General features: G+C 39.7%; 3 protein-coding genes and 1 long non-coding RNA gene across 6 annotated transcripts; 2 read left to right on the forward strand and 2 right to left on the reverse strand.

The window, feature by feature from the left end:
* Positions 1-32,627: 32,627 nt before the first annotated feature.
* On the reverse strand, positions 32,628-175,037 carry KIF16B (kinesin family member 16B). The gene is made up of 26 exons (XM_027736774.2): positions 174,876-175,037; positions 159,305-159,374; positions 157,478-157,591; positions 153,192-153,308; positions 146,665-146,762; positions 146,047-146,156; positions 145,314-145,456; positions 144,300-144,468; positions 144,012-144,143; positions 140,755-140,930; positions 138,797-138,862; positions 133,778-133,837; positions 110,069-110,188; positions 109,461-109,512; positions 108,110-108,247; positions 104,741-104,823; positions 104,454-104,542; positions 96,097-96,150; positions 93,352-94,707; positions 89,739-89,897; positions 87,522-87,627; positions 86,927-86,977; positions 80,108-80,230; positions 73,427-73,516; positions 48,756-48,839; positions 32,628-34,033 (listed from the first exon to the last, which is right to left on the reverse strand). Exons 1-26 carry the CDS (start codon positions 174,920-174,922, stop codon positions 33,875-33,877), a joined length of 3,966 nt encoding a protein of 1,321 aa, XP_027592575.2. The 5' UTR covers positions 174,923-175,037; the 3' UTR covers positions 32,628-33,874.
* Positions 175,038-191,690: 16,653 nt separating this feature from the next.
* LOC113996109 lies at positions 191,691-194,158 on the reverse strand. The gene is made up of 3 exons (XR_003543633.2): positions 194,084-194,158; positions 192,428-192,541; positions 191,691-192,176 (listed from the first exon to the last, which is right to left on the reverse strand). It is a non-coding gene; the product is annotated as an uncharacterized LOC113996109 (long non-coding RNA).
* A 4,648-nt stretch (positions 194,159-198,806) lies between these two features.
* Positions 198,807-207,907, forward strand: SNRPB2 (small nuclear ribonucleoprotein polypeptide B2). 2 transcript variants are annotated; one of them, XM_027736800.2, is made up of 7 exons: positions 198,807-198,880; positions 199,080-199,156; positions 201,713-201,885; positions 204,111-204,251; positions 205,395-205,445; positions 206,911-206,999; positions 207,518-207,907. In XM_027736800.2, exons 2-7 carry the CDS (start codon positions 199,093-199,095, stop codon positions 207,675-207,677), a joined length of 678 nt encoding a protein of 225 aa, XP_027592601.1. In that variant the 5' UTR covers positions 198,807-198,880; positions 199,080-199,092; the 3' UTR covers positions 207,678-207,907. The 2 variants fall into 2 exon arrangements, with proteins under 2 accessions (XP_027592601.1, XP_039241714.1); XM_039385780.1 differs by lacking the exon at positions 198,807-198,880 and having other exon boundaries at positions 198,959-199,156; positions 201,748-201,885.
* A 2,167-nt stretch (positions 207,908-210,074) lies between these two features.
* On the forward strand, positions 210,075-214,619 carry OTOR (otoraplin). Of its 2 annotated transcripts, XM_027736802.2 has the most exons (4): positions 210,075-210,198; positions 210,679-210,818; positions 211,381-211,491; positions 214,332-214,619. In XM_027736802.2, exons 1-4 carry the CDS (start codon positions 210,075-210,077, stop codon positions 214,353-214,355), a joined length of 399 nt encoding a protein of 132 aa, XP_027592603.1. In that variant the 3' UTR covers positions 214,356-214,619. The 2 variants fall into 2 exon arrangements, with proteins under 2 accessions (XP_027592603.1, XP_027592602.1); XM_027736801.2 differs by lacking the exon at positions 214,332-214,619 and having other exon boundaries at positions 211,381-212,260.
* Positions 214,620-288,358: the final 73,739 nt, after the last annotated feature.

Genomic DNA, 288,358 nt, shown 5'->3' on the forward strand with positions numbered 1-288,358 from the left:
CAAGAGAATTTGCCATATTTCCCCAAGGTCAGCATAAGATGAGCTGTGTTTTTTTCTTATAAACACAAATATGCTGGAACATATCTAGTCTTCTGAAGGATGTTCTCAGCTTATAAAAAACTTTGCAGGTGAGGGAAAACTGTACCTTGAGTTTGGATTAAATAAAATCACCATTGTCTAGTGAAACTGTATTTTAAAACAAATTACTGAGTGTCTTTATGAAATGTTTTCTCACAAATATTTTCTACAGAAGAAAAGGCTGAGTAGTTCTGTGTGGGTTGCTTTTATGCTGTTCCCAATGGAGCATTACTAATTCCAAAAACACATAAAAACCCATGAGCCAGATCTTTATGACAAGACTAGCTAAAAACCCCATAAAATTAAAAGAAATTAATAAAAAAGATAACAGAGACTAGGGTTGCCACATGATTTCTGAATTTTAGGATTTATTTCAGTGATGTTTCCAAGTTTTTGTCTGTAAAGGTGAAGGGTGCAACCCTGGAAGTTGCGGGAGAAATGGACACTTATTTTTTGGTGGCCAGAAGTTGATGGGGGTGATCTAGCCACTGTTTTCTAGGAGTTTTAAGACATTGCCACCCTTCCTCATCTTTCAGCTGATCACCTCTGTTAGAAGAAGGGATCCAAAATCTGGGATGTTTTCCAGACTGCTTTTTCGCATAAGTGGAGTACTCAGTGATGGCAACATCAAATCCGTTGGTTCTTGCAGTAAGACTGCTCTGAGTGGTTTTGCCCCAAGGTTGGGTCTAGCAGAGGCTGCTGGCAGCAGTCTGCACCTCAGAGGGTCTTTCATTCCTCCAGACCCTTCCTCACCACCAGCCCTGGTGCAGGGATGTGCCTCAGCACAGCCTGCCCAGCACCGCACTTTCAGTACACGGTGTCTTCTTAATTGCTTGTTTGCTCCCAGCTTACTCATAAAGGTTTAAAGACTGCCCCGTCTCCCTTCTGGGGCTGGAAATAGAGGACCTCATTCAGCTTCTCAAAGTGTATTTGAAAGTGCTTTCAGGCTTTGTCTTCTGAAAAAAGAAGTCTCTGAACCACTGAATGCACCAAGCTATTGGTTGCCAGCAACGTACCCAGTCACCATGAGACATCAGTGGCTGCTTGCAGAGCAACACCAAGGTGTAGAATGGGAAAGGATGAATATCAGATGAACATATGCAGCCGTAATAATTACACCGCACTAAAGAAAATGTCAGGGAGACTCAATGAAGTGTTAACGGAAGTGGTTTTCTAGGCTTTACTGAGCTAAAGCGAACAAAAAAATTGAAAACGTGGCCCAGGAGTCATCAATGCAATAATAATTTTGTAATTCTCTCGGAGAGCCTGAGAGAATGGCTCTGGAAAGGACTCTGTGTCCCACAGCTTTTCAATGGGTGTTGGCAGAATGCCCTAAATCCTACCTGAGGCACTCGTACACCAAGTCAGTAACGGATATGAATATTGTATGTGCAGTCTTTGGAAACACCACATCGGAGCTGGAATCGAGAGACCGGGAAAAGGTTGTGTAAGTAATGCTTTTTTCCTAATGCCACCCATGGCAGGCCATGTATGGAATGGGAGGGAGTAGAATAGAACAGAATGGAATGGAGTGGCATGTTATTAAGGAGGTTGTTTGAATCCTTCCTAAATTGACATGCTTGAGACAGAATCAAATAGGTTGGAAAAAGACCTCTGAGATCATCGAGTCCAACCTGTGGCCTAACACCACCAGGTCAACTAGACCATGGCACTGAGTGCCACATGCAGTCTTTTCTTAAACACCTCCAGGGACGGTGACACCTCCCTGGGCAGCCCCTTCCAATGTCTAATCACTCTTTCTGCAAAGAACTTCTACCTCATATCTAATCTAAACCTCCCCTGTCACAGCTTAAAACTGTGTCCTCTTGTCCTATTGCTAATTGCCTGGCAGAAGAGACTGACCCCCACCTGGTTACAACCTCCTTTCAGGGAGTTGTAGAGAGTGATGAGGTCTCCCCTGAGCCTCCTCTTCTCCAGGCTGAACACCCCCATCTCCCTCAGCTGCTTCTCATCAGACTTGTGCTCCAGACTCCTCCCCAGCTCTGTTGATCTTCTGTGGGCACACTCCAGCACCTCAATACCTTCCTAAACTGAGAGGCCCAGAACTGGACACAGGACTCAAGATGCAGCCTAACCAGGGCAGGAGAAGAATCACTTCCCTACTCCTGTTGGCCACATTATTCCTGATACAGACCAAGATGCCACTGACCTTCTTGGCCCCCTAATCACACATTGGCTCATGGTTTAATCTGCTATCAGTCAGTACCTCCAGATCCCTTTCTGCCTGGCCGCTGTCCAACCATTCTGTATTGCTGCATGGAGAGACCACATCTCTAGGAAGCCTGTTCCGGTGTTTGACCACCCTCTTGGTAAAAAAATCCTCCCTGATGTCCAGCCTAATCCTCTGCAGTTTATGCATACGGCTCTATGGCCTTCGGGATCTTTCATGTGCAAATTAAAGGAGTACTCACAGAACCACAGAAGTGTCTTCAACATCTTCTGCATGTTGACACACCAAAGAGAAACTTCACCAGGGAAAGAGCACCTGAATCAGGAGATAAATAAAGGTGTCTTTGAACATGGCAACAACTACAGAAAAGCAATGGAATTCCAGAATATAAATGGAAGTGAGGAGCACAAAGACAGGCTCTGCAGCACACCACGGGGCCATGGAGTGAAATTGGTATTGTGGGAGCTCAGGGCCACGGGGGAAATCTCAAGTATCTGTGAAATCTTGGATTGTTTCCCTGATTTTCTTCTGTACAGGTTTTCTGATTTTATAATCAGATAGCCAATGCTTTACTTAAAAAAAATGAACCTTCTGTAAGTAAAAGGGCTGCCTGCATAGGGATATGATATACCCTGACATCTCTGGGAGCATCTGCCCCCAGCCTGGACTGGGACATCTCTGGAGCACCTGGCCAACATGAGTTTTCAGCAGAGCCTGATTTCTTCATTTTTTAAAATGTATTATATGTCTTCCAGCCAGCTATAGTGACAAGTGGAAGGACCAGTGATGAGAAGTACCATGTCAGGAGTACCATGTCTCCCTTGACACAGAGAAGCAGGGCCTTAGGTAGTCCACAGAGAGAAGTATGGACCTCAAAGGGACAGCCTATCATCTGCAGGTAATATGCACACCTTCAGAACACCAATGTGTCTCTCCAACAGGTACTTCAAATCACAAGTTAGATACCTGCACTATATCCAAGTCACAGTTTTCCCTCTCGCCAACTCCAGCGCATTTATCAATCTCCCCTTTTCTACTGCTCATGATGAAATTACTGCTAAATAGTGAAACAAATAAATATACAATAGGCTAAATATATATATATAATATACATATTATATAAAAACTAACAAAACAAATTTATTATTACAGAATAAAGTATTATATAGGCACAAACAACATCCTGAGTACAAACCAAAATGACACAGTGGTTTCTTTGCAGTTCTGCAAGACATAATGAATCCTGCAGTCATTCACCAACCTCCCCTTCAATCAGGAGGGGTTTGGTGCTTTTTGCCCCTCAGTGGGTTATCACTTGGCTAGGTTGCTTGTAACAGCTGATGAATTCTGCCATAAAATACCTACAAACCATTAGCCTTCTGTAAAGCACTTATAAATGCACTCATCCAGTAATTTGTAACGATTTTGTCAGAGAAAAACCCACCACATCCACTAGGAGCACTTCTAGATGCATATTTAAAATTCATAAATATTTGAGTGCTGAAATTTTCTGTTTCTCAAACTCAATTGCTCTAACATTCAAGGTAAGTGAACTCCAAAAGACTGGAAACAAATCTATTTTTACTTCAGGCAAAGAGGCAATTTCCAGCTGTATGCACCTAACTTAACCTGTCTAAGAAAAGGTCCTTTTCTCCCAAGCCTTGTTCACAGTAAGTGTGTCCTCCCCATGGCCTCTCTGAAGGAATGTTACCTTTTAAATCCTCACCTCTGCAACTCACTCTAAGGCTGTGCATATAAGGAAAATAAAGCAATTAAATAGACATAGGGTATGTGATTGTTTCTGAAAAGTAGCTTACAAGTACAGAATTAATTTTAAAAAATAAAATCGAGGCACTCATCGTATTGCTGCAATATTTGTTCAGAAAGCTTTGATCACAAACAAGCCTGACCCAAAGTATTTCTTAGTGATGGGGAAACTCAAGTATTGACTGCGTAGTAGTTACAGCTCTTTCTGCCATCATGTAAACTTGTCAAAGAAGGACTAAATCAACTTATTAACCAACTCAACAAGCTGAAAATTTACCTTTTCCTCAAATGCTTCTGGCAATGGCTAAATGAACTACTAAATCAAACACATCATAGCAAATTAGCAAAGTATGTTACAGCAAAAATGAAGTTTAATGGCACACAGCAATTGCCAAGATTTTTAATCAATTCTTTGCAGCCTGGGTCCTTAGCTGTTTAACAGTAGAGGCATAATATAAAGAAGATTAGCTCAGAATGCAAAAGGCAATTCCCTAGTGAAGTTAGCAACATGGACAGAGTTTTTCTCTCCCTTCAAGACTCTCTCTACAATGCTACAGCATTTTCACACCAATTTCAACTGGAGTTTCAGTATTGCTTAAATTAGATAACCAAAACAAAACTGCAAACAAACAGATTTACTCAACGGTATGAAATGGAAGACAAGAAAATTACTATGAGATAATCAAATTACAGGCTCCCTTTTCAAACCAATAAGGGGAAGAAAACCACTTCTTGGGAAGAAAAAACGACATATTGTGAGGTTCCTAAAATTGCTAAGACTATTTGAAAATTTTACATGCTTTTTTATGTCTCCATTGAATATGTAATTTCTTTAAGATGCTGGATATTTTCTCTGAAAACTGTTGACTTTTCTGAACTGTTGGGATTCTCCAGTAAAACAAAAGGGTTTTCTAGTCCTAATTCCACCCATCTGAAACAATCAAACACCAAGGCAGACTTTAGGGAAGAAGGTAAGACGCAAAGTCAAGCAATGTATTGATTTGTAAGGTGTGTTCAACACACTTCAGGTCCTTGGTCTTATTTTATGCTGCTGTATAGCAGAGGATATTAATGGTGAACCCAGAAATAATTGGAGTTACATTGGTGGGAACAAAAGGAAGAACAAAACAAACTGCTAAAGCAGCTTCAGAGAATCTAAAGGGTACAGGAGTGAGGGCAGAGGTATTTGTGACAAATTGGGCAAAGAAGAGAAGTGATGAGAGGATATATATTTGCAAGGATAAAAACAGAGATGACTGCTGGAATGTCTAAGGAAAAAGGCACCCTTTGTAGTGAGAAAGGGCTACGCGTTCCCTCCTTCTGCACCTGCTAAACTTTACAATCTGCCTGCAAAGCAAAAATTATTAAATTGTCTGTATGTGTTTAAAAGCTGCTGTGCAAATTCGAATATTGGCAAATCAAAGAAGTGGAATAAGAATCAGTTGTTAGCTTACATAATGTAGCTCCATTTAAGGTCATGACAACATCAACAACATTTGTCAGGAACATTTGGCACTTGCCTGTTCACCTTGGGATTCTTTTTTTGGCAGATTTGTGTTTGTTTCTGTGCATATGTGGCTCTGTGATTATGAGAGAGGTGAGCCCAGAGCAGGCAGTGTTGACTTCTCTGCAGATGAGATTTGCCCCTGTGGTGTTGGTCACTGTGTATCTCAGCCACCGTGCCGGACCCTACAGTGTCCCCAGACCTCTGACCAGTCTCCCTACAAGAACAGTGCCTGCTCATCCTTGTGCAGGCGCCGGCTGGGGTATTAATATTGCATTGGGTTCACTGAAGGGTGCTTAAATATGGGCAGGAACTGCGTGTGCTCTTCTGAGCAGGGGAATCAAGGTTGCCTGATTTCACCCTCTGCTGTTTGCAGGGATGTCACCTGGCACTGGTTGTACAGCCAGGTGAAGGAGCAAACCAGCAAGAAGCTACATGATGGGGCTGCCACAGCATGACCAGAAACCACAGGTAAAATGCTGGACAAGGAAAGACGCGACAGATCTGAGACCTGCACCTGGCACAGCACCCTGTGGTTGTAGGAGAGTCTCAGAACTGTGGGTGCAGTGACAGATGTGATGAGACCACAGAAGGAGCCAGGGCAGAGACTACAAACTGTGCCACTCCTTGCTTCCAATAATTCATTTCACATCACCTTTCCAGAAGATGACACCAGTGGTGTTTCTCACCATGTTCACTAATTACTCCCTATTATTTATATTTGTGCTGTCTCAGTATCTCCAAGCCCTGAGGAGCAGGACTCTGTTATGTCAGTCCTCTCCTGCATAAAAAAAAACAAGTATTATCCCAGCAGCAAGGAGTTTACAGTCTCTGGGATGAGCTGCTGCCCAAATACTACAGCTCCTTGGAGCAAGGAGGAGTTTTGCTATCCAGTGTGTTTCCATTGAAACCAATGCTTTGATGAGCAAACCGCCAATTGAAATGCAAAGAGAGTACTAAGCTCAGCATCCACCAAGAGGTCCAGAGGGAAAGCTCTGTGCAGTGCTGGCATCCCATCTCCCTAGTTGATGAACATCCCATCTCCCTGGCCGTGGTGAACAGTACAAAGAAGAAAACATCATACTTTCTCACTTTCTTCTGGAAGCATCACATGGCCCTGAGGATCTAAGAAAGTTCACAACACAAGAAGCAATTTCTACACAGATTGTTGGTGAAGGTTTTCAAAGCGTCCTTCTCTACCACATAAGCATTTTTGTTAACTGAAGATTTCCATTCCTGCAACTTGTGCTTCGAAGTTGCCACCAAACAGTGTTGGTGTTACTCTTACGCCACCCTGGCCAAGACCAGTCCCAGCACAGTGACCTTGTGCCACCAGTGCTCATGAGAATAATCTTGGTTCAAGACTTTAAGCTCATTTTTGAAACTGCAGTATTTATCTCAACAACATGCACACACACACACACATGAAAAAGCATTTTAAAAACTATTTCCACTACATTGAGACACAGAAATAGAAAGCAAAGATCAGAGACTGAAGAAATGAGTTGATATTGCTCTTGAAAACAGCTATGAATCAAGGAGAAAGGATCCTCAAAGTCATTCTTCAGCTTCTTCAGTCTGTTTTTGCATTTGCATGCAGTAGGGAAAAAAGCACTTCCTCCTTCATTCATGTGATCCCTCACAGGATGGGGATCCATCTAAAAGGAAGGATAAGCGCTCACTCTGCTGGCTTGGATGAGGAAGGTGTCTTCACTACCTGTAACACCAGCAGCAGACAATACACTGGCACGCAAACTATTTTTTTTTGGTGACACCATTTGAAATGAAAGAGGGGGAAGATGCTGAGAGAAGACTTGAGCAAAGATGGAGCAACTCTGACTCACCTGAGGCTGGACGGGCTGGAGGAGTGGAGAGTCACAGGTACTCATCACTATCCGAATACCTGGCTCAAAAACAGGTAAGTCTCATATGACAAGTGCAAACCTAATTCAAAATATAACACAAGACCTTTCCAATCTCATCACTTCTGCAAGTCTGTGACTATCACAGGATTTCTCCTCCTGCTGTGGCCTTGAGCACAACTTCCCTGTCCCTAAGGCTGGTACACAATGATTGGTACTTCTGCTCCATCTTGGAGCTTAACTGTACTGAGAAAAAAGCAACAAATCCAAATGCAGTCCAGGGTGGTGAGGATTGGACTCTCAAGAAAGAGGTAGTTCATTCAGTCATCCTGCAGTGGTGCACATATGAGGATGCACTGGAGCCACCAAGGGACATGTTTGGACCTGAATTCCTGTAGCCAAAAAGGCATTTATAGAAAGCTGATCCAACAGCTCAGAACTGGTGTCCAGAAGTGTATTTATCTTTCCTTGCATTGTGAGGAGGAGCACTGGGACACCTTGCTCTTCACCATACTTTGGACCTGAACCACACGGAAATTTCAAGCCAAGGCACTGAAGAAGTGGGAAACATTTGGTGCTGCAAGAGAAAAGGAGAAACATCAAAACCTACATTTTGGTGAAGCCTGTTTGATGATAGGCTATATCCAGGCTCCCCTAATAACTCCTATCCCAGGAATGGCAGCTTCATCTCTCACTTGCTTGTTTTTTCCTCCTGTTTTGCTTTGAGAATCATAGAATTTTTAGGATGGAAAAGACCCTTCAGACCACCAAGTACAACCATTAACAACCAACCACCAAGCCCACCACTGAACCTTGTCCCCAGGTGCCACATCTACACATCTTTTAATTACCTCCAGGATATTTTTCACCATGCTCTTCCCTTCATTTAACCTGTTCACACTTTTGTAGAGCTAGTATAAGAAAACAGATTTTAATATTTATGTAGAAAAAAAAGTAATTTTGAAACAAAGCAAAAACTTTTAAGTAAAAACTTAAACTTTTCTCATCCCCGGGTACTTGTCAATTGCCTACTAAATGTGGATATTGTCAATGTTCTGAAAATATTCCTACTTCTCCCCAAAAATCACCCTTGGAGGAAAAACACGCACAAACTTATCTGCTTATATGATTATTTTAACTTCATTTCTTCTATGTTTGTAGCTTTACCAACCACAGTGACCGGCATGGAGGAGCAGCATCACACCATAACTGTGGTCTGCTCCAGGGGCACCTGAGCACATCCCAGCCATGCAAAGAGAAGACAAAACGGCCAGATTGGTCCAGGGTAGCTAAAACTCCTAAAGAAAACCTGCAAACCAACTTAGTTTCCCTGAATCATTTATTCATTACTCTTTGCCTGCCTTCCCTGAACGCATTCACACGTCTTAGGACCCAGGGTGGGCTTTTGTGGGAGCATCCAGTTGAGCACATGGATGCTCCTTCTTCCTCATGGAGCTGAAACCTTCCTTCTACACTCATTTCTCCCGGTGTCAATAGTGGTGGTTTGTTTTTTTTTTTTATTTAAACAAATCCTCACCTCTGCATTCTAATGGTGAGCGATGATTCACTAGCAATAGATGTCGGTGGCAGCGCTGACAGAGCTGTATTACTTGCTGTATCTTTTCAGGTGCCAAAATAACATTTATTAACTATCTCTGCTGAGGCCTCAGGAGCTCAAATGTAGGTCTTACAACTGGCACACCAAAAGGAGAAACAAAAATGTTCCATTAATTAAAAATTTACAAATATATGTCAAATTTTAACTTCCCCCTGATGCAGAAAATAATGGAGTAGGGTTCTTGGGTTTGTTATCAGGGTTTTGGTTTTGGTTTGGTTTTTTTTTTTTTTAATTTGGATTTGTTTGGATTTAAAGACTGTTATTATGAGACTCAAGATACATTTTAAATCAATAAGAAATGCTTTGGTGCTTTTTATTTATTTATTTAAAGGCAATTCTACAGGTATAATGAAAGGTTTTCATCTTGTTTCAGAGATGTAATAAAAAAAACCCTCAGCTTCTAAGAAGGTCAATATGGCTTGCTAAACAACATTGATTTTTTGAATATTACTGATGCATATAGTGGATTTCTTTTTTAAGATAACTTCCACCCCTTCAAGAACTGTGTCAGATATAATTTGATTGGTAAATACCTACTCTAAATTAAACTCACACAGTAATTACAGGTGCCTCATCACGAGTTATTGGAAAATTATTCAAAATATTGAAGAAAGTACCAAATTTTCTCCTGCTTCACATTTGAGAGGGTTACAGGGGACAGAAGGTCCCTGAAGTACAGATTTAGTTCTACTGAACTTCAAGGGACTTTGATTTGCACGGGATGAAGATTTTTACTGTGGTTTTTATATCAATTTCTTTTACCAAACTGGGGCTTTCTTGCCTGCAAACTGGGGCTGATAACTTACTGTCTGTCTCTCATTGCATTACTGCAATTCATGCTAAGCAAGCACTTTGGAAACTTTAATTGAAAGGGTTGGGATGTTTTAATTAATCATCATTGTGTTGCCCACAGAGAATCCCAAGCTTTGAGCAGGGGCCACCGTTATGGATTAGCTGTCTGATAAATCTGCCCCATTGATTTTGCTTTTCCTTAACGGGCAAAAGGCTTGAGATTATCCTTCTACAGGAGGTGGAGTGTGGACGAGACAGTGTGGAGGGCTCAGTGAAAAAGACAGCTCAGATTTCACTCAAACATCTTTAGTTTCAACCTGCTCTGGTCTACCTGTGGGCACCGAGGGTCTGACTTATCTAAGCCCTGCTTTACAACCAGAACCAGCCGTTTTCCATCGATACAGCAACCTTGTCAACAGCCTCCCTCTTGTACCTCCCCCTCAGCCCTTTCATTTTAGGACTCATTTAAATGATTCCATGGGAAACACAGTCTTGGCAGCAACTTTGGGAGAGACATGAAAGCGTCATTCCCACTGAGGTGAGGGATTTCCAACAGCGAAGCAGCCTTCACTCAAGAGGGACACCTTGTTAGCAGCTTTCACCAAAGAATAACCTCCAGCTGTGGCTCCCTTCAGTGGTTCCATCCTGATGGATACAGATTGAATTTATTAATTGTAAATAACACATGCACTGCAAAATCCTAAAATAGTCATGTGCCCCAAAAGACAAGGCCTTCAAGAATGCTGCCTGAGAGATGAGGCTCCGCTGCTGCACATAAGCACCACTCCCCTGTATTGGGGGGTAATTATGCTTTCAGCTCTCTTAGTATGACCAAGGATTACTGAGAATACTCAATTAGCTTAAGGAGTAGTTGCAAAGTGATTTGTTCCCGTGCCACATCTAAGAAAACTCATGGCCATATCCTTTGTTTTACAAAGATGTTAACAAGCACTGAGTAAGATTAAAAAGCTATTTTTGCCAGTGACCACTCCAATTTTCCAGCCAAATATAGCCACTTTGTTGGGTTGCAGTGAAGTTATGTTAATTTTCCTTGTTACATTTTTGGTTTTCTTCAGCAGACAAGTGGCAACAGCTCCAAAGACAACCCCAAACATGCTTCAAATATTTGGGTTTTGTCCTGCAAATACTTCCGGGCTGCAATTCGGGAGCAGGGAATAATTCTTTACCTGAAAAAGGGTTGCAGGAGGGAAGGGAGTTCTGAGGCACTGATGTACTTGTGGGTCTTCTCTCCTGAGTTCCACCGGGATGTCCCATGAGGGAGTCCCTGGGGTTAGGGGCTGAAAAGAGACTTTTCCAAAGGAGAATCCCCTGATGAGATTACTCCTGGTCTGATGGACATCTGCTTACACTCTCATCCCTCCAAACATGTTTGCTTTGGATGCCCATGCTCAGGGTTCTTCCTATCCTGCCCATGCATCCAAAACCTGCCCAGCATCCTCGAGGGACCCCCGATGACCCACCACAACAGACCCACCTGTGCATGAGCACAGTGGGGGAGCACCCACATGGGGTGGGCTCACAGAAGCTGCTATTCCTGCAAGAAACCAAGAGCAGCTTTTACTGCCAAGAGCAAAATGAAATCATCACTTGACACATGTGGGAGATGAGACTGCAGGATCGCCCCAGGGCCAGCAGGGCTCCGCGGGCGGTCAGCTGCGTAGCATCACTCTCCTATATGCAGCCTCGAAGCAAGGCCTGGGGCACAGTTTGATTGTGGCGTTTCAGAGGCAAAAATCATTCCCACTCTCCAGCCAAACGCTGGCAAATATTAGAGATGCATCAGAGTTTTCGCTTTGCTGCAAAAGGGAAACCACTAATAGCTGTGAGCTCTTTGAGGTTCACGAGGGGCACATAGAACATTAGAAGCAAAAAGAAAGGGTAGTCCATGTTGTCTACCTCCCTGCCACTCCTACAATAAATCTGAAATAATTCATATGCCATACATACATGCATAAGGATGTAAAATGCAGCTCGTTATTTGGCATTTCAGCTCGTACAAGCACCTGTCAATTTGAATTAGAGAATCTCCACAAAGCGCCAGGAATGAGCTAAAATCCTAACCATCAGGTTTTGACCAGAGTCAAAGCTCTTTTGCCTTAAAAAACAATGGCTTGATTTCCGTGTCAATTTGCACTTGTGCAAGTGCAATTGCCAATCACCAACTCATTGAGGGAGCCCTGAGCGTCTCTTATTGCCTGCCCTGCTATACCCACAGCACACATCCTTCCTGGGAGCAGGGAAACATCCAGATGAGAACAGAACTTATCAATGGTTTAATTTCCTGCTTTCTTTTTCTCTCCCACAGTGTTAGCACTGCCACACAGCCTCACAGCTCTGCACTCTGTCCCATATCAGGCTTGGGAAGAAGAGCAGTTTGGGGTGCAGGCAAACCTGTGGCAGTGGGAGATCTCCAGGTTGGTGGGGCAGCAGATCTGGAGCATGGCTTTACTGAGTCACTTAACGTGCAGCCTGTGGTGCAAGAGCTTTGTTCATCACAGAAAGAATGTGAAAGAAGCATCTTTCTTCCACATAGTTGGTCTGGGAATAAAACAAATTCTGATGTTGCTGTTCATGTTTTTACAAATGAGTCAAAATTCATCCATCGTATGATTTGACTCACTTTCACCCAGTATGCACTGCTGCAGCTTAGCCCACCTATTTCATTAAGAGAATTAGTATAAAGATTTACACGATTTTTAGAAGACTTTCTGCCATAAACCTAATTTGCCTTCCACGTCACTCATGGGAAATCAAGGACTGAGATAATCAATGAAGTTCACAGGAGTTCCTAAATCAAAAAACGTCTTAAGAGAACAGAGTTTCTGTGTCAGGACACACTTAGGTGTTAATTCAGGCAAATACATTATTTTATTCAATCGTACTAACCCACACACTCCGTGATAATAACCTTCATGTTAGATTGCTTTGACCCATCACCACTGCTCAGGATTTGGAGAATGATAGATTCCAGTCCTGGCTTTTTGCCACATCAAATAAAATGAAAAAGCAATTTATACAGCCTCTTGGAGGAAAATGACAGTGCTCAAAGGAAAGGTGCTCAAGAAATAATTTAATTTAGGTGTGATGAGCTTCACACATATCCCCTGGGAAAGTCAGTCAATGAAGTTTCCATCTCATCCATTAGATGGGTTAGACTATTTTAAACTTTTTTTTCAAGCTCTTATAGAGCTTGAAAAAAGAGATAAGGTCAAAGATATTAATAAAGATGGTTAAAACAACACAACACCTAAAAAAATTGTGCGGTACCATCACCCTAGGGCACATCCAGAGGGAATCTGTACTAGAGTTGAACTGATATTTCTGAGGAGGTGAGAGGTGCATTGATGCAAGGTTGCTGGACGTGGGATCTTTCAAAATCCCCAGGATCTGATTTCCTTTTGCTGACTCTACTTGATACCACTACATCCTTCCATAGCCTTCACGGGCTAGGTGCAGCCCTGTCTGATGTAACTGTGGATCTGGAAGTAGATGTGCACAGCTGTCAGCAGGGTAAGAGGTCAGAGCTGTATAACAAAGTACCTGAAGCCCAGGTGAAGTGGTGACCATACATCTTGTATTTATACATGACACAAAGATATCGCTGTCAGCTTCAGGCTTTTATTTACCAAAGCACTTCTGGTTGTCACATGGAGAGTGACCAATTTGGTGAACAGGAGAAAGAACACCAACAGCAGACACCACTAATATCCCCTTCTTCAGTGTTAGAACATTAAAATAAAAAAAAAAAAATCTTTTTTATTTAGGTTCCCATCCACCATTCCTACTTCCTTTCCCCGACCCCTCTGACACAAATAGGCAACATGATCTGGTAGAAGGTGTCCCTGCCCATGCAGGGAAGTTGGTCCCTTCCAATCCAAACTATTCTATGATTCTAAGAATGCAAAGCCCACTGGTGATTACTGCTGCCAGAGAAGACTGATGTGAAATGTTTGCCCAGTTAATAAACTGTACTCTGCAAAAATATGCCATGAGCATGCAGAAGTGAACCAGCTATTTGACCTTGTTGAGGTCCTCCAAGGCAGCAGGATACAGTAAAACATGAAGTGCTACCTCGTTCCTCAACTCTCCCCACCTCCTTCACCCACAGGAGACTCTGTATCTTCCCTCTGTCTTGGGATGCCCAGCCAGAGGTAAGGTCTGCCTGGGCAGGATGAATAATCAGTGGTAAGTGCTCATTGCCAACAGTTCTGTGCAGATCTTGCATTGGGTGTTAATCAATCAGCTCCCTGATCTCTGACTGCCAGACTGATACATTTTCCCCCTTTGTATAAATGTGAGGTTGGGTTTTTACAGCTGGAATCAAAAGAAACCCAACATGCTCAGTGCAGATGAACTTAGGAAAGACAAAGAAATATCAAGGCTTGCTAGTGTCAATGTGTGAAGGAGACAAGAAAGAAAATTTTGGGGGAGAAAAAGAGCAATGTCTTCTAAAAAGATTCCAGAAAAATGGTAGGAATAGAAAAAATCAGGAAGTGCTTGTAAAAGTGGGGGGAAAGTACTAACCAAGGTTCCAGCACTGTCCTGGAAAGCAGCCTCTCCCGGAATGCCATTTTGGGAAAGAAATTTGGATCAGAAAACCAGAAGGGGTATGTAAAGTCTGTGCTGCAAAAAAGAAGCATAATTGTGAAAGTTGAGCATAAGCTACCCAGTGATAAACATCCTTTGGCACGCAGTGAATTAACTGAGGAGCTCACTGTGCCGAGACACCTAATTAACCAAACTCTGAGCAAACCACTTAGGGTGGAAAGCAGAGCAGAGCAGCCTCCACATGGCAGTGACTGACACAGCATCTTGCTGTGAGAGAGGGGTCACTGAACACCATAGGTCACCGCTGGGCCAGTGCCATGAGGTCTTTGTCAGGAGGCAGCAGGACTGGCAGGTGAGAGGGGGAATGTGCTTGAATAGTTTCATCCTAGGACACTGGATGAAGCCCTGGAGCCCTGCTGGAGCCCTGAAGGAGAAAAGCTTGCACCTGGTTTTGAAAGCAGCCAGTGATAAAAGGCTTTCCAATGCTCCACATTATCAAATACAGCAAGGTAAGTCCAGAGATTGCAGACTAATGCCACTTTGGGATGAGACAGGTCAAGAGGCAAAGGTCTGGGAGGAGATTCCAGCATCTCTGCTGGCACAAATGGGCTTTTCTCCTCATCTCACTCACCTTTCAGCAACTTTCAGGTCTTCCAGAGGTATGCTTATGACAGTTTTTGCCCTGTCAGCTCCTAGCAAGGGCCAAAGGTCAAGTAGTTTCTCTGGCTGGTCCCTGCCACACAACATGACACAGCTTTACTGTGTTTGGCTTTGGAAACCCAAACACAGTAAAGAAATCGGTTGAGAATACTCACAGTTAGCAAAAATTCATGTCCCCTCTTTCAATTTCAGGGCTATTATCTGACTGAATCAAATTGCAGTGCAGTTTTGGTTAAAGTAATTAATTTCTTCACATGCACACAAAATAAGAAAATGCTGCTGATACCACCAGGCTCAAGGTATTTGCCTGTTTTCCACTCCCCTGGTAGGTGTTGAATGTTTTCGCCATGGGCTCAGCTCCCCAGCGCTGAGGAAGTGTTACATTCTCATAAACACGATTTTTTCCTATTTATATTCTAAGGAACAGACTAAAATTCTAAAAAGCCGATTTTCCAAGTATCCAGAGGGACAGCAATTGCCTGCCTAGAGATTTGAAGTGTTCCTCAAAGGTTCTGGTAATTTCCCAGGAGACAGCAACTAAACAAATCTGGCCTTTCATCTGCAGCCTCCAGTTAAATCGCCTCCAACATGTAAACTTGTAAAAGCAGCCTATAGTCTTCCCTGTTTTTCCACAGCAGGCTCGGCTAGGAGTCAGAGCAAAAACCCCTCTCAGAACTCCTCAAACAAGAACTGGGTTTCAAAGCCTTCCTATTCCTGCAAGGGAAGAGATTCTGACTGTGTTGGCTTTGGAGTTGGGTCAACTTCTTGGAAGATTCATCTTCAGCTTCCAGGCTTACTTGTACTTAACGCTACAGTCCCCCTGGGGTATAACAAGGACAAGATTTAGGTCAAACCCTTAAGCTCCTAAATGAAAGTCATTCAGGGGCCCATAATAAATGTGTGGAGAAGATCCCTAATTTTTTAAGAATTTTAAAGGAAAACCTCACAGGCTAATTAAGCCTCCCCTCCTGAGCTCTCTGACTCCTGATTTTTATCAGTCCCCATGCTGGATTCCTTGCTGTTCATGCTAATGGTCTTCTCACAAAAGTGTGGTTAATTCTCTTGATGCTAATTCCAAAGCATTATTTGTGAGTTAAACTTACCTACTGCAATAATGAGGCATGCCAAGAAATTAAAAATATTTTACAAAAAATCAATATTAAGAAAGCCTAGTGAATACAACAGCACTGGAGAAAATACAAGGGACTGCAACAGTTTCAAGCCCTGACAGTGTGAGTGCACAGTAGTGATTTATAGTCCTGCCGTACGGAGCAAGGACATGGTTACAGCCCCGGAGGTGAGCACAGCTGACAGCACAGCTCTGAAAAATCCTGGCTCCTCTCTGAAGGGCTAATAAGGGACTCAGAGAGTCTCTACAAACCTGAGTCAGGTTTCTGACCAAGCCATTAGGAAATATTAAATGGAATGCATCCGCCGTCCTCCGCACGCCTCCCATTTCCAAGGCTATAGTGATGAGATGGACACCGCCCACAGTGCTTGGTTTTGAGGAGGGCCTTTACCCCCCTTGCAGTGAATAATGCTGATTCGGCATTCCCACCGAACATCCCTCCTCCTGTTCTTGCCTCAGAGTCATTTGCATGGGCTTCCCAAGCCCAGCGCTGCTTATTTTCCATGAACTCCTAATTCTGCTTTCAGGTGAAAGGTTTGGCTGCGCTTTCATTCCTGTGGTCCCAGTGTGGGAAACCTGCTGCATTTTAATAGGCTCAGGTAAATCTTGCAAAGTCTGAGGATTTTATCAACTTCTGCACTTCATCTGCTCACTGATCTCATCCTTTCATCTCGCCCCATTCACTCCCTGGGAGGAGAACTCCAGCCTTCAAAATTCTCCTGCTCCCACCTTTCCTGCAGCTGTGCTGCTTGCTCTGCTGTTTTCTCTAATATGATTTGGTTAGTGATACTGCTCACCTTGGATGTGGGGGCAAATCACACCTGAATCTCAGCAGATGAAGGGACGGCTCCCACCATCTCTGCCTTTATCCAGGAGGAGGTTCAGGAAGGAGCAGAGAGGAGGTAATCGGAGCACTGTCCTGAGTTTATTTTGCAGACTGAATCTGCTTTAATTATGCTCTCTCTCATGAATTAAACATCATCCCTTCCCCAGGCACATCCCATGCAGACTCTATCAGTGTGACTCATATTGGGCTGCAAATGCCCCTGAAAAGCCTTAGCACAAACCCCTCTTTCCCATGCACAGCTAGGAATGCGCTGGTATTCCCAAGGCAGAACACGCGTGGGAACACAACACATGTATCCCACACTTACACACATGTTCTGTTTTGCTTTTTAAAATGCCTGTTCTCGTAAATCAGCTTTTTATTTTTCACATGCTATGAGGTGGGTTGATTCTAAGCATAGTCCTGAAACCCGACAAACACACTTTATACTTCTCAAACACGTGCTCAGAGCATCTCTGCATAAATCCCCTGGCATCTTCCCAGAGCATTTATCCCCTCCCCAGTGCCTCTATCTGGGACATCTGAAGGACAGGTGGAGGCAATGGAGGTTGCTCAAACAGACACATAATACCCATAGGGACGTAAGATATGGAGTGAAAATCAGGGACTTTATCAGCACAAAGGTGGATCGTAGCACTAAGTGGAAGGAACTAGGAAACCTTGAGGAGCTGGGGAAAATTGTAGTGTAAAAAAGCTCAGTATTGCAAGGAGAGGGTCGAGCACTTGAGGATTGTTGAAACATTTACTCTGTTTGGGGGTGCACAAGGTGATTGTGCATTGGGGGGTGGTAATGCAAAGGAAAAATTGACAAGATTTTGGTAAGGGATGTGTGCTGAACAACCATCGGTTTACCGAAAATTCCCTCCTAAATGGTGGTAAGGAAAAAATATTGACAGTGGAGCCAGAGATGCCAATATCAGTGTACACACCAACTGGTGCTACATTTACCATGCAGCAGCAAGATTCCTGGGTTGTACTGCTCAGCTCTTACTGCTGCTGTGAGTTAGTTTGCCCTGTAAATTCTCTCTCAATGGAAAATTATGCCTATTGTTTCTGAGAAAGTGGAGGAAGGAGAGCTATGGGATGAGCTGCTGAGGGAGTCTGGCCACACGATTAGCTTGGAGGTTGTGTTTGATCACTTCCAAGCCTTTCTGGACCAACTAACTCATGGTGACCACTGCAACCTTCCCCAGTAGGTGCTTATTTATACACAATTCATAGAATCATCATAGACATGCCTGGAAGTTTTCAAGGCCAGGGGCCCTAAGAAACCTGATCTAGTAGAAGGTATGCCTGCCCATGGCAGGGGGGTTGGAGCCAGATGATTTCTAAGGCCCCTTCCAACCCAATCCATTTTATGCTGATTATATGATTTTATTTCTATACATTTTTACCTAGAGGCAGCTTGGCATTACTCAAGCAAAGATCATTTTTAAAAGCTAGCAGGAGAAAGTCACTCTGTTTTGCTCCCAAGCTGGATATATTCTTGAAGACCTGTGAGCTAATTCAGCTGGGGAATACACGGAGCTGCTCTTCTTTCCTGGGGGATTTTCCTGGCTCCGTTTTCTTAATATCACCTCTCCGTTGTCAGTCCTTTTCGGTACACATGCCCTTCTCCAGATTAGCTTTCAGGCAGGTGAAATCCCCAGCCAGATAATTTTGTGGTGAAATCACTGGATATTGCAGGATTCTATAGGTCCCAGCGAGAGCAGCTCATACGTACAGCCCATCACTCACAGGAAAGCGAGAGAGAATTAAGAAAAATCACCGCAGAAAAAATGAGACCAAATTAGCTTGAATTCACAGCAACACTCTATCACCAGTCTATCACAAGGGACAGAGTTTCACATCTGAAAGGGCTTTTCAATCCACATCTGAAGGGTAGTATATAAATGTTACAGGTTATTTAAGTTGGCCTTTCAAGTAGCATAGATTGGCAAGTCAGCCCCAATATTAATCACGAGATAAATGTTAAGTCAACCTGAGTTCTTTTTGTTGGATTTTTGAGCCTGCTGGGCCACATTTCTGACCATTTTTCATGACTCATGAGGACTGAGGTAAGAAATAAGACCCTTTTTTTGCTGAAAGTTGATATTCACAGAGAACCAAAGAATTCCTTACACTGAGGTGTTTTGTAACCCCCAACACCATGAGACACACACAGTAGGAGCTTCCAACAGCAAAACCTCTACAAGGCTATGTCTCCATTGCAGGCAGATCCCTCATCCTTCAATTGTTTCTCCCAGAAATGCTCTTCTGCAAGATCTCACACTGTTCCCTTCAAACACTCACCAGTCATCATTGGGTTTGTGTGATATACCACGATACACAACACCAAATACAGTGATTTCTTTTTATGCCCAGAAAGCAGCTTTTAAAAAAAGAGAATACAGGATATAACAAATTTATTCTTAGAGACACATTCAAACATACAGAAAAGGAACCCTCTGAGCACATTAAAAGAACAAATGAGTTAAGCCAACCAACACACATGGGTGTGCCCAGAGGGCCCTTCATCTCTGGAGCACACAGAGTATTTCAAAAGAGAGGAAGCACCTCCATGCAAAGGAGCACTAGATATCAGATCTGGACAGCCCTAACTGCAGACAGTGCTCAGAAAATCCCGTGTCAGCTTGCAACCGAACACTGTTTCTCCATGTGACCTGGTAAACTCAGAGCTGGATGGATGACATTCATCAGATTTTTACCCCCTAGTTAGGAGGGGCAGGAAAAAGGTACCCAAAGATAGACTCATGGGTGCTATATGGGAAGTATCACAACATCTGATATAAAAGCACTTGTCCAACGGAAGAAAGGTTTATCTATCCCAAGTCCTCCTCCTGTCCCTCAACACTAGGACGTGTTTTCCAGGTGGTGCTGCAGAACAGTGAGCAGGCATACTCTCCAGTCCCTAATTTAACTGCTCTGTTAATTTTCATCTCCCTTTCAAGGCTGTCACCAACATGGTAATTGCTGTTGCATCCTTTTTCTGTCCCCAGCTCTATGTCTGCAGGATGGCTGTGCTGGGAAGGCTTCTGAGCTTCTCCTTCCATCTCACACAGGGAGGAGCGATCCATACCTCCTTCTCCTCAGGGAGATCAGGAAAGGGATTTCCACTTGGGAAAACTTCCTGAGTTACATAGCCACTGATGGAGCAATCTATGCAGCATCCTGAATAGATAATTAATTACTCCTGAGAAAAGAGAGACACTGCTCAGACATCAAGGCTTTGCTTCTTAAAATCAAGGGGATTGCAGTAATAAATAAATACATGGAGGAATTGAGGACAGAAATGGTAAATAATACCTGCTGATCCCCAGGAGCTGAGCAATTCCCCAATCAACAGCAGAAACACCATCTGAGAGAAAAGCACAGACAGGAACTGAAAGCAGAGGTGCTTTAGCTCGAGAGGAATTAGATGCAAACTACAGCCACTCCAATCTGAAAAACATTCCTTGAGAATGGATACCGATGGCTAAATACTCTATTTTCAATTTGACAGCCCAACCTCTCTATGACAACTTGTCCAAAAAAGCACCACACTGAACTCAGGAGCATTGGAGGAGCAGCAGAGGCCCGCAACACCCATTTTTTAGCTCTGGACATTAGTATGTGACTGTGAGTAGCAGCAGGGGAGGCATAAAGAGGTGGCATAACGCTTGTTTGCACAACTTTTATGGCCAATTGACGTTTCTGCAGAGGTCTCCAGGCAGTCTCCAGCAGCGATGGCTGGCTAGGCTGGGGAAAACAGTCTAATGCTGCATCCTGTGTGGTACCCCAATGGTGGCCATATTTCTGACGGAGACTCCAGCAAAGAAGTCATGGACATAAACATGCCTAAATATGCTATATCTGAGCAAAGGCACTTGTAACCAATCTTTCTTCAAACACTACGATTGTCTTACAGATCGTATATTTCTTTTAATTTTCACGTTCATTGTGAGACGAGCGAAATCCCTCAGGGACCATCAAAGCATCTCATTTAAGAAATAGCAACATACAGAAAGGAACGCTTTTGCTTTTCAGCAAGAACAGCTTCAGAAGCTCTCAAAGGGCTTTTTCTTGTTTTGCTATTCTCTGCTTTTAGCTCATCCATCCAGGGGAGTAACAGGATGTGAAGACAAACTGCGATAGCAGAGGAACGTCACTAATGATTTCCCTCTCAGCTGCTTGCTCAGCTTTACTTTTGCTAGGAAGTATTACCTGTTGCTGACAAAAGATGTCATCTCCGCTCAGATTAATTGCACTCACATTAGTTACTGGCATGGACCAAAGCTGGCTATGTGTAACATTTTTTCAAGATGTTAAATCTAAAATGTTTTAAGCAGAGCTTGCTGTAATAGGACACTATATGGTCCTTCCAGTTAGATACAGAATTTCTGACCCTGTTACTCATGACCAAATAATCCTTTTAGTGTGACTCGAACCACGATGGTCGGGTTTTCAAGCCTTTTCTCTCTCATTACTCCTTCCCTCTTAATGCTTGCTTTTCTTCCTTTCCATCATAGTTCATCACAGCGTGTTGCCCTGAGCTGTTTTAGGTGACTTGTGGCAGCCCATTTTCCAGCTAAGAGCCCTGTAGGACCAGTGCTCTGCGCTGCTGAAATTGCATCCCCTAAAATATGCCACTTTCAGGATTGTATTTTCCCACAGCACACGGTGAGCTCCTCAGACTCTATAAAACACCGTAGAGCTGCTGACTTTGCTGAGCCCCGGCAGCAGGCGTGGGTTGAGGATCTGAGCCAACCTCGATGCTCCTGTTGAAGATTTTGCTGAGGCAACGAGGACAAAAAACCTGTCCAGCTACCAAAGCCTCCAAGCAAATTCATGTATGCTGTGCTGGTGCAGCCCTCAGCTGACACACATAAGCCTTAGGAAAGAGGAGCCAAGCTACGCTGAAAGAGAGGTCGCCACAATTTTGTCTCTGAGGTTTCCTAGCGCTGCAGTTGAGGTTAGCATTAGCTGCACCACCAGTAAATTTTAACTTGGTTCAGCACCTGCTTAATTAGCTATGAAAGAACATGACAAGTGGAGATAAGAATCTAAAAGAACCTTGAACATTTCACTCTATCCATATCCAAACTTGACACTCAGCGATGTTGCAAGGGTTCATTGTCCACCAGCCCGAGGGAGAGTATGGAGTTAAAACCATGCAGGAGATACTGTCCCTTTCCAGCAAGGCTCGACCTGGAAATCAGAGGAGCAGAGCCAAGGAATCTGCTTTCCTCACCTCCAGCTGCAATCTGCTTTGACAGCCAAAGCACCCCTGTGCCTGGCAAAAGCTCTTTACAGGCTAAGCCACCAGTCCTGAGCTTGAGAGCAGTGCTCATCCATCAGTGGGTTTAAAGGGGCTTTTTTCCACTAGAGCTGAGCTCGATGCTTGGTAGGACAAAACCGAGAGATGAGTTCACAGCAAGCAGAACAACTTGCACACAGGGAGCTTGTAAACGTTAGTGATTTCTCATATAGCCACAGGGCAAAACACAGGGATTAGACCAAAAGGTTTGGCATTTTCCCCTCCTCATCTTTTTCTGTCTTAATAAACCATTAACGTGCAGTGCCAAAAGTCCAGCTGGCCTTTGTCAGATCCCCTGCAGGGACCCGGCCTCTGGCCACATCCAGGCCAGCCTCACCATCAGAGGATGACCACAACATGACAATGCAGCTGCTCTGCAGAGTTCCAGTCTCCAAATGCAACCACAGGGCACTCCTGCTAGTGGTTCTGAGCAAAACCCACCCACACACAGTTTCTCTTGGACCAGTGCCAGAGGCCAATAAATCAAAGTCAAGCCTGCCATCTTTATGCAGGGATTACTAAGGCAAAGCTCTATTACATATCCCTCATGCTGAACTGGAATGTCTCACAAGTGGAATCCAGGAGAAGACTCATGGGCCTGAAGAAAGATGCCAGGATCTGTTCCACAACTCCCATGATCCCACGTGAGCCTCTTCCCTTTAGCTGCCACCAGAAGCCCAAAGAAATCCCAAGCTCCACGATCCCAACACAGCATAACTCAGCTGCTTCACGATGAACATGCTAGCAAAGGTTCTGTCAGTACGCTGGTAAGCAGCAAGCACGTTAAATTAGTTCAGTTCATACATATTTAAGTACCATGACCTGCATTATCAAGCTTAGGCTTCAAATATTTGTAATGGCACAATTAGCCTCAGGCGCGTTATCTCACTGGTATCACCAACTGTATATATTTATTTACAAATGACACAGGGGGGAATTAAATGTTGCTGTCGCTGTTGTCAGGGAAACAATCTACTTCTAAATTTTTAATTTTTTAATTTAAAATGTTGTATTCTAAGCAGGGATAGTCATTAAAATTGTATGAGAAAAAGGGGAAAATAAAATCTGGTGTATCTACCTATGGTGGAATTGATGTACACTGTAATTACAGCAGGTTACAGAGGGGAAAAAACACAGTTTTCATGCGAGACCGTGGTTATTAATGTTTCTGCACATTACTTATGATTACTGTTGCTTAAGAAGGAGAAAATAAGTTATTCTGCATGTGTAAATCCTCAGCAAAATTTGCAGGTTGGAATACACAATTTACATTGCGTACTGCAATTTTTATGTAAATATTAAGATCATAACCATAAAAATGGTTGCTCAGTAGAGACGGATTTACAATTATATAAATGGTAATTTGTGTAGTCAGATTTAATAACTAATATCCTAATTTAGTACTTTCACAGAATTGATGGTACAGGGAATGTGCCATCCTTGAGCAAATATCTTCTAAATCCGGTAGAGATGGACTGTCATATCTGTTGGGAAAATTGCTGCAACAGCTTGTCAAGGCATTCCTGTAGAAGACAAACCCGGCAACAATAAGAGGAAAACAACATATTTGGAATAACATAAGGTGAGACTGCCAGTCTCCAGCCTTCTAGACCTTAGAATTACTTGTAATCCGTGTTTCACCGCAGAGGAAACAATTCCTGTAAACCTTCTTTGAGCCTACTCCTCCTCCAAAACCCTGGATGCTTGAAGATTTACCATCCTCTGCAAACCCAAACTCACTGTCAAATTCCCTCCTTTCCCCTGTCCATCTCCCTGTGCTACATTGCATCCACCATTTGCTTTTTCAACTCATGTGTGATTTGTGTAGCCAGGAAATGATGCCATGTTCCCAGCGGTGCAGGGAAGGAGCCAAATTGCGGTGCAGGGCTGGGAGCAGGGGTGGGCAGTGCTCGTCCCAGGGTTACCTGCTCCCTTGGGATCCTCCTTACCATCTGGCCATGACTCTTCTTTTCACCCTGTGCAGCACAGGGAAGGAGCATGTGGTGGTGGAATCAGATGAAAAGCTTGTTTTTCTGCTTCCCAGCCTTATTTGTGTTACCTGAGCTAAGAGCTGGCAAGGAGCGGCTCTCCGGGGTGCCCCCCAAGGCTGCAGAAATCCTGGCCTTGATTTCTCAAACATGCAAACCATCTGTCAACACCTCCTGTGCTGGGAGCGGGGGCAGGGGGATGCCTCGGAGCCGTGTGTCCTGGTGTGGCCCTCTGGAGCATCCACATGCCCTCACTGAGCCCAGCACCTGCGCTCGTCCCAGCGGCCCCACGGACACACCGTCGCACAGCCAGACTGGCTGTTGAGGAACCAAGAGCTGGGAAAGGTGGCCAAACCCCACAGCCCTCCCTCAGGCAGCAACTCCACACCAGTCTGCCCAGTCCACTCCAGACCCTGTGGTGCCAACAGGCACCATCCCATTGCAGCTGCACTGAGATTAGAGAACTGGTGGAATTTTTTATAATTAACAGTTTGTTTTGCCCAATGGGTTGTTAACATGGGATGCATTCTCTCTGCTTACTGCTGGTTTCCACTCCCAAGCCCTTTATTTGTTTTCCTTTACAGCTGTGAAGTTGTTTGGTTTTCTCCCAAGTCTGTCCCTGCGTAAAAGACCTAATAAAATCAGGTTTTGGACATTTTTGTGACAGGGTTAGTAAGTCACAGTAATCTACAGCATTAGCTGTAGATTTAACCCCTTGCTGTGTCAATAGGTTCCCAGTTTCAGTGACTTCCACTTGATGGAGTTGGAAAATCCTTGACATTTTGAATCAAGTGGTTAATTTGAAAAGGGATGAGAGTTCAGTTCCAGTTACAAGCTTAGGTTTAATAACAAAGGAATGAAAAATTTAGGTTACCTGGAGACCAACCAGAGCGTAAAATTGTCCTTGAAGGTGCATTTCTATGTGAAGGTGAAAACAGGGGTTTGAACATTGTAAAGCTGGAGGAACAGAGAGGAAATACAAAAACCAATGGGTACTTCAGCTTCCTTCCCCCCCCCCATCTCTGCAGTATGTAAGGGAACAGTAAACAAATTTCCCAAGGCAGTGAAAAGAGGTCAACATGACACATGCATTTAATCACCAAAACAACCGCAACTGAAATGCAATTTACTTTAAAAAAGGCTTGGACAAAGGAACCAGAGGAAGGGAACGTCATTGGAAACCTGCACAGAAACCACAGAGCAGCTACTTCACCATGAGTTGTGGGAAGTGGCAGGAGGAAGTGAGTTCTGAGCTTCATCAGGTAGAATAACCTGGGGAAGGAGTGTTAGACTTGGCTCCCGAGGTGCCCAAGTGGCACCAGCACATTTCTTGGTTCCCTTTTGCATCCATCCTCCTGCCACCACCAATTTCCTGCTTTTTGAATGGGCATCTGCCAAAGGAAGAAAAGTTTCTGCCTGAACAATGAATATTCGCCAAAGTACAGACAAACCAAAGGCTCACAAAACAAATCAGTTACTGTAAGGTCAGTGTATCTGTCCTGGTTTCAGCTGGGATAGAGCTACTTTTCTTCCTACAGGCTGGTACAGTGCTGTGTTTTGGATTTAGGATGAGAATATTGTTGATAACACACCGATGTTTTAGCGGATTCTAAGCAGTGTTTACACCAAGTCAAGGACTTTCCTGCTGGACAGCTGATGCCAACTGGCCAAAGAGATATTCCAGATCATATGGCATTGTGCCCAGTATATAAACTGGGGGAAATCTGCTTGGAACTGGCTGGGCAGCAACGATATTGTGCATCACGTGATTTGTTATTATTATTAATATCCCTTCCATTTCTGTCCTATTAAACTGTCTTTATCTCAATCCGCAATTTTTACTATTCTTTCTTCCCCCTATTCTCTCCACCATCCCACAGACTTGGATGAGTGGCTGTGTGATGTTTACCTACCTGTCCAGTTAAACCACAACAGCATCTGCAAGGAGAGAGATACTGACCATGAAATTTCTAGCAGAGAGCTCTGTGCAGCCTCAACAACCACCACCCAACCCCTCCTACTTGGATAATAAATCACTCAACCCAAGAAAGTCCTGTTCTCACTGATTTTCCAGAATATCATCAACGCAGTTCTGATCTACCATCCTTTTCAAAGGTACTACAACAGCCTTCATAATGGTGTAGTGAAAATTATTACATGCCTTTTTTCCTGCAATGTGCAGGATGCCAGATGGGTGTTAATAAACAGGCCAAAACTTGCCCTGTAAAATCCCATCATGATTTTAATGGTCAGATTACTCAATACAACTCTCAAATGCCACTCTTGATTTAATTCACACAGAATGAAACACATGTTGCCAATACACTCCAACAGAGTCCCGCTCTCCCAAAACCTTGCTCCACCACAAAAGAATGCGGGAAGTGAAACCCTCTTGCATATGAGATGAGCTGTGCTGAGGGATGCTTTCATCTGCTGGTGGACTTGGAATTCTGGTTCCATTCAGTAGATAATCCCATGCAAACGTCATTTTGCCACAGATTAAGACATTTGTGATATATATTTTTAGAACAAGCACTTGGATTTCGTTTGGTTTTTTTTTTTTTTTTTAATTTTCTTGCAATTTTTTTGGCATTCTTCCATTCCCCATTTCCTAACAACACCCAGTGCTGCTCACACAACAGATACAGCGAGAGTCTGGCGTGTAATTAAGATGTTAAGAGGTAACTTCATCTGGACACATAAACCTGAGCACCTGCTTATGAAAGCAGGTGCCAGAATCAATACACTCAGGCAGTTTGGAAGCCTGTCCGAGGCTCTGATTTCACGTGCTGCTGAGCAACCTTCATGTGCCGGAGCACAAGGGTGTCTGCTGTACTGCTTCCCAGAACTGGCATCTTCTTTAATCCACGCTGCACTAATGAACACTCCCAAGCTCAAAATAGGACACATTTGAACACAGGACAGACTGAAATCTGTATCTAATTGCTCACATAGTCTTATGCTAATCTTTCAGAGGGCTCTGCTGCCTCTAAATTGTCCAGCACTCTTCTCCTGTTGCTCAGCTACTAAAATAATGAGAATTGGAGGTGGTTATGGATGAAAATATGCCATGGCTTGTTTTTTTCAGAAGTAGCGCATTACCTTGTCTCCTGTTGAACTCAGTGGAAACAACAGATGATTTGATATACACATGGTTTCAGTTTCCATTGAACAATTCTTGAAGCTCTCATTATCAGTAGGATCATTTGCACCTGTTACCAGCATGATTCTCTGCACCATGGGAAAGGAGTAATTTGCAACCCATACATGTCCTAGGTATCCATGTTTGGGAATAAAAGACAATCATGATGCAGCAGTCCAGAAAACACGGGGACTTTCCCAGGTATTTTAATAATAATAATAGTAATACTAGTAGCAGTAATATTAATTATCATCATCCCACCTCATTTTGGAGATACTGATTTCTGTTGTAATTCACAATATAAAAAAAATCAAGAACGTTGATTTTTCCAGAGCATGACTAAAATCTGGTTTCAATTGATAATCTTTGATCCATGTCTCTAAGGAAACAGAAAAATAGATTACTAGAGGCAATCCCTGTCTCAAGGTAACATTAAAAACAGGGTAATGTGGAGAAAATACACTGTTGGGCAAGGATGGTGACAAAAGGTAGAGTCACACAAAGACTTGGGCAAGGATGGTGACAAAAGGTAGAGTCAAACAAAGACTTAAACAAGGAGGTAACATTAAGTAGGCTTTCTCTCCTCAAAATCATCGTTTGAAGGAAGGCTTATGTCAAATGTTAATTACAACGGAAAAGAATATAGGAATTATTGGGAAAAAGTACAGTAACAACCCAAAAAGCTGTAGCATGTGAGACCTCTGAAGGCTCAGAAGTTCAAAATATGTAAAAAGATAAAAAAACATGTTCCACTTTGCTAGATCAGAAGACGATAACTATCATTTTTCAGATAATAAAGGATTTGCTTTTTCTTCAGCTCTTCCCAGCACATTCTTCTAAACCATCTGTAAAATAAGACAATAGAAGGGAAATAATCGAAAACTTACAAAGAATGAGAACAAGTCACCTGGCCAAAACCGCTATGAGAAGATAGAAGAAGCTATCAAAAGAAACCAAGAAGGACTTTGAAAAAGTCTGTAAACTTTTTTTCTTAGACCTATTTCTTTTTCTAAGACTGTTTTCTTAAAAACAATCACAAAAATGCTGCCGAAACTCTGTGCAAACGCACAAGCTGTTCCAGGGGCTCCAATGTCAGAATGATATTGGAGAAAATGTCAGTATTTATAAAGAAAATAAAGCCATAAAGAAGAAAATAGATACAGGCCTTCCCATGCTGCCACTAGCATTTCTGTTGCTAAGGCTTGTTATGCACTGGAGACATGAGCTTCTGGTTCAAAATCTTGCCTCCATTTTATCAAACATTAATGTGTTTCCTTAAGTCTTCCCCACACACTCCTTTTAAAACTGTTTAAAAACTCAGTCTCAAGAAGACAAAAGAACAGTACCTTCTGTGATCTGATATTTTTGTCAGGTTGGACAAGCTATTTTATGGATTTAATTGCAGTAGACAGGGTGACATCATGGAAGTTTACCTATTTCCCACAAACTTCATTTTCAGGTCACAGTTCCCTTTTCCTACCTGTTTCTTTTTCAAATTGCAGCAGGGGAGGTTGACATTAGATATTAAGAAAAATTTCTTCACTGAAAGGGTGGTCAGGCATTGGAACAGGCTGCTCTGGGAAGTGGTGGAATCAACAGCCCTGGAAATGTTCAAAACATATGTGGATGTGGCACTTGGGGCATGGTTTATTGATAACAAACAGCGGTATGTTAATAGACTTGATCTTAAAGATCTATTCTATTCTATTCAATTCTATTCACTTTTTTTCTAATCAGCTTTTTTCATTGTATTGTAAAAAAACCAGTTGCATCTACAAGAAGATTCTGGTCTGTGACCAATTATAATAAAACATTCTATTAAAATAATAAAACAATAATTAAAAAAAACAAAGTGGCAGGACTCAGGAAGTCAAAAATTCACTTTATGGGTCTGCCATGAAAATATATCCAGATTTCAACCCTTTAATTGGATCTCAGGGCCTATAGAAATTGATAGATCTTAACTGCTCATGAAGACTCCTGCAAAGGAATATCTTCTATTTCCCATGATGAGTTTGGAAGACAAGCTTTTGCTTTTTAGCTTATCAAACATTATAATTTTTTTTCCAGAATCTAATGAAACACAGAGAAAACAAAACCAGGGGTGGATATAAGAATCTTTCTAAGTTAAAAAGAATTAATTTCTTCCAATTTTGGAGCTTTGGTGAGATGCAGCATATAAAATTTCAAGATTTATCACAGTTTAATACAAACCTATTTCTTATTCTCACCTATAGGAGTGAGGGGACTGCCAGAAGACATTTAGCAACAGCACTTTGAGGGCTGCTCCACCTCTTGCCTCTCAGAAGCAGCATATTCAGAGAAAAAGCACGTCCAGTTAAAGGAGTGGAGGGTCAAGACCAACAAGGAGGCACTGCTCGAAGGTTTTTTGCATTTTGATCATGTTGTTATGCAGGAAAAAAAAAAAAAAAAGCCCAGCACTATCTCCAGCGTGCTTTTAGGCCTTTTTTTGTGCAATCCTATTGATCAAAAATTGCTGTAGGGTCAGCAAGGATATGAGCCAACATGATTTAGCGACTTAAATGGAGGCACAACTTCAGTTGCATGGGTAAGAATTGATAGTCCCATTTAGCAAAGTACTTAAATACATACTTTGCTTGAAATGCATATAGAATTGATACAGAAATTAAGGTTTTACATAAGGACTTTGCCCAGTTAGAGATGCACTTTGAAAAAAACCCCAAACACCCTTACCAGGCCTGGAAATAACTTCCACAATGTTTTTGAAAGTGACAATATTTTGAAAATAAAATTCATGGAGAATTTTAGAGCCTGGGGATATCTTCAGAGAATTGGAACATCTTGAAAATGGCTAATAATTTCAACATGTATTTGAGCTTCTATGGAAAACTTCTGATGGAAGTCTGGGTTTAAAGGCTGTATAAAGATCATATTTTTTACTGATGAAATTATTAAAAGATGCCTCTTAGCTTAGCCTGAGCTTGCCATTACTGATTAAACTCTCGATACCGGTGACAGAGAGATAAGAAGGTGGGAAAAGTTGGTAGCCTGGGGTTGTGGTCCTAATTGCATGCTTACACTGGCAATTCTGTAGCTTTTAACATGATGACACTTTAAATGGAGTGATTAATCGGCCTTTACTTTGTTATTTGCCATGTACACATTTAACGCTGCAGGCCACATAAACTAGCCAACATAAATTAACCACCTTATTGGCAGGTTTACACCACCAGAACATCTGGTCCTCCCTGAATTAATTTGTACTGTAGACAGGAAGCCAGTACAAGTCTTCCTTTAAATTAAAGTTAAAAAAAAAATGAATATTAATATTTTTCACTTGACTTAACTCTCCGTCTAGTTGTGTTTTTCTTAAGCAGACCCTCCAAATCCAAAGTGACACAAAGCACAGGACTTGACTCTGGGAGGCGTTTGCTCAGCCCTTCTCCCAGACCAGCATTTGCCGTACGGCATGACGGAGATTTGCTTGGCACACCAGTGGCTTTTCATGTAGGACACCTGCAGGAACTGGGTTTGTGCAGCAGATAAAGCAGTTTGCCATTTCTTGGCCTGCCTGGTCCTTTCATAGAAGTGGCACACAGGAAACATTGCTCTACAGTTATATCAAATTCATTCTCTAAAGACTCTGAGGTGTTAATTCTTTATCATTGTGCACTGCAGTGAGGTAGGAGAGGGAGCAGGAGAAACAGAATAGAGTTACTGGTTTTGAAGTGAGATTTAGGGTCAAATATGAAAACCAGCAGTACTATCCCCAGTTTCTGCCTCTGAATCACTCTGGGCATCAGAGAAATACACCCACATGAAGATACCAATCTTCCATTAACCTGTCCAGCAACACCAAACTCCAGTTACTCAGCTCACCATAGGAATCCAGCAAGTGTCTAACCTCCACTTTCTGGTTTGGAAAGCACAAGCAAAGCCAAATGGCCAGGTAGGGAAGGAAGAGAAGACACGGCCTCCTGCTCAGGGGGATGGTATGTGCAGAGAAGGGCCTGGGAGAACTCTGAGAGGTGCAGTAAAGGCACTGGGCATAGCAAGGATCATGAGGTTGGGTCTCTGTTGGTGATGAAATGCAGGCAAAGTTAGCACTTCAGTGCAGAAGGGCATGAGGGAGTCCAGGAATGGCTGGGATATGGTGAAAAAAACAGTTTGGGAATCAACAGATTTTATCGGAATGCTTAGTTTCCCAGTTGAAGGTATTAAGATGCCTAAGTCAGCAGGGGTCAGATAGTGTCAGACATATCCAAAGGCATTAAAGCCTACCCTCTTGATAATTGGCCTCTGGTGGTTTAGAAATTTTACCCTAATTTTTGTTTTCCCTGAAATGAATCAAAATTAAAAAAAATACTCTCAAATTTAAATGATACATTCTAATTTCTTTTTTTTTTTTTTTAATTAAAGATTCTTATTGTAGCAGCCTATGCTTAGTAATGGAATCCAGTTATCTTTTAACATCATGATGGAATGGCTGGGTTTGGAAGGGATCTTAAAGACCACCTAGTTCCAACCCCCTGCCATATGTGTAGGGACACCTTCCACTGGATCAGGTTGCTCAGAACCACATCCAGCCTGGCCTTGAACATCTCCAGGGATGGGGTGCTCCACAGCCTCCCTGGGCAACCTGTGCCAGTGCCTCACCACAAGTGAAAATTTCTAGTCCAGAATTTCTTCATATTATCTAATAAACACAGCTTAAGGGCATTCCCCCTATCCCTGCATGTCCTTGTGCCAAGTCCCACTCCAGTCTTCCCTTAGACCACGTGTAGGTACTGGAAGGGGGTCTAGAAGATCTCCCCAGAGCCTCTCTTCTCCAGACCACCAAATTTGTCAGGTATGATTTGCCTTTAGTGAAGCCACTGGCTGTCACCAATCACCTCATTGTTTACTATGTGCCTTAGCAGTTTCCAAGAGGTTCTGCTCCATGATCTTGCCAGGCACTGAGGTGAGACTGACTGGCCTGTAGTTTCCTGGGTCTTCTTTATTTCCCTTTTTAAAATTGGGAGTTATGTTTCCCCTTTTCCAGTCAGTTGGAACTTCACTGGACTGCCATGACTTCTCAAACATGGTGGATAGTGGCTTAGCCACTTCCTTGGCCAGTTCCCTCAGGACTGTGGATGTATCTCATAAAATGTAAAACATTACTGTTCTTATAATTTAGGTCATGAAATAAAAATGTCACCAGTGTTGTTACTTTAGGTTTTAATGATAATTTTCAGTCACATGAAATAATTTCATTACCACAAGCTACCAGTGGTCAGTGATGGCACCTCAGAAACAATGCTTCACACTCTGAATGAACAGCACATGAAACTTGCTTTTCCTTATGCATTTTAATAGCTAGAAGTCATTCAATTCTGATTTTTATACAACCAATTATACATTAACCTGTACACATAATCAATTCCAGTGTACAGATATTTTTGATTCTGCAGCAATACAAAATGAATTCTATCTATATATACATGTGCAAGTCTGAATGAGTCCTGAGTAATTTTAAAGTACTAATAGTCAAATCCTGCAAATTTTAACTGATGCAAATAAAATTTTGGGTTTACAGCTATTGTGAGGAAGCTATTTAAAAAATTATATATAGCACTTTGCATAAGCTTTATGCATAGCTATGAGTTCTGTACAGTGCAGTTTCCACTTACAGTCTTAGTAATTAGGAGATCTGAAAAGATGCTGACCATGTTCTTTGGTAACTATTGCTTCCTCTGCTTCTTCATTAATGGTGAGTGATTTGTTCTGCCTCAAAACAACCAAGTGTGGAAGACTTTGACAGGGTTTAAATTATATTCTTTCTGCTGCATATATTTTTGTAAATATTCAAGTTACCCAGGCCCTTCAATTCTTCTCAGGGAAACTATACAATTATACAGTCAAATAGCTAAAATGTGTATCTGGAAGGGGAAAAGAAATTGAAACAACAGTGGAGTGTGAGCATTACCTTAAACACGACAGAATGCTGTAAAGAAACAAAAGAGAAACTGTTCTTTAAGGAACAGCTTGGACAGAAACCAAAAGGCTGCTCAGAAACCCTCTGTCAGCATGACACACTGCCATGGTAAACATGAGATGCTCTCGAACTACCAGAACAAATTGTCTGAGCAAATGGGAAGGAAGCACTCCTGCCAAGAAGGAGTTCCAAACTCATCAGGAGAGTCAGAATCTTTGTACTGTATTAACAGAACAACTCACACCAAAATGTCCATATATCCCACGCCAGGAAAATGCAGGCACTAATATGAGAGCTGGTAAAGGACATGGGATAGCACTGGGGTATAGCTGTCTCTCTATTTGGTGTTGTTTGGATGCAATTTTCCAAGTATGGAGGAAAACAGCTTTTTGTCCTTCCTCTCATTCCTCTCACACCATGGAAGTGAAGGCACCACTCTGACTGCATTTCTCCAGCAAGGATCCTGGCCCAAAAGTCAGCTGGTCCCATGGCTGCTGTAGTCAAAAACGCCTTTCCTGAAGAAGGGTGAGAACTCGCAGATGGTGTATTTGGACAGTGTCAGCCCCACCTTATCGATGTGCAGTGGAGATGATGGAGATTTCAGCATGGCAGAGAAAAAGCTCCTGAGGTATTTCTGTGGAAGGAAATGCAAAATGTTGTAAGGTTTACTTGATCAAATTGATTACAATCACTTTGAAGAATCAAATGAACACCAGTGTAAAAAAATAAAAAATAAAAGAAACAAGATCGCCATGGCCTGTGAATAGTCCTTTTAATAAATATCAGCATGTAAATCCATTCATAAAATAGGTCTACTGAAATGTGTGTATTGAGCTCAGGAAAAGCAGACAATAAGTATTTTTCACTTTCTTCCTCTGCCCAGCTTTGCAACTCTTCTGTTCTGTGCCTGTGTGGTGCTTTCTGGTTTATTCTGCAGTCATGTAATGCTTTCTGCTAATCATGACCTGCTAATACTGTTGTCTAGCATTACCAAACACCATAGCAGGTGCAAACCTCAAATCCATTCTGCAGGAATTTCACTACATATGGACACAAAGAGGCTTCAAAAATCTTTCGCTCATAAAGCCTCCACAAACCCCAAATGGGATTTGTTTTGATCAAGGCCATCTGCAGAAAGATTGCATGACTTCCATATTATCTCAGAACCTACCAGCATCTTTTCACTGAGTTGCCCTTGAAATTTCTTTTTTTTTTAAGTCTTACACATGAGAAGCATGTGTAAGATGCTTCCTTCTCATCCCAGAAGTTAATATTCACCAACCTCTGTGCCACTCGCAGTCATTTGTACCCACAGAAACTGTGGCAGCTGTATATTAACAGTTTTCACAAATGTGATTAAGCTTCCTTCACATTTAGCATGACTTAATAAGTCATATTTATATCTTCTGAATGAAACAATGTAGATCAGTTGATCAGACAGGTGCTAAAAAATACCCTACATCATCCAAATAGCTGTAAAGGAAATGTCATCTGGAGCACAGAGATAAACTCCTTTGCTCTGCTACAGACTGACCACAGAAAGTCATAACTCATGAAATTATTCACTAATCTGGGATTCAGTGGGAATTATATCTGCAAGACAGAGAAGCACATTCTCCTCTGAAGAACACAAGGTTTAGTCATTTGAATGCAGCAGCTCTGGGGTCATGGAAATGGTTTGTTCAGGAAACTGTCCTAATTATTCACTTGCTTCCCAAGGTGAATTCCTCCAAACTGTAACAACCTATTATCTTTTTAGGTACCTTGGAAACCATCTGTATTAATATCACAGAAAGCAGGAAAACAATAACAACAAAAAAAGCAGCTGGAACATAAACTATTCTCTTGGCAGGAATGGTGAATTTTCTTTTTTATTCAGATCTGCCACAGGTTGTATTAATGTCCATGAAAAATAAAATTCATTACAAAAGTGCCTTCAAGATGAATTCCAACAGACTAAGAGGAAATTTAAAGTGAGCAACAGATGTCATATCAACATTTATCACAATTAGTTCTCAAAGTAAGGTTCTTTAAAAAAAGTCTCAAACCAGTAATGCCTGAAGAATGAATATGGTAGAAAATCAAATGTAAAACATGTTAGAATTTTAGCACTGTGCTGAAAAGTTACTGCAGTAATTCCAGTTTATGGCTACCGAAGGCTCAAAGGTACCACAATATCTTGCGGGACACATTACAAGACCTATTGCATTCACCTTGGTATGTATGGCCAGATAATTGACTGTCATGCCTTTCCTGAAAAGCCATTACTCATTGTTTTGGCATGATAGCTCTAATGGCAGAGTACAAAAAATCCCTCTGCTCTAAATATACACTTATGTGACAGGAAAACACTAGGAACTGCAGGCACACTTCTTTTCCCAGATCTGTGCTCCAGAGTTGCTCAGTGAATATCACAGATTCTCTGAATACGAGAAAGATCCTTGGGAAAAAGGTAACAAGCAGACTCTACCAGATAATGATGGAATTAATTTTGTATGAAGGTTTCCTGCCATATGGCTTGACATTATGTGCTCTTCAACAACCACCTCTGAGCAAATTAGCACACTTATAAAACCCAGATCTGCATTTGCCCTTGTTTGCAATGCTGATGTGTTAAGATAGCCCAGAGCTGGTGTGCCCTTGACACAAAGAAGCTGTTGCTTCATTGAAATACAGGCTGCTCTGCCCAAAGATGCTGGCTGGGAGTGACGTCCTGGAGTGAGGGGAACACTGACTGAAGTGTTTGCTCACACCACAAGCATATGCCTCGATGAAAGAGCTGTGGCTGGACAACACAAGGGAAGGTTGCTCTGTCCTGTTGGCTGCAATGAGGGCAATGAAGAAAGTGACAGGAGAAAAAGATGAGTGTTCCCTACCAACGCTTCCCAAATTCAGATGGGATAGGGAGAGGATGAGGGCCACAGCACGCTGGGAGTGGAGCAGCACAGCAACAAGTGCCAGAAATGACAGAAAGAAAACTTTCTTAGAGATCCAGAGGGGATTCAACACTGCAACCCAGGAGGCCACTGCAAGCAGCTGGAGTGGGAGCAAGGCTAGATGAAAGGATCCCCTCTGTCAGGACTTGGTGGGCAGGAGAAAAGCTGTTTTCAAAGCTTTCATATTAAATCCACTTCCAGCAGCAGACACAGTTTTTCTCTATTTACAGAATAGTGTTATTTGTGGTGAGTTAAAACTAGGTGGGAAGCACTCTGGTATCTTTTGATGTGTTCCTTGAAAAAAAAATTCTTAGCAGGGACTGGCAAGCTCAGGCTGCCTTCATAGAAACATGTCCAAATTTTATACAAATCAGTGTACTGATTTGCTTCCTACTGATAGCAACTAAATCATTGTCCCTGTGCACTACGTTACAGCTACTAGGTTTGCATGATTATCTCGGAAAGAAAAAACTAGCTAACTGCTAAAATATTCCAAAAGGCTCAGTTTTATTACTGATTTTCGTTTGTTAGCCTTTCAAAACTCTGGCCATTTGTTCTGGATTATTTAGCCTGGTAATCAGTGTTCTTCCAAATACACTTTGGAGTTTCATTTCACTAATAGCATCCAACCTGCTACGCTGCTGGTTTGCTGGAAAGTATCCTAATGATTCGTTTGTAAACGTCTCAGTGTGAGGGCACAGGACCCTGGAACAGGGATGTAAAATGGGCAACTTACACATCAGTAGTGTTTGGTTGTTCAGGCTAAACACACACTCAGGAACTAGTTTAGAGTACAAAATAGAGCTTGAAAGGCAGGTTAAAAAAAATAATCCAAAATAGGAAAAGCAGGATTCTGCCCTCTTAGAAGGCAATACAACTTGCACGCCCTTTAATTTAAAATTTATGACAGCTGTATCTGCAAATTTTAACTTTACAAGTGAAACAAAACTGTAGAAAGTGGTGTGAGGCCCAAAGGTTTTTCTTTCTTTACTTATCTGAGTAGTTTTCCTCCCTTTTAATTATGCAAATAGCAAAATGGCAACCATTTTAAAAGCTTATTAAAAATCATTTTAATAGGGTTCACCTTTTTAGCAATAGGCCAGTGTTCATCCTGAGCTCAATCCATCAGCACAGCAAAGTCATTCTAATGTTTTTTGCACTACTTCGTGATGTGGGAACCTCATAATTTTATACATTTCAATATAAAGCCATAACTTAATTTAAAGTTATTAAAGTTATTACAATCAAAAAGCTTTCTGAAATGTGGAATTCTTATCATCCTTTCAATTGTGGCATATTAAAGAGGAACTTAGTTCAGCGACATTGTTCTCCTAATCCATTACAAACAGCAATAGCCTCAGAGACCAATAGCAGAGCTTAGCAAGAATTGGATTTTTTCATTAAAATTTGGTGTGTTTAAAAACTCATCAACTCTGGTACTTGCAGAAAGCGAAAAAACTTTGAGCTTTTGCTTTCATACCGCTATTTCTAGCCATTCCCTCAAAAAAGTCGGTGTTTAAAATTCTTTAAAAGTTACATTTTACAGTTAGCATTAGAAATACCACCTGCTAATATATGCCAGAGCTGAAAGCACCAGAAACTTTAATAAGATAAACCTTACAAGGCTTTGGGGATTCTTTGAAACAATACCAAGTTTTCCACACCTATACATCAATGTGACAGTCAAAAGCTCTACCACAAGGTCATCGAAGGTCACTGGTGGTAGAGGCAGGACTAATTAACTTGCTCATCTAACTTTAGCATAGGCTCCTCTCCCCCTTTAATATAGATGCTAGTTCCTCTCAGCACCAATCACATAATTATTCTGTTGACTAGTGCTAAGCACTGCAGGCTTTAAATCAGACTTTGATTTGAATTATTCATAGAGCAAAGCATACGCAGGTATCACAGCTGTTTTCTATAGGATAGGAATCTGATTACCAAAAAAAAAGAAACCAAACACCCCAAACCAGACAGATTGAAACATATTCCTTGACTCTGAAAAACCATATTGTGCTGTAATTAGGTATTTGCAAAGTCAGATCTTCCTGAGGAAGACTGTACCTCAAAACAAGCAGACAGGCACATGCTTCGCTTCCAATCTGTAACCATAAAAATAAGGATCTGCTTAGAAGACAAGGCATGCAAAGGGAGCCCGATGGAATGCAGAAATGGAAGCGCATCTCCTCCTGCCTTTGTCTCCTAGAAAGTAATTGTTGGGCACAGTAAAGGAAAAATTAATATTTGGGGATCCTTCCCCAAATTAACCAACTTTCTCCATTTTAAACCTTTCCATTGATGTCCTGAAGAGAAAAAAATTACTTCCAGAGTGGTTTTTCAAAACTGCAGAAACGCCAGCTATTGTCACTAACTACAGCCTTTTGACAAAAACAAAGCTGGGCTGAAATGGTACTGACAGGTGATGGTGTCCCACAGAGACTTCAGGTTGGCAAAGGGACCTGTCTGGGGAGATGTTTTATACAGAACACAGTAAGAAAAATAGCATTCAAACTTCTCATTGGATCTACTACTTCCTTGTGTTTTGTTCTTTGCTTACTGGCAAAAGTCAGACACTGTAAAGGGAGGTAAGTTAGGATTGGAGTGAAGAAGATATGAACCCTTATAAAAAGGGCTGCAAGCTAAGCCAGCTCTGCTTAATCCAGGACACACATCATATCTCCACCACCACACAGGACTGGATTATCTGGGTCAGGTGTGGAGGACAGGGAAGGCCATTAGCCACAATACAGGAAGTTCCTTTACAAACTGAATTCCAAGAGAGCAGGTTCTCTTATGCCAAATACCCCGACATTACAAGGTGTATTCAAGCTGTCCAAAGTGGGATGTTTTGTGCAGGCTCCTCCTGCAGTCTGCAAGGATAGCTCAGCCCTCCAGGTCACAAGTTGGTTCACCACAGTTAAGCTTCTCCCTTATGTCTGCTGCTCAAACCATCTGCCCTTCCCTCAGGGACCACCTAAGGCTAAACTTGCTAATCAGGAGTGAGTAATTGCCAGAATAATGCTCTCGTAGCTCTCACAGTAGTTTCAGATCCATTTCTGGATTTATTAAATTTAAGCAAACAGGGAAAGAATTTGCAGATAGCAGAGTACAGAATATGAGGTGGGATTACTTTGGAGGACAGCACTCCAAAAGGATGGGGGACCATATATGGGCTACAACTACTCCATCAATTCCAGATTCATATCAATTCTCCACTCACCAGACAGAACTTGCTCAGAAACATTCTGGTCTTCTGTGGGGTTTTCTTTTTTTTTTTTTTAATAAAGAAAACACAACGCTTCAATTCTTTTCCCCAACACCTTGACATATATTGCAAGATACCATAAAGCAGATTTGAGTAAAGTATGTGAGAGGAACAGCATGCGATATTCAATATCTCAAGTGATATTTCAGGCCCCTCAGGAAGCACCTAATGTCACCTCTGCATCCGCACACATTTATCTCTGCACACACCCTGAGGGTCATTCTGTGCAGCTGCGATTTCAGAGCAATGAGAAGAATACTTACTGCCTGGGAGACTACCTGGTGCCTGAAGGATCTTATTTCTGTGGAAAAATTTGGGAGACAAAGCTTCTAAAATTATGACAGGATCACCTGGACCAATTATCTTTTGTTGAAAGACCAGGATGGCTGGGTTCTCCTTACAAAAAACCAGCAGTACTAGACACTGTCAGAGTGTCTAGTGCAAAGCCTCCTTGAGGAGCCAGAGGTGACAAATATCTCCAGAATGTGTCTGTTCCACGTATCAGAGAACTTGCTTGAATCACACATGAGATTTCTCAGGAGAACAGATTCACATGTTTGAAAATGACAAGTCACCACTGTGTTAGTCATACACTAAAGGGGGGGAGGGGTTTAATTGCTTCAGATTGACAGGCATTAATTAGGCTCATGGCTGGATAAACACAAGCTGAGAATAAAGGATTGGCTTGTTTTAATCAAACCCTTCCTGCTCACTTTGATTAGGTCTAATCAGAAGCAAGGCTGTTTACAGGTAATGCCTAGTAGTCAGTGAATAAATAAATAAATAAATAAATAGATTGATCGAGAACATCCCAGTCAGTATCACCTTACCCTGTGGGTTTGCATGTACAACTCCACCCCACACACCACTTTCCATCCCAAACAAATCCTACATTACAAGCATCTCTTAACAGAAATAATGCAAGTGTGGCAAATTATGCTAGGTTGGGTTTTTTGATTTACTGGCAAATATCTTGCCAATTTGACTGTGACACACATATGTAAGCTCTTAACTTGTTGGACTGAACTTGTTTGCTAAGAAGCTAGATGGGAGGAGGTGCGACTGCAAGCTCCTACCAAAAATGTAATGTAGCTCTTTTGTTAGTGAATTGATTTACCTATATAGTCCCCAAATATTAACATGGCTGTAAATGCTAGATCTATAAAACCAGAATTTTACTTTGAAAGCCGTTGCCGTTGTTGGAGCTACAAAGCTGAATGATGGAGACTTGACTTCTTGTCTCTGCAGTGGCACTAACACTGCAGAAGTCTGTGTTGGGGCTGGACTTTACCCAAAGCAGAGAGAGATGCAGCAATACCATACACAGCACATTTAGAGGTACCTAAACGACTTTGGAACTAAGCAGGTAAGAATCAAGCTCTTTAACCAGACTAAATTCCATTTAAAAAACCCTAGAACTTACATTTTTATCCCCTTGAGAAAGTCTGTCTATGTTTTTCATGCACAGCATAATGCAGATTCCGTGAATCAGGGTTAGTTTCCTCCACAGCTGTACAGGTGAAAGCAGATTCTACCACTACATTTCCAGAAGCGTTTGACTGCCACTAAAACCTAACTTTAACCAAGGTGGTACTGAAATTTACTTGAATTCATACACCTTTTTGAATTTTCTTAATGTACATGTATTCTGAGAGATGCCAGTTATGAATCAAGGTGAAATTGCTCTCCCAGGTTTTCAAAATCCAAACTATTCGTTATAGCTATTTGGAGCATTTTTCTGTGCAAGTCTGATGGCATGAGCACATTATGCTGAATTACTATTATGCCACATCAGTTGAATTAACTTCTGAAGACAGTCTACATCCCAAATTACAATCTTATTCTGACTGAAATTCATTTAAAATCCACAGGACTTCATATTTCTTACAACGTCTGCATGCTAAAAGCTTATATTTATTGGCTTTAGGCAGCTCCGATCAAAACTGGATTGTAGGCTGGCAGGAAAGTGGAAAAAAAAGGCAGCAAGGGCTATGATTTACAGGTGCTCTATCAGTGTGAGTTGTCTTCAGGAAGTGAGTGGCTGTATTGAAAAGGATCAAAACAGACCTGACTAGTGAAGGAAACCCATCTTTTCTCCAGAGCACAAGTCAAAACAAGTCCTGTCAAAATTTATTCAGAAAGAACAACAACAAGATTGAATTTACCACGCATCCCTGGGCCGGCAGTGACAGCGTGTCGTCTGCTGGAGCGGCCTTGGCGAACAGCTACCAAAGCACTTGACATGCATCACCCTCTGCTTCCTCTGGTGAAATCAGATGCTGGAGGATGACTGATGTGCTGGCTTTGAAAAGGGATAGCGCCGAGTTCAATCCAGTGTCCTTGGCTAAGCACCCCCTTTATTCATCTGCCCACATCTGAATGTGGAGAGCCATTACTGGAGACCGAGATAAAGGTACACAACTTCAAAACTTGATTTGTAGGGGGATCTTGGGCAATTTATTCTGACCTGACAGCAAAACACATTAGATCTGGAGCTAAACTGGAGCTCAAACTATACGCTGTCACATATTCTAAACTTACTAAATCATGGTAAACATACCTCCTTATTTCCTGATACTCTGAAATATCTAAAAAGGAAAGAAAAAAACAAATGCCTCCAAAGTGCAAATCCTATTTAATTCTGGTTGCAATGGACATAAACATCTGATCTCAAAAGATCATTTTTGAGGTAGGGATATGAAGTTATACAGCTAAAGAAACACCATAATTCTTGACAAGGGGAATGTATATTATGCTAAGTTACCTATAGCAAACTCTGCAAAATGGGGTTTCAGACCCGATCTTGAAAAACATCTTGAGTTGGAGTAAATGGGACCAAGGGGCTGCTTACGCTCATCATTCTTTCTGCATCCAACAGTTTGTTGGACCAGAGCTTAAAATTAACTCATCCAGAATATAACCCCGGGCTTTCTCTCCTTCTTAACAATCATCTTTATCATCTGTTCCTATTATAAGAATAATGTCTTGTATTGCTGTGGGCCTGGCTGAGAGTCTACGGTATTTAATCAAAGTAACATTTTATTGGTATGGGATCAACTGCTGACCTACACAAAGTCCTAATTTCTGCTTCTTTGTATCTAGTGACTGTAATCAATACGTAAAATTAATTTTATTTATTCACTTTTTGAAGCCAACTGGGTCTTACAAAAGAAGAAGAACCACCCAAAAAAGATTAAATGCTTCAGTGCTGAAAGCTGCAACTTTTTTGAGGGCTGATGCTTCAAAACCATGAAGACTGACGGATGGGGACCCAACGTGTGGAATTGCTCTCAGATGGCTAAATGCAAAGTCTTACTGTCTGCAGGCAAGGCAAGACTTTAGTGTTGTTGCTGAAAAGCAGTTATTTTTGTTCTTAAATTTTTCAATGGTTACTAGAGATTATGAAAGACACTTAGTATAGACTAACTGTACCTAACAGAAAATGATCTATGACATGGATTTCATTTAACTATCCATATAACTATGGCTTTCATATATTGATATTCACAACATGGCCCAACCACACACCCTCTTATCTTTGTGGATGCACCTGTGCTCTTCCCTTCCCTGCTCCCACTGCATCCCTATTCCTCTAGTGGGAAATTAAAACCATCACTCCAAGATATTGCATTCTGTAGTTCAGACTATGGGTATGAAACAAGCCTCTCTAGGATTATCAAACAGCATTTGCAGCAGTTTACTTTGGCACTGGCAGTCATTTCTGGTGTGCATTCATGTCTGTAAAAAAACAAAAGAAGAGCTTTCTTTTATCTTCCAATGATTACCAAATGTATTCTGAATGCGTTCTGAAGTCCATCTCATCTAGATGCTGCTAAGAAAAGTACTTACAAATGGTCTATCAGAAGCAAACATTCAATCTGTAAGAGCCAGGCTGCTGAGTAGCTGCCTTTAAAGCTCCTTTTAAAAAGCTTTGGTATTAGGGATGCTGTTGTGAGCTGATACCCAAGTCTAATAATTTCTTTTCAATAATCACTTTGAACAAATATGTATATGGTAGCTTTGAAAAGTCTTTGTGACTGGAGTCAGTGAGGGCGGAAAAAAAAAAATCAAACAGAAATGGTAACTTAAACCTCACTTGATCGGATTTTTGCAATAGAAACATCAATTGACCCGTAACTAGAATGAAGCAGGTTGTTAAACATATTAAGGGATGGCCCTGTGAAACAAAAGCCAGTGTGCCAGCAGGGATGTGCTAATGAAGTTCATACTCAATATTCAGATGATGAATCATCTAAAATCTCATTTAAATGTTTCTGTCCTCATGACTGCAAGGAAAACCTCAACGAATGAGGTCTCTGGCAGACTTGAATATTCTTTTGCCCAAATTTGTCAACAAGTATTTTGAGGGTTTTTTTATCCTCTGATGGTTTTTTTGCTGGTTGCCACCAAGGTGTTAATTTGAAAACTACTAAGACATTTAAATAATAAAAATGAATTCAAGTTCAACAAAAGGTGCTATTTTCATTATTTCCTGTTTTCCTTAAGTACCAAGTTCCTGGAGCCATTAAACCCCAGCAGACTCTCACTTTTAAAAGGGAAGGATGGCATGGCTAACTTTAGAGCGTTATACCAAAAATACCCTAGAAATCGTCACCTCCAAAGGAACTCAAGTGAAAACGCAAACTGAAAACCAAACAAAGGACTTGGCTTCTAAGGTAATCTACTTTTAGAAGGTTAATTTTGACTGAAGGTAACAGCAACATTTCAGCCAGTTCAGTGTCTACAGTACTCTCCCCAGGCAGTGCTACAGACTGGACAGCAAAACTGAATTATGCAGCTCTTCCAAGATTTATTTCTGCCTCTTGCAGTAACACCTATCATTGAAATCCTCATTAGTAGACACCAGGAACTGAGGAGGTTAAGGACAATTGTATTATTAATTTTAAATAAATTGAGCACATCTATTTTTTGAAGAGGTTCAAAGTACCAAGAACAAAGAAGAGGAGAGGCAATGCCAGGAAGATGTATGTGCTCCTACAAAACTTGACGTAGGCTCACCTTCCCAAACTGTCACAGGTTGACTTTCACTCCCTGAGCTCTGTAAGTGGCACCAAAAGGCAACACATGACTCCTACTGACTCTTGAAATGTCTGTTGATACCTCTCTGAAAAGCCCATTGGGGATTTTGCTTGCTCTCCTCTGCTGTCTGCAAACCAACCTGAGGAAATGCAGGCCTGGGAATAGGGAGAAGGAAACAGGGAACAGAGACAAGGAGACAGGCTGAGGCTTGGGAGAGTTTTTGTTTTACTTTAAGCAACCACCTGTTGGGATTTTGTAAGCATAGCAATCGCTTTTTCCTAAACACACTGGTGAGAGCAAGAGCAGTAAAGAAGGTCTAGTTGAGTGCATGACTGCAAGGCTTCTGACCAAGGAGTCAAGAAACACAACTCAATCTGCTATGTCAGCCTAGGCTCCTGCCCAGTTTTTCTGGCTGCACAATGGGAAAACAGGGCTAACAATAATGTTCATTACCACAACAAAGCATGAGTCTAACAGAAGGAAAAAAAATAATCAGGGGAATCATATGATACAAAAATGCAGTATCCAAAGAAGCTGGGATTTCAGGAAAACTTCTATTTACTGTCATTTACAGATCTAGCAACTCACTAAAGAATAAAAGAGATTTTGCAGTTAAAACAGGAACAGATACATTCAGTGACTCACTTATTTCTTGTGACAAGTGCTGTCTTTATGAAGTTTTTGCCTAAAAAATACGAAAAAAGGATATACATCATCTGAATTTATTTTAAAAAAAGGATCCTATACTCTTATCTACTGATTTCTAATTGCATGAAAGGACAGATACACACTAACTTCTGTTCATTAACTTTAATCAAAAGAATTCTTGGCTGTTTCATTTAAGGCGGATTTAATCAAGCAAGGTTGGCTCTGAAGTGAAATTATAGTCTTTAAACTGCGGAACAATTAATTTAGAGTTTTGCCCTGCAACAGGTCCCTGATGAAATTCTAAAGTAATAGATTGCAACGGGGTATTTTGGGTAGGTAATTTTAAATACAATTTAGGTGTTTTCTCTTCAGATGTATAGGGAAAAACCTTTGTGCAAACTTGCACATTATTTTTCCAAATCTCTATGGCAATGTAAGATACAGCTCAAAAGATCTGATATTATACCAACAAACACCAAAGCAAAAGTGTTTACATTGCAACTACATATCATGCTGGAGATCAAAGATGACTTCTCAGCTTCACCTCATACAAAAATAATTCATGTAATGTGCATTCCTTAAAACAAGGCATTGTGGAGCTTTTTGGTTATCAAGTATTTGTATCAGCTAGGATAAATAAAAGAACTTAATGTTTTACATAAACTTTGCACTTACTGTGATTTAAAAATCACAATCCTCATAATTTGGGGCTTTCTGGATTCTTTTACTCCGAGCAATTTCATCTCTGTTATGACACAATATGCCCACTTCTAATCGCAGGCTGAAATAAGGTAACTCTATGTGTCAATCTCAAAACAAAGCAAACTCTACCACAGCCAGCCCCCCAATTACGGTTACAAGGCCAGCCCCCCAATTACATTTCAAGTATCACAAACCCCACTGCTGTTGTCAGCACTTTTTTCACTGTCACAAGAATAGGAGAGGTGACGTGTAGAAAAAACTAAACTCTTCCTAAAGAAGAGTGTCCTTCAAAGAATGTTTTGGACAAATCTAATTCAGTGCAAGGAAAACTGCAGTTGCTCAGAGATGGCCTGGGGGAAGCACTGGACTAGCCAAAGATACTTCAATCTAAAAAGTTCAGGAAAAATGAGATGAAGTTCGAGCCTATTGAAGATGTATAAATATCTAATGTAAAAACTGTAAGAGCAGAGTAATTTCTTTATCATCCACCACCAGGATAACAGCTCTACTAATGATCTTACAATACAGAATATTTGTTCAAACACTTATTGGACTGGTATTTGTCAAGCTGCCATTTATTTTTGGTCAATAAAGTCAGCTCAGAAGTTGAAAAATATTTGTGCTGGTCTGGAAGCTGTGCTTTGCCTTTTCTAAAAACGCTGTTTTAGTCATCAGCTCTTGACTAACCAAGTGGAACAACCAAACAAGCTTCTATACTCTACTACAGCCATATCAACACATCATCTGTGAGGCTTGAAAGAGATTGCAAAGGGTTTTCAGCAAATCAAGGTACAGGATCAGGTATGAAAGCCAGCTGAGCACAAGCCATGTTTCTCTTTGATACCAAGCTCTAACGCACTCACCTTCTTCCTGATCAAATTCCCACATGAGAAATGTGCTGTGGTCCAAAGGCCAAGAAACTATGTCCCTCACAGAGGCAAAGCCATCCATTTACTACTTTCCAGTTAGCCACTGAAATGTGCTCAAGGTTCATACTGGACTGAAAGACACGAGGCAGGAACAGCCAGCATTTTAAACAGAACTGGTGCCTGTGTCACCTTCCACTATCACAATGGAACTTCCACTTTTACAGCGCAACTCAAGATGTTCTTTGAGCCTTTGATGCATTCCATGACTTTGGAAACTATCACTGCTAGGTGGTTTCTCTCACTTTTCACCAAGGAGGCTGCAGCTATATGAGTTGAAACTTTCCAGCTGTTGGCAAAGCCACAGCAAACCACTGCGAAGAAAATATCACGATTAGAGATCTGGACATAAGGGGAACTTTGATCAGCTTGTTGCATTCAATTCCTCATGGCAAGGTTGTTAACATTTGCTTGGCTCCTTGTCCTCTTTATTTAACTTTCCCTTAGCCACAGGAGATCTTCAGTTCCTCAACACTGAGTGATCTGTCAGGACTATTGAGTGGCATGGCCAAGTGGCATATGGCAAAATATATTCATGTGAACAATGGTCATATATCATTATGCTTGCAAAATATAAAGATAATGAGGTTTTAATGACTGAATTTAGCTAAAATAGATACAATTTAATCTTAAGTTAAACCTGGCTTTATAGAGAGCTGTAAGTACTACATGACTAGGATCAAAGCATCACTATGCACAGCAGTTTTAACATTAGAAACATTACAATAAAATCTGTTATTAAATCAATGAAAGGTCAGAAAGATTAAGGGATTAAATTTCTTACTGGTACAAAAATATGCAAATTGAGTACTAGACTGGAATGTGGCCGTGTCTTTATGCCATATATTGAGGATGTGAAAGAGAAAAAAATTACATTTTATGCTCCATGTACGACAACCTCACATCAAAAGTCAGTGGGAGGATGTTTTGTTGGTAGATCAAAGAAAAGGTGAAGTACGCAGAAAAAATTCAAAACATGTAAGGGAAGATTCCAGTTGTAAGCAATTTACTTTTATATTAATTTCTCTAAAGCTCTACTTAATGCTATTTTAGTTCTACAAAGAATATAATTCCTAATGACTTGCATGATCAAGTAATCCCCATGTGGCTACAATATAGTTGCAGGGTGTATAGTTTAGTCTTTGATCACGCCTCTTCTTCTTTCCCCAAACCCCACCTCCTGCCGCTGGGCTGCAATAAAACATGCATTAACATAGAAATATAAAGACCTAATGTGTGATAGGAGTTCAAAATTATGCAATCCACATGGCACTGCAGAACCAGCAAAATAACTCAAACCCTCAAACTCAATAACCTTCTCCACAATAAAATTAATTTTTAAAATTAATTGAAAGAAAAAGAATACATTCAGAAAGCTGGGTTACAAAATAAAACTCAGAGATGCCTAAATATCGCTTTCCTTCTGTCATGAGGTATTTGGATATAGTAACTATGATAAAATAAGTAAATCTTCAGCTAACAAATTGCATTTAAAATAGCAATATATTTTTTTAATCTTGTCTTGCACAGAGACCATCTGTCTACAGTGAACACTTACCTCACCCACCACCTTTCCCCCTTAAATAAATGTACCTCCTATGAATATCTTTAAAGAGTTGCTTTTTTTTTTTCTTAGAGTAGGAGTAATTTATTTTTTAAGAGATGTTTCATTACTTTGCAATCTACTGCTGCCATCTCCTGTGTTAAACGAGGCAGCAAGTAACTTAATACTTAAAGCAGGTTATTTAATGTTGACCATATGGGAACAGTTTCTGTTGGTCAAGCAGAGAGTACTCCACCTAAACACATTACAAAAGCCTGTTAAAAAGCTGGCATTACCTCTAAGTGACTCCTTCGTTCTGCAATCACTCGTTCATCCTTGTTTCCAAAGAGCTTCTTTGGAGGGAATTCTAAAGTGGCAAGCTGGAAGACATTAAAGCATGAATCGGCATCAGAAGTGACAAGCTCAAATGAGAAAATCCTCTTTAAAGTACAAAGCAACTGGGAAGAAGAAAAAACCAAATACTCATGAGCTACACTATATGCTACTAGTAAATATCACATTATATGTTTCTACTGACATTAGCACGATCTTGTCTGTGGTTCTGCTAAGATAACAGTGTGTTTTGTCATCAATGAGTGACTGACAGAAAAAATTTGGGAATTGGACTGCCACTGATTGCCCACACAAATATTAAAAATTTGCAATCTGAAGGTGATGTGATAGCATCAAATAGGAAGTAAGAAAGATCTCTGCAGGAATTCTGTGAATCTTAAAGGACTACATTCAGTCTCTTAAAAATTGCTGTCGCTAGCCGTGCTGTTGTGTAATTTGTTTGTTTTTTCTTATGTTCTACCATAAATGTAAGATCATTGGATCTAAGAACTACCACTGAAATCATGCCCTGGAAGATGGCATTGCTGGACTCCAGCTGACACCTGACCCAAACCTTTCACTGTGCCTTGAACTACCAGTTTCTTCCCTCACAGCGAGGACAGGCTGAAACCAGGCACCTACACTGGGCTGGCAGCTACGATGATGGGGAATGGGACTCCTTGAGATGTAACTCAACTGGAGCCCAATCCCATTCAAATGTGCATCCACACTGGAAGCTGATAGCTTTAATTTCTGAAGAGAATCCACACAAGTATGCAAAATCCTATTTATCACATTGAAAATGAAAATCTTCCAGTGGCACAACTGCTAAAAACAAACATTCAGATATGTCCTTCTAGGAGTTCTTCCACAGAGATGTTCAAAGCAATCCCCTCATTTCTTTTTCCATCCTGTAGAAACTGTGGCAAGCAAAACTGGTAAGGGAGAGAGAGGGGGAACTGTCTGCCCTTCTTGTACACCAACAAATAAAATGCTTGAACTAATTCCAGCCGGCTATATCTGGAAAACACACTAAAGACTCGAGAGCTGGTAACAAGTACCAATGAATTTGGTCTGCTAAGCCACTGCTGCTGGAACAATGCATGAGAAAGCAAGTCCTCTCCCCACAGTTTGTGTTTGCGCTTAAAGCACATCAAACCCAATTTTTTCCCAGCACTCACTGTATGAGATAGAAATATGCAACCTCCCATTGGCATTGCTGGAGTTGTTTTGCAGGCGAAAGCCCTGTGTAAAAATGCCTCCTGCATGAATTCCCCTGGCTATTTGATGATATTGAACTAATAAAAAAGATGCATCATTTTCTAGTCTATCAGCACATACAGGACTGTAGAGAATTTATGGCTGGTTACAAAGAGCAGCAATATACTGAATTAAATGAGGAGCTCTATTATTAACATTGAACGTAAGCATCTTTAAAATACATAGGAATTCTGCAATACAAATAATTTATTCCCATTCTCTGGTTCAACTCCAACTTGGATAATTTTAAAGAAATAGTTAGACATCTTCAAAAGAGTGATTTAGAGATGAGGGGCACCAGAGGAGATGGAGAGATGTCTGCTCTGCATCAATCTTGCCAGCATGTCCCAATTATATTCCTCAAATTTCTCCAACCATATTCCATCTCAGTGTGTCTGCTTCTTCATGTTGGCAGGACAAGCAGTACACAGTCAAACAGCATCCTATAATTATGTCCTTGGGACTTATTTTCACTGCATTACTCACTTCTTCACCTATACAGGATTATAAGTGCTAATATTTTCATAAACTTCAAAATCCCACCCCTGCAGAAATTGTATTTTATTGAATAGTACTGCATCATTTCACTACCAGAAACAAGCAAGGTAAAACAATTACCACACAATCCCCTCTTGGCCCTAGGAAGATTGTTTTTATATTTATTTGCTAACAAATACTTTCGTTATAGAATTTTAAAATAGTGTCTGTTAAAAAACAATTTGCACAATGAACCTACTGCTACAACATCCTCAGACATACTCTGTAGAGTCAAAGCAAGGTCTTACAGCTAAAATCAGGAATGATTTCTTTATCTAAATCAAGTTTCACCTTAACAGGAATTTTGGGACTGATTCTACACAACTTTGGGCTGGGTAAATTGTATTCCTAATCTCTTAGCTTTCTGGATATATCTTAGGAGAAAAACAGTTGTATTTTCTAAAGCCACTAAGTTTTGCTAAACTCTCTCAAACCAAAGCAGCTACTCACATGATTTTAATACTTCTAAACTCCCAAATCAGTACCATGCATGAATTTAATCTGCAAGAGAAAGGCCTCAGCCAGTAAACTTGGCTCTGAAACGTTCTAAGTCACAACAAGTACCTAAACGAAAATCATAAGTTCACTGCTGGTCAAGACCTGGGGATCTGAATACTTTGTACATAATAAATGTCACCATCCAGATCAGAACAACAACGTGCTGAACTATTCTTGACACAAACATGTAAGTTACTTATGTCTGTAATACACCTATGTGTATACAGAACATACCTATACATACATATATGTCACTTGGAAAGATTTTTCTTGTTACAAAGGACTGATCATCTACTGCAGTCAGCATTTTTACTGGGCCAGCTACAGAAGGCGCAGGCCTTTGGGCCCGCTGGAACATTCCTGTGTCTCACACTTTCCCAAGGGTCTCCTGGCTCCTCTTTAACTAAATGATTGGCAAATGGCCATCTCACAAATAAAATATGGAGACCATATCTGTCATACAACAGATGACCACCCAGCCATAGGATAGATAATCCTCCAGCCATATTTCATCATCACTTCAGCAACTCAGTTATTCCGATGGGCTCTACACCACTACATGCCAAGAGTATAATCCCTACCAAAATGAAAAAGAGACATTCAAAACTCCGCAGGCTTGAGTTTCAGGCTGTACAAACACTTAATCCAGACATCACAGCACCAGTTCCCACCTACTTCTCAGCTTGAAAATGTAAATTATGCAGTCCTCTATGTGACTGAAATGTCACTGTAAAAGGAAGCTGGTCTATTGTACTATATTTATATAAAAATACTCTATTACTATACTTACCAAAGGTAGTGTGCTTATATATAGACACCATGGATCTTTGTCACTTTGACTCAAAATTATTCCTTTAATGTGTAGAAAAATGTGTCGGTGCAAGAGTCCCACAAATATACAGTGATGATAAAACATTCTCACCTCATCATAACTTTGGTTTATAAAAAAAAGAAATGGAAGAAAGTCCAGCAATACAAATACACTGAAGTAATGATAAATGTTATGATAATGGTCTATAAAAATTCTCTGTCCTAATGTATTATTTGATATACAGACTCTGAATGTAATTGTGTGAGATTCAGAAAAGCAATGATTCAATAGAATTTTGAGGTTTATTTAAAATACCTCACTCATTTAAGCTGAAGTGCAGTAGCAAATATTTCAATAAATTCAGATTTTATTGTTAGTAATGCTACAGCACCTTTAAGAAACTGCACTGTAACTTCAGACGAGATAACCACTGCTACAGGTTAATGCACACAGCACAGTATGCGACTGAGACGCTTTTGTTCTGGCGCTGAAATATGTAAGAGATCTGCAGGTGTGGATTTTGCACCTAGATGTTTGTCTTGGCTCCAACACTGTAAGAGAATTTCACACCATCCAGATTCAGGAGTATAAATTATTCTTTTAGAATTAAATAGTTGTGTATCCTCTTGCTCAAATTAATTCTTCAAGGGTCACACCTTGATTACGAGATGAACGTTTTGCAGCAATGCAAGGCATAACAGTGGGACTTTACAGGTAGCAAGATAAATTATTCTTCTTCCATGAAATTTCTGAAGCACACCCCTCCCCTCCCTGTCCCCCTTGCTGCAGTGGCAATGGAAGCGTTTGGCAGGCAGTCCTTTTCAGCAGGGATGTTTTGTCGTTTTCTAAAGCTTCTGATGAGGTGATGTGTTTTCTGTCAGGGGAAATTAAGAGGCATATTCCGCAGCCTGACAGGAACAGAGGGCTTGAATGATTTCCTGCGAAGCTCATGTATGTAGCGTGCAAGATTTCTAATTTTTATTTTGGCTGCAGAAGTATTTCCCTACTACACTTAATTATAGCATTGCTGCAACTCAAACTCCATTATATCCATAGGAGTGTGCACATATACCATGGGCAAGTGATGCCTTAAGCCCCTAATGGTTTTTTATTTTTCTAATATTTGTAAGACTTGTAAGTTTTATAAGTAAGTTTTAAAAGCAGCAACCTTTCCCCCCCTTGTCCCTTGTTCCTTTCCCTTGTTTATACATTCCCTAACCCTCTTACCCCATTCTATGCTCCCCATATCAATCCTGCTTCTGAATACAGCAAAAGTGTTTAGTCTTTTGTCAAGGCAAGGCCTAGATTGTTGGCAGAACAGCATATCAGGGCCTAAACCACAGAATACGGTCAAAAATTAGGTAACTATGTACCCTTTGTGCTCTGAAGATGGTGAAGATGATGAAGTAAAAGCCCCCAGACCCATTTCTCAGGGGGTGGACCCGGGGCGGACCAGAGGAAGGGCCGCAGGGTGGGCACATCTGGGATTGGATGGATGGTATTATAAAATGTAACCTCTCAGGCACAGCCCGCTCGCGTCGTGTAACATCTTAGCCTTGGCAAATAAACCCTTTCTTATCTCACCCCTAATTAACTGCTCCGGAGACTTTTTTCAGCACCAAAATACAGCGGCAACACAAGGCTGGGACTACTCTTGGACCCAAAAGGCAAGGCCAGAAAATATATTTTAAAATAGTCCACAGACACCTCAAGACTGCATATCAGCATGCCTAATGTCTTTTAGACATTAAACTTTACGGCTAATGATGTTTATCCTATCTGGCAATCGTTGCTAGGCAGTAGCAGTCTTAGGGAGAGGCAAACAGTCATTTGCAATTTACTCCCTAATTTCTTTATAATAAATAAAGGCTGTGTTTTATTTCTGGGTCTTGTATTACTTGGGGGCATGTTATTTGTCTGTGTCTCAGCAATCTTATCTGTAAGAAACAATGCTTACCTGCCACAGTGGACTATTGGTGAGTTAGTACAGTCAAGTTTAGACAGTGCTGGGTCCAGTCCTCAAGGGGAAGGTGCTTCATACCCAGTAAGCACTATTCTAGTAAATGTAAGACAGCTGAATGTATTCCTCTACTTCTCCCACATTCCAGCCAGGATACTGGTTTTAATAAGGTTTTCAGCAGGCATTTAATGCTGGTAAGAGCAGATGGCGGAACAGCAAGTGACCCTTTTTTTAGTCACCTATTTTATCTTATATACAACTCTTTGACGTTATGATTCTGGGAACAACATACCCTTTTAAAATGAAACCATACTTCATAGCCTTCAACTACTGAGCCCCAGGGAGAGATGCAAATTTGGAGACTAGTCTTTTGGAAACCAAGAGTGCAAATGAAGGCTCCAAATACCACAAAAGGCTCTCCCTGGGATGGGGTCCACTCTCATTTCAGGGCCTTTAGAAAAAACAAAGCCAGCAGCATTTGAAGGGTGTCCTTTAATTTCTCTTATATTCAGTTGGAGACTCTTCACTGACATTATATCTGCTTGGGGACCTGCTGGATTTAATTCAGTTCAGGGGTTTTATGGTACAGTGGAACAGAATATGTTAATAAAAAGTTTTGTACAGTACTTTGCAGATGATATTTCAATATATAGTGGACCAAAGTCAAATACCACATAATACAGTCATGTAGGCTTGTCACTTCTGAAGCATGAAATTGTTCCAAGTGTTACGCTCCCTAAACATTAAAAAAGTGCCATTTTCCAACATCAAGCAAAAATCTACAGGATTGAAACATCTCATTATTTCTGGCCAGTATAGTCTGTGTTTTAGTGCCTACAATATGGTAAAAGTTTTTTTTTTTTAAGAAGAAAAACAGGGCAGACATTGATGGAGGCTGAGTCATCTTTAATCTTTCATCCCAAATTCTCTTTGTACTTCAGTGTTTTGATATATTTAAATGGGGGGAAAAGGGGAAAAAGAGAAAATTAAGGAAATGCTAACTATTAAATTAAAAAGTCAGTCTTCTTTAACTCTCAAGTTACTTTTAAACTCTGAATTTTCTCATTTTTCAAAGAGTATGTGTGACTTTTGATCCTTTGTACCAGAAATCTCTGTCACAAATGAGAAAAATCAAAGAGGAGAATGTGGCACGATTTTGCAGCCAGTGTGGCTGCACCTGACTTGATTTTGCAGGGAGTAATGAAAGAAAAAACTGTCCTACTTTTACTTTTTGAAGTTTAAACAAAGTAACTTAAGCCTCAACTTCTCAAGATGTACTAAGACTCCCAGAGTCTAAAGAAATTGCGGAAATTGAAGTATTCTTAACCAGGAACTAAGTATTTAGGGATTTGACAACAAGGTAGAAAAAAAAAAAGCTGAACTTCTATATTTTTACTTGTATTTTGGCTGAAATAAACCACCTTTTCTATAGAATTTCGTAAGAGAGCATTAGGCAAAGGTAAAAAGTTAAAAATGAATAAAGGCCACTTTACAAATTCTGAAAAAAATCAAATGGAAATCAAAGATAAGTCATTTGAACATATGCTATCCACTAAAAAATAAACCAACAAAATCACTTATAAAAACACCTATTTTCAGCAGATATAGCTCAAACTATTTAAAGCTGAATGAGGAAAGCTCTAAACTTATTCTCCTTTAAAAAAAAAAAAGTAACATAGTCCTTCACCACCTGCTCCCCCAAAATGTATGTTATAGGTAAGTGATGCCCTCAGAGGACAGAAAAATTAAAGCCAGTATTTTTCATTATCAACTAATCAAGGACAGGGAATATCCAGGGGATTATTTTCTGGATAGTCAGTTTGTCACCTACTTTTCCATTTCTAATATTTTCTCTTTACTTTTTCCATCTCTTCATGTTCTTTCCGCACTTTCCAGCTTCCCAACTTGTCTCTATTTTAATGTTATGCTTCCCTCCATTCCTGCATGACCTACCTAATTCTTTATCTTACTCCACTGGGCCATTTGCCATCCTTTCTCCCTGCTATCTGCCAGAAGGGGAAAGGGACTTGATATTCTCAAAAGCAGCATATCCAAGGAACCAAGGATCAGCCAAAGCTCTGAGGTGGACCCATGTCAGCCTTCTAATGGAGCGAGCTCCCTGGAGAAGGCTGAACGGCTTTTAAGCAGCAACAAAAGTCACAATTTATTATAACAAACAAACAAGGATAATTAACCTCCTAAACCAAGGAAAACTCAAGTGACCAGGAAATAGAACAGGAAAAAGGATGTAAACAATGTTTCTCCTAAGTTCAGGATCCCTGCAGAGGGGTGCCTGATAGCAGCCTAACATAGCCTGATAGCAGCCCTTCACTGTCTTTGAGGGAAGCAGACTCTGCTCCCAAGGTCTTTGCAGTGTTTCTGAGACCTGAGGAGCTGCTCAAGGCTCATCCCTGCTGTCTCTCAGCTCCTCCATCAGAGCTGCAGGCTTACAGCTTTCTGTCGTCTCTCCTTGCTGCTACAACAGGCACCAGTGCCCAGATCTCACTCAAACATGCACAGGGGAACGAGTATCTCCCTCCTTCCTTGTGGGAGTCTACTCTGACAAAATCCTAAATAAACTGGTCAGCAAATTCAAGAGACCACATTGCAGTGATGTACTGGAGTTTTGGGTTTTGGGGGTTTTTTTTAATGTTTTTTTTCCCCTTGGTATTTCCTGAATACAAAATACGCCACAACTTGGTTTCCAGTCCCTTTATGGCATAGCCCTTTCTCTAAGAGAAAACTGGTTTGCCCCATGTACATAAGAATACTCTTTCTTCCTGCTATCCATCCTTTTTGCTCTGTGTCAAAGGGTTACTTGACCACACAACTGGTTTAACCTTTGCATTTCTGCTTGGCAGGGACAACTCCTGGTTGGCACATTGCTTTTTGTCTGGCTTCTTGTGTCAGCAGACCAGTGAGCCAGGTCTACTTTATCCCCTCCAGAACACATCCCATTGAGACCAGAGTGCACTGGAGACCTTTCTAGGGTTAACCTGCCAGGCAAGCAATTCTGCCACTTCCCCACTGTACACAGACTGGCTACAATTCCTTGCTTTTTCCTACTTATCTCTCTGGAACATCACCCGTATATAAATAGGTACCTTCTCCATATAATTCCCCTGCAATACGGGTGCTAAGACATGCCAAGAAGAACTTACATCTCCTCCCATAAATAAATATATGCAGTTCTGTTGTGAGTCCCCTCAAAGTCAGGATGCTGTGACTAACCTCTACACACCATCATCTCTGTATTCACCAATAAATGAGCATCTTCTCAGGATGCACAAGCTCTCACAGCTCTGCTGTCTCTATTTTTGGGTAATTCTCTTTGAACTTTTAAGATTTTTTGTCAGTTCTCTTCCTCAGACAGGCATAATTGTTTCTCCAAAGAACACCTCAACTCTGAAAAGGGACAAAAAACACAAAAGAAGAAATTCACCTCTGAACCACCCTGTAACCTCCCTCTGATGATGCAAAATGACCAAATAGGATTAGACACCAGAGATTTCTCAGTGTCTTTGAATGGTGTCCACCTGCCCATTAAACAATCACCTGTAATTATCAAAAACGTTTGAGAGTTCTCATATCCAAGTTCCTCCTTTAAACCAGCAAGATTAAGTCTGACCTAGACTTAACCTGCATTTTTGGAGCTATGGTGAGATGTGGAAGCCAGGGTTTATTGTGTCATTTTAAGTCCATTTAGTCTGTCTCCTGCTACTGAGAAAAATCAAATTAACTTCAGCCAAAAAAGTTACCTTGCATTACAGGAGTGTTTTTCTTTTCCTTAAAGCAAATTCTAGGCTACTCAGAATAATAGCATAACAAAATAGAGCCATAAACAATGGTCAATATAATATTTGACAAATTACTTCATTGTTTTTTCCATTATAAGCACTACAATAGCATTTAAATACAGAGTAACTATAAAAATGAGCCATAGGATGTAACAAAATTCATGCAAACCTTGCACATTTCTATAAAATTATGCACTTTGGGGATTTTCATCTCTTTTATAAAACTCAGAAACTAATATAGCCAAGGCATCTTTCTACATATAAATTGCTACCTGCATAGCTCCAGGATTATCAGCCAAGGAAAGAGAGACATAAACTGGCCCAAATGGCAAAGAAAATATTTTAAGTTTCCTATTCGGGCTGTAGAAAGGCAGAATAAGATGGTGCAGAACCAGTATAGACCAATTAAAAGACAGAATTAACAGGGTTAGCTCCCCAAGATTGCTTAAACAAAGCTTTGTATGTACTTAATAGAATGACAGAAAATTCTACCCCAGTACAGCGACATTTTATACCTGCACACATGCCCGAAAATTCAAAACCCAATGTAATGTTTAAAGATCCATTTTCAGGCCAGGTCCTTGTCCCTTGATAACATGGGGAAAAGGGTATGGTTGTGTTTTAACAGACCGTGGACCGAGATGGATCCCCTCACGTTTTATACGACCATCTCTTGCATCGTCCTCCTGACCACCGGAATGCCTGCGAGAATGCCACCTCCTGCTCCAGTCCCACCCAAATGGCTAACCTCCAGCAGAAAAAACGTTTGGACTACCTTAGCAAAAGCCACGGGAACTGACACCTTGTGCCTGTCAGTTGCTACCCCGACAAACCCATTTCGGACCTGTCTGGTAGGAATTCCACTCTCCAGTGGAGAATGGAATGCTTTTCTGAGAAAGCATCACCCCCCGTGTGCACACCCAGAAACTCATAACATGCCAATAGATGATTGTTTCGAAAAATACAGCACAGACCACGGCCAGCCCAAAGGGCCATATCAAAATTATTTTACAAATTTAACTGTAGAGCCTCAGGAATTAGATATCATGGGCAGCTTAACTGCCCCCCTGTGGTTCTATTTTTACCCTGAAAATCCACACTCACATGATCCAGTGAATTTGGATGTGTCTCCCACAAGTGCATACCACAATGAAAGTTTTTGGTGCAAGCACCACCTTAATGCGGTGAACATCAAATCAAAACCTTTTCCAATCGGACTTCCTGATGATTTATTTCTAATTTGTGGAGAAAGAGTGTGGAAAGGCATTCCTAGCAAGGCTGAAGGAGGACCATGTACTTTGGGTAAACTTGCTCTGTTTAATCCAGTAAAAACCCCCTTGCCTTCTAAGAGCCCTTCACTCAGTAAACGCCTTAAACGCTCCTTTAACAAGCAAGATTTTAATACACGTGGGTTTAAGGCAGACTGTGATTCTGAAATCATATTTTGGAACCACGCACAGAGATTTTTTGGAAGTTTTTTAATTCCAGGCATAGGAGCTGGTCACGCGTTAGGTGCGCTTGACAAGATGGGATGCTGGCTAGCAAAAGAAGCTAATGCCACCAGCTCTGCCCTGGAAGACTTGCTTACAGGTGTTAGCTCTGTGAGACAAGCTACCCTACAAAATAGAGCAGCCATAGACTTTCTTTTACTAGCTCATGGTCATGGCTGCAAAGATTTTGAAGGGTTGTGTTGCATGAATTTGAGTGACCACTCAGAATCTATTCACAAAAGTATTGATAAGTTAAAAACTTTAGCGAATCAACTAAAAGAAAATAATGAAAGCGAAATTAGTAGTTTATTTGATTGGTTAGATGACTCTAATATTGGTGCAGGGTTTAAGAAAATACTTATTATAGCATTTTTCGGAATTTTTGTGTTTCTTTGTATTTTATTATGTACTCCTTGTTTACTCTCTTGTATTTGGCGAATGATCAATCAAAGTTTTTCTCGAGCTTTCCTTTTTCAGTTAGAAAATAAAAAAGCCGGAGATGAAGGGGACAAAAACCAGTTCTCAGCAAAAGGAAACTCGATAAATCTGAATCACAAACCTTGGAAAACAAGGGCTGACAAGAATCTCGTGATCTGAAGGAGCTGGACCCTCCTCACAAGACCTGTTAAAGTTCTACCTTATGGATTAAGCCTGGCTCCAGCAGAAATCAGAAAGGACTCTTGAGATGATTGTATCAAACCATGTCTAAACCCCCTTAATCCCTTTCCCCCTATGTAATCTTGGTTGAGAGAAATATTTAACCCATTGGGCAACAGTAGTAAAAACTTGTGTAATTCCCTAATTAACATAGCTCGTCCCCTTCATTAACATGTCCAACCTCAGAAACTTTTAAAATAGTGTTCTCGTGTTCAATAAACTATTCCAGTTTCCCCATACTGGGATCGTGTCTAGCTTTTATTTTTCAGACCGCCACTGAATTACCTCAGAGGTAAACCAGTCAAAACCAAATAAAAATAATTAAATATGAGTTGTAGATGTGTTTGGAAAAAAAAACATGAAAGAATTTTAACTTAGCATGTCCTTGCAATCTTGATTTTGCTCTCTTGTTCATCTATCCCTTGCCCCAAGACAGAACTCTCTTGTGGAAAAATATCCGTATCGCATGGCAGATCATGGTCTAAGACAAGGGTATGTGCTGACCTAGAGAGTCTATGGACAAGTTTAATACATACTCTCTACACTTTTAGGTCATGATTTTGCCAACTAAACATTATTTTTTTCATGCAGTCTCAGGTTATGGTGCTTGGATAGTTCTTTAAAGAAATGATAACAACTGCTGGGTTTGCAAGGTCGTGCCTTCAAAGCTCAACACATTAATCAATCTTCATCAAGGTGTGACTCAAACTCCACTTCTCAAAAAGAAGGTAAAAAAAGTGATTTTCTGGAGCTCTCTTCAGGGTTTATTTTCCTTTCAAAAATGATTTGAGATTTGATTAATTATCTTCCTGCTGGGATTTCCGGCAAGGTCGAGGCAGTCCCTGTAACAGCACAAGTGGGCCATGTATCAACCACTACCTTTGCTGTGGTTGCCTTGCCCCATGGTGGCTAGGGGGCCACTTTGACTGAAGCTGAGAAGTCACAATATCATTTGACTTAAGCAACAGAAACACTTCAGAGGAGAGGATTCACCACAGCAGTTTTAACAGCTCTTCCCAAAAATGATTTGCTTGTTGCACATGAGCTCATCTCAGTGACATCTGGCAGCGTTTATGAAACATCCCCGTCTCGTGTGGCTGACTGACGCCATAAATTTCAGTCACCCTTGCCTTTGACAAATGCTAATAATGAAAACTCATCAAGGAGCAGCAATAATTTCTACTGCTGACTAGACGGATGCCTTTCTGACTACTCAAAATTAATGGCACATCTCAGGGTCTTAAAGAACAGCTGTCACAGAGAAACATTCCTGCAAACAAACATGCAGCACGCCTCTAAGTGTGATTCGTTATGAGATATTAAGTGGTCACTCTCACAACAAACTGGACTGATTACAAGAAGTTAGGCAGCCTTCTGTGTCATTTAAAATGATAAAACCAGAGAAAAGGCAGTGCAAGTACACAAATGGGAAGCTTAAAAAGAACTGCTTAGTTCCCCCTCGAACAGTAATTTATAGTCACATAGGTTATATATAAATTTTCACTTATGTCTAGTCTTATAGACTTTAGAATTAGCTGCTTTATCACAGAATTAAAAACTATCTGTGAGCTTTATACAAATCTGGTATTTTCTTTCCACTATTACTGTTGTCAGTAGGTAAAGCTTAAAATGACAGATAACTAATTAAATGTAATAAACTTCAAAGATGTATTTTCAGGAGCTTGCTTGGCAAAGGATTTTGAATGTTTCGGGCAGAAAAAGCAACTATGGAGACAGAAATATCACTGTTACTATCAGTTCCAGGAGCAATACCCTGCTCTTGAGGTCCCAGAGTCAGGTGGTGAGTGAGAATAGGTATTTTTTTTCAATAAAATCCAATTTTTCCATAAAATGTCTTGATTGAGCACTTGAAGATAAATGCTTCTAAAGCAAGACCTATGTATATACCACATACATAATAGGGAAAGCTCAAAGACACACTCCAAGAAAATTCCATGGTATTGAAGTCAACCTCATTACTTAGGGCAGGGGAGAGAACAGGGATGTGTTTAACTGTTGCAAGTATTAGGGTTTGGATTACACGTCAGTAATTTCACAATTTCCATCTATCAGATGCCTTATAGAAGGCTATAATGTTTGTCCCCAACAAGCACTACTTCACTGAGTCTGTGTACAAGTGATGCTGTTCCACCTACATAAGTTTCAGTAACCCAGGAAAGCAGGGGAAAGCTAAAAGACCATATTAATTTTTTATTATTTTTTTACAGCATCTTTACAATGAGTTATAGCACATAAGAGCCTTCAGGTACAATCAAAATGGAAATTATGCTACTCTACCTGTGTAAATAAAACCCTGCAAAATAGTAATTTGCAATTACTTTTCAATACTGGTACTAACAAAAAACTGAACTTAAAAGTAAAGGTATCCCTATTTATTCCACAATTTAAAAATAAAAATAAATTCAGAGTTAGATTTGAACGTACAGTGAGTAATTTAAGGATTCAAAAAACTGCTAAAGCTCTGCTGCAATTTTTCCCATAAAGGACATAACAAGACTAGGACATGCAGTGTTCAGAAGCATTTTGAAAGAAATTCAAAGTATTTAATGGAAAATACAGAGTGTACACTCAAACAGCCTCAGAGAACCTGCACTGCTGACAGCATTGCACAACACAAATCATTAAAGTATCATTAATACCCAGCAGTACCTAGAGCTAAATAGGAGAGAAAATATAATAAATTCAATAGATAAGAAATTGTCCAAACAAAACTCTGTACCTTTAATTCATTTTATTATTCACAGCATTTTAACCATTTATAGACAATCATGAATTAATTGAATATTTTAACACAATGTCCCATGAGAAGTGTGCTTTTTCATCTCACTCTCACTCACACCAGCATTCCCATACTGAATTTTGTTTTTCAGACATGGCCAGAGAGCTTGCCCTCCAAAACTATTATTCCTGGCTTTGGTTCTGAAATATGTCCTACAGTAAACTAGACAACATCCTCTGCTTTCAGTCTTCTCTTGACATCTTCAATTCTATACCTGCAGCTCAATATTTTTGCTGACAGCCACTGCTTCTTTATGTTTATTTTCATATTAAACCATGAGAGATTGTATTTTATTGATTTTTGTCATGCAGGGATGTCTAATAAATTTTGTGGCTTGAGCTTTCTTGCTTTAGGTTCTTTAGAGGGATAGACAATTCTCTCTTGTAAAATGGAGCCTTCTGTATGTTGTGTGTTGCAGAGAGAGATGGTAGAAGACCTTCCCACATTTTTTTTCAATATATTTACACTGCAGCAGTCAAGAAAACATCCTGAGAGCCTTATAAGAAGATCCCATTGTAAATACAAAACTGCTTTTAGAAACTTATTTAGAAACTGTACTATCAGCTGCACGGGCCTGACAAATGTGTTTTCTTCCTTTCTTCTAAAGTCAAGTTATTTTTCATTAAGAAACCCAATACTATTTTCACCATATTGTGTCTGAAATATCATTAGCTGGAACATGATACGCTAATATTTATAAAAGACCCTTAGACAAAAAGTATCTCTTGTAGATTGTAACAATGCTAACCATAGGGTTAGTTTTAGAATCAAAGAATGTGTTGGGTTGGAAAGGACTTAAAAGATCATATTGTTCCAACTCCCTGCCAGAGGTACATTCAAATATGCAGTTGTGTCAGTAATAACACCTAAACGCGTAAGGAAAAAACACAACAGGCAGCACAGCTGGAGCCAGACAGGTTTTTCAACATCTAAGGTATTTGCTCAAAATTAACCTGGGCATTTTCACAAAAACTAGAGTGAGAGTTGGGTCACCATATCTGAAATCAACTGAAACCAAAGGATTCTACCTGTCAAGTCTACTTAATCTAGCAGCATATTCCTGACCAATACAGGAAGAACAAGCTGTTCTTCACAAAACCCTTGGAAGACAGCGAGTGCCAATAACAGCTAATGATTAATGGAACATGTGTCAAAGTCCTCTGAAGGAAGGCAATCATTAAAAAAAGAAACAGTAAACGCTCCAATCCTCCCCTCTGGTTTTCACTAAGCAGGAAGAAAACAGAGATACAGAGTTGCAGCCTAAGGCATTCCCCAAGATGACAGACAGTCAGGAGGAGCTAAGAAATGACTGAGCATACCTAAACCTCCAGCTACTTTGTCTAGGAATTGTTCTTCTCAGAGGTATTTTCCTCTCTCACAGATAGAGGTTATCCATCTGAAACTGTTTTACTGATAAAACAACATGAATATTTTGATATCATGCAAATTCACTAGATAATTGAGCACAGCCTTGAAAATCAGATTATCCAATAATCAAAGCAATTATTCTGTCAAATGGTTTGTAAATAATGAGAAGGAGGACTCACCCCTCTCCAAATGCTTCTTTTTTTTTTCAATTTCTATGTCACTAATACACAAGACTTTTGCACAGCACAAGCAATGAAACCTGGCATTTGATGGTTAACCTGCCTGCTGGTTAATCTTGTCTCATTCTAAGTCTATCAGAAGACCTATAAAGCTACTGGTATTCTCCCAGAGAACCATTTGGAAACTCACAGGTTTAATTAGCTGCTCAGGACAGACCAAAAGAGACCAGGTCCCATCAACAACCAAAATCCAGGGGGGAGGAAAGGAAAGGAGAGATAGAGAGAAGTTGTATTTCTGCCAAATCTCCTGTACCAAGTCAAGAAAACTTTGCTGCACAAATCTAGCACCCAAAGTAACAACAGTCACAAATTAATCCCAAAGCCAGGATTTCCCAAGGCTCTTACACGTTCAGATTCAGTTTTGCGACAAGAAATTCACACACTGAATTTATTTCCCCACTAGAAATAGATTTGGAATTGCATATTGTGCTGGAAGCAAACATGCTGGGGGAGTTTCCTGTGTCTTAGATGCTCCAGTCCCGGTTAGCAACTACAAATTCAGAGGCAGCACATGGAATACACACATTTTCCTGTTATCAAACTTGCACTGAACTACGTGATGTGGTTAGCAGTGATGTTTTCCACTTTACTTCTGGGAACAAATTCTCCTCTTCAGCTGTAGACTGAACAAAATCCTAGAATTCCTTTTAAAAATTTCAGCAGTCTCATGCTGCAGAAAGAAAGGCCAGATGAAGCATTTAAGCATCTACCACTTAAATCCCATCTGTGGCAAACTAGAGCGGATATGGAAGTTCTACATATATAAACCTGCAGGCTTTAGGAATGCTCTGAACATAATATAATTAGGAACAGGAGCTGGAAACGTGTATGTGACAAAATATGCTTCCTGTGTATGCATTTCCTGGCTGTTATAGGTGACAAGAATATGAATGTTAAAATTAACTATACCATAATTACTGTAATTTGTACTGAATGAAGCTGAAGGCTATAATCACATGCTTGTATAATGGTATTACAAGGTTTATGCACAGAGAGGTGTTCTCAAACTTAGTATATTTTTCTTTCAATATGTATGGAAAGATACATTACCTAGCTAGCAAAGTCCCAGGCTAGAAAGTAAAAATTAAGATTAGTTTAGGATTTGTATTTCAAAAACTATTTTCTAAACACTTTTCTATATACTTATAAGTCTGCCAGAGGTACTTTAATACATATCATGGCATTCGCTATTTACAAGCACATGAATGTTGCAAATAATTTTCATTTTCATTTGTGCCCTAATATACAGTTTCCAGGGGAAAAAAAAAAAAAGACTTTCAGACTGTTTATACGCTCTTGGTGTTTGTCCTATGGCTGGCATATTAAACTTGTGACTTCTACTATGTTTTTCCACTGTATAAAAACAAAACTACAGTATATAGGCTTATTTGGAAAAAAAAAAGTCCAAAGTTGCTAGTTCATATCCAGATACCCAGAAACACCATTCCAGTTAGTCAGAACACATCAACTTTATTTCTTCACTGGATCAAATTTTCAAACAAAGAAACAAATCTTAAAGTATTGTTGTAGACAGTATAAGGGTCACAGGATTTCATGAAATAATCTGAACTGAGAATCCATATACAAACAAACCTAAACTTTCTAAAATAATGAGATAGTCTCTGTAGCAAGGTTTGTACCATCATTTTCATTACTACGTGGTACACTCCGCTCTCTCCAGTGCATGTAACCCATGATTTTAAATTGCTTCTTGGTCACAAGGGTTTCTAAACATCAATGTCAACAAGAAATGAATTTGTGGACAGATTGCAGCTTCAGTCACCACAGGATCAAGGCTTTGGCATAAGCACTGCAGGTTTCAGAACAAAACAATTTAAAATATCATCTTACAAACATTTAGTTACTTACAGCTACAGTGCTTTATCCTACTTACAATTAAACACTAGAATGTCCAGAACTTTCAATTCAACATGAGCATACTACCTAAATCTTACATACTAATTAAATATAGAGTTACTAATGCCAGCAAATGAGAAAATCCAGTGGTAAAATCAGCAGAGCTTCAGGCTAGCTCTGATGCAACAAGCTTCTGACTTCTGCTGCCAAATTAGCTCTAAGCTCCAGGAGCTCACTAGTCACATGGCAACTGGCTTGCCAGCCCTGCAAGCCAAGTACCTCAATGTTATTGCTTCCTCATCCTTTTTCCTTTCAAAATATTCCCAGGGGATTAACATAAATTTTACATTTAATGAAACTTTACAGCTGCAGAGTTACAAACCAGAAAGGGAGCAGTCAGACAGCCACAATCCCAATCCCAGCCCAAACGCTGCCCCAAAGTGCTCTGCACGAGTCTGCTCTTTACTGCTCTGCTCCTGGTTTAATTTGTTTGTATTTTGACTTGGGAGGGAGAACTCTGCATCTCTGGTAACATTTTAAAAAATAATTTAATAATTACACAAATACACATAAATTGCCTAATTATCCTTGAGACTATTGGGGGTGGGGGGGAAGATTAAATATCCCCAACTGCCACCAACTGTCTTGAAATTTAGTCAAAAGTTGTATTTCTTTGCCAGTCATCCTGGAGAGAATGTCTTCCAGAATCCAGAATTTACCTCAAATTCATCCCCTCATCATTATCTGAGCCAGCACTTTGTGTTGAAGATTTCTTCCACTTACTACATAAGTAAGTGGAAGAAATCTGGAGCACCAGACGTATGGACCATTTAACAAGGACACTGAAATCCTTCTCTGGCAGTCACCCAAAAGAAGAGTATGGAGGCAAAAGGAAAGGACAGTGAGATCAGTCAGTGGTGGTTCCACGAATAGTTCTTGCCTTTTCATCATGACAGATGAATTACTTCTAAACAATGAGTAGTAATAAAAAAGAGTCTAGAAAAAAAAACTTAAGAAAGGATTAAAAAATTGGTGTCTTCTCTACTGTAATAGCAAACATACACATTATGTGTTGGGTGGTTGTGGGCAGTATGGATAGACGAAACAGGAATTGGCTTCACTGAGATACCAAACATTTCTTGTCTTTTTTTACTGAGATGAAAAAATACTTCAAATAAAAAATGAACAGACTACTTTTGAGTTTTGAAAAATCTGAAATATTTCAAAATATTTCAGAATATTTTTAAAATAAACTTGCAACAAATGTTTTGATTTCAATATATTTTCAAAAACATTCATTTACTATTTCTGAAAAACCTGAGAGATATTTTCTGCTCTTTTAGTTTCATGCAATTCTTACAGGCATGCAAAGCAAAGAGCAGCCTGTTAACTCCTCCAGCTGACAAAAGCCTCGAGTTCATTTCAACAGAATGATTGATCCTCTGTCAAACAGAGAGAACTCTGATAGGCAGAGGATATTCTCTTCAGAAATGAAAATATGTATATATTATATATATATATATATCTATATATATATATATATAGAATATAACTCTCATGGTCTTTTCTCCATAACACCACACAAAAAAAAAAAAGAAAACTGGACAGCATTTTTCCCTAATAGTTATAAAATACAGTATCTACTGTCTAATAGTTAATGTACTTGAAGAACCCTGTCACCCAAGCAACAGCCTCTAATCCTGCCCACTGAGAGTCACGATATTCGTGTGTTCCTGCAACACATCCTGTACTCTCTTCTCCCTGGTGGAAATACTAGGTGGGGACAGAGGCAGATCACAAGGTAACTTCAGCTTGACTGCTCAGGCTTTCCACAGACATTCCTGCTGTTTCAGATATGGATATTATGCATGCATTCAGTTATGTAAGATGACAAAAAACAGACCAGCGGAAGCAGAAGTTGGCTTGGTTACAACCCAAAATTCTTTGAAAATTATAAACAGTCCTTTTGTGCCTTAGACTGTGAAAGACACGAACATCTACCTTCATATAGACCTTCATACCTTAAATACAGATACACAAATTATTATGTTCTGTTAAATAAGCTAAAAGTCAATAGCTTTGGCACTTCTGCAGAATTCTACACACATATGTTCTTATCTCCATGAATTAATCTATAACTGCCTTTTAGCTTCTCCTTGGCAGCTCTCCAGGGATTTTCTAATATTTTAAGTCACGTAATAAAAATGCCTCAACAGTAGGTGCTTTCCTTAACACCATGTAGAGATTTTTAAGCACATGGAAAGAGATTTCAAGAAGACTGACAGGAAACTCCATAAGCAGAGCCTACAGTGAAAGCCCCACAACACCTGGCTTAGACACCCGGATACAAGTGGGAATTAAGGGCTCCCACATGAAGGAGGAACTTCATAAACCTTGGATTTTGGTAGGGAAAGACAAATAGGAACTGTTACTCTGCTCTTCTTTGAAAGAAGAAAGAGACAAGAAAGTGTTAGGAAAGTGAGTTTTCCCTCACATCAGGATGAGGACCAGGAAGGGATGGTTTTCTGCAGAAACCAACTCTTGCAGTATTTCAAAACCATTAAGAAAAACCATAAGAAAAGAGGGAAGAAGGAAGGAAAAATAGGAGAATTTTAGTGTGGAAGTTCTTACTTCTCTATTATAAAGAGCCCATTTTCTCCCATTTCTAAGTGAAAACAAACAAAAAGTATATTCATTAGAGAGACAACTGCAACTGAAAGCCAAGTATTTTCTTAATTAAAATTCCAAAAATACTAGAATGGTCATTAATAATCTAGCAGTGCAAGAAAGCTGAAGCTGGGCAAATGACAATCGTGCAGACCTACAAAAACCCAAGGCACTGTTAAATGCTTGATACTTATCTGCTACTGGCACAATCTCACCCTTCTGCAGCTTTTACAGTCCTTAAAAATTTGCATATGACACATTTTAGTTAGATATGCAGTTGTCAGAGGCCACTTAATTACATTAGAAGAAATGCACAGGTATATAATATATATGGGCTGTATGACTGGAAGATAGTTTCTGCTTTTGAAAGAGATACTTTTTTTTTTAAAACTTCCTAATAAATCAGTTTGCCAATACACCCCTTTGGGAATTCAGTGACAGCAACATGAAATGCAAGATCAGCAAATTATTAAAATACTGATGTAGTAACTCAGAGCTGAGCAACTAATGAGCTGTAAAGTTCACTTCTAAAAGCAGGACACTCATACATTAAACACATCCACAGTATTTTTGCTGTTCATTGTAAATATTAATTTAGAGCGGGAAGGTGAACTGTGCAAAATAAAACTCAACTCTGATGGCTTCTGATAACATCCTTTTATGGACTAAGTTTCTTTGGAATAATACACAGTAAGTAAAGACACAACTCTGCCAAGTTGGGTATTAAAATAATTTCAGCATCATGATGAATCCCAAATTAGGTCAATGACAGATGAGCAGAAGTGGACAGATGAGTTTCAACTTACAAAACAAACTGAACTCCTACTTACATGGCAAAACTAATCCAAAATTACCATAAATTAAGGTTATTTTAAATAAAGATAAAAATATGGAAAGCCATTGATCATTCACATATGTAACATTGATAATGAAATTCCTTCAAAGAAAATAAATGCCAGACCTTTACTGCAGGACACAATATTATAAGTTTCATCCATCACAACATGCTCTTCCCCTCTGATAAACAAGGACAGAGTAGTTTGTAGAAATGCTGATGAGGAGAAAAAACACACTGTATATTATCTAGTCTTCTTCTGTCCACAAATCTTCCATTCCCTCGTGGTGCCCTACGTCTCAAAGCAGGAATGAACACAACACAATAGTCTGTATCATGTAAAAAGAGAAGAGATCATCAGTGCTGCAAGGGTCTCCAGAACAGGTACTTAAGTGACAGTACCTGTCTAAAAGCAGTAGCTGACATGATCAGATGCTTATCTTGCTTTTCCTGACTTTTAATATGCTCGGTACTGAGCAAAGATAAGACACTTGAACCTCTCTGATAATTTATGGAAGGTTGCTGTGAAGTGGAGGCTCAGTCAAGGTTGGAAAAAGATATTATTGGCAAACTTGTAAGACTTGGTATTTGCCCTGACTTACAGAAATTGTTGAGAAGGAAACAGATAGCTTAATAAAACATACTATAATGTGCTTTCTACATGGAAATTAGACACTGACTCACTGGCATAAGTAAACCAATAATTCCTTTAACCTCAGGAAGTTTACCTAAGACACAGACTTATGGCAACATAGAAGTGTCAATAAGGAACAAACTGGTACATTAAACTAGTGAATGTACTGACCTTGCAAGCAAAAAAGACAAACAGAGAGAAACGGCTAAAAAAAAAGGGCAGCAAAAGAAAATTGCCTCTATAAGATAATTGTTCTCTATAAAGTGAGTGGTAGAGAGAATGGAATATATAGATAATATCCATAGGAAAAATATTAACTATGAACTATTAGTGACAACAAAACCAACTTCAGTTGGGAAGACTCTAAGATGAAGAAGACTATGTACCTGTGCTTTAGGCTGAGATTATTTTCTCAGTTGTAAACTCTTGGATGAAGGACTTCATTTTGACCTAATAATACCACTCATGTTCTCATGGTTCTTCAAAACAAACAAATAAACACTAAAAAAACCCCCAAACACTCCCTCCTGTAACACCAAAAAACCCCAAATTGTCCAGTCAATCACAAATGCTTGGTTCAAAAAGGTGACATTTATATACTGCAGAACACAGGACATTTTAATAGTTGCTTTAAGAACATCAGATTCCTCCTGAATCCAATTACTACACACAAGAAAGAAGTTGATCTCCCTCTGACACAACTGTAAAAGCCAAATTCAATTGTTCCTCAATGTATTGTCAGGACTGATAACAGACTCTGAAGAAGACCACTCAAACACACTTTCCTAAATGGGGAAAATCAGTCTGCAGAGGGATTCAGATGGCCTTTTTCCATGTCAACTGGATGACTGCCTGGCTGTTTTTTCAGGAGTTAGATGCAATTAGGATATTTCCATTGACAGACTATAACTCTAACATCCAAGAGGAAATGGCAATTCATTCCAATAAAAAATATGACACTGATGTTCACAAGTAATATTTTTAAAAGCATTTGTGGAAAGAGAATATTTCAATTTCCCATTCAAAACTCAATTTTACCTTAAAAATTTCCTTCTGTCAATCAAAAAAGATGACCTAATTTTCTTTTTCTTTTCTCTGTCTCTCTTTTTTCTTTCTTAGACAAAAAAAAAATTCCTTAGACATTTGGTGCTTAGATATTCCTTAGATATTTCCATTTCTGGTTTTCGTACTGTTTCGGAAAGGGAATAATCTTAAGTCTCAGACTCAACATTGTTTCATACTCAACTCGTTTTTAGCTTAAAGCATATGTTAATGAAGACCAAGAAAGCATTTGCACACTATTGCACGTCTCTCTTTCTTAAACATATTCATGTTTTTTAATATTCTGCCTAAGAATGTATGGCCCAAGCTCCTTTACTTGTGCTAACTCTCAAATCAGGATCACTTTCATTGCTTGAATGACTTATTTCTTTTAATATCCAAGGGAACAAGTAGAAAGGAAGCAAAACGTTAATAATTAAAAGTCAGACGTGGAAACTACTGTAATTCTACAAATGCTCTCTCCAATGAACTAAAGCTCTGTCAGGCACAGCTCCTCATCCTGAATGCCTCGAGTCTCCAAGGTGGTCAGAAAGATCAATTTTTCATTTTGCAGAAACCTGGAAGCCACTATTACAAAAGGGTATCTGTGGAGCAACGCTCTTCTTTTAAATGAGAAGTTGTCAGGATGACATGATCTGACTGCGAGTACCTTGCAATGAACAAAACAGGAACCTCCAGGGAACGGCGCCAGTCAGCAGTAAAGGGAATTAATGGCCAGAGGCAACACTCGGAGTCACAGTTTCACTGCAACATCCATCCTGTATTGAGCTGTCTTGGAGCTTTAACTGCTGAAGGGCTTGTCAGTCTTACTGGAAGTGTATGTCTGAGAGGAATCACAGAACTACAGAATTGTTTGGGTTGGAAGGGACCACTAAAGGCCATCCAGTCCAAGCCCCCTGCAGTGATCAGGGACATCTTCAACTCGATCAGGTTGCTCAGAGTCCAATGCAGCCTGATCCTGAATGCTTTCAGGTATGGGGCATACACCACCTCTCTGGCAACTTGTGCCAGTGTTTCACCATCTAACTGTAAAAAAAATTCTTCCTTGTATCTATTCTGAATCTACTTTCTTCAGTTTAAAATCATTAACCCTTGTCCTATCGCAACAGCCCTGCTGCAAAGTCTGTCCCCACCTCTTATTAGGAGCCCCATTCAAGTACTTAAAATCTGTTATAAGGTCTCCCCAGAGCCTTCTCTTATTCAGGCTGAAAAAATCCCAATTCTCTCAGCCTGTCTCCATAGCAGAGGTACTCCATCCCTCTCATCACCTTTGTGGCCCTTCTCTAGACCCGCTCCAACGGGTTCACGTCCTTCCTGTGCTGGGGATCCCAGAGCTGGATGCAGGACTCCAGGTGGGGTCTCACCAGAGCAGAGGGGCAGAATCCCCTCCCTAACCCCGCTGCCCACACTGCTTTGGATGCAGCCCAGGACATGGTTAGCTTTCTGGGCTGCAAGCACGCATTGCTGGATCACATCCAGTTTTTTGGCCACCAGCATCCCCAAGTCCTTCTTGGCAGGGCTGCTCTCAATTCCTTCATCCCCCAGCCTGTACTCACACTGAGGGCTGTCCCAGCCCAGATGCAGGACCCCGCACTTGGTCTTGTTGAACCTCACAAGGTTTACACAGGCACACTTCTTGAGTTCATCCAGGTCCCTCTCTGGCATCCCATCCTTCAGACTTGTCATGTGCAAACTTGCTGAGGGTGTGCTTGATCCTGCTGTGTCACTGATGAAGGTATTTAACAGCACTGGTCCCAACATGGGCCCCTGAGGGTCACCACTTGGCACTGATCTCCATCAAGATGCTGAGCCATTGACCACCACACCCTGGATGTCACTATCCAAGCAATTCCTCATCCACCAAACAGTTCACCCATCAAATCCATCTCTCTCCAATTTAGAGAAAAGGATGTTGTGGGGACCATGTCAAAGGCCTTACAGATCAATGTAGATGACACCCATCTATAATCTCTTCCCTTGTCCACTGATGTAATCACTCCACCATAGAAGGTCACTCAGTTGGTCAGGCAGGAATTGCCTTGGTGGAGCCATGCTGGCTGTCTCAAATCACTACCCTTTTTGAGTAAACATATTTCAAAACACTTTTTTTCCAGTCTCTACCTCCACCCCCTTCTGCAAAAGAATTTTTTACCAAAACTTACCTCTGGGTACTTCAGTTTTAAAGTTTTATGCATTTCTCGAAAGCGACTGTACCGCCGGAACACTGTCCATGTCTCATCCAGGACTGTTATCTAAAGCAGACAATAAGAAAGAAGAAACTGAAGTAAATCCACACAATGCACAACACTAAAAACCATGCAGTATACAAGGTTATAAGATTAAAAGAGGCAATTCTTAGGTACCTTAAATCTATGTTTTTTATAAGTTTACTTAATTTTATAACTTTACTTAAATTTATAAGTTTACTTAATTTTTCTTTCATTACAGTGACAGAACTGTATTTAATAAGGAGCACTGACTGCAAAGGAAAAAACCCCAAAAACCCTGAATGTATTTATTCCTTATTCTGGAGTGGTTTGACAAGGCTATAAACACATTAAAATACCCCCAGTCCTCAACCGTTTCTTGGTGCAGCTATGCAGCTCTCAGCATTACAATCAGTGGGTGTTCAATTAACAAAGGAATAACATCCAGCACAAGGGTAGTGTAGCCTCTCTAAATATTCACAGAAATGTATATTCTCATACACATAGATACACATAGATAAATAAGCATTTCTTGGACACAGAGTTCATTACCACATAGAACGGGATTCCAATTTGTAGGGTAAAATATTACGCATGCCAGTTTTCAGTAGAAGATATTCCTTTAAAACACTCTGGGTCTGTATCATCAACATGGCAATGAACATCCCATTTATACAGGAAGATTTATTAAAATCAACATAATTACTCCAAGAGAATAAAGTGCATAACAACAGGAGCAAAGGGAGAGGGCAAACCAACCTCACCATCAGTTGTTCACAAAATCCTCACCAGAAATCCTCAACTAACAATTTTTTTTAGGAAAAAAAATTTTACTGTCTGAAATTAGATGAAATGAAAGACATTTCTAAGTGGGTCATAAAAGTACTGTGACTAGAGCCTTTGATTTTACAGTAAAGTCTTTCTGCAGATCTAGCGACCCAAGGCTACCAAGAAGCCAAGCTGCAGGAAGACTGAGCATTGTTCTACAAAGACTAGCAGAGCTGGAGAAAGCCCAGTGGTACTGCTTAAAACTGAAAACAGTGTTGCTTTTTTAATCTAACAGGCCTAAGATGTAGTATTTCCTCTGTCTAGCTATGATTTTAGGCATGAAGGTAAAAAAAAAAATTTCATAAAACACATTTTACAAAGACACAGGTTTTTTAATCTTAAAGTGACTCCAAAAATGAATAAGTAGTTCCCTCACTACTAGAGATATCAAAAAATTATGGAGGTGAAGAAAGCTGCAATGGAGCTGGATAACTGAATAGGAGAAAAAGAAAGAGCAACAAAGCAGAGGAAACCAGTGTTCAAGCACCAATGCTGACAACTGCTACCCCATGTTTGCAACAAACTCTGCTGCCTTTGCTGCTGATTACAGAACAGGGAAACTGGGGAAAATGTTTAGGTAACCACAAATTATTGTCTTATGACAAGAGGAACTAGGTTTGGGGTGGGTTTTTTCTCAACTTTCAGTTAAAAGTTGCAAGAAAACAAAACTGGTCTCAAAACATTTCACAAACATTGTAACGTAAGTTCTTCTAGCATGTCTCCACAATAAAAACTCACTATTTCTGAGAAAAAATCATCTTTCATGCAACCAATAAGCTCAACTGCTACTAGGAGTCACCAGCCCCGGAAGTGTTCAAAAAATGTGTGGATATGAACATTGTGGATATGGACTTCAGGACATGGTTTAATGGTAAATAAGATGGTGATGGTGGTGGGTAGATGTTGGACTTGATGATCTTAAAGGTTTTTCCAAAGTTAACAATTCTATGATTCTAGGACACCTGCATGATGGATTATATTCCCTCAATATATTGTTAACAGTGTCTCAGACTTTACAACTCAGGTGAATGGATTTAACATGCATACTTAGGTTTAACTAAAACAACCATTCAGGAATACGCATGTTACACTGATCTCAATTAACCAATTAACCATTTTGCTGAATAATTACTTTAAAGTAAAGGGCTGTGTCAATTCAATGTTCAAGTAAACAATGCTTGAGTGTAATGGATAATTATAAAATAAAGATGTTACTCATTACAGCATTCATTTTGCTTTAATTCTGTCTTTTAATATTTTACTGTCATGAAATTTTGCTGTGATAATTTCATTTGTATACGATCCTTATTCAAAAGTGACCTCTTTTTTCCCTAGGGTTTCCACAGACGGAGGAGCAATCTAGCACAAAGTATCCAGGACTCTTCCAGCCACACAGCGTGAGGAAGAGCAGGCATGTCATGTTGGCTGTGCATCTGACAGCTGTCTAGGTGATGGGGTGCTATCAAACTTATCCAAATCAAATTGCCTGCAGCCAATTATTTATTAGTTTTCTTCTATGAAGTTAAATAAACAACTTGTTACAGATGGATAGGAAGGAAAACAGTAAAGCCATGAATCTGTGTTGCCTAAGAAGTGAAGGATTTTCTCTTGAGTCTTCTCTGGTGGCTTGGTCCTGACTTGGTCCCTGTCTTCCTCTTTTTTACTTTCCTTTGTTTACTTTCCTAACTCCTGTAATCAGGCTAGCAGGTAATTGCATAGTTTTATTGTTGTTACAGCTGATACTATTGAAAAATGAATTTCAAAGCTAAACAAAATCCTAACTGGTCCCCAAATCACAGCAATAACCTTATTAGGACAGACAGAATCAAACTCTACTTGTATAAGGAGATTACAGTACATCTGGCATACAAGTAGCATTTCGAGAACAGAGCTTTTTACTCCTACAGCTGATCCAACCAGTTTGGGCTGGGATTCTTTTCCCCCATTTAAAAAAGCTGTATGACAGACTATACACTCTGTAGGTATGAGACAGGGACGTGTGCAGATCTTTTGAATAATATCAAGTAAAGCAATTTTGAAAAGGTCTTTTTTCATAATTTGCTAATACAGTTAAAAATATTTTCTTAATAACAAAGCCCAAATGGTTGAATAATTCTGCAAGACAGATTTTTGAAATATTCTTATGGAGGCACTGCCGTGATCTTAAGACTTCCCTCAGAATTGTGGGGTTTGTTTTTTTCATTCAAACACAACATTTCCTATGTAAAACCTATAAATCTGAAAGGAGATATTACAGTTCTGTCTCCTTATCATTTCTTCTCATGATAACTGACAGAAAATAACATAACAGACATTTTCATTTCATTCCACTGCAAAGCACACCACAGAACTTGCTGTCTTTATACACAGTAGGAATAGAAGTAAAACCATGGCAAGGGAGAAAAATAAATATTCCACCTGATCCTGAAAGCAATTAGAACAGAAAATGCCCACTTTGCTTATCTGGGCTGGTTAAACTGCCTACAGTCATTGTGAAAACTCCTATTTCTTGAAAGGGACCTTGATGAAAGGGATCTTGTTCCTTACACTGCCAATGAAAACAGCACCTGAAAAGCTGAAAGGTTCCTAAAAATTTTGTATAATTTTTTTTTTAATTTATTTTTTATTGAGGGCATTAATCTGATAGAGTTGAGGGAATATTGGACTTTTTCTTCTTACTAATTTAGGTAGTTCTGGGACATGCATCATTTTCTTTAAGAACTATATATCAGTGAACATGCTGCCACTTTCCTCCCACTCTGCAATAGTTCACTACACTCAGAAAGAAACAGATTAGATATGTGGACTTTTTGAGCAGCCCCACCATGGCATTTGGCTAGAAGAAAGTACTGCTTTGGGGTGCATCTGCCTGGAATCTTCTCCCACAGAGAACTTGTCAGACATGACTGAAAGGCTTTGAAACACCAGCAAAAGAACCAGTTTTGAAAGGATATCAAACAGGATAAATAAAAGGAGAGCACTTGGAACAATGAGGGAAAGCTGAATAAGAATGAGAAGGCTCATCTACAACTTTCCCTTTTGTTAGAGGATCCCTGCAGGGCTGTGCTTGATACCCAGCTTTGTTTCCATCACTTGCTCTCAGGAGACCCTTTGTGCCTTTATGTGACCTGGAGTTCCACCTACTCTGCTGCCTCACTGCTCCTTCTGCCATCCATAGGTACTGCAAACACAGGCACTGTCTGTAACAGATGCCAACAGTTTTATTGATGCAAAAGCTCTTCCCACACACTGTTTGTAACACAGCCTTGTCTGAATATTCTGCATATCACAACAACATGAAAGGAAGGAGAGAATACAAGAATAGTTCTCTGGCATTCTAATTTAGCTCTAACATAAATATGTTTAGACCTGATTAAATTATTACTGTTTCATCATGAATTTAAAGACAACATATAAAACTGTCGCTCAAACGGAAGTTTTTTTGGAAATGCATCAATTCATACAGAATACTTAATAGCAGAGCAGCACAAACAGCTCTGTGACATATCCTGCTGCAAAAGAAGGTGCTATCTGAGCTCTAATAAAGTATGGGTTTGTTTCTGTTTTGAATTCTCTCCAGTAGGTTCTTGTGGGACTCACTCAACATCTTAAAGTAGGATCTGTATCCAGTGAGAGAACCTGAGTGGACAGACCATCTTGCTGGCCTGCTCCCATACATGTCCAGATAGACAAGATGCTAAACCTGCACTAAAAGGAAATATTGTTGGATGGTATGTTAGGGTTGAAAGACTTATGAACTGACCGTGATGCTGCCAAGAAAAGTGGAACTCATTCTCTCTCTTTTGGTACATAAGCAAAATAATCTTTACTACTGCATGTCAAAAGAAGAAATGTATATATCTGTTATATACAGAAATTCATTACATTTGCTCCTTTTTACAGCAACATGCAGGATTTAACTACAAATACAATGGCTAGAAACATCTTCTGAGGAAAATACCTCTGAGATACCCAGGATTCACAGGTTTAGGGACTTAAAATTCAATTCAATCATCCCTCGTCCCTTCGTCAGATTCCAAAGTGCTATTACATGCAAATAGGTCAGCTACCCATTTTTCCAAGAGCAAGAGGACCCTTGCTGAAGAAAGCTTGGGAGCTAGCAAAGGAAATGAGACTAGCAACAACCCAGCCCTTCCACAACACTGACATTTATTTCATATGAGATCACTTGAAAATAAACTTGAACTAAGTAAAGTAAGGCTGAAATTTGAAATTATTTCAACAGCTGACATGGTATTCTGATCCATTAGGAAGAAACGAAATAAACAGGAACATGTTCCCTCCTCTCTGTCATGGTTTCCTATTTTCCTAATTTTTAAGGGGGAAAAAAAAATCACTATTCCATGTATTCTGATTTTCTGCAGAATAACTGTAGGAGCATCTGAAGATTAATACAGATCAAACTAGAGCAGGGAGCTCTGCAGGTATAAGGTTTAAAATAAAAGAGTTTGTGGAAGGTCTGTGGATTGTAGTGTGGAGCTAAATCCTGACCATAGCAAAAGCAGTCTACTGTGACATAGAGACCTGGAGGGAAAGGAGAAAGCCTTAACAGTGGATCAATTCACGTAAGGGAGTGACTGTAAGAAACACCCCCAAAACTGCCAAGCTCCTAAACTGCAGATACATTTTCATCTGTTCCTTCATTGCAGATGCCTACATGGGTTTTAGGGATGAAGGGAGAATACTTGGAAAAGAAATCCACCAACTTATTAAGAAGAGAAGCTACTTTTTTACTTTATGTGTTATCTTGACTAACCATCACCTAGTCTAGTAAATCCCATGTGCAGAAAATAGTTGGTGAGAACAGTCCTAAGGGAAGTTTCACGTGCACTTCCTCATCTCTCAGCATCTCTCTGGCTCTGGGTTTTTGCTGGCCTCAGGAAAATCAAAGTTCAACAGGCAAAAGGAGGTATTCCACCCCAAAAACTGAGCGGTATGTTTCAAAAGGAAAGTTTAATTAGAACAAACAGAGCTAAGGTAGCCCATCTTAATAAAAACCTTTGTAAAAGAGAATGTGAGCACAGTTCAGAAATGGCCCTTCACACTGTCAGGGAGGTCACTCCTCCACCTCGCAGCAGCTAACGAAGCATCTGGCAGTACATTCAGGAAGGAGGTTGCCAACTCTGATGCCACGTACATCACTTATGCTACATGTCCACATGCACTGAGAGCACGTTTCCAATTAGACTTTACATCTTGCTTTGGAAAAACACTGGCTGAGTACCAGAGGAAACAAAATGAACATGCTTTCCCCCCCGCCCCCCCAGTATTTCTGGACAGAGGATCAACTGAGAAAGCCACTGGAATGGAGGGGAAGCAGATAACAGTTTGGAGAAGTGACACTTAGGAAATGCAGGGTGGGAAGTATCAGAAGAACAAAGAGAGCCTGAAAGGAATTAAGCCTTTGTTGTGCATATGTGCAAAATACTTTAATTATGCTTTCATTATTTCAGGTAAATATTTCAAGCCTGAACTTTTTCCATACCTGACATTTGCATCTCAATAAAGGGCTTTCCTATAAAAAATAGGAATTTAATCCTCATCTCTACAACACTTTGAACTGAATTGACATTGGCTTAGGAACTGCTCAGCCCAAGAGTTTGGCCACCAGTCTCCTCTGTACAATCAATCCACTCGGAAAATACCTGTCTTTATAGTGTCCTGTGCATGTCTTCTCACAACCTCTCTTATTTAGCAGTATTGAGGACACTTCATAACAGAAAGAGAATCAAAAACTGCACTCAGTGGAACAAAAACATTGAAGAAGAGCGACTGAAAAGCACTTACCTTTATTTCAAACTCATAGTGCTCATCCTTTCCCTGCCCACACAGGACATACCGTGGAATACTAATTTTAATTGGGTCCTTTAGGTCGTCTGGATTTGCTCCCAGTGAACGACAGACCATCCGCTTTCATGTGCATACCAAATAGGGAGAACAAAGGAAAACCAAAATCACTACATAAGGAAAAAGAGAAAAGAACTTCACTAAAAACAAGAATGTGTTCTTGGCCAGAAGAGCAGGAAAAGAGAGCATGGATGAGGCAGAAATTATTTCTCAAATGAAGTAACCGTTTGAAAACAAAGTGGATCTCCTTTTCTAAGCAAGCCCCAATATTTTTTATGCATAAAAATTGTATTCAAAAATATTCCTTTCTTTGAAAAGGCATTTTCAGCTTAGATATCAAAATCAAGGAAAAGCAGAAGACTTTGTATTAACCCTCTTTTAAAAAAATAAGTATATTAATCAAGCCTTCACAGTCAACCATAATTTTTGTATGTCTTTACATAATAAAAATGTTTACAATATCATGCAAAGCTGCAAGGGGTCTAAGCAATTCAGAAAGCTCTTGGATGTTAAAAATCCAAACTCATTTTATAATTAAATAAGCAATCCACTGTCAGAACAGTTTCCTACTATTTTCTTTAAATCACATCTAATTATCAGAAAACTCAGCTACGATGAATTTGCACAGTCTGGAAAAAACAATCTAAAAAGGTATTTGCAATGAGGGTCCATTACTCTGACCAATAGCCAGATGGAATCTGTAACTCTGAAGTTATGTCAAAACCAAAACCCTTTTAAACTGAAAAGATTAATGCTTTGCAGTGATTGTGTCCAAAAGTAGCATAAGTATTTAGAGTGAAAAAGTACAGAAACTGCCTTTTAGGAAGTCCTCCATTTGCTCCAATGAATGTATTTGGTCTGAAAACCTTAATGAACTCGCACTTAAAAAAACCAGCATCATCATGACAAATACAATTTAACAACAAAAGACTGGAAAACTATCACTTTCAAGTTATGGTTATAACTTTATAAATCTGTATATGGGATAGTATTTGATGTATTTGTATTTAGCGCTCCATCACTTGACCTGTAACTGTATTCTCAACATCCATGTCCTTTGTTGCAACTCCTGGTGACTTCCAGTAAGCGTGATACTGTGCAGGAGCTAGAGAAAAGTTTGAAACTCCTTCATAAATGCTTCTGCCTGTTCCAGGGAGCCTTTTGGCATCCTCACAGCTCTCCAGAAGGGGAGACTTGTTTCATTACTAGTCAATTATAAATGACAACGTCATTTCCCTTAACATTAGTATTAAAAATAGTGAAAAAGAAAACACAAAGAAAGTGAATTTTCGTTCCACTGGCTTTATCTAGGGGGTATTTCCCATAAACTTCCCTTTTCCTTTTCTTATTTTTTTTAAGAAAACATAAAAAAAGTTTGTTTAAATGGAAAAAAATTTAGTGACCTTTGTTTTCACAACAAATATTCTCTCCTGTCCACTTTGCCCTTCTTTCACCACTCCCAACATTACTGGCTTTTCAGCTAAAACTCATTTCTGAAGCATAGGAATGTAAGCAATTCTTTCCTGGGGAAAAAGAGGAGTTCATTGCCCTGACAACAATATAATCTGTTTTAAAACAACAATAAAACCATAAAGTCACTCTTAAAGCCACCTCTGTCAACACATAATTTATTGGCAGTCATTTCCAGAGAACTATTACAAACGGTAATAATAGAGAGGAAAACAATTTCAAACACAAAGTGTTGTGGAAAACACACCCTAATGCATTAAATAATGCTTTTGATATTCATAAACAATGATCATTATGTTATGTTTACTTTACATCAGAATAAAAGATATTGCTGTGAAGTTGTTCTTTTTCATAAAAGTGCAGAATATTCACTGAGTAAGATTTGAAAACAAGCACAACAGAGGAAAAACACATTATTGGGAAACACAATATGCACAAACACTCAACTTTGGGGTATAATCTGAAAAGAAATCGGTTGCAGAAATTGCTTTCCTTTAACAGCCTTGATCAAGAGAGTCCTCCCAGATAGTGCCACTCACTGTTGACTTTGGGCAAGGGCCAGAAGAAATGCCTCCGTGGTGCCACTGAGGGAGCCACTCCTGAGCAGGACTGATACGAGGTTACTGCTCCATCTACTCCACATTCTGTGAGATATTTGTGTGCACTTTCTTTGCTAACTCCCCCTCACTGTACCTCAAAATAATGTGACATATTTTGCTCATCTCTGGACTTCCTTAAGGAAGTAGCAAGTTTTGTAATGTAAAAAAACCCCATAATTCTCTATCCAAACCAGCATTTATCCTTCCAGACATAACTTCCTCATCCAGTGCAAGCTATTTCTTTTTAAATCCCATATGAGTTACGTTATCATGTCTTAACATATGGTAAAAACAAATGGGAAATGTTCTTATACTAGCAGAGAGACCGAAGTCTAACTCTGTCTAGTGGAAGATTGCACCTCTGCTGGCAATATGTTTACAGAATTTAGAATTTCAGATTAGATACCACTGTTTTTTCTGCCAAGAACCATCTTCCTCAAACGAGGCAGATGGCACACTCAAGCAACAGGATTCAAAAGGTGTTCAGCTCCCTTTACATGGGAAGAAACAAAAGATGGGAGACAACACAGCTTATTTATCATTTGAACATCTGACAGGGTAACAGGTAAAAAATAACCTTGTACTAAGCCTTCACTAATGGAAGTCTTTTACTAATGTTCAATAGTTTCCTTCTTTCTTGGCATGTAGTATTAAAGAGACTGTAAGAGATGCAATCTCACAGCATCAACAACCCCACTAGTAAGCAAGCAGAAAAAGGTGAAAGTAAGGCTAAGCACGGACAGAACTCTAGAGTTAAACTCACTCCAACTGTCAGGCTGCATCCCCAGCTGTCAGCTATCCATTTACAGCATGAGAAACACATACACAGATGACAGACCCAGAAACATTTTTTGCCACAGGTACAGTAGCATGACCAAAGGTTGAAATGCTATTTAAAGCACAGCTCTTTTTGCACTTGTGACAAACTTTGATGTGCAAGTGCAATCAACCTTAAATGCAAAACTCTGAAGCAGGAGAGAATTGTCAAATCTATTCTTCTCAAAATTGCATGTATAAAAGCCGTAAATATCTGTAGTATTAAGAGCACACAGTGAAATGTAAGATAAAAAAATTTGCAGATGTTTTGAAATATTGATTGAGATCAAGGGCATGAAATAAATGAGGAGCACGAAAAACAGATACTCAGAAAAATTAAGGAAAAGGCAATCGAGGAGGAATGGAGAAGACATTAATGAAGACAGATAGTAGATGGAAGAAGCCAGAAAACACAGCCAAAATGGAAATCAGAAGGCAGAGCTGTAATTATAGTTTTCATCCACCTACCACATAACATAGAAACATTTAATTTCCTCACTTTCCAAAGGAAATGTATGTACAGGATAGCAGAGACCCACAAAAAGCAAGCACTCAAGTAATAATTATTATTGCTAGGATGTGTGTACACAGTCTGTGGCATTCCTTTAGAGGCTCAAAGGTCCCTTTTGTCTATTGATTAAAAAAAAGGAAACAAAAAAGGATTTTATCAATATTCATTACCCTCTTATTTTGAATGTATCTAAATGTATTTGGATTTCAACACCTAGTCAGATGCATAATTAGCCAAATGGCTTCTTCACTTGAACTGAATGTTAATTTCCAGATTTCCGAAGGGATATGCAAACTGCTTTGAAGAATTGATGGGATGACTGTCAGTTGAGTATTTATTTCTTTTTCACAGTATTTAGAAAAAGCAGTTCCTGAATCAGATCCAACCTTGCTCCTTCTAGAAAACACAAGCTCAATTTTTGTGCAATTCTCTTTGTCTGGCAAAATTGCACATCGGATATCATTCAAACTGTACAACTGAAGGGTGTCAAACTGTGATCGCTGGCAGGAAGCATCCCGAACGTTAGGGGCATGATTTTCCTTTAAGAGACCTATATGAGTAGTTGTAAGAACGAGAGTTCTATACACAGTCTGCTCAGCAGAGTCTACTTTCACTGAGGTATATAGCAGTACACGAATGTCACCTAATGAAGGTTTAATACTTCCCATATTTTCATGGAGTAAGTAAACCAGATCAGCTAACTCAGTTTGAAATTTACAGGACAACCGCACTCCGTTTGAAAAAACCAAGTCGTTTACATCTGAAGTCCAGTTAAGTGAAATCTGAACCAAATCATCTTTCAAGAGCTGGTGATTTAAATAAGCATCATCATCCACTGCAGAAATCAAAATGCTCGTTATGTCGTGGCAAATTCTTTGAGTGACGTGCTTGTTATAGGTAAATATTGTGAGTAAACCATCTTCAGCAGAACACAGAAGACTAACACTCTGTCCAGCAAAGCCAACTTGAATCTCCTTTATAGAGTCAATAGGGACCTCACAAAGCAGTGCCAAGGAACTCTGGCAGGTGTCTTGTTCAGCTGATGAAACAACAACATACAGAATGGAGCTGAACAAAAGCAAGCAAGCAGGATCTGGGTCAGGTTTTTTGCAATTGCCAACAGCAAGCCAGTAGATACCTTTCAACTCCTCCATCCTAACAGAAATCTGGGGTAAAGCACAGGTCAAAAATTCCAGTACTTTTTCCAGGGAACAGACTTGAAGCTTCAAAAAGACATCAGGAAAATGCACAAAGTTCTGTCTTAACACAAAAGTGTTTTCCAGTTCTTCATTTTTACTACAGCATGTAAATCCTTCAGGGGGTTTTCTCGTACAGTCATCCGAGATCTCTGTGCTCACACACACTGTGACAGCCTCTTGCACAGGAGACACAGTCTGAATGACATTTTCAGTATGAGCTTTGGTGTCATCAGTAGTGTGGGACATGTCTTGATTCACATCTGACTTAAAGAACACATTTACTTGCAAGTTCCTTATAAATGGCAGATTTTTTATTAATGATACTGCTTGTGCACACCTCTCATTTCTGTCACACAAACTTCCCAACTCCTTGATTTGTTTGGAAACCACTCCACTGTGGAACAGCTGACTACTGGTATTTTTGCAAAGGCAGGAAAGCTTACTGACAAGAGACCCCAAACTGGTAGTGTGTTCTAGTCTCGCATCAAAATGAGAAGCTATTGACTTAAAAGGGGTCAAATCAAAGGCTTTTTGTGTTGGAAGCTGAGAATTACTAGACTGGTCTTCAATTGTTGGGTACACTGCATTTAATGGGCTGTTTTCTTTATAAGTTTTTGTTTCAGAATGCATATTAGACTGAGGAAAGAGAAGGCATGATACACTGTTAAAGCCAGTCTGCTCATTAGCACCCATTAAGGATCCTACAGGAGACAGCTGTTTCGAGTGGGAACAATCAGATTCAGTTCTTGAGCTGTCACAATCTGGAGAAGTAATTATTTTATCATCAAAATGACTGAAATTTTCAACCTTGCGGAGTGAATAAGCCACATTATTAAAGTCAGGACTTTGTAAAGAAGTAGATAAAACATTCTGATAAGAAACATTTTTACTCTTTAAAGTATTAGTATTTTTAGAGTGAATTAAACTACTTTTAATGTCACAATGACAAGCAAAGCTCTCCTGTTCCAAATTACTCCTTTCATTCTGAAATGCCTTCTCTGATGTAAAAGAGGAGGAGATTCTTCCAGAACTGGAAAATAAATCCAGCATCTCTGTATATGCCTTCTGTTTCTTATGATCTCTTACTCCTGTGTTTTCTCCACGCAACTCAGAAGCACAATTGCCATCTTTAGACAGAAATGGAAAGCCATAGTGTGGCTGCCACTGTTGACTTTTCTGCTAAAAATTTCAAAAGAAGAAAACAGAAACATCCTTGTAAAATCTTCTTAAATTGAGGACTGATTTTGATTAGATTTGAACAATCATTCAAAATTGGTACAATCTCTCAAAATGAGAAAGACAAAATCCAACAGAAGTTATTGAGATCTGATTCAGGAATGGTTGATCTTCCCAGCCCACCATTGCTTTTTCTTTGTACAGTATCCATTTCACTTGGTTTATATTTGCTTCCCTCAAAAACCACAGGACAGTCAAAGGGTGATGCAGAAACTTAGAAGCCCTTTTAGTATTTTCCCACACATACAGAAAAAAGTAACCCTATACTAGTCAAGAGAGTGCAAAAAGTCCAACACAGCTTAAAAATGATAGTGTAAAAGTCCAAAAAAGTCCAAATTTGAAGTGCTGCAGCCCTCCCACTGTTAAGGTTTAATCCATAAAGGTATTTAGGATTTACTCACCAAAACAAGTAAATAACAGTGTTTCAAGGAACAGTTAGACAAGCAAATATGGTAGGAGGTGTCTAAGCCTCACTTTAAAAATACATAAATACAGTGTACGAATCCTCCATGACAGGATTCAGGCAAACTTGCCTGGTTGTTTGTGCTAATATTATAGACACCATTACAGCAGTTCACTGTGAGTCAAAAATGTCAAGTATATGCTGAATTCAGACAATCTCTCCTCAATAAATGTTTTTCTCCTCTAAAAATAAGGAAAGGGATACTGTTCCAAATTAAGAATAATGGCAAAACAAGGTAGAGAGATCCACAATAACACCACACCTTCAAATAAGGAAAAAGCTAGATCAAATCTGAAAAAAAAAATCACTTTAATTCCAGCTGGAAAAATGCACTGCCGTGTCTGTTAGCCATTAATCTTGCTGTGAATTCAAAATTCTAATTATGCAGCTAAACATTAAGAATTTTAATTACAGGGCATGCCATAATTTAAGACAACCATTTCATTCTGACAAATTATGACCTACCTCATACTTCAGCTTCCGTTGAACAGTGCCGTTATTAAGCCTCTCATTATCCTAAGCACAAAAAAGGTACAGGTGATTATTAAAAAGAGTGCCTTTCTTGTATAAGTTCATTTAAAAGTATTCAGAGGAAGAGACAGTCCTTCTAATAGACAAAAATAACAATTTTCTTATCAATATTTATGAAAACCACTGGCTTAGAAGTCAATCAACCCAGTCTTTGGATCAATCAGATCAACAGTTTTTGAATGGGCATTTGTTTACATGTATAAAGTTCCATTCAGATTAACATTCATTTTTATCAACACATTTTTTCCTGACATAAAATGAAGATTTTTATTTTATCTAAAAACTTCCTATCGCCATTTACACATTATTCCCTGCCAAAACCCCCACAGAATACAACATAAACCAGCCACTGGAAATAAAAAGATGATCAGAATCTAAAAACTGATATCCCTGATTTACTGTTTACTTTTTTTGGTAAATTAAAACTAAGTAAACATAGGAAAACATAAAAATTATTGAAAACCAAAACTAAATCACTGGTTTCACATAGTACATTAAAGGTCAGGATTTCCTACCCATCTCTACTCACCTTTAAACTTTCTGTAGACCAGGCCACACTAACATCGTTATCCTCAGCTTTATGATGAATATTCTGGAGCCTTCTCTGCACTTCTTGTTCAATAAAGGCATTTATCCTTCAAGATACAGAAGAAAATGTGTATGTGTAAAAAGAGTGTATTTTACATAAAAGTTAAGACAGACTAAAGAGCTCTTTGAAATGCTTCTAAGTACTGCACAACTCTTAATTAGCAGGCTTAATGTTAGACCAGTTTTATCTCTCTGTAAGGAACACAGACTTTTGAGTGAGTGTTTCTCCAACAGGCAAAGGTTAGCAATTTATTATCACAATTAGACAAATTAATGGACCCCAGGTTAAGCCACTGCTACGTGTACAGTTCTACATGTAAGTGGCAGTGAGACTAAGAGTGATGAAGGAGAACAAGAAGGCTGGGGTTGCATCTTCAGTAACTTCACGGTTTGCATTTATCACTGCTGTGATACCAGCAACTTGGGCTAACAAAGGTTTGGTTTTCAAACAGAAGGAATGTTCCAAGAGCTGATATCAACAACTGCACGTGTAAATGTAACAAGAACAGATGAAACATATTTTAATGATACCAGGCAGCTGCCCTATTAAAAAAGGTTTAGGATAATTTAATTTACTTTGTTGCCTTAAGTGTATATGAAGCAAAACCATATAGACAAGTAACTGTAAACACAAAAACAATTTAAATACATTTTAGCCTACAGTTTCCCAACCCTCTATTCTAAAACAAACTGCACAGGAACAACAGATTAGGCTGTTGGTCATTTATAGTAGAATACAGCACACAAATTCTATTTCCAGACTAGTTCTTCAGTACAATTGCATCATGGTTGGGCTTCACGAACGAAGATTTGGGAAGGGCTTTACCCACGTTTGTTACAAGCACGCTGGTGGCTAAAAAGGCCAATACGAGATAGGCATGACCGGTTGCAAAAGGCACAGCAGAAAGACTCCTTAGATAGTATATTTAGCAAGGCACGATTCTTTCTGCGTTGCCTTTTCTCCTCAAGGGTGATCCCATGTGCTTTCTCAAAGGAAGCAGTAGCGTTACAGATAGTGTGTCTCCAGACCTCCCGATTGGAGGCCAGAGTAGACCAGTTATGGTGATCAATATGGTCAAGGCTGAGATGTTGTTTCAGGGAGTCCTTGTATCTTCTCTTTGGGGCTCCTCTCTTGCAGCAGCCGGTGGCAAGTTCACCACAAAGCAAGATCTTAGGGAGGCGGTGGTCCTTCATCCTGGAGACGTGCCCTGCCCAGCGCAGCTGTGTTCTCAGCAACATGGCCTCACTACTCATAACTGCTGCCTGTTCTAGAACAGACATGTTAGTCACATAATCTGACCAGTGGATGTTTAGGATTGTACGGAGGCAGCGTTGATGGAAGCGTTCTAGGAGTCGCAGGTGGTGGCGGTAGATGACCCATGATTCAGATCCATATAAGAGAGTAGACAGCACTATGGCTCTGTAAACACTGAACTTTGTACTTTTCTTCAAGTGTTTATTTTGCCAAACTCTTCTATGAAGCTTTCCAAAAGCTCTATATGCCTTTGCTAACCTGCTGTCTATCTCTCCATCAATCTTACCGTCCGAGATGAGGCTACCGAGGTAATTAAACTGCTGGACTGATTTGAGCTCTGATTCACCAATGGTGATATGGGGATGATGGAAGACTTCCTGAGGTGCTGGTTGATAGAGAATTTCTGTCTTCTTTAAGTTGACTTCCAGCCCAAAGAGCTCAGCAGCATCTGCAAAGCAGGATGTTAAAAGCTGTAGAGTTGCTTCTGTGTGGGCGACAAGGGCGGCGTCATCAGCATAAAGCAACACTTTCAGACTCTTTTCAGTACTAGCCACGTAGTCCAAGACTCAGCTATTCAGTCCATCACACAACAACCGGTGAAGTATGAGTTGGATACTGCCCCCACTTTAGGAGAAACCCTTAAGGTCATACAGCAGGTGAAAATAGGCAAGGAAGCTGGGGTTGATGGAATTCCACCTGAAGTCTGGAAACATGGGGGCCTTGCACTCCATGCTAAATTTCACGAGTTTGTACTGCGCTGTTCGGAACTAGGCGAACTACCATCAGTACAATTACAGTACTTAAATAAAATCCAACCCTGGCAGAACGGTCTTTCAAAATATTTCTTTTCAAAAGCTTTTGCTTTTATTCCTACCAAAACATTGCAGGAAGCAGGTTACCTACTTGTCATCAACCAGAGGAGCAGAGGTTGGTTGTGCCTTTGTTGAGCTGGTAGGGGAAGTGCTATGGGAGAGTCTCTCTTCCAGTGTTCCATGGTTTCCTTTCTGAGCACCATCACCCTCATATATTTTTTGCTTCAGCTGCTGAATTTCCTGGTCCAGGCTACAAAAAAAGATCTTAAGATGTAATTTGCTTTGGTTTAGAGTTGATTTCCATAGTTCTGATGGGAAGTAATGTACTTAAACTGTACATGTATGTAAGATTGTAGGCATTAATATTTATGAAGGTCTAAAAATCATAATAGTTCTTTAGGCATATTTAGAAAGGAAAAGAAACAGCTTAAAACCATGTTCCAACAGCATTATTAAGTTGAATAAAACAACTTCAGTAACTTCCAGTGCAAAAGGTATCTAACTCAGCACATTCATTATTAACTCATAAGACCTAACCTATCTATTAGAATCACTTGAATAAATGTTCTTCTTTCCAGAACTCCATCAGTGACCTCATTTATTACCTTCCAGTGTGAAGTAAATGAGGACATGAAGGGGAAAAAAATTAAAACCTTGAAATACTAAGCACTAATACAAAACCCCAAAGAACACCTAAGACACTGATGTGGCAAAACATATTGTAAGGAAATCCTTAAAATTCTGTACTATATATATAAATTTTATTTTCCACTTATTCCATCTGTATATATATTTTTGAAAATTTACTTGTAAAATAAAAATCTAGTACTTATTTTATATATGCACCTAATAAATCATCTTTTGAATGATTCCTTGCTTTTCCTAACAAATAAATTTCATTCCAGCCACATTTATGCACAGAATACAATACGTAAAATTAGGTACCCTTTTTTGACTGAAAATGTCTGAGGCATTTTGTAGGAAATAAAAAGCACTTCTTGCTTTATCAATTAGTCTTTATTTATCAGTTAGTCAAAATAAAATATATGATAATAAAGTAATCTGCAGAACACCCTTTTCACTTGCAATGTAGCTGAGATTAGATTAGTAACACAGTAATAATCTCCCCCATTTTCATTACAATTTTTGTCTCTAAAGGTTATTGTTTTTCTAGAGATTACTTAAAAATCAAATAATAAAAGAGAAGAAATTCCTGCAAAAAACAGGGGAAACTATGCAAAGTTGGGATTCTACCACTTCGCCTACAATTGTATATAACCAAATTGAAGTACAATGCTACAACTACTTTATTCCATCCTGGGGGTTAAAAGAAAATTAAAGAGATTATGAATGCTGAGGTTTAGGCTGAATTGTTACTTCATTTGTAGAGTACTTTTTGCAGCACTGCCAAAAGCCATCTGTTTCTTCTGATTAGCAGCAAAACAATCTTGTGTCCTGAGGGGAAGTGGATGGGAGATGGCTGCTGGATATAGGAGAGTGTTTGCATCTATGGAAAATCAATTTAACCACAAAAATCAAAATTATATTAAAGGAACAAAGCTTATCTCTTGGTTTGTAAACATCCTAATAGGAAAAGATATCACTTTTTATAGCTATGAGCTTAGTCAGTCTTGTGATGCATCCACCAGTAAGAACTGTAAACTGCACCTTGCCACTTGTGAGTGATGCATCCCATTGCCTCAAAGATGACTCTAAAGTTGCTTTATGTTCATTCTATTGCCCCAAACCTCTGCTAGTAAAGACAAAATGTGTATGCAATATCCCAATATAAGTTCACTTCAAATTATCTTTTTGTGGGTCATCCCTGTAGGTGAAAGAATTTGAGCTTATACAGGATTCAAACTGAAAAAAACCCCATTTTATCCAGGTATGATGAAATTATAGTCTTGTAGCATATCAAATGAATATTGCACTTAAACATTTTTAGAGACTCAACACTGAACTAGAGCATATCATCACATAATGGGATCTAGATAAACAATAAGAAACATATATAATTCATATGCTTACTATGGCATCATGTACTGTGCAGCGTAAACTCAAACACAAGAGCAATAAGTGACCTGAAATGTTTAACACACTATCACATATTTTAAGATTTTTCTTCTGCCTCAACATTCACAAAAACATTCTGAATTGAATTATTCAGGCCCATGGGCTATTCACTGAAAGACTTCAAAGTTTTATTTAGCTTGTACAACAGAACTTTGAAGTAAACAAGAAAAAAACAAGGAAAAAAAATATTTTTTCACTTCCTTGGTGTCTTTTCCAAACCTCAGTCTTCTAGCTTTCAATATACTTTTTCACTTATCACACAACCCAGCAACCTCTTGAGGACTAACTAAGCTGTGTATTTTTGTGGAACCTCCAGTTGTTTATGGCTCACTTTAGTCGAGTCAGGTGCTTAGTGTAGAAAATGAGATTTTATGTCCAAGACAATTATGGAAAATAATGGCAATATCCACTACAAAATGATAAATCAGTACTGAAAATGCTTAAATAAAATCCAAACAATGTAGCTATAAATGTTGAAAAAGTCATCTCTACACAGTGTACTGAAAGCAACTATTCTCTTCTGATAATGGTTTAACTGGAAAGCAATACAGAAGAGCTCTTCAATATGGCTATAGGCAAGTTTGTTTTCATAGTTTTTTTTAAATCAAGCCATCTGTTTCAAGGGCTTATGAAGGAGGATTCACATAATCAGTGAAATATTAAAAAAAGCAAATGACAAATGGTACCTCAAGAAAAAACCTACTTCATTGTTTCACCAATATTCACAGGTTTTAAAGCTTCAGTATTAGTAAATCAGATAAAACATTTAAAAATTACAATTCTGCCCTCTTTCTGTACTGCAGGGACTAAATGCATTAATCCCAGTGGATTTTCACTTAGGCCAAAAATGAAACAAAAGATTTTTTCCTCTTCTTCCATACAGAAAGATCCTTCCCTACCTGAATCACTTTTGTCTGAGCTTCCCATACTTGGGTTGAACATCATGTTACCAGATATCATGTGTATAACTGATGACATTGCTTCTGTACCTAGAAGGAGTTGTCATCACACAGGGGCAGTATTAAAGCCTCTGTGTATTTGCCAATAACCTTCAAAAGCTTCAAACTTTACATAGATATATGGCTAGTTTATTTTTATTTAGCCCTGAAACCAGTAACAAAAAAATTAAATATTACCCCTGTTTACTCTGAATACCAGAAGTGTTCCAGAAGTACGTCACTAGTTGAGAGAGACAGTTGGCAGGTCTACTGTAACTATTCGTTTCCAACCCCTGAACAAACATTTGACTTGTTACTAATAAAGAAACAAAATGCTATACAGAAATATTTTAAGAGAAAAAAAGTTGTTAGATGGTCCGTTTTTTGTAAGGGCAGAACATAAGGTTGTCTGAGCTTTGTAAAACAATTTAAAGTACTGTGCTGGCTAATGCAAATAATATCCTGCTGAGGACAGGATAAGTCTCTGAACACAAGAGGAATCGATGAGTGAGCAAGAATCCTTTGAATCCTTTGAAACCCAGAGTTTCAATTCTGGGTAAACTACTTGAAACTCACGAAGAAACTCAAATACTGGGACACAGAACAAGTCATGCTCTCAACATCTAAAGTATAAAATGATTCACCTTCTCTGGACAGGTTCTAATCAATGGAAGCCACCACAGGACTCACCGTTCTCGGTCTTGCTCGAGGGCTTTCTGCTGAGCCTCCAGACTGGCCTGCAGCCCTGCCTGCTCACTGCAGCTGTTGTTCAGGGTGGCCAGCTTCTGCCTCTGCTCTTCGATTTCAAAGTCTATCGTCGAACGACGCTGCAAAGCTGAATGCCTCCTTTCTAACTTAGCAACAGCCTGCTCCAGAGCCTCTCTCTGCTGTTTTTCCCTTGATTCAAGGATTTCTTTTTCCTTTTTCCGAACCTTTTCTTCCTGACGAGCTACATTGGCTGTGAATTCAAAGGTTTCTTGAAGCTGTTCCAGCTGATTTGTGCTGGCTCTATACTGGGCAAGCTTCTCTTCTTTTTCTTCTATTTCTTTCTCTATTTGATAGAGAGTATTATCTAACCCTAACAAGCCCCTGTCAAGGACTTCAGAAGCTCTTTGTTTTTCTTCCAGCAGAGCTGGCAAATGATTACTCTTCAGGTACTCAAGCTGGCGTACTTTAGATTGGAGCCTGTACTCCACTGGCTTTATCTTGTCAACTTCTTCAGCCCTGAGTATGGGATCCACAGAGTTTTCATCATCTCTCTTGGGATTTAAATGTTCTTCATGTGCAAATTTTAAGTGCTCCAGAGCTCCTTTTTCATCTGCTATTTCCTTTTCTAGGTGATCCATTTGCTGAACTAAATCTTTTTCCAAAATAGTCAACCGTTCCAGCTGTTTCCTTTTGAACTCTACAAAATCATGCTGTGCTTTTTCTAAATCCTCATGGTTTTCATCACCTTCAGAGCGGGCTTCCTTGACTTTCAATAGAGATTCTCTAATATCTTCAAGGTCTCTTCTCTCTTCTTCAACTCTCTGCACATCCTCTCTCTTCAGGAGGTCTATCATGACCTGTTTCTCTCGAAGCTGTTCCTCTAGATGAGCCACAAGCATCACCTGCTCTCTTTCCTGTTCTTCAAGTCTTTTTTTTTCTGACTCCAGTTTAAAATATTGCTCATCTTTTTCCTTTTTAAGTCTTTCTAGTTCACGAAAAATTTGCATTTTCTCTGCTTTTTCATTATGATTAAGTTCTTGTAGTCGCTGCAACTCCTCTTTGACCCGGGCAAAAATTTCTTCCTGATGCTTTTTCTTTTGAAGCTCTATCTCCTGTTGTTCCCGTAATCTCTCTTCTTCAAATTTCTCTTTTTCAGCCAGCAAATCCTTTAACCTGCTCTCAATGTGAACACTTCTCTGTTTCAGACTCTCCTCCTGTTTTCGAATTTGCAGCTGAACTATCTCTGTCTCTTTTCGCTGTGACTCTACTTCTTGCTGCATTCTTACGAGTTCTGCTTTGTCAGATCTTTGTTTTTCTTCCATCTCTTCTATTTGTTTCCTGCAGTAAAACATTTGCATGAAGTTAAAAAGGTTTGGTCTAGGACTTTCCAGCATATATAACCATTTCTTTCTTTAATAGTTTTGTTTTGCCACAGGTTGAGATCTTACACTGCTTGGAAGTGACTCAATGCATGAAACAAATGGAAAAGACACTCATATAGTCTGTGTCAACATAAAAAGTTGTGGATATATAAAGTTATAGGAAGACACGCTACATAGCACTTTTGTTAGTAAAAAATTAAGACTTTATTAGTTCTGCCAAATCTAATAAAAATATTGATAGAACACATCCATGCACACAGTGAAGAATAAATACAGATTTTTATATATACATTCTCATACACACAAACTTGTATAAAAGGACTTGATCAGCAATTTGCCTTACCAAATTTAAGCCAACAGATGAATTAAAACAATGCCTTCTCTGACCCCGACTGAATTATCGATAAACAGATTATAACATATAAGACAAATTACTATGTCCTGTGTAATCTCTCTTTTAAAGGTTCTAAGCACAGTCCAAATGCAGACAGACTTGAAGGCCCCATTGTCCCCATGATACAAATAAAGACAACCTGCAAGTCAGTTGGTTATTTTGTGAGAAGTTAAAGTCAGATAAATTAAATCACAAGCAAACCAATTTCAGCACAATCTGAATTCAAATCCCATCAATATAACAAAAGGGATAAATATCAATGATCCTATGTTGCATCAATTGCTGAACAGCATCTTTTAGTGCTTCAGAGTTTCAGGGGTTTTCTGAATTTACTTTACCTATATAAAGAGCTCTTTCAAAATGGAACAAGCCATCTAGGGTTGAGATGGCAGAATGGTTTTCAATGCATGAATCTAATCAGTGCTGGAATCTGCAACAAGGTCCGAGCTATCACCTCCAAAATCTTAGCAGATATGAGTGCCAGAATAGTCAGCTCAGTTTGCCAGCTGACAACAATGCTTTCTTCTGTACTTCAAACTGATACCCAAATAATGTTCTGATAAGCATTATTAGTATGTCCATTCCACACCACAGTTTTATGTAAGAGAAGCAGAGTGCAACATGTGAGTTTTTGCTATCTCGAATTAATCTAAAGGTAGCTAAACCAAAAAAAACCAACAAACTCAATAAAGAATGTAATTTGCTGTCCTTCAAAACAACACCACAAAAATTAAGAACAAAGGTAATATATTAGATTTGTATAATCTATCCCCCTCATATCTTTGTGTTTCAGAGTTTCTTTGCTTATAAAAATCACAATTAGCTACAATTCAGCTATTCAGGGTCCTCTGCTTGCTGAGTAACTAACACCGTGATCCCAAAGCAGTGATTTAAATGAGTCTATAACGTGTACTTACAGATACACATAAATACCACAGAGAATAATGTTACCTTTTACTTTCTAATTTTTCAAGCTCCTCTCGTTGTTGTCTCTCAAATTCTAGCCTGATTTAAAAAAAAAAAGAATACAGTTAAAAGGTTATTTCCTGAATGTCACAAAAGTAGGAAGATATGATGCAGTTCAATCTCTGTTTAGATGATAACAATGATACAAAAGAAGCTTCATAAAACTACTTTCTACAAGAACAGAAAATAGTTCCTTCATTAGGGTTACAAATTAGATATCATGCTGTCTGACATGAGTATAAACAGAAAAATAAATTAATTTCTGGGGAAAAAATAAATTTAAAAGGGAAAGTTTGAAGAGACATAAAAGTGATTAGCATAGCCTCTTGAGTTAACTACATGCATACATGGCAATCAATATATAGAAATTTAATTTCTCTACCTTAGACAGATCGGTCCTTTTACAGGGAAAAGACTGCCATGGGAGGCAGGGGGAAACAGAGCAATCAGTTGAGAAAGGAATTGATACAAAAAATATATTAGCAGTACAGAATACTTCAAAATCAACAACAGTTTGTTTTATTAGAGGTTAAATTGGTTAGAATCATAGAACATTCATCACATTACAGCTCAGAAGTAAAACTTAAATAATTATTCTTTCTAAACACATTTTTCAGATGCCAGTGATAGTTAAAATGATGCTCATCATCCTATGATTTATTAATTTGGCCATTTTCAGAGAAGGGAAAGCGCTACAAAACTACAAGTGGATGCCTGTAGTTCTTCCTTTTCCTTTCAAGAAAAAGAAAATTCCAAAACATTCCTAGGATGTAATCAGTGGGGTTGAAAAATCCCAAGTGCAACATTTAAGCACTGAACAGAATTAAAATCCATTTATTTAAAATATTTTGAGATTTTAATGTATTTAGTTTGATAAGGATCTGACTAATCATGGGAGAGCATTTTATGTAATTTTTAATATCAGCTTTTATTACAGTTGTACGGAACTATTTTTCTTATTTTAATTTCCTTTGAAAGATTTACTTAAGGAAGTTATTCACAATAAATATTAAAAATGGCAGAGAGAACCTATATATGAACTAAATTATTCAACGAAATACACAAACATTAATTTATTTCAGGCTTGTTACAGTTTAAGGATGTGGAGGTTAGTGAAACAATCCATAAACACTGAAAAAAATGCAAGACTGCACCACAAGTTGACTTCAAGTTTTTGACAAACTTCAGTTTAAGACAACATGATCCCAGTTATATAGACAGGTTTTTAAAAATAAAGTATTTTTGGTACTTCTTTCTAAAATCATAGAAATGCCTAGAACAAAAAGAAAATGCCCTTGGAAATATGCAAAAAGTACACCAATAATTTAACATTTATAAAGCTATTTTAATGAACTTTGATTCCTAACATGCTCAAGAGGCATCTTTCTAGTGGCTGCAATATTGGAGAATGATCAGTTCAGCAAATTCCATTTTTCCCTAGCTCTCACAAATTCCTTTTAAAAAAATGCCTTCTACAATCCCTGAGAGATCAGCCAAGGTAGATTTTTATACACAACTCCAGCCATTCAGAGCTTTCATGTAACTGTCTCGTCAAGAGTCTTTTCACATTTGCATTAAACCAAGATGGGCACTCTACAGCACAAGGAGCGATGATGATAACTTAGTATTTTTTATTTGATCACAACTCCTGCAGCAGCAACGAAAAACCCTCAAAGTGTTGGAAGAGAACAGAAAGCAATCTTAGGGGGCCTTCAGAAAGCAAAAACTTAATTCAGTGGTTACCATGTGCTTTGGTTTTTCCCTCCCCCCTTTTTTTTTAAGCTATACCTCAAAAGTTCTCCCTTTAGCTATGGTCTACTATCTGGAATTCAGAGTTGTTAGCTATCGCTTCTTACTTAGGGTTCAGCTAACAAATGCCACTATATTCAACATTACTTAAGTCCAAAATAATACAGATCCCAGTCAATACAGCTCTGATTTGTGCAAGTGCAGGTGTCCTTTGGGCACTGTCAGACATCGACCATCTCTGCTTAGACAGTTGGCAAAGAATGATTTAAGTGTATTCCCATGCTTGGTTAAGCCATAATGAAGTAAAACGTTTCAGATCAGGTAACATAATGTGCAAAAACCGGAGCAAAAACCTTTTGGTATTTTGACTGTCCTATAAAACAAGTAATTTGGTAGATATATTTTATACAAGCATAAAAATGGTAACTAACTTCTGACTGAGATCTAATACAAAGAAAATGAGCCATCACAGCAATCAGTCTGGTATAAAAACAGGTCAGCGGTTACAAACTCCATGATTTTCTCTTGGAGGAATTGTCCCTAATACCTTCAACAGGGGTGTCACAACAATCAGTTTTACCTCATACTGAAATGAAGCTGGAAGTGTTCAAAACGTTGTTCAGGAAAAAGGTGTGAACTATGCAGAAGTGGTTCTTTCTTCAATGAAAAGGGCTCCTTCCCAGAGCCAAATATGAAGCAGCATCATCATCATCAACACCCCGGTCCACAGCCTCCAAACATGGAGGTATTTTAAAAATGCATATTTAATGCATTTTAGACCAATAAATACTCCTATGAAGAGAAGGGTTGTCATTGCCTGGTGGTGCCTAAGATGGTCTGAGCTTCACTGAAGGCTCTCGTGCCATGGGGTTGTTCACAGTGTCTTCATTCTCTAAGGTGCTCACACTGCAGCCTTTATTCCTTCAGGGGTAAGAATGGTGCCCGTCTTCCTCAGCTGGCTGCCTATTTTCTTAATACATTTAGGAATTCACCACTTCTGAGACCATTGTCTCTGGAACATTTGCTTCAAACTCATTGTGGACTCAAAGTTATTTCAGGACAGGAGAGAACCTGGGGAGGGAGGACAGGCCTCATGGCAGAGACATTGTTTCTTTAAGGAGCTAATGAAAACAAATATCTCAGCATCACAAAATCTCTCCCCAAAACCATTGGCTATAGCAAATCACTGCCAGTTTTACAAAGCACAGATGCCAGACTGATCTTTTTAGTTTAGTCTATCCCAATAAAAATCTTTTTCACATAACCTCTACTCTTTATTAATGTGAGCACTACTGTGACTAGCAAAAAAATATATTAGCTTGAAATTAAAAAGAAACATACAGATATTAAAGACTAGAATCCACTCTTTCTTCTTTTGTAGATCTACCACAAAGGAACTTAATCTGATCAGTGTTGAATTAAAAAGACACCGTTTTCCTGGAAAACGTGTCATATCTAGTGATAAGAGGAGTGTAGATAAGCTGCAGAGAAAGGAAGTCAGTTCTACTAGCATGGTACTACAGTAGTTTAATTTACACAGCACAAAAGTATAATCTGGTACGACATCTGTTAGGAAAGACTGAGGACTGGCAGGACTACAAAGATGTTACAATGCCATTCGGTAGCCCAATTTATGAGATTAATTTAAAAAAAACCAATCAAACAAAACAAAACCCCCCATACTAAATCCATGACAAGACCAAGATTTCTCATCAGTAGTTTTACAGTTACAGTACCATGTAGCTCCCAGATCTTTGTTCACAAAGCCTAGCCATGATGACCGTGTAGCTAACAAAAGGCCCACAAATGAAATCTTCAGCATAAATCTATGAGCAGAATTCTATTTTATCCAATGCTTATTATCTGAAGCAGTGTTGCATGACACCAGATTAAAGACAAAGACTGGGAAAAAGCAGAACAAAGAATTTTGCATGTTAAGCCAAAACTTTATGCAACTTTCTCCACATATGGGAAATCAACAGCCAAACAAAAACCCCCACAAACAACAAAAGACCATCTGAAAACACTATTAAGGATAATGCTGATTTTCACATGGAAAAGTAAGCAAGATCCTCATGTTGCTTTCGCAACAAGTGAAGGTAATACCCCACAGGCTCTTCTGCTACTGATTGCGAAAGATGCCAGATCTTACAAGATTTTATTGCAACCCACAGAAATCACAAATTTAGCTACCAGTCTTGAGGTTATCAATACTGAGATTGGAAGATAAAGTGGTACTGAAAATGCAAATTAACAATAGGCAGAATGCTGGTCAGCTACTAATATTGCACAGAAAAAACCCCAGAGGGCCAGTACCGAATCTAGGCCTCTACTGGTGGTGGGCAGTATAGCATCTCATGTTATGGGAAACTGATACTCTAGTTTACTGTAGTTAAGGCTCATACTATTGGCCCTGCTGAAAAAAAAAAAAAATCCAAACTAAATTTTGTGCAGGATATTCTTTTCCATCTGCACTTTTCCAGAATGTAAGATGCTCAACCCCACCTAACTTCTTGGGTACAACTACCCTGCTTTTGATACTCAGAGATAGGATTTATTGAATGTTTCATCCAGGCTGAACAGTCACCACTCAGAAGAATAACCACTGCAGCGCTGCACTTGCTTAGCAGCATTTTTAGCTGGAAGTAGAGAGCTTGGGGTCTGCTTTATTCAAAACATATTCTTTTCTTTAACTTGCATTTATCCTAGCCCCCTGTTCCCCTAAAGTAACATTTTTTGCACAATTACCTCCTTGGGACAACCTTATGACATGATCAGGAAAACTCAAGTGCTGTCACAAAGGAGGATATTGTAAAAAAAACAGTGTTAGCATCAACATAAATAAATTTAAAATTGTCATAGAACCCCAGCCTAAGCTGAAAAGTTGCTGTTGCCAAATTGCTGTCCATAAAGATGCATCAGTTATAGAAGACGCTTTCTTCTACTGATTTGTAGGGCTCAGTTAAACTACAGTGCAAGCATCAGAGCCTTCTTTCTCTTTGCAGCAGTGTCCTAGTTAGGACAGCTGAGACCAGTTCATCATGGTATGGGTGTAACCCAAAACTGTGTATTCTATAGCCTTCCATGCCATTTCCCAGAAATTGTCAGCAGTAGAGGCCTGCGAGACAGGAAGATGTTCCTGTCCTCATACCTTTTTATGGAATTCCCCGCTCTGAGGGAAGGACTGAGCATCCTCATACCCTTTTATGGAATTCCCTGCTCTGAGGGAGGGACTGAGCATTCCTGCCTGAACTGGAGAATATATAAACTTGGAGTTTTGGAACCTTTTTACCACTCGTGGGATCCAGAGGAAGACTGCAGATCACCGTTCTCAACCAGACTGCAGACCACCACCCTCAACTGGACTGCAGTCACCACTTTTGACCAGACTGCAATCACCACTCTTGACCAGACTGCAACAGCACTCTCACCAACAGGTTTTCCCCTCATTTTTTTTTCCTTTGGACTCAGGGGGCCCAAAGAACACCACTCTGTTCATGCCCCAAGGTGCTGGGTTATATATTTGGGTTTTGTGGGTTAAAACCAATTGTTTGTTAAAACCAATTGTTTTGTGGGTTAAAACCAATTGTGACCAATTGTATAATTGTACTTATTGTATTATTTTATTAAATTGTTATTCTGACGTATAATCTCTCTTTTGAGTTGAGTTCATTTCCCCTGCTGGTTTACCTTTAAACCAGCACAAGCAGTTATAAAAGAAGTAAAAATAGTCACATTTGAGGTTTGGAGGTTTTTTTCAGGGTTGGGGTTTTTTTGGTTTTGTTTGTTTGGTTGGTTTGGTTGATTTGTGGGGGGAGGTGTTTAGTTTTTTTAAGTTACTGATCTATTAGGACAACACTCACCTCTGCACTGCATGAACACGTGTACTCTTAGGCGTGACATCGATTATATGGAATATGTTATTCATCTAAAATATAGGGGTTAGAGTTTCAATTATGAAGATCCAACCACTGGGACCAGTGCTGTTAGATATCTTCACCAATGACAGACAGTGGGATCAACTGCACCCTCAGCAAGTCTGCAAGCTGAGTAGTGTGAGTGACAGGCCTGAAGGATGGGATGCCACCCAGAGGGACCTGGATGAGCTTGAGAAGTGGGCCTACATGAACTTCATGAAGTTCAACAAGGCCAAGTGCAGGGTCCTGCACCTGGGTCGGGGCAACCCTCAGTATGAGTACAGGTTGGGGGATGAAGGGATTGAGAGCAGCCCTAATGAGAAGGACTGGTAGATGAGAGGTTGGGCATGACCCCTCAGTGTGCACTGGCAGCCCAAAAACCAACTGTATCCTGGGCTGCATCAAAAGCAGCGTGGGCAGCAAGTGAGGGGGGATTCACTCTCATGAGACCCCATCTGCAGGGTTGCCTCCAGCTCTGCGGTCCCCAGCACAGGAAGGACATGGACCAGCTGAAGCAAATCCAGATGAAGGCCATGAAGGTGGTCCAAGGGCTGGAGTACCTCTGCAATGGAGACAGGCTGAGAGAGTTGGGGTTGTTCAGCCTGGAGAAGAAAAGGCTCTGGGGAGACCTCATAGCAGCCTTTCAGTACTTGAATGGGGCTTATAAGAAAGATGGGGACAGACTTTGCAGCAGGGCTGTTGTGATAGGACAAGGGGTAATGGTAGATTCAGAATAAGCATAAGGAAGAAATTTTTTACAATTAAGGTGGTGAAACAGTGGCACTGGTTGCCCAGAGGGGTAGTAGATGCCCCATCCCTGGAAATATTCAAGGTCAGGTTCAATGGGGCTCTGAGCAACCTGATCGAGCTAAAGATGTCCCTCCTCATTGCAGGAGAGGTTGGAACTTTTAAAGGTCCCTTTCAACCCAAACAATTCAATGATTCACAAGCTTCCTCTCTTAGAAAAACACATACACATAACAGTGACTATAAAACAACCTCAGACAGGTTTTATTGCTCACAAAGAAGTGAGCTGCATTCCCTATGTAATACGACTTTCTTGTGTTTACAAATTAAGCAGGACAAAATATCTATTCCTCCAAGACAGTTCACAAATATTAACTGAATGCAGACTAGCAGGAGAATATCAATAGTTAACCCTCTGTTTATAGTTTATAGTTTAATAAAGCACAGGCATGAAGTGTTCAGGAATATGACGAGTGTTTCACCTAATCTTATCCTAAATTTCAAGAGCAAGAGTGCTCTTATAATCATATCCCACAAAGGAAAGTAAAAGTCACAAGAAGTGTTAAATAGGAAAAATGGGAATGTTTCTAAAAATTGCTGCACACATTGACAATCTAACACAATTATCTATACTGTTTAATTTCCAAGAAAGCAAAGCAAGATGTTCGAAGAACCAATAAGAAAAAAAAGCTATATTCCCTAAAATATATCTAGAAAAAAGAAGAATTTGCTGCAATCTACTCCATCAGAGACAATCAAGTAACTCTCCAGACTTTCTCTTTTTTTTTTTTTTTAAATAAGGTTTACTAGAAAAATCCTCTCTATAAGGCACCGTTTGGCATTACCTGAAGACAGTATGTCTTCTTGGGCTGGGAAATCATTTTTAAGCATACCTTCAACTGGGCCTTGCCCATGCCATTATATTTTGCTGAAAATCTGAATGACTAGTGAGGCAATGCTGAAACAACGTGTCCTCCTCTATACTGACTGCAAACTCCAAGTCAGTAATATCCAGTATAATACAATTATTCATAACAATATTGCAGCAGAATAACATTATTAGTCAGGGAAAAGCCCAGGATAGCTGACCAATAACCAGAGGTAACAACTGCCAGGAATTTTCCCCAGCTCACGGAAAACATACAAACAACTGTCACTGTAAGTTTTTAGATTGAGCTATTTGAAGAGCTAAAGAAATAGAAAAATATACATATACTTTTTTGGATCTTCTTTACCATCTCTGTCTCAAAATAAGTTGTAATTTATCAGCAACCAGCTCACAATCTTGAGATCTCTGTAGGTAGCTCAGTAGCAAAAGAGTAACAGTCACATTTGAAGCAGTGTTATTACACATACTCCCTGTTATTTAGACATCGTTCAACTTGAAGTTATTATTACCTGTCCAATCTTCCTAAATTCTAATGGATAAAGAGCAACCCCACAGTAAAACTCGGGAATAAAGCTGCACTATCCAAGCCTATAATTCAATTTAGAGCCAATTTTTCAAAAGCACATAGGTGGTTAAAGTGCCTCATCTCACACTCAATTCAAAACACCAGCTATGGAAAAGAAAATTAGAACAAAACACCATCAATTCTCTGTAAGTCATTTAAGAACAGTGGTAAAATCATTAAAAACAGCTTCTCTGCAATAAGCATTCTATGTCATTGTAACTGCATAATAAATCTTTTTTCCATATCCTAACTTGACCACCTACTTAGAGGTACAGAGGTGAGAACACAAGCCATTTCTCAGCCTTTTTATGCTTTTATTGGTAATATATGAACTCAAGAGATCTTAATTTTCAGTTCACAATGCATTTTTTCAGGAAAAACAGTTAACTTGAGTCATAATGCCTTTGGAACATTTCAAACAGCTAAAATGAAGAATGGTTGGAATTATAACAACTGCATTTTAGAATATACTCACCCTGGATTATAAAGCATAACTGCTGACAGGTTCTCACAGGATTTTGAAAGATCTGTCATAGACAAGCTGAAGGAAGACAGCAGTCCACTCTAACAACAGATCATAAAATAAATGTATTAGACAAGTAATGACATGTTTACAAACTCTTACTTTGCTTCACCTGATGAAATATTAACTAAAGTATGTGAAGCAAATAATAAAGGTATTCTATAACAATCCAGTTATGTCTATATTAGAAAGAAAATTGTGAAAAGGTTTAAATTTACCAAATGCTGATTTAATCTCACCTTTCTTTTCTCCCTTAGCTTGGCAGCTTCTTTGGGGTGGTTAAAGCGAAACATATTGGTTCTTCCAAGTAATATAACAGCACCTGATGAGAAAAACACAGACCACTCACCGACAACATTCTGCACCCAAAAGTACCATGTAATTTTTCAGACACACAACATGTAAGCAAAGACTTCCATTAGGCAAGAACAAAATGAAAATGCATTTTGACAAGGCAAGTGTATATCCATGCATAGTCACAGCTACCTTAACTGATGTATACAGTCTATTCCTTCCTCTTCCTACTTACAGAAAAATAAAAACCCACACATGTTCACATACTGCATGAATATGACCAACACAAAGGTCGATCATGTTCATGGAGTTCAGGCAAAGAATAAATATAGGTAGAGGAAGCAGCTGCCCTAAGTTGATCTATACACTCTTCAACGGTGCTACTTTGCAAGCCAGGAGTAGGTACCAGATCCAATGGGAACATCCATAGACGTGACCAAGAACAAACTTGTCCATCCACTACTGATCACTGTCAGGTTTGAATTCACCTACATCAAAAGCTCTAGATCTCCATTACTTGTACTCTCACATTTTACTTCTCTCTGTGGAACGCTGAAGTTTATTGTCACTCAAAACAGGATTATTAGACTTTTATACCCAACAGCTATTTTCTGAGGGAAGAACCTTGAATAATTCATATTGCTCAATGCAGATCTGTTATTGTATTTAATCAGTTAAGGTACAGGTCACAAATAATGAGATTCTGAGCAATCCTTATCATATTTTAAAGACAATGGTACCAAGATTAATACTTCCCTACTAAGAAGTACATTGTCAGTGATGTCTCACTACTGTCATAACATGGAAGTCTTCCAAGTTCATCACCACAGAATCAAGCATTTGATCTGTCAGTCAATATGAGGCATTTTTAAAAAGAAAAAGGACTCCATTACACTCACAGTATGAAAAAGCTCCACTTAAACTGTTAATCACAAACAAATTCTTACCATCTGAAATGAAATGCTGTCCTTAGCAAGGAATGCTTCTCTTAAAATCAGTTTAATTAAGCGTACCAACTCAAATTAGGTCACCCAGTCCTGGTAAAGAAATGGCAAAAAGCACTACAGCCACTTCTTGCTGTCTACACAAAACCTCAGTTTTGGACACACAAACAATTTACCTCACTCTTATCTTAGAAAGAATTACCTTTCACAAATCTGTATGAAATCCCTGCAGTTACTTTCAAATGAAGATAAAATAACTGTAAACATTGTAAACCTCCCTAGGTGGAAGAAACTTAAATAAAGTAATTAAAATTTCAGAATGAATAGTCATAGATATTTGTTTCTAACTTCATAAATTTAAGAGAAAAGAGGAGAGAGAGACTTAACAGCAAGCACATGAGAGTCAGTCTCTGATGACGGATCATAGGAATAACTCCTAGGTTTCTCTTTAAAGTACAGAAGGGTTTATAGTTTGGCCCAAAAACCTGAAAACTTGTTCTAAGGTGAGGATATATTTAAGGAAAAGGACAAACTCTAATTGTGAATATTAATACCGTTACCTTTAGAAATCCCACCATATATGTTCTTAAGAGTAAAAAAATATGTAGTTAGGTTACATTTACAAAAAAAAGCCACATTAGCCAGAATACACAAATGGTGGAAGTAATCTGTAGAAGGAAGTGGTAATTAATTACTATGCCTCCTTTTTTTAAGCTCCATGACAGTCTAAAAATCTAACACATTTTCAAATGAACAGCTATTAATGATAAACGGAAACATTTAAATATATCAGCAGTTAATCAGCATCACCTAAAAGCAGATATTTCAGGAGGCTGGCACTTCATGCTGTGAGACTAAATGCTAACACAGCCAGGATGTATGGATTGTGCACGAGTCATTAAACTAGTGATTTAATCAGTTTTGCACACCTAATGTCACAGTTGGTACCTTCCTCTCAGATTCAGTCTGGTTACACACACAAAAGGTCATCTTATGCAGCTGATTTTCACTATTTAGTAACACTAAGCATCCCTCTCCTTTTCTTTTGAGTTCCAAATTTCTGTCTAAAGAAATTATTGAGGGGAAAAAAAAGTCATGTTTCCACTTTTCACAGTATGCAAACAAAGTTGTGATAGGCATCTGAACGAGAGAAATAGCATCCAAACTCCTACTTTCTTTTGAGGCACATCGAACTTTACTGCCTTTGAAATGCAGTAGAATAAAGTAAAGATGAGAGATGGAAATCCAATTTTGATTGTTTACAGTGTTATTTGCCATTAATGTCAATGTTTCTATTGTTAACAATTTATCCATGGGATTTATCCAAACCTAAGACCAAGGAGGCTGGTGGGGGTTTTTTTCATATCTGTAATAGAAACAAGCATTTGCATGAAGAAATTGGCACTTTAAAAAAACCAAAAAACAAACCCAAACAAACCCAACGTCCCCTCTCTACACCAAAAGTCCTTACTTTCTGCAAGCAGCCTTTGGAAGCATTTCTTAGAGCTCACAAAAGATGCAAGACTCCCCTTGTCCAACACTACATCCTTCCTTTGTTAGGCCAGGCTTACTCTGAAAGCTTCTTTCCAGGAATGTAAAGTGAGATTGTTTTTCAGCAGCTGAGCTGTGTCACAAGCTCACTCCTAAACAGGTCTTTTTCGGCTCATTGCTGAATGGGAAGATATTCTGGGTGCTCCTGGAAGATAAAACATCCTGAACCTCTGCTGCAGCACTCACCAGCTCACTTGTCAGCCAGTATTTTCCAGGCCAACACAATACACCTTTGTTCCCAGCTGTCCTGGCTGCATTTTCATTTCCAGATTTTAAAGCTTTTATATTAAAATTATAATTCTCTAAACTTCCTCCCTAAGGGCTAGCCTCCCCCTTTTGGTCATTTCCATACAGCTGCAGAGAACAGATACTCCAGCTCAGTCTCCTGCTGTACAAGAGGATTTGGCAACAGTATTAAGTAGGACCAACCTGAAGCTCGAGGAGGGGGCAGGGGTGTCTCTGACATTATTTTAGTCCTATAAAGACCTATATTCTTTTTCTTAATATTACAGCAACGTAAAACATCTGGCATGGAGTTCCCTTTGTGTAAAAACAAACAAAATCAAGGGTAACTATCACATCATACTCAAGATTATGAAGCAGTTGAAACTAATAAAGAATTCTCTTTTCACCAGTGGCAGTTCTTTGACAGAACAAAAACTCTGTGGTTTTCCTGATGGTTTGGGGCTGTAGTTGAAAGGACATAAAATTAAAATTAATTAAACAATAACTCCTTTATATACAGGCAGATTTTTTCAGTGCTGTTGCCAGAAAAAAACAAAGAGGCTGTATGAAAAGTGCCATCAGGCTGGGTAATACCTTGGTTGAGGTGTGTGGGCTCTGTAATCTGAATACCATTCACAGAACACTGTGCTCCATTCAGTGGGATGAGGTTCACAGTGCCATTGAGATTTTCAAAGATGCAATGCTCACTTTCCAAATCAAGGCCATGAAGAACTAAACACAAAGAAATAAGATAACATAATTATTGTCCTCAAAACTAAGATGAGCATGCTAACATATCTTACTAAGAACACACTGCACTATATATTGGAGAGTATATTTTCTCTTTATTCTGGACAATGTTTTCTTCCTTCTTTCATCATATCCTGCATGTCTTAAATGTTGACTCTGTTCGTTGTTTTATTATAGTGGAAAGAAGTGTGCTGGGTTGCTTTTGCATTTTTTGGTGTAATGTTCTTTCCTCCTGTGCTTTGGCATCTGCTTAGCAAATGCTCCTTTCCTTCCAATAAAAAACAGAAAAGTAAACTTTGGTATTTGTAGAGAGATATTTTTTGACCAGTTCCACCAGAAAACAGGGAAAGCTTCCTGACCTCAAAGCAACCATGCTTAAGTGTGAAAAGACAGGATATAATATGCCACTGCAGACAAGAAAATTGATTGAAATAAAGTTCTTATGTTCTGTGACGTTCAGGCCTTTTATCAATCAGTTACACTACTTTCCACTTTTTCTTTAAATAATGCATGATTATCTCTATGTGTATTACTTAATAACCCAAAGCAATCTAAGTTTGGTAGTTTCATGGAATTTATTACAGTAACTCAAATCCAGGCAACTTTTGATCTGCAAAAATATACCAAACTAAGTTATTTGACTCTCGGTCTCTTACTCAATAATTAAAGGATACAGTTTACTTAATAAAACTGCCTTCAAGGAATATGTGTGACAGGACAGTCCAGGTCTGGCAGTGAGTTGCTTTCATAAACAGTGAATAAGAAAATCAGTAGATTTTTTTCCAACTTCCAGAATTTTTTTCAACTCAAATCTTAAGTCCAAAGACTGTGTCAGGTATAATAATGTAACAATACTATCATCATACAAAGTTTAAGGGAATGATTTTGCAGTGATTGTAGTAGGTGCTGTATGAAAAAGGATGGTATTTTTACAGGATGTTATTTCATGAGAAGCAAGAAATAAATTAGTAACAAGTATATGAATAAATTTTAAGCCCACAAGCTATTCTAGAAGTCACACTCTTTGAAGCAAATACCACGTAATTCATCTCCCAGATTTGCTAAAAGTAAATATGCAATAAGACACAACAACTAAGTGAAAAAGGGAAAAATATGAACCTTAGTTCACATATTGGGAAGTTGGAAGAAGGAAAAACAACTGAAGAAAGAATATAAAAAAGGCTAAATTCCATACCAATATCCTGTTCTGTCATAGCATCTTCTCTGCCAACATATGTTTGGCCCTCCTAATTAAGAGAGAAACACATATTATTTTCCCCCACAAGGATATAATTTATCCTTCCACTTTCTCAGAGTAAACTGAATGAAATACATATTTAACATACATGCAAAAAATAATCAGGTAGCATTTTTAGAAATGCTTATTAGTCATTATTATACAGTATTATTAGCAAATTCTAGTTCCAACTGTCCTGTGCAGAACCACCTTCAAAGTTTTGAGACAATTGATCTAGATTTGGATTTCAAAGTCAAGCTTTCTAATGAGATGAATGACAAACTAATATACACAGGCAAATATACACAGGTAAAAATACATTAACACCTATCTCTGGTTAACCAGTTGATCCTCAGGATAAACCTAACAGCAAATTAACAAATATTTTAATTTAATCAATTGCAACCTCTTAAGAGCTCTTCTTACTACATCAGAGAAACATAAGGAGCTTTTCTTACAATAGTAATGTAATGAGCACTATATTTAGACAGCAAATCAATACAATTTTTCTACTGAAGAAAAACACAAGGCATAAAAAGGCTATGGAAACACAGATGAGTATTTACCTTCAGATGGTACAAGATGATACCAGTACTGAGAAGATCATCATCAATGCCAATGAGATGAGGCAGTTCAGAATCTAAGACAACACCTATCCCTTCTTTCCTCAGAGCCAAGGTTTGTTCCTGTAAAGGACAAAAGTCTATTTATTAGGATGTTCAAGAAATACCCCTCTTCCTTCTCTTTCTAAATCACATTTACTATAACTTCTCTGTAATATCATACAAAAAAAAAAAAGAGCAGATTTTTTACAATTTTTTTTTGGTTTACATTTTAAACGTGACTTTTTTATTACCATTAAGCATTCCAGGCTCACTGTTCAGGAAATTTGTGAAGGTGTTATTTGAAAGAAACCAGACAAACAGCTGAATTATACCAGATAAGGAAGATCAATTGAGAGTGTAACAAAGCAAAGTTGTTTAAAAGCAAGCTATGTACCACCTTGCATAATGGTAAGGAGAATTTAAAACTGCTCAGAATTCAGTACAGCTAAAGAACAGAAAACTGGAAACTCTCTTTAAATAAGCCAAGGATTGCACAGTAAAAATCTCAAACACCTGAAAACTCGGTAAACCTAAGCGGTTAAAATATCATCCAATATAAGGGAAGCATTGCCAATAGTAAATAAATGTAAGAAATATTTGCAGCACATAATTTCAGTTCTTCGAAATTCCTTTGGGCCACGTTGTACAGCAATCTATAGGATGAAGCATCACTCAGCTACAAGTGGGAGACTTCAACCTTGGATAAGTACTGTATGATGTAGTACAGAACAAACAGTCTATGCAATAAATGAAAAATTAATCACAGTTTTGAAATAAGTTTTAGTATTTATAAAGTTTGTTTTTCAAGTTGAAACAAAATCCTATTGGCTTCTAGGCCTGGAATATAACAGCAGCAGAGACTGTGAATGTGTACACACACACCCTCTTTCAAGATGAATGTGTTTTTCTACATAAAAGAGCTAAGCCCTGACAATCCATGAAGGAGAGGCAACATCAGCAAGTATTGCTTCTGTGTATTATAAGGAGCACACTTCTCTCCCAGTGCTAGTAAACATGGAAAATAAGTTTTCTGACAGCTGCATGACGACTACTTTTCCAAGTCATCAATATGCCTTCTCCAGAGCCAACCAAGACACCACACTGTTTGTAAGAAAAAACAACAGATAGATTGTTATATGTATTTTCCCAAGTACAGCAACTTGCAAGTTTAAAGGAAGAAAACAGATGTAAGATCTCATTTCCCTGTACAGTATAAAACATTGTCAATATTGATACTGACTAAAAAATTCCAAGTATGGATACATCTGTGCAAGACAAGATGACATATAAGACAAGATGACATATAAGACACTCCAAAACAAAACTGGGAAATCTTAGTCTGGTCATGGATGAATTAAAAAGTTCTCCAGCATCCAGGAAGAAAGAAAGAAGCTGTGATTCATGTTGCCCTGCAGCTCTCTGACATTCAAACTGCACCCAGATATTCCCTGATATTATAAAAGTGTCACGTAATAAAGAAAAAAATACAGCTTAATTAATTGTTCATGTAATTTCAGTAAAAAATACCTATCACATATTATTTATTGAGTAGCATCTCCTGTTACACATAAATTATAATGTTCTCATAGGACGAGGGTGAAGACTTAAGACCCTGAGAACTGGTGATGGGTTACACAACTTCTGGCACCTTTAGCCCAATGGAATTGATAAAATATTAAAAGTTGAACTTTTTTCCCCAGCTTAACAAAGCACTTGCCAACACCCCTGACTGAGGGAAAAACAGACATCCCAGGAGAAAAAGAAATTATCACTAGCTGAGAAAAAATAGCTCACAAATCATTAAGAATAAAGAAACAAAATGATTCTTCATTTTCCAGTCTTTTAATATTTAACAAGTTTTTACTATAATCAGAAATTAATCATATATAATTGTGATTTAAAACAGATGGGTTGCTTATTTATTCAGATCTAAAATTAAAGAACACAAATTAATTGAGTTTCTAAAGCCTTATTTTGTAAATGACTACCATTCATGCACAGAATGCATCCTGTTAATGGAAGTCTTATAATAAATGCAGCAGACAGTAGCTGTGATTAACTATAATATTTTTTTTCTTTAGTACAGGCTCAAAATTAGCTGTTGTCTTCAGATACGATCTACTAAAAATTCTGAATCTTAATCAGACACCTGAAGTGACTCCTAAACTTTAATCGCTTATAGCTTAAAATTTAATTCCAGACTATAAAGCTTCTGCAAGGATACCTCCACCACCAAACCATGCACTTTTGCCCCAAAATGAAATCACAGAAACGTCACCAACAACAGATCTTTATTACTCTGTTCTTTCATTGTGAGGGAAAGAGGAGGAAAAGGCCAGAAAGAAGTAGCCAAATTGCACCTCTTTCAACCTCAACAGCATAGAAAGGATGTTTCTGAAGAGGGACAGTCCTCTTTTGAAATAAATTGAAGATCTGTAAGCTATTATAAGGCAAAGATTAAGTTTAATCCATTATTTGATTCACTTTCATGTGTGCAACAGTGTTAAGAAGCAGTGAATCCATAAGTCAAATGACAAGAGCAGGAAAGGTCACTGTCCCTATTAAAAAAATACTAATTCAGAAAATTTATTAAAATCTCAAGGTACAGTTTAAGAAAGCTGAATGTACAACATTCATCTTAGCTTGAATTCTCCTTGAACAGAAAAATGTACACATGCTCCCTCAGTATTTAAGATGTGTTCATAACCTGTGGAAAATAAAGCAAGCCAAGTATTATCCACAAAGGAGTACTCCAGATGATATAAATGGCTACTGTGTGAAGAATAAGAAAAGGGTTTCTTCTTTGGAAGCTGCCAGACCAAATGAAGTCATATGAAGAGTAGAAACTCAGAAAATAAATTCTGAGTCAGTACACAAAAAAACACGTCCTTGAGTCAAAGTTAAAGTAAGGGAATTATGTATTTAAATTCTGGTCTCTTTGAATTGAGCTCTGACTCAGCAGACAGAAAGATCCTGATACAGTTAATTCACTAACATTTCTGTGAGAGATATAAAAACTACTGTGAAATCTCATCCCTTCTGCACTGATGTATTAAGTTTGCTGTATTAACTGATGCAGTGGCACCTCTGAGTTGGCAGCTAAGATATGATCTGGTAGTTTAACAAGAAAACCTTTGTGTAAAGTACTTACTTGAGCCACAGAGTTCATTGTCACCATACAAAACTACCTATGATAAAGACCACCCCTATGACACACAGGATTTCTTCAAATGGATTTCTTTAAAGACACACGCAAAAATGGAACCACAAAAATCAACTATTTTTGGCCAATAAGATATTTAATTAAATTAAAAAAGAAAGTAAGTCCAAAAGACATTTCTAACATTTCTTGACCAATCTACCAGTAGAGGGAAACATTATGCTGCTACTGGCCCAGCACATAGCAAAGAGAGAATGTAATTAGTGCACTGACCTTTCAATGAACAGAACTTCTGGGAGGAGTTTAATTTTTGTCACCCTTTCCAGTGCAAAACCGCAATTCTTTTATTTAAGTTAGCTGCTGGCACACAGTCCTGAGAATACACTGTGCAGACATTTTCAGTAAAAAACATGACAGTTTACTTAGCCAGCATAACGTTCAGATGTCTACATTTAAATTATGCAAAAAACTACGTAACACCAAATTAAAGAAATTATGGGTAAAAACGTGCAATGGCAAAAGTCTTTGCATTAATATTTAACAAGACTATATGTGAGAAAATTCTTACACTAACAGGTACTTTGGGTGCATTTGATTTTATTGAAAATATGCTATTATATCCTGAGTTCACAAAAATGTCTGATGATACTCAGCGGCCTGGCACTAACATTAAGCTCTCTATAAAATGTACAGACCTAAACTGCACACAGGGGAAGTTCTTGATTCTTAATTGGTCTTCCTCCAGTTATGTATTCAGTACACTTTGCATTCTCTTTAAATCACTGGAAACAAATGTTTCATACTTAGAGAAAAAAAAACATTCCACAGTGCTCAGTATTAAAAAACTCCTGAAAAAGCTGATTTATGGCATTAAAGAAGTTATGTAAACAGAGAGAGGAAATATGGATGAAGCAGCCACAGCTGATCATGCCATAATCAGGAGGGGTAAAAATACAAAACTTCTCTCATTGAAGTCAGAAATTTTTATATTCTCCATCCCAAAACTGCAAAAGACTAGGTGGCTCAGAATTACAGTTCCATTGCAGAGGTTCTGGACAAATCCAGGAAGCTGAGGGCTGTACCTCTGAATACAACAAAGACATGCCAATACCAGACAAATCCAGTTCAAGAACAGTTCATGCATGTGTGCTCTGAGAAGGCTACACTGTTTGTGTATCCAGAGCTAACACTTCCAAAAAAAGAGAAAATGAGGCATAAGTGCAGGGCAGGACCATGATGCATGTGTACAAAACCCAAGTGAGGGAATTCTCAAACAAGTAGTTCTCACTTGCTGTTTCTATACAAGGAAGTAGAAAAGAAAATTATTTGTCAGGAGTTTAAAACCCAAAAGCAACCTCTTGTTGTTAAACTGAAGGACGCTGTGGACACCAATAATTTACATGGCTGTAAGAAATGAATTGGAGAAATGGTGAGAAAAGGAAAAGAGGTTCTTGTGGACACAGGCACATCACCTGGGGTTCCCTAACTCCAAGAACCATAGACACAGAAAGCGTGAGAAGTTTCCTGGGGAAGGATTGCTATTCCCTTGTCCTGTTTTATATTCCAAAATTGAATACTGCTGAATAAACCTTACTTAACCTACACAGAGCTTATTCCCATCATTTGGACGGTACAGTCCTAATGTTTGGTGAGGTTTTGAATGGATTAAAAATAGCAGGATATAAGAGGAATACACTACAGACAGACCTCTGCTTCTATTTACATAAATTATCTCAATAATTCTAGATATAATTCTTCTGAAAGTGCTACATAAACAGATTGACTACTCTGAATTTTCAACTGCACTGCATGCTAATTATTATATTTACAAAGATGACAGCCAACTATTGAAATTGCACTCACAGTATTAAGAGGTGAGAATAGCAAAAATTCAGTAAACTTGCCAGTAAGCCCTACAAAACACAAGAAAGCTCACTTGCTTAGTTCTGTAATTTAAGGAAAACCTCAGGAATTTTACCTCTGCTTAAAACAACAGCAATGTTTCTCCTACCTGAGGATAAAGAACTGAAAGTGCCCTTGTATGTCACCAAGTGCAGTGGCCAAACACCATAAAAAATAATTTTATAGATTACACTCAGGCTCTTATCCATTATATAATGTAAAATGTTTCAAATATTTGGTCTTACTTAGTAATAGTCAGTTTATAGTGGTGTACTTTGCATCACTATTGACATTCAGCAGAAATAATTATTATCCTTCTCCAGCATTTATTCATTGATACTGACAGCAGTGGTATCCACTCTCCTCACTGTGGTTATACCAGGCTAAACTCCAAGCATCTCCCCCTGGGAGATGACCAGGCTCACCATACCCTGTGCTGCTTAATGCATCCTCTCTCAAGGTCATCTTCCTTGACCCTGATGACTTCCATGTCATGTTCCCAGTGCACGTGCAGTTTTGCCAGCACCATGTACGTCCCTCTTTTCTGCTCACTGCACAAAACTTCTATCCAACCATTCCAAAATTCACGTCTTTTCCATGGGGGCACACTATCTCATAACAGTGAAGTCTCACACCATCCTCCTCTTCCACAGTGCTAGTCAAGATGTTTTTGCACTGCAAACTATTTACCATCAGTCACCCTTCTGTTATCCTAATCCTGAGAGTCATCCCATCCTCTGTGAGATGCTCTGCTAGACAAATTAGCTTTAATATTAGCAAACTTCACCAGTTGACATATCTAAAGAAATCATTAAACATGATTGAGCCCAAAAATGGGCTCCAAGACCATGTCTCAAAAAAATCCACTACTACAAAACTTCCCTCCTCTCTCTCACCACTTCCATCATATCCTCTTATAAGCATTTTTATTGTATTTAAATTCTAATCCCCCCACTACCTAAATAAGGAAATAGTTTCCTCTGTGTCCCAGGGTTAAATGCTCCACTGACATACACCAGGATCAGCTGGCTTGAGAAGCAATCACAGACCACAGACAACATGATAAATATTAATTAAAAAGGAAATGACTATTTAAAATCCAAGAGATTTACAGGGAAGAAGGCAGTTATGACTGTGACTTTGAAAAACACATGGCAGAAATAAATATACCCTTTTAAAGAAGTCTTGACAACAAAAGCATTCCTTAGAATCAAAAATTTTCCTCACTAGTCCAGCAAATATAAGCCATTCAGAAGGCAGTATCAGTCAAGGTTTTGAGTCCCTCCACAATTTACTTCAGTATAACAATCTTGGTCAGAGTAGCCGTTCTGAATTTAACATTTGCATTTAGCTTTAAATGCTTAGTTCCACTAGGTAATATATTAGCAGACTATTTTTCTTTCATTTTATTTTGAGAATGGAGTTTATAATGACTTTTCTGGTAACTGATGAAGGTATAATCACCTTACCTTCTTCCCCAGACATAATGTGCAAGGTTTTACAAGGTCAGTGACAGCAAATACAAGTTGTCACTTATGTGACGTTTGTAATGCAAATTAAAGGACTATTAAAAGGTCAGAAATCACAAAAAATATATCCCATTTGATCTTGAGGCAAACATTTGAGGACGCTACAAAAAGACAGAATAAAGTGCCCTTTAAAAACTATCAGTTTGATTTTATGTACCCAAAGCATAAAATAATTGGTGCTTTAAGCTGGCACAAATGGCATTAGCAGTTGATTGTACGTCATAAAATGACCAGGATTGTTGATACTATTCTTTTGTAAAGCAGGTAAACTCAGCTGGGGAAACTCAACTTTTCTTAGCAACTATACACATCTTCCCTTATTTCAAACTCCAGTGAAATAAAAATATCTAAAAATAAATTCTATTATTAACAGTATACAAGATATGTGCAGACATATAAGTATATATATATAAAAACTGTATACATATACATAGTATACTGTCGATTGACTTGAATTCTCTAAATTGCAGCACTTACAGTACAACATCTCAAAGCCAGGAGGAGACACAGGGAATACCCATGTCCTTTGATTACATGTAATGAAACTGCAGTTTATTTCACAATTTTAACAATAAAATAAAAATGAACAAGTCATTGTAACTTGCAGTAGCCCAGTACAGTAATTAAACTGCTTTAAGGAACAACATAAGGGGACACCAAATGCTTCAGCTGGAATTGTAATAGAAGGACCTTAATTTTAATTAGAAACAATAATGAATAACATGTATAGATGCCAAACCAGATCACAACACCCAATAAAAAAGCAGGTCAAAAAAGAGGATAAACACAAAATAAGGGGAAAGGGCAAGATGACAAGAGTATAAATCCCATCATATAGTCACAGAAAACCACGTGAATCAAAAGGAAGTGTCCTTTAAAAATTAATTAAATAAAAGCAACCTATACTGGGAAACCTACAATCTGGCATTAGTCCCTAATACCAAGGTCAAAAGAATTACCATATTCATAAAAAAACAAGAATGCTTAAATCATATTTCATAACCAAGACAGACATCCCACATATCAACTGAAGGGTAAAGTTCCCATCAGGTTTTTTTTGGTACATTCATCAAAAATCGAATGGGAAAATCAGAAGGGAGGAATCTCTTGCACCGTGCTATGTAATCTAGACCACAGTATATTATGGCATTCTTGGCACATTTGCCACATTTGAGTGTTTTTAAAATTTATGGCCCATTTAGTTAATGAGAGGAAACCAGCACAACTTTGCCAACTGCTAACAGAAAATAACACTTCCTTTCTTCCTTTGAAGATACTAACCTGCTGTATCTTTAGGGAAAAAATGCAAAGCAATCTCAAGCTCAAGAAGCAAACACTGACCTTTGCATTTTGCTGATTGATCTGAACCTTAACTTGGATAGCTGTCACCTTTTTTGCATTCTCAGAAAAATCCTCCAGGGAGCCACTTTTTGCCAGCTAATACAGAATTATAAAACAGAATGTCACATTCTCCAAAGGAGGAATGACATTTTTTATATTTACATACTGCAAAAAATGAGGCAAGTTTTTCTTCTTCAGTGGCAAAGCTTTATGTTATTTTGTATAACTTGACTGAGATTCGAAAACATGAGTGTGCAAATGCCGTGTATCACGGCAGCCTTCCCTCTCACCTGAACCCTCAGCAACTCCTGACAGGTACTACTGCACCTCAAAATTATAGATCTACTGGAAGTAATTCATCCTACTATGTAAATTACCTCAAGATAGAGGATTAATGCCCCGATATGGAGCACAATAAAGCACTTTTCAATGACTTATAATGACTGGCATGTGAATGTCACCAACCATAACAGACGGAGGGCAAATCCACTCTTTCAATACTAAGCCTTTGAGGCATCCATTTTCGTATTTTCAGAAGTTAAATAAGACCTCATAATGAATCTAAATCTAACTATTTGAACAAAAAGCAGACTAGGTGTTTGAAATATTCATTTAAATGCTTCATTACCATAAACTGTCAGGAGCACCTTAAAAATCTCTTCTAAAAACATTGCCAACAAGGACTATGTGACAATGAAGTAACCTTGAATTTAACATGTACAATATGTCCTTTCTTAATGAAAACTATTTGACAGGGGTATTAAGACTGAAAAGATCACAGGTAAACAAAAGCTACTTGTTGAGATCCAGGAAAAACTTTGATATTACTTCACCAAAAGCAATCTATGGCATTAAACTTCTAAATATGTTATTTTAATAGAGAAAACATAGATTTCCTACCTAAAGCAGCTTATCTTTGGACAAAACTATGGAGATTTGAACATAAAACCAAATATAACCAAATTCTCTCCCAGGCATATTTCAATTAAGAGTACTAATGAGTGTCTTAAATTCAGCTAATCAATTTTGGTCTTAGGAGACTGACAACTTTAAAGGAAAATAGCCAAAAGAAAATTCCTCAGGAGGAAACCCTCTCAAATTTCCCTCAGTTAGGAGTACAGTAAGATACAATTTCCCTGGGTTAATGGAATCTTTAACCTTAAAATCCTCCTTTGCCTTTCTGCTACGCTCCCTATATATGACCCTAAGTCTGAAACCCATCAAGGTCAGTCAGATCATGGCCTCCTTCCCTCCACATCTCACAAATCCATGTTGGATTTTGCAGCCATATCTCCCTTGACTGAAAGCAGAGAAGGAAATAATGAGAGACAACGACGTGATCACGTAATTAAAAACTGTGTAAACAGAGGCAAATGGCAGGGGGATTACTCTCAATCAGCTGGGCATTTTAAACATCTACATTTCAGCTGCCTAAAAGTGTGACTTTATACTTGCCACGTTATCAGCTGTATCTCTCAATGGAAAAAGCTTCCCTTGTAAACATTAAGTTGGTAAATGTAACGAAAAAAACAAATGGATCTGTGCTTTCCTATAGGGGCCAATTAACAACTCAAACATCAAAAAATTGAAACTATATGTTCCTCTACTTTCACCCAGATAGTTCTTGGTTATGTGATAATCAGTCTGCCTTAGTATAAGATTTACTGTTTTCCCCAAAATTCAGAGCACATAACTAGTAAATAAATGAAAACTGCAGAGCAATTGCCATATCAATATTCCAAACTCTGGTTTTCTAAGTTCTCATTGAACACCTGTCACCACAGAGGCTGCAGAAGCACAAATGACAGTTGGACCTCACAGGGGGGGCGGGAAAAACCAAACACAAAAAACTCCAAACAACATGATATTGCTTCATGCAAAATATAATCCACAATCAGGTATCCTGATATTTACTTTTTTTTAAGTTTCTGGACAGCTGATCTTGTTCCTTAGAGCAATGAAGCTTCACATGGTGGCTGGAGTACGGCATTTTGAATTGTTTCTCTTGACCAGAAATTATTCCTGAAAACAGGCATCTCCACATTCAACTGAAAAGGACCAGGAGAGACAAGTAATTGCTTTTCCAAAGATTCAGATATGTTATTTTCTTGAGTCATGTCAGCACCTTTCTTGGCTTACTATTGTAGAATCATACAAGGGTTTGGGTTGGAAGGGACCCTTACAGATCATCCAGTCCAACCCTCCTGCAACGAGCAGGGACATCTTCAACTTGACTGGATTGCTCAGAGCCCCATCCATCACCTTGTCAAACACTCTGACCATCCACTGAAAGTACAAGTCTGATACTGCAGCCTAAACCCGGGAATGCAAATGAAGGAGGATGGTAAGAAGCTTCTAAGGGCAGGTAATAAACCAGTTTTACTCCTGATAGCATCAAACTTTCTTCAGACAATCAAAGTTCTGAGACCTGTCGATTGCTACAAAGAAGTTGAAAAGCTTTTCTTATGTTTTGAAATCTAACCCATCTCAGATTGTTTTCCTTATGCTCTGTGAACACATCAACTAAATGAGAACACAAGGGGCAATGAAAAACTGTTGAAAACAAAAATAAACTTGCAAACTTTGACAATCAAAGGTTTGGAGAAGCGCTCATGCAGGAAGATACTTTTTAACAGAAATGTTCCATACAGGAAATCCACGAATGGAATGAAACATTCAGAGCAAATCCTTCAGCAACAGTTTGTCCTGATGCTGAAAATCAGACTTTTAAAGAAATTAAATATGAATATTTAACAAAAAGCTCTACAGAAGTTGACATTTTGAAGACGAATAAGTCCTTGACTGGTCTGTTGTGGATTAATTAGTCTAAAATATGTCTTCTGTATTTACATAAGGGTAAAAACTCCAGACGTAGAAATGCTGATATTCATGGATGAACTATAACTAGGTCAGAAGCTGCCTGAAATCACAAGTCTTTTGCTGAAAAAGTTCCTGCAAAACAATGAGACTTCTTTCACACAGAAGGAAGTTGTGCTGGGGAAAAGAAAAAAAATAAGAATTCTGTATAAACCCTGTGTTTTTAAGGTATTCATAAAGCCAAATCCACCTCAAAACAAATGGGAATTAGGCACCTAAAATACCTTCAAGCACTAACTGATATTTCAGTAGGTAAAATAGGGATAACCTAAAACACTAGCACATTACCCCCCAACAAATAAAACTGAAAATTGAACCTGCACTCTTTAACAAGACTTGTACTGGATGAGTCAAGCGCTGCTGATAAGGTTTTTTATTTCCTTCTGGGAAGACTGTAGTGGAAAGAGAAGGATATTAAGTTACATTAGATTGTCAGGGCTCAGTATTCTCTATACTATGTCTCAGTAACATCCTCATACTGAGGGGAAAATATATAAGTGTACCAGACATTAAAATAATAATGCATAATAAAGCAAACTTGCTATGGACCAACTGGAAAAACCTACAACACTGTCAGAAAAACGAGCTGGAAACAACACAAATGAGTTCAGAGCTTTTCACACTTGCATTGATGCGTTAAACTACCAAGGGCTGAAGAGATGGAACAGACCCTCTCCTTACTTTTGCATTGCCTCCTGGAAGAGAGACAGACACTTTACCAAGTTTTCCAGACAACTTGCATATACATTGTCAACCTTCCAGTATTAGGAAATACTGGAAACGGATGTCAGGAAACATTAGAAATGCCAGCACTAGTAAAGTTTTTGATACAAAGGCTTAGAATGAAAAAGATTTCTCAGTGCATGGTACTACTCAAAGAGCTAAAACAGGAACAAGGAACTCCCACTGCAAAACACGAGAAAACACTGACTACATGGACAAGAGGAACAAGAATTAGGAGAGGAATAAAAAATGATTTCAAAAGATTGTGAAATCTGGTTTGAGCTTACTAGTAATAGTTCCTTAAAAGGTGAAGGAAGAAGCACAGCTGAGGGGTTTAGCTTGCTATGTTTTGGATGGGCACTGGTTACATGGACACCCTTCTTGCTCTGCAGGCTGGCTCCCTCACCAATACTTATCACAGAGATCAGCCAAGACAAAACACTGAGCAGCAGCTGAAAGAAATTCGATTGCATCTAATTGTGATTGACAAGACAATTTCAGGATAAAAAAAAAAAAAAAGAAAGAATCTGCTCCAAGAAAACAACTTTGAAATATTTGAGACTCCCATTAAAGTGACAGCCTACACATTAAAGCAGGAAAAGCTGTTTTGCTCTGTATTGTATCAGTGAAGCTGCTCCTCTTCTTAGTGGGTGTCTGTTCAAAAAGCTTCGTTACTTATAAAGCTGCATATACAATATCAAATTTCTACCCTGTTTTACTTCAGCTTGACAGAGGTATGGTTTCTGGAATAACAAAATAAATTCAGAGTCACTACAAAAGTAGTAGGTTCTATTTAGGAGGCAACACAAAGAGAGGAGGAAATATGAAACACATCATCAGTGAGAAGGTGTATCCTTTATAATCTGGGCACATGCCAAAGCAATGTTTGGGACTAACCTGGGACTTCAATAAAATGCTTTAGAAAATTAAAAATATGCTCTTCCATTATAGGCAATGAATTAATTATTTATATAATCATCAATTATGAAAAGGTATATTGATTCCCTCATGCATAGAGATGTTAGATAAGGCAAAAATTCCTACTATTTCTTCTTCTAGTTAATGCAACAAAGAATCAACACCATCCTGCTGGCTGTACTGGTTTCAGTGCAATTAAAACAAAAAGTTAAGTAGAATTAAGACACTTCAGTTTTCTGAGAAGAAGAAACTTCTACTATCCAAAACCACAAAGAAAACCACAACTGAAGAAACTTCCTAATCAGATTTTCCCCTGTCTCCCAGAGCATTAGATCACAGCACTTTCATCAATCAGGGAAAGCCATTAAAGTCTGCAACAACCAAGATCAAAAAACTGTAGTTTTATTGTGAGCAGCTTACTGTGAAAGTGCAAGTGCTCCTGCAACAGCCCACACAGGCATCAATAGCTATCTGCAGTGAATGTCAATTAAAAAGGCAGATGCAGAATGTAGAACTGCTTAAATGAGTAACTGCTAAGATAGTGAAGTTAAAATGATGGAAAATTAATGATGCTATTTCTTTAAAGAATAAGGGAATTACAGGAGCAGTTCTTAGTCTCAAAAGGTCAGCTTAGCTTTTCCTTTTTCATTGTTTCTCTTTCCCCCTCAGAACTGATCACCACATGCTCACTGCTGACATGCAGCTGGCTATTAATACACAGAAACCCTATTATTGTGGTGGCACCCCAAAGCACCACTATCCTTAACATGCTACAAGGGTTTCCATCAGAAGCCTTGGCAGATTCAAGGTGATTTTTCAGGAATTTGTCCTTCACTCCTGGAATTACAAAGACAAACTTAACAAGTTGAAATGCCTGCTCCCTGACACTTCAGACTTTGTATGGACAGAACTACTTCTGACATCTGAGAAAAATTCCTTGAATAGAACTGCAGGATTTGGCTAATTGTAAGTAGAGGTGCCTGTTTGGCTTCCTGGACACTGGCCTGTAAAATCCTATTTTCCAGCGGCTTATAAAACTTAAACCATCAAAGCTGCCATTTTCCATGCTGGAGTATCTGCTGCAGGCTGGTTTCTGTCCCCACTAGCTTGGGTTTAAGGGAACACAATTCCTCTGTGTCAAAAAGTGAGGTGCACAGATCATTTTGCTGTGTCTCAAGTGGAGGAGGCTTCACCTCTTCACAGCTTCCTATGTGAGAACACACTGAGCATACATCAGTCTCAAAGGGCAAATAAGTCTACATACAGCAACCCTGACATTTGGGGCAGAGAACAAGACATTCTTCCCTTTAGTGATGCCTCCTAGCAGGAGATACTATACCTTCCAGCTAAGAGACAGCAACTGATATCTAAAAAGGGAAAAGGCCTGGCTGGAAAACAAAGAAAGAGGCTATTTTTGTTCATCTTCTTCTTCCATATGCATTACAAAACGGTCTTTAATTACATGATCACATATTTTCTACAGGACCTGTGAATAATTCATTCCATAGACTGTACTCTGGGAATGAATCAAGAGAAAGCAGTGGACTATTATCTACAGGACTCCTACCTCATTTGTTGCTAAAGCTGGATGATGAATGAGTCAAGGAATTGCAGAGGGAAAAAAACCCCTAGTCTCATAGCTAGTATATTTATTCATTTTAAAAGCTATTTTGGGGTTTGTGTGTTTCTTGGGGGACAGGAGAGTTAAGAAGCATTTCACTTACCTAGAGTTATGTTCATTATTTGTCTAGAGATTCATCTCTACTTCTGTAGAGATGAATCTAAAATAATAGATTACTTTAAATCCATGTGTCTCTTCCTCAGGGCCAACATGTAACCCATGCTATTAAAATAAATTGAAGAAAGGAGTAGGACTGTGCATATTAGCAAGCAACAACCACCAAGGAGAAAAAACAGAGTTCAGGACTAGCAAGACTTTTGCAGAGGAAGATGCATGGGCTTGGGTGCTGGCATATTCTTGTCCCTCACAACCCAGCTACCAAGCTATGAGAGTAAATGAATCTGACAGATTCATTGACAGCCAGAAACCACACCTGTCCTTTCCTTTGTTCAGGAATACAATCTGCTTGCAACAGCCACAGATTTGTGCTGCCATCTGTGTTTAAGACACCTCTTAGTGGATTTCATTAAAAATATCATCTCTGTAGTTGGGAAGCACAAAGAACAAGCTCATCACTCCAGCTACACTGCTACAGCAGTATGACTGCATGAATCAAGGCTATGCTCAGTTGTCAATTAAGACATGAAGTCAGGTGCACAACAGTTCTGTGTACTCAAAGCTATCAGGATCATGCAGTAATAAACTCCTAAACATACTGCTAAAAACACCAGCAGAATAAACTGCTTCTGGTATTTCATATCCAATACGTATTGTCATTAGAACAGCTCCTTTGTGAGGCACTCAAATAATACCCAAATTAGTCCAAACTGTTGATGCTGGAATGTTTCTTTCCCCTCCCATAGCCAAGTCCAAAGAGAAATTTATGTTTTGCCTTTCTCTTTCTCACTACTTCTCTGCTGATCCTTTAGAAGAAATAGTTTTCAGGGTATATATTTCTTCTTCTGTTTTTCTACAGGTTAAATCAGGAGCTTGCACTGCTTTCAATTTAGATTCCCTTCCTGCCACCAGAAAATTAATAGAAAAGCAGAACAAATGCCCAGGAGGAATTGTTGAACAAGTGGCATCTGAGTTGTAGAAAGGATTTCAAAAGAAACTCACTCTAACTCCCTTTTATTTGAAAACCACCTATAAGCCCTAGGGATGGATTAAAGCTAAGCATGGCCTGGATAGTCTACAAATGCAGGGCCCCAGTTGTAAGGAAGATGCCAGTGAAATATTTGGGAGTATGGTGATTCCTAAACACTGGAGGGCCTCTTTTGGAATGCACAGCCTGGATCAACCAAACTATTCAACCCCTGGCTTAATCCGTGGTTGGTGACCTCAGAAACTGCAGCCCCAACTGTGCTTCTCTGATAGTCCAGGTGGTTTCAAGTGGGAAAAATGGTTTCAAACTGAAATAAAAAACAATCGGTAGCATTAGGCATCTCTAGATCACAACTTTCTAGCAGAAACTGAAAGTTAAAAGTGGTCAGTCCATCCCAGAGGCATCACCAGCAGCTGTAGTGTCTGCAGGAGAGAAAGGATGTTTCTTAATCAGGTGAACACAGGTGGCAGAAAGACTTGAAAGCAGACAACTACTTCTTTTGAAATCTACTTTTGACTGCTGCACTCAGGATTCCCCAGGTGGCTGGGACCCTTTCAATACTGTTTCTATTAGGAAAAGAGCTAAAGTAGATCAGTAGCACCAGTTCCCAATTTAGTAGTTTTATTGGTCCTCTGACAACAGCAAGCCAAGGCTGAGAGCAGACAAAGCACTGAAAAAAAATCACTGGTGAGTGAAGAGCAGTGAGAGCTGCTCCTCTGAAGAAAAAGCAATTTGTATCTCATGACAGCCATATGACCCCTTAAAAAGTTTCTGTCTATTTGCTTTTATAGAAAATTCTCTCAGTTGTGTTTTCTTTCTTCTCAGTTTGCACTGACCTAGGCACACTTACCAGATTGAAGCAAGGGGGATGATTAGGGAAAGTAATAATCATCACTTAATAATGGTATCTGTTCTGTGATACAGTATGAAAAAACAATGTCTATTTTAAGGTAAAGCAAATCATGTTTGGATGATCTCTGTCCAAACTCAAATGTCAAAGGAGAAATCTTCTGACCAGAACAGATGATGTTATAAACTACAACCACTGCCAGTAACCACTACACTTGGGAAATAAATACATAATGCACAAGGCCAGGTATAAGAAAACAAACCCTAATAAAACTGAGAGCTAAACTTGATATTACTTGTCATGGCTCTGGAGGCAAAAGCTGTGAGTAAATACTGTACAAGGACCGAGAACGATAAACATTCCCTTGTTATCAGACAGCTTTCTCAAAAAGAGATGGAAAAAACCCAGCACACTTATTAAATTTTAATGTACTGAAACTCAATTATAAATCTACAGAAGTGATTAATCAAGAGAAAAATGCTAAAAGAAACAGTTATAAATAGAAACCGCATATCATTGCCATTGGCTTTTCAACTGCAAGATCCATTGAAAATGAAAGCAAATAGCAGAAATGGTCTGGTTTAAGATCTCTGTGTCCAGAAGCCTTTTTGCTTTCTCAACTATATTACCTGGTCAAGTAAAAGATACTGCCTCTTTCGGAAACTGTTCTTTTATATCCCTAAATTATCAAAGCTACAACAAAGTTAAGAAAATAAATATGTTTTAAAGGCTTTAGCTAAATCCGTCAAATATTCGAGATACACTGTCATTTGAAAGGGAGAGTTTAAAAATATACTGACAAATAATTGCAATAATTCTGAATGCACATAATCATTTTACTGTGCATCTCACCTGTGAATTGTTGTTCAGAAGCATTTCTGTCAAAACAGTTACTCAGGCTCTTCAAGACTTGCTCCTAAACCAATCTTTGGCATTCTCATAAACTTATTTTAATGGATCCGAAAAGCAATGAAATTCAAGATACTGCAAATAATTTTTCCTTAAAATATCTGAATTAAATCTGAATTAAACATGCGGAAGGACCTGATTTTTGTATCTGCAGTGACATCTAGTGCAAGAACTCAAAACCACATTTGAACGGGCTTCTAGAGAAGGGGAAGCTATCTGCATTTATTGTGTGATTTCTGGCTGAGATAAACTAGAATAATTAACATTAGCCCTTTTAAAACTTTCTTTATATCTTGTCTTCTGCGTAACACTCACGAGTCAGCTGAAGGGAGTCCATTAAGAATAATATGTTAATAAGAGACTCCCGTGACAATGTGAATGTCCTTCCTCACATGCGAATGGGCATTCTTCCATTTTGATACATGTACATATATTACATAATAGATGGAGGGCAAACCATTGTTGAGAAAGCAAACATCCCTAGGAACAGAGTTGTTACTCTATTTATTCTATCACCTTTGCTAAAAGAAAACAAACTCAGCAGCAACATCTGACTTAAATACTTCCTGTCAGATCCGTAGCTGTGCAATCCTGTGTTAATTTTGCAGTGATTCTTAAACCTCTTAAAAATTCAAGCAGAAGACACAGCTTGTAGAAAGGAAACAAAACCGGAAAGTATGCAATGAGAGCTGTCTAATACAGATGACAAACAGAAGAAGTTATAAAATACCAAATGAGATTTGTTCAAGTCAAAGTACAGCTGTAATTCTCCCTTTGGAAGTACAGTTATGCGTCAAACACAGCCAACAACAGCCATTCTAACCAAAATGCAACACCAACATGCCTAACTAGCAACAAGTCTACAAAAATGATTTACTTACTGAAATGTGAAAAAACCTTAGAAACAAGTGCTATTCCTGCCAAATATACAAATAAACACATATGCCAAAGCTGCAAATGAACAGTTTAAATACAGTATAATGCATACATTGTTTTATATATAAATGCACACCATTCCTGTAACTCCATTTTTAACATTTGACCCGTAAATAGAATCATTTTAGAAGCTGTGCTCGAAAGGCATGTGCCCAGAAGTCTTTAAAACTCACACGCCCTTTTTAAGGGCAGGATTAAAGCCTATACTGGTGTCTTTCCTAAAAACTTCATTATATGCAATTTTCTAATACCCAATTTACCCAGTGATAAAATCATAGAATGGTTTGGGTTGGAAAGACCTTAAAGCTCATCTCGTTCCAACCCCCTTGCCATGGGCAGGGACACCTTCCACTAGACCAGGTTACTCACAAAAAACTACAAATGTCAAGATGTATTTTTTTGTTCCTCACATAATTTCATATAACTTATATATTTCTAAATTTAAAATAAAAAGGACAAAACAAAAACTAGCTGTTCATTAGTGATCTGGGACAACTATATGATGCGTTAGGATTCTAATGTTCTAAAAATCTCGCTATGCAATAGGCACAAACCCCACAATATATTCTTGGTTACTAAAGACATCAAATGGGGACATATCACAAGCACTGGTTTTTGGACAAGAATCTCATGCCATGGATTATGCACTGTTATTCTCACTGCTAGTGATGCAATAAGCACTTTTAAAAGTTCTACAGTTTGTTCTTCAGGAGCCCAAGAGCTTGCACAAACTCTCTTCCCCACAGCCAAAAGTGGTAGTAGACAAGAGAGTTTTAGGTGAAAGCAGAAGGTGTTAATTGAGAGCACTTCTCACCTTGAGGACTGAGCTTGTTAAAACAAAGACATGAAAGAATGAAGAAAACAAATGCTCATCGAAGGGCAACGTACTGGGGTAGAACACAACCCAAGTGAGAAGAGGAAAAGAGGACAAGCCAGTCAGGGTTAATACGTAGTAACAAAAAGGCATAAAACAGGAAAATGGTGATGTATGCCCAGCTTTTCAAGCAGAAGGACCCAGATAATGGTGCTTAAATACCATTCAGCAACTGTGGTTTAAAGATTACCTGAAAATGCAAATAAATGTAGACAAATGGAGCATTTATACAGAACAGGACAAACAGCTCTTGACAGAGTTCACTACGGTATGTGAGCCATCAGGGAAAGGAAATTATTAAAATCAAAATCTATTCACTTCTGCCACTCTAATCAACACCTCATAAAGAGAGTTTCGGTCTCCTAGTGTCTTTGCTGGGTATAGCCAAGATTCCTAAAGAAAGAAAATTCCCCTGCTTAGACGAGTATGTCCACCAAAATAACTCTTTGGTATTAGTCTGTATTTATTCATCATGGCAAGTTAAGGGTATTTCATTCCCCCGCAGAAGGAGGCAAGATATAAACAATAGATGTTAATGCTTGAAAATAAACACACAGTTTTTTCTTCCCCAGGTAGGAACAACCATTCTTAAGGTATAAAAATTTACTATTAAGCAGTAGTCAACCAAAGGGCATAAAAAAGAAAAAGATCAAATAAACAGTGCTCAATAAGATATTTACACACCATGGGGTAAAGAGCTGCAGCAGAATTAGTATTATTGATGAAAGTGAGGCTGTGTCACTAAATCCAACAGGACAAAACCAGTTGAAGCAGTGACTAGTTAAACTATTGATCACAAGAATTAGACACACATACACAGAAAAGACCCTGTCCTTTAATAGACTCTGAAGACAGATCTCTCTGCATCCTTTGACATCTGTTGAGCACTGACACACAAAGCTAATGACTTGATCAGAATCAAAAAACAGGATAAGGAAATAAAAGGGAACTCCAAATCTACTTCAAACTAAAAATAAATAAAAAAGAGCATTTAAACACCTTTATTCTAGCTACAAATGACATGCATCAAAAAGGCAAAAGCTAAAAGTCAAACAGATTTCTAAACAAACAGAAAAGGGGAGAAGAAATTTAAAAGAAAGTTGGGAAGAAAAACCAGCAGTAAATTATGTAAAGGAGTGCACATTTAAAAAAGATTAATATAAAGGCTGCTAAAGGTTAGAGAAAGAAATTGAAACGCACAAAAGATGACAAAAATAAGGTGACAGTAAAAGAAAAAAGATCTCTAGCAGAATGACAACACATGCAGTCAAATATAGCAGTTACATCAAAAGAGGTTTTATATCAATTAAAGCCTCAAAGCAAGAGAAAAATCAAAAGTTGGATAGGTTACCCTAACATCTTAGAAAGCATCCAAAGAAATTACAGACCCCAGAATTGATCTTTAACAGAACCATACAAAAAGGACTAAATTAAGGAAAAGAGCAAACAGGTTTTTTCCCCTCCTCCTCTTCTTTTTGGGAACGTGTACAGAAGAACATGAACCAAAGGCAAAAAAAATTCATAGAAAGATTCAATGAGTTTGAGATGAAAGCAAAATCCTACAGGTAAGTACTGAGGTTGCAAGACACCTGAGGATAGAGAAGCAATGCAAAGCACTGCTGTTTTGTAAGGTGAAATCCTTGGCTGACATTTGAGGAAATAACCCCAAGCCTGTGGGTTTAAAACCAAACACTATCACTTTGGGATTTTATGCAGTAGTCTACACAATGCTGAAGCATTAGTCCACATATTTATTAACTTGATTAAGCATTAAAATATCCTTGCTTTGATTAAAAGCAAGGATGGGGACAGATTGTAATACTAGGTTAGTAAGGTTAGCGTGTCACGTTATATTGCAGTGAGGTCAAGGACAAAAACAAACATCACCACTGGAAGCAACACTTGTCACTTCAGGCACATCAGCAACGCCAAGAACCTGCCATGCAATGAATCCTTCACACAGAGTCAACAAAAATTTAAAACCCTGATGTATACAGGGTTCTAATCTAATAAAGAAAACAGGAGAATCTGGGATTTAGGTGTGAGTTGACAGTAATTCAACTGTTCCAGAGGAACTCAGACAGTCTCCCAGCAAAAGGGCTTCTTCCAAATGCATGAAAGAAAGGGAGCACACTATCGATACCACCATCACCAGCCCAAGACATGTCCAATCTGCCAACAGCATATATGGAGGATTATACAAGATGTTCACAGCTGCTAGTGGCCTTCAGCCACTGTGCCTTCCCCAAAGGCCAGAACTGACAACATCTACAGGTAGGAGAGATCAGTATATTTAGTCTAAAGATGCACAGAAAACTGAAACTTAGGGTGAACTACATACAAATAAATGTCAAAGGGGATAAAAGCTACAAGCAGAAAAAAGGAATAATACTGGGATGTACATGTCAGCTGTACACATGGCACTGTGATGACTAAAATAACTAAATTTTAAGCTGCCAAATACTTTCTATCAAAAACTTGCATTCACACAGTATTTTCTGTTCATTGGACAGTATTTTCCATTCTCTATGAATTATTTGCAACGCAGCATTTGGATGCTGATGGTCTAATTTAAAAAAAGGTTCAATATAACTGGCAAGGCTGAACAAGTCTGAGAAACATCTTCCCTGAAAAACAGTATGCATTATTTCTTTACCAAGCATCTTTGCCTGATGGAAGCACTGTATTCAGTAAAAACCAGGTAACTTTTTCCAACAGTATCTGTTGATCTACTAGAAAACACTAGCAGGCCCTGTGAATCTTCTTATATTTTACAAGGCTTATGCAAAATCCTTTCAATTATTTTGCATTTAAACACTAACACATTTTCCCATTAGCCTGTGAGAACAATTCAAAACCATGTGAACTTTGATATTTAGAACTTAGTACAAAAAAAAGCATAATTACAGAGAGTAGGAAATCCCATTCAGCTATTAGCAAGCGCACCTGCATCTGGCAGGCATATGCCTTAAAGATTTGGAGCAAAAGGTGTTAGGAACTGAGAAGCAAATGGTTTTCAATTCTCCAAGACTGCTGCAGGGCAGGAACTGGAAGGCAGCAACTACCTCAGGATGGCAAATCCAGGGAGAGGCAAGGGTAAGAAGGTTTTAATTATAATACAAACATGAAGTTCTGAGTACCTTAAGGAAGAATGTCCTGAAAGTTACTGAATGGGCAAACTTGCAGGTGTGACTGCAGTGAGGTGGACATACAAAGACAGTCTCACTTCTCAAAGAGGGCCAAGACAGCCTATTTTTACAAATTAACAATGTGTACGGTCTGTGTGTGCAAGGCAGGGGCCACATCAATAACAAAACAAAACCCCCAGTGAACTTATAGGGAATCCATTACAGGAACACCACTGCTCTCCACAGTTTAAAATCTGCTTTCCAGTGACTCAGCTGGCAAACTTCCAAAAAGCCTTTTCCCACTCAATTTTAAGAATCATTAAACAAGAAGTGAATAAAAATATGGATCCTTTCAGTAAAACGGTGTAAAATAAAGCAGTACAACCAAGAAATCTTCTGCAGATTTTCAGGTTTTTGGGGCAAAGAAAGTTATACCAACTGCCTTTAACCCCAAAATGAAACATAAGCTACGTTCATACACTCAAAGATCAGCATATGATGCAATTCATACAGAAGCTGTATGAATTAAGCTAAGAAAATCTCAGCACTAAAAAAGCAGAAATTACAGTTTCTCTGTTTAAGTCCTTTACATTCAGCTATTTAACAAATGCAGCTTTCCCTTGTTTATAAGCATTGTTCAGTTAACACCTCCTCTGATTCTGTAATTTCTGTGCAAGGATCAGTGGATTTCCAACATACAGCTTTAAAACTTCCCAAATGTGACATAATGTTCACTTCCACAATTGACCAAAAGTCACAAATTCTCCATGTGACAATGGGCTCCCCAACCCAGACATGAATGAAGAGGGGACTAACAAAATTTTGTGTATGTATAGATGCTTCAAAATAACAAAATAACACAGAAATAACATAAAGTTGGACCCAAAACATCTCTGATGAATATGCAAATGGTGATTCCCAGTTCAGCATCTAGACAGACATTAAACAGTCCATTCTGTCACACCATCTGCTAAGTAGTTACCAACCCTGCTCTGTTCTCTATGCTATTAGTGCTTTATTTTTATTTTTAAGCATGGAGCTATTCAACTTATGTGGAAGTCAGACAAAAGACACGGTGGTGAACTTAAAGGAAAAAGTAAAGAAATCAGAAAGTGATCCAAAAATACCAAGTTTTGTGTCAGTGATAAGGAGAACCAAAAAAATTCCTTCTAAATGCTTGCTTCAATTACACTACTAACAAGTTTATGTTCAGGAAGTCATGAAAGCTTAAGCTCTCTTTTTGAAATTTTTATTTAACAGAATAGTTAAAACATTTTGGCAAAAAAAATTAGTTTACATTAAAGAAGTTGTGGGAATTATTCATCTGTGTGTGTGTGTGTGTATGCACACATGTGCTTGTATGTGTGTACGGAATCATAAAATGGCCCAATAAAATATAACCTCAGACTATCACTTTAATCATGCACCAAATACCAATATAAAATCTTACCAGTACAATGGAAAATTTGTATCCACTATGCACCACATCCACTGAGATACCCAGTGTAAGATAAAAGGTGATTATTCACAGGTCTTGTTGATACCACACAAATACCAAGGGCATGAGGGATCCACTTGTCCCTGCCCAGGTTTTCTTCACTTGCAACTCAATAAAAACATTAATTAGTTTAAAGATTTGTTAGAGAGAATCTGTTTTGCACTGTGGGGTCACTATGGTGAACAACAGAAAGAACTAAGGCAAAGAAGATGACTTAGAACAGGAACTTTTTTTTTTTTTAAGGGAAAACACTAAGACTAGTTCAAATGCCAAGATGAAAATTTATTTATTTGCCTTACTTTCAGAATATCTTGAGTTTCATTCCATTTGTTTGTCCACTCTTTGGTCAGTTCTTGCACCTATGAAAGAAAACAAATACTGAAAAAAATCTCATCCTTAATGCATTCTCACAGAAGAACTAAGTATCAGTGCAATTCTTCGAGAAGTTTAATAGTTTAACATTTAGAAGAACATTGTTGCTCCTGCAATAAGTTGCCATACCTACAACACCTCTCCCTCAAAACACCAAATTTTTATTTACAGCATAAAATGTTTCATTCAGGGATGGCCACACCAAATAATGGGTTTTCAAAGAAATATGGAATTATTCCATAAAGTGCTTCAGCAGTACTACGAAGTTCACTGCCACAGATTGATTCCTTAGGTATAACAGGACAGCTCCCTTCCTATGGCACAGGCTAAACTCCCCTCCAGAGGATGGCATGCAGAGGAAGAGAAGTGCATGGCATGAAGAGCCTTCAGGAGAGAACCAGAGCAAAGTTTGCCGTAACTTAGAAACCACACACTTCATTGACATCAGCACAGAAGTGAGAAGATGCTTGCACAAGCATTATAGACATTGGGAGCTCTGGGTATAGAATCATAAAATCATTTAGGTTAGAAAGGACCTTAAGACCATCAAATCCAACTGTTTAACCCAGCACTGCCAAGCCCACCACTAAACCACATCCCTCCTAAGCACTACATCTACACATCTTTTACATACCTCAATGACTTCCCTAGGCAGCCTATTCCAACATTTGACAACTGTTTCCATGAAGAAATTTTTCCTAATACCCAATCTAAGCCTCCACTGCACTGCAACTTGAGGCTGCTTCCTCTTGTTAGCTGGGAGAAGACTGACCCCCACCTCCCTACAAGCCTCCTTTCAGGGAGCTGTAGAGAGCAGTAAGTTTCCCCCTGAGTCTCCTTTTCTTCAGGCTGAGCCTCCACAGCACCCTCAGCTGCTCCTCATCAGACTGGTGCTCAAGACCCTTCACTAGCTTTGTCGTTCTTCTCTGGACTCGCTCCAGCACCTCAGTGTCCTTCCTGAATTGAGGAGCCCAGAAGTGGACACAGGACTCAAGGTGTGAGTACACAGCACTCACCAGTGCTGAGTACAGGAGAAGAATCACTTCCCTAGTCCCATTGGCCACACTATTCCTGATACAGGCCAGGATGCCATTGGCCTTCCTGGCCCCCTGGGCACACTCTGGCTCATGTTCAGCCACTGTTGACCAGCACCCCCCCCAGGTCCTCTACTGCTGGGCCACTTTCCACTCACTCTGCCCCCAGCCTGGAGCACTGCAGGGGTTGTGGTGACTCAAGGGCAGGATGTACCTGGCACTTTGCCTTGTTGAACCTCAGACCACTGGCCTTGGCCCTTTACTCCAGCCTGTCCAGATCCCTCTGCAGAGCATTCCTAGTCTCCAACAGATCAACACTTCCACCCAACTCAGTGTAGTCTGCAAACTCACTGAAGGTGCACTCGATCCTCTTGTCCAGGTCATTGATAAAGATACGAAACAAGACTGGGCCCAAAACTGAGCCCTGGGGAACACCACTGGTGACTGGTTGCCAAATATATTTAATTCCATTCACCATAACTCCAGCAAACAGTGCACCCATCCAAGCCCTGAGCAGACAGTTCCTCCACAGAATCAAAGGCTTTACTTATAGTCCAAGTAAACAACATCCACAGCCTTTCCCTCATTCACTAGGCAGGTTACCCTGGCATAGAAGGAAATGAGGTTGGTCAAGCAGGACCTCCTTTCTTAAACCCTCCTGACGGGGCCTGATTCTCCTGGTTGTTCTGTACACACTGAGTGATGGCACTCAAGATGACCTGCTCCGTGATCTTCCCCCGAACTGAGGTCAGGCCAACAGAATGGTTAGGATTTGTCCTTCCTTTCCTACTCATCCCATTGTCCACCTCGTAAGTTAACTTTCACATAAAACCACTGTAGAAAAAAAGAAATCTTCAATCCAGTTGCTCCAAACATCTCCACATTTGCCACACGCCTACTTTGCTCAGTGTCTTTGCAGGTCAACTGCAAACTAATCCATGAGAACTACAGAAACTTCACGCATCTCTACCTGTATCTGAAGATTTCAACAAAAACAAGTAAGTACACCTTTCAACACACCATTATCACTCATCCAACTGGAATGCTAAAATAGAATAAATTTTATAAGACTAAAGAAAAACATGAAGATCTACCATAGGTCTATTCACCATATCAGAACAATTTGCATTGCTCAGAAACATTTCATTTTTAATTTCATTTTAAAAATGAAACATTTTTCAATTAAACAATTTGAAATCATTCTTGTATAAGGAAAATCAACTCATTAAAGAAAGTCACCATATACTTGTCAGATAATTTAAATATGGTGATAAAGTCTTTAGATCTGTATAAACAAATTAATTATTGCAGTCATTCAATTATAAAAAGCCATAACTACTACAATATCCGCTAAGAATTTTCAGTAATTATGTCTATTGTAATTATCATGAATAGTAATCACATAACCTTTTAATGAGGCTGACAAAAGATAATAAAATATGCTCGATATGCTCCCCACACAGAAAGGCCAACATTTCTGAGCAAGGCAAGCTGTGGTTACTGTCAGAGCATGCATAACATACTCTAATTAGCATACAGTCAGCAGTTTATATTCCTCAGCTAATCTTAGATAAAAGCTTTTCATTTGTACTCAAAAATAAAACTGAAGATATAAATAAAACAGGATTCCCAAAGCAAGACATTCATTCTCTAACTCTAAAGGTCCAAGTAGCACCACTGTAAATCTCACCATTTAAACCAGCTAAGAAGCCCCCATTTTTTAAAGGCATCATATCTACACTTGATTGGCATCTTCATATTCAGAATTAAATCTTTGCTGCCATGTAGCTGAATAATTCCAAATATCTCCCTCTTGCCTCTTCCACAGTCTGACCAATACTATTTTTTTTTTTTAAACCAGTTTGCAGTAGCTTTAAATGAGAGCACCATTATATCTATATTCTTTTGGACACTCTGAGTTATCTAAACTTCTGGGAACTTTTTCCAGTCTCTACACTTGGCTGGATTACTGAAACAATTTGGTGTGAAGCACACTTTTAAGTGCACCTAGATCTCAGACCCTCTTCAAAAAAAGACACCTAATTAGACAGTAAACATATTTGCACATACCGGACTTAAATACTGAAATTTTTTAAAAACCCACAACACAAGTTATTAATTACTTGAAAGCATAGAAGAGTTGACTATTTTCCCCACGAATCTTTACTAGTTTTTCTACACACTGAATATTTTGTAACTTGCTACTTATTACTGTGATTTAGTGGCTTTTCCCTCTCTAGTCTACCTACAAACATACTTGTTTAGTAAGACAAGCTGTCCTGGGAAAAAACCCTTTTCATGAAATAGAACTGTTACATAAATATCAAAGATATACTTTGTTCTTAGATATAATGTTATCTTAGTAGGATAACAAATTACAAGTTGTGGTGGGGGGAAACAGTTTTTCCCCCTGCAGTTATAAAATGGTAAAACCCCAGGGGGTGGTGACCCTTGAAGTTTTGAAGTTTTACCCAATGAGCGCTTCTGCAAAATATAAACATATCACACTCAGAATGGAAGAGAAGGTAGTTGTAGTTTGGTTGCTGAAGAAGTAGTCACGTTGTAGGAGCCACGAGGAGAAACAGCAGCAGCCCCACTGGGGGCTGGCCCCCCCCCAGCCCCCAGCAGGGGGCTGCAGGGACTTGGAACAGCATAAGGCTGGGCTAGGTACCTGTAGCTGAAAGCTAAAGAAGTTTTTCTCCACTGTGAGTGAGCAGCAGAAGCAGCAGCAGAACTGCACTGACCGAAGAAACGGTGGCAGAGAGCAGGAGAGATAAGACTGAGCAGCAGAAACAACAGACATGCAGCACACAGAGAGAACTCCTGGAAGGAGAGAGAGAGAGCCGAGAGAGAGAGAGAGAGCAGCGGAGAGAGTAAACAGAGTTTTGGGGTAAGAACTGAAACCAAAAACCCCCCAAACTCCTTGGAGACCCCTCACCTCCTGGAAGGGAAGGGTGAAGTGCAACAGGCACTGCAGAAAAGAGCTGAGAAGCTCAAAGCATCCTGGAAAGCTGGACCGGGACGGAGAAGGAATGCAGAGGGGGTGACCTTGGCCCCCCCTCGCATCTGCTGCCAAGCCTAGCAGCCTGAGACAGAGCACAGGAGCTCTGGTAGAACTCTTGAGGCAAAGACTTTCAACTGAAAGCTGCCCAAGATGTTCTGACTCAGGGGTGAACCCCCTGAGGAAGGGACTTTCACGAAGATGCCCCTGCACTGATATGCCTGTGGTGAAGCGAGTTTAGTCCCTGCTGGCAGTCCACGGGTGAGACCTTCGCTTGGAGTCGAAGGAGAGCCAAGAGGGGTGAAAGGAGACCTCCTTGTGTCTTGAAGACCCTCGTTTGGAGACGACGGGCCGAGGGGCTTGGAGACCCCCTTGTGTGTATTGAAAAGAGATCCAGCTACAATAATCCAGTTACAGCTGCTGCATAGAGACAGAGAGACCTGCTGCCTTAGAGACATTGCTGCTCTAAAGAAGGGATCTTTCCTTCTTCCCTCCTGGACTTTTATTTGGAGGGGAGAAGAGATTTGATCCATTGTAAATACTTATGTCATGGCAGAGATAGCTAAGATTGTATATAATGTATTGTAGTATTTATTTGTACAGTCACTGTAATATATATTCTCTTTCCCCCATTTTGAGTCTCGTGTGGTTGTCTGGAAAACCCATCTCACATTGGGTTGAGATGTGAGAGGGGGCTTAGACTAGGGAATTGGATTTTGGGGCTCTCAAACCATGACACAAGTTTACACACTTCTTTTTTTTTTTTTAAAAGCATCAAGACAATGCTGTTTGATGGGACGAAACTTAGTTGTGCATAAAAAGCATCCTGAAAATTAACAACACTCCTACATCCAGACTGCCAGCTTTTTCTTTTTGTTGTTTAAAAACTGTTTTATGAAACTATAACTTACCCTTGCTTCATTCTGCTGAAGCTTTTCTTCCATACTTAAAGCTGTCGGAGAATCCAAGAGTGCAATCTAAAATTGGAAAAAGTAAACATCAAGTCAAAAAGAAAGAAGAAGAACAATTTCTTGGGGAATCAAGTGAAATGCAATTGTTCAACTTGTTTTGATTCTTTAGAATAAAATCTTTTAAACTTTAATATACTTCATTGTACTTTGAAATACTGTAAAAAGAATAATCAAAATCTTGTCAAAGCAGATATTTTAAATACAAATTGGTTTGAGAGTACTATTTTCACTCACTGTGTACACATATGGTCACACACATGCAGACACTGAAACCAGACACACGTTCATAACATGTAAGGCTTGATACATCTTTCTTTATATTTCTGTTAAACATGAAAATTTATTACGCATGAAAAGTTAACCATTTTGTTGTAATATGTATGTATATTGCTTGTCTTTAGTAACTATATGTTAATGTAACTGGCCTTAAAAGAGGGAAAACTACTGTACAACACACACACACAAGCAGCACTCATTGTTATATGACCTTCTACACTGAATCCAGCACTATATTTTGGTAATCAGTATCTTCAGGTCTACAGAAGCATTTGCAATATAGCATTCTGGGAATACAAAGGAAAACCACAAAAGAAATTATGCAGAGATTTATATTCTACTGAGCATACATAACATACCATCTGCTGTTTTATCAACCATCACAAATTCAATTAAGTTAAGCAAGTTCTCTGTTGTCTCCCACATAGCCATCTATCACATCCTACCACTGAACCAGATTTATTTTGTGATATCCACTGTTTTACAGCTTGAAACTAGGTCAAAGCATTAGATCTTCAAAGGGGTCCATGTTACATCTACTTTGCTAACTCTAAATCAAACCATAATTTGAAAATAAATTAACTTTCCTCTCCTAAAAATATGGGAGAAACATAAGTGTAATCAAGTAATTGAGCTCCATCAAGAATTTTCTAATTGTTTATAACAAAGCAGAGCTCTTTGCTTCAATCATCTACAATACCTATTTCTGCTTCCAACTGTGGTCCTATCCCCTTCTTCAGCAAATGTTTTATAGCACAAAATCCAGCTGAGGTATTAGCCTTTATTACAAAAAGTCCATGCTGAACTAACATTTCACATTACACAGCCCTCTAAAATAGAATTAGATAATTCTAGAAATAAATCCGAATTTCAGGTACTTCCAAATTGTATTTGCTCAAGTATGAAATCTAGTAGTGCTGAGTGACATTATGTAGAAGAGACAATTGGCCTGAGCCAACTGCATATTCCTTATTGTTAAGCTTGGTTTCACCATCCTGGGAACACAGGAGAAACTAAACCTAACTGAGCCTGTGCAGCAAATGTTTATAAGCAGCTTATACTGACAGAGTAAAAAAAGATAATCATGCAAAAGGGAAGCACAGAATGATTTGTGTTTTCTTACACCATTTTTACCTATTTAGCATGTTACGTGCCTTCTAATGGACTCTGCAGCCAAACACAAATAAAATGTATTGTTCAAACCCATCCATACTCCTACATTTTTATATTTAGGCATCTTAAATACTTGAAACCTTCTATTTATTTTAAGGTACTACATAAAGTACCTCTTCAGTTCATCAAGTTAGACCCAGGAAACATGTCTCAGCTCAGTCTCCTTATGCTGTGGTGACTATCTGTCCCACAGCACACTGCAATCAAGCTCTGATTATATCAAGAGAAACCTAAAAGCTTTTGGATGACAATTCTTCCCCCCTTATGTTAAAAGAGGTAATCTGCTGGCCATATGGAAACTGATTCAATCAGGAAAATAATATTCATTCATAGCCTCATGGAGCTTGTTTACTCAAATCAATATAATGAAAGATAATTATCCCATTACATTCTAGAAATAGATGTTATAACTCAAGGAAAATTACACATAAATTCCAAGTAAAGCTAACCTGATTCCCCTGAGCAAGCAGGGCTTTTAATCGGGCTATTTCAGCTCTCAGCTCACGGATCAGTTTGACGTTGGGATCCTCATTAATAGTAGGCTTGTTGATGATGTTTTTGGCTCTATTTGCATAGCGAAGTGTACTTAAAGTTTCACCGTAATTGACATCGGCAGGTGAAATAGCTAAGGAGATGAAATCAGAAACAGTTCATCCAGCACCATATGTTTCATGTACTAAAGTTAGTTTATATTTTAAAAGTCAGATAAACTTAATGTGGATAAAGAGACAGGAATAGACGATTAACCAGTATGGCTACAATCTGTTACAACTCTGCACCCAACTCGACTGCTTTCATGTCACTATAACTCTGCTTATAAGTAAATACTGTATGAGAATAGTGTGTTAGAATAATCAGGTCTAACAATCAAGTGTTGCAAAGGAATCTTGCTGTCAATCTATTGAACATTTCTCTGGTAAGCGTAAATGTCCTATATGAATACTTCACAGGTTTTTCTTTTTTTTTACAATACCAATGCGAAAAATGTTGAGAATTTTAAAAGTACCAATATAATCATTGAATGGAAAAAACATTGCATGTAAAACACAGTGAGTTCAGTCCTTTTAAAGGGAAATTAAAAAGAAAATTAAACATAAATAAACAGAAAACAGACATGAAAACCAAAACAAGAGCTTCTATAATTTACAAACCTTGCTGTTCTGCTGAGCCGCACACATCTGGCAGCACACAGAACTGCTAACTATCTGATGCATCAAGAGAAACCAATACTATTTTTACAAGCAACCTAACCAGCAAAAACAAAGAACTTTAAATGAAAGTGCAAATGCTATCCTTCCCTTAATTTTCCTAACAATATATAGGGTATTCCCAATTAAAAAGATAATGACTGCATCCAAATATATGAGCGAAAACACAGAAGCAAACACCATCCAGAAATTATGAGGGACCAGAAATCTTAATGATCAAACTGAACAAGAGACTCAGAGAATCAGGCAATGAAAACATCTGAAAAAAATAATCAAGTAACTAAAATATTCTGTCTTTTCTCATTCTCTCAACAGTAATAAATATTCTTTTTGTCACAGAGACTCCCTGAATTATGGGAGATGCACCTGGCAACAGACCACACTTCCCCTAGCTCACACTATCACTTCCCTGCTTTATCTACTGTCTCTTCTCCACTACTCAATTATTCTCTTTCTGGAAGGATGTTACAATACGTTATAGAAATATGACAAATCAGAATCGGATGTATTTTTATAACAGCCTTTTCTACAGTTTGAAATGATCTTCCTGCATGTTTTTGTGCTTAGTTACAGAAAGGGCAGGCCAAACTTATCCAGACAGCTTGTCAGGCTCTGTTAGGCAATTCAGCCACATTACCAGTAGAGTTACTGCTGGAGAAAAGATCAACCATCAGGGCTCTGCCTCACAGAGGCATCACTAATAGATGGGGAAGTAGCTGAAAAAGAAGCTAGGCACTGTAATCATTAGTACAGGCACTGAAAGCTCACTGTGTTTCTAAAACTTCTCTTCCCAATCCCTGTGACAAAAAAAAAAAAGTTACTCAACCATGTAACTGCAAAAAAAGCATCAAGAAGAAAGTTGCCAGCACAGCATTACTTAAACAGCCAGAAAGGCAAAGCTGAGTCTGGTCCAGATCTTCTGTTGGCACTACTATGATTAGCCTGAGGAAAAGAAGTGGCATGGATTCCAAAAACATCTCCAAAGTCATGCAACAGGGAACTGCTATCCAGAGAATTTGACTGTAGCAAAGTGACTGAAGAAATAGAATTTGATGTGATGCATTTTATTCCCTCATTTCTGCTCTCCTACCATTCCCCAAAAGAGGACTGGATCAGTTTAGACCACGTTTCACTTGAGCAGCAAAGCGAGAGAGAAGTTTCAGAGCTGCTCTTCTCTTCACATCCAAGGGAACCAGGACAAGCTTGGCAAGTGGTCCCAAGGGAGGATGAGGTAAAAGTCCAAGTGCAAGGTGCGGCACCTGGGTCAGGGCAATCCCAGACATGAGTACAGACTGGGAGAAGAACTCACTGGGAGGAGCCCTGTGGAGAAGGACTTGGGGATTTCTTTTTGGTGGATGAAAAGCTGGACATGAGCTGGCATTCTGTGCTTGCAGCCCAGGAAGCCAACTGCATCCTGGGCTGCATCAAAACCAGCGGGGACAGCAGGTCCAGGGAGGTGATTCTCTCCCTCTACGTTGCCCTTGTGAGACCACATCTGCAGTGCTGCACCCAGATCTGGAGTCCTCAGCACAAGATGTTGACCTGTTGGACTGGGTGCAGATGAGGGCCATGAAGTTGATCAGAAGGATGGGGCACCTGTTATGGAGACAGGCTGAGAGAGATGGGGTTGTTCAGCCTGGAGAAGAGAAGGCTCCAGACAGACTTCACTGCAACCTTTCAGTACTTAAAGGGGGCTTATAAAAAAGGGGAAGAGCGATTTCTTACACAAGTAGATAGTGACAGGACAAGGAGGAACACCAAAAGAGGTTGCCCAGAGAAGCTGTGGATTCCCCACCCTGGAAGTGTTCAAGGCCAGGTTGGATGGGGCTCTAGGCATCCTGGTCTAGCGGAAGGTTTCCCTGCTCATGGCAGGAGGGGTGGAACTAGACTATCTTTAAGATCTATTCCAACATAAACCATTCTGTGATTCCACAATCTCCAACATCCAACATCCTCTCTTGCCCTTAAACATCCTCCTGGCTTCACTTGGGGGTTTTGGGAATGGAATTCCCATTTCAATTTGTTGACAAACCCGCAATACACGTCATAGGTAGGGTTTTAAACCAAAGGATCCTTACAGAGCATCCTACAGGTAAAAAGGAGAAGTTTGCAAGATGACTGATCATAAATAATTAAATTTAGACAAAAAGTTAAAACACTGTGTGCATTCAGTAAAGTAAATAAAAATGACAGTCTTCCCCACAGAATGTCAAAAGAGAACAGGTTGTTTCTGCTACTAATGCAACAAAAAGCAACACAGTTTGGAATAGCAAACTGATTCACAAATTAGTACTGACTGGATGCACAAAGCCTTACTTACACTCTAAAGAGTGTAAGTAATGACAGAGTGTTACCAGAAAGCTCAGAAAGAAAGAAACCATTAATATGTGCAAACAATGTTCTGCCTTAACAAAACATCTGGAATCTAAATATTTATAGCCACTCCTATTAAGCACAAACTGTTTATAATGCAAAAAAAGTAATTTAAAAACACTTACTGGCAATCATTATAGTTTTAGAGTTTCCTCCTAGGCTATCTTTCAACAGCCAAGTCAACACAGAGTCCCTGTAAGGCACAAATACTTGCTTCTTCTTTGAAAGTGGATTTGTTGCATCCTGAGATAAATCAGCTGTGATGTGGAGGTAGAAAAAAAGCAATTATGTATTTTTATTCATTTTCAAAACCAGTAGGTGTTAGGCCACTATTTGTGTAAGTAAATAAACAGAAAGGTATTTCATGACTAAAAAAACCTCAAGACAGACAAGCACAAAAACTGGAGACTCACCTAAGGCAGAAATTACATTTCCCAGAGTAACTAGAGATTTGTTAATATTCCCTCCTTCCTTTAATCTAACCCCTGTGGCACCAGTGGCATCTGCTCTCTCACTTCCAGCAAGATCTACCAAATGAATCTTGCTAACAGTTTCACAAGGCATTTCAGAATCAAATTGAGCCTACAGAAAAAAACAAAGAAAAGTATGTTAAGCTATGAAATGCTGCAATTTTACTAAATCCAATTAAGTGGCCTTTTTCATGACACAACTGAATTTAACTTATTTACAATAGCAGAGCTTCAGAAGATGGGTGTATTAGAGTTGCCAGAGAAAGGCATTTGAAAATGAATTGCTGTATAACTTCCATATTATTTCTTTAAATTGTAATATTTGCAACTTTCTAGCCACTTACAGACAAGCAGTGACACTGAGTTGGAATTTACATGATGCACAATGAATATGTGCTGCATTCATTTCATTAAGTTTGTAACATTTATATTCATATTTAGCTTTCAACAAGTTATAGCATGAACAGACATTTACACTCCATTTCTTCTCCACCTCCAAGTGACAATTGCAATTTTTTATGTTTTTAACTGAGGTTTCCTCCTAATTTTTTATCTCATCTCAGACAAATCAACTGAGATTGCCCTGTTTCAAACGTCCTTCTACTTTCGCAGTACAACAATAGAACAAAACCTTTTGCTGCCTGCCTCTCATCCTCTTCTGAAAGCTTTGCAATAAGTAACTCATCATTAGTGAACAGAAGGTGCATGGGAGTTTGTGTTTGTGTGTTGTGTGTTTGGGTGGAGACAGGCAAAGTTCTGACAGGAGAGGGAACCACTTCTATGCTGCGTTCTCTGCATCCAGCAGGTTATCCATGGACTGTCTAAAAAGCACACCCAAAAACAATGATGAAGAGCAGGAGTCATTGAAAAGGAGTTTACTACATATAAACAAAAAGATCACTATGCTCTGAGGAAATGTGTGAAATCTCTCCAGGGAGTTTCGTTTTGTTTTGTTACCTGAGTGAAGTTGATTGTGAAAATGGCATGAGACCTGCTACTGACATCATTCATTCCAGTTGCAGCCGTTGTCCTATTTATATTTCCTGCTTCCATAAGTTCCTCTACATCAGTATAATTTTGCACTAAATGCTTAGACAAGTCTAAAGAAAAGCAGAGTGTTACAGTGTGCTAATACATGCATTTGATTTTACTTTACAAAAAGATTCAAATTACCCTCACTACTGCAAAGTATTGCTCCAATTGTCACTTAAGGAAAGAAATGAGGCCTTATGTGAACAGCAGACAACTCACACATTTACAGTAAATAAGAAAAAAATATGCAATCTTACTAAATTATTTAGTACAATAACATGAGCATAATCCCACAAGAGACATGAACCTTCCCTGGTAGAGAACAGAATAAGTCAATTAGATCCTAATAGGTTCCTAAACATTTAATATTTATAAATTATAGTCAACAAACTATTAAAGCCAATTGCATCTCTTAACACTATTTTAAAATGTTATAAATTTATAGGTAAAAAACCTACACAATAATATTAGAATTGCGAAAGCAAGTAGAGATGCAAAATGAGAGGCTATTCCTTTCATGCTTTTTACCAAAGCAAAGCGCTGTATTGATCATCATTTATATTTTAAAAGATAAAATGCCCTATGCAATTAGACATCACACTTTAGAATATATGACGGTAATAAAATATCCAGCATAGAACAATGAAAGTGTTTTTACCCTCAACATATGGCCCTTCTTTTGGATGTTCTCGTATTCGTAAATTATTAGTTTTTGATGACTTCCTTCTGAGAAGATCTCTCACACGTTCATTATAAATTTCCAGATAACTGAAAGAGAAAGAATAAAAAGCCACTGACTGATTCAAGAGTCTTTAAAAAAGGAAACTCACGTGAACACTGTGTTTGAAGGCAAGAGGCTTGGAGAAAGAAAACAGATCCAAAGCTGGCTTAAGATAGAAATGACTACAACTTATTATATCAGATGGAAAAAAGCCAAAAAAGCAAGAAGCAAGTGGAAAGGAAGCAGACATCAGCAAGATCAAGATCTCCTAATGTCAGTCTGAAATAAAGGGTAAAAATAAGGAAGATGTTGTCCAGTAGCAAAGACATTTTCACTGTCATTTAAATGAAGCAAAATGCTCAGCTCTTGGGTTGAAGTTACAAGTGCTGTGCATTTGGACTATGACTGCCAACAAAAATCAATTATAGGACTGAGGCCAAGCGTAGAAAGTTATTTTTGAAGAACACACACTTTTCTCAGAGATAAAGTGAAACAGGGTGGTTGTAACTGAAATAAGTTTGATAACCTGGGAACTGCTAACACACCAAGACCTACCTGACTTCTGTTCGAAAGGATGCCTCATTCCGCTTTGTTTTTTCACTTATTTTGCTGAACAATCCTTCACAAATTCGAGGTATCAAACCTGCATCACCCTGCAACAACAACCATTCTTATTTCCAAGGTCATATATGCATGCACAATATATTTTGGAAAAGTAAAACCCAAGGTCACAAGTTGAGAGTCTCAGCATCCAGAAAAAGGGGGAAAATCAAAGCTTTTCAGCAAATACTCCCTTGCCTTTTATTTAATTGCAGTCAGCTTGCCACTTTAACACTTGTGTGTGCAGAATGTATACACTAGCTCCATTTCTTTGCTATTGCAATATGTTTTGTCCCTCTCGTTCAGTTTGAATAATCCAAAACCAAGGCAGAAACTGGCTCCTCATAGCAACACATGAACTGCCTTATCTCACTAGTATCTTATCTAACTGCTTCTCTCTGGACTTGGCAACAACTGCGGAGAATGGGACAAGAGCCATACACATGAGCCATTTTCATTCAACACCCCCATCCCCAGCTCACAGTCCTTCCTGTCTTGAAAGAAGCAGCAGATCCTCCGGATAAATTAGCACACAACAACAAAATTTAACCTACATTCACTGTATCCCACAATGTTGCTAAATTAAATTTGATATTTAACTTCTGAATGTTTGACTCTGCAGTTAAAGAGGGGTTTTTTATCCATGAAGTGCTTGGTTGGTTGAAGAAAGCAATCTGAAAAAAACTATTTCTTCTCACAGCTCCCTGCAGACTGTGGTTTACTAGCAGGGCTGCAACTATCCATTACGGGGTCCTTGCCACTTCAACTAACACAGCAGCAGCAGGATGTCAGCTTCTTGGTTAAGCTGGCACTGGAGAATTCCTCCCAGTGAGGCTGCTGCTCCATCACTGATGTCAAACACGTCAGACTGCAGGCAGCAGCTACCACTGAGATACCCAGAGACTTAGCATGGAGCTCTCCTCTTCCCATTGCTCCAGGAGTGCCCTTTCCAGCCAAACAGTAAGCTACAAGGCTTTTCCCCAGCAGCAGAGAGGAGCAGCAGAGGGCCATGCAGCTCTGGTCTCATCTGACAAGGGGCCACATGCTCCCAGCTGCCCCATTCCTACCAAGTCTGATGAGGTAGATGACCAACTACCTGCTGAGCATACCTCATTCCCATCACTTCAGGACAGCCGCAGCTACTCCTTCAGAGCCACGGCTCCCAGGAATAAAGGGAGAGGACATATACATACACATGAGCTTTGGGCTCAGAGCTCCAGGCTCAGAAGCAGCTTACAAAACAGTCTGTCAGATACAATTTGCCTGCAGTCTAAAAATGCGTAAGAGATCTGATGTGATGGACTAATTCTAATTCTATTCACTGCTGAGGCAAGAAATGCTCTTGTGCCTTGAGTCAGAGGCCTTGTAATTAAGCAGGAGGTAAATTAGGACAAACCAGACCAAACATCCAACGTGAACACAGCCCAGGCACTCCAGGCATCTAAGAATTTGCCTGGTGGGATTCTACAGGTAACTGGCAGCAGGACAACACGAAGCCAGTGGACTCCCCTGCACCAGACTCTGACAGGGCGAGTGTTCCTTGGGCAAAGATTTCTCTTCTACTTGAACCTCCACATGAAATCCAACCCTTTTTGCCAAAGCTCACTCCAGTCTGTTCACACAAGTCCCTCTGTCCTCATCCTCTGTCCCAGTAAACATCTTCCAGGTGCCATCTCTGAGCTCCTCTTTCTCTTTCCTTTGCCTAGATATAATTCCCAATTATCATTCAGTCACTTCTTTTTTAATCATACTCTACCACTCCATTTTGCCCTTTTCCAACTTCTTCCTCCTTTAATCAGAGCCTTGCTGTCTTTCTCAAACCAGCCTTCATTCTTTGAAACAATAATATCTTCTCTCCTCCTCTCATACCTAGCTGTTCAGATGACAGTACCTTGGGTTAAAATAAAAAAAACAACTCCTAGATAAAGGGAGAAACTTGCAGAATTATCAGGCTTTTCTTTTGAGACAGTTGCCTTTGGCAACAGAGGAGCAGCCTTTCCCAATATGTATCAATTATCAATCTCTACTTCCAGGTAAAGTTTCAGGGGTCGGTGTTGGAAATTCCCACATATGTTTTATTTTAGTTTTTTTTAAACACAGGAAGAAAAAAAAGACTTTCCTTTCATCTCGTGCTTGGAAACACCTGAATAGTTTTAATTAAAGCTTAAGGAAAAATACATGAAAGATCTATCACAAAGTTTTAGGCAAATCATTAGTGCCTGCAATAGTTTAGCAACTGCTTAAAATATGAAGTACTAGCTCTAATTAACTTCAACCATAGCAATATAGTCATGAGAAAGGAAGATGTCATAGTTTGAAATTGGCCCCCCTGAGAGGCTGGGGGGGCTCAGAGGTGATTGAGTGCCAGGACAGTGTTCTCTGGAGAGCCAATCACCACTCATGTTGTTCGCTTCTGCTCAAAATCACATATCACAGCACCGGAAGCTGTTGGCAGTTCAGCCTTAGTTGTTTTGCTGTTGGTGTCTGCTGCATGTAGGTGGACAAGGCCAGGGGGTGGCTGGGCTCCCTCTCTTCCCCTCCGGCGGGGAGAGGGGAGCCCTGCGACCCCCCAGCTCAGCCTTTGGCTAGAGTTAGAGTCAGCATTTGGAGTGTGTGCTGTGAAGGAAGAGATTCACAGCACCTGAGGTAAGAGGAGAGAGGCAGGCTTTGTAGCCAAGCCCTCTTCCCCCTCCTTTTCTGCAGTGAAGCTGTAGAGGGGGGCTTTTTTCCCCCACTGCATTTAGGCTGGTGGGGGGTGGATTTTAAGGCTCAGCACTTGAGCAGAGCCAAGTGGACGGGCTGATAAATCAGCTCAGTGCTCGGGAGAAGAGTCCCAGGCGAAATTGGAGACGAGCCAAGAGCTCAGGAGCTGCCTGCTGAAGCTGACCGGGGGCAGCTGGGAACTGATGTGGAGGAATGAAGATTCCAGGATGTGGTCGCTTGATAAACTAAGCTACACTACAGCAGCCTACAAACTGAGGTGAGACACCGAGAGGGAGAAATCACTACAACAGAAGAGCAAGGACTCAAAGCTATCTTCTCGGACTTCATGAGGAGGAGAGACTACAACAAACAACTAGAACTTGGTGAGAGGGGAGTGTTCAGGAGCCCAGAACACTCCCACGGCAGACTGTGTTACATATCAGCCTTAAAGGCTGCTCCTGGACTAAAGTTAAAGGAGGGGCTTGAAAGGACTGACTGATAGTAATGTAATATATATATATATAGTTGCCTTTAGTTTGTATAGTATTTATTTGTGTAAATAAATGTATATACTTCCCCCTTCCCCTACAGAAGCCTCTGGCCTGAAAGTTTCTCTCCAGTGTTAGGATAAATTGTTGAGAAGGGGTGGGGGAAGCCTAAAAATTGGATTTTAGATTTCGAATGTGGCTCAAACTGCCACAGAAGAACACACAGTTCCCAGAATATTGTATCAGTAAAAGGTACAATTTATAGAATGTACGCTCTTTATTAGAAACTATATTTAAACATTTTCTCCATTTTCACCTCCTACATCTCCAAGGCAGGATCAACTACATCTTAAACTTTTTTTCTTTCTGAGCTACAGAGTTTCCAGACATGGAAATCGGGAGAACCAAAATAGGTAGTTCATCCAGAGTTGAATTTTCCCATTAAAAGCCTGTTGTCCTTCTGTGCTACCTAACCAGAAAACTCTTACTGCAGTTTAAATGTACTGGTTTTTACCCATCTACCGTGACCATAGGGAACAAACTATTCCCTTCCTTTCTGCAGTAGCCTTTCATGTCTTGGGAGACTTTTATTCCCTCATAGTCTTCCCTTCTCTGCATACACAGGTCTGACTTTCCTGATAGATCATATTTTATAGATCTCTGTTCATTTCAGTATCTCTGCTCAAGAGATATGTAGCCCCATTAGAATAACTCTTGAAGTGATTACTGCACACAGAATTGCAGGAGAAGCCTCGCAGCATGGAGAACAGCAGATATTGAAAGCAAAATGAGAATAGAATCCAGACTTTTTAAAGACTCTAGACTTTTTAAAGAGAAGTAGGGAAAAAAGAATATTTATTTTCAATTCAAGTTTTCTTATAGCACTGTAGTCTCTCTGACAGGGCCATCAATTTTCAAGCATTTAACTTGCCAGCTGACTATATTTTATATGCGCTCTGTACAAAGCCAGATTAAAGTATTTATGTATCATGGCAAGAAGATTAGACCTTTATTATTGAATAATGTCAAACAAACTTCAGCACCTATTCATTTGCAAAATGTCTTGATGATTACAGTCATTACATATAGTGAGGTAGTCTCATAAAAATGTCACTTTTATAAATTTCTGAAATAGAAATCCACATCTAGGTCATAACATCTTTTCTGGTTACAAAAGTCTATTCTGCTTACGATATTGAAGTTAAATATAAAGCTACTTATTTTGTGGCAACTGAAAGAAAAAGATTTACAGCTAATTTACTCTCCTAAGCTAGAGGAGGTGCAAAGTGCCCAATCTTAGCACATTTCAGAAGAGTGATCTATATAAGGAAGGACAAGTGGCAATATTCCCCTTTTCATTTCTACCGGGAGAAGATACAATATATTTCTTCTCCCAAGGACTAAAGAATGAAACCTGCAGAGGCTGCCTGGCAAACAGGCTTCATCAGTCAGCCTTTTTAAACTGCTCCACTCCCAACAGTTTAGTGTGTTCTCTCTCTCCTTGGACAGTCATGGAGGTATTTGCAAGAAACCACTCCCATCCTTTACTCATAAACTACGAAATACTCCTCCTATCACACCTTCCTCTTCCAGGGTCTTCACTGCAGTGCTCAACAGGGCTTAATCCTTAAAATTAAAACTACTGTATGATCTCATAAGGGTGTGCTGAACTACTCTCATCCCATTTCTGTTCCTCACCCGAAAGCCTTCTCTAAACAGGGGTCAAGGACTTATTTTAGTCTTCTCTCTCTTCAAAAGAGGTCTAAAAAGCACATCTCTTCAGAAAGAGCTGGTCCTTCATGTTCCCAAAAAATCAGTATCTTTTTTTTTGTCTTGATCTGGACATAGAAAATCAGCAGTAACATTTGAAATTTTGAGGTTTGTTACTGAACAAAAATTATTGGGTTTTGTCCAAAATAATGAGCATTACTTAAATAGACTTCTTCCAACTGTAATATCTTCCTATAAAAGAAAGAGCTTCTAAAGACTCTGATTACTACTAGAAGGTGTGATACATGGGGGTCAGAAGCACACAGACAGCGGTATTAATAATTCCATAAAAACATGCTCCTGCAATAACATAATATTAATTCACGGCTACAGAATAAAAAAATACACCTGTTCAGTTGATGTGGGGCAAGCAGTGGACACTGTCTACCTGGAATTCTCCAAGATTTTTGACATGGCTTCCCATGGCCTGCTCCTAAAGGAATTGATGCATTATGATCTAGACAAGGGGTCTGTGTGGTGGGTGGGAACTGGCTGGCAGGCTGCACCCAGAGGGTGGTGAGAAACAGCTCCTTCTCTAACTGGCAACCTGTCTCGATTGGGGTCCCTTAGGGACCAATTTTGGGTCTGACATATCTTCTTAAATAACCTGTATGATGGGTTCAAGTGTATCCTGACAAAGTTTGACAAGGACACCAAACTGAATGGGGAAGTTGACACTTCAGAAGGGAGACCCACCCTGCAGGAAGACCTGGATAGGCTGGAATAGTGGGCTAACAAGAATCTTATGAAGTTCAACAAAGACAAATGTAAGGTATTGCACCTGGGAAAACATAATCCAGGATCTATTGGCTGGGAAGCAGCTCTATGGAGAGGGACCTGGGCATCTTGTGGACAGCAAGTACAATATGAGTGAATAGTGTGGCAAAGAAAGCAAAGAAACCCACGCTGGGTTGCATCAACAAGGGCAGAGATAAAGAAGTCATTATCCCACTCTACTCAGCACTTGTCAGGCCACAACTGAATACTGTGTTCAGCTTTGGTCTCTGCCACACAAAAAAGACGTGGACAGGCTGCAGAGGGTTCAGAGAAGGGCCACAAGGATGACCGAAGGACTGGGAAGCTGCCATGTGAGGAAAGGCTGAGAGAGCTGGTTTGTTGAGCCTTGAGAAGAAAAGGCTCAGGGAAGACCTTATAACCATGTTCCAGTATTTAAAGCGTGGCTACAAAGAATATGGAAACTCCCCATTTACAAGGAGTCACATGCAAAAAACCAGTGGTAATGGATACAAGTTACTCTTGGGAAGAATATGATTGAACATGAGAACAATCAGCAATTGAAATAATCACAGAATCACAGAATATGCCAAATTGGAAGGGACCCACAAAGATCATTATCTCCCCAGAGGAGTGGTGGATTCCCCCACAATAGACATTTGTAAGGTTTGGCTGGACAGGGTAGTGGGCCATCTTAACTGTGCTTTTGCCAAGACAGGTTGGACCAGATGATCCTTGAGGGCCTTTCAATCTGGTATTCTAAGATTCTAGGAAAATACAACTTACCGCATTTCCCATCATGGTGTAGGACTTCCCAGATCCAGTCTGTCCATATGCAAAAACACAGGCATTATAACCTTCAAAGGCAGATTTAAGCACATCCATACCAAGATTTTTGAAAACCTAAAAACAAATAAAGTTTTTTAAGTCAATGAAAGCTTGAGGGAAAAAATTGTCATCAGTCCAGCATGACAAATCTTTAACAATACCACAATAAAATGGCAAACTCCAGTGTTATTTACTATAGGAGAGGAAATTAATACTTCAAAGAAAATATTAAGTCTTACTACCAGATCTACTTTACAGCATTGCAATAGTTTATTTTTTACTTCTTTTTCTGTCAGAGATCTACTTGCATTCCAAAGAACAAAAAAATGCTTTTTGTATAGCTCCAATTTCTTTCAGCAATCTCAGCCACTTCATTCACTTTCCCTTATTGTTAATACCTACTCACATTTTGTATCTTTGCCAACTCTCCATGTTCTGCAATTATGCAGTCCCTTCTCAAAAGGAAACATTTCAGTGATCCTGCCAGTTTCTTGTTTGTCTTTTTGGAGGACTTTGGTTGGTTGGTTTTGGTTTTTTGCTCTAATCAAGTATAAGAATATGGCCTTCCTTGTATTTCCTTCCTAACTGGCTTTTACATACCAATACTTTTTAGGTTGGCAAGCATGGAAACTCGCTTTCTGTTTTATCAGCTAATCCCTTCTCTTTTGCCCTCAACATGTAAAAACTAGTAACAATCCCTCTTCCACATCCCATAATATGGGACTCTGTTCTCACCTATTAGATTCAGCTCTCACCAGGTGCCTTCACCACCTTCCTCTGCAATACTGGCTCCAATATCCCTTACAGATTCCTGACCTTTCATTATCATTACCCCTCCTTTTGAACCATACCCTTCCCTGGTCTGCTGAGCAAGGAGCAACACTCGGTGCAGCATTTCTCTCGCAATATAAGTCTGTGTCTCCCGACCTAGACATGATTTTCAAGAACTCATAGATGCTTCACACAGTTTGGCTACTCATCTGCACTATGTGTGGTTTAAATTAGCCAAGGAGAACAAGCTATTATTAATAGTGAATTGCACACACACAGTATAATCACGCTGCCTCTCCCTGGAAAGAATGCTGGGTAATTTCCTTAATCACTAATCCTCAGTTGCAAACATGCCTTTGGAATACTTCACTTGACCTTCCCTTGAGCAAAGGAGTTCAAATGCTGTAACCAGTTACACTTCTCAAAGAGAAAGAGTATAAAGATCAGCCAAAGCTCCTTTATTCTTTCCCCTCTTTTTCACTATACTCAAGTTGTTACCTCACCACTTGGACCAAGCTTTTATGCACTACTGTTTTGACTGAATTTTTCCTTTCAAAAATCTATGTATACCTTGCAAAGTGATTTGAGGTAGTACACAGGATATTGTCCAAACACAAAGGCTTAACACACAGGTTACAAGAAAAGACACTGCTAGGATGGGACACTGGTTTGTCACAAAAGGGCAGTGAATGTCAAAATTCTATTTGTTTCTCTGTCAGGAACACAAACTAAGAAGCTTGATGGTAAATTGCCATCCCCATTTTAATTTTTGAATACTAAGGCATATTTTGCATCTACAAGGCACATTAATGGGGCATGTGCTATTAGACAGATTTTCATTTATTTTTCTGCCTTTCAAATGGAAAAGTCCAACAATCGTGAAAAAAGGGCACCAGGCAACTGCATTACCAACAACCAAGATCAATTTAATTCCATGGCAAGATGAATGTGAATGAAAGATGCCCTTCTCCTATGCCATTGGTGCAGTAAACTGGAAATTCTGCAGCAACTTGATAAGAGCTTAACTACAAAGTCTTTCAATTAAATATAAAATTAATAACACAAGAAAATAATAGCTTGCATAGCATTTGTTTAGGAACTGGACTTCTATGGTTTAAAAACTTTTATTTTCAATGTGCTGCACACATTGTAATTAAAGCAGTACTTGAACAACAATATTTATGTGCGTGCAAGAGAAGTTCACACTCTTGCCAGTAAGGATGAAGGAGGTGGTCCAGGGTTGTGGGACACACTAACAGCAGCATATTGAACATGGACATCTAAGCCATGTTTAGGATTTATTGTTATCATCCTATCACTACTAATCAGCTTTAAAGACATCATGGCTCAAGGCTGCTGCAGCCATCCCTATATGGGCATCTTAATTCATTTTTTTTCTATAGACTCCAGACTCAGACAAGTTATACTGGTCTTTCCTTAACCTGACCCCCTCTGAAACAGAGGCAAAATGGCACCAAAAGGAAAAACTTTGAAAAGGGAAACTTAATTTATGACTTATATGTGGAAATTGGACATCAACACAGGATACAACTTGGATATCTATTTGTATGCATTCAATTTTCCTTTGCTGTTTTAACAAGAATTAACTCCATTGTTTCAAAGATTCTGGAAATAACTTGCATTGTAACAGCAAGAGCCAAACAACACAATGACTCTCTTCCTGGGCTTCCTCTAATGAGGTCTTGTCTAACATAGCTTTCTAGAAGTATCTAAAGGGAGGTAAAGAAACAGCTACCTAGAGGATCCAAGAATTAAATATCTATAAATCTAAGCCACAATTGCTGCTTAAGAAGAATTTCTGCCACTACTTTTACAATACATATTGCAGATTTTTGCAAATATGCATTGATATATGATTAAAATTATTTTTATGGAGATGTGCTCCTCCATATCAGAAAGAGTTTGAGAATATGCTGATCAGCTACCACTGAGAATTAGGTGCATTTTCATGAAACTAAGTAATATTAAGCTGAGACACTCATCAATTTCTATGAGTAAACTTAAGGCAAATATTTGTTGTGTCTGTAGAACCACAAATAAAATCTCAAGCTTCAGGTAGAATCAAGGCAGAAAAATACAAGATCAAAGCTGTTTTAATTAGAATAAATAAATACCTCTCTGCATGTTGAACTTAATGCATTTGCTAAAGTTCTAGCAAAGCCACATGGTCTGAAATGGCTGCTTAAAAACATTCACTAGAAACTTGGATTCCAATCATTGAATGCAAATACATTATTACTTCAATTTGCCACAGTGCTGAAGTAATCAGGATGTTCTAAATCAAGGCCCAAATAAAGGTATACTTCTTGATATTTCAGAAAATATAGAAAAAACGTGTTACTTAAAAGAACATCATCAAGAAATAACAATCCAAAAAGTTTAAGAATATACATGATCAAACATTTGAATGAAATCAACTAATAGTTGGTGAAATAAGAAAGAAGCTTACAGAAAATAAGAGGACATACCACTATAAGTGATGGTTAATAGAGAAATTTCATGTATAAATTCCCTATCAATTATAGTCATGTGATATATATATAATGGCAAAGCTTGTCATTCTCCTAAATATTTAAAAATGGCTTCAACTTATTGTTTCTTATGATTAGTTTTAAATGTAAGCCTTTTTAGGATTAGCCATTACAGTATCTCTGATTTCAGGGGTTACAGAACAGATGAAGTACATACCAAAAAGGTAGGTACCCAGCTGGCTTACAGGATATTCAGCGAACCCTTGCATTATTTTAAGGGGAAAGAAATACTCTTACTTGAAGCTTACAAGCACCAAAACCAAAAGAGAAGATAGCAATCACAAATCACTTGAATTTCATTTAACAAATTTATTAGAGAATGTCAAACAGCAGAAAGGTTCGATGTTCACATGAAATGAGAGGTCAGGGAGGGTCTGTCTGTTCATCTGAATAATTCCTATAGCTCTGAGTCTGATTTTCTCTTCTGAGTGTGCAGGAAGAGAGACAGTTTTGTCCTTTCCCAAGCTGAATGCTCAAGGGAGGAGAAAAAAGAATCTCCTTCAATGTGTACCAAGACTTTTGGACAAAAAGAAAAAACCACTTCAATCAGATAAGAAGAAAGTTTCTGTCTAAGTGAATTAAAGATATATGCTTGTTTCTCAAAAGTGATTTTTTTCTAAAACGTTTTTCAAAACCAAATTCAGTGCTCCGAGATGTTTTCTAACTTGACCTTACAAGACAAATCAGACAAGAGAACTTGAAAGAAGGCATTTAGTCTGCTGGATTAGAAAACACAGCACTTACATTGTTAGATAAGTTAAAAAAAAAAAGTAAACAAAGCGAACTTCAAACTCTCAGGTACGTAAGGAATTTCTAAATTACACAAGAAGCACTTTTAATGGAAAGAAGTTTCATGGAATGATTTCAAGCCAAAGAAAAGGGAAAGGAAAAAGATCAATTATTAACATTCAGAAATCCTACCATTTCTTGACAAACAAAGCTGGGACTTTTACTGTCTGCTGAGAAATAGGAAAAGTCATAGGTAAATGTCTTCGTTCTTTCTCGTCCTGTGTCTCCAGTAGCACCCTCTGGTACCTATTAAAAAAAGAAAAAAGAGCTGGTACAATACATGCTGATGAAGTAATTTAAAACATTTGACAATAAATAATCAGAATGTAAATTTAACATGAGGTTATACACATTTAGAAATTTATGATGACAGGTCAGACTATTATTCCAACAGCACTGATATAATTAGCAACAGATATGCCCTTCAGCAAGAAGGATAGTCAAGTCACAAAACAGCACAGCAGGAATAATTTGTGTTTTAGCTTTCTGCTCCAACCACCACAGTACATTTTTGTCACAATACTCAAATTCAGTTAAATAAATCCCACGTATGACATTATTACAATCAGGGATTATCCTAAATATATAATTTATAGGAGCCAGAGAGACCTTTGCACTGTGAACAGCACTTCAAGGTGGAGTCATAATTAAAATGGTGTTACACACCTGCAGCTCAAGACATGACAGCTGGCACTACACTTCTGCAATACTACACTGTGATCCAAATCAGTCTGAACAAACTACACACTGAAACTCGTACACGGTGAAATTTCTTTTCAGGTATTTGTCACTGGAAACTATCTTGCAAAAACCAATTTGCTGTGTGACTTCTCTTGCTGAGAGTATATTGTTAAAATATACCATCAAAATGTTAGATCAAGTGATGGGTACTTTGGGTTTGGCTCATTTCCACAGGAATTCCAGAAGACTTTTTCTACATGAAGTGAAGGTTTAATAGCTATCAGGCACATACCTCTTCTATTGTTGGCTTTCATCTTCCAAATCAATAATGACCAGAGTGATAAACCTTTGAAAAACTGATGAGATACAGACTGTAGGGTGGTTTTCAAACAACCACAGTGCAGCAAGTTAACAGTGTAACCTGTCTCCCTGAAAGATTGTTTTCATCGTCATCACCATCATGGCTGGGCTTTGCAAACGAAGATTTGGGAAGGGCTCTACCCACATTTGTTACAAGCACGCTGGTGGCTAAAAAGGCCAATACGAGATAGGCATGACCGGTTGCAAAAGGCACAGCAGAAAGACTCCTTAGATGGTATATTCAGCAAGGCACGATTCTTTCTGCGTTGTCTTTTCTCCTCAAGAGTGATCCTGCGTGCTTTCTCAAAGGCAGCAGCAGTGTTACAGATAGTGTGTCTCCAGACCTCCTGATTGGAGGCCAGAGTAGACCAGTTATGGTGATCAATATGGCCAAGGCTGAGATGTTGTTTCAGGGAGTCCTTGTATCTTTTCTTTGGGGCTCCTCTCTTGCAGTAGCCAGTGGCAAGTTCACCATAAAGCAGGATCTTAGGGAGGCGGTGGTCCTTCATCCTGGAGATGTGCCCTGCCCAGCGCAGCTGTGTTCTCAGCAACATGGCCTCAATACTTGTGACTGCTGCTTGCTCTAGAACAGATGCATTGGTCACATCCACTGACCAGTGGATGTTTAGGATTGTTCAGAGGCAGCGTTGATGGAAGCGTTCTAGGAGTCGCAGGTGGTGGCGGTAGATGACCCATGATTCAGATCCGTATAAGAGAGTAGACAGCACTATGGCTCTGTAAACACTGAACTTTGTACTTTTCTTCGGGTGTTTATTTCGCCAAAGAAAGATTGTTTTAACACTGTATTTTAAAACCTAAGAGCTGTTCTCCACAGTGCAGTAAGCACCATTGCTTTGTCCAGTCATATTTTGGCAGCTACTCAGTTAAAACTTCCTTTTTTAAATTATGTTTACTCACCTTTAAGTTTGTGATTGTTGTTTTATTTTTTTCCATCGAAATAATAAACTTTGCATTGAGGTCTTTCTCCCTGAAAAAATAAAATTAAAAAAAAAGACTTGAGCATGTTAAATAAAACACCACAGTCATATTTCCACCCATGAGGTTGCTTGCCACAGTCACTTATCAAATGAATTCACTTTTTATTGCATTTTTTAATTGCTGTGACCAATGTTTACTTATTCCTATGGCATATATTTGAAGTATTTGGGCTTGCCTCCAAGTACCTTCATTTAGAAACAGAGCAGAAGTTTGGGGAAACCTGCTTCAGAAATTGAACTCTGCAAGTCAATTAAGTGGTTTGTTCTTAATTTGAGGTACCCTGATCCAAAGCCCAGTGAAGTCAATTAGGTGGCTCTAAGGAAGGGCAAAACAGAACACTACAAGATAAGCCCCAGTCTCTCACCATCATTCCAGTAGCAGCAGTTCCCACTTTCCCATACAGTCTAGGGAAGAGGGACTAAAGTTTAAAAACACAAAAGCCTAGTATTTTAAAACCCTCTTACAAATAAGGTACCGAATGTATTTTTTGAGCTGTGATGCATCATGGCAGCGCAGAGGAGAAGCTCTGCTACCAACAGAGTGCTGGTAGCAGGTTTATTGCTTCCCAGAGCACAAAGATTCCATGAAGAAAAAAATCCAGTTCTGCAGCAGCGTTTTCATGTACTTGAATCCATTTCACATCATCTGTTTCTGACTGTTTTCAAAACTATCACAAAAAATTGTAAGCTCAGTGTCAAAAAACAGCACGTTCCAACCTGCTTTCTGGAAATCGGATTTCGTTATCCCTACCCATAAGAGCAATACAGGCTGCTCCTGAATGACAACCGTGAGCAAAACACCTCCTGTGCTAATAAAAACATGCACATGGAAGAAAGAGCCAGAAGAGGAAGATACACAGCACACAAAACTTCACTCCCCAAATGCCAACAGACACACCTGTCCCAAAACCACCTGCCAAGTCACCTAACAAACTGGTGTGCCTCACTGGAGCAGAGGAAAGCACTAAAAAAATAAAAGCATTTTATTTATCAAAAAACTATAAAAAAATTAAAGCAAGAAAGTGCTGCTTTACCGTATCACACAATATCTCAACAAATACTAGATAATCACTTGTACCAGCCCAAATTTCAAAAAAGAAACTTCTTCCCACTAACAGGAGATCCAAGTTCAGGAATTTAGCGTGACATTTCCTTCCTCATGGCGCACTAGATCACCCAACTCTGTGTTCCTCCAGTTGACAGCCATCCTCTGTTGATATTAAATTTTTTTCAATAGTAAAGAAAAGCAAAGCCCATTTTAAAATCTAAATTAATGAATAAAGATTAGGCAAATAAAAGTGCTTAATTAAATATCAACACATTAAGTTATTTTCTAAGCTAATAAAAGATATAACTGTAATAATTATAGCATTAATTATAAAACTGAATTTAGATCTACCAGAGAAAAATTTGAGGCATGCCTTGTGATTATTAGATCTACATTTAAGATACTGAAATACCAAAATACAGCAACAGATAATAAATAGGGAAATGGAGAAGTTTCCAATGGTGGTTTTTTTGTAGGAAACAGATTTTGGCATTGCAATAATGCAGCCTGTGGATGGCTGCCATTCATCCTGCTTCTTTCAGAGTCTCTGCCTGTCTGTAGGTATTTGCTCAGCAGAAATGTAATAAGTAATCTGCCCAATTAAATTGTCAGTCTTACTATGAAAATCTGTTTCAAATATAAACTGTAACCTGCTTCCTCTAGGAAGCTTAAAAGGACTCTAGGCAGGAAGAAGTTTGGCCAGAATTATTGCTTTTTAATCTTGATTTCTTCATGCTTGAGGTGTGCAAAGTATGTCAGTGCTTTCTTTCCCAGAGCAAGCCAGCTCTCCATATTACTCATCTAAAGCTACTCAATAATGGAAGACTGATACAAAATGTTTCATGTCCAACACCCACATACGAACTACACAAAATTCTGAGAAGTCTACAGTAATAAATTTTGTGATAACACTGATAATATTAATAAACATTATTAAAGAATAAGGATTTCAAAGTAAAAAAAAAAAAGGCCTTGTAAAGCACTAGCCAATAATACAGTTCACAAACAGAATTTTGCATTTTTGTAGGAGAAGGGATAGGGAGAGGACAATTTAATACAGGAATACTATGAACAGAATCAATAAGCCAACCAGAGAGAAGTGACAAAAAATTAACAGGAAACAAATGCTAAAGCATCATTTTAATATGAGACAGCTGAGTATAATTTATTGTACACATAAAAGAGTTTGAGAGCATCCCATAAAAAACAATTGCCTGCGTGATGCCAGTTATTTCCAGGCACTCATTTAATGCAGCTCAGAGGGGCCAAATCGCTTTCAAAAAGTTTTGATTACAAGTTCCACCCTAATTAAAGGTTCAGGCTGTAAACAGCTGTATTGCAGTGTTGGGTAACCTTCTGAGAACCTTCAGTGTTGGGAGAACCCTCCAGCACCAGCTGCTCCTCCAGCATCCACAGGGACCACCAGCCCTCATCCAGAGACCAGCCCCAGCCACTAAGCCAAATCTCTGCCCCTGCAAATTCTAGCCCTATCACAAAGCAACATAAAGGGTCCAGCTGCCAAAGATAGTTCACAATTAATGCTTTGATGATTTGAGAAATCCTGCTTCCCCCCAAGCCCAATCTGCTCACACGGCAGCCCTGAGAGCTGGCCTCCTGGCTCTCCTCCCTGCTGTTTCTCACACCATGTGGAGTTCCAGAATCACAAGGGACGGAAACCTATAACCCGTGATCCCATGGCCCTTAACCAAATGACAAAGTGATCATGCGGGCAAGTTTCTTGGCACAGACACCAGGAAATGTATCAGTCTAGTGCTGTTATTAACTCCACTATTGCTCAATTCAGCTACTCATCCAGCAATTCATTGCAAGATGAGAAGAGGAAAGGTAAAAAAACAGAGAAAAAAACCCCAGAAAAACCACTTCAGATAATCCTGACACTTTAATATAAAACAATGCCAATGTTAGGACCAAGATAAGATTAAAAGAACTAGTATCCTTGTCTTGTAACTGACTTGCTAAATGGCTTACTTGGGCCAAGTTTTAATAATTTCCTCACAAGAGGCACATGGGTTGCGAAGAACTGCTTCGAACTGAAGATGATCCAGCAGCTGTAGCAGCTCCATGGAAAAAGCTCCAACAGAGATACCTCTATGTCAAGTTTCTTTCTTTCCTTCCCTTATACTCCCTGCTTATTTTGAGGACAAAGACCAGGGCAGTTTTTGCATCTCCATGGGCATCTAATTGAAATCATACCATAGACAGCCAAATATTAGCAGTATCTCCAGATTTCAAAGCAACTTTCAATGACCCTTGTTCATTAAGCCACTTACCCACCCCAAGACTTTTTGAAGATACTCCCACAGAAAGAAGGGAGAAAAGCATGAAAAACCACTGTGACCTCAAATATAAATCAACAAGGGAAGCTTTACAGAAAGCTCTATTACTGACATGCAAAATCTGTTTGGTCTTTTTCCAAGTTTATCTTTAAGTTCCTTCCTTTAAGGTCTTTCAGTGGGAAGTTCAGTTATTTAAACAGTGCTTTTTTTATGAACCCTTTCAGTATTATTCAGACATTAGAGCATTTATGATAGCTAAACCATTAAATATTCATGATATTATGATTTCTATTAAATTGACATTATGGGAATCAGTTGTGATTACCTGTCAAACTCTGAGAAGAGAACAGAAAGAACGAGATGTGTTTCATCTGGGGTGTGGGAAGGGAAAACCAAAAAGGACCAGGCAGAAAGTGTCAGTTTTCCCAAATATTGTTTCAAAAGATCACTTCAGCAAACCTCCAAGGCTGCACAGCCAAGGTCACTGACACTACCTGAGCTGCCTGCAGAGCACCTCTGTGTCAAAACAGAAAGAGGGTCTGTAAAATATACTCTTGGAAATTCACTTAACTGTAGACATTTAAAGAAAAATCTACTGGAAGAGGATTATATTGAAGCAGACGTGTGATTTTGTTTCTCAACCACCCTAAAACGTAGTCTGAGTGTTCATAAAAGCAACTCACGCTCAAAGGTTTTTCTTTTCATCAAAGTGCCTCCTACTTCTTATGTTCACATTTTAGACACAATGTTAGATATTTCCTGTTCTATCACTCTGCTTGTTCACTACCCAGGTGTACTTCTGGGGTCACAAAGTGAAAGAATGAAGGTTGCTTAATGACCAGGAGAATTCAAGCTAAATTTAACTGAAAAACAAGCACAAAGCATGGTACAGAAAGAATCCTGCATTTTCTAGTAGCTGGATAACATAGTAACTGTATATTTGCCCTCATGTCCCACTGAATTACACAGACCAAGAACACTCTCCTTTGTCTGAGTAACTCTTAAGAGGGGAACATCAATACAACTGTACACTTTAAAAGGTCAAGCAAAAACCCTCCTACACAAGAAATTCTTTGTTACTTTCTGTAACTACAGGAAAAGTAATATTGTTGCAATATGAAGTATCACACAATTTCTCTTTCCCATCCAGAGGTTTTTGTTTGGTTTTGGAGGGGTTTTTTAACTTCTTCTATGCTTACTAAATTAGTTTGTAAAAAGTACATTTTTAAAGAATGTGTTTCCATATCTAAATGCAGTTAAAAACATAAATCTGGTGGTCTGCAAATAAAATATCTTCAACACTCTTTATGTTAATTTTTTCCATAACCATCAGTAACAAGTAGTTTCAACGTAATGTTGGCTGAGACTAAAACCAGAACAAGTCAAGCAATCTCATCTAATCCCAAAATTCTGAGAATCCACTGTGGTTTGAGTTACTGGTATAAAACTCACAGTTGTCTCCATGGCAGGGCAATAGCCCAGCATATCCTGAGGTCAAAGTGACCCCACAGAGCTGACTGATATGGCTACAAGCCCATAATTAAATGGCTGAAGCCATGTTTACACCAATGTAGTGTAGAACTTAACACTGTAAAACTACACATTGTACCCACAACAAGTGCAATCACATGTCCTTTAGTCTCAGTTGGAAGGGAATCCTAGATGGATCCAGTGATGGCTGATAAGGGCTGCAGCCTCCCCCTCAGTCAAGAGGCCTCTGCAGACTCTTTAACAACTGCCTGTTGCCTCTGACTGAACATCTTCATTATCTTCCAGACCTCTCCCAAGCTGTCAAATCCGTCTGACAGGGGCCAACAGCCTCAAAAGCTTGGGATGAGCCAGGGCTGGCTGACAGATGGGCTGTGCCGGCTCTCTGGTTTCACCTCACTTGCAGCCAGACAAGAAGAGAGCACATGAAACTCCTGGGGACTGAAGTTAAAAGAAACTGCTTCCTATGGATCAGATTGTGTTTGTGTCTCATTAAGAGACAAACTGTGCACCTATTTGGTACTTTAAAAGAGAATTTTGTCATAAAGCATGTTTTATGTGGGCATAAGGTTTTCTGTGATCAAGGGAATCTTAATCATTTGCTACTGCAGATTTATTATGACACCCACATTCCCTTCTGTGATGCCAGTTTAAAAAAAAAATTGGCAAATTTTGCAAATAATTAAAAGACAGAGTTCTGCTAGTCCCAGGATTTTCTCCACAGTGCAGCTGAAACCAGAACAATAAATCCAGTGACAGAGAATGCAGATACAGGGGAAATCCTGTACATCTTATGAAACAGAAATAATCCCTAAGTTTATATACTAGTACACACATATTAGTTCTTGTATGAAGGACAGCCTAGATTAAATGCCTTTTGCCATAAGAATAAATTTTACCAACCACACTGGAAGCCAGCAGTTTAATCTACAGCAGTAAGGCTCTCCCAGAAAATAAATATACAGGTGTCCTTGTGCTGTCTTCTGTCAAATGATATCCAGCTTCTTTGGGAAAACTATGCACACTCACAGTAACAAATACAGATTGGTGACTATATTAAATCATGTACCTGACCTGCTTTTAAAATTTGTATTTTTAATAATATTATAGATAGCTTCACCTCCCAATAACTCAGATCATGTCAGGTGGGTAGCCACATAAGCAAATTTTTAAATCAGCAACAGCTAACTTAAAGTTAACTGTATCCACACATGCCATGGTCACTGATCTCCTAATAACCTGGAAAAGATTTCATGTTCAATTTGCAGACTACCTCAACAGCGACTTTCCTGCTTTGCCTGCCTACTGACCAGGCTCAGCAATGATCTTACCAGCAGGAACTAGTCCTGCATAACTGAAGTTTAAGACAGCCACACACGAACCCCCTTCTTACATATTTGTGATGCTACCCTTTAGGAAAATATAGCAAATGCCCATCTTTGGCAGAAGTGTCATAAAATATAACCTCAGACACAACCAAGTTGATATGAACGACACCCTGGAACTGTGTTGTAACTATTATAACACTATGAAGTTTATCCTGCATTTCAATCCACATGATATTTTGTTCTTAATATGTTGTTTCTTCCAATTTGTTCGTTTATCCCTGCTACTCTAAGTTATAAAGACAGTACTGACTTAACCCCTTGTGTACAGTAAAGCATGATTCAAAGAAACCACGCTGTTTCCCTTCAGTGCCCTTCTTTTTTGGGGCAGGAAGTCCGCAATTTAGAAATTCATGAAAAAAAAAAAATTGTGCCTGACCTCATGGATATTTTAGACCCTCAAATAATCCATAAGGCTGTTCATATGTCGTTCTTTTCCTCTACTGAGACACACAGAAGCAATCTGGGATGAAAAGTGACTTCAGTTATCTGAAGTACAAATATCTCTCAATGTATAAGCATACAGAAAAATGATGGGTGTACTTCATGCTTCTGCATCTCACTATTGCTTTGTATTCACAATATAAACTCTTTGGAGAAGAATCTTCATAAAGTCAATATTTGAAGTGTCTGACTCTTCAACAGTAAGAACTTCAGCCCAGCAGCAATTAAGATGCCAAGTGCTATGTACATGCTCTTTCTGTTAGATACCTCTGAAAAACCCTCTCTCAGTAAATAACCCTGCCTTTGTACTCACAGCTACTGCAAAATAGAGGACTTTGCTCTTCAATTCAGTCAGCTGTTCTTACCAACAATACCTGCCTTTCAGACACTAAGACTTCTAAGAGTCTTCAAGTCCAAGAGCTCAGTCAGGTTAAAACAGCTGAGTGCTAATCCCATTTATTTCAAAACTGGTCTTAATTTCAAATAAACAAAGCCTGAGAAACAAACTGACTCACCTTTCTCTCGCTTCACTGCATCAGGAAAGCTACAATTCAGAGACACTCATTACTTCTGTTGGTTTCAGGGAGCATGGTTTGAATGTATTTTACTGTTCATCATTTCAGTGATCTAACATGCATAGGTAACCTGGCAACGTGTCTGATAATACTGACATAAGTTAACTGGGAAATGCTATTCTAAAACTACGGGTTTAAGTCCAAAATGCTTAAGACCATAATGTTTTGGGTATTACAAACTGCAAATGAGGCCAGGTTAATTGCATTGCCCCATATGTGTCCACACTGCCACTGTGCTCTGGCCCTGCTGGCACTGGAAGGTCTTTGTTCTTCAGCACCAGGGAGGGGGACAGATGAAACAAGGTAGTGATTGTGACAAATCCCACCGCCTCGAAAAATTTTTGAAGCATTTGCATTAAAGTACTGAAAAGGCCAGAAAAATAAGCACATGTAAGCAGAGGCTGTATTTGGGCTTCCTGACCTCTGATGGTTTATGCAAGATTAACTCTTCAGTTCATGGGAACCCGGTATTTGGTTGGAGCTCCTTGGAGCTACTTCTGCAGCAAGTCTGCTCCAGTTTTGCTGCTCACCAACACAAGGATAAAGCTCTGCACTTGGGACTATCCCTCCTAATCCATCTTCCTTGATACATGTAAAGAGCAAGATCCCATTGTAAAGACTGCATTTATTCTCTCTCCTGTGTACAAAGCTGCGCAAAAACCACTGCAGAGGAGGTTGGAGGTAGAATGCCAAGCACAGGAGCTGCTTAGAAGTCAGCCAGGTCTAGTCTCACCTTCCCATTCAAGCAAGATCATTTCCTGTAATGACTTTCTTAAAAGGAATTATCTCTACCCAACTGCCCAGGCTTTCATTCCTCTCAGGAGACTCTTCCACAACCTGCACTATCTCATTAGCAGTAATTCCTTAGATACTGTTTAAGCTGATCCATTATTAGCTTCATTCCATTACTCTTGAGATATTATGAAGGAGCCATAACTAAGTATTTAATTCCTCTTTTCAACATTTAAGCCCTGCAAATACTTCTAGATTTGCATCTCCTAATCTATTCCAGTAGTCATAACACAGAGTACACATGTAGCTCGATATTCTTTGAATCAATGACTGTCATAATTTTTGTTGATCCTTTCCCACATAATTCAGATAATGAGGTTCCAGAAACAGAATTTTATGAGATATTGACTCAGGGACTTGCAGGGGGAAGCATCAACCACAGCTTCAGTGGCTCTGCAATGTATTTGCAAACAAGAACTGCACTGAGATTGTAGCACACTCCTAAATTCAAATCCATCATTTCTAAGTAGAAAAGCTTCAAAGATTAACCACAGAGCGAAAGGGCATAGAAAGCAGAGGAAAACAAGCCACTGATGTTCAAAGACCACGTACTTTAGCACAGGTGAGAAACTCTAGAGAAACAAACCACTGGGGAGCGATGACATTCTCTAGTGCTTGTACCCCTAAGTTTTAGCTCAGCACTTCAGCACTGCTGACATTTGCTATTGTGGAAAAGCCTAAGGAGAATACAACAAGTTTTTCTAGAATATCCTGACCTGTAGCATCCAAATTCCCACCCAACTCTCATCCTTGCTGATGGCTTCTCTATCTAACTTTAACTTCTTATTTTAGCAAAGGCCACTCTCCTCAGATCCTGCTCCTTCACACAGCTGTCCAGTTCTGCATTTTACCACCCCTTAGCAAACACAGACCACTTGCAACTTAACCTCTTCAGGAGAGCAGCTGTTCTGCCTTACATTTGCAATGTTCTCCTTAAACTCCTGGGTAAAAGAACTCTGGCATTTCCCCATCTCCTGACTGCTGCTTCTTCCATTCCTACATAAATAGGACTGAACTATTTATCTACTCCTTTTTACTCTTAAACCAAAAAAAGCTTTAAAACTTTAAAATCAAGTCTCCTTGCTAATATACTGATTATCACTTTCTGTTACCTCTTACGTTTGCCTCTGACAACCAAGACTTTTCTGTAAGCCCACTAAGCTCTTCTCAATTTTTTTTTCTTTTTTAGTCCTTACAAGCTTGAGCCAATGCTCTGCTGTGAGCAAGCTGCTGCTTCTACTTCATTTGCTTCAACAGGAGGTTCTCCAGCCTTTTCTCATCTTTTAGTGGTCTGCTTACAGCCTTATAACACAGCTTATTACACCCCTTTCTCAAATATATGATCCGTGTAGATACCATTTAGAGGAGCCTCACAATACTCAGCACCTCTTCTTCCCAGCAAACACTGCTACCTCAATTCCATCTTCATCCCAGAACTACAGACAGAAATAACAGCCATAAACTACCATCTCTGAGACTTTTATAACCCTTGAGGATATTTTTACCTAATCACAGCTGTTGAGGTCATCATTTATTGTTGATACCTGTGCTTGAAGAATACACGTTCTTGCCACGGCAGATGTCAAATACTGCCAAAACCAGGGACCAGCAACCCCTGCAGAGCAGGGACAGCTGCATGTCCTACCCACCCCCCTTTTCTCTCAAGTCCTACATCTTAAACACACGACTATACAACAATCATTTCATTTCACCTATAAGGAACCACAGGTCAGATTCTACACTTCTAACTCACAACTGAACAAGTACTAGGTAGTGATTATTAAGGAGAGATAACGTGTACATTGTCATGCTGATGCTCACTCCTCTGGCCTCCCCTAGAGCAGAGGACCTGTCCCGAGAAGGTGTGCATGACCATACTGTAGAACAACACTCTTCCTACTGTTCATTCCTTTTGAAGAGGTGAGAGATAATAAACAGAAAATAAAAGCTTTTTTTAATGTACCCTACAAAACTAAGAACACTTCTACTTTCAGACTTCAAAGTTCTCTTACTATCACCTCTACATGACCCTAGGACTTGGACCAGAGTCTACACTGTTACACATTGACCCAACGTTAACAACAGAAGTCGCACACTGGTGAAGGTCCTCATACATACATATATACATAGCTTCCTTTCAGAGGGAGAATTGCATCTACTTTGACCACTTTTCCAGAGGTCATTAAATGGGTTCAAGGTTTTTGGACACCAAACGTGGCAAGGTCAAAAAGTCACACTCAGAACAGTTAGTTCACCTTGCCAACTCGGCATGAAAGTAGATTTTTATTGCAGTCAGACTCACCCACATATAAAAGCAGAGACAAGAGAGATGTACATTCACCTCAGGCACACCAGAGTCTCACACTATCTTTACAGATCTTTCAACTTCTTTTTATAGAAGTTGTATATGATTATAAATCAAATCACAAGGACCATTACTAAAATGGAAACTCAAACAGTTAGCATAAGAAACAGCAAACTCAGCCTGCTGATAAGCAGCTTATCCTCATCGGTACAGTAGTTCAGAAAGTGACAGTATTGCAACACTGGCCGTATTTAAGCTCTGAGTTATGTTTCTGGGATCACTCTGGAAGTCTCTTAAGGGTAACAACCAGCAATCACCACTCAGAAACAGACGCAGCAAAAATTTCACCATGCACTTCAGAGCCAAACATGATATTTAGCTGAGCGTCCTTGCTTGTAATCACTCCGTCTTTTCTCTCTTTACCTGTATTACATTGATGTTATACACATTTTGTCAAAACACTCTATAAATTCATGAAAATGAAAAATATACACAGTAACTTGTACTTTAGACACTGCAATTTATCACAAGAAACCAATTCATTCTCTCTTCCCTGCATTGAAAACTCTGTATTTCCATGCATGTTTTCTGCTCCTCAATTCTAAAAAGCAGGAATAGTTAATTATAAATTCCATACTCCCAGTAAGTCCTTACCTAAATCATTTGTAAACATTTAAAATGAAAATTAAAGATTTCAGCTGGCTTTTCACTGTTTACTTGTTTATCTCTTTTTGCTGCTACAAAAACACTCCAGTCACATGCTCCCTGTAAAATGAAGCAGCTCCTTTTATATCTCTGTCCTTTGCACTGGTATATTAATTTGAGCAGTTGAAAACTCTGCTATTGATACTAAGGCCTGGATTGTGCAAGCAGTTATTTTTAAATATAATAAAATGTTGGTCCTAAATTTCCCAAGGTACTCTGACTCCAGCTCTGCACAGAGAGGAGTTGCTTAGACTTACATGCATAACCAAGAGGTGTAATAATGTAAATCCAGAAGGGCCTGCCTCACATCTAATGAATAATCACACAGAATGCATTTGTGGATTAAAGTATCAGCATCAGCATGGCTTTTAATCCATACAAACCCCAGAGTCACAAAAAACCCTTCTCCAAGAAATAAAATGTATTTTCTCTGTCTCCCCACTATCAAAGATAAAAGCTGTTAATCTTCAGGCAGTCATTGTGAATGACCACACAGAGCACTACAGCCTCTGACAGGCACTTCTGCCATCCCCATTGGTCACTTCTGTTCGGAGAGCAAATCCAAGGAGTGTGTGCATGCAGAAGTAAAAATTGATCATTTAAAGATGAAATCAAATCGCAGTTTCTATTTCATTATATTGGAAATAAGAACAGAGCTGTGAAAAAGTCTACACAGCTTATTTATTTAAATACATTTATTTTAAAACACTGAGAGCACTGGGTAAGTCAGGGGAGAACTTCCTGCAGTGCAAACCCACATTCTGACATCAGCGGCATCTCTGCAGGTAAGAACAGCACATGGCTCTTGTTTAGTTTGTTCAGCCAGTTAAATACAGTAGTTAGTCTAAGCAATTACAAGAAACAGATGAAAAGGGTTAAAAATCATAAAAAAAAGCTTGCTCTCCTCTGTTACTTCATGAATTAAAAGCCAAACAGAACAGAGCTATCAGGTGTAAGAAATTGGGAGGCACGAGAATTAGCAACAGTATTTGCAGGAATCAAGTTGATATTTCCCTTATTAAATACTAAAACATGTTTTTCTTAATTAGCATATTTTAGATGGTTTTATTTAACAAACAAAGAAAGTGTAAAAGTGGCTTTCTGGAACACTACTTGAATCCTAGTTTTCATGCAATGAAAACGTGACATGAAACAAAAGCAAGAAAATATTACCCCCTTTCTTCTTAAAAGACTCCAAACAGACAAACATAAAGCAATGCATTTATTTGAACTGTGCAGATGCAATGCACAATACAAAACACAGAAACAGAATCAGGTGAGGCTTAAAAGCATCACAAATATCTCACACTATGCGGGAGACAGCAACTAGTAACCAGGAACCCAAAGTCATCTGTTCAGTATGTGAACAGAAAAGGGCCTCAAAGCTGATTACACTTCTCTATAATCCCATCATTTTGCCCAGGAAATGGCCTTTCTGAGGAAGGACAGGATCTTGATGAGAAACTACATTTGGCAGGACTAGACATGGGATTCTTCAGTCAAGTCCTCCAAAGTATAAGACAACAAACGAATGCTTCTAGTGACTGTGTTGGAAAATGAACCTTAGAAGTAATGGTGTCCAAAGCCATTACCTTGCCACAGCAAAATACATAAACCACCCAACCTCACCTCCCTGCAGATTTCTATCCAATGAGGAAAAGCAAGGCTTCCCTCCAGCTGGCAGGATTTTTATCACTTTACAGAAACATATAGCTATAAACACTGACTGAAAGGCTGTCATGGCAATTCAGTATTGAATGAGGGAAACCAAAGGGCAGATGGAGACTCACTAAGGAACTGAACTTCCAAAGCTTACTCTCACAACTGGTTTCTAAGCAGTAGATGTAAATCCATCAGACACACTTTTACTATGTTATGCAGAGATAGTCAAAAGACTGTAGAGTAACCTCCATGTAACACAATTTGAGATGTTCAGTGCTCTAAGAAGAACGGTCGAGAGCTCTGACAACAGCACTGAAATGAAAAAATTCCTTCCAGGTCAAGTCAGAGAAGGAAAAGACTAAAAATAAGTCACAGCAGAAGAAACAAGAATACTAAAATTTGTCATCTAAGCAATGGAACAGCAAGTAAGCCTTAAATAACAACCCTCTCCCCACCACGATTCATTCCAAAAACCATGTTCATGACTTATTACACAATTAGCAGTGCTATGACACCACACAGTGCAACTGCTCCATAATGCAAGAGTCTTACCAATAACCATTCATTAACTGTGTCTTCTCTAATTAAAAATGACTCATGAAATAAGCTGCATTATATGATTAAGCTTTGAAGAAACCAAAGCAAATTTAACTGAATTAAATTTAACTCTATACAGTATCTTGTTAATAATTTTGAATATAAGTGCTGGAGAATGAACACCTGGCTGTAAAGTTCCTTTGAAAGGGCAGAAAGGCCTTTCCTCTGGAAAATGCTTCAGGGACCCAAAAAGGTGAAGGGAGCACAGCTGAGAGAAGATACAGGTACAAGGGAACACCTGCCAAGGCGACCCTGCCTTGGCAGAGGAGTGGACTAGATGATCTCCAGAAGTCCTTCCAACCCTAACAATTCTGTGATTCTGTGAAACCAATATAAGCAAAATATAATTTCTGCTCCTGGGTTATGGGTCACTACACCTTCACTAATGCAAGAGGAAAGGCAATTGGATCCCCTAAGGCTTAAGATCTCAGTTTTACAAAACACAGCACAAGTCCAGCACTGACTGAAGAGGAGGAAGACCACCAACCCCAGCACTGGGTCCCACACCAAACAGCCACTGTGCCCCTGAAAAAATCAAGACTTACAAGTAATATCCCATGGCACCGAATTCAGCTTCCTGATAATGTTTCATAAACATCAAACAACATCCCATAAAGAGCAAGGTTTTGGCAACTTGAAGTGGAAGGCTCTTCACAGCTGGCATGGTCAGACACTTACCAGTTTTCAGAGCAAGCTTATTCACAGCCACCTTGCTGCCACACAACTATGACAGAGACCATTTTCTTGGTTTGTCCCTTGGACAACACCAGAACTCTGTCTGCCCTGCTCTTAGGCTTGTACTCTTCCATCACATGACAAACCATTTTCATCATTTTCTAGGCATTCTCTGATCCAGCCCCATCCAAGTTACCCTCCCACGTGCAATACAGATGTCATTGTCCGATATTCCCTCACCACAACACTTCCAAAGTTCCACTCACACACTTTCAGTCGGTGTTTCCACTGCCTATCACCACCACCAGCCCTTTCCTCCTCTGCTATGTGCTCTCCATTTCCCTCCCTTCTGTCCCTTAGTAGATCACAGTTATAGTCCAAAACCGAAACTTCTACAAAACACTTCATAACAAATCTTATTAATACTTAAAAGACCTGTGCTACCTCTTGTCTGAGACTCTCAAAGGAAAAGTGAAGTGTGTATACAGAATAATTTTAAAAAATTTTAAGAACCATATGGTTAGACCCGGGGGAGAGAGCAGGGGCAAGCAGGAGGATGCGACACGATTATTCACCAACTCTGATCCCCAGCCAACTGCCTAAACTACTTTAAACCAACCTGCATTATTTTCCCCTTCCTACCTACCTTCATCAACTTTATTTTAGTAAGACTTGTCTCTCCCTCACTGAAAACAAGATACTGACTGACTTTCAGAACTTGGTAAATCATATTTTTTAAACACCTCAGTCAGACCCAGTGAGAGGAACAGCGGAAGCCTCATTGGCTGCCTGTGCTTTAAACCACTTTTCTTCTGAATTGGCTACCTCACTTCAGAATGAGGGAAGAAGTAAGAGCACTGCCAGCAGAATCTGACAGTTTTCTACATATGGTTCTTAAATTATATAATTGACTCTATCGTGCACAATATGCACTTATTTCATGAAAGAAAACTGTTTATTTCCCAGACACATCTGAGGAAGTGGGTGATGAACTCCTGCCCATACAGCAAATGGGGCAGACTGCCAATTTTAGATATAAATACTTATGTACTTTGAGCATAATATATCTAGATATAGATATATACATATATAATATAAATATATAATACAACATATCTACATGTTTTTATTAATGGCTCCAAATGAACTGGGCAACAATTGCTCTCTCAAGCGGGTAGAAGGGGCTGCTGTTTGTAAATGATGTTTCTTTCACATTTCAGAAGCCTCGCAGTACACCCTTGGCAGCTCCTTCTTCCCAATCTTCAACAAAGTAACTTTTCCGTCCTTACAGAGGGATCAGACAACCTAGCGCTTCAGACCGTGACAGATCGAATTTCCCAGGCAAAGCCCCGCGCCGCGGGCGAACCACTTCCCAGCCTGCCGGGAAGGAGACGCGCTCTCAGCGCCGGGAGCCCCGGAACTCCCGGTGGAGCTCCCGCAGTGCTGTCACCGCTCGCAACCCCTGCGAGCGGCACCGGCTGCGGAGCGGGGCCGGTCGGGGGGGGTCCCCTCACTCACCTGCGGTTCATGGGCCGTACCCGCACGGCCACCTTCACCGAGGCCATGGCTCATCCCCGCCGGCCCGGCCTGGCCCGCGCTGTCCGTCCCCGCCGCGCCCCGCCCGCCCCGGGCCGAGCCAGGCCGCCCTATCCTGGGCTGTGTCGCTATGGCAACCACCGCCCTGCCCAGGGGGGACGGCGGCCGCGCACGGACAAACAACGCGCCACGCATTCGGCTTCCCGGGCGGGGCGGGGGAGCTGCGGGAGGAGAGGGAGGAGAAGGAGCAGGAGGAGGAGGAGGAGGAGGAGGAGGAGGAGGAAGAGGAAGAGGAAGAGGAAGGCTGAGAAGTTTTGAGAGAAGGGGAATGGGGTTAGCGGTAGATACAGCGTGTGGACCTGCAGGAGCTTCCCCATAGGGTCGTCCACCGCAGTATATTTATTGGAGGGGGCGTATGTGCCTATAATACCTATATATACATAAATATATTCATATATACACATATATCACAGAATCCATAAGACTGGAAAAGACCTCTGAGATCATCGAGTCCAACCTACGACCCAACACCACCATGTCAACTAGACCATGGCTCCAAAGTGCCACGTCCAGTCTTTCCTTAAACACCTCCAGGGACGGTGACTCCACCATCTCCCTGGGCAGCCCATTCCAGTGTCTAATCACCCTTTCTGCGAAGAAATTCCTGCTGATGTCCAACCTAAACCTCCCCTGGCGCAGCTTAAGACTCTGTCCTCTAGTCCTGTCACGGGTTCCCCAGCGAGAAGAGGCTGATCCCCAGCTGGCTACAGCCTCCTCTCAGGGAGCCACCTGGCTATATGTACATATATGTATATATACACATATAAAAATGTGTATATATATAAAAATATATATGTGTATGTATATATCACATCTTTTATATATATAATATAGAGAGATATATTTTATACCCTTTTATATATATAAACACATATATACACATATATGTATATAGTGTGTGTGTATATATATATATATATGCCCACCTCTGCAGATGTATAACTACCCATTATACATAGAGGGAAATCTATATTTAGAGTTATAGATAGGGGTATCTATATATACACACCTATATATATCCCTATACGCACTCCTATATATCTCTCCCTCTGTATATACACACCCCTGTACATAGAGACACACACAATATTTGCATAATATATATTTATATCTAAATACATGTATATGAGGGGAGAGAGATATCTACGTAGATATATAGGTATAGATATCTATATCTGTAGATAGAGACACAGATATATATCTCTAGATATATATTTTTTGCCTTTTGACAAGGGCACAGAGTGACAGGACAAGGGGAAATGGCTTCAACCTGAAAGAGGGCAGGGTTAGATTAGACATGGGGAAAAAATTCTTCACTGTGTGGGGGGGTGAGGCACTGGTACAGGTTGCCCAGAGAAGCTGTGGATGCTCCATCCCTGGAAATGTTCAAGACCAGGTTGAACAGGGCTTTGAGCAACCTGGTCTAGTGAAAGGTGTCCCTGCCCATGGCAGTGGGGTTGGAATGAGATGATCTTTAAGGTCCCTTCCAACCCAAACCATTCTGATTCTATGAAATAATAAATATTTTTATTTGTTTGGAGTTGTCAATGCCTGGAAACTACACCCAGGATAGAGGCACCATTTAAAACACCGTATAAACATAGTTTAATTCAAGTCACTGAAGTGTTACCAGCTTGAAGCCAAAAAAAAAAACCAGTTGCCAAGACAGAAGATTTCAGACCCAAATACCTCAACTTTAGCAGTGACTCCTACTGACAATCTATTGTTTCCAAAACAAGGAAGGAGTAAAGAAGTGGGGGTGACAGTAAAATCATCAGCTGATGAGCAATTAGCATCTATGGCAAGTGGGATCATGTAGATGAATGAGCTGACCTGGGAAAAGGAGGAGAGAAGTGGAGGGAAAGTGAGAGATAGAAGGACCCCACGTTTACACCCCAGAGGTGTTGGGGGAAGCACCAGGATCAGAGAAAAACAGACAAGACAGAAGAAATTTGGAGGATAATTGACTGCTGGAGGTGGTCAAAGGGGATGGGGTGGAAGCCCAACAGACATTGAATGACAGCTGAAAACCAGGACAAAAAGAGATGCCACAGCATGGAGAAAGGAGAGGATGAAGAAAGAAGACATAAAAGTGATGTCCCCAGCAGTGCACCAGATCAACTGAGAGATGAGGTACGTTTGAAGGGAGAAGTCAGGTCCAAGCGGTGGTTTTATTGCAAAAGAAAAACTATTATATGTTCAACTTGCTTGAGAAAGAGAAGAGGAGGGATGAGAACAAGAGAGGGCCAGGGCAAGAGGTTAGAAAGCCACTGGTGCAGCAGCTTAAAAGAGGAGAAGGAGGAAGAAATGTAGGGTCGCTAATAGGAAAGATGGAGGAAGGAACAATATACAGAGAGAGAGAGAGAAGAGCACATTGTTGGAAATCCAGGAAACTTTCAACTGCCAGACAGGACCTTTGGTCTGGGAGTCAGAGATTAAAAACAGTTTTGAAGTTTTGGAGATGGAAAAGAAAGTAGTGGATTTATAATGTGGATTTTTCCTGAGGTTTTCAGTACTGTGAGAGGACAAGCAGAGGGGAAAAATGCAAGGGGGGAGACAGTTTGTGGTGCTGAGACAAACTCAAGGGTAAGAGAAAAAAGTCAGGAGAAATTTCAGCACCAGTGTCAGAGTATCTTTTATCAGAGGTCACAGGAGCACCAAAAAAGAAGGGAAGGTATCAGCTGTGCTGTGCAGAGAGGTTTTACAGTGGGAGAAGAAGAACCAGGGCATTGGGAAATCACAGGAAGAGCAATATTTGCTTAAAAATCATCCAAGGACCAGATCACTCTGGTGAGCACGGGAGCTGACACACCACAGCAGGGAGACCCCCACTAAGGCATCGAGCAAATTGCTAAAGCCTATTGAAAGCTTTATAGAGGACCTGGGAGATGGCAACAAACTGACAAACAATAGCACAAACAGATTAGAAAGACAAGAATAAGTAAAAATTGTATAAGAAAAAATAGACATGTACACATACGCATAATAAGATTTTTTAAAAAAGCAGCAGTAAAAAATACAATAAAATGTAATGATTTTTGGCATGAATTAGGACTCCTAGGATAGTCATCCAATATGTAACCTAATTTGTAGAGCATGTACTAGCTCCTCTCAGACAGTTGTGCTTCCCCCCTCTCTGCTTAGCAAAACTATTGAAATACATCTTGTTCAGTAAGTACATCTCCACATGCTGTGTTCTCGAACATCAAGCTATCAGGGGATAAGAGTTTCTCCACCCTCGCAGATCCTTCTGCGTCATGGAAAACACTTTTTCACTTTCCACAGTGAGTGCCAATTGCAGATGGGACCAGCTAAGGCACCTGCAGCATGCCCGGCATGAAGCAGCAAAACATCCCCAGACTCTCCCATCTTCCTAAAATTCTCCTTGCCTTGCTATTTCAGAGCTCTCTGTCCTTCACCAGGCCAGGACACAAATGCTCTGGGCAGTATATGAAGGGTAAAGCCCAGCCTGGTTTTGTCCAGCAGCATTGATGAACCCTTGTCCATGGGAATTGAGCGCTTAGTGGTTGGAGTATGACCCAGCAGCAGAGCCAGAGGAGTTGGCTCCACTCAGGATGTAATTCAATACAAGTTATAGTTAGGAAAGTGGGATAAATTGGTGTGCTCAGTAAGACTAAGCAGAACTTATTGCTAGAGTTAGACACATTCAGCACCAGCACTATTTGCCTGGCTTTAAAGTACATCCATAGGCAGCACACGTTCGTGCCTTTGACACATTTCGATGTTCTTCTCTCTCCTGCCCCTTGGTTCAGCAATGAGTTTTGCCTTGCTTAAAGCTCTCACCAGTTGTCTGTCTCATGAAATTATTGCACACTGCATGTAATGTCTCCTGCACTTTCAGTGAGGGACAGGCAAATTTTACAAGAGGATGGTCCAGGAGGAAGGCTTCTTTCCTAAGGCTCCATCCTGTAGTTAATCTGCTCAGCGAATGTTCAGAGAATTGAGACTGTAGGTGTGCTGGTTTAAAGGTAAACCAGCAGGGGAAATGAACTCAACTCAAAAGAGAGATTATAAGTCAGAATAACAATTTAATAAAATAATACAATAAGTACGATTATACAGACAAACAATTGGTTTTAACCCACCAAACCCAAATGTATAACCCAGCACCCTGGGGCATGAACAGAGTGGTGTTCTTTGGGCCCCCTGAGTCCAAAGGAAAAGGAGAGGGGAAAACCTGTTGGTGAGAGTGCTGTTGCAGTCTGGTCAAGAGTGGTGATTGCAGTCCAGTCGAGAGTGGTGGTTGCAGTCCAGTCGAGAGTGGTGGTCTGCAGTCTGGTTGAAAGCGGTGATCTGCAGTCTTCCTCTGGATCCCACAAGTGGTTAAAAAGGTCCCAAGACTCCAAGATTATATATCCTCCCGTTCAGGCAGGAATGCTCAGTGCCTCCCTCAGGGCGGGGGGTGGGGGGGGATGTTCTCTAATGGGTGTGAGGACAAGAGCAACTCCTACCTCACAGGTCTCTGAGCACCTAGTTTATAGCCTGAGGAGTCAGGCTGTATGTGCAGATGGTGTAAATGGTTCATTGATAACAGTTTCTGGGAAATGGCATGGAAGGCTATAGAATACGAAGTTTTGGGTTACACCCATACCGTGATGAACTGGGCCCAGCTGTTCTAACTAGGACAGTAGGAAAGTCACTCTGTTCTCAGCTTAGCTTCTACAAAACTTGACAGAAAGGGATATTTTTGAAACTTCTATACATAGGTGACAGTTTGTAGACATTAACTCCACCCCCAAAACAATATAAATGGATATAAATATACATCCCCACACCAAGTGCCTCAACCTTCTTTCTTTAAAAATCTGCTGGAAAATATAGCTGTCAGTTTCTAAATACAAACTATTTTACACTCAGAAACTCCTGGCAGAGTTTACAAACCCAAATCCTAATCAAACCAAAGGCACATACATTCCCAAATAGTCCTCTTCTCCTTTGGTGTAAGTGTCTTTAATAAATACATGGTTCAGATATGGTTAATGAAGCATTTCCAAGGGGTTTCCTCACATTGTCACAAAGAGCCTCTCTGCTACCCTTCACTTAGTATTGAGAAAGCCAGTTCCACCTGCAGTAGAAATGATCCTCGCACTCAGAGGTGGGATCTCTGGAGCTTCTGTGAGTCTCCATCCAGCTGACAAGAACACAAGCAGCACTGCACCTCACTGACTCTTGACCACCAGCTGCCCTTCCTCCTCTTTCAAAATTGAGCCCTTGCGATGGACCTGCTCATTCAGAAATGCCTTTAGGCACATACCATCCTTTCCTGGGGTTGCAAAACAAGTCCCAAGCCCAGGAAAAGACAGGCTGGACCTTACTAATAATGATAACGAGTGGTGCAAAGTCTTTCATTCAGGCCCTTCCAGTGATGATGACCAGTTGCCTTTCCTTGCATTCATATGCAAATAGACTGGAAGTGCAGGAATTAATGACTTGGCCAATGGTTACTTCTTACCTGCTATAATACACCTCTCACAGTTTGAAATATGTTTCCAAGAAGGAGACATAAACCAGGACCTCTACCTGAATGTGCTGAGATACTCTTCCAGTTGGCAGACAGTTGAGGGGATAGAGGGATGGGCATCTCACCACCCTGTGGGACTCACCATCAGGCCAAAGCTTGTCATCAGCCCTGATGACAAGGCTAATTTGCTGATTAGCAAATTAGCATTTGCTAATTTAATGCAGAAAGGTCAATGCTCACTGTTAAAGAGATGAAGAGGGTCCTCCATGGCCAATATTTGGAAGAAGGTATTATCTTGTCACGGATCGATTCATCAGGAAGGGTATTCTTCTCTCCACTCCTGGGAATCCTTTGGAGAAAACACTTACTCAGCAGTGTCCTCCAACCTGCTGCTGCAGGGCTTTTCACACCTGATGTGCCACACAGACTTAGATGTCATTTTTGCTGTCCCTCCTTTAGCTCAGTCAGGGGAATCCTCCCCCTCCTTAGGCTACTCTGGTTTTCCAGTCTGTCAAAATCATGAGAAATAAACAGCATTGCCCATTCTCAGCAGCATGCACATGCGGTCCTTCTAATCCATGCACACAGTCTGCTTTCCTGAGCTCATTCCCAAGACAAGTTTCAGGTCTGTATTCTTACCCACTTTGCACGAATCACATTTGTGCATCTCCTTTTTGAACTCCCACTTGTATTCCGACGCAGGAGCTTGCCATGGATAACTTCTCAAGTGGTTGAGTGCCCTTCTGCTAGGCCTAGTGAAGCCAGGGGCTTCACTACTGTGTCCCAATGGAAGGTTCAAATGGACTCGCCTAATGGCTGAAAAGTAAAGGATGTCAGTCTATTAAGAATTAAATCACGTGCTGCGTGAATCCACATTAGACAAGGAGAATTATCCCATTACCAATGGGTCTCAGCATGCAGTTTCAAGTAAATAAGCATCAAGTTGGCAGCCTGAAATTCTCCTTGGGAGCTGTGCAGTTTTAATGAGCTGCCACCAGTGCTGGGGTTTGGTATTTCCCCCTTTGCTCTTTCCTGCACTTACCTTTTTAATGAAATGCCATGGACATCAAGCCAATCCACCTGCCAAGGTGTTGCTTGTGACTGCAGGTAAAAGTAATAAATTTGGGGTAGCCCAGGAGGGTTGTCTAGAGCTGGCACTGCCAGCACCATCCTCAGGAGCAGCTTAAGGAGAGCAGCAGCAGCAATTACAGAAGAAGAGAGGACTTTAGTCCCTTTGGCAGCAGCAGCAACGACCACTGCTGTGCCAGGCAGAGTGCCAGCCCTCTGCTTGCCACAATTTGGGAAATTAGCTTAGACTAAATGGTAGTAGGTCTGTTTCCCTCTCCTCTTCGTCATCTGCATCCAGCCCTCTTGTTGACCTTCACAATTATAATGGTGATAATATAATCTAGAATGTGACCGTTCCTCCTGTGCTTGGCAGAGGGACCATTCACAGCTCATCCAGCAGCAGTGATCAGTGAATGCTGCCTGCCCTTCCAGGTGCATCCCTTACTGGAGAGCCTTGTGCCCATCAAAAATATCTGGAGGCTGCACTGTGAGAGGTTGGTACAGGAGACAGTGGCCTGTTTCCAGTGCAGACAGTACTTGAGCAGGGATCCTCCGGATTCCTGGCCAGAGGTATAGGGAGATGGTTAGCTGGGTGGAAGGGTGTCCTTACTGGCACCCCCTTACACAGACTGTCATTTGAACCACGAGGGAGGGTGCAAATGTTTTGCAGCCATGCTGACTTTTGTGTTGGGATGTGGAAGCAGACACTTCTCCTTGCCCCACTGTGGAAGGACCCAAGAAGCTGCTGTGGGGCAGCTGTGGCAGGATACAGAAACACCAAAATCCACACTATGGATTTTGTTTCCTATGATTTGTTTCCTATGATCTGCTAGGTCACAAAAAGAGGAAAGAGGTTGTAAATAGCCTTTGAGTTTCATCACCATTTCAAAGTTGTGTTGGACTCAGTCCAGAACTGAACCAGAACAGCTTCAACCAAAGCTTAGTTAGAACTGAATCGCAAAGTCACTGGTCTGACTCTGCTGCTTTGATTTCCTGCTAATTGCTTCGTTCATTCTTCTGTGAGCTGATTTTCCTTTCCCTGTGCTTTCCACCTCCATTCAGTTTCAAAGCATTTTAAACATACTTCATGTGGAAATAAGCAAAAAGGCATATAACATAGAGAAGCAAATACACTGCTTACATTTGTATATGTATTCTGTAGGAGATGACTTTCTCCCTCTGATACACAACTGTCACCTTGAACTCTAACTGTGAAAACATAGCCACTACATTTCTATTTCAAAATATTCATGGGAGATGGCTTTTTATAAGAAAAGTTTGCCCTACACAGAAACTTTTCTCATTACAAGGAGCACTCATGAGTTTCACAGAACATGCTTTTGCATTTTAAACATGTTGCTGGCTTCTTAGAAGTGAGGTTGTTTTTGTCCCCTCTCCTGCTTCACTTTCACTTAAGGAGCCTGACAAGGAAAAGTGTGGTACAGAGAAGTGGAAATGAAGAATAAGTGGTTGTAGTTGACATTTAATTTCTGCACAGCTGGAAAGAGAAATGAGATTGTCTATTGTTCAACTCATTATTTTTCCCAACCATTCAAGAATGTAGCAATTTGTTGTTTCGTTATTAAATACAATATGGAGATGTTATGATAATTTTTCCTTATCAAGTTCTTATTATTTACAATTCATGGACAGTGGCAGTCTCTGAGCTCTCTAGTTTGCTCTGTTTTCTGGTGTATCATTCAATTAACACGGAGGCAATCTGTTATGTCCAAAAGGTAACATGACAGGGTCTGATAAGCAAGCAAGCCACAGAAAGATCTAATAATGTTTAATGAATTACTGCAGTGCCACGTTTGGAGATGTTCCCATGGCAGCACCTTTGGATTTACATAACACATAACACAGTGTGTCACTGCTTGGGATCAAGAATAGCCATATATTTTGAGGCTATGTCAGGGCCAGCCTCTTGGGTATGCCAATATAATTTTATCCACGAGGCCAGGGAAATGCCTTGTATACAGCACTGCCATTTACTCCTGGCTTTTTAAAACACAGGCAGTGCATTCCTTCTTACTCCTCATCCCGGCACCCCTTTTATCACCTTTATTGGCATTAAAGACAGAGGAAGTTTAAGGCCACAAAGTCTCTTCCAGAGAATTCTCTTCCAGACTTTCCAGTGACCTGCACATTGCCACCTCACATCCCTCAACAAGCTGCAGTACTGGAGAACCATGGAATTTAGCACTGAGAACCACTTCTCCACTCTGGATCTGTAGAAGCAAAATAGACAGTGCTGATGCTGACATCCCCAAAAGCAAGAGATAAAGGCTGTGAAGGGCGTCTGTCTGGCATGCTACACCCAGGAGCTCAGCCATGGTTGCTGTCAGGGTATCTAGATTTAAGGCAGAAAAGTGTCTTTCAGGTATCCACCTTGGAGGACATCAGGCTGCAGAGCGAGGCCATGAGTGACATGAAAGAAATTAAAACACAGGAGAAGCTTTCCTGGAGGCCAGAGAAGATTTGGTTGATGGCATATGGGAAAGGAATAATAATTTACCTTTCTTTCTGTATTTCCAGTGTTACTTCTTTTCCTTCTCATGGTGGAAATTCCCATTCCCTTTGCCTAGAGAGGTTCAGGGTGGGAATTAGTGAGTTATTTACACAGTGGGATTAGGGTACCTGATAAGGAATGACTGTTTGAAGCTGAACGCTGGCAGATTGTGGACACAAAAAGTATTGCTGCATGTATTATTACACCCAGGTTTTTCCCTTGTATTTTTTCCCTTTCTTTTTTTCCATTTTTTTCAATGGAAATGAAGGCTAGTGATAAAGCCAAGCCCAGAATAAAATAAGAACAACCTGGGAAATTACAGATTGATGCAAAGCCAAAGGGAAACCACTGAAAATCATTGAGAAATCTTGTACAGACTTCAGTGCAATTTGATCAATAGCTACAGGGAAAAGCAGACAGGTATAGTCTTGGAATAAAATTCCCTGAGAAAACACTTAAAGGATTTGGATAAGGCAAATTTGGAGAGAAATAAAGAGATTACTCTGGGTTAGTATAGAGCACATTTATGTCTTAATGCACTGCTTCTACATGAAATCTTGTTGTATTTAATGCTAAGATTAGGATCAGCAGAAAAACAGACTGAAGTACAGGTCAGCTGTCTTAATAAGATAGGGCTTTATGGGTAATCCCTAGGGAAAAGGATGGTTGAGGACTGAGCTGCTGAATATGGTAATAGCCATAGGAAAACTATTTTAGGAGGTACTTGAAAGGCAGCACACACATCTTCAAAGGATCTACAGATACCTCTTGACTGGAATGAAAGATTTAGACAGTCTGGAAAGCCATTTTCCTGACACTAGCTCATGAAAATAAACATAACTATCTTTCTATTCAGGCCAGAAAGCCGAGTCTACCACCCAGTGCACCAGTGAGCGAGTCCTGCTGGGAATTTCAAGGGCCAAAAGAGACCTTAAGAAAAGAAACAGCAAACAGAAGCAAGGGTGTGGTGAGAGATTGCTGCTGGGGCTGGGGAGGGCAGGCAGGCTCCTGATGGAAAGCACTGGGGCAAAGAGAATCACTGACTGATGAATACAGGTTCTGTTTCTGCACTGGGTGGACAAGGAAGGATTCAGCCCATCAGGAGAACATCCGTCCCTGCAGTTCCTGCCTGTTCCCTGGAGCTTTACTGAACTGACTCCACTTTTGTTGTCTAAAAGATAAAATAAGCTTCATCATTGGCTTCAAAGGCTGGCTTTGCCTGAATAAGGAGTAAGAACCACAGGACTTGGCCTGCTTTAAAAGGCAGCTGGATGGGTAGAGTTGGTGTGCTCTCCAAAATCAGCATTGCTCCACCTGCAGAACAGCCTCCAGGAAGAGGGCATCCCTTTCCAGCATGCCACTGTACCAAGCCCATGAAACACCTTCCCACATATGGCCCATGGAAGATGGCTTTAGGTCACAGATGACCTTCATTCAGTGATGCAAAATATACTGTTCATGAGCAGAAAAAGGGTGTTCGGGAACAGTCATTGAACAGGCCATCCGAAAAACCTCTCCAGACTTAGGAAGTGATGTCTATTTTAAAAACAATTTTTTTTGGAGATTTTAAGCAAGAACTAAACACTATTAGAAAGCTTTTTTTATTCCAAGTTACCAGTGTTACCTGGTCCTAGTTCCTGTCAGAAATAACCCTTACTAAGACAACATTATTTATTTATTATTAAGTAATCTTTCAACTTGCAATATAGAACAGGGTTTAGTGGTCGACTTGGCAGTGCTGGGTAAACGGTTGGACTCAATGATCCTAAAGATCTTTTCCAACTTTAACAATTTTATGAGTCTGTGATTTCTTTTTTAATAACATCTGCAAAAGACATTAGGTAATGCTTGCTGCAATTCACACTCAAATCAAGCCAAGCAAAGCATTTTAATAAAACTACAGCTTATCATTCTCACTTCATTGTGTTTCTTCAATGAGATAAAATTAGATTAGGATCACACAAACCAGAACAAGAAAAACAGGTTTTATGTGTCAGTAACTGCATATAGAAGATGTATTTAATGTGAATAAAAGAATGCATGTCCCAAACTAATGCATATCCTATTCTCCCTCTAGTGGCCACTGCTCCTCCTTAAAAATAATACTCTGGCATGGAGATTAAATCATACCACGCTGGAAAAGAAAGAAGAGTGAAGAAGACCTGAAACAGCTTTTAATTTCAAATGTCTATTTTTCTGTGATGTCTCACTAACAGGTCGAACATTGCTGGTCAAAGGCAGCACTCTGCGATCCTTCACGTCCTCCTGCCTGAAGCGACAGGGAAAATCATCTGGCTTCAAAATAGAGCCAAAATGATTTTGTTGGGTAAGGGCCAGCTCCCTTTCAACTGCTGAATCACCGATCCAGCAAAAAATAGCAAAAAAAAGCACAAAAGCAATTTGTAATCTCCCATATGATGATTACATTAAAAAGTCGCAACTCTTTGCTAGAGTTCAAAATAGAAGGAACATTAAGATACAAATGTAGTTTTGCCAAATATTTCAATTGATACAGTTCCCTATATTTCATATGAAGTAAAACAACTATCACAATTATTTAAACATCACTTGCTTATTGGCAAAAAGTCGTGTGTATAAACACATAAAACACTAATACAGTGTTGCACTCATAGCTGACTGCATAAAAAACCCAATAGCATTTATGTTGGCTGTGAGAAGCATCATTGCTGCTCTAATGATGATGGCACATTTACAGAATTTACATAGGATATTGTTGCAAGCATACTTTCAGATGATGAGCATTCCCAGAGAGAATTTATGTTTCCCCTTCTTGCCTTGGGTTAAATACTGTAATACTATTATTGGTAATAACAATTTATATTGCTGTATGAAATGTCTGGAGTATCCACTCAGTCAAGCCAGAAAGCCCATGATGACAGATGTGCTGCAGCATAGCTCCTTCTGTGCCAGGAATCTGCAGCCTGAATAGGGAAGATAGGTAAAAAAACATGGGAAGGAAGGAGGGAAAGGAGGTGCGCAGGGTCACACAAGAAGTCTATGAGAACAGAGCTTTTATGAACCATATGCTCACAGCCCATTACTGGATCACATGGACTTGATGGAAAGGGCACAGCCAGAGCTGTATGTCCTGTTAGAAAGCCAAGGTACAGCCCCCAACATCCCCCCATCTAACCCTTCTGCTGCTTCAAAAGAAGCAAGAGACTAACAATACAATGTCATGCCTGCAGTTTATCCCGTATGCCTGCCCAGCCTGCCACGTCACAGAGAAATGAGCTCTGCCCCCAAACAAAAACCAACCTGCTCATGTATGAAATTGAGTCTAGTAAATCAAAAAAGCCCTGGAATTTAAGTCAGTGCAACTTTAAGGTGCATTTACCATTCAAAGGCTAAAATGAAACACCTTATAACAGTGTTTAGTCCAAAGACATGTTGCTAATCCCACATGGAAAAGTGGCATTAACCAGTATGTTTCTACATGCTGATGGCAAAGAAGAAGCAGCTTTGGGCAGTGAAGGTCCTTGCAGGCTAAATATGGATCACAGTTTTCAGCCATTATGTTTGGAATGTAGCCCTAAACCATCTGTCTGCTAACAGAGTCCCAAAAGACATTCCTTTGACTAAGGGTATCTCGCTTGGTCACTCCATCACAGACATTTTCCAGGTGCCCACTCACCACCAAGCCACTGTAAAGTTGGCATTCATCTCTGCAAAGGCAGGGCAGCTGGCACTTGCTTTAGAGAGAGGCAGCTGTATCCATCACATCTCTTTTGTTTTGTTTTGTCCTTTTGGAGAAGCTCCCTTCTGAGGAACGAGCTCTGCCTCTTTAATCTCCCCATTTTCAAGTCCCATCATCTGGAAAGGTCAAACAACTGGCCTGTTTACCCCGGCTCTTCCTTCAGAAGCTGGGTAATACCTTCCACAAGATTGTTTTTGCTTCTCTCGAGAGACATTTACCAGAGGTTAGTGCACTTTTTTGCTTTGGAGGTGATTGCCATCAGCACTGGAAGAGCTCCCCAAGATTGCTAAAAGGAAATGTCATCTAACAGTTTCTAATTTTCAAAACAGCCTCTTCTGCATGCAAGCCCAAGCAAGGCGCGGGGAGCTCTGCAGCACTTTCTGTTGCGGGAAGTTATGAGCATTATTACAAATTTAAACGTTTCTCAAGAAGTGCTATTTGAATAATTAAGAACAAGATATAGGTTTGCTGCTTTCAGGATGATTGCAATTGAAGAGACATAAATGGCAGCCCGGGTATCAGAAACAGAGAGAGTTTTCCAGGGTGACAGGCACTGGTAATGGCAAGGAGACGTGCAGCTGCTGCTGATGCCTATGTTCTTATGCCCAGTGTTGTTTCAGCTGAGCTATACTTTCCACTGAGCATTTACAAAGCACATTTAGAGTCATTTTAGAAGTAGCATATACACAAAGATTGCTTTTCTTGAAGATTAAAGAACAGAAGGACTAAAAGCAGGCTCAGACTTTCATTATACGCAGCCCCCTGACTTGCAAGAAGTAAAAAAATCTTAACTCCTCTGAAGTCTTTGCTATAGTTCACAATATTCCTAACACAAAAATTTGAACAAATTATTCTGAAGTAGTGGTAAAAACCAAAGCAGCAGAATCATAAGACTTTCAAGGCTTCATTACCCTTACTAGGAACTGATGCTAATCCCTTGAAAATAAGAACAACATAAAGTGGGACAAACCATTTAAAAATTCTACCATTTTATGAATGCATAAATATCAACCTTGTGTCTTTCCCACTGAGCAAACACTAAAAGATACTGCATGCAAGAAACAAAAATAAAAGTCCTCAAATTCCGGTGAGATCCTGACCACTGCATCCCCACCCCTGGGTCGTACAAGAGGTCTTGTCTTAATTCTGCTCACAGGCAAGCCTATCACAGAAAAGCCTCATCCTAATTTCTTTGCCTTTTGGAGTGAAAATGTGAACATTCTTTGGCTCAATAACTAATGACAACACTCGATGGCCCCTGATCCTCGCAAATGCAAGTCACCTCTGCTGTCCTCTCCTTACCTAAAAAGCAAACAGCACAAACACTTTATGCATGAATATATACCCCATAAAACTGTATTCTACATGGTAGAGGATGGTTTTCAAACCTCTAACATGATGCTGTTGTTGGCTTAACCTTTTATAACATTATAAGTTTCTACAAGACCATTAGCCAAAGAATCTTCAGAGATTTCCCACAGGCTGTGCCAGCATTCGTGTGTGCAAATGATAGAGATCTTGTGTCTGCAAAGCACGGGATTAATGCCACTGCCCTGCATCCCTATCATCAAGCTGGCATCCCTATACTTTCATTACTGTTTCCTGGCAACAAAGCACGGAGGCACTTTCACGAATGCTAACAAGCCGTATTCATCCCGCCGGCAGACCTTTCCGGTCTGAGAGCAAGAGCCCTTGCCGAAATGAATGAGTGGATCAGTGCTTATCTGCTCCTGCAATATCAGACTCAAACACAAAATCATTTTTTTTCCCCTGTGTGAGGAAAGTATTATTAACGTGATTTTTTTAATCTAAAAATCACTTCTATTTTTTGTTTTTGTTTCTGGAGTCATACCATATTATTTCACCCCAAAGTGTAACAGTGCCATTTCTATTCATATAGCATAGAACAAGCCTGAGTTATCAGTTTGGTTTTATCAGATGGGAAGTTTGATAGTTGGGCTGGTTTTTTCCAGTTTACAGGATCAATGTGTGGTAATGTGACAAATCTAAAACTGGGCATATTTTTTTAATTATTATTTTAAAAAGGAATAGAAACAGTGCCTCCATTTTTAAGGTGATTGTTTCATTAATATCTAGACTAAAAGACAAAGAGCCATATCATGAGGATGTTATACTATCTACTGTTTAAAAGATATGACTCTTGAACCTTCCTAGCACTAAACTAAGGCAGAACTGCTGTAGTTTGGTAACTAAGAAGTTACTAATGGCAGAAAAGTAGGAAAAGGAGATGCTTTTTGTATCTTATACTGTTGTGAATGCACAAGGAAAGAGGAATGCTGCTTTCAAGAGCATGTCCTTACTGATTTTTCCCCAGGGAAAGGAAAATTTGCTGTTAATCTGAAGTTTTTCTCACCTACACAGTACCCACTGAGAAGCATCTCTTTCAGTCTAGAGGAAACATGGGTTGATTAAAAAAAAAACAACCAAATAACCAAAAATACTTCTGATGAATTAAGATTAGGACATTGTTTAAGTATTTGGAAAAAGAAAGGAAAATATTATTATTCCCTGTTCTTGGTTACCAAGAACTCCCACCAATATTCTGATACCAGGAGTCTTCTTCTCTCTTTAAATTCCATTATGCTGGTTATATCAGATTATGCAGGGTATCTGCATCCTCTGAGGAACATCTTTGACTCTCACTCCTCACAACCTCCCACTCTAGCCCTGGTGAGTCTTTAGTTAATACTGAGGTGTTTAACAAATGAATGGACCCTTATGCACTGTGTCTGCCTTCCCTGTAGGCTTGCTCATCCCAAAATGCTGCCTGCTTCACATCATGAGAAGATATATTGCATGGTCTTATCATCAAGAAAAAAACATTGTATGAACAGAGAGTCAATACCCGGGTTTGTACTGATGTTGCCAATATTGTTAATACTTTAATGTCCTAAGGAAATTTTTTTTTACTTGAAAAAGATTTGAGCGTACCATAGAACTGTTAATTTTCTGAGATTTTTCCTCTGGCAGCTGGCTCCGGTTTAAAGTCAGGGCAAAGAGACCTTTCGGATCATTAACATTGCTCTATGACCAAGTGTTTTCCCCCCAACAATTGTTTTCTTGGATAAAACTGTCCAGGTAGCGAGAAAGTGAGTAATGTGTTTCAATCACACTTAGCAGATCTAAAGGGTTGGCTGCCCCTTGCTGTAATATATGGCTCTGGCTGTGTTAGCCTAAAATGAGTTTAAGATAAATTCCCTGAAGGAATGGTTCATGGTGTATAATCTGGCTGCTGAACAGTATTTCTTCAGGTGACAGGATCCCCATCCAAAGTTCTCAAAGGCTGCAGCTGCTGAACAAAGTCAGCACATGGACATTCCCTGTATATAAACAGATGTTCCGCAAAAAATTTAACATTTTCAAAGGGCTCATTGAAGAAGGGAAGTACAACCCCTGAGATAGGAGCTATGGCACAATCCATGGCTGTGGTCTCAGTGTGCAGAGACAAGAGGTGACACCATCACAGCCACTAGAGAAAGTCACTCAGGGTCCAGAGACATGAGCACCAAGCCCTGAGACATGTTATTCATCCTCTCCTCATTGATAGACCCACTTGGGCTAAAGGACATGTTATTCCCTCCCCAGGATATGAATTTCTCCCTTTGATTATCACCTGAAGTTGAGAGTTCAAAGTTTGCTAGAGTCCAAAGGGGCAATAACAATCCCAAGTCTTGTTTGCTGCTTAGCTATAAAGAGCAGGCATGGATGCAGTGTGATAGTGATCAATAAATGCAACCCATTAGTTGACTCCCCCTCAGACATGTTTTGGATGCCAGTTCCCACCCACAGTTCCTGTTTTTAGGAGATTAGAGGCTGATTTGCCAGAGCTGAGAAGCCATGGGCTGCCCCTCGCAGGCCTGGCTGCAGATCAGCAGTGGGTGCTTGGACAGAAAACAAGGCAAAGGGAACACCCAAATCCAATACAGGAGAATGGAATCAGATTTGTGTCTTTATTTGATACTATAATGTTGCATAAGACAGGCCATAGAAAATTCTTCTCTTTCACAGAAAATGCATTGTCAACCCCCAAATTTCAATTTGTCATTAGTTGTGAATGGTTAACACTGCTTTTATCCTAACATGTGTTAGGGAGGACTAAATATGCACAATGACCAATAGAATTGTTAAAACCTAGACCAAAAAAACCTCAAACTCCAAAAATATTTTGCAATCAGCAAACAGCAAGAGATTGTTATATTTCTAACACTGCAGGTTTGGGAAAGGAGAGCCTAGAAGGCAGCACTGTATTTTCAGGCAATGCTACCCAATAGGTGCATCTTCTCTGAGAAACTCATTTAAGCTGGCTCTGCCCTGCTGGTCCTGCCCCATGTTCTTGGATGGAGGAGAGGTGAGGAGATCACTTTTCTCATCTGCTTTATGGTTGCACTTCTCCATGCATTCTGAGATGGTTTCAACACCTGCCTGAATTAAGCAGGGGAGAGAAAAGCAGTGAAAAGCTGCCATCAAATACCTGCGATCACCAGTGGCTTCACAGAAGTCATCCTTCTGTGCTTTTGTCACCTCGATGTCACTGCTTCACGAAGCAGCTAATTCACTGTTAGAGCAAGAATGTTTCCCTGTGCAGGAAATCACACCTTTGGCAGCAGTGTAGACTCACTTTCATGTAGCAACCGTGAGATCACATTTTCACATTTATCTGAAAAATGACTAACCTCAAAGTAATGAAGTTGTATCGGTTGCATAGGATTCTCCAGGATAAACTATCACTTCACACAGAATTCATGAGGGAGAAGAAGTATGGGGGGGAGACTTCACAGTTCCTCTGTCTTGCCAGAAAAGAAAAATACCTTTTTTAACAAAATTTTTCAGTGCTAGAAAAATATTCATGTGTTTTAACCATTTTATGAAGAACAAAAGCCATTTCAAAAAATTCAATATAATTTATAAGAATAATTTTAAACAAAAGAATTTTAGTCATCTTTCAAGAGAAAAGTTTTCTCTAGAAAAATTATGACCAGCTGTGTGTGAAATAATTGCCTTTCAGGCTGAAACCAGGACATTTTTTTTTGATTTAGGATGTTGACTGCTTCATATTGTATAGACCTACTTTGTGACCAGAAGCACAGTGGAAAGGACTGTCTTAATCCACCTGCACACCTCATTTCAATCCAGCAGCTTCATATGTTCATCTATCCAAGCACCTGTTCTCATTTCACTCACTGGAGGTGGGAAATTTATGCATTTGGAGGTAAGGTTTCATTTCACAGAGATGAGATTTACTTTTACATTCCTGAAGGCACAATGGTGTAAATCATAGTCAGAATGGAACCAACGCTTACAGAGCTGCTCTGCATGGAATTCTGATGGAGAGGAGATTGAAGCCGTGTTTGATGTTGATCTTCATCTGCACCATTTGTTGATGTAGGGCTTTTTTTAAGTGAATGGCACAGGAGAACCCTAACACTTGGAAGGGGCTCTGCCACATTGAGTCTAAATGAGAAATAAGCACAGAAAGGCTCTCTGACTCCCAGCACGGCTTCAAATATAGGGTAGTACAACACCTGCAGTCTTTTCCACAGCCAGCCAAGCTTTAGGAGCACTAAAAGAATTTATAGCCAGCTCAGTTCTACCAGATGTGGTAAATTTACAGTCAACTCAAGTACCAGAGTTAGGATGATTTACCATCAGCTCCCCAGTGTCTGCTGCAACTGAGAACTAAATGATTTAAATCAATAAATGTTTGAAGGAATGAGACAATCGTAATATCTCCTGAGCTTTATTAGTATCTGTACAGGGAACTGGCAGAAACTCAGCACAAGGCCAGGCGGAACTTGTTAGTGGGGCCTACTACTGCTGTTTGCCCAAACTGCAGTAATTATTAACCGTAAGACTAGTAATAAACCAAGCTTATTTATGGCTTCATAGCTTGCTCCTGGCATGGGTCTTAGCAATTTCAAGGCTGAGCTGGCTTGAGAAAGAGGCATTTGGAAATCTAAGAGATTCTTTATAGGTTCTTATTGTTCATAAAGCCCCACATTTGACGCTGATGGTGAGCTGCCAGTAAGCACTGTGGGAACCCTCAGCTGTGTAGGCCTCCCTCCTCACATAGCACTGGTGTCATCAAAGCTCTGCTCTTGATATCCTCCTGCTGGGCAAATCTGTCTCTGTTTCCCTATCAATCTATGTTTTCAAGGGCAGGCCTGCTCTTCCATCCAGGACATATTCTATTCCCTCCCCATCTGCAGACTTGGGGTAGTGGTGACACTGACTCAGGCTGCTGTGATAAGGGCTGTGAGAAGCTTTGCCAGGGCTGCTTCTCTCTGCTTGGGAGCTGTGCTTAGGCTCAGTTTATGACCTCTGGTCCTTACCTGAGCTGCATTGCAACAGTGCCTGGCCAGGTAACTCACAGAGTTACCTGTTCACTTGGTCTCAGACCTGTTCACTTGGTCTCAGACAAGTGAACAAGGCTGTTCACTTGGTCTCAGACCTGCCTTGCTGCTTTTGACTTGTCTGGTGGCCAGTGAAAATTCAGGAACAAGGGAAATACTGCAGGAGCCACAGCTGAAACTGGTTTGCATGAATGTGGGTGAGGATGTTCACAATGGGGACTGGCCTTTGTGAGACTTTTTTACAAAAAAAGGGTGGAAACAACCAGGCAATTTCATACAGCTAAGCAGGTAAGTCTTGGTTTTATTATACTGCAATATCACACATGTATGAGGATTCAAAAGTATTGAATTCAAATGCTCAGTGTAAGTCACACCATTTACACTGTGTTAATATGTTGATTCCAGCTAAACTAAAAAAAAAAATAAATTAACCCAGACTGAAAGAAAATGGAAGGAATGCAAGTGTTCTTGCACAACAATAAATCAAACCAGAGCTCTGCTATTCTTCTCAGAGTTACAGTGTGGACAAATGGCACTGTCACCAATTAATGCTAATAAAAGGACAACTCCAGCACCCTGAACTAAATTGGAACCGTCTGTATGAAATTAAGAGCGCTACCCACATTTCATCTTTTCCAGTATATTAGCACACAAAAACTAATTGGGAATCACCATGATGATAAATATAGCAAACATGAGGAGCTGAATACTTGAAACTTGCAGTTTCAGATGAGCTTTTGCCCCAGGGGACTGGGGCAGCAGTGTAATGTAAGAGATGCAAGGCCCTGAAATTGCCAGTAGCAAAAAATTGGTCTGAGAGGGAACAGGCTCCCCATAAAGGAAAGACCAGTCTAGCAGTGTATGTTATTTTTTTCTGAGCATGTTTATGAAACACAAAAAGTGAAATATACTAATTTCCCGGTTTATGCTGGATATAACTAATTAAGCACCTAAAATTTAATTCTGGTTCACTTAACAATGATAACTTATTTCTTTTGAACATTGCAACTGTTTTCTGTTGCCATAAACTAGAAGTATGCCCAAAGAAATAAAATTCAATGCTATTGTTTCCCTTGGTAAGGGTGACTTGGTCAAGAGAACAAGCAAATTAACCTATCATGGTTGGATTAACCATGATGGAATGATTTTCCTCTGAAATAGCAGTGATAAATAATTGGTTGTGATGGTGTACTCTTCCCCTTGACTAAATTACTGTCTGTCAGGCAATGTATTAAATAATTAAAAGCACAAACTGCCAATTATAAATGTCACATGAATGTGTGGAGGTTCTTTTATTTTAGATCAAGCAGTAATACACTCAAGTATCTTTTTAGTTTTTTTATGAAACAGCCTTATTAAAGGAACTGCAGTACATTTTCCCCCTTCCATATGGTGTTTTTGTTTGCCTCTCTCCCTACTACTAGGTGTTTTATTGTCCCCCAAAGGGGGACAATAGCCAGGTCCTTTTCCTGTGTGGTTACAGTTAATTCAGGTGGTTCAAGCGATTCTTTTCCAAATGCTTTTCCAAGCACTTGTCAATACTAAATTTGTTCTGCCATCATGTTGTCCATTCTCTCTGCTTTGTTAGTTTACAGAGATCACATATCCTGAGCCTGCAAACAATGATCTGTAAATCACTGCAGACCCCTCGGTCCTTTGGGCAAAGGCAGGCGGTCCAACTGCTCAGCAACCGGATTTGTAGGGAGCAATTCCTTCCCTTTCACAGCTTCCACATGAATATAGATCCCAAAGTTGTTCACCCTTCAAAGAACCTTTTCTGTCTTAAATGTGAGGCTTCATGTATGTTGACTTTGCAAGTGCTCACAGCACCACTGCTTGTACTTGCTAGGGAATTTCCTTATTTCCTGTCATTTCCCTCACTGTCTTTGTCCATGCTCCAATATCTAATGATTGTATATTACCTTACTCCTTGACACAGAAGAAGTGGGCATTCAAAGGGCAGAACAAAAATACTGCAGACAAATCCATATCACAAAACATTTCCACTCGTGTTTCTTTCTAGTGTGTGGTTGTGATTACACACACACAGGTAAGATGAAAATATTCCTGTACTGATAAACTAAGGAAACTTTGCTTATTCCACAGTCTTCATACAGGAAATAACAACCACGAGAAGTGTGAAGCATAACTTTCTGTGGCCCAAATCACAGCCACGAGGATGCTGCAGAACTTCCAGCATGCACAGCTCTTTGTTATTGTTCTTTTTACCTCAGAGAATGTAATTGAATTTAGAAAAGGAAGATGAAAGGAAAAAAAAATCTGATTTTTATTACAGGTTTCATAACAAACAGCAACAATAATAATGAAATGCTGGGTTTCCTTGACCTTAAGCAGAGGGCAGGAAGGGGGAAGAGAAGTGGCTACAAAGACATTTTCAAGAACCGTGTGCCCTTTGTTTTGTTTCTCCAGTGCTGTTTGACAACCTCTGATGAAACAGGTACCTGTCCAAGCTGAAAGCATGTTCCCAGCCTGTTATATCGGTGATGAATCACTGCTTACTAAGATGCTACAGGCATTCTTGCTAAGAAACTTGAAATAATTTTTACAATACTTCAAGCATTCAGGGACCTTTAAATAAATGACTGTTTTAGTAAATGTGAGAACACTATACCTCTGTTTGAGGATTGAGGAAACAGAAGTAATCCAAATGAACCTTGGGGAAGGGAGGAGGAAGGCAGCCTGAGGAATGAAAGTCACTTCTGTTGAAGTGGCAGGCGGACTGTGAAATCCCACCTGAGGAGCAGGAAAGACACACTTTTTCTGCTTTATTGCATTCAAATTCTGCAGGAGTAAATCAGTTGAGCTTAAAGTGACTCTGAGCAAGCACAAGTGTGGCAGCCTGTGCTGGATGAATTACAGAAGCCATGAATTCTTCCTTGCTTTGCAATAAGTTGAGGGATTTTTTGTAATTTTTTTTTTCTTTAGAGTCTCTTCTCTATGGACACTTGAAGGACTTTATTTAAAAATCATTTATAAAACATCAAGATTTTTGATTCTGCCAGTCCAATTCCCTTAGCTATGTGGACTCAATAACAAATAAGTAGTTTTGAACATTGTTACCAAATTATAAGTGTACATGGATTGTGCTGCTGATCAAGGCACAAAACAGCACAGCCAGCCTTTCTGAAAAAGCATTTTAATGTATTGTTCATGCTTGGATTTCAGAGTTACACTTTATGTCAACAACTACCTCTAAGATAACCAAAGAAAGACAAATAGGACTCTAAAATTTGACCAGAACTGCTGCCTGCCATATTCTGAATTTGTGGCATGTATGCGTTGTATAAGGCATCAGCTAACACACCATTTCCCACACCACACCCTGCTGTAAACAACTGCAGAACACACTGTTTTCTTCCACCAGTGAATAACACCTCAATCAACAGCTTTTTTGTCTTTGTCTTTTACATTCAATTCCCTTTAACCCATGTTTTCCTTTCTAGGCTTCCTAAATACTCCAGAATCTGGAGTAATGTTGGGTTTTTTTCCATAAAATATAACTGAAACAATAATTCTACCTAATATTCTTGCCTCTTTACAAAGTGATGGCCTGTCCAAGCAAAATTTATGGTTAGAAGAGAACTACCTTACTGATTATATCCCCCACTGCAAGAACTTCTTTTTTATATGTAACCGGGTTAAATCTTTGCAATTTAAAATTGTTTCCCTAAAAGCCTGCCTAATTATTCATAGAAATGAAGGCATGCAGCCTGCAAAATTATTCCAAAAATTCAAGGGCTGCAACCTCAATCTCTGCTCTGTTTATTTATCCTGAGGTAGCACCACCACAGGGATTTTTGAAGTACCTCAGAGAAATTACATGCGCTGATACCTTGCCTTTTCAATATCAAAGCTAGAAACAAAAGTTAACTAATGAGTGTCTACAGACATTTTGAAGTCGCTGCTTTCTCCCCTCCTGGAGTGCTGCATCCAGCTCTGGGGTCACCAGCAGAGGAAGGATGTGGACTTGTGGGGTGAGTTCAGAGGTGATTAGAGGGATGAAGCGCCTTTACTATGAGGAAAGGCTGGGAGAATTTGGATTGTTCAGCCTGGAGAAGAGGAGGCTCCAGGGTGACCTAACTGTGGCCTTTCGGTACCTGAAGGGGCTACGAGAAAAACGGAAAGAGAGTATCTACAAGGACATGTAGTGTCAGGACAAGGGGGAATGGTTTTAACCTGAAGGAGGGTAGATTTAGATTAGATATCAGGAAAATATTCTTTATTGTGAGGGTGGTGAGGCCCTGGCACAGGTTGCCCAGAGAACCTGCGGATGCCCCATCCCTGGAAGTGTTTAAGGCCAGGTTGGATGGGGCTTGGAGCAACCTGGACTAGTGAAATGTGTCCCTGCCCATGGCAGCGAGGTTGGAATGAGATGGTCTTTGAGGTCCCATCCAACCCAAACCATTCTATGAGTTTATGCTTTCAAAAGCTGCTGTTTTAGGTTGTGAAGGAGATAAAACCCCCCACATTTCTCTTTGCTTATCACTCTTAGCACAGGACGGAGCTAAACCCCGGGGCAGAAACGTCCATTTCGGGGCCAATTCCTAGCCTCGCTGCGACTTCCTTGGAGCCGGCAACAAACTTGTATCCCTTTTACGCCCATCTCCCTCTTATCCCTTTTATCCTCATCCCGCTTTTGTCCCCTTTTTATCCTGCTGCCCATCGGCGTCATCGGCGCTCGGTCCATCGACTGCTGCGGGAGCGGCTGTGCCGCCTGCGCTGCGTCCGCCGCCATCTTGGCGGGAGGAGGGAGAGGTGAGGGGGGACGCGAGGGGGGAAGTGGGGCTGGGAGCCGGGATACGGGATCTAGGTGGGCGGACAGGCAGACAGACAGTCCGGCAGCCCCCAGCCCCCAGCCCCCCCGGCCCGCGGCGCCGCTGCCCAGGGTTGTGCGGTGTATCCGGCGCGGGGCTCGCAGCCGCTAACGCGTCCCCTCCGTGTGCTCTGCCCGCAGGCGGGTCCTCAGGATGGACATCAGGCCGAACCACACAATCTACATCAACAACATCAACGACAAGATCAAGAAGGAAGGTACGGGCGGCTGCCACTTGGAAGCCGAGATTGTCCCGTGGGGCCTAGTCGTGCTTTCTCACGCGTCACTTGGCTCCCGGGGGGATCCCCGGCGGATCCGGTGGGATCCGGGACTCCTGGGAATCTCTGAAGGGCCGGGCCGTGTGGTCGTGAGCCGAGCTCTCGCAAACGCCTGCTCGTAATGAAACAGCAGCTGAAGCCAACAAATATATCGGTTTTAAGTCTTTTTGTAGAAACCTCGTTCTACGGAAGCTTCTCGCTGACTCTCTACAGCAGTTCTTTGGCTGCAGATTTGCTTGTCACTGAGTAACTAGTATAGGAGCAATGGGAATAGTCAGTGGATGATAACAGGCGTGTTGGCACACGTTCTGGTGGTCAGCAGCCCCCTCTTGCCGAATTGTAGGAACTTCAGCGTGCTCCTCGCTTAAGGGTGTGAACGTGGTATGAGCTGGTCAACTTTGTGTCATTGTGTTACAAACACTGTCCTGGGGTTCCTGCAGCCCACACCAGAGAGAAGAGGGCTGTGTGGTGAGGAACTTTAGCTCCTCAAAGTGTGCTCTCTTGCCCTTACCTGGCTGCATATTCCATGTCTGCATCAAACCATCCACTTGTGATCTAAAGTGATCATGATAATTTATAAGTGATGGTTTGTGAAAGGAGTGTGTGGATCATAATAGCACTACTTAAATGTTTCTTCAGGGTGCTTCAGAGAGACATCCAAAAGTGAAAACAGCTTTGCTGATGAACTATTCAATGACATGTCAAGATGATTCTGCTGTGAATAAATTTAACTTGGGGCTTTGCAGCATGTTAAATGCCCTATAAACTAATAAGTCCCCATTATGAAATTTCATGGTTATAATTCTTAAATAGAATCACAGAATGGTTTGGGCTGAAAGGGATCTTAAAGCTCATCTAGTTCCAAGCCCCCTGCCATGGGCAGGGACACATTCCACTAGACCAGGTTGTTCAGAGCTCCATCCAGCCTGGCCTTGACACTTCCAGGGGTGGGGCATCCACAACCTCTCTGGACAACCTGTGCTAGGGCCTCACCACCCTCACAGTAAAGAATATTTTTCTAATATCTAATCTAACCCTACCCTCTCAGTTTGAAGCCATTTCCCTTTGTCCTGTCTCTCCAGGCCCTTGTAAATAGTCCCTCTCCATCTTTCTTCTTGGCTCCCTTCAGTACTGGAAGGCCACAATCAGGTCACCCTCAAGCCTTCTCTTTTCCAGGCTGAATAATTCCAGTTCTCTCAGCCTTTCCCCATAGCAGAGGTGCTCCATCCTTCTGATCAACTTGGTGGCCTCCTCTAGACTCACTCCAACAGGTCCATGTCCTTCCTGTGCTGGTGACCCCAGAGCTGGAGGCAGCACTGCAGGTGGGGTCTCACCTGAGCTGAGCAGAGGGACAGAATCCCCTCCCTTGCTGTGCTGCCCACACTGCTTTGGATGCAGCCAAGGACACGGTTGGCTTTCTGAGCTGCCAGTCCACTTGGCTGGGTCATTTCCAGCCTCTCATCCATCAGCACTCCTAAGTCCTTGCCAGGGCTGCTCTCCCTGTTCATCCCTCAGCCTGGATTGATATTGGGAGTTGCCCTGACCCAGGCGCAGCACCTTGCACTTGGTCATGTTAAACCCCATGGGGCAAATGGAGGGCTTATAATTATCTGTAAAGCTTACAAATATCTTCCTATTTTAATACAGGTTTTGAAGTAATTTTTAAGAAAAGTATTTTGATAAAAAGCTTTTTATATTAAAAAAAAGCCACATCAGTGTGGTTGGTCAGGAGCAGGTGGAGAAAGTGACAGTGGGCTGATATTGTGAAGCCTCAACAGCAGTAAACAAGAGGCAGTGCTCTTATCTTGCTGAAATCTTTAAAATATAAGGTTTTGTGAGTTAGAATGATTACGCAGTACAGAGGATTTATTTGGCTTGATTTGGATAAGATTAAGGTTTCATTTGGCGTGTAGTCAGGTGATTTTAAAGAATGAAAGTAAATCCATTGCAGCTGTAAGGTGCAGTAGGACCATAGGAAAACAACTCAGATCCAGAATATGAAAAAATTGATTAAAATTGAGAGAATTGATTAAACAGTTACAACCAAAATTTCCAGATTTAATTACCCTTGTAGTTACTGTTTTTCTGCATTCTTGTTTTAAGTCCAGCTCTTTAGTGCTTCTTGTTGCAGTATTGATTTTCTGATCAATCTTGATGGCTGTCATACATGGTACCTGCGTGTATGGGGGTGTGTGTATATATACATATATGAAAATATGTATTTACCTCTGTGTAACTGTTACTCCCTTGCAGTGATAGAATGGATGGTGCTACAACTTCTTCACTACCTGAATACTTGAGGTGTGAAACCAAGTGTTACACACCACCTTACAAAAACTGGGCAAATAAAGTTGTGCAGCAGTTTTGACTAAACGGATGTAAAGTATCACTGAGCTAAAGCTGGTAAAAAACATTGTCTCTGAAGGATAGCAGACTCTGTAGAAGTGGACATTTGCATGTAACCTGTTCTAGTTTGTTCTCTCCTGTCATCCCCAGAGCTGAAGAGGTCCTTGTATGCCTTATTCTCACAGTTTGGTCACGTGGTCGACATTGTGGCTTTAAAGACCATGAAGATGAGAGGACAGGCTTTTGTTATATTTAAGGAACTTGGGTCGTCTACCAATGCTTTGAGACAGCTCCAAGGCTTTCCGTTTTATGGGAAACCAATGGTAAGTTATTTTGTTACCTTTTTAAAGAGAGAAACCCCATGATAGTGTGATACAGTGTTTTGGTACTTTTACCTTGGGAGTGAACTATTACTTGCACTTTGTTACTGAAGGGTTCCTCAGTCATGTCACATCCTAAGGAGTACCTGGGTGTTATCTAGAGTATCTGATGAGTATCTAGAAAGATGCTGAAGAGACTGCAGTTAGAATACACACAGAGGTTGAACTGAGCATTTAGGCTTCCTAAGTGATGGCTTTTTGTTTTTCTCTGCTGGATTACAGTTTTTACCTTAAATACTTCCATTTTCCTCATCATGTCTTCCATTGAATCAGTTAAATTTTTTCTGTAATATTATTGAAATTAGGTGCTTTCAGTTACTTCATGTAGAGTAACCTTAACTACTTTTAGATTCATAATGAATATCTGGAACATGATGCTCCCTTTTTGAGGTAACAGTGAGGAGGGTGAAGATCTCCACAGTTTTACTTTCCAGATGTGCTCAGTGATTTAATATTTTTCATTGAGGGCTAGTTCTGCTTGATTGTAGACCACCAAACCAAGTAACTGCACTTCAGTGTAACTTCAGTGAAGCAAATACACTGCTGGTTGATAAACATGAATTAGTAATGTACTCGATAACATGCAGAATAGCACTACAACTGATAGTAGTTGGATACTTGGATAATTAGGCATCTCTTAATTCTGCAGCTGTTGGTGAGGTGCAATACATGATGGATGGCTACATTACTACTGGCTTTCAGCCTGTGGCTTTGAGCACTGAAGAGAGCAGAGACAGTTATGCTGCTGAGCTATTTTCACTAACAACTTCAGATTCTCTAATGAAATCCTTACACTGAATTGTGCAAGCTCAGTCCTGCCATTGTTTATCCTTAAGGAGTTTTGTGCTCAGTGAAATTCAATAAGAAATAAAAAGATTAAGGCTTCATAAGCTCTCAGGTGTACTTCCCTCTTTGAGCTTTGCCTGCAGCCTGCATACTCTGTCTGGGCACTAAACAAAGGCATTAAAATGAATCTTCAGCTGCTAAGTAGTTTGTATTGAGGTAGCTTCTAATACGGAAAACAGTAGGATTGTGTGCATACATAACGTTGTACCCCTGTATAGTCCTACTTGCACCTGCTTACCCTCCTGCACTGGGGGGCCTTTGTCAGAAAATCAGCACTGTTGTGCTGCTGACACAATTTATGCAATCCTATTTGGATTAAGGTGGGTATTTGCCTTTCTATTTAAGATGTCTGAGTTTTGCTGAACTCACTTCTCTGCAATCAATCAGGGCTGGGCTTCACGAATGAAGATTTGGGAAGGGCTCTACCCACATTTGTTACAGGCATGCTGGTGGCTAAAAAGGCCAGTACAAGATAGACACGTCCGACTGCAAAAGGCACAGCAGAAGGACTCCTTAGGTGGAATATTCTGCAAGACACAATTCTTTCTGCGTTGTCTTTTCTCCTCAAGAGTGATCCTGTGTGCGTTCTCAAAGGAAGCAGCAGTGTTATAGATGGTGTGTCTCCAGGCCTCCCGATTGGAGGCCAGAGTAGACCAGTTATGTTGATCAATATGGCCAAGGCTGAGATGTTGTTTCAGGGAGTCCTTGTATCTTTTCTTTGGGGCTCCTCTCTTGCAGCAGCCAGTGGCAAGTTCACCACAAAGCAAGATCTTAGGGAGGCGGTGCTCCTTCATCCTGGAGATGTGTCCTGCCCAACGCAGCTGTGTTCTCAGCAACATGGCCTCAATGCTTGTGACTGCTGCTTGTTCTAGAACAGAAGTATTGGTCACATAATCTGACCAGTTACTTCTCTGCAGAGATACAAGAAATCACTGTCAAATTTTAGTTCCCCTTAAAATGGAGTTAAAAACCCTAACAGGTTTTTTAATGGAAGCTAGTGCCAATTTTGTCAAATGTCCTTGTATCTCTGTGTACATGTTACCTTGACAGATGTTAAAAAGATGCTGTTAGATGGAGTTCTGATTTCAATGAGTTAAAATTAGTAATTTCCATATTAGGGTTTTTTTTTAGCATTCTGTAATTGCGTTCAGAACTAATTATGAGGATTAAATCTCCGTAAGAATACCTACAATTTATAACAATATTTTTAGTGTAAGAAGTTCCTGCAAAAAATGTATAAATACACAGTTAATGGAAGGGGTGCAAAATGTTGTGTTATTAACTGCAAAATGTACTGGGTTGTTCTTTTTTCTTTTAAAAAGCGTATCCAGTATGCAAAAACAGACTCTGACATCATCTCTAAAATGCGCGGGACTTTTGCTGATAAGGAAAAAAGGAAGGAAAAGAAGAAGGCCAAAACTCTGGAGCAGTCAGCAAATGCACCCAATAAAAAGGTTATCCAGGTAAGCTGCTTCTCTGTTTAAAAAAATTAAAAAACAAACACAAAAGCTGTTTTAAATATTTTTTTTCTCAGACTTAAGTGTTGTCTTTTGGTACTTTTCAATTCCTAAATTGGGGTCTGTTGGTATCTAGTGCTCTTGAGCACTTGCTAGAAGTTGAAGGAGAGTGGACTGATTTTACAGTCCTTGCTGTTCCTTTTTTTTTTCCTCCTTTGCTATTACCAGATGAAAATAAAGATGTAGGGCAAAGGTACAGTAAACCAAAGTAGAAACTAACCTCTTTTAAGAAAAGGAAGAGAAGAAATGTGTGCTTATCTTTAATGCCAGCTTCAAGTGCTCAACCAGCTTTTCCTTCAGTGTTTTAATGCCTTGATTGCCTTATAAGCACTGCAGAATGGTAAATGGGAACAGGAGAATTAATTCATAATTAGGTGAAAAGGAGTTGGCTTGAAATGTATCTCCACTAAGGGTTGGCCTGGCCTACACTAACAACATTTAGTAATTTTTGTGCTGAAGTATAGCAGAAAACATCAAGGCATCTGACCAGCTCCTCCCAGTTTATATACTGGGCATGATGTTCTGTGGAATATCCCTTTGGCCAGTTTGGGCCAGCTCTCCTGGCCATGCTTCCTCCTGGCTTCTTCTGCACCTCTTCACTGGCAGAGCATGAGAGACTGAAAAGTCCTTGATTTAGAACAAGCACTACTTATCAACAACCAAAACACCAGTGTGTTATCAGTGTTATTCTTGTACTAAATTCAAAACACAGCACTGTACCAGCTACTAAGAAGAAAATTAATTTTGTCCCAACTGAAACCAGGAGTCCTAGGCCTTCATTTTCAAAACTGCTTCCTCCCTCCCTGACTGTTAAACTGAATTTTGTAATGTGGAGAAATAGTTGACTCAGCCATTAGTCAGACAAGATACTACTGATGTTTTATTAATTTGATTGCCTGGTTTTGGAGGTCAGCAAAATTCATGTGCTTTGTTCCCTTTGGGAAGTATCTCATAAGCAACAAATGTTCCTTGGATTGTAGCTTAAAAAAACCTTAACAAATGTCGCGAGTTGTATAGAAACATGGTGATGTGTGCTGATATATTTCTAACAGAACACCTCTGTAAAGTTGTTTTGTATTTATTTGCTAGGGAGCAACACCAAATTCAGCTAATGCCCCAGGGACTGCACCACAGAATCAGGTACTGCTTTTTTATTTTTGTAACTAAAAGCACTAATGTTTAAAATTATTTTCTATGAATAATAGGTTTGTTACACAGGGAAACTTGAGAGTATATTCTACAGTTTTCTTTTTGGCCTGTGAGACATTTGTTCTACAACTAAATCACAGCAAACAAACAAAAGAAATCCCCCTTTTACTATATCTGGTTGACAGGAAATGAGAATCTGCAATTTCTTATTATTATACAGAAAACAGCACTTTTATCAAGTCATACTGGATTCTTAAATTTGGACTGTGTTTAGTATCATTGTTAATAAATTCCCTTTAACTTATTTTGTTCTAGTAGTAGATAAGGAGAAGGAAGACAATACAGGGTGCCAGAATATCTGCCTAAAAGCTTCCTTTCAGGAGTTTGGGGGTCCTCTGCTTACTTTTTTCTTATAAATGTCTAATTTTCCAAAGGATTGTGAGGAGATACAGCAACAGCTCCCAACACTTCACTCGTCTCGTCTGCTCAGTGACCTTCTAAATGATTCATGCGTGTTAGAAATGAGGGTGCTAAAGAGAGCAAATACTATAGAAGACTATATTTGCCTGCCCTGCATCTCTTTCTTGAGTACTGTAATGGGAATTGCATACATCTACAGGGGAAAAGTCTTGCTCCCACTCTGGGTTTTCAGGCACAATATGTGTACATCAGTTCACGTCGAAGCACAACACTCTCTGGGTATTTGTTTGAACATCAGAAGTTTATTTTCTAATGGCACTGCCCGGAATATTTCCATCAGTTGAAGGAGGTTGTTTTGCTGAGGCTTTAAATTACTTGGCGCCATTATTAGGGTGACTTGAAGTTGTGTCTTATAATTTACTGGATGACTTGGAGATTCCAGTGTCAGCAAATGGCTGCTCAGCCTTGTGTCTGGTGGGTGGCTTCAAATTCATATCGGCAGGCAAATCTGTCAAAGACTAAAGCTTTTAATCTAATGAGATTTCTAATTAATAAATTTGAATTGAGCACTGTAGTAAAACCATGTGGGTTTTGTGGATTTGGGTTGCTCAGAGATATTCAGTATTTTGGTAGTACTGTGGATGAACAGGGTATTCATCTTGGCTTCCCACTGCTCTTCTGGAAGGATGTGAGTCTCCTAGGTTCTTCCACTGCCACATGGGTGTCTTGGACAGCACTTCAGCCATTACTTGAGCCACCTGGGTGTGGAGAGTGCTGCAGTGTCAGCTCTTGACTTGTTAAGATGTGACATCTAAGACAACATGTTAATGTGATTTTTGTGGAAATAAGAACCTCTCCAAATTAATATATCACTGTAAAAGCCAATGAGCTCTGTCTGAAGGTCTTGTGAAGCCCAGCTAGAATGTTAAGAGCAAAGCTAAGGGCATGTGTCTTGGTTCAAATAATCATGCAGACAGATGCAGAAGAATGGGTAACTGTGTATAATCTTCTGAACTTTGATCTTCTGTTGTTGCAGGTGCCTGATAACCCACCAAACTATATCCTTTTCCTTAATAACTTGCCTGAGGAAACAAATGAGATGATGCTGTCCATGTTATTCAATCAGTAAGTTTTGAATAGAGATGGCTTGTCCTTTGAATTCTTCCGTTACCTGTGTGTGCTTTCTCAGCTGGCAAGCTGACTTTATAGAAATAAGAGTTTCTTCTGAAGGTAGTTCTTTGTCTTACTGCCAAGGTTGCAGATGTCAGTTCTGATGACTTGATTCAGGAAGCAAATCCAATCTTTTTCATAGCTGGTTTTGATTGTGTAATTTATCTGCTATCAATCCGCACTGGGTTTAAGCTGGTGACTGTAATCTTAAAGACTTTAGGACTGCAGGAGCAGTTTTAAAGCTAGCTTTGATTGCTCCTGTATGAATACAAGACTGATTAAATTGCTTCCACCTTACGATCCTTAATTGAGGCATAGTTCTAAGGACTGGACACGTAAAACCCTTCAGTTTAAATCTTTCATTAGTAATAACTATTGCACTAGTAGATGCTTCTGAAAAGGTCTTACTGCAACTGAAGAGAGATATATTATCAAGCTAAGAAACATGATTTGACTCTCACCTTATTTTACAGGTTTCCTGGATTCAAAGAAGTTCGCTTAGTGCCTGGGCGCCACGACATCGCATTCGTGGAGTTTGAAAACGAGAACCAAGCAGGAGCTGCTCGAGATGCCCTCCAGGGGTTCAAGATCACTCCATCTCATGCCATGAAAATCACTTATGCAAAGAAATAGCTGGGTGCTCCTGTAAAGGAGTTCTGTGGATAGGTTTTTTTTTTTTTAAATGATGATATTTTCATCAGCTGCCATGTTTGCTGTTCTCTGCAAAAAACATAAGACTCGTGCAGAATTGCCACAATGACCAGGACAGATGTAGGATTTCCACCGATCTACTGGATAGTAACTTTTTCTGTTGAAATACTAATTTTTATAAAATAAAATATAAATATGCTGTTTTCAAGCCATGTTTTTTCCTCAGATCTGTCTTAATATTGATTAGCCTTGCAGGGCTTTATTCAGTTTAACTACTTTTAAGGTGACACTCATTTCTCAGAAGTAGGTGCTGAAAAATAGCTGTCCTTCCAAAGCAAAAAGTGTGATCAGGAATGCTAAATGCCAGCATATTCAGAATAAATACAGCACTCAACCTTCAGCCTCGTTATCAAGGGGACAGCTGTTTTTCAGCAAGAACATTTTGTCACTTAGGAAAAATGACTTATCATTAGCAAGTTTTTTTCCCCAGCTATGGGTAGAAATTGCAGGTTGACACCACTGTTGTTCAACTTGGTTTTGTCTTGGTGGCTGGCAGTAGAAGCAAGTCCCCAGAAGAAACATAAAAGTTTCTTTTGCAAAATACCTATTCCTAATGCCTCTGGGTTGGTTAGGTTTGTTTTACTTTATGTTTTCTCATTTATTAAAAACCTTGCAGGTCTTATGTAATTAACACTGGATGCAGTGAAATAATCAGATGTAGTATTGTAACTGCTCTAAATGTTTTGGTAAAAAAATCACTTTAAAAAGTTGTAGTGTTTTGTATGTGGCAACATAAGCCACTTTTTTTTGCACAAGACCTAAAAAATTGAAATTTCATCTGCTCCCAGAATATATTGCAAGATGATACCTCTTTCACAATCATCTCAGTTACTGACCTGTCTTCATATACAGATTTTTTTCATTCTTTTTAGTGATTTTTGTGAGTGTTCTAATACTTGTAAGTTAAAATTGTTTCCATGTGCCTGTAAGGGAGCAAAAATGACAGTTAATCCATCATGAACCTTTTGGTTTTCCTTTTGCAGTCGTAGTTCTGTAGGTATTAATTATGCTGTCATTGCATCCCACTAGTTTGTGTACTTCAGGCTGCCATTGCTTTTCACATTTATTCACTTCCAAGGGTTTGGTGCTGTCTACCAGGAAAGTTGGACACTACATATCGGAGTTCGGAGGAAGGAGTAATGGGCTGGAAGGTTAGAGGAGAATGTGGTGAAATCAGCTGTGAGGGAAGGTGATGCTAGAAGTTGCAAGATGCAACGTCTTTAAAAGAGAGTGTGGGATATTTGATGACAGTTTACAGGTTCTGCTGTTCTGCCTGTGGGCTGAAAGTTGGTACAGCCAACAGCTCTTCAGGCCTCCTCATGAATTGGGAAGCGCTGGTTCTCTGGAGTGCTGTTTAGGAATTTCCAGACTTGCTTTTTGTCACATCTAAGGACTGATCCAGACTAGCCTTCTGTAACCTGACAGCCTGTACTCTGAATTGCTGACAGGGCAGCACCCACACCAACACAGGTGGGTGTTCCTTTTGTGTGTGTGTGCCTGAATGTGTTTTAATTAAAATACTCCCTACAAGTCTTGCTTCATGTATGCTAGGACAAGATTTGAGGAAGGTAGATGAATTCCAGGTGTCCTCTCCAAGGTTTAAAGAGGACATTTTAAGTCAGTCTGTGGCACCATTTAGTGTCTTGCATCTGCAAACTCTGTAAAAAGGGGGAAATTGTTGCTGTCCTGGTGTGACCTGTGTGTTTTGCTGTGACTGCATCTCCCTGGGGGAGGGATCTTACCTGCACAAGTGTGTGGTGCTTGAACTCTTAAATTTCAAATTTGAATCGCTGACTTGCAAAGCCTTTTTCCTGCGTTGCAACTCCCTAATGGTTTGCTTACGTTGCATCCGTCTATTAGAGTCCCAGTAGGTCCTTTCTGTAGATGGAAATGGGAATCTCTGCCACTGAGGGTTTACAGTCCAGCAAAGATCATGCTTGTCAGTGAGCAGTTGCAAAAATGAAGGACAGGAGGATTTGGAAGGATGTAATTTCCTTTGCTGCTTAGCAGGATCTGACTTAATTTCCATTTTCAAACTTTGTTTGAGGTAAGATTAAGGCTGTAGACAAGTCTAGGAAGGCTTAGCCTGTTTAAATAATACAGTTGATGATTGAAATGTTAATGCAGAATGGCTTTAGGAGGGGATTCGGTTTTGTGAGTGGACCCTGAGATCTTCCCCCTGCCCGCGGCGGTGGGGTGGAATGTCACCCCAGCCCCTTCCCATTGGCCCAGCGTGTTTGTCCAGGTGTCTGCCTCTTCCATAAAAGCCTGGAATCATCGAACCTGGCACACATTCCTCAAGTGCTGTGGCAAAGAAAAATGACACAACGTGTTTATTTGGTGGTTTTACTTTTGTGTCTCAGCTTAATGTGTCCTCTTGCAACTGGAATTTTTATGGACAAGCTTTCCAGCAAGAAGCTGTGTGCTGATGATGACTGTGTCTGTAAGTAAATCTGCTTTAATTTTGAGGACAAAATAGTCTCAAAAATAACGGTGGAGTTCGGATGTGTTAGAGAGAGGTGAAAACTACTCTGCTTACTTAGCTATGTTACATTTGCATTGACTTGTCAGCTTTAAAAGTAGAGTGGGAGGGTGATGTGGAATGTCACATATAATTTTACTGCAAAGTGGGGTTTGTAAAGGACATTTTTCTTTTAAGTGAAAATTAAGTGTAGAGAGAAGGATTGTAACTTTCACTGTGATGAAATGGCACGATCTTAAGCTGTTACTCCGCTTACTGTAAAATAGCAAAATGAGCAGAGCAAATTCTTTAAGACTTCTACTGATTTCAAGATAACCTATTTTTATCTGTGGAAATAGTTTTACCTGTGTGCATAAAAGCCCACATGTATTTGTATTTCTCTAAAATTATCCATGTATTTAAATACCTCCATCTCATTCCTTTGGTGTTTTTCTTTCCTAGACACTATTTCCCTTGCCAGAGCAGAAGAGGATTATAATGCTTCAGACTGCAGATTCATCAATGTTAGAAAAGGGCAGTTGATCTATGTTTACTCAAAACTAGTGAAAGAAAAAGACTCTGGAGAATTCTGGGCTGGAAGTGTAAGAGGAGATTCTTGTATATATGAACAAACTAGAAGTGGATTAACACACATTTCTGTCAAAAAATGGATGCTAATGCTAAGCTATTGTGGGGTTTAAAGCAACAACTTAGTTTTAAAAGTGAAAGTTTAAACAGACTGGTTGAGGAGTCTTGAGGGCTGTAATATTTTTCTTTTTTAAAATGAAATATCTTCAATAGCTATATAGAATTATGAACTGAATCTTAACAGAAGGGCTCAACAGTTCTTTTCTGTGGCTATTTGCTGAAACTTTGGAGGAGAAAGCTTTTATCACAATTGGTCATAAAACTCTTAAATTTAAGCGAAGCAAAGATAAATATTAACTGCATTTACAAAAAAAAGATCCAGACAAACTACAAGCAGTCTCAGTTTGCTCGAGCTTTATGCCTGGTTTGTTTCATATGCCAGCTGATTGGAACCTAGGAAGTGTAAAACCAGAGTAAGAACACTACTGGGTGACTCCTTTTGACTAAATGATAAACCAGCTCGAACCAGATGAGGATTGTTTTAAGGTACCTAATTATACATCTCCTTGCTTGAAGGTTTATGGAGAACAGTATGAAGACCATATGGGGACAGTTGGTTATTTCCCTAGCAGTTTAGTCTCAGAGCAACATATCTATCAAGAAGCAAATAAGACTGTTCCTACAACGGTAAGGAATTTGCAAAAGCCAAGCTGGCTACAGAATTATACTTGGCTATGTAATGCTAATTTGCTGATTGTGGAAGTTGATTGTAGCATGTTACAGATGCTTAGGGATGCAATCTTTATACCGGCAAATAGCCTTGATAAGATCCCTAACATAAGCTTTGATACTGCAGACATTGCAAAGGCTGGAACAAGGGCTTCATCCTATTAGAGTTCCTGTTGATTTGGATAGTATTCCTCCAAGGCCATGTAACTTTTACCCAAAGCTTTCTATTTTAGAGCCTGGCTATTGTGCTGTGAACTTCAGTAATGTGTAAAAGTGTGCCTTCTGTTAATTGTGCATACAGATGGACACTGCCGTACAGGACTTGTGATTGCTGAGAGCATGTTTGCTTTCCATTACAAAGTTAATGGTATGTCAGAAAATTGAATTAAAAAGGTTTTGGAAGCGCAATAGTGTTCTGTGAGTAAGTAGGCTGCATTTCTGAAAGGATGGTTGTCCTTGATACTGCACAATAGGGTTTCCTATACCGTAAAATTTGTATTTTTACTAAATATCTGAAGCACTTCACAGAGGAGTGGAAGAGGAGGGTCCTTTCTTCAGAGGCTGGTATGGTTTGGCTTACAACTAATGCTTACTGGTAGCTTATTTCTGTGCTTAAAACCAAATCGAGTGGTAGACTTACAGTACTTACCTTCATCCATACTGAATGTTTAGCTATACACTGTTTTGCAGCATATGGCAAAATACAATTAGTGTGTCAACCTGCAAATTGTATCTGGAGTCTTTAATCCTAGGTCCAGATTATTAGATGGGTCTGATTAACACAGAGGAAATAAGTGAAAGGAAGAATTTTGTTTCAGGTTAATAGTTGAGAGGATCTGTGTTACAATGTGTCAGACAAGTTTTATTTGAGGAAATGCACATCTTTATCCAATGTTTATCCAGTGATTGCTTTTCTTGACACTACACCAGGTTATTCCGAATTTGTCCCAGAAGCTTTGCAGTAATTAATTAGTCAAAGAACATGAAAAAATTACTAAAGTATGTTCCTAAGCTCTTTTCTCAATGATATGACAGCCAGTCTGCTGCATGGCAAGCTGAACTGGAAGCAGAGTAGGTGAAGCACTGCCTTGGCCTGCAGCCTGACTCAGGGTCCACAGTGGAGTCCTGTCAGGCTGCAATACTGAGTTTTAATTGGCAAGTCATTTCTTTCACAAAACTATTGACACAGACTTCCAGTCCTTTCACCCTTCCTTCACATTCTTGCTGTGCAGGAACACTGTGAGGAAAATAGGAGGCAATACAGAGGTGTTCTTCATGTCCTACTGATCTCAGCTGTATGTTGCAAATAGGACCTTCAGGATCTGACTCTTTGTTCACATTTAAAACAGTCTATAGCACACCTTGACCCATCTGTGGACATGCTGCCTGCTCCAGAAATAACCCTTAAAGGAGCTGTTCTACACAGAACTAGTGTTGCACACCTCCACAGATGCCACCAGCTTTCCATCTGCAAGTTGGGAGCCAGTCTTTCGCTCACAGCTCTGTAACCTTCTCTCAGTGTTTCTGCTTTGTTTGCAATGTTTTCCCTGGCCTTGCACCTGCAAAGCCCAATATTGGTGTGCTCTCTTAGGAAGGGGTTCATATTTATATAAGGAGATCTGGTGATGCCCAAAGCTTAACAATAAATCAGCATCCAGCATCTGCCCTGATCGAGGCACTGGATGGCAAAACCCATGGCACTGGACAGCACTGTGTGAAGAAAGGACTGATAGGGAACTCAGGGGGGAACAATATTGTGGGGAGCACCTGAAGCCTGAAAGAGAACATCAGCCTGGGGGCCTCTGTGTCTCTGACCCTCCTTTTATTTTTTTTCATCCCCAAAAGTAACTTTCACTGTTGGAGTCAATGCATGCCATTAGCTGCAGATCTTGCTATAGTAAACCTGCCTGTGAACTTCTCTCAGCCTCCTTTTGTGCAGCACTTGGGTAATCCATGCCTGTCAGTTGCTGTTTGAGCAATAAATCTTAGGAGTTTTTTTTTTTTCTCAGTGCTGCTACTTCTGAACCATTGAATCAAATTGAGTACAATGGACTGAGCACAACAGGCCATGTGTACTACAAAGTGGTGTCGGATTGCCTGCCTTCCCTCTGTCACTTAAAATTGGCCATTTGCTGGCTAAGATGAGAGCACTCTCATTACCAGTAAGCAGCTGTTCTGCCACAGCTCCCTGTCTTCCTGCGTGCAGTGGGCAGCTATTTGGGATACATTGAATGGAAATGAGCACCACAGTGTGATAATTCCGTGCAACAGAATCAAGATCTGTGTAGGCATGTAAGGTAGTAGCAGGAAGGAAGCAATATGCTCTGGAAGTCTATTCCATGCCAGAAGTTTTCAAATAGAATATTGGCATTTGTTTTCTAGTCAGCATTTCTCCGTAGCAACTGTACTGCACAGCCTCAGTCTAAGTCATCCTTTTCATGTGGGATTAGGAATTGTTTGAGGATAAGGGGTTACATACGACTAATGAATCCAGGTGTGGATGTAGAAACACGAAACAAAAAAGGGAGATAAAGGAATCGTTTGAAATTAAGAGAGAAGGAGGTATTGTCTAATTAATTTTAAGAATTCAAGGCAGGAACAAATCTGAGCTATGCAAAGGAGTAAAAAGACAAAAGGCCTGTTTCTTTTCCAGAATGCTTTGAATATATTATGGTGTACTTTGCGTATATTAAAATGTATTCTGTGTTTGCATTTACTCATGTACCTTCGGGGGCTGATAAAGGAATGTTAATCTTCAGTAATCTCAAAACATCTTTCCTTTTAACTCTCTTTTTCAGGACATTGATTTCTTCTGTGAATAGCACTGAAAGCAGTCAGGCAATCTTTCTGCTGCTACCAGGGAAAGCCGCTGGGAGGAAACCGGGGCACCCTCCCTGGACACAGAGCTCTGCCCGTAATAGATGTTTGTGGAACAAGTAATCTTTCTCCAAAATAATAAAATTTTCATTTAAAGAGAGTGATTTGGGATAGGGACCCAGTCCCACATAGGATTTGTTCTTTAGAAATTTTTTTACCTGCATGTGCTTTGCTACTTGTTAATAAAGCTGATAGCCTTTGAATCGCTATAAGTCTCTCTGGTATGAATATGCATTGAATGGGATTAAACTGAACTCAAATCTGCTTCCTGCATTTCACATTTTTAGGTGAATCTTTTTTGGAAAAACACAGCTTGGCATTCAAACCCCTCAGTGTTCATGCTGCAGCATACCTGGCTGAAATAAACAGGAGCTGACTTTGAGGAGGAGGGGAGAGTCAATACTATGCTAGGGGGCATTGGAGGATGCTTTTGATTTTCTACAATCTTTCTTTTTCCCCTACAGTGATTGTTGTCCTTGCAGTTTCTCTTTGGAAATCACAGCAGTTTCACCATTATTGTTTCAGTCATATGTACACTTGACAAGATCTCAAGGTCTATTTCTGTTCATTTTATCACAGCATAGGGGAAACATGCACAGCTTGAGGTGTATGTCAGGTTTGCATTTAAAAAAGGTTGTGTAGAACTCTCAATGTGGCCTCGAAATGCACTCTTAACTCATGCCATCTATTTGTCTGAAGCCAGTATTAAGTTTTCAACCTCAGGCAGGGATTCAGAAACCTTTAAACTAACCTGTTGTGTACTTTTCAACAAGGATGTCTTTGAAGAAGTGTAATACTCATAAGTCATTACCTTAAGTCAGAAGCTTGTAACTGAGCGAGCCTTCCCGCTGCCATGGGGTCTGATCCCTTGTTTGCCGGTGGAAGCAGCACTGTTCGGTGAGCGCAGGGTGACATCCAGCGGCTGGCTTCTGCCTGGCTCTGGGAAGGACTCCGAAGGCTGGTTAGTCACAAGGACACCCAAGCTGGGAGGGTCCTCGGGGTCTCCTAACTAAATCAGGGTCACACCGAATCCACATCAGAGTGCTCACAGATTTGCTCACTCTTAAAAGCCTCCAAGGATGCTGGGTGACTCGTTCCTTTATTTATTCTCATAGTGAAAATTACTCGCTTTATCTGAAACCTGTTTTGGTTTGTTTGTTTGTTTGTTTTTTAAATTTAGGTCATAGTGAAAATTACTTGCTTTACCTGAAAGCTGTTTTGTTTTGTTTCTTTGTTTGTTTGTTTTTTAAATTTAGGTCCATTGTCCCTTTTTGCTTCAAAGAAAACCTCAAGTAAAAGCCCAGATCCATCTTCTCAATATGCCCCTTGTAGCTTAAGGGGAACTGTTTCTTCCCTAGGCTTGAGAAGTGCATCTTACACAGCTTCTCCCATCAGGGCTGGTGGACCCTGCCCAGCTCCTTCCTGAACATGCTCTAGTTGTGCAGCACCAGGCCAGGTTTCTGATTTGTGGTGTTAGTAACAAGAAGGATGACTGAGTTTCAGAAGGATTCACACATGCTTATCTGATTCTCACTTGTGACAACACTAACATTTCACAGTGTAGATTTTTTTTTTAATTACATACAGTGCTGTAAGCATCTTGTTATCTACTCTGCTAACAAAACACATGCTTCAGGGCTTATGACAGATGACAAGGAGTTCACTCAGAGCTTTCCTGCAACGTGTTTCTTCCACAGAAAATATGTTCTTGCCACCACAACTTTGTCATTCCAGTGCAGTCTGACAACAAGAGCACTGCGTGTTCCTGAAGTGTGCTGGCCCTGTGGCAATGAGACAGTGCTCGAGGTGCCTGCACCCACAGTGGTGCAGTAGTGTTACCAGTGTGTCAGCCAGCTCTGCACAATAAACTTTAGTGACACAAAACAGTAGGCAGATGGTAAGTACCAAGTTCCTTTCCACACACAGGCTGCAGCATGAGGGTTTTGGTGGAGGAGAAACGTCCCCAGCTGCCCTGGCCCAGAGCTAATGAAGGGCTGATTGCAGCCCTGACTGAGATCAAGGGGGGATGAGCAACAGCTGCTGTAAAAAATCACCACCTGGGCAGGGTGAGGGTGAAATTGGGGGATGCAAAGACAGATTGAGGAAGGAGAGTGGTTGGCAGGGTGGGCAGGTGTAGGAGAGGGTGAAATGTGATGATTTGTGTTCTGTTATTCTCTGTAACCCAGAGTACTTTTTTTGAGCTGGCTATTGCAAGAAAATACCTGTCTGATATGAACCTGAGACTTTTTTTGGCCTTGAAATTTAGGATTCCTTGCTCTGGAGTAGCCAGGTAAGGAAAAGAATAAGTTGGGGCCTCTGTTGATTCTCATAATAGTGCTTGCTATTAAACTACTCCTCATTTATATTTATTTACTGGGAATACCTTATTTAAGCTGAAAGATAATTTGCCTTTCTTTCCTCTTCTCTGGCAGAGATGCTTTATCTTCTGTTGGCTGACACTGTCCTGTCTGCAGGGTTTTTTCCCTTACAGCCTCCCACTTCTATTTGGTTTTCTTGAACTAGTATGGCTGTGTCACCAGCCCCCAGAGGTGACTGATAGGTTTATGAAGCAAAATGGCTTTTGGGTTTAGAAATGGCTGTTTTTTTCAGGGGTGGGTAATGAAAACTGCTTTGGGATGGATGAATAGCGTTGTCACTACAAATCACAAGGAGCTGGTGTGAGGCTGATTGTTCTTCCTGCTCAGACTGAAATTACACTGCCAGCCCATGACAAGCTGAAGCTCAAAATATATAGTATTGCGTAAAACTGTATGAGTATTAAGTAAATATCATTGAATATATATATATACAGTAATATTTGAGTTTCTCAGCATTGTTTAAATAAAGATGTGAATTCCTCTGAAGAGCGTAAAATGCAAAAGGACACTTAGCCTTGAGCAAGTACACAAACTGTAAAGCTTGTCTTACGTGATAGTGTGGTCAGAATGCAGCTTAAAGAAAGCTCTCCTGTCTGTACTGTAATGTTTTTTTCACACATTCTATAGCAAAGCACTGCCTGTGGCCAGGCCCTCAATCAGTGGCAGCGGTGTTAAGATTTGTTAGAGGGCAAAGACTTTTTTTTTTTTTTTCAGGTGGGGAAATGCCCATAGAAGAACACTGGGTTTCACTACTGTATTTTTGCCACAAGGGTCTGTAAAATTGTTTAAGTGGGTGGACTGGGTTTGTAGGTGTAGTACCCAGCTCTACTCAGATTAGATTTTTTTTTCCTCCCATGTGGCATACCCTTTGAACAGCAGTGTGGAAGAGAAGAGCTGCCAGTCCATCTGCTAGTGGCTGTGTTGGAGTATAGCCCACACCAGTGAGTATTCCATTATAAATCTACCAGTTTCAGTGATGTTTTGTTGGCTGGAGATGGCTTAAGTCCCAGGCAGATTTTCTGGAAGTCAGAGGTGGAGAAATTCCTCTGCATGAGTAATAACCCATGGGTCTAGGCTCTCAGCTATGATACAGGGAAATTCTAACTCTAATTGCTCGTGGTTGTAACTCTGGCTGAGTGCATCCTACTTGTCCTCACTTCTGGAGGTTACCGGGGCAGCTATTGGTGACAGAAGGGGATAGTTCCCAGTTCTGGTGCAGAACAGAGAAATTCCTCAATTAAAAGTTTCCCAGGAGAAACACTCTTACTTCCTTCAGAGTTCTAGTGGATTTTGAAAATCTTTGAGAGAAATATGGGTCAGTTGTTCCAATGAATGGCTTCTTGTAGATGTTGTAACTGCTCTTCCCTTTGGAAAGAGTAACACAGCTTTGTTTAATCTAAATGCAGCTAGCTTGATACCTGGGGTGTTCTTTAGGCAGTTGCCAGCCCTTTATACTACAAAGGCTAAAACTGCTAGCACTGGTCTGATGTAAAGTCAGTCTAGTTTAATATACTGTACAGCATGTATTGATCATGGTGCCAACCAAAGCCTTAATTTCTCTATATCTTCCTTCACATGGAAATGGATCTTTGTAATGTGTCCGCACACCCTTTCCACTTGACATATAACCCGTCTCACTAAAATTAGTATTTTAGCCTGGGTTTTGTGATGGGAGACACTGAATGGGCTGTGACTCAAAGCAAGAACAATATTGTAAATGTAGAAGTGTACTAGCAGATAAAGTTTCCTGGCTCAAATGATACCAGTGGGGGTGAGAGAACTGTGTACTGAAAGGAAGCAGTAGGAGATGGGGTAGGAGACTGGTGCAGAAAGATTTCTGGAGCCTTAAAAGACCCGAGAAAAGCAGAACTGACATGGAAGATGGTCCAGACAACAAGAACAAGGCACAGATGATGTAGCTTGTGCTTTCAAGAACACAGCCATCCTGTGTTAGATGACAGATTCATCCCTGCACTCCCTGGAGCAGAGGTGATGTCTTTGCATTTAGTATCCCTGGAAGAATTTTTTCACAGCTTTGTGTCATTGCTTTGTGAAGCTCATCCCAGACACTGTAGCTTAGCATACCTGACTAGTTCCACTTTGTGTTGCAAGAATACTCAATGTGTAACAGACGCAGTTACGTGTGCAAAGTACAAAATCATGTTGTTTCAAGCTATGGATGTGGCTCCTGAAAGCTTCTTGGCCATGTGAGTGGGATATTGTCCCTGGTGTAATTAGCCCCGTCTTTCAACTCAATAAACAGTTTTTGCAGCACACAACAGTGCTGTAACTCTAATGCTTGCAGCCTGTTTCTAACTAGCTCAAGGGTCTCTTCCTTATGCTGCTTTTTGGGGTGTAGGCAGACTTTTGGAACTTTCAGTTAACTTGGGAGAAAAGGTCAGAGTGTCATGGCCCAAGTGCTGTCTTTTCAACAGGAAAAGCTGCACCTACAGAAAAAAACATTATATCATTAAACTTAATCAATAGAGAGAAGACAGCAAAATCTCTGTCCCTAAGGCATTACTACCTCCTTCCCTGAGGGAGACATGGGTTTCTGCCAGAACAAGTTCAATATGCTTTCATTAGCTTGTGATCTGTTTGTACTGTAGACTTGTAAGCAAATGCTACGTGTTCTTAAGGGTTTGAACTGCCACTTTTTGTGTTGAAGACAGAGTTCTGTCCTAAACACTGTTTATTTTGTTTGGTATATTCTTTTTTTCTTTTGTTTTAAGGGTGAGAAGCAAGTGCAGGAGGAAGTAGCTCTATTCAAGGATACTCAGAACAGCCATGGGCAGGAAATTACGAAGTCTGTGGTTCAGGCTGTTAAGCCAGGTCATCCTTTGGTATTTACAGCCTACATGTGTATGAAGTCATAATGTGCTGCCGAGCAATTTAGGTTGTGTTTTCATTTGTATGTGTTAGATACACTTGAGCACTGGGAAAATATTGAGCTGTTTGGAAGCTCATACAATTTCTGAGTAAACACTAGTGGGTGTTGATACTTTCTGGAGTTGCTTCAAATTGCCTGAATGTGACCAGTGAACACAGGGAGTCTGGCAGGCCTCTTTGGAGCATTATCAGAAAAGTGCAGTTTTTCAGAAAAACTAAGTTTAACAGAAGAGTTTACGGGGAGGGAAAAATGCGTAGTAAAAAAATGCTTATTTTGACTCTTCATGCAAACATAAATATTGATTATTTTCCACCCTCAGCCAGTCAACTAAATACCACCATAACTATGTTTGTTGGACAAACAAGTGATGAAGATGTTTCTTGAAATACTCCTCCATGCTGTGAGTTCTGCAGCTCTACCTTGTTCTACCTTGAGCTATTGTGGCACTTTGGTTCTAGCTGTGCTGAAACTTAATCTGTCAGCATGAAGGCTCCAGAGTGCAGGCAGTGACTTTCCCATTCTGTTCAATTTGGTAGCTGCTGCTGGCTGGCTGTGTATGAAGAGCAGCTGGTGTGACTGGGAAGATTGGCAGCTTTTAAAGCATTTCTTTTTGTGGGAGGCACAGTGCAGCTAGGAATAGGTGTCTCCATGATGTAATGGAGCTCAATGCTCTGGTTCTCAGTTGGTGTTGCAATGTCACTTAAAGCAGCAGAGTCCTGTGTACTTAATACATGACACCATGGTCATCTCAGTGTGATCATCATTAGGTTCCCCTTCATAAGCCAGCCTTGTTTGTGTCTCCAAGTGGATGATGAAACCAACTTGTTCTTTTTTATTCTGAAGTCAGCTGCTTTGAATTTGTCTCCTTTGTTTTCAGATAATTTTTTTATCAGAAAGATGTAGCCATTCATACCCGTTGTTGGCCTATGGAACGAAGAAACAAAAATCACTGTGTGCTGGTTCTGGGCCCCTCTCCTGGCACCTTGCACCCCTGTGTTGCGGTAGCAGTGATGCACTCTGAACAAACAGCTGTTGCTATCGGTCTCTAGTAGGAAAAAACATGAATGTTAAACCACTATCATGAATAATCCTAAGTAGTTCTGCTTTCTGCTACCTTGTGCTTTGAAGACTTTACATTATACCCCTCTTATCTTCTTTGAAGCCACCATCAGTCCTTCTTCACTAATGTTAAAAAAAAAAAGACCTGTAACCGAATCGCCTATTGTACTAGTTTTTAAGAGCACTTTGAATGTTGTCTGAGGAAAGGTTGTTGTCCTCATGTCATATCCCACAGCTATTTCTTCACTGAAGCAGTACGGAGATTTACAGAACCCTCCTCAGCCCTTTACCACATGAAGAATGATTTTCTTCATGGTATAGATTGTTCCACTCATACCATGAATACTTTAACTATCAACCACTTCTTTGTCTGCATAAGTGCTACTGCCATGCCACAGGATTGCAGACTGCAGAACCTACAGAAATACAGTCAACCGTGTTTTCTAACCCTGAATGTAACCGTGAAAGATTTAACTTTTTCTACAGCTGGCACTTTCTCCAAACTAGAAGTGCCAACACAGACATGTACATAAGCTGACTCCTTCCACTTTGCTCATAAACCAATGCAGGGCAGAGATTCTAAGTGATTGTACCACTAAACAGAAAACTAAATGCCTTTGCAGAATTGACTGCAAGCCCAAATGTTAGCAAGCTTTGACAGGTAGTGGCAGCCAGTCCTTCTAATTTTTGAGGAGAATGCTTTTGTTTCAGTCTTGCCAGGCACCTTTTTAAATAAATTGCTCTTTCTCTTGTTTCTGATCTTAATGGATGAATGAGGAAGAACTGTTTGAAGATAAAAGCTATTAATCCTTCAAGAGCAAAACCATCTTCTTCATCCATTTTTAAATGGCTCTGTTTTCATTGTATCAATCAGTCAGCAAGCTGAACCAGAAGAGTTAGAAAATCAGCTCTGAAAGGTGTGGAACAGGTTGTTCCCCTGTGTGGAGGTAAAGCTCACTCATAATCCTCTTACTGAGACTGCAGTGTGAGCTTTTAAACCAGTCCTTCAGAGACTTAGCCTTAGTCTCTACACATAGAGCACAGGCTGTGCCTCTTGGGCAACTGTTCACCTCCTTGGAGGAAAATGGTGGAGACCCCATTCTGTACAAACCTCCTACTCAGTCTCTCGGTTACCACAAAATGTTGTGAGTAATACACAATAATAGGAAGTTTTCTGAATGATGGTGACTAAAATGGGCTATTTTGGGGGCCTTAGTGTTGAGGGAAGCTCAATTTATGACTATATTATTAAAAAATATTATTATTAAAAAATCTTGCTCTCTGCTCTGTGACATATGCTGCCACCGCTATCCAGCTGTAAACTAGCTTAAGGAATTCTTCAACACACAGAACTAGGTGTTAGACTAATTAAGTTCTGTCTTGCACCTCTAGTGTTATTGTCCTCTGTGTGCCGCAGCATCGCATCCATTAAACAGGCTGTGTGTTACTCTGAATTGTGTGTGATGTGTCTTGGATACATTTTATGGGCTCTCTTTCACTTCTATGGCTCCTAATCTGCAGCTGATGAGTTCCTGCCTTGCACTGCTGCTGTAGGTGGCTGCAGAGGCTGTTGTACAATTTGTGAAAGCCCACTTCGAGTACTAGAACATAGGAATGTTCTGGTTTTCCCACGGTCACAAGCTACCTGTCTACAGAGATAGTGCTTCATTTTGCTCAAATAAACCAAAGATTTGGACATGCTGCCTGCACTCTGCCCTCTACAGAGTAATAGCAGGTTTTGAGGTCACCTTTGGGTATCAGATCAGCTCTAATTAGAGTAGCTGAATTTAGAGGCTCAAGTATCTTCCCTGGTGCTCAGTTAGATCTGAGTCTTGTAGATTTACTTCAGGTAGTAGCACAGTGATTATCATCTAAGTCTATGTGATGGATTCGAAGACTTCTGGAAAATGCTGACAGAACACTGCTTTTGTTTCACAAATCCAAGTGATGTTTTACTGACTGAGCTGCAGTGTTGAGGCACTCCCATTTTAAATTCTTCAGGAGCCAGAGCTGATTAAACCAACCTTTGAAACTAAAGTTTATGAAATTGAGTAAATATGACCCAAGCATGGGGAAGGAGATTGTGCCACAACTGGTGGCCCACTCGGATTGTTGACTCATGGATTCCTGATAGCAGACTGGGAATCTGCAGATACAGGGCAACTGATCACCTTTGATCTTTCTGTATTAGAAAAGGCCAGACCCACCTCACCTAAATATTATCTCTGTCTTCATCATTCTTGCCCCTGGTCCGGCATTCCTGTTTTGAAGATTTGTCAAAGGTTGGCAGAGTTAAGGGTAACTGCACATTTACCAGGAGATGTACTGGTGAGAGCTGCCATAGAAAGGCCTGCAGCAGCATCACGGAGCTGCGATCATCTGAATTTTGCAGGAGGTTGTTGATATATATGCAGATTAAAATATTTTCTTGGAGTCTTCCCCATAACTTGCTTCCCTCTAGGCTTATGTGGTGCCTGTGTTCAGTAAAATTTCATGAGGCTGAAGAGAAAGTTTTCTCTGAGAAATCAGAAGTGGCTGTTGCTGGAGCCTTTTGAGACAATAGAACTCGTATTTGAGAACAGAGACGAGGTCTCTCTGAACATAACATCCTACTAGGAAAGTGCTTTGGTTTGGGTATTTTAACTCTTACAGTAGGCACGTTGCTGAAGATTCTTAGCTGCAGTGTTTTAACCTCTGGATGCTCAAGATAGAAAAATACACTTTAAAAGCTATTGTAATGTTAATGGTCCATAATTACTAGCATCTGATGCACTAGTTTACTGCTTGTAAAATTGAAAGTCTATTTCCTTCATAGGTCTGCTACCTCCCCCATAACAGGAGGGTATGGGGGTGTGTGCCTGGAGATCTTCAGTTTAAAGGAATTAGGTCTGGGGTATAGGCAACTGTCTTTTATATTCTATCTGTACTTGTGTGAATTTTTCAGCCTGTGCTTCCCTTTCAGCCTTTGTCCATTATGTCATAGCATCAGTCTTGGCTGAAGTATTGATTTAATTCAAGGAGATTAACTTGGGCTCTGCAGTATTACAAGCTGACAAGCTTTTTATAGATGAAAAGATCTCTTAAGAGTCTTTCCCTTGAATACCTGATATAGAGGAAGGAAGTTGGGTGATACGGTAAAATAACAGCTGTTTCCATTTGGGCACCCTTTCATAAAACAGTAAACTTGCACATGACCAGCCTTGTTCAGCACCTCTCCTGGCTTGTCTGGGGAAGGGTGGGACTGATGGGGATTAGACCTCTGTGACCTGGAGCCCCCTTCAGGACAAGGGAATAGCTGTTTAGACATAAAACAGCAGATTACAGAACTGGACATTGGCCTTCCTGCTCAGTTTTTCTTTTTTTTTCCTGTGAAAGGGAACTGGGAGAGGGGATTGAAAACTGTGAATGCTTCATTGACTGGTTGGGGCAGCTGGGGTGCTGCTGGGCAGGGTTCAGGAGACTGGTAAATTCTGATTAAGAACTGTGGTCTTGTAAGGCTAGAGTGGAGTCTTAAGTATTTGGTTTTTTTCTATTGCCCTAAATGCATGAAATTTTATAACTTCTGGCTTAGTGAGTCCAGACTCTTCTCTCTGTCCATATAACTAATTGAGATTAAAGGACTATTTGAATTTGATTTAGCAAAACAAGAAATTACTGGAGGATAAAAAGCCAACTCATTATTTTTTTTATAGTAGGCACTGTCCTATTAAATTGTTCTTTCCAATGATCTGCAGTTGTTGTGCAATGTTTTTATCCAGTACTTTTTCTTTTGATGAGTTTTCTATTTGAGAGTTGGCAGTCATATATATATCAAAATCCTTTTCTATTCCATTTGTAGTTGTTGAGATTCTGCATACACAAGCAATGTTATTTTTTTTGCTGTTACAAGTCAGTAAAATGGAAATTGTTTTCTCAAAGGGACAGTCTGTAGATGCTGGGGAGCTCAAGTGAATGAAGAAAAATCACTGAAGTAATTTTACAAATTGCTCTCATTTGGTTTATAGAAGGCTCTAATTTAAAATTCAGTAAAGGACAGTTTATACTTACAGATCCTCTTATATACATTTAATCCTATGTTAGTTTTTATTCAGATTTTTAAAAACCCCAGTATTTTAACGCATTATTGTATGCCAGCTACAATTATTGAGAGTTGTGTCTCTACCTGCCCTTCCTGTTTAAACTGAGCCAGGGGAATAGCTGATTAAAACTTCTCTTTTACTAGTTCCAGGGAAAAGCAATGGCTTGTAAGATAGAGCAATTACTGAGTCTGGATCAGAGGAAGATGCAGTGAAAGGGAAATATAGAAAAAAGTTTATGGGGCCGGAGAAATGTAAGGAAACTAAACTGAAGATTGTAAAAGGAGACCAACAAAGGGAAAAGGAGTAGTTTCTTTTGAAATAACAGGTACCAAAAAGAAAAAAAAAGTTAAAAATAGAAGCCATCCTTTTGCTTTTGTTATTCATTAATAATTGCTTTTTTTTAAGATTGGATTTTGAAATTCCCAAACAGGATTTAAAGTTGTGCTTTTCAAAGTACGTAACAATTACATCTGGAGGAGTAAAGCTGCACTGTGGCTCTGTAGAAAATCAGATTAATCTTTGTGTTGTCAAAGCCCTATGAACGTAGGCAGAGCAGGCAGTATTTCTTTCATTGTAGTTCTAAGGTTTGTTGGTAAACTAAGCTATGAGATGGAATAACACATTATTGAGAGGGTTGGGTTTTTTATTTTACTTAGTGCAAAATATTGACAGTTAACTGAAGGGAAATAATATAGATTTTGGTAGATTGTATGCTTGCTTTTCTGAGAATATATCAGCCAGATTATGGCAATATACTGACAAACAGTTGTGCTGCTGGGCAGCCTGAGCTGCTTAAGAATCACTGCAGGCAGACCTGGTACTTGAGGTCTCCAATGCCACTGTGAGAAGTCACACAATGCATCACAATGCATCTCGTGTCATGCTGTGAGTGCCAGAAAATGCAAACGATCATTTAAATAATAATCAGCAGAAAACCCTAGATGTCCTTTTTAATGTTCCTTATTAAAACTATGTAGCAGTATCCCTAGGCAGCCTTGCTCCCTCTTAAACGCGAGCTTAATGGCATTATGATTTCCAAAAAGAACAGCCATTCTGTTGGAAGGCCTGTGCATAGAAGACTAATTCTATAATTGTATGAGTGAAAATGGCACATTTCTGGTTTTTTGACACTGGATTACTGGAGTACACTTGCTTGCAGTACATTGACTTTTGTTTACTTATTTTTGAATGTATTTGAGGGCAAATTTAACAATATGTGCTCTAGGATGGAGTGAAAGTTTTGGTTTTTTCATTCTTTTTTTTTGTTGTTGCTTGGTTTGGGGTTTTGGGTTTGTTTTGCCTTTTTTTTTAATCTGAAGCTAGATTTTAGACTTGTTTTGCCTGATATGCACTGTGAAGGCCTGGCAGCTGTGGTGGTTAGGCACTGGTTTTCATGTGGCAATAGCTGTTGTGTGCTCATGCTACACGTTGTGCTTTTCAATGGGCAGTCCATGTGCTCCCTGCATGACTTGTAGATAGCAAAACAGGGTGAAAGGATGACTGCTATGTTGCAAGGCTTTCCATTGCCTCTCATCCTTATTTTGTTCTGTCTCAAAGCCTGAGATACTTCTTTTGTGAAGTTACCAGTTTCCATTTTCTCCCATGAGTGGACTGCAGATATTCCTATAAACAGGTCTTTCTTTTAACAGATGAAAATCCTCTGGGTTCACCCAAAATGTGGAGATGCAGCTGGACTGGGTGTCAAGAGTAAATAGGCAGGTGCTTTGAATAGAAGGGCTGTGGTACTCACTGTGTGAAGTGCTTCCTTCTGCCCTTTTCCTCATTTCTCCATTTGAAAAAGATTTATTTGCACCTTCTCTTTCTTCCTCCCCCTTAAATTTCTTGAGGTTGTCAAGGGAGTAACAGAAAAGGGGATAAGGTAAATGCTTAGGAATTTGAGTTCCTGGCTCTCACTCTGATACTTGGGAAGGAGAAGAAAGAGGCTGGACTCTGTCCCCCTCTCTTCTGTGCAGAAGTGTGCACAGCGTTGTGTGGAGAGTGGGTTCCTGAGGCTGTGAGCTGTGTGTGTGCTTTGTTACTGCCTGCTCCAACCCTGGTGACTTAACAAGGCTCTGCTGTCTGTTGACTTTGACACAATTAATTACTGTATTTCTAGAATGCTGGACTCATTTTCAGGGAAGAGCTCGGCTTGCTCAGTCTAATTCATCACTTGTCAGTAGTGCACTAGAGAGAGGCGGCCTATAACAAACTCAAGATCATCTCTAGTGACTCAGCTGAAATAAAGTAATTGTATCTGGGGGAAGAAGTTTCTTTTGCAGCTGCAGACTATCTGATGTGGTATTGGAAGAGCTTCTTTGTCTTGTTCCTCTACTCATTTTTTCCATGGACACTGCAAGCTGCTGCCCTTCAGTGTTGAAATACCTCAGCCATGTGCCCAGAAACCTTTGCTGAAAGTGAGTGATTTATCTTGGACTTAATTTTCCACCAGCCATATGAGTTTAAAAACAAGCAAGGTCAACAGTACTGAATAAAGCTCCATAATTTGAAAGTAAAGGCAGCGTGGACTGTTTAATTTTCTACACAAACAGTCAAAATGGTCCTCACAAGCAAAAACATGAAACTTTTGAGATGAAACTTGCTCCTGCTTAGTTCTGAGATTATATTTTCATTTTCTGAGCTACATGTTGCGTGTAGGGGGGGAAACTTGCTCCTGCCTCTTGATCTGTCAAGCACTGTTAGAGGAGGCAATGCCGAGTTCGTCAGCAATGTGGAGCTGAGTGGGTGGCTAGTTGCTTTCCATCCAGTGCTGATGGGTCTTGACAGCTTGTACAGTCTTATGTAAACAGACCTGACAATTAAAATCTGCTCTGTGATCTAGCTGAAAGAAACGCAGTACAGCTTTTCTGAAGTTTAGTTTTCCTGAAACCTGAAACAAGTTTCCTTGCATGAATTCTTTTCCTGGGAATGGTTCTGTGGTCCCCTGTTCATAACAAGAGAGGCTAAAGTAGTAATTATGAGACACAGATTTCTTACTTGCCTGACAACCTGGTTAATGGGCTGGTTCTTTTTACTTCAGGATTGATTTAACTTTTTTCCTGTCATCTAAGCATGCACTTGCTTAGGAGCTGTAGTCACAGACCCTAAAGCAGCATTGGCTTAGCTGTTCAATGAGTTAAACAGTTGGGAATAGAGAAAATGGAAAGTTACTTTGTGAATGATGCCTAAAATTGGGTATAAGGTACAGTTTTCAGTTGACTGGAAGAAGAGGAGATGATGCTATAGTATATCAGCAACCTTCAAGGGAGATGAAAGACTCCTTGTATCTGCCCATACTTCACAGCTGAGAATTGAGAGGGCAAAGCAAGGCATGGCAAAATGCAGTATGTGCCACTTAAGTAGTCTGGGAACAGGGCTGAGCCCAGAGACCAGGTCACTGAGTCTCATTCAGATGGTTTCCAGAGGCTTCAAAGATGGTTCTTCAGCTATTCAAGAAGAGTTGCAGTCAGTAAAACTACCTGTTTTCTAGTGGCTTGGCCATTTCCAGACTGAAACTCAGAATTTCAAAGTAGGTTTCCATTTGCATCATCTCAGTGGACCTGGGGGAGATATAAGCAGTTCAACCAATATTAAAAAGTAAATAAATAAAATCAATGTTTCAACGTATAAAATCAATGGGAATTTGAAAATGGGGGGACAAGGAAGCCAGTGGAAGGGATCCAAAGACCAGGGTAATGCAAATTTACAAAAACAAGTCAGTATCTAGTTGGATTTTTTGTTTGGTTGTTTTGTGTGTTCGTGTTTTTTCAGGGAGGGATATGGTTATTTGGAAGCTGAGTGAAGAACTAATTTGGTTTGGACTTTGTGGTGGGGATGGAAGGTTGAAATACAGAGTGAAATTTGAGGGATGAGGAGGATTCAGAGACAATGGTGTGTTATATCTGTGTTTATCATGAAGAGGGAATAGAGGTGTTAGCTGGTGAGGCAAGGCTTAAGTGTTGGTCTTACTGGATCATAGGCTGTAAGAGCAACAAACACTAAAAATAGAGGTGGTCATCAGGGTTAGAAGTGGGGGAAATTGTGTTTTAACAGAACTATATGTATAGAATTTAGCCAATGCAGTCTCTATAGGAACTACTTTTAACATGTTACAGATGAGAAACAAATTGCTCTGTGTGGTCTAAATGAGTATACTTGATTTCTGGTTTTGCTATTGTCACCAGGTATTGGGGGAACATATAAAGCCTTTTTAGAATCAGAAAACATAGATGTCTGGGAGAATTATCCTTGCTAGTCTGCAAAGATCCTCACTGTGTGCCACTGGCATGGCCTGGAGAAGATAGGGAGATAACTACGGAACCCTGGCACAACCTGGGAACTGGGGAGGTTTTTGGAGATGTTAGAAAGGGATCTTGGTCTTCTGTCACTGGGAAGGTGAATGCTAATCAAGGGTAACATAAAGCTATGTTCGCTCACCATGAGAAGGTAACCACATGAAAGAGTGGGGCCTATTGCAAAAATGTTTCTCTTACTGACAAATCTGGTGTTAGTTCAGCGACCATGAAAATGTTCACAGAAACAAATCCATTCTCACTGTAAGAGAAATCACAAGCTGTACGTTTCATTTGATTAGATTGGATGAATAATTTGGCTTTACTGTATTCATCCCAGTGTAGAGCAAGGTTAGGTACAGGCCTAATGTAATGGCAGAAGCAATTAAGCTAACTTTATTTCACAGTATTGAACTTATTTTGGTGAAGAGACTGAGGCCTTCTGACACACAGAGCATTATCTTCATATAGTCCCTAATACATCCTAATTTTTCATCAGAGATTTTAGTATTCTGGTACTTGCATAAGTTCAATGTAATTTTCTTAAAACAGCACCCCCCTAAACAGTGTGTGTTTGGAGCACAGTGGTAGCTTGGCCTTTAGTATTCTTGCTCCTGAAGCCAAGCTGACTCTATTCAGTGCCAGTATCTCGTACCTTCTGAAAGAGATATGGCATTAATGGGGTTGCTATGTATATTATAGCTACTTTGTGCTACCTAAATTTCTTCTATTGGAACTTGGCCTGTTTGCACATCTAACTAATGCTAACTTGTACATATCTGCAACATAGATCTGCCTTGAAAGTACAGGCTTTAAAAGCCACATGAAAATTGTAGAGCACCTGAGATGACTTTTTTCCCCCCAGTGGGCTCTTCAGGAAACCAAGTTTGCAGTAGAAAAGCAGCTGTTATATATATATATAGTTACAAAATTCACCAATATGTAGTGAAACTTCTTTCTAACTTGGGAGTTCATGCATATATGGATTAGATGGTGTCAGATGACTTCATGTGCCAGCTCTTCTTCTCTGCCTCATTATTTGTGAATTGCAGCACCTCATATTACTTGCAGATTTAAGAGCCATGGTAGCTTTTGCTCAGCAAAACTGCTGGGCCCTTATTTCTCCCCTGTCTCTTTGCTACTCATTAGTTTTTAGGTAGATTGACTCTTCATCCGTGAAGCAGTAAGTTAATTTTCAGCACTACATATGTATTTTAATTTTACTGGCAATTTACAACATGCTAATTTAGAGTGGAACCTTTTTCCCCATTTCCATTTTCAAGGACCCTGGAGGTCTATTAAACTGTTTGTATCTGTATGAATGCAGCTACTTAGCACAAGAGAGTCAGAATGCAATGTGAAAGGTCAAGTATACAAGGATTTCTTGATAACATTTCAGGATTTATTTGGAGTGGGGGGCTAGAAAAGGATGGAACTTAAAAAGCAGTCTTAAAATGCTGAGTTTGCAACTCACTGAACATATACATTAAATGTACAGGCCAGATTACTGTTTCCTGCCACAAGGAATGCTTTCCAAACCAGCTACATCAGTCAAAGTCATCGGTGCAGATGGTCCTAACAATTGGTTACTTACAGCAGGAGTTTTTCTACTTGCAAAAGCACTTTACTGACATTAGAGGCATTCTCTGCTGTGATCTGAGAGAGGTCAGAGAGAACAAAACCAAATCAAATTAAAACAAAATTAATATGGTGTGTATCTGTAACAGTCTTATTTAAGATGGTCAGAATTCATTGTAAGTTAGATCTGGGACAAGGTGCTGCTTCAGTTTCTAACTGGGAATTTTCTGGTGGATAAGCAAACCAAAAACTCAAAAATGCGATTGACTTCAAGTTGCTTCTGGATGTAAGTAACACCTTCTAATGCTTTTGATGGGGAAAAGACTCAAATAAAACCCAACGAAACAAACAAACCACAAAAAACCCCAAAACAATATCAACAACAAACTTAAATGTTCAACATTTCTGTAACTTAGGACTCTTGCAACACTGGGGAAAAAAGAGTTGAAGTCCTTGCTTTGCTTCCTTCAGGATTAAAACACGTGGAGAGAGGGAGGGACATGATAGTCTTGGTGATTATGCTGAAGGTTATTCTTTTCCCCTAAGATTTTAACTAGACTTTTTGTATTGATTAAGAGATGAGCGTTCACCAGAACTTGATCGTTTTTGGGGCTCTGTTTTGGGTAAAAGAACATTATAATCCCCTCAAAAGTGCTTTTTGGCTTTGCTGCAAGTGTGCTGAGAATACCAGGCTTTGGCTTTCTGCTGTCATTGAGTTGACCTTGGTGTCTAGAGAAAATATGTTTACTTTGTAGGCTTTACCTGAGGAGAAGCCGTGTGGCCAAGGCTGCAGGATGGGCAGGAAGCCACCGGGTGGCAGAGGAGACTGAACTAGGCGATGGCTCAGTGAGTGGCACTGCCTGGGTTTGTGCTCACGACAGGGAAAGAGATCAAATATTATATGCACCTCGCTGATATCTTCTAGTGGCTTTTTCAGGCACTAGGAAAGCAGAAGAGAAGACTCCTGTAGACCTAGTAATAGACTGAAGTATTCTGCAGGCCAGCTGAAATTATTACACTAGAATTACATTGAGAAGCCAATGCATAATCTAATGCACAGTTATGGGGTGGGTTTTGAATAACATGTGTATTCAAAACCAGCATATGCCTTCAATCTTCATCCTTCTTTTTCTATTTGCTTCTTATCCTAAAGGTAAATTATTGACTGTTTTAAGGAAGGTGAAGTAAAAACAAATATGATTATTTTTCCTTCTGTTATGTACTGCAAATGGAAATATTGGTATTTTTCTTCAACGAGGTACTAGTGTAATCCTATCTTCCTGTTGTGTGTGGAAGTCTCATACTCTGAACTCTACTACCTCACTATCTGTGACATGGTCAGGTTGGCACTTCACGGTTATATCCTTAAAAAAAAATAAATTCCAAAAAATAAATTTTCCAAGTCGCAGTGGGGTTTCCTTTGATGGAACAGCTCTGCTTTCACTTCATGCTTAGCTTGCTAGATTGATTCCAATTAGGTTTTCCTTGATTTATAGTGAGGGCTATTTGTACTGCAGTAGATGCTGCAGCTCATTACTGGAGGTCTCCACATCGGTCTAGTGCCAGCAAATTCCTAACTCTCAGTGTTCTTGCCCACCATGGAGCAGGGAGCTGAGTGAGGTGTGTGGCTGCAGCTCTGGGGGCACTTGGGTGTGTGCCACATGTTGGTGGAGAAGCAGTGTCATCCATTCTCTTGCTCTCTCTCTGTGCCATGGGGTGGACTGGAGCACCTGACGTGCCTCTCTTGAGATGCACTGAAGTTGCCTCTTTAACTTAGAGTGAACATTTTCAGCACATCCTCTGTGAACACATGCAGCTGTTATAGTATAAAAAATCCCAGAACAGCATCTGGTAGGTGAGCAGCAGACAGCTTGTTATTATGTCAGCAATAAAGTCCCCTTATTCCCTTCATATTATCAATGAATAATCTAATTTTCCGCTCTATTGAAGAATAGGAACTGTTAATTGACTAAAACTGAAGTATGGGCACTATGAGGCTGGTTAACAACAGCTGCTTGGAGACTTCAGGCTTTGCAGGTTTGGCAGGGATAACACCTTTTTAAGACCACACAGATTCCTAGATGACAGTGTACAGAAATCAAATAGCAGGGGCAACACAGGCAGCACAAGTCACTGGAAAAACAAGAAGGTGTTTGTTAGGAAAGAATTGTTCACTTTGCTTTTTTGAAACTATTTCTGGTGTAAACTGTTTTTCTAAGCAAGCGAGGGACAGTGTCAATGAGCCAGTGTTCTCCTTTGCAGATAGAGCTTCTTGCATAAATTCCTCCTTCTGGAAATGTAATTTATGGCCAAGACTGTTCCCTGATTCATAAAGAGCATGGAAATCATTCACCTAGGGCCTGATCCTCTGCCACGTGATTCCTTTGATGTTTAGAGTAAAGTTTATCTGCCATGCGCAAAACCTTCTTCTGTCCAAGCTGCAAATTACAGCAATTAGCAAACAAAAGCCAGCTTGTAGACTTTCCATTGAAGCTGCAAAATTGCAAACAGACAAAGAAGCGTCTAGGCACGTTTTCTTTCTTGTTTAAACATTATAAATGTCATTGATCATTTTACAGAATTAATCTTGGAAGGTTAAAAAAAAAACCCTAATGGCTGAAAGAGTGTGAAAAAGGTAGGCAGTGGAAAAACAGGGTGAATGTTAATGCAGGGTACTCTGGCTGTCACTGGTAGCGATTCAAGCAAACAAGACACTTCTCCGTAGCTTAGCTGAAGAATATTTCTATAATACAAAGAAATGAAGCGTGTGGCATAGCAAATGCACTTTGAAGAGCCATTTCCTGGAAGCCATTTTTGTTTGCATCATAGCCCATCATTAAACAAAGTGTGGCTGCACCTTCCAGTGCTTTTGAGCTGAGACTTCCCATCCTTTTCTGTGAGCTGCAGCAACTCTTGTTGGGAGAGGAAACTTTCTAGGAAGGTGTAGATGTTAAAGAGAGCAAAGGGTTATATCTTTGTATATGCAGAGTTTTGCTTGAAATGGCAGCCCGGAAAACAAATTGTGAACGTTCCTCAGTGATGATTTAAGTTCAAATTTGTCTGGGAGAACAACAAGGTGACTGATTTTTTTATTTTATTTTTTTTTCCCATTAGGAGTTGAGAGGTGTGTGGATGGCTTTTAGACCAAAATCTGTCAGGCTGTTTAAAGGTACTTCTCTTTCACAGTGCCTTGTTTTGCTTGCTTTACTATATTATGGGCATATATACCACTGCCTTTCATTTTCTGTAATTTTATACTTATTTTCTTTTAGTGCCTCTTGTTCTTGGTTGGATTTCAAGATTATGATGCTCAGTCATGTTGAACTCCTGCATTGTGTTACGAATAGCAGATGCTGCAAAACTTGCAGTGCTCCCTTTTCACCAGGAGCTGGCTGGATGCTCAAGTGCTTTAAATGAGTTAGCACTGCACTATCTCCACGTTGGTCAGAGCAGGCTGCAGGAAACAGTCCAAGTGAATAGTGTGTGCTGACCCCTTGTGCTGTTACTCCCCTCCTTTGAATCCTCCTATGTTGTGCTATAGAGACAGATCTACCTGTGGAGACCCTGTTTTTTGCTTCTTGGCACGCTGACTCACAGTCCCACCAGCTGGTATAAATGCCAAGATTCACAAATCAATCATCAGTGGGCCTAAAGACTGGGCTTCTCTCAAGACAATGCTTGTTACCATTTCCTTCAGAGCAAACAGTGCTGATTAAGCTCTGAAAAACTGAGCATAGAAAGAATATAGTACTGGTGCTTTCTCCAGGAATAAAACATGTTTTCATGCCTGAGCTGGGGTTGAACTTGTTTTTACAGGTCAGACTCTTGCAAATGTCACAAACACAGAAATTTGTGCTCAATTTCTGTATAACTACGTAAATAACCTAATTACCAGTCCAGATTTTCCCACTTCCTTTTAGCGTTAAAGACAGCTATGAAATACAACTATTTTTTCTTATTATATTTGTACTTGATGTTGAATCATGCAGTAAGGCAGTGGATGAAAAAGTTTGGGGGAAGGAGGCAAAACTAGTTCTCTAAGGTGTCATCCTTATCTTTGTGTGAGTCATGACACAAACCCCCCTGCGAAACCGACTCCAACTCTGTAACAGGAGTCCTTCACTGGGAATAAAGAGTAGGAAACAATCCTACCCCACTGAGTTACAATCCAAATATTGCTGTGAGTGTAAACATTTTAAAATCATCATTTCCTGAGTTGCAGCTCAAACAAACTGTGCTCTAGCAATGATTTCTCAACCTTATCTCTGCTGATGAAATCTGCAGGATTTTTGAATCCAACCGACTTCTGGTGCAGTGATGTTCTGTTGTGGGTTTTTTCGTTACTGAGTTATTACTGTTTGATGGGGGATACTGGGAAGAAAGTGTTGATGTTACAGGCAAAAGTGAGAGCCAAAATATTTTTCAGATGAAGGACCTTATCTCTCTGTCTTAAGGATTGCTTCAGAAATAGGATTATGTCCCTTCTTCCCTGATCCTTAGGGCTGATCAGCAAAGGGTGCAGTGTTTCAGAGGCCAGGATGCAAAGGGACAACAAGAATTTGTGGAGGCTAAGAAGAGTTAGAATGATAACCCTGCCCATGAGGAAAAGGAAAACAGGTAACTAAAATTGTTACAGACCAAATGAAAATACACTTGCGATATGATCACGGTTTGGGGAGGGCAGAAGAAACAACAACCAAAAAAATCTTTGAAAAGCTCAAGGTAGCTTCACTTGTCAGGGAAGGTCCCTTTAGAATTGTACCTGAGATATCCCAGTGGTAACTGGTCTGATCTTGCAGGAAGATTGTTCAGTTTGGCCTCTGACCCTACTACTCGTTCTCCCAACAATTTTCCTGAGGCTGTTTGCAGGGAAATGGAGCTTTTCACAGAGCTACAGCCTCTTAACTCATATTCCTCTCTTCCTCTTCCCTGCATACCTTCTGAATACCAGTGTATTGGTGTGTGCTGCAAGAATGGCTCTGCTTTGGGGTGTTGCTGCAGCTGTGGAAGTGGGATGACATTCCTGCCACTTGGTCCCAGCTCACCCTTAGTTCCAGAGAGAAATGCAAGAGGAAATCTGCTGTCGTGTTCCTGACTTCTAGCCTAGTAAAAGTGATGCCCATACTTGGATTTCATAAAGGATAACTGCCCTATTCCACTTGCACTGCCAGCTCTGAGATACTTGTTTCTCTTTCTCCCTCTCTGTATCACTCAGCTATTAAAGAGATGTTGAAGACATCTTTCAAACAAAAAACTTCCCACTAGATGGACTGTTAGCAGCAGGATGGTCCTGTTAAGGGATACATATTTCCTGACATAGCCAGATGTTCTCAGAAATTCTCATGTAGATTCAGATCTCCTTCTCCCTGGCCAAGATTTTTCTTGTGACCTAAAGCTTAATTTAGATGCTAAAACAAACATCCTAATTTTTAAAAATCCAATTTCCTTTGGGCATGGTTTGAAGCCGTCTTCTGTCTAAATGGTGAACAGAAGTGTTAATGAAGTGTTAACGATTAGTGTTTAACTTGGCAATAAATAAACAGCTCAATTTGAAAAAAATGCTGACTTTTCCTGGATCGGAATGTGGGAGGGCTTGGAAAGTGTGTAAAAGGATGATATGCAGCCCTTATTCTATAAATTTCTTATTACAAGACAATTTTTTTTATACTTATAATGCTTGTTGATTGATGTGGCAGATACATGTAGTCTGCATATGTGTGTGAGTAATGTCAGTAACTCATCACTGCTGCTGCCACAATGAGAGATGAGTTGGTGGGTTTGTGTAGCTGAGGTGGAATTTGGGGCATATGAGAGCAGGATGACACATGAATGGGAAATAGGGGTAAAAACATCATCTGCATTACCAAAATGAGTTTGTTTCAGAACACACTGACACTTCTTTTTATGTTCGAATTAAACTATCATTTGTCTGGGTGTCACTTAGATTTGCACAGTGTCACATGAGAAAGGAAATATAGGAAATTATTACAAGAAGTCTTTGTGGAGGGGGGAGTGAAGACAAAGAACCAGGAAAGAGAAAACAGTTCAGAATTGTTTACTATTGATTGTTTTAAGAAATGTATTTCTGTAGGAGAAATACTGCAAGAAGACAGATTGTACAAATTAAATCTGTAGTGACAAAGTTAAGCAGACCAAAAAGTGTCATTACAGAGAAGTACAGAAAAGTCACGGAAGGGGTCTTGGATTGCTCTGAGGACTCGAAGACAAATATCTGCCTAGTCCAGGGCCAAGAACGTGCAACATTTTACAGGAGCTCCTGCCTGGGACAAATATTTTAATTTTTTCAAAACAGGCCATAGTTAAAGGAGAGTAAAAGCAGTTTCAGTGAAACAGTGACAAAACTGGTCCTCTACTAAATGCAAACAGCAACCAGTTCAGAGGAAACTCCTGGGAATGGAGGAGGTTGTCTATTCTCAGCTTGGCAAGAGCATGTGGAAGCTGGCAGATGAATTTGAGTGACTGGGGAGGTGAGAAGACATGGCTCAACTGCTTCTCTCATGAAAAGGATAACTCTTCCATAAGCATAATAAGAAGTGTTGGAGCCCAGAGACCCCCAAGATGTTTTCAATGGCATGATTTTATTCTATTGCTTTTTGTGATGTGGTGCCCTCTTTGAAACAAAATCTTTACATGAACTGCTTACTGAACCTGGCAGACTGGAATATAAATCTCAGAACATCAGGGAGAAGTGTCACTGAATTGGAGAGTATGAGTAAGTTCTGTGAGGACTACAAACAGCTCACTTTTAAAAAGCTCTGACCTAATATATAGTCAAATTGGTTAAATCCTGAGATAGCAAATACATAAAGATTTCACAGGTTGGAGGAGAAAATGGCAACTGCATACTGACACAAACCTTTGAAGGGGTGTTTGAAACAAAGTGCACTGATAGAATGAGGATGAGATGATTTAAACTCTTGTTCCTTTTCTCCTAAGAACATTTCCACTGAAATATATTGCTCTGAGTACCTGGATATATTAGGAGGCTTGCAGGCTTGGTGGACTGTGTCTGGATGTCTCAAGTCAGAATTTTTTTGAAAGGGTCGTCTCACCTTTCCTTTCAGCATGGCCAGACGAAGCGTAACTATGTGAATGGTCTTCCTAAGTATTTCCTTAAAGTCATCTTTTGATCAAGTATTTAAAATGGCACAAAATGTCTCATGGCTTAGTATGCAACAACAAACAGCTCTTCAAAAATCTGCTCCTTTGTAAAGGTACTCTGTCTAAAATTCGAATAGAGTTGTGGAGATCATGCAACATCAGGATGTAAATAAGTTGAAGATTTCCAGGTATATCCTTGCAAGCTGGTGAGCAACAACTTGCTTAGAGGTGCTGGTTTTCCATCAGAAAGCAATAGAGCAGAAATACAGAACATTTGCAGGAGGAAGGCAAACTTGTTTGTGATGAGTGCCTATCATGAGCTGGCTGCTGAGGGCAGCTAGCAGATGTCATAGGAAATATTATTTCTGTTCTCTTTGTGGTTTACGTACATATCTTAGCTAAGTGCATCAGACCCTTAATTCAGACTTAATAATAACAACTCTGCCTTGCACTTCATGCTGGAAAAGTAGACTTTTTCCAGTGAACTAGAATGAACAGATGCAGTTGCAAATAACTAGCAGATGTTAGATGCAAGTGAGCAGGAGTCAGGGCCTGTCTGGGGGGAGCCAGTTCTCCCTGGATTTAGGAGACAGGGAAGGAACTGAAGAGGTTTTCCCTGAAGAGATGGCAAACAATTCTGTAATAACTCTTTTTTACCTTAGGTATACAAGGTCCTAATAAATTCCAGAAATCTCTCCTATTCCTTCTCCCTTTGTTTTTTGGGTTTATAATTTTTTGTCTTTTGGGTTTTTTAAAGAGTCTAATCATCTTGGGTTTTTTGCAGCCCAGGTGATACTCCTATCTTGGATATATATGTAGGGCATAAGAATGGTCACTAATTATTCTTATCTCCAGAAGTTGTCTAACAGGGTAGCTTTTGTGCTACCTCTTTGCAGAAGTGGAGTTGAATGAGAGAAGATAAACAGAAATTAGGACCATGTGGAAAAGACAGGGGCAAGAAAAATATTATTAGTCCAATTTTTTCCTCTGCAGCTCTGGAAGAGCTGGTTGTTCCCAACCAGCAGTTTCACAGAAGTTTTAAGCAATCTCTGGATTGCTACTGGATTAAAAGCTGAAAAATTACTGTTGTGGGCAAGGTGCTTCCAATGATGCAGATTACCTTGTTTGCTATTTTATATAAGGTATTACACATGGAGCATTAAGAAACTCAGTAATTTACAAAAATCTATTCTCAATCTGCTTGTGAGACCATGCTGTGCTGCTCTGTTTCTTGGAAACAAGATATTATGGAGAATCAGTTATTCTTCTGGAAAAAAAAATAAAATCCCAAAATCATAGACCTGCAACATTAATTAGGAAAATCTGACTGTGTAAAGTGGGAGTGCAGAATGGACTTTAAAGAAGGTAGTTTGTCTCTGTGCTATTAAAGGAAAGGATGGAAAAGGGCATAGTCATTCAACCTGGAAGCTAAGGCTCCTGATGCTGAAGGAGAAGGTGGCTTAGAGCATGGGAGTTGTAACTCCCCACCAATTACAAGAGGAACCACAGAATAGCTGAGGTTGGAAGGCATCTCCAAAGACCACTTAGTCCAACCCTCTCCTTCCAAGCAAGATCAGTTAGAGGTTTTTCAGGTCTGTGTCCAGTCGAGTATTGTCAGTTTTCAAGGATGAACATTCCACAGCCCCACTGGGCAACCTGTTCCACTCAGCTGTCACCCTTAGAGCCTTTTTACTGTTTCTCGTTTAATACAGAACTTCTTGTATTTCAGTTTATGGCCATCTTGTCCAGTCACTGGGCACCACTGAGAAGTGTCTGGCTCCCTCCTTACTCACAATGCTGTCCTCCTGCTCTGTTTTTACACATACACTGATCCCCCTGGGCCTTCTTTTCTCCAAGCTGAACAAGCCCAGCTTTTCCCAGCCTCTCTGTATGTATCTGATGCTCCAAGCGCTTCCTATTTGTAGCAATCCACTGGCCTCACTCCGGTATATCCGTGTCCTGGGGAACATGACCTGGCACTGAGGATGTGAGTGAGCACTCTTCTGAATGGTAGCATGGTATTTGACTGGAGGTTAGTTATTGTAAATAGAGAGGGAAAGAGAGACTGAGGATCAATATTATGCTTGCCATCAGTTAAAACCCAGTCAGTAGAAATATAGGGTGGAACTATCTCCTGGGAGCCTTATTTTATTTTTAAAATAGAACTGGTAAGTCTAGAGAGTACACTGATTGTGTTATACTTCCATTAATGAGAAGGTGGGGGAGTTAGTCCTGCAGCAGGATCTAAGATAAGCCTGGCTTCAGCACTGCTGTTTCATTTACAGCCAAAAAGACATTGTAGCCTTCTGAGTAATTGAAGTGACACTACTGGTCCTTACCACTGGGAAAAAAAAAATCCTGTGCAAATCTCTATGGGAGAATATATAAGTGGTTTGGCATTAAATCTATACTGAGTCTAGCTCAGCTGCCCTACTTTGACGTGTAATTTTGGCTGATGATAAGATATTTAGCAGGGTTTTTCCTGTCACATTATTGTAGTTAATGGTATAAATTTCTGATCCTGTGTTATTTAATGCTGTCTGTAACAGCAGCTTGATCCAACATGATCTGTGAAGTCCAGAGGATTTTCATGAGATTGCCCATACTCTGTTAAAAGCAGAGAGTAGTTTCCAGAGCAAAATTAAATACAATCAGATCTCTTCTAGGATTTATACTTCTTGGCCTGACCGGTTGCTGGGAGATCAGGTCTTTACAAGCTTTTAAAAATGTAGAGATTATTTCTGCCATACACCCTTCTATTATCACCTGTCAAGGAGTGCGAAGGTAAGAAGGAGTGTGGGGGTGGAAGTTGCTACCACTTCCTTTTTGAGTCACTGTTGACAGGCTCGTGTTTCCTACAGAGGACTTTCCTTCGTTTAGGAACAGACCTCTGCTCTATTTCCCTACCACCACTCTAGGACAGAAAACATCCCTCCTGTAATAGGTAACACAGCATCTTTTCTGGGAGGAGCTTTTCTGTGGCATTTGCAATTCAAACACAAAATTGTTTTCTTCCAGAGCTACTGCGTTCTGTAACAAGCATTGCAGTCTGCATAGAAGTGGTATTTTGTAAAATAAGGTAACATCTTTGCTGTTTGGGAGATGATAGCTGTTTTATGCACTTAGTTCTGCAACAGCATAGGGAACTCGTTGCTAGTACAAGTGGCAAAGCAAATGGCACATGGAAGGGGCTAATCCTGTTCAGACTCTCCTGCACTCTCTTTTCCCAGTGCTCCTGAAAGATGATTATTTTTAATAAAGTTCTGGTCAAACATCCAACTCCTAAAGGGAGAAATTGTCAAATACATTGTATTTCTGATGGAATACGAAACCATTTTCTGTTAATCCAAGTAGAAATTGTCTGTTAATCCAAGTGGAAGATTGTAGGCTGGCATATGGGTAGTTTCAGTATGTAACTTGATTTATGTAAAAACTTGTACATAATATTTTCAGAGCTCTGCACTGTGCTCAGCTAAGACTTGTGTCCGGCCTCTGTGCGAGCTGGTTCCCACAAGCTGTGGAAAGAATGATTTACTCACTGATTTCAAGTAGTAATATACCAGGCATTCCTGACAATGCAGATTTGTCTTGTATAAAACTGCCATATCTTCTTCTTGTTGACTTCTGGACTTTGACAGAATATTTTTAAAGGGCTCACAAACCATTGAATAAAAATCCAGAGAAAATCCAGTTTTTGTATCTCTATCTGTGATCTTAACCATGTTATTACAAGATTGGTGAACATGCATTTCATGTATCTGTGTGTAATTCAAGTCACCAGCTGTTCAGATATACCTCTGGGGAAAACCAAATATCCAAAATACAATATGTTTTCATATTGTCTGGTGTCTATTGGTGACTTTTATTAATATGGAAAACGTATGATGTGTTGTCATCAGTGTCTTGCTGCAGTAATAGCAGACTAATTTAGAAATATATGAGGAAACAATGAAAACAGATGTCTGCACAGCTAATCTTGCTACAAGTTCATCCTTTATTAAATGCTACTGCAAATCCGAAGCTCTTGCCATTTTGCAGGAGAGAGGAACAAACCCCAAACCAAACATTGGAGGTAGCCACTAGAGATGACCCCTTCTGATTTTTGTTAAGTTTTATTTCAACTCACAATACACAAGTGTCAGGTTGCCTGTCACTTCTAGAAAAATTGGAACTTGATTATGTGTCCTCTACATTTCTCTGTATTTGATTGTAATTTTGGAAATTGGAGAAAAATTCAAGTCTAAAGGAAATAGAGTTTGTGCTTCTAGTAGGCAATTTTCTGGCCCTTACTAAGTTTTAAATTACATACTGTAGATAAAATAAACTGTGATTTGTTTCTTCTTTCCTGTATAAGAACAAAAATCTGGTACTAGCATTTAATCTGTAGCTCTGTTCTGTGATTAAATGTTGCCTTTCATTCTGTAGTTAAGAAAGGTACCAAACACAGAAAGAAACTCAGAAACCGAATTCAGAGAAATGAAGGAAAACTATTGGTGAAAGCTGCGAGATCATTTTAGAGATGAGTATTTGGATGCACTGTGAAGCAAAGGTGCCCTCTTGCGAACCAAACAGAGGGGTCAGAAAACTGGAGAGTAAATATTTTCGGTGAACTTCATTTTATTTTAATTTTGCCTTCATACAGGATCTTGTAGTGACAGGACAAGGGGGAATGGCTTCAAACTAAAAGATTAGATAGTAGAAAAAACCTCTTTATTATGAGGATGATGAGGCACCGAACAGGTTTCCCAGAGAAGCTGTGGGTGCCTCATCCTTGGAAGTGTTTTAGGCCAGGTTGAATGCAGCTCTGATCAACTTGATCCTGTGGAAGGTGTCCCTGCCCATGGCAGTCAGGTTGAAACCAGGTGATCTTTAAGGTTCCTTCCCAACCCAGGCCATTCTATGATCCTATGAAGTCTAACACTGGTGGTCAGGAAGTAGTTGATTAAGGAGATTAAATCCTGGGCTTAATATCTCTAGTAGCCTTTCTAAGTGGCTGTAGTGGAGTCATGATTGTAAATGCGGTCCTACAGAGCTCTTCCTAAGATGAGTTAAAATAAATGGATTGTCAATTATCCCTAGAATAATGCACTAGCAAGTCCCTCTGGTTTGCCTCCTTATTGATGAACATTTCACTGAAGTATCAGTGCTAAAGCTTCCTGGCTTGGCTGTTCCAGCATGGTCTGCATGAGGATAAGAAAGTGTAGGGAGTAATAGAGAGTATCTGTCTGCTTAAGTTAGGAACTCCAAGTGAAACCCACCCATTTATTTTGGCCAAAGTACCACCTGATGCCTTGTTTAGCACTCCGAATGCACTCTGGTTAGACAAAGGGTTGGATTCATGCTCCTTAGGAGTGCCAAAGTAAACTGGTAGTGTTTCTCAAGAACAGGAAGATAATGTACCATAATTACAGGCTTAGTCTTATTTCGGATTTTTGAAGCTATTAATACTGCGTAGCTGTGGCCAAGGGAAAAACCAATTCAGTGTTGCTGCTTTTAGGTTTCTTTCACTGATTATATTCTCTGTTTACCAAAAGGTGTCTCCTCCTTGAAGTTTTTTTATCTTGTGCTTTCCTTTTTCCTTGTGACTTCATTGAGACAAATGGATACAATGCAAAATTATCTTTTGGGTGGGATCAAATTACTATTTGGTGGAGATGAGTCTAAATCCTTAACACTGCAATTCTGTAGATGTATCCTTGCTCTCAGGAGCTTCAAGGAGGGCTGAAATTCAATGGCTTATTAAGACTGCTTTGATCTGTTCTTATTAAATTTGTGGCAATGTGTGAGCCCTTAAAAAGAGCTCAAAGGGCTTGTCTTTGCTACTCTGAGAGATGTCCCCGTTAGTCAAAGCTGCTTTCAAGTTGAACTTTCAGCACTCATTCTGATAAAGAATTACCCTGACATAGTAATTTCTGTAAAAATGACTAACCAGCCATTTTTTAATATAAAAATATTTTTTAATGTAAAAATGGCATCTCAGATGCAGCATATTGCTTACACCGTAGTAAACTACAGAAAGAATAATATAATTTCTTCATCATTACAAGGACACATTTAGAAAATTATGATGATATTCAGCACTTTGGACTGGAAAGTCTGATCTTGAGTTTCAGTACTGGCAGTTTCTGGCCTGGTGCTATGAGCAGCAGGCCTGAGGAGGGTACAAACATCCTTTAAGGAGTGTGTTTTTTGTTTTCTTGGCAACTAGTTTGAGATTTGTTGGATAAAGATTTTAAGCAAAACTAGAAATGGACACTATTGAAGTTGAGATCTTAGATGAGGACTACGTAACTTAGAAGAAATGCTGGATGAGAATCTGATTAGGGTCAGTATCAAAAATAGCTGAGAATAAAACAGAGAAATTAGCCCCATATGTGTTTCTGCATATGGCCACCTGTACATGGAGAAAGTTTAGTAGAAAATATGAGTCAAACTGCATCAGTTGTAGTTTCCTGGAGACTACTGGAGGCGTGTGGGTCAATGCAGCAATGAAGAAATAGCATGTTTTGTGGCAGCTTTTCTTCACTTAGATTAATTTTTAGTAGATGGACATGTTCCTAACTTTGCTCCCATATAGTGTAACTTAACGCTGCACTTAGATATTGTTACACTGATAAAATCTTTTTCTAGTGTCTCAAGTTTTACATCTTCCCTTTTACCCAGTGCTTATGCTCTGAGCTGGATATTACTAGTTTATCTGGAGTTCAGCTAAAGCTCACTTCACACCCTGAGTGCTCTGAGTAAGAGGGCAGTGTGACAGGGGATTGGAAATCTCAGTGAAGGTTTTGAGTTGGGTTTTCTTCTGTAAATGGAGAGCACTCATCTGCACTACTCTGATAATTGTAGATTGTACTGTGATTAAAAGGATCAAGAGGAGAAATTGGAAAGGAAATGAAGCTTAAAAACAAAACAACAACAAAAAGCCCATAGGTTTCCCTAGCAACAGGGATTTATAGAGTTTTCTAGTGTGAGACTGCTTTTTGAAAATTCGCCCAAAAAAACAGAATCCATGCTTTGTTTTCCTCTTGAGGACATAGGAAAGACAAGTAAAAGATTTTGCTAACCCTGGACATGAGGAGAAATAGAAGGTCAAGTGAGTTGCTCTCTAGGGATCATGTACTTTAGACTTCTGATATTTATTCTTCAAATGACCCTCTGGAAATTCTGAGAATTCATTTTGTTTTCTGTGCTGAAAATCAAAATCCTTAAGATGTATAACTTTGTTTCTGTGTGATAACTCCAATTTCCAAATACTTACTGGTCATTCAGTCTTTTTTAGTATGTTTTACTTTATCCTCTTCCATGGCTAAAGGTTCACTGTTTTGTGACTGTCCTTTGAGTAATATGCTTCCTCAGTTTTCCTTCAATGGTGCAGTGAACCACCTAGGAAAAAATAATGAGCTACTGTGGGGCAACTGGAAACACTCAATACCGAGCTTGAGTGAATGCCTTCTCACTTCTGCAGCTTGCAGGTACTGAGCTTATTTTGCCCCACAGTTCCTGTCATGCCAGTCTTGAAAAGATATGACAGCTCACGACATCTTACAGAAGTACCAGGCAAAACAAAAAGTTTCCTAATATTTACAGGATTTGGATTTTCTGAGAATTTGGAATGGGTTTATACAACTGAGATTAATTTTTACAGTGCAAGATACAAGTTTGTTTGGACCTCTAGGCTAAAAATTGTCTGCTTCCCTTGAGCAGAAGAATAAGACATCTGGGTTTTCAGGAGTGTAATTTAAGGGTTTGCATTTGGTCTTTTGTTTAGATCACTAGAGAAGGATCTGTGTTCTTTCAGTTGTACGTACATGGAAGTCTTTGGTATGAGCCCTATGAGGCTCGTGCAGAAGCGCTTCCATCACTAATGGCAATGTGATTAAAATAGTTGAGAAAAAATGTAATCAAAAGTTTAAATTGAAATGTATAGCTGATGTTTTTCCATCCCTGAGCACTGCGAAAACACCTCCTTACATAAGTTGCCTTGGTACATACTGTGCACATCTCCTTGTGCTCTAGATAAAAGAGGCAGCCTGAGACTGCACTTTGTTAGCAGGCAGCACTGAATACTGACCTAAATTAAAACTTCATATGCATAGGGACAGTGCCACATTCAGCTTTGGTTCATGTGACTACGTAGGATAATGGGTTGCCATGGTAAAAACTGTGGTGACGACAGGCCATTTGATGTCAAGCTAATATAAGATGATTTTAGCAAAATGAAGAAAATACATTGAGAGAAATGTTAGGCAGGTATTTTGGATGAATAATGCTCTTCATAGTTAATGAAAGGAAATATTATTCTACCTGCATTAGTTCTCTCTGGCTGCTGAATCCAAACCAGATGGGGCTCATGTAAACATCTGGCCATTTGTTCTGATCAGTGTGCTCAGAAAAATGGGATCTAATTGACAGAGAAGCATTGTCATTTCATTTCATTCGGGCAATTTATAAATTCCCTAAGATTAAGCTAAATCACAGATGCTTCTGTGAGTGGAAGAATACTGTGTTTGGTGAAAAATCAAAAACAGGGATGATGTGTTGGTCCTCATTTTTGTTCAACTTTCCTAAATTGCTCCTCCTTTGAGAAGTATGAGGTAGAATGTCCATCACTTTCCAGGATTTGTAGAGGTTCAGTGAAGTCTAGTGGATTCACACTAAGGTTTATTAGATATTAGGATATAAAGAAGAGGCATATGGGACCTGTATCTGTTTTTCAAGCATGCTAAGATGAGCCTTATTTTTATTGTGGGACCTTTCAGTACCTGATTGTTCACATAGTAACATTTTTTTTTAAATGTATACCACTCTAGACAGGCAGTCTTCTCACTGCTTACTTTGTCAAACCTAAAGTTTTGTGACAATTTTTAGCCAATTTGTCTATTTCAATACAGTTGTGAGTAAATAGTGAGAGAGATACTGTACTAAATGAAAGCAATTATTACTTTTAGTTCTGAGGAATGAACATATGAGACATATTGTTATCAAATAACGAAGTCTAGCATGAAATTGCTTAGAAATGCACTGAGGAATTAATAAATTTGAGAGGGCAACATGACACTTATGTGAGTTTTTTATATTTGAATTTCACTTGAAGTTTTTGCTTGCAGATATTAAGCCATTTTCTGTAAAGAGGATGCTAAGATATTCATGCTCTAGCAATGGTCAATTTATAAAGTAATAACAGCCATAAAATGGGTGTGTGAGCTGCAAAGTGGTAAAACTACTAGTTGTCAAAGGTGTTTGGCAGAAAATGCGTATAAAACTTTCTTAAGTCTGTAAAAGCAGCTTATTGGCATGGATAAAATGGTGAAAGGGCAATATAGAATTTAAAAGATATTTATTATAATAGTCATTTAACTGTTAGCCCCTTTTTTCTGAAGATAGCTACCCATTAACTCAAAGCATGATGTCCTTTTTTAATTTTCTTTTAAGAAGGATGAAAAAACCTTGCACTTGACAGCTTGTTTACAGTCTGAGCAGATTTCCTGTCTTGTGAACTCTCAGACTGAGAGAAATGGCTGCAGGTTTCCTTTAACACTTGACCTTATGTCCTTTCATTCATCACATCTTATTGTTGGTGTCATTTTCATCCAGAAAAAGTTATTTTCAAAGCTTCCTTTCAGCTTTTTTTTCCCTTCTAGTTTCTAAAGTTTTTTCCCCAATTGAATTTTTTTCATCTCTGCTGCATGTTAGTTGAGGAATGAAGCTTTAAAATCTATGATATATAGATGGCTGCTGTGTTGCCTTCTCTCAAAACAGGACATGAACACTAGTGGTAGTGTGATTTAATGACTGCTAGGAACAACTCACTGAGGCTTCCTAGTGCCTACCCCTTCTCTGCTGTGATGTTTGGCCTTCTGCAGACTCTCTGGGTCCTAAGGTTGTCTCAGGCTGAGGTGAAGAGTTCACAGTGGGTTATGATGGTGTCAAATCATCATCCCTGGGAGGACTGTGGTGTATTTTTAAAAACATTTTCGACAAACATTCATACCTTTCTTTTTCTTGACTGTCTTGCATGTCCACATTATGTCTAAGTTAACTGTTTATATGGTGTGTATTTAATTTGTTGGATAACTGTTCTTTGTTTATTACCCCCGAAATGGATAATGCCCATTTTTACAGAGTTCTTGGCTTTATATTTATTTTTATCTGCCCGTTGGTGAGTTGTTCACAGCCTTGGAATCTCCAGTGTCAGCCATATCACCTGGTGCCTGTATGTCCTGTGCCAGGGGATGTCTGTGTGGGTGCTTTTGTTTGCTTTTATGTGAGATGGTGTGGGTTGGGCATTTTTGATTGGTTTTGTTTGAGTTTTTAAAGAGTAGCCTGTTCTGAGCTGTTTAATGTGCCTTCAGCTGAAGGGTGATGTGTGGCCTCTGCAGAGCAGCCGCTGGGATGAGCCAGCTAATCTTCTAGTGCTTGACCCTCCCAGACCTGACCCCAAATGTTCCCAGTGGGTGCCTGGAGCCTCCTCTGACTCATGCTATGCAGGAGAGACCCTATAACCCTTGGGGAATTCCTGTGGTAGTTACTACCACAATGGGGATAGTGAAGATCAGACAGTGCCATTGAGGGAGGTCATAGTTTAACAGTTTCTTTGATGACGAGGTAAAGGATTTTTTAATGGGGTATAATGGACCAAAGAGCTGCATTTTTAATATCTCCGGAGAAAGGTATTAGAAATCTGAGTAGCTTACGAAGAGAACTGTAGAGTAATGCAGACTAAGACACAGAATCTACTTATCTACTCAAGTTGCTGTGATGGTAGCTTAAAAAAAAGTTATATGTCTATTCTTTCCATGTCAAAACAAAACCATCCCCTCTCCCCACAACTGCCATACCAAAAATATCTTCAGTAGAATTTTAACGTAGAATTTTAACATAGGATTTAACAGGATTGAATTAGGGGAGAATTAGGCTATCAAGCAAAAGACAGATGGCTTTTCTTCTAGAAAGAAAGCAGTGAAGTACAGAATACTATGACAGCCTCTAGCTATTGAAATATCATGAATTGAATTTTTCTCCCTTTCCTTCTCTACCTCCTGTCTTCCCACCCGGGCTGCCAGGTTAATTCCCTGGTGTGCTGGTTTAAAAGTTAACCAGCAGGGGAAATGAACTCAACTCAAAAGAGAGATTATACGTCAGAATAACAATTTAATAAAATAATACAATAAGTACAATTATACAAACAAACAATTGGTCTTAACCCACAAAACCCAAATGTATAACCCAGCACCCTGGGGCATGAACAAAGTGGTGTTCCTTGGGCTCCCCCCGAGTCCAAAGTAAAGGGAGAGGGGAAAACCTGCTGGTGGGAGAGCTGTTGCAGTCTGGTCAAAAGTGGTGACTGCAGTCCAGTTGAGGGTGGTGGTCTCAGTCTGGTTGAGAGCGGTGAGCTGCAGTCTTCCTCTGGATCCCACGAGTGGTAAAAAGGTTCCAAAACTCCAAGTTTATATATTCTCCAGTTCAGGCAGGAATGCTCAGTCCTCCCCTCAGAGCGGGGAATTCCATAAAAGGGTATGAGGATGCTCAGGAATATCTACAGGCCTCTACTGCTAACAATTTCTGGGAAATGGCATGGAAGGCTATAGAATACACAGTTTTGGGTTACACCCATACCATGATGAACTGGTCTCAGCTGTCCTAACTAGGACACCTGGATTCACACATCCTGGGCTGCTGCCTTCAGAATCTGAGAAGCTGGTTGGTGCCAGCTGGGGTTCTGTGCCCAGATGTGTGGGAAGGAGGATTGCTCTTTGATGCATGACCTGGTGCAGATTTCCTAACTGTTGCAGTACCTTGGGCTGCGGGGGGATTTCTCTGTGCTGCACAGCCTGCAGTGTCAGCTGCAGCTGCCCTAGGCAGTGTTTGAAATCAATCCAGAGCTCAGTGCACCTTACTCTGCTCTTGTCCATGGGTTTACCGCTGTCAGTCTCCTTCTGCTCCATCTTCTCTACTTTCTGCCCTCAACTGCTCTTCTCCCATCCCTCATAATCACTTTCTTATTCTCAACCTACACCAATCAAGTGACATGATTTATAATACTGAGAAGAGATGAGAATGGGGACTCAACGCTGTTTTCTTGCTCAGGGATTTGATGCATCATTGGAAATTGGAGAAAGTTAATTAGCTGGGCTATGCACTCTTTGCATACCACCTTACTTCATTGCACTGAGATGAGCCAGTGGAAAAAAACCACAGGCTCTTTCTCCTCCCTAAAAACACTCAGTGAAACAGAGTTCCCTAGGGAAGCTTGGAAGTCAAGGCACTTTTTGATCTATCTATTTATTTCCCATCTTTACCAAGCTTATGTGGAGCAGAGGTGCAGACTTTTGCAGCAATGGGTGTTTATCTAGTAAAAAATACTGCAATCCAATCTCCTTTTGAGGAGCAAAATAAGTGGATTTCTCTATTCAGCCAGCATTTTGAGGACTTGATAAACAGCATTGTCCGCCAAGTATCATGTCTTAAAATTGTTGGAAACTTGAGTACTGCTGTTAGAAGTCGGAATGAAATACATGGTTTAGGTTCGTGCGTCATCCAAGTGCTTCATGGGCAGCTGAGCTAATTCTTGTTTGTAGACCTCAATGTTTTAAATTTTGTTTCACAATTTTATTTGAAAGTTATTTAAGGTCAAGTACAAAAGTATGTCTTTATCACTGCTATGCTTCATGCAAGCCTCCAAGAGAGAACACATCCTTAGCTCTTCTTGTGAGAAATGTGACCTGCTGTTCACATTTTCCAAGATGTAAGCCCCTGCTTTTTAGTACCTTTCCTAAGCATCTAGTCAAATGGGTCCCTTTGGCAGTAGTTCGGGGGAAGGGGTAATTCCAGGTAAGTAGGTGTTGTGGCAAGTATTAGCTGGTGTCTGTTTTTGCTATTAAAAGAAAACATAGGAGAGAAAATGAGAGCTGCTAAGGCATGACCTTGTGTTGACAGAGACCTAGTGAGTGACAGTATTTCAAAGCTGAATGTCACAGCCAATCCATTCTGGTTGCTCCAGAGGAAAGATATGAAGTAGAGGCCTCACAAAGAACACAGTCTTATATGCAGGGTTGGGGGAAGGTGTAAATGGCCCAGACAACTTGTGAGTCAGTCTCTTAGGTGCTGTTTTGAAGGCTGCAAATAAAGGCAATGTCTTGAAAAGTCTGTGTTTGCCAGTAAGTCAGTGAGAGCTCAGGTACATGCAGAGAAGCAAACACTTTCCAGTAGAGGTCAAAACTTGACTCTGTCTTTCAGTTTAGTTAATTTTGGTTTGTTTTTTTTCTGCTGGCTTCAGCAGGTCACATAACCATCACTTCCCAAGTGGAAGATGCATTTGAATTTTAGAAGTAAATGATGCCTGTCAGTGATGGCAGATATTGTACTACCATGGTTATCATGGTCAGCCTGGTGCCCGATGAGATTGGTGGGCTCCCTGGGACTTCTGTGAGCTTTCCCTCATTGAGCCAAAAGGAAATACACCTTTCTGCCTCTGATTTGACTCAGGAAGTCTTGTACTTTAAATTACTAGCTATATTCTGCTCACAGGCCTGTATTTATAAGTGCCCTTTCCAGTGATTAGTTTATATTTTTATATCCTTCTGTACAAGTGTAGAATCAGTGTGAGAGGAAAAGTTTAGGTTAAAAGTGGTTGCACATATCTATAGTATTCACACTGGAGCTTTCTGAATTTCTTCCCCTCAGCATTTGTCCTCTGGATATTTTCTCTCCTTACTGAATATTTGTGGTGTTTTCTCCTGCCCCCTTCCCCCACCATAGTTAGTTATTTTTATCAGATTTTTTTAGCCTTACATTAAGTACCCTTTTGTCCTTGCTTAGATGTGGAAGACATTGCTATAAATGGAATTTGCAATTCCAAGAGGGAATAGATGGGGAATAGATGCAGAGAATAGCTGTTTTAAGAGGATATTTGTTTTCTGTACTGAAGTTCTTTTCCCCCCCATATCCTGACATAAAATTTAATGTTAGCAGTCAAAATTATATGAAGAGTTATGCGTCTAACCTAAATACTGAAATATTGTACTCTTTTTTTCTTTGCCTAGGGTCAATAATCTAGTTCTAGATTGCATTTATTTAATAAGACTTTTTAATTTTATTTTTTTCTTCTCTAATGTAAAACTAAACTATTTTCAGTAAAACAAACAGATTGGACGAAGCTTAGATGATTTGGTAATCTATCAAGTGTGGCAGCCAGGGAATGGGGCCCAAGACTTTTTTTTGTCAGCTGCTTTGAAAAATGTGTGTTTGCTTTCATAATGGAGCTGGAGTGTAGATGAGTGCATGAGATAGAGAGCTAGCTTATCTCTTTACACAAAAAACATCCTTAGGAAAACATGCTGATATGTGCACAGTCATAATTAGCAATTATGGCAATTTCTGAAAGGGGAAAGTCAAATTTAACTAAAAGAAGTGCAATTCTGCCCCCCCCCCCCCCCCCCCCCCCCGTAGAAAGTACTGCCTCAGACCTAAACTAGTAAAGAAGAAGAAGAGAAAACTAGAGGCCACAGATTTTGCACCCAAAGTTACTTTCAGTTCTAGTGTTTGACCTTGGTCCATTGCTAAGAAAACTGATTTACCTCCTGCCCTGACCTTCTCTGTGACTGTGTCAAATTTTTACCACAGGACAATCTGACTTAATATAAAAAGCTTCTGTTAGTATGATATTAGGAGCTCTTGTACCAGAGTCATCAAGCTCAATGTAACTTAGTTTAGCAAAATGCAATGCGAATTTGTAGCATGGAGGTGATTGAGGACACTGCAAATTTGTTATTCAAGCTACTGCCAAAAACAGTGAGTTCTCAGACTGGAAGTTGACTTAGGAGAGTTTCTACAGCTCTGGGAAGGTCTATGCTGGGCATTGGTAGAGCAGTTCTCAAGTATTAAATAAACAGGATAACACAATGTGCTGTTACCAAACCTACACAGATTATGAGTACTGCTCTTGCTGCTCCTTCTCCCCTGTAATTCATATCCCATCTTATGTGGGGCTCTTATCTTGCAAACAGCTGTTTGTGGTGAAACTGCATGTAAGTGGCTCTTTTTTATGCTACAGAGCAGAAATTGAGAGTAGATAAGTGTTTGATTCTCTCCTGAACACAACATTTACAGATACTACTTTGTTCTCTGTAGACTTTGTGTCGTGCCGTGACAAGTTTTGTAATGAGGAGCATCAGGCATTGGAATGGGCTACCCAGAGAGGTGGTGGATTCACCATCCCTGGAGATTTTTAAACGCAGATTGGACGTGGCACTGAGTGCCATGATCTAGTAAGTGGACTGGATTTGGACCAAGGGTTGGACTCGATGATCTCGGAGGTCTTTTCCAACCCAATCGATTCTATGATTCTATGATTCTATGATTCTATGATTCTATAAAGCTAATGCTCCATGATGGAGTTCATTCTTCAGTGCCAAGATACAGCTTTCTTCTGCAACCTACTTGAAGCTTGCCTGTGTATGAGAGCCTGTGATATTCATCCAGGCTTTTTTTGGCTGGGAAACCTGTTTGTGAGTGGGAGGGAGTTGAGGGATAGATTTTTTTGTTGTCTAGAAAAACTTCTTCATGTTGAATAAAAACATTTAATTTCTCTGGGTAATTATCTTCAGAGGAATCTTAAATCTCAAAATGCAGAATTAAGGATAGATAACGTTATTTATGGAAACTATTTTTGGTCCATTTTTCTCTTCAGTTTTCAAGGGGACAGTAAAATTTTTAGAAAGCAAAAGGTAGATCTGAGGTATCAAAAAAAAAATACTCTTCAGCAAAAGTCTGCTTCTGCTCCTTTTCCCTTTTTTATTTGTGTGAATATAGATCAGGCGCTTTATTCCTCTAGTCCTTAACTAAGACCTTTTAAAATTATTAATGGAATAAATATTCCTTTTACTTGAAAGCAAATTATAGACAAGGTTCAACTTTATAGCATTCAAATCACCGTTTATGGTTGTTCTTTTGCAAGATTTTAAGCTCAGGTCATTATGACACAGAATGCAAATGCTCTATTATCCTCACTAAAGTTGAGGAGATATGAAATGTTTTTGACATTTTCCAGAATAGCTGCTGCTATGCTGTCTGAAAGATCAAATCTAGATGGGAGCTGTAGTGCCATAAGATGAGTAGGAAGAAGTAAAATTGGAGAGATTTTATGTTGTGGGGTTTTAATGATTTATAGAAACTGACGTTTTATATGCTGATTTGGGAGTAGATACCCATTTTTCCCATTCCAAAAACCAACTTTGTAGCTAATTGTGAAATGATTCAGCTTTATCTATCGGTATAGATTATTATACATCAAAATCTGACACCCTAGGTTTATGCCACCTAGGGTACAGCTTGTGCTTGGAAGACACATTGCTTTAATTTTAGAAGGCAAGTTCTTGAGACAAAGCAAGTCTTCAGTGGCCTTTGACTGTACTGATTGAGGCAACTTCTGTAATGTCCTGTATTACGGGAAGGTGGGGTGAGATTTTATTGCTAGTCATTGCTTCTGAGCTGAGCACGCAAAGCCAACAGATTTGCTATGGAAATAATTAGTATATTAACATTTACTTTCAGCTGTGATTTGCTGTTGGTCATATTGTTAGACTATGGGTTTTCTTCTCAAGAAAATATTTATTGCCATGTGTTTATGTGCACAGTACACTCCCTTCCCCTTCTTTCTTTCTCACTGCAGCATCACTATTCAGACCTCAACTCTGCCAGTCTGGAAATTCAGAGTTGAAAGTGAATTCACTATGAACATGGCTGTGCCCTCTCCAGGGGTGTTCCTGCATGATGCATGAGCTTTGCTGGGCTTTACTATTTTGCTGTTGAGTGCTGGCACCTCCAGAAGCGCAGCAAGTGGTGGCAGTGGCAGATGCCTCTCTGTGGTGCTACTGATCAAACTCTTATCTGGATGCTATGTGATACTGTCTTGTGCTGTGTAATCAGTTGCTGAACCAGACTGAGATGGAGTATCACTGCATTTCCACAGTCTACACTCTGCCACCTGCACATCCAAGCACTTTGCTTCCTATAAAAATACAGGTATTGAAGAAGGGTCCCATTTATTCTTCACATAACTAGAAATAAATGGCTAGAGAGTTGAAAACTGGGGAGGCAACAAACCACAAGGTATTTCTGACAAAAGATAAGTGAGGGACTAAAGGAAGTAGAGCCACCAGAGGAAAGGTGGCTCTGACATAAACATCACTTGCCTGCAACTCAGCAGCAGCAAAATGAAGGCAAGTTAAGAAATATACTGCAGCTTCAGTAAAATGTGATAGCTTTGGGTACTATGAATAAGACATCAATTCTTATTTGGGGTATGCATGCTGCATATGTGAAAGTGTACATTGCTTTGTACAATTACTAAGTATGAAAGATGAAAGGCATCAACTTTATAACATTTAGCATGATTTTCTTCTGTAGGTCTCCATGTACTTTGCAGAGGAGGGGTAGACCAACTCTTTTCACCCCTACATATCTGGTTTTTGGAAACAGTAATGGCAGCATATCAGTAACTTGCAAAAGGTGTCATGACGTGTTGGACCTCAGAAGAGCTCTATCCTCTTCTGCCTCTCCACACAGTTCTACATGTAGAAGCATGTACTATGTGGAACAGCTTCAGATACTTTGCATAAAAACAGACAGTGGAGGGTTTTTCTATATAACTTTTGAATGGCTAGAACTTCCTACTAGTACAGGAAAAGAGGAATGAGAATATGGACACCAACATGAGTGAACAAATGGCATGTGGAGATATGCTTTTAGATTGTCAAACCACTGATTGTATCTTTGAGTTTTGCTATATGAGTGGGACTTTAGTCTGCATATTAAGTCCATTGTGTTTTTTCATTGCAATATAGAACATGAAGTTAGAGCTGCTCGCTGTTAAAACATCTCCATCCTCTCAAGCCCACTGGGGCTTTCATCATCTAATTGTTCATTGTGTCTGAAAAATTCAGGCACATCCCCAAGGGCTTCTCTGCCCTCCCAGGTACCCACGGGAATCCTGCAAGCAGAAGGAAAGCAGAAAGCCCTGCATGTTGAAGTACTCCTTTAGTGAGCATGCTCAGGGAGAGATGCGTGCCTGGGATACAGGGCAGAGAGGAGTAGGGTGGGTGAATTGAAAGCTCTTTTAAGATGAACATTGCCATGGAAACCACCGCCTTCCCTCTGTGTGCGTGCAGAGCTATGTTGGACGCTCACCTCTTGTGAAGTCAAGCTCATATCTCAAATCTGTGATGCAGAAGTGCCTCAGAGGTCCCTGGGGCTGTGCCTGCAGGAAGTCAGCACTGCCTGAATAGGGCTGCTTCCCTCTCCACAGCTGGGTGGTCTTATCAAAGTCTACCTAAGCTCTCATGGTTTGCTGTGAGAGGGACCAAGTGTGGTGCCTTGTCAGACCTGCTCTGATCCCTGCTGAGGAAGAAAGCATGGCCAAGCCATGTGGGAAAAGGAATCTGTATCTTTTTCTCAACTCTGGACCTGAGTTCCTTGTTGAGCCTTCATTTATCCAGCTGTAAAATGGCATGGATATTTTTATTTTTTTTTTTTTTTACAAGTACAAAAAGATCATGTCAGCAACACTTATGATGAGATCCTCCATAAAACCCTCTCTAAGTTAATGAAAGAATGGGTACAACACCCAAAGTTGCTACATATGCTGTGGAAGAGGCATTTAGTACCACCTTCCATGTCTCTGCGGTCAATGATGGTTTGCATGGCACGACTCCTACTTGTAATCCAGTTACTAACTTCTTTGTCAAAGAAATCTGTGCAAAGGTTTTAATGATTATTTTTTTTTTCTTGCAGCTCTGGGACACAGAACACATGGTATGCTTGTGTAAGAAGGCACTGGACACCTCTGGGTGGGTTGCAAGCCATAAACATTCCTTTTGGAGATATCCAGGCCTTGCAACAGAGCAAATCAGTGTGGCATAGAGTTGGGTGGAGAGGACCTGTGCCCCACCTCAGAGTGACAAGGAAGAGAGATGACTTGAATTCACACTGGGTGTCACACAGGGTACATACACTCAAGTGCAAGTGATTAATATTATGCTCTTTGGTCAGATTTTCACCTCGTGTTTTATTAATTTTCTAGGTGCTGGAAGGTGATGATGTACATTTATGAACTGATGTCTGTTCATAAATGTACCGGAAAAGTCTCTGTTATTGTGGGGTTTGTTAGTTTTACCTACACAGTATTATGTTGTATCTTTTTATTTTGCTGTCCTGAATCTTTGGATCTTTTATAAATGATTGATCATTTTTTTCCTTGTTGAGATTTAATTCAGTTCTTACTTCTCCTCCTGTTAAAGAAAATATCAGAGTGACCAGATCAATGTTTCTGTATACAAAGCTGGAATAATACTTGCACTTTTCTACTATCGTTACACACCTCCTTTGTTTTAACCTGATGCAGGTTAACCAAAAAATTGGACTGAAAACATGATTAAATGTTGTGACTGTACTTTACTTTCTATGTTTACTGAGCTTTGACTTCCCCATTTAAAAACTTTTATTCTATAGAGAAAATTAAAACTGGGAGTCTGAGCGAAGAACTGGACTCCATGAGCTGGAATTCCAGGGGAAACTTTGATTCTTGATACTGGATCTACAGATCTTTAAAACTTCTACGCTCCTTATGGCATGTATTTCTTCGTCTCTGCTACCTGTGTTTATTAAATGGAGATACCATGCTTTCTTTCATCCCACTAGAGGCAGTCAGCCTCTTGGCAGAATAAGGAAAAGATGTTTCTAATTATTGCTTGCTTCATGCTAATGCTGCTTTCAAATATTGCTAGTGATGCAGCAATAGTTTTGAACCATCCTGTAGGTTTTCTGTGACCTCGTGTGCCTCCTTATTACCTGTTGCAGTTAGTGTGTTGCATTGGAGGATATGGGGAAAACAAGAGACCAGAATCCATAAATTCTGCAGGACTTGAATTGAACTGGGAACAGAGATGAGCAGTTTGGTGACTGACATTTACAATAAGCCCCAATACACAAGTCTTGAAGTTCTCCCAGCTCGGAGTAGGTGTAAATGAGGGAGGTGTGACGACTGTGAGATAATTTAGTCTGTTGGCACCCTTCTGTGATCGACGTGAAAACCGTTATGAAATCTTCTAGTTGAATTTATATTAAAAAGTGGGGCTCTGGGGGTAAATTCGGAGAGTCAGTGTGCAGAAGTTTAGGACCTATGTATTCCTTTAATAGGCATCCTACTGTTTATGGGCTGCCCTTGGGAAGATTCTGGAAGAGAGTAGTGATTGCTCACTGTTTCTGTGTAGTAAAGGATGTTTAACCTCCCTTATACATTGTAGTATTTTTTTCAGAAAGCTTGTGTTTTAGGTGGGTTCATGGTAGTGAGGGTACAAAACCGTATTTAGCATCTGTGACTTCATTGTTCTGGAGTGTGATGGGATTCAGATGGGAACTTCAGTCATTGCTCCTTGAAACAAAGTTAGTAACTGTTCTGGAAAAGCACACAGCTTGCAAGATTGGATATTTAACTCCAAGGCTTTCCTTGTCTGGGCATAGATAAAGTTACTATGTAAAGGTGAACCTGCTGAGGAGAATAAAGCACCCAATGTGCTGCTGTTAAGAACTGCAGAGATGGTTTTTAATAAGGAAGCAGAAAACTAGTTTTTATTGGGGTGGAGGATGCTGAGAGCTGTGGACAATGTTTTATTGTGTTCCAGCTTAATGATGCAGTGCAGGAAAGTCAGTGCTGAATCAGAGCTGCTCTGTAATCATTCATCAGGGTCAGGAGAAGGGTGTTCTCTGCAGTGGGAACATGCTGTGCCTGAGCTCCAGGGGCGACGTTACTGGCCAATATATGAGTGTTCTTCCAGGATAATGCTGCATAAGAAACAGGGAGAAGGGATAAACAATTTGCTGTCCTTGGGGCTTGGGTTCCTGATGAAAGGGATTTGAGAGAGACCTTTTCATTGCACAAACATCTGTCTTCCCAGTGCAACTTGTTTACTTTAGCATATTGGCAAATACATATAAAAAAAAGATTCTGAAGCAGGTAATTCCCTTTTCCATAGAATCCCAGAGAGTGCATAATTTTGAGGAAGCACCTTAGTTCTCAGTAAACTTCATGAATTGAAAATCTAGGCAAACAAAAAAACTTGGGGTCCGGCGTTACACCTGCCCTGACACAGACCTTTGGTGGGTTTTGTCATCATTTAGAAAAAAAAAAAAAAAGAATGCAAATGATGTAAGTTCAAGGGGAGTTGCAATAGCTAAGAAAACCACACCAGGATAAATTTTTCATGGAGGAAAACCAACAGACCAAAAAAATACTGTGCTATTAGATGTAACAAAGAGAAATATTGAAGCTGGTACTTTAAAGTCTTCAGAGTAGGGGTCTAGAAAAAGAAAACCATGGCAATACTTTGTTCTGTGACATTGAGTGAGTCTTAGTGAACACAAAAAAATTGTAAAGACATTTGGATCACTCAGATTTTCAAAGAGATTGCATGGTTATACCTATCCTCAGAGACTCTCACTGTTCTCTCACCAAAGGAAAAAGAGGATTTAACACTCTTCTATTTTGAGGAGATGTAACAAGTAAAATAATGCTTGAGCATAATGGAGAGTCACTAGATTGACCAAGTAAATGATATGGGAAATGAAGAAGCCTATGACTTGCTGCCATTTACAGAGGAAAGCATTCAGCCATTGTTTTCTCTTTGGTAGAATTTCTTTCAAGTCAGGTTTTTGATTTCTTTTTTTTTTTTTTTTTCTGTTTGTTTTTTTTTTTTCCCAGAGATGAAGTAATCACTCCTATCATCTGAACTCAAAGCTGTGATCTAAAGCCTTATATTAGTCCAGAACACAGTATTTGCCAATTATCTTCACACTGGAGTATGGGTTTTTCATTGCAGTAATGGAGCATGTGAGTAGGATGAACTGAACACAGTGAAGGGCCATGGTGTTTTGTGTCACTCCCCTTGCCTGTTGTGCAGAGAGGGGGACTCATGGAATGGTCTGATCTTGTAAATGAACCTGTGTGCCACAATTTTGGCACTGCTGCACTGATTCTCTGTTAGTGAAGGGGTAGGACTGGACACTTGTTCCTAAGAGATCTGAATTGGTATTCCAGAGGAGGAAAGGTGGTCACACAGGGTATTTTTTTGGGAGTGAGGGACATGCCAATGTCCTATTATCCGGCTGTGTTACCAGCAGAAATGCATGATGGAGTTGACTTAAACACTATATGGGAGCTAGTTTCATGACCACAAGACAGATAGGCAGAAGATAAATCTTCTATGGCTGTAGGGTGTGTGTTTAAGGTACAGGGGATGTACCAGGGCAAGAGTGCCCAAGGGAGCATGCACCAACATAGACAACCTTATTGGTCAAAGAAGTCACATGGCTTTAAGGGGTAAAACCAGAGCCGAATTTGAAATAAATTCTCTTTGTTCACCACCTCACGAGGAGCGTGTTTATTCCTTATTATGTAAGGACCCGTGCCCCTACATATGACCATAAAGAATATTCAACAGAAGCCTGGTGAATAGCTTGTTAAAATCCTTGTAACATCCTAAATATATCTGAGGGAAGAAGACTGATAAAGGAAAACTGGTCATAGCTAAAAATCAGCCTTCCATGCAACATGTAAAACTCTTAAAGTCAGTTAGACTATAAGAATTTGTCCTATGTCAGATAGACTAGGCTGAAACCTGCTAGGAAGCAAGTTATAGGACTCTGAGTCAGATGTATCCAAGGAATATTAATAGCATTTAGGAACTCTGGGGAAATAAAGAACTACGGTAACTCAACCCCCAGAGGAAAACTGAAAAGGGAGGAGAAGGAAGAAAAAAAAAACTAGTAACTTAACAACCTTTTTCCTGAGAAGTAATTCTTCCAGACAGTGTCATGCAGATGATAAAGTTATGCTTTGCAAATTGTTCTGGAGACAATCGTCCCTTTAAAGAGAGATCCCATTCCAGCCATTTTCTTCTGAATAAGTACAGCTTGTGAAAATGAGGAAATATTTGCTTTTTTACTGGAACCTGGGGAGCCTGTTTTGTAATTGGAACAAACACAGGAGGGAATCCCTAATGCTCACTACACCAGTTATTCTGTACAGAGCTTTCTCTGTTACCAAAATATCCATGACCTTTTTCTGAATCGTGGGGAAGGGGTTGAGCATATACTCAGCACTGATGCGAAAAGAAAGATCCAGAAGGTAAGGGTGCATTACTCTGGAATAGGGTCCTACTTCTGTGGAAGGCTTCTAATATGACTTGAGGCAGGTTAATTAAGTCTCTGACTTACCCTAACGCCAAACAGCAGTGATAAAGCCACTTTCCTCACAAGGGTACTATAATAACTAATGTTTTCTGAAGTATTTAGATATCAATGGTGAGGAGTAGCAAAGAAAAATAGATTCTTCCTGGTTTGAAACATATTGCCTACAGTCTGTGCTTATTTAGCTGTGGTAAATGAGCTGCAGCATCTAATAGAGATCTGAAACTAGATCTTTTTAGTTATTAAAGTTATGGTTTCTGGCACTTCCCCCCATCCTTCTAATATGCTGTTGTTATGGTAACAGTGTTTCTGTCAAGAGATTCATATGAACTACTAAACCCTCCTTGCACTTTTACCTGTTTTGGTGTAGTCAAGATACTTTAATACATATGTTTGAGAGATTTGTTTGTTTGTTTGGTTGGTTGGTTTTTTAACCAGAACAAATTTAATCATAATTTTGAGCAGCACTTCACTTGATCAAAGAGGGCTTTGACAAAATCATCACCTCTGCTTTTAAGTATTGGGCTTTTTTAACACGACCTATATTAAATAACAGCAGTTATTACTGTACCACAACAACAGTATTTCCTCTTTAAATGTCCTGGAGTTGGACAAAGAGACCTTCATAGCTACCTCCTTGCAACTTTAAATAATTATGGATGAGTGGAAGTGGTATAATCAAGTTCACACATAATTTACTGCAAAGGATTGTACTTCATTTTACTGTTGCACACCCTATTTATAAGCTCCTGCATTCCTCTGACAAGAGCCTCTGGAAGAAGAAAATGTCTTGGATATCACAGGACATGCAGCTACACACAGAGCAATGTCAGAGCTTGCTGTTCATCCCCCATAATAAACAATAACAGAAAGTGGCACCCTGACAGGATCATGAAATAGTCATGAGGAGTCCCAGACAGCAGCAAAGTGTTACTGGGTCTCCTAACCAAAAGGAATAGAGGTGTGTTTCCAGATGGCAGACTGTGGAAAAGACACCTTCATGATCTGCTCTTATGAATCCTAACCACTGTATGTCACTTATGAATGAAAGGTATAATTATTTAGAGGGGGAGAGGGTGCTTTTAATTTCTTTGAGTGGTATTTCATTAGTTGGACATATTAAGTTGCCTCAAGAAATATTTTCTGGGCAGACAGAGTAGAAGCTTATGCACATTTGTGTTGTTCAAATGCTGGGTGTGTTCAGTTATTTTCCTTAGTTGGGCCTCAAACCTTAGTTTTTATTGCTTTGAACACCAGTAACTTAGTTCCTTTCTGTAAAAATGGATAGAAAGCATCGCATGAACAAATAGGTTTTGACCATGGTTTATTTCATAACACATCATAGTAACACTTTATACTGATTTGTGGCTTTAACTTTCTGATGTTTGTTTGGGAAACATTCCTCAAGATGGATTTCTTTGTCACATCTGAAATGTTGTTTAAATCTGAGGGCTGTAGCTGAAAATCCTAACCTATTAATTAATTGTTGACTACAATGAGTCTTGGGCAGTTCCTGCTTCTATAATATGAAAAATATAAAGTGCATCCTCATGTTGGATAAACATATTCATTTTTATAATAGTGTTCCTAACTTAAATCTTAGTGAAAGGGTGATCTTGGGCTGCCCTCACTGAACATTCCTTGAAACGCAATTTGCAGTTGTAGGGTTCCAGGTGTGCTGAATTATTCACGTGTGTGTTTGGGGAAGAAGTGAAGCCATGTTGGTTTAGTCAAAAAAAATTGCTACTACTGTGAGCAAATGCATCTGAAGATATTTATCTACTCTTTATTTCGTGAACCATATAATTTTGAGTCTCTGCATTGGTTTTGCAGCTAGTGAACTGTTACTAGCACTGGTCTCGATAACCAGCTTCTATGACTTTTGCGTATAATTTCAACATGCAAGAAGCCCTTTGAGAACTTATTTTCTTTTCCTCTTGCTTTTAGGCTGCATCTATGTATCCTAGTAATTCAGCACACTAACAGTGAACCAAACAGTAGATGAGAACAGTTGGTGCTGAGGCCTTTACATCTACATTATGTGCTGCCTGTCAGGTTTGTCTGGGACTAGATTTAGCCTAGTCTTCTGGACTGAGTCCTGCAATCAAATGGGCTTCAAAGCTGGTTGAAGGGTCAGCCATTGATTCAGACTCTTCTGTGCCAGTGAGAATTCAGAATACAGTCACTGAGCACTACTAGAGGTGGTGCTATTATTGCCTTCATGTTCTGTAGATATGAACAAGCTGCAACAGACTGTAGTGCATTTTGCTCAGCTTCTATATCTTTTTAATCATGTTTCCCAAGCTTTTTTTTTTTCCTTTGTTGCTTAAGCTAATCCCTTTTTTGGATATGAGGAAATACAAAGATCATAACCTGCTCTGATGGCTTCTTGTACTGGGTGCTTTACCAGTAGCACAGTGACTTCAGAAAATCTTTATAATGTACAATAAGCGCTTAAAAAAAAAAAAGTAAGCTTGTTTTAAACCAATTAAATTTAGTTCTATCATTAGTGGTGTTCATCATGCATTGGCATTCATTAGTGCCCCAGTTGGTTTGCATTGCAAATTAATTTAATTTCACATGGATGGCTATAAGTGTGTGCAAGCTATGTTATTCATATGGAAATATTCTTTTGATTAAATCCATCTTCACTTACTAATGCCTGAAGTGCTTTGATGTTTATTCTTCTACAAGCTTGTGGACAAGGATTTTAGCCATGTTGCATTTTTCAGTGGTTTATGCTGTTCCCACTTGAGTCTTTTATTTTTCCTCATTAAAAGTGACTACTGCAACATTTCCTGTGGCTCACAGGGAACATTGGTTCCCTGTATATCAGAGTTCATAGTATGTTTGATGGAAAATGTTGTTTTGGTGGATTTCTTACAATCGATTGGAACACTTTCAAAGACACTTTTTTCCTAGGTTAAAACTGAGATGAAGATGATGTTAACTTCTGAATTCTGGTAAGAGAGCTTTTTCACGTTTTTACACGCTATTCCCAAGGTGCTCATTACTGGGCCATCAGTTTTCTAGCCAGAAGGTAGCCTTCTCCCAAAAGAAAACTGTGGGATTTCTATCATGCTGATTTTATTTCTGTAGCTGGTGATTAGAAAGATAAACTGTCATGTTAAGCAGTACAGACGACTTGGAGGCTAATTGCCACCATTTTACAGAAGTCTTTAATTTTTCTACTGCCTTCAAGACCCAGCCTTTAAGAGCTGGCCTGAGGAATGTAAATCCTCATGAACAGCTTTCCTTACACAGAGTATTGTGGTATGTCATGTCACCTAAGAGCAGGCCACAGTTCAGGTGCTTGTCATGGTGCTGGTGATTTGGGGACTGGACAAATGGATTGTTACTGTCAATGTCTGTTGGATCTTCCCCAGTATCTTAATCAAGGAGGCTGGTTCATCTTGGATCCTGATGGCAATGTGCCAGAGATGGAGAAGTGTCTCATTTCTCTGCAGCAAAACAACATATGTGCTTTTGGGTAATAGACCACCAGAAGGCATAAACCCTGAGAATACAAATCTTTTGATCTCAGAAGAACTTCATCCCTATTTACATCCATGTAACCGGGAACAAAATCAGACTCTGAATGACATTATCCAATTGGAGAAAAGGTCAGGTTTGCACATTTACTGTCTATAATAGTATTTCTCTTCCTCAGTTACTGTTGGTCAGACTTGTGCGTGAAATGCAAATGGGCGTGTGGGGGCGTGAGAGAGAATGTCATCTCATAGAGCAAATTTCAGCAGGAATAGAAGATTTCCACAGAAAATATATTCAGAGCAAACTTGTCCATTAGTCACTTACTCCTATTTCTTTTCCACCTCCCTTTCATCTCTTCACTTGTATCTCCTAAACATTTTTTCCTTATGTGTGTAATTGTAAAAAGGCTAAACATAGGCTATTGGTAATGTCTTGTTCAGAAGTACAACACTTAAATAGAATTAACCCCTGAGTCCAAAAGAAGAAACAATAAATGTGTATCTTCTTATCTGAGAAATGGACATAACTGCAGTAATGAATCCATCATTATTAAGAGATGCTTAACTAACCTCATGGTTTACCTTGTGAAGGCAATGTAGTTCTCAAAAATTTCTCTACCTGCTTCTCTATAAAAGAGGAATTTTATCTTCCTGAAGACCTTTCCAGTTCAAGCTCTTCTTGGGGAAAGAAAAGAAATTGGGTGTACAGTCCTAGATGCACCAATTAATATTGATTTTACATTATGTAATATGTTTTATGTTAGTCTAACTGGAGCAGACATAAAGAACTTGAACTTTCTGGTCTAAGAGAATGGGAGTACTAATGGCAAATGAAAACTAACATTTCTGTGGCAATGTAATTTAAGACCTGTGACAGACTGCTGGGAGAAAGGGTGCAAAGCTTTCAGTGTCCTTTCTTGTTCTAACGAGCCCCAGTGTCTATGATTGCAGCCATGGGATGGAGAGAACTCCCTTCCTGCCACACAACCCCCACTCAGCTCTCTGTATTACTTCCTCAAATATACCAAGTCTTTGGGAAGCCTGAGTAAGACAAGCCCCACATGTATGTGAGTGCCTAATCTGACCAGAAAAAAAGCCTTACATGTGACGACGAACAGCTGCAAACAAGTCTAAGGAGAAAACTGTTAGTAAAACTCATGTATGAATGGGATAATGTTGGAAAGCAACTTGCCTTTTAGGTATGAATCAAGATGTGTATCTGGCGCAACGACATAAGAGGAACCAGTTATGGTCCATTAAAGGAGTTTCTTGCTTTATTATTTAAAATCTCAGGGCTACAATGCAAGGTGGGACTAAACGAAGTATTCATCTGAAGTTCTCTATTAGCTTGAATATGTGCTTCTCAATGCAATTCAGTGTTTCTTTAGAAATCCCTTTAGCCTGGCTTTAGTCTTGATATATTTACATGTCAGAGTAATAATATCTCAAGTACATAAACCAGCATACTACCAAACTGCCAACTACACTAACACAGCTGTACCATTCCCTGAAGTCCCATATCCTGTGGTTTCACCCCAATATTGGTGAGGGCTACTGAGGTGAATTGGCATCTGGAGTCCTTCACCAGAAAGAATAGGGTTTTCCTTTTGGTGTCTTACCATAGATTTCTTCCTTACACTAGGTTATACTTATTACCTTAGGATATACTCGCATTACTTTTTATCTGTCTGCAACACAGTTGTCCACCTTTGCCATTTTTTCACTGTTCTGCCGCTCCATGTTACATTCAAATCTGCTATATATGGCCATTTTCCTTACTTTGGATACAATTTCTTTGTTCCCTTTGTGTAGGAGGCGTGTCCAGGGTGCAGGGGACGCACCGAGGGCAGGGAAGCCCAAGGGACATGCGCCGGAATAGACAACCCCATTGGTCACGAGGCCACATGGGTTTAAGGGATAAGAAGGAGCGCCGAGTTTGAATAAGGTCTCTTTGATTACCATCTGATCGGGGAGTGGACTCCATTTCTTTATTATATAAAGACCCACGCTACACCTTTGTTACTTCTAAACTAAGATATTTCCATGTTCATTCTGCAGTTCTTTAACTGACCACTGGTGTGTTGTTCGTAGCTGTGGAGTTCCAAGTGCCAAAACTGTGCCCATCTCTTAACCCATGCCTGCACTCCTGTGCTGCATCCTGTGACTGCACCTCCCCAGGCCTCCCCAGGCCTCCATATTGGGCTGAATTTTTCTGTACCACATTGTGTTAGACATAGAACTGTGGTGGTACCATACAAAACCATACAGAAATAAAATTAATTAGCCATAGACATCTAGTCAACTAGGGAAAAAAAATCCTGTTCCAGGGAGGTAAATGAACCTAAAACCAAGTTGCAGGCAGGTCAAGCTAAGTTCAGGCAGAGCAAGGTTGGTAAGTCTTGGTCCTGAGGCCCCAAAAACTCAGTACAGCACTTATGGGCTGTTACTAGCAATGTCAGGATCATATTACAGGGCTAGTTGGTTACATGCTGAATTGTGAATATGTCCTGTGGTGACTGACTATGTTAAATTAGGACATTTGTTCAAAGATTATTTTCAGTAACACTTGTTAAAAATGACAAGAGCTATTTGAGGATAACTTTTGGTATTTCCACGGTGACTGCACAGCTAAGTAGTTTTAAATTTGTAAAACATCAATTTCTGTCATTGTTGGTGATTACTCATCTGATCGCTATGGACTCCTAAAAGAGGTATGCTCCCAAGAAAAATAATTAATCAAAGAAGTTAAAGCAGTTTGTGTAACACACTTGACAATTTCTTGTCCATTCTGCAGAGCCTGAAGAGCTGCAGGCAGCTGACAATGGAAGGTGATGTGGGTAGGTGCCATGGTGTGCGGCTGAGTTTGTAATTTGGGAATTCTATGCTCTTCCCCCAGCCTTCACTCACTGCCAGGTCTCTCCTGAAAAGATATCTGCAGTGAAAAATGAGAGCAATATTTTAGTTACTCTCCTGCTTGGCCCTCTGGAATTCTGGAGAGCCAGAAGTGTTGATTTGGAAGTATAGTGCTCTGCAGACACAGCAACTGATGTGTACTTCCCTTATGGAACCAGTGTTTAAAGTTTTAGAGGCAAAAGACTCCTTGGTGGAACATTACTGTCATCCTTAAGACAGGCTCCTTTCAGTTGCTTCTTCTGCCTCCCATTGCTCTTGTGCGTTGTGCAAAAGTGAAGAAAACTTATAAATAATCCTTTTGTAAAGCAGGCTAAGAAAGGTTCACAGAGGCATTTCTCTTCTGGCCATAGCTGGTTATGTATTTTCCCTAGGACTGCTCTCTCCGTTGGCTGCTGCTGTATGTTGCCGGAAAGAACCCTCTAAAACCAAGCTTTTGTCTATAAAAGACCAAAGTAAATATTTCAGCAGTTTGTAGGTGTCTCCTAACAGACAGGCAGGTTTTATCTATTCTTTTTGACCCTGTTTGAGCTGTGTGAGTACATTGCCTAAGCAAATCCTTGATGTCCGTGTAACATTAGCTGACTTGATGAAAGATTTGAAGAATAGAGCTGACCTGGATTTTGGGGCCTGATAGAAGGAAAACTCTCTGAAAGAAGTTAGTTACTTTTTTTTTAAGTTAGTTTTAGAGCCGAACATATATGACAATGAAATCTGGTAGTTTCCTGGATACATATTCCCAGCAGCATTGTTGTAAGCAAGGACAGGTATTGTGATGCGCTCTTTTCTCTAAGATGTGAAAATGACCATTAGGATATCCTGTAAAGATTCTTCAACTTCTCCACGTTGTGATTGGAGCCTGAAATTGCCACTCTGTGATAATGTGAGAGCTCTGAAGTGGCAAAGACTGTGTTAGAGACTGTTCTGAGCAAGCTTCAGCTTCTGGTAAACCTGCTTTCTGCAAGCCAGTTCTGCAATAACTGTGTGTCAGGGGAAAAAAGTGAGGGCACTGCCACAACATGCTAAACTTGTGGAAATTCTCCCAAAGCATCCCATGTGACATGGCTAAATCTTTTTTGGAGCGATATGTAAGCCTTTACCTGTAGGTCTCTTACTATGGTTTCTGAAGGCAATTTCAGGCCTGACATGTGTTTCTTCTGTATTTATTAGTAACGTAAAATGGCACTTTGAATTTTTCTCTTCCTCTTAGGCTGGGGTGTATTCATGTGATCAGGAAGATGTCTGAAATATGAGTAACCAGGAAGATTTCTTGTTTTTATTTTGGCTTACTGCAGCCAAAGACTAAACCTGTGTATTTATTCTTCTTCTACTTATTTCCCTCCTACCCCAGGTAAGTGAAAACATCCTGATATTATTCACCTGTTCCATTCCTCTAACAGGGAATATACACTGGAATGAATATTTCTATACAACTTTTTGCCAACTCAGTACATTCAGTGACTGATACATTTGTTTAGAAATAGAAATGACTGGGGCTGTAACTTTTCCAAACATTTCACAGCACTTTTGGAATATTGTGAAAGGGAGAAATTTCAGAAGCTGCCATTTTAGTGTGGGGAAATGTTCACCATTGAACTTTAAAATTATGTAAGTGCATTGAAGGAACGTTATTCATACCCAGTGCCCTTAAGAGGGCGCTTATTCACCACTGCATTTGTTTTGAACATCATCTGTTATGATAATGTGATTTTAAAATAATCTTCCCCTGCACTAGGTTAACACCTGACTGCGATGTATTTGGGCTAGTTATGGTTACTGACATCAATAGATACAAAGTATACAGCAATATTGCATTAAGAAGGCTTAGTTTTTATAATAGTCCTGTCAATTTATGAGAGTGCCATTTCTACGGAGCAGCAGGTGCAAAGCAGTTCCACACCTCTTAAAAGAAACAGCTTTTCCTTACACAGCTGGATTCTGGTTTGATTTGTTTTTTGGGGTTTTTTTTTTGGCTCTGCCTTTTGCTTTTCTGTGGCAGTCATCAGCTGTAATAAACTTCGATGCTTCTTCCTCTGCAGTTGTTTTCCTTTGAGTTAACTATTGCATAAAGTAGAAGACTCTGAAAGATAAATAACAGCTCTGGTAACCAAATTGGTCTATCAAATGTCTATTTTATTTTTTTTCTAAGACAAGTGTTGAGAAATTATGTTCTATTTTCTTGGAATGGTTCTTTCTGATAAGAAGTTCTGCCATGAAGCACTCCCTTGCAATCATCATGGCAGCTGGATGGACATGCCAATTAATGCTTGTTCTGAAAGAAAATAGGATTTGCCAGCAGATCTCCCGTAGTCCAGACTTAGACCTTGGCATCTCAGTGTTTCTTTCCACACAGAACACTGGAGAATGAGAGTGGTAGGTATAAACTTGGCACCACTGTAATTGGATTATGTCACATGCCACTAGCAGTGATTTCAAAGTAAATACACGTGTAAATTTTCTACCACAAATGATCAAGAAGTTTATTTGTTTATTTTAGTCTGTTTGGAACTAAAGGAGAGCTGATTTCCACTCCCCCTTGTCCTGCTGTCCTTTTAGATCTGGCATTTTTATGTTGACTTGGAAGGTTGCTTCACTGGAAACAGCTAAACTGTGTCACCAGAGCTGAGGTCTTCAGTGCCAGTTCCAGAAATGACCTGCTTTATTTTTAAAGCCTTCATTTTCCATCTATGATTAATTCCTTTCATCTGAGTCTGAAGGAGTCAGAACATCTCAGTGGCCTGTGCATAAACATTGATTGTGTATAGGCCACAGATTGAATAACCAGATAATCACCTTGCAGATTGAACTCTGTAGCAACATGGAATCTTAGGTGGAAGATATGCAGACTTCATATTGTGAATTTATAAAGGCATCACCGGTTAGCATTTTGTGGTCATAGAGTTGTAAGAGTAAAGACACTTTGTTACTTCTAGCCAGCAATGAAAGTTGATATTTTTTATTGATACTCCTTCATAATTGAAATTCAGTCTGTATATTTATTTCTTTGCCACATCTAATTTATTCCAGTGGTGTATAAGGGGAATTGGGCTTTTTAATAGCTTTCCATATCTTGTTAGCCTTTGTTTAATATTCATCTACACAGAGACCAGTGATATTAAGAAGTGCATATCTCTAGGATATGATTTAATTTTTGTATCACTAGACAGGATATAGGTTCTGATGCTGGAATAATTAGATTTTTTTTGAGATTATGAAACAGTGCTTTGCATCTCTATCACCAGGTAAAACTGAATCTCATGAAATAAGCACTCCCTGAGGTTAATTGAAGAAGACATTTAATTACTTTACCATAGTCCTGTAGGACTGCTGTGTCTTTTTTTAGACCTTGACCAGGTTTGTACATACTTGGTAACAAAACGCATGAGACCTACTCCTTTTTTTAATTTCAATAAAATTATCTGTTTTAACATATAAACCAAATTATTATATTTATTCTGAAGTGGCAAAGGGGATCTCTTAGCGCATTGCAAGCTTCAGAAGAAGTGTTCTAAAGGCTTCAACACAAAGAAACTTCTGCATCCTTCATCCTTGTATTTTCTTGCTAGGGCCGAGGAAGTCTTGGATCTTCAGGCATTCTGGGTATCCTTGTCTCAAGTCCTTACAGGAGCCACTGGGTGAAAGTAATGTCAGTCACAGGTTTTCTTGATGCACTGAGCTGACACCACTTACTTAACACCTGAGAAATTCCTCCAGTGGCTTGCGAAGTTATTGCTGATGTGCTGTAGGAGGTATGTGAACATGAAAGAGCAGTGGAGACCTCAGTTGTTTAGTGGGTTTATTTTATTATCGGCTGTGTTTTAACTGCTTGCATTGAAAAGTCCTCTGTTGCTTGCACATCGAGATTTTAGAGAGACTGTTTCAGCCATAGAGATTCCTTTGTAGAAGAAGAATAGCCTGGCTGTGTCGTATGGGCTCATGATCAATATGAAATGGTACAGGCAGAGGTGCTCCTGAAGAAAGCTGCCGTAATTGCCATTAGCAAGCATGATCTCCTATCTCAAGTCTAACAACTGCTAGATTATCTTCTACACATTTTAGCTGCTTTTATTGTTAAAAGTTGAAAATTGACTTAAATCAATGTCTGGAAAACTCTGGAGTGATACATGTAGCAGTGTAGGCAAATATAGCCTTTGAAGACTGTTTATGGTGAAGAGTTCAACAATACAGAACATAAATACATAATGTAATGATACTAATAATGGAGTTGCTCAGACTCCATTGATTACAGCTTCATTAAGTGAGATTACTCATTGTGATCTCGGCACTACAAATTAGGTTTTGGTAATTTGACCTATTCTTTATTTTAATTTAGTGAAGTAGAAAAATAAATTTCTAGAGCAGAACACTTAATGTTAGAAAAATATTTTTCTTAAATCTTGTGGAATGTTTACTTAGAACAACAAAAATTACCCTTATGTCTGTTTACTCAAGATAGGCAAACTCATCTAAAATATTTTTAAATGTAATGTTTTTTACATTAAAAGCTTCAGGAGTCTTTATTTTCATTTACTTTTGATTCTTTAGTCATAAAAATAATAAATTACCTTCAGAATGAATGAAGGGCTTTTGCTTTACATACATACCAAAAACTCAAGCAACATATTCCCAGTTTTTAAAAACTTTGTAGTCTGCAGTATAATCCAGAAATGTGGCCGGAATGTCAACATTAGTTAAACAATTCAGTTTATACTACAGTGGGTGGAATAAAGTCTGTGTCCACTTTACATGGGATTTTGTACTGAGTGGTCGTGAAGGAATGTTATAAGTGTCATGTTTTGATGTTATGGCAGCTGGACCAGCACCTCACGGGGCTCAGTTTTCTAAAATATATGGATCTCTTATTGCAAATGATGGAGTTAATTTCCAGAGGGCCTCTGGGAACTGCACTGGGGTGATGCATGTGTGGCTTTTTCTTCTGTGTAATCCAAATGTTAACTTCTCTTATGTAGTTCAACTCCTTAAGGGCTTCGTCTGAATAGGGTGTTTTGACATGACTCTGAAAGGTTTATTGTAATCATCTTTACAGTGAATTAAAACATGTTGATTAATAGGGTTACCATTAACTCTGAGCAGTGCTTAAAATGGATCTTGATTCATGGCTTGATTCATGGAAGGCTATTGCACAATTTAGAGCTTAACAAAATTCCCTCAAGTTTGAGTGCTAATTTTTAGGCTGTTGTGTATCTCACACCACTTAGTAATATTTCCCTATCTCCTTTCCCTGTAAATAAAGGAATTTTGGGGATCACTCCAGCAAACAATTTACACAGGATTCCTCTCCTTCCAAATATAATGCACATTCCCTAATATAACATATATTAATGTAACATGAACTAGATTTTTAGTCTATTACCTGTATAGACAAAACTATCAATCTTCTATTATATAATTGGCTAAACTATACTCATGACATTTGAAAGCTATAGGAAGAAAACATGGCACAAGGAATGATCTTGAATCTTCTTTTTTCATTCCTCACAGACTCAGTTATTAGATACATAGTCTTGAATAACTTGTAGGAATTTATTTTGTGTGTTTACCTCAACTTGTTTAAATGTATCTGTCTGCTACTGTTTTCCCAGAGAGTAGTCAGAAAAGCCATCCTTTCTGAGTGAAAGTAGATTCAGTGTCAGTCATGTGCCCCCACTCTGAGCTGGTCTTTATTTATAGTATTCTCTCTGTTTTTTTCATTGTATGAACCCCCAGTGCGTCAGCTGCTGAGTATCAAACTGCTGAATTAATAGCAAAACTGTAGCAAAAAAAATACTATCGAAAAGGTGATAAACACCTCCACACAAATTACCCTCAGCACTAATCACTCGGGCTTGGTGAGAAACAGCACACTGAAATGTTTGTGAAATAACCTTACTGTGCCTTCAGCTTTTTTTTAAATAGTCCCCAAACCGTGCATAAACATCAGACGCTGTGAAACAGACCTCCCTTGCTAACTGTTTGTAGCTCTAATTAACATAAATGTACACAACTAGGGAATTTGAATGCCTGCTACTGTTATTTGCATTGTTTATAAATACACGTTGTCAGACGCATATCAATAAACCTGTTTCTCATAGTAGATGAAAAGGCAGAAATGTTATACTATGACAGATGTGAAAGTTTTCACTATTATGACTTAATTTGTAACAATTAACTGAGCCATTAGATTTCAGGACAAATATATCACTTTTAGCAATAACTGATTGTGTGTCAGCTTACAAACACCAGAATGGAGCTTATAGTCTCAAGATGATGCAGAATCTGTCAGCAAATTCATTATTTTTTCACAGATGCAATCCACCAAAAATATAGAGTGATGGTGTTTATTGTATCTTTGTCATCCCTTTTCCTCTTGCAGAAGTACATATTTCACAAGACTTCAGAGAAAGACCATCCTGGCATGTCTTTGAGTGTGTGGATAGGATACTTGCGTGGTGTCAACAGGATGTATGGAAGATGCTTGAATCTCCCTGCCTGGGGCTTGGCCTTGGTGACCAGGCAAAGCTGGCTTCCCTGTGTTATACTAGTGACAATGACTTTGCTTCTAGAGAAGTCTGAGCCAGACACGTTGTACCAAGAGCCATGGAATTTGCAGCATCTCCACTAAGAGCGCTGGCAGTCTGTCATCATACCTTTGTTTATGGTTTCTTTTGCATGTCCTGCAGGTTAGAGGTGGTTCTTTTTGTTTGGGCCCTCAGGTTCCACTCAGGGTTTGTCCATGTTTTGGACTCTGAAATTCTTACCGTCTGTCTAGTCTCAAAGCTTGATATGAAATCAAGCATTGCATCACATACAGTGAAACCCCCAAAGACTACAGTAGCAAGTGAGGAGTTTTTTTTTATGTGTCCTTTCATATTTAGATCAGCTTTATGTTGACTGTAACCATCTCTATCTCCTAGAATCCCTAATGTATATAATACATTTTTCCTTCTTCTCTTGTAATCCAAGTTCATACTTTATCCATGGCTAGTTTTTTGGCCTTGTACCCTATGCAGTGTAGATTTATACATTTTGGTATGTATGTAGTAGGAGTCTTCAGCTTCCTTAACTGATGCATTGTAACAAATCTGGCCCTTGTGCTCAGTTTCTTTTATGTTGCTAATCTCGGATCTGATCAGCTAATGGGTAGTTTAATACACTCAGTGGTGCAGAAGGTTTTTAGTTACTGAAGTCAAGCCAAAATAGCATGGAATGGGTTATTTAACGGCATTTGGGAGTTGATCACATTGGTCTGTAATGGAATGCCTGGTGTAACCTCACTGCCCCAGGAGAGAGATCATGTCACTTTTATTCTCTACCTGAAGTAATGGGTGAAGACTGTAAGCCAAGCCAAGCATGCTGTTCTCGGTCCTATTGCAGAAGCCATGGATGTGTGAGGTACCCAAAACTCCTGTAATGTATCGTCACTCATTCTTGGGAGGCTGTCAGTCTCTTGCAATGCTGATGTGCAACCCCCGGGAGTCAATTCAGGCTGCTCAAACTCCTTGCCTTGTGTCTTGTCCCTGAACACCCAGCCCAGTAAAGGCTTTTCATCCCTGTCACTTTGGCTTGGGTTTAAAAGTTGAAAGCCTCTGCTTTATTTGTATAGCAGCAGCAGGGATGAAATAAGGATGGACTTTTCCATTCGCATTCCATTTCTTGCGGCTCAGCAGGAGTTGGTGGGATGTGGACTACCTGCTCTCCATCCAGCTCCTCCCTGGAGTAGTGCTGCAGGGAGTGTTCTCCTCACAGTACCCCAGCTGCAGCCAGCCCTGATGGCAACAAGTCCCTGACATGCTCAGCGAGTGATGTCTTTAACCATTTGAAGCTGATATAAAGAGCTGTCAAGAGGAGACCATTTTGAATCGTTCTGTCATGATTTTTGTTGGTCCAGCAAAACCATAGGGCTCTATCTCTGCAAGCCACCTAGTAGTATTTGTTCACCTGCTTGCCTCTTGCTTACACAGCCATCTCCCAGAACACTTACAAAGGCAGGAGACAGTCCCCACAACAACTAAACTAGACAGAAATAACAGAGTTCTCCTCTAACACCTGAAAAATCCACACAGGGAGAAAAAGCTACTAATCCAGACGCTATGCATCTGCCAGAATTGGAAGTCAAACATAGATTTCTTCTTTTTTGAGGTCAGGCTAATGTCTACTAAAAGATATTATTTCCTTTCTTTTTAGGTTATGTAATGGATTGCATCAACCTGCTCTTATTCTTTCTACCTTACATTATTGAGAGGTCATGAATTAATAGGAATATCCCTACAAAACCATTTATTATGGTTGAGATTTTAAATCGAGATATGGCTGTCAGCAAAATACATATCTTTTAACTTGAAAGCAGGTGGCTGCACCAGCCCCCAGCATTTCAAGGGACAACCTGTATTTTGCTGTTGCATAACAGGACTTCCGACTAAGGTCTAAAATGATGCTCGTGCTTTCCTTACAAGCTAATCAGAACTGCAGCAGACAATGCTTAAAAATGACATTTATTATGACGTTTTGCTAAACAGCAGATGTGGTTTTGCTCAAGCATGTAAATGTCAAGGAGCAGAGCACCTAGCAACCAGTTTGCAAAGATATTTTCAGCATGCAATGAAGGTTCACAGAGTCTGTTGACAGACGTACTTTTCTTAGTGCTCAATAACTGTCCCACCTGCAGGCTTCAGTGGATAGGCTCTTCCTCACCTCTTTTTAATTAGTTATTCACTTAAGGAAGTAATGTTGCAGCAGGATAGACGTGCTACAACCAGATGTTTTCTAGCTACCCCAGATCTCTGAAACCAGTCCAGAGACCTTTAATGCAGGAAGGGTGGTGGACTAACAACCTTTCATTATTAAATCCTTATATCATAAGAGAAAACCTTATCCAGTCCATTCCTCTCTCCAAAGGCAGCATTTGTGTCACCCCTGACAAGAGTTTCTTTTGAAAAAAACTTCCTTTGATGGGAATCCTGCCTTTTCTCTGACCATTCAGTTAGAAGAACCATGGTCCTTTTTGATAAGGGAGACCTTTGGTTCTCCTTTTCTTCATAATTAACCTGAATTTTCCTTTATCTAGTCCTAAACCTCATCATCCCATCTTCTACTTACCATGGGTTTGGAGAACATTAGATTAGAAGACCTGTTCTTGTGGTCTAATACCATAGTCTGCCTCCAACAGCAATCACAGAGGCCTGAGGAATAAAAGGATAAGGGCATGTGATACTCTCATCTAACAGAAGCATGGTCAGATCCATTTTGGCACACGGGATTTTCTGAGCCTGTTTTGCCTTCTCTACTTAGTAACTTGCAGTGAATTGTTCTTCCAAGTTCTCCATTTGATTCTTTCTCTCCCTGTGAAAGTTTTTGGTATTTTTGAATGCTTTTCCATCTTGTCCTCTTTCAGATGATTCTTCTTAGGCTGTAAATTCATTTCATTCTCTCACTGGTCATGTCTTCTAGACTTTTGATCATTTTCCCGTTGATCTATGCCTTTCTTACAGCATACTTATTCCACTGACCATATTACATTAGCCCAACTTTCACCCACGCTAATTATGTATCTTCTTTATGTCCCATTTATATCTTATTGATCTCATTACCAAGCTGTGTTTTCTGCGAAATGCGTTCTGTTATCGATGGCATAATCAGGATTTTTGCCTGTGATTTAAACTGGATTTGTGACTTGCTTTTGAAGATGCTTATATTCTTATTAACCTAAATGGGGACAAAGGCACTCACTCTTTAAATGACTATGTTTGAGATCTGTAACCATGGAGAATATCTATACATCTCCCTTTGCATCTGAGACCCATTCTCATTCTTACTGAGGTTGTTGTTAATGAGCCCTGACAAAGCTTGTAGGAGTCTTAACTTATGCTGAAAATGACCTTTCCTTTTGGACTAGGCAAAAGGGTCTTTTATTTTTAGCCACAAATTCCAGACTGTCCCTGCAAGTTTGGAAGGGATTCTCTTCTCTTATGTAAAAAGAAGGACTCATGCTTCCCCACCCTGCTATCAAGTAAGTGGTGTGTTCCCCACGGATGGCATGTCCAACTACAAGTGTCTCTATATGATAGGGTATTGAAATGGCATCTTATATTGTGGCTAAAAGGAGAGAGTAATCTATAAAAACCCACATCCTCTTTGCAATTTTATATATGAAATTGTGGGAAAGAACGCAGAGTCCATGAATCCCCAGATGAGAGAATTATTATAACAATACTTAAATGTCCAACTCCTCCTTAGTTTCCTAAGTTCCATTGAGTAAATGCCTGGTAGACTTCTGTGTTCTAATGAATAGACCCTTGAAAATGTCTTTTAGATATGCCACAAGCAATGAGGGCTAATGCTGAAAGTCACACTGACTCATGGGACACAGGCCAAATAGAGATTTAAAGGTGAAATTCAAATGACTGCAAGATTCAGAGGAAGATGTCATGGTTTGAAAATTACCCCCCTGGGAGCTGGGGGGCCTATAGGTGAGGTGATTGGATTCCAGGGCAGTCTCCCCTGGAGGGACAATCACTGCTCGTTTTGTTCACTCCTGTGAAAAATCATATATACACAACCATTGGAAGTTGTTGGCAATCAGTCTGTCTGGCTGCTGCTGTGGCCTTCTGGTTACCTATCAGCCTGAAGGGCTTTCCCTGGACTGAATTGAGGGAGAAGCTTAAAGGGACTGATAGAAGCATGTAATATTATATATATAGTTGCTTTTTGCTCGTACAGTGTAAAATAAGTGTATATACTTCCCTTTTCCCCTATAGAAGCCTCTTGCCTGAAAGTTTCTCTTCAGTGTTAAGATAAAATTGTGGGAAGGGGTGGGGGAAGCCTGTGGATTGGATTTTGGATTTCTGTGATGGCTCAAATCACCACATTTTTGGTGCCATGACTCGGATGTTTGGATTGGCTGCAGGTAGAATCATGAGACTTGTTGAGATAACGAAGAGAAGTTTTCAGACATAACAGACTGTACCATTGTTGAGAGGGTAGAGCTTTAGCTGTAATGTAAGTGCTTAATATAGAGTTAAGTTTGTGATAATGTGCTAATGTACAGTAGAAGGAGTTGTATTTCATTTTAGGTTGCATGTTAATTGCAAAGTATTGGAATTGTGATATATGATTTTTCGCAGCAGTGAGGGGTGGAAGAAAGTCTAGGTGAGTCCAAGGGGGCCCAAATCTGTGTGGAACTGCTTCCCCTTTCTCTAGAGGAGCTCTGCTCCTTTTTGCAGGAGTATTGGGAAGCAACACAAGTGTGTTGCTCCCAGTAGTGCAATGATGGGAAGGATGGAGTGAGGTAGGTAATAGACAACAGAAAATGGTCTAGGTTCTGGGTGTTGTGGTGCGCTCTGTCTTCATCACTGAGACTATGTGAGATGAGAATGAGTCACTGTCATTCATCAAAACTGAGTGTTTTTCAGGACTGGGAGAGTGTTCAGTATCTCCAAGGACAGGTATCTCCCTGAATATCTGTATGACTGAGAAAGCTTTGCTTCTGAGAGCAATGCAGTGAGGTGAAATCACTTAGAGCCAGGTGTCCTTGTTCTGTGCAGCTGCATAATTGTTAGTGGTTTGCTCCCTGTGCTGGTTTAAGGTGACATTTTTGTCTAGAGCTGTGTACAGGTTGTCCGGTCATATGTATCTTGGCACGTGGGGTTTTTTTGTCGTTGTTTTTGTTTGTTTAAGAAGGATTGCATTTATGGAACAACAGCAAAAAATCCTGCTTCCTTTTCAACTCCCTTTCTCCCCTTGCCCAACTGAAATCAGCAGTCAGGAAACTGGCAGTTTTGTGGGTCCCAGTCCTCAGCAAGTACCATATCCTGGCTCTCAAAGCTGCCCCAGCAGCTGAGAACCTGTCCCATTAGAAACTCTATCAGCACTCCTTTTAATTCAAATCTTATTAGCTTTCATTTGCAGAGAGGTCGCCCTGACATGGCAAAGATATGAGCTGTTTTTCAGATGCTGTGCCTGCATAGCCGCTGAGTTGGCCAATGTATCTTTAATTTCCTTTTAGCATCCAGCCCAGGAGAACATGCAATGAGCAATTTCCTCAAGCATAGTGTCAGTAGAAAATTCATCTTGTTCTGAGCCAGCTACGTGATCTAAGCAGGGAATGGTATGAATTTTGGCATTGATACTCTGAAACAGAAACTGGAATAGAAAATCATCCTCAGTACTTAGCTGTCTGTGCTTCCCCAGAAGGCATTTCAAGTGATACAACTCATTCCTTATCCTGACATTTTCTTAGAATTGTCTTCTACTGTAGCTATCAGTAGGTTGTTTACTAAGTACTGTGTAGTCTACCAAACCTGTGCAAATATTTTATTTCATGGTAAGGAGACACAGTTCAGAAAACAAAACCAAAGCAGGTAGGTTGGTATTACATTTTGTGTCTTTGGAATCAGCTCCTTCATTATTAATTGACCTTCTTAGCTTCTAATTCTGATCTGCATAAAATCACACCTATTTTTCCAACACTTACTTCACCTATCACTAAATTTCAGTGGTTTTATCTGATTCTTATCTTTACCTCTGTTTTCTCAGTTGTTAGGATTGTTCAAATATCTGTGGTTTCAAAACCATTTCTCACACTTGTTTCTTTCCATTGATCCTTTTTTAAGTGATGGAAAACTGTATATGCATTATTTGTGATGTCTTGGATAGGTATTCAAGATTTCTCCTGAGCTAGATTTTTGAACAACCTCCCACTCCACCTACATAATTGTATTTCACAGTTACCATGGAATTTTTTTTGTCTGATACCTGTTACTATTGTATTGCCACACTCTGAGTCCAAATATGGGGCTTGCTTTACTGTAAAGAGTTTGCAGTAACTGCTACTGCAACTTAGCTTTGGATTTTACCTCCTTCATTCATTTCTTTCCCTTCAGGTTGGATCTTTGGGACTAAGATTGCTGCCCAGGTGAGTTCTTGACCCTCATATGTGTCAGGGACGGGAATGCAAGTCATTATGATAACAAATTAATTCTTACTTTAGTTGAATCTGATTTCTGTTTTTGTAACTGACCAGTGTTCTGTACGTCAGGTGTCAGTCCCTCTCAGTTGGAATATTTTGCCTGTCCATAATGTATAGGATTTTTGGGATAATGAGACTTCATGGTAGATCACTGTACTCTCCTACCTCCCATCTTTCTCTTCCCCTAGTGGATTCCCCTCTGGGGACAGTTGTTTGGGGATTTTTTGTTCTTTTGTCCTTGCTTGAGGACCCACCTACCTTTGAGTTAGGATGAGTTTCATCATCTTTTCTTGTTTTATACAAATGCACTTTCGTTTTCTTGATAATCAGCCTTGAACATTAAAGTCTCCCTCCTTCATGACTCCCTCTGGTCTTGTCATATGCTAGTTTAGATAGAGCCCTTGGTTGCTGTTTTTTAGCAATTTTCCTAAGTCTTGTTTTTCTTCCCAAGGCATTTGGCATTTGCACTAATACAATGGTTGTAAGTGTGTGTATATGTTGTAGTTTGTCCTTTTCCCTGATGATTTTTGAGTCAAGCTACGTTTGATGGAAATAGCTGAGGAGCTGGACAGCTACAAAGAACATGCTGATGTATTTCCTGCAGAAAGGGAAATCAGCTCACAGTGGATAATTTTGTTCCTTCTTGATCTTCATTCAGGAACACAGGTCATGCTTGCCTATCTAGTGTTCATTATCTTTTTCCCCGGATTCCATCACTTTCAGGGAACTTACTAATGTCACTTTCTTGAGACATCATTAGAGTGTTCTCTTTGCTGCTTTCTTCATCCTTGCTCATTAAGAGCCTGACTTGCAGATCCTTCTCTTTTTGGAGAGGGTTTACACACTGATTTACACATTCTGAAGATGTTCACCAAGCCCACTTATGCAAAACCTTCATACAGAGAAAGGCGAGCTTAGAAATTATTCTTTAGTCACCTTTAATCTGAATTCAATGTGATTTATTGTCATGCTAGAATCAGTGATGAATGCAGGGATGCACACTAACTTTTTCAGTTGCACTTGTCCTGTCCCTGGCTTCTACCAGAGGTTTCAGATGTGTTTTGATGTAAAATATGCATATTCATAAGTAGCTTTTTAACCTCAGGCTGACAACAGTTGACTTGGTCTTTTTTATTCCAGAAATTTTAAATGCAAATCTTCTCATTCATGGGAATTCTTAGTCCTCAACTGATATAAATTATTTTTTGAGTAATTTTATAGTGACTTGTAAAATGAAGTATCATCAAGCCATATATATCTTTACTTGTAGCAATTCTAAATGTGTTGTCTTAATTTTTCAACGAGTTTCTACTTAAGGGTTTTTTTTTTTACTTTTTTCTTCTTTCCGTGAAGCAGTTGACTTGATTTTTTCATCATTTTTGTTGTATTCTATGTACATTTTGCAGCCCAGAGGTAAAGTCACTTCCTTCTGTCATATGTCTTTGTAAACTTTTTGTGAGATTCTAATTATTTTTCATGATGGTCTCTGAATGTTGTATATGTTTTTTGAGAAGGGATGCCTAAGTTAACCTAGAACTCAAGGTGGGGCAGGCAACTAACTTAGATATATTCCCTTGAGTTTTTATAGTTGGCTTTACATTTTCCTCTCTAACTGCTATCAAGCCAGTTTTATCCAAGTATCTTGGTTGCCCTTGTTTTTTCTGTTCTCTTATTATTTTGGAAATGTCTCCAACTGTTTTAGGAGGAGTTAATGGCTTTTCTTCTTCAAAAGAGTATATGAATTCAGAAAATAAGTGCCAAAAAAAAATCCAAACCCCGTCTTTGGACTAATTATTTCTGTAGCTGTGGCATCCCTTCAGGACAAGGGAGTACCTACCTGCCAGCAGGATCCTAATCACAGGGGAATGGGGGAGCAATAAGGGGGTTTGTGCTGTTGACAGTTTCCTTTAAACTCAGCTACTATTTTAAGCACAAATATAGAGTGTGTGAAGCACTCCGCTGGTACAAATGCTCTGAGCAGTGGAGTAATTATGTTTTTCTGCTCTTGCAACACAGTCAGTTGTGAGCAAACTTGTAAAAGTTTGCTTTTATTCCCAAGCAGGAGTACCACATTGCACGTATTTTTTTTTTACTACTTCTGGTCTGTAGTTCTTCCAAGACTTTTGCTATTAATATCAAGCTGGGTAGAGTCTTACCTCTTTTTCTTCCAGAGTTTCTGGAGTTTACTTGGACCAGGACAAAGATACCAGAAGACATAAGTGCCACAGAAATTGTTCAGGAAGCCAAAAAGACGAGGCTTGGGAAGCTTTCAATCCTTTTTCCAATGGCCCAAACTATGGACACTTAGTTCAGTTTTTTGACATTTGAGATTTGCACTTCTGCTTGAGCTTGCCAGTCATCTTTGAATGTTTTTGCATCTTGCACAGAAAATGTTTTAAGAACATTTTGTAAAATGGTATTGAAAAATTATAAAATTCCAGATTTCATTAAGTCACTGATCAGTATTAAATCAATGACTAATAGTTAAACTTTGTTACAAAATGAACTGTAAGCTTCAGGCAATAATTTACTCATTATTTTGAATATGATAGACTCCGTTAATATGTAGCATCCAGTGGTGGAGGGTATTGTTGATTCAAGATCAAAGCTGTCCAGTATGAGCTGGCTGGAAACCTGTCACCCTGGTAAGAATCTGTGGGCAGGTTGAGCATTTTGTGCACATCATCATAGATCGTAATTGCCCAAAATTTTGGTGAAATGGTTGAGAGATTAGGAGGCGTGATGGAGAGAATGTACCTCTTTCAACACATCACTTAGTCAAAGCCTGCCCTAGCTGAGGCTGGTAGAATCATTGCCACCAAGTTTCTCTCATCTTTTCTCTTGCCGTGTTGAGAAATGTTACAGAGAAACTTGATCTCCAAGGGGTGGTCATTCTCCTCCTCCTCCCTGATGCACAGGCATGGGATAGTCTCCACATACTCTTCTGAAATATTTATCTCATTCACCCCACTCCCATTAGACACATCCAATATTTGCCTTGAATGTCACTACTTGCATTACTATTTTTATGTTATTTGCCTTCCCTGTTCTTGATATTTGCTAAGCTGCTTTTTTAGTAATGTTTTTCATAAGTCTGTGCTCTTGCTGTTCTTCCCGTAAGTCTGTATATTATTTGCTGGTTTGCTGAACTGGAACAACCCTGTCTGACTGTAGAGAAGAAGATCTGTGCTGCAGATCTGTGTAGAGTAACAAAAGTAAGTGTGCTTCGGGAAAAAAAATAAATCTCTTAATTTTCAAACAAAATTCAAATTTGTGAAATCAACTGCCAAAGAAGACAAACTCAGTTATTTTAAAATAGGTTGTTGTCAGTCTTTATGTCACAAGCTTTGCTCTTCTGGGACATAAAGAAAGTATTTACCATGTAAGATTGTTGTGGGGAGTGTTTTCTCACTGCATGGAGCCCTGTTTGTAGGTGAACAGACAGGGCACTTCATACTTTCAAGAAAGGTTTGAAATTTTTTGTAGTCTACTGAAGTAAGGGCATGGGATTGTGTTTTATAGTGTGGGACGGATTGTTAACAGCTGCAGACCTGTTGATATGTGCTTCCAGTGATGCCTGTTTCTGTTTCCAAGGACAAGGATCCAAGTCAAGCTTCCTTTCAAGAGTCAGATCCTGGACTGATGGAAATGGTTGCATATCAATGGGGAAAACACCTCCACCTGACACAAGGATTTAGATTCAGGGGGTTTGTCACCATTTGGCATTGAAGTAGAGTTACAAGATATATTAAACTCACTGTCTCTCATGTCAAATGCTGGAGGTGGGTGATGCTGCGGGACACAACCTAATTCAAAAGCAGTTCAAGGGGGTTTTTCTCTTTGGGGTTTGATGATGCTTTCAGAAATTCAGTGTCATAAGGAAAGATTGTTCTTACAACTGTAGTTCCTTAATTGCAGTTAAGATCATAGAATCATAGAATGCTTAGGTTTGGAAAGGACCTTAAAGGTTGTCAAGTTCCAATCCCCCTGCCATGGCCAGGGATGCCATCCACTAGACCAGGTTTCTCAGAGACCAATCCAAAAACTAAAACCCTGTCCAAGAGAGCTGGCAAAAGGCAAACGTCAAAGGACTACTAAAAAAGTGTGTAGCTGTACTGAGAGGTAAATGGAAAGAAACTAATCCATTTTCTAGTGAAAGTTGGGAGTTTGCTGCCTCAGTGCAAACCTTGCAGCGTTTCTGCACTGCATATGACTTTGTGATATTTTTCTTTACTCACCCTATCTGTCTTCATGTTTAATCTTGTTTTGCATTAGATCAGTAAACACTTTTAAGAAGGATGGGATAACTTAGATGACCATTTTTGTTGTGATTTCATCTTAAAATGTCTAGATGTTTTCAGTGCAAAAACATCACAATAGTAAGCATAGTTTCATTGAATTCCAGTTCACATTCTCTGTTCAAACTTTGGAAAACAAATAGAACTGGAATTATTTTAGAGTTCTTGGTTCTTTTTCTATGTTAGAAGCATTATGTTTGCTATTCCAGACCAGTCCAGAAATTGATCCACCCCGGTAAATTATCTCAACCAGTAGCTACTTGAAAAAAACTCAGGAAAACTGTATGTGAAACAATGTGTGCCTAAAATATCTTTCCATGTGTATTTATTTTTAGCTCTTGATAATATGCTGAGCATTGTTTTCCATAACGTGTGACTATGGATGGGTCATCCTGATTAATATCCACCAGTGATGAATGAGTTTACTTTCTTCTTCAACCTATTTATAATTTGGCTTCCACAACATTCTGCTGTGGAGAGCTCTGGAATTAAACTAAGCATTGGATAGGGGAGAAAAGGATCTTGTTTGTTTTCAGCAGGCTGCCAAGTTATTTTGAGTACAAGCACAAGAAATATAAGTCTCTCAAATTATTTCACATTTGGTATGAACCTACCACTTTTTTAATGCTGAAGTTACTCATATAGTTATAAAAGACTCCGGACTGGTGATTGTTCAGTAGTATCAGTAACTAGTGATACTTAAACCTAGGGCCTGCATCTGTGCTTTAAATATTTTACTTACTTTTGCTAATTATTTGACATTGTAAATGTGCCTATTCTTGTAAAGGAGAGTACTTTGTTTTGGTGACAGAGGGTTCCCGTGCTTTGTTGTGGAGTTCTCGAGGGAGATCTTTAGGACGATAAGTGTGTATCTGAGAATACTTGCACCAAAGGGTAAAAAGCAATTAAGAATTTCTAACAAGTCACATCATCCGTCATATAAGCGTCAATGCTTAATTTTGCATCATCTTTTCCTCTGACAGTTTTGTCTTCCTTCCTCAGAAATAGCTGCTCTGGCTTAAAAAAAAGAAAAACTGGGGAGGCAGAAGGTATCTCCTCTGAGTGCTGTCTGATAGATGGTTCTGTGTGTTTATCTCTAGGGAGTGGTGGCTGACGGTGGAAAACCATCATGTCTCAGGAAAAATTGCATGCAGTGGGTCACTGATGTATTCTTTGTGCACAGCCATTTGATTACAGTTGTTCCTGCAATAGAGTATAATAAGACAGAGAACCCAATTAACAGTCCACCAGGAGTGGTGATGATGGTCTTTGTATACTGCTGGGGTGAACTTATATCAGGATTTAGTTAGGCTGCAGGCTACTACATTTACAGAATATTTTCCCTTGGTGGCAAGAGATGCTGGCTTTGTTCCTTGAAGGAGAGGAAATGATCTTAAAACAAAAAAAAAGCATGACTGAAGGTTGCTAGCAGCAGCAGAGGATGGATAGGCTCAATTCAGTTTAATTTTGTTTGACAATTTACTTGATAATTGCAGATATTTTTTCCTAACCCCCAAATGAGTCTATAGAAATAGAACAAATATGCAACTAACTGAAAAAAAGAAAGCAAAAAAAACCAAACCAAATGAAAAACTTCCTAACAACTTGAGATGATTCAGTTCTGGTTTTTCTAGATACCCTTGAGGTCAGAATGTTCTAGTAAGAACAAAATATTATTTTCTATAAAGATATATATTTTTATATATTTGCCTGAATTCAGGTCTTGATACAATTAGCTCACAGAGACATTTACAATGTTTATCTCCTTCTTTGTAGATATTTTTCAGTCAAGGTTGTATTTGCTAAGCAGGAATTTATTCAGAGCATTGTCTTCCTCAAATAACTTATTTTGTTTCTAGAGAAAACAGGCAGGTCTCGGTATGACTAAAGTACTTCTCAGCACAGGAGCAGAGCCGTATGTTTGGAAACAGTTATGGTGGTGATTATTTAGGAAAGTCATGTAACTGTATTTAAAGAAGGGCAATGTGCCTTGTTACTGAGAAAACAGCAGCAAGGTGTGTATGTTCTGGGCTGTCTCTCTACTGTTTGTTACCTGTCAGAGTTGTGCTATTTTATGTCTACCATAATTAGGGGATGTAACAACAGTCCTGGCACTCAGACTGGTTTTGGTAGCTTATGACCTTCCCACTAACAGATTTCAGTGAGTTCAGTGAGCATGACTCTCTTGCTGGTTGCAGCACTGTCAGACTGTAAAAATCACAACTTTTTGTTTGTTTGTTTCACAATAGGATGAGCTGTTCGACATGGAACAGGCAGTTTTGCTGTCTTGAGCAGGGCTTCAGTGCTCATTGGGAAAGAAATGTCTCTGGCTGACATGGCATTCCTCGAACCACTGCCTCTTTCATCCTCATTAGCTGTAGGGATTCAGACCTTCACAAAGGGAGAAGCCCAAAATATTAGATATAGACAGACAAAAGGCTGATAAAGAAGAATCATTATTGGCCTATTTCACTTTGGGAATATATGGAAGCCTGGTCCTCTCCCCCACACAGAACTGTGCAGAAATCCTGCTATACAATTGAGAATTAACACGTGAATGAACAAGAAACTTATCCTTCCCCTTGTATTTCCAGTTTGCTGATTTTACATTCTGTACCATTGTTCCCTGATAAACACAAGCTCAGGCCTATCTTAAAACAATGCAGGTATTAAGGCTGTAAGTTGAAAGTCTAAGTTCTGGGAAAAAAAAGGGTAAGTTCTGAAATGCAGCTTTATTTTGATAAAGCTGCTTTTGCAATTTTGAGTTTGAAAAAGCTGGAAACAACGAAAACAGCGTCTTATAATGGGAAATGTTGATGAACTGTAGTTGCAGTAACTACATATATGTATACAGTCCCTTGTCAGAATAACAGTAATGCAATTAAAGAAAAAATCTACAGTGATCTCTTTTCATGGTGATAAAAGAATCCTTCTGGCTTCATGAATTATGCCCATGGAATCCATGCATGGATTAAAACACCAGAAATGGTAATCTTATCCTTTTCTCATTTTCATGACTTCTGTTTCCTACAACAATGTCTGATGCAGCTGCTTTCTGATCTCTGCCAAAGAGGCTCATTCCCTCTGCCGTGCCCCGGAGCGTTCAGCATTGTTCAGTGTGAGCTTTAGTTATGATTATTTTCTTTTTTTGGCAGTCAATTTCCCTTTGTTAAATCCTGAGTGCTTTGGCACTCACAGTCATTCTGGTGTAATTTATTTGCGTTCACTTGAATAAAAACCCTTGTTCACTTGGTTTCCCTCCATGGAAAGTTAAAAGGTGCTCTCACGAACATGCCCATTACCTTCTGGAATTATGTCCAATAAACTTCCTCTCCCACCGGGACCTCTGGTACAGCCACACCCAGGAGATACTTGTTTTCTTCAGTTTTATTGCTCTCTCGTAAAGCTACTCTGTTTCTGCAGGTAGTACTCTCATTTGGGCTGCAGAAATATTGCTTTTGTTGTCTTTTTTTTTTACTGAATATCTTTGAAAGCATAATATTTAGCAAAGATTTCTCATCCTCTCTAGCAATATGTAAGTTACTGCTATTGACGTGCAATGGAGCTTCTCTTGGTTTAGAGAGATTTATACACTTAAGTTGTTACAGAACTTTGTTAGATCTTCAACCTAAGGATCCAACCTGTGTTG

Source organism: Pipra filicauda, unplaced genomic scaffold (assembly GCF_003945595.2).
Source record: "Pipra filicauda isolate LSUMZ 115617 unplaced genomic scaffold, ASM394559v2 scaffold434_size586239_pilon, whole genome shotgun sequence".
Lineage (NCBI taxonomy): Eukaryota > Metazoa > Chordata > Aves > Passeriformes > Pipridae > Pipra > Pipra filicauda.

What these genes read in the sequence shown, in the direction of transcription:
- OTOR (XM_027736801.2), top strand. Translation starts at nt 210,075, where the DNA reads ATGACACAACGTGTTTATTTGGTGGTTTTACTTTTGTGTCTCAGCTTA. An exon ending in TGCTGATGATGACTGTGTCT is followed by an intron (nt 210,199 to 210,678) that starts GTAAGTAAATCT and finishes TTTCTTTCCTAG; the next exon opens with ACACTATTTCCCTTGCCAGA. An exon ending in GAGAATTCTGGGCTGGAAGT is followed by an intron (nt 210,819 to 211,380) that starts GTAAGAGGAGAT and finishes CCTTGCTTGAAG; the next exon opens with GTTTATGGAGAACAGTATGA.
- SNRPB2 (XM_027736800.2), top strand. Translation starts at nt 199,093, where the DNA reads ATGGACATCAGGCCGAACCACACAATCTACATCAACAACATCAACGAC. An exon ending in CGACAAGATCAAGAAGGAAG is followed by an intron (nt 199,157 to 201,712) that starts GTACGGGCGGCT and finishes TGTCATCCCCAG; the next exon opens with AGCTGAAGAGGTCCTTGTAT. An exon ending in CTGTCCATGTTATTCAATCA is followed by an intron (nt 207,000 to 207,517) that starts GTAAGTTTTGAA and finishes CTTATTTTACAG; the next exon opens with GTTTCCTGGATTCAAAGAAG.
- KIF16B (XM_027736774.2), bottom strand. Translation starts at nt 174,922, where the DNA reads ATGGCCTCGGTGAAGGTGGCCGTGCGGGTACGGCCCATGAACCGCAG. An exon ending in GCTTTGTTTGTCAAGAAATG is followed by an intron (nt 153,309 to 157,477) that starts GTAGGATTTCTG and finishes ATTTGTTTTTAG; the next exon opens with GTTTTCAAAAATCTTGGTAT. An exon ending in GAAAAATTAGAAAGTAAAAG is followed by an intron (nt 94,708 to 96,096) that starts GTAACATTATTC and finishes GTTTTACTGCAG; the next exon opens with GAAACAAATAGAAGAGATGG.